Source organism: Marmota monax, unplaced genomic scaffold (assembly GCF_021218885.2).
Source record: "Marmota monax isolate L192 unplaced genomic scaffold, Marmota_monax_Labrador192_F-V1.1 WCK01_AAM20220418_F8-fsc00110, whole genome shotgun sequence".
NCBI classification, from domain to species: Eukaryota; Metazoa; Chordata; class Mammalia; order Rodentia; family Sciuridae; genus Marmota; species Marmota monax.
Genome location: NW_026694633.1, coordinates 4,857,487 through 5,145,844, shown reverse-complemented (window position 1 = coordinate 5,145,844; position 288,358 = coordinate 4,857,487). Strand labels below are relative to the sequence as shown.

The 288,358-nt window shown below is 38.9% G+C and overlaps 2 protein-coding genes and 1 non-coding gene across 8 annotated transcripts; 2 read left to right on the top strand and 1 right to left on the bottom strand.

The window, feature by feature from the left end:
- Nucleotides 1-13,743: 13,743 nt before the first annotated feature.
- On the bottom strand, nucleotides 13,744-38,206 carry Tmem212 (transmembrane protein 212). Of its 2 annotated transcripts, XM_046422881.1 has the most exons (4): nucleotides 38,030-38,206; nucleotides 29,518-29,577; nucleotides 27,612-27,935; nucleotides 13,744-13,897 (listed from the first exon to the last, which is right to left on the bottom strand). In XM_046422881.1, the coding sequence occupies exons 1-4, from the start codon at nucleotides 38,186-38,188 to the stop codon at nucleotides 13,877-13,879; spliced, it is 564 nt and encodes a 187-aa protein (XP_046278837.1). In that variant the 5' UTR covers nucleotides 38,189-38,206; the 3' UTR covers nucleotides 13,744-13,876. The 2 variants fall into 2 exon arrangements, with proteins under 2 accessions (XP_046278837.1, XP_046278836.1); XM_046422880.1 differs by lacking the exon at nucleotides 13,744-13,897 and having other exon boundaries at nucleotides 27,012-27,935.
- A 29,504-nt stretch (nucleotides 38,207-67,710) lies between these two features.
- On the top strand, nucleotides 67,711-281,264 carry Pld1 (phospholipase D1). 5 transcript variants are annotated; one of them, XM_046422926.2, is made up of 28 exons: nucleotides 67,711-67,866; nucleotides 78,175-78,339; nucleotides 152,830-153,018; nucleotides 153,245-153,372; nucleotides 155,363-155,508; nucleotides 155,709-155,817; nucleotides 157,256-157,321; nucleotides 163,523-163,581; nucleotides 164,669-164,761; nucleotides 169,330-169,482; nucleotides 172,315-172,464; nucleotides 173,375-173,458; nucleotides 183,432-183,513; nucleotides 190,629-190,739; nucleotides 196,044-196,244; nucleotides 197,249-197,462; nucleotides 198,611-198,724; nucleotides 206,206-206,334; nucleotides 206,794-206,912; nucleotides 208,585-208,698; nucleotides 219,654-219,764; nucleotides 223,379-223,467; nucleotides 236,954-237,067; nucleotides 239,113-239,162; nucleotides 259,919-260,053; nucleotides 268,313-268,466; nucleotides 276,416-276,533; nucleotides 278,382-281,264. In XM_046422926.2, exons 3-28 carry the CDS (start codon nucleotides 152,859-152,861, stop codon nucleotides 278,604-278,606), a joined length of 3,228 nt encoding a protein of 1,075 aa, XP_046278882.1. In that variant the 5' UTR covers nucleotides 67,711-67,866; nucleotides 78,175-78,339; nucleotides 152,830-152,858; the 3' UTR covers nucleotides 278,607-281,264. The 5 variants fall into 5 exon arrangements, with proteins under 5 accessions (XP_046278882.1, XP_058428258.1, XP_046278883.1 ...); XM_058572275.1 differs by lacking the exons at nucleotides 67,711-67,866; nucleotides 78,175-78,339 and adding an exon at nucleotides 82,883-83,466; XM_046422927.2 differs by lacking the exons at nucleotides 67,711-67,866; nucleotides 78,175-78,339 and adding an exon at nucleotides 115,838-115,995.
- Nucleotides 129,231-129,300, top strand: Trnas-gga (transfer RNA serine (anticodon GGA)). Its single transcript has one exon. It is a non-coding gene; the product is annotated as a tRNA-Ser (tRNA).
- Nucleotides 281,265-288,358: the final 7,094 nt, after the last annotated feature.

Below are 288,358 nucleotides of genomic sequence, written 5' to 3'. Positions count from 1 at the left end.
CTTCATAAAGTGAATAACTCCAATGTAATGAACATGCAGACCAAGAAATGAAACTTTTCTGGCACCCCAGTCATCTCCTCTTCCAAAGTAACAAACACACTAAAACCACAAATTATCATGGCCATTTCTCAGAAGTAGGATAGTTCCCCACCCCAAAGTTTGGTTCAGACAGATGTTAACATTAAAGACGTCACACACATATCAGAAGGGTATGAGAAGGTTTATTACACCGGAAGGCTTTCTGGGGAAAGAAAGACAGATCTCTCAAGCTGGGCTGCAAATGGCTTGAAACAGCAAGAAACGGATGCTGGCCTGAAGGGTTGGGGTGGGACCAGGGTGAGTGGCCATCTGTGTGGGAAGGGCTTGCATAGTTTGAATCTCCCCTTATCAACAAAGAAGGGATCATCAAGATATTCTATCAACTTGTTCAGATGTGGGGCAGAAGGGAAGAGGGAGGAACAAAGCTTAAAAGACAGCCGTCCAACATCAAACAGTGAAGTCAGACTTTTTATTACACAAACACTAGCCCTCGTTTATGTCTCGCTTATGCTCCATGTCCATCATGATCTGAGTGGTGGCTCTGGTCCATGTCATCTTTAGATGTCAGAGCAACATTATCTGGAGCAGTGCTCATCACTTTAGCAGAGAAAAAGTAAAAATAAATTTTAAAAAATTAAATTAAATTAAATTAAATAATAGCCAATCTCACAAATAATCTTAAAGTTTCTGCCTCCACGTGATACCCTTTGTACTTCTATTTCATTGACCAAAGCAAGCCGTAGGACAGCTGAATCCAGAAAGTAAGAAGCATGTGTTTGGAAGGAAGAGAACCAGAAATATTTGACAAGCTGCATGGTTGTCTACTCTAGGTGGATCTCCAAGGATAAGTTCCTGAAATGAACACTTGGAGGATGAAGCTAGAAAGAAAGGTGGAGTTTAGTAATAGAAGGTGTAATGTTTTGGATCTAAAAACATCCCCCCAAAAAGCTCATGGGTTAGGCAGTATAACAGCATTCAGAGGTGGCAAGATTGGATTATGAGAGCTATAATCTCATCCGTGGATTACTCCTCTTGATGGATTAACAATTTAAATGGACTATTGGGTGGCAACTGTAGGCAGGTGGGTATGGATGGGGATATAGATCACTTGGGGTCTGTGCCCTTGAGGATTATGTTTTGTCCCTGGATCCTCAAGCACTCCCCCCCAACCTACCCCCACCTTCTCTCTGCTTCCTGGCTTTCATGAGCTGAGCAGCCTTCCTCTGCCACACCCTTCCACCATGATGTTCTACCTCACCTGAGGCCCAGAGCAATGGAGTCAGCCAAGACCGTGGCCTGAACCTTTGAACCCAAATAAACTTCTCCTCCTCTAAGTTGTTCTCGTCAGGTGTTTTGGTCACAGCAATGAAAAGCTGCCTAACATAGAAAGCTTTGAAAATTAAGTATTTTGGACTTATGACACAGAATGAACAATTTTTTTGAGTATGGAACATGTTTGTTTCAGTAAGATGGTATAGATAAAATAAGAAGCCGGAAGCTATTGGAATAAGGAAGAATGGGTGAAGGTCTAAAGGACAGTGACAATAAAGATGGAAAAGTGGAGGCTGGGACTTTGGAGGTCCAGTTGGATACAAGGTAAAAGTGAATAGTGATATTTATCTCATTTTAGTCTATCTGCATGAGCAGAAGAGGGATATCTCACAGAGCACCAAGGACTACGCTGGGAAATGAATAAATTTTCTTTTGAAAGTGCTGAGTATAAGGTGCTGAAAGTACATCTGAGGAATGCAGAGTGTATAGAGGAACCGAGACTCAAAAATGGTTGTCTAGAACTTAAAAAGAAAGATGAAACTGGACTTATTGCTTCTTACATCAATATCCAATAGGTGACAGATGAAGCCATGAAACTGGATGAGGTTGCTCAATGAGAGACCCCAGTTATAAGAAAAGAAGGCTCAAGATGAACTTGGAGAAGACTTACATTTAGGGAGTATGCTGGTCAGACAGAAGCTGGTAACAAAGGTGGAGAAGACTATCAGAGACAAAGAGGAACATAAGCTCTGGCAAGAGACTCCAGGAAAAGGGAGGGGTTCACAGTGTCACGTGCTGCCAAGAGGACTGATAGGAAGAGCACCAAAAAGATGCCATTGGATTAGCTGTTGAGGTGACAAGTGATCTTCATCGGGAAAGCCATTTTGGTGGAGAAGTAGGATTAGAAAGCAGGAGGATTATGGCAAGAAAACGAATGAGCAAGTGTATAACTAGGGCTTTGGATAAGTTTGGGATGGAAAGAAGGTGATCGGTATATGGAAAAATAGCTGAAGAGCAGGCAGAGTTTCTGGAAGGTTTCACTGTATAACTTGGCACGCCATCTTGTATGCTTCCTTTAGAACAAGGTTTTTAGGCAGAAATGAATTATGCTAAAATCTAAATACAGCTCTTGATAAATGACAAAACAGGTCAGTAACTCTGAGCTGTGGGCAAGAACTTTACAAGGTGTGGATCAAACAGAGTCTACCCCGATATTGTGTCTGGAGAGTTCCAGAATTCTCTGCTGGGTTTGGAAGTTGGCTCAATGCAAGCTCAGGGCTGCCCTCCTTTCCATAACATGGATTGAGTTTGCCTGCAAAAGAGATCAATACTGAGGAAAACAAGGCTGAGAGAGAACGTGACTAGAAGCATGGTCCCAATGTGCTTCTAGGTATGTCTGAAGCTTGCAAGATCTAAGTCTGTACTTTTCTTTTATACAAGCCAATTAGTCCCTCTTTATTAAAATTAGCTTGAGTTTAACCATTTGTAACTGAAAGAGCCTTAATACATAACATCACTATGGCTGTGTATGCATACTCTCATAGAACCTTCTACACCTCAGGTGGGATTCTAAAGAACCGACTTAACATTTGTAAAAAATCTGTGAATCTGTGATGATGAGAAGGAAATTCAGAGTAGAATTGAACGGAACATTTGTCTTTCCTTAATTTTTTTAATGGGGTCTTCTGTACAAATAGTAAAAATGTTGCAATAAGATAAACATTAGCTTTTGAGTCATAGTGTACATAGTTTTCTTTGAGATGCAATTATGGAGAACATGTGCATTGGATTACTTAGTTATTTTCCTCAAACGAATTCATTTTAAAAAAACACAATGACATTGCCACTAACAAAAGGATAGTATCTGATTTTTTTTTAAATATTTATTTATTTTAGTTTTTGGCGGACACAACATCTTTGTTTGTATGTGGTGCTGAGGATCGAACCCGGGCCGCACGCATGCCAGGCGAGCACGCTACCGCTTGAGCCACATCCCCAGCCCAGTATCTGATTTTTTTAAAGGAAAAATTTTCTATTTTTGTAATATAATCGGAAGGTTCCAAGATCTAAAGGGATCTTTTCCCACACACACACTGCTTGCACTGGACTTCCTTATTTGTTTTTGGATTAGTTCCCAATTGACATCAGACACAGCAGCAAGACCCTTTTCTCTTTTGTATGGTATAGGGCAGCATCAATTTGTGAGTTGTAAATACCCAAACTCTCTCCTAAAGATTAGCCTTAACTAAATTGCCCAGGGCCATGAGATGAGGGATTGCTCTTCCACTTGCAGAATTAAAAAAAAAAAAATTGTAGCTTTCAAAAGGAGCAGGAAGAAGCTTGTCCATAATAAATCATCAACAAGCAAGGTTTCTAAAGAGGAAAAGGTTGATATTGATAGAGGCAGCATTTTTCTTTCAACAGAGAAGATCTTTCAGTGAGTTTGGAACTGACAGCTTACAAATCCTAGGAAGCTGTGAATTCGAATAACACAGACTTAAAAAGAAATGCTACTTTGTTTCACATATTTGAACATGTTTCTTCCTCTAATTGGGAAGTAGTTGCATTCAAATGTCCAAATCATCTGCAGCATTTGTAAGCTCTGCACATCTAAAGCTACAGTTCACTTTTTGTTTATATGTCAAGGAATTTGGCTAATCCATTTAATTATCAATGGGAGTAAAAGCACCAATGGGATAAAAGTGTGGCATGACAAAGAGTTGGTGTTTGGACCCTGCATATAATTATGCAAAAAGTTTCCTAATGCAATATCATGTTTTAGAAAGAGGCAGCAGCCTGCAGGTTGAAAGACTGGTTTCTAAATCTTGCTTTACAGCTCCTGATGTAGAACCATGGAAGAATTAGCTAATTCCTCTGAATCTATTTCCTCAGCTGAGGAGCCTATCTGGGAATGTTCTATTGAATCCTTGGTTGATGTCCAAGCTGCTATTGGTATCTAATAAATTATGCCTAACTCACCAGCATGAAACAGTTCTTTTACTGTACCAACAAATTCTGTGGATCAGGTATTCAGGCAGGTCTTAGCTGTGTAACTCTTTTGCTTCTTGGGGCCATTACTAAGACCATCTAAAGCAACTCAGCCAACAGATGAGATAGTCGGAAGGGTTCACGGCAACTCTACTCACATTTTGTGGCTCTGTCAAATAGCATGTTCTTGGCTTCTCCAGCATGGTGGCCTTTCCAGGTGGGAGGTCTTAGAGTGTCAGACTTCTTAGATGGTAACTTGCTTCTAAGAGAGCAAACATTCCCAGAGGTCAAAGTAGTTTGAATCTAGCTTTGGAAATCATATACCATCATTTCTACTGCATTTTATTCATTGCAAGGTGGCTCATATGCAAGAACCAAGGGCAGAGTTTCCAACTTTTGATGAGAGCAATGTCAAGGTACTGAAAGGTTATCACACCTACTTATAAAGTTTCAAGTATTATTTCTCATCATTCTTCTCCAACACTGTGTGTCCACTCCCATATTTCATTCATTCTTCATTCACTCATTCATTTATTCATTCATCAAATATGTGTCCCAATCCTGGTCAGGCATAGAGGGTAGCCTACAGAATATTAATGGACAAAACAGAAACATGATCCCCATTCTCACACAGCTTATAGACCAATGCAGGCCACACATTCATCAAATGCAGTTAGATATACAGTTAAAAAAATACATTAAGTGCTGTGAAAGAAAAGTGCAGAGATCTCCAAGGGCACACAGTAGAGAGACCTGGGTCAATCAAAGTGGGAAAAGTTCATTTTGAGGAACAAAAAGTGGGTTGGAGTTTGCTCGTTGCAGTGTATCAACATATCTGCACACAAGACCTCATCTTGCCCCTAAATCTTGGTGTCCTAATTTTGAGACCCATTCTTTCTACCCTACTTGATTCCTCTTAGCATTCCATTCATGGCTGAAGTTCCATATTCAATATTGAATATGACTCCATTTTTTTTTCTTATCCTCTTGAACCTCTACTGGCATCCCACTGTTAGCTGAAAAGAACTAGAATATTTAGTATGGCTTTGGAGACGCTCCCTCTACTGACTCCATCCCTACTTCCTGGATCCATCTCCCCCTACATTTTTTGGAATCCTGACTTCAGCCACACCAGCCTGCTTGCTTTTCCCAGAGCATTCATTTCCATGCCTCTGTGCTTTTTATTCTCACTGATCTCTTTCTGAGATGGCCATCCCTTTGTCTCCATCATTAAATGCTATTCATCTTTACAGGTCTTGCTTAAGTGCCACTCCACAGTGAAGCCTTCCTGATGCCGGTGCATAATTACTGTCCCCTGAGTGTTCTCTATAGCCCTTTACTGATACTTCCTTTCCACTGCTTTGCCAGTTATTTCCTTACTCCTATTGAATTTTCAGATCCTTGAAGACAGCAAGTGTATCTTTTTCATGGCTCTGTCTTCCAAAGAGCCTTTCACGATGTCTTCTACATAGTAAGCACTCAATAACTGCAGAATGAGTGAATGAATGAATGAATATTATTTTGAAGATCATAGGATGTGGAGCATCAGGACTTTGCCACCTTAGGTATACTTGGCATCGCGGGTGGCATATAATATTAATATTTCACTGTAAATAAGCTTGTAGCTTTTCATACGTACATATTTTAAATAGCCCTGAACCTCATTTAAAATGTTTTGTTCACAATGCTGGTAACATTTTTAAGCACTTCCACCAAGTTATGAACTCTTTGGAGCAGGAATTGTGTCTTTTCCTCTCCCAGATATTTGTTTTATATATCAATCACCAGTGGGAAATAAAAATACTCAAACTATTTCCTGGGTTCAAAAATTATTCAGATAATTTTCACACTTTTTATATGTACACATCACTGCATTAGGCAATGTGTGGATCTGGGTCCATCTATGCATGTATATTGGAACGGTATAAACACAGTTTGCCCTGAATTTGGATAAAGCTATAAAGGAAATGATTTATCCTGAAAAGAAAGAACCATAACTGGCAAGTCTTTGATATAACTCAATATCCTTGGTAGGTCTCCATCTCGTCCTTCAGTATTGCCATGGTATAAATGTTCTCACTGTGTGTGCTTGCATCTTGCTTTATGTTGTCCTGGAAGGTACTGATAAGGAATATTTTCTGTATGGAGTGGGGGAGCCAAAAGGCTGCAAGTATAGTCACAGAATCACCATGACAAGAGCCAGAAGGGGTGGAGGGTGTGTGGGTCCAGGTCTTTCATTCTACAGATGAGGAAACTGAGACTAATGTTCATGCTCTTGTCTTTGAACCTCATGGTGCTTAATCTTTGGGAGCATGAATCAAAAAGGAGACCTCCCATATTAAAGGAAGAATAGTATAATGGCTGTTTTTCCCTCCTAGGGTCACTTCTAATGGCAGTGTTCCAGAACACACCTGTTGGAGCCCAGTCAGAGCTTATTAAGTGCATACTTATTTATACCATGAATGACATCATCCATCCATCTTGGGAGCCACCGTGCTTACCCCCACAGGTTCCCAGAGGTTGCTGAGAGGTCCCCTGATTTCCTCGACCTCTGTGTGTCTTCGATCCTTGACCTTTAAGGCTCCCTGGTGCCAGAATGTCTACAGCTGGAGGATCAAAGACCCTCAGAGGAAAAATCCATTCTTAAACAAGATGAAGACAGAGTGAGTTATTAGGAAAACCAGCTATGCCCCAGAGCCCTGTTCATCTGGAAAATGCCTGAACTATATCCCAAGTATAAACATAAAGCCCTAAGACCTAAACACAGCTCAAGTCAGAGGCAGAGCTGATATTAAGCTTGGGGCTCCTGCCTGCCAGTCCAGAGCCACATTCCTTCTGCCCTCTAAAAGGACTCTATGTGCCTGATGCAAAGTAAGTGCTCAATAAATGTCTTTGAAATAGGTGAATACGTGAGATGACCTGTAATAAGAGATACAAATATAACACAATTGTAAAGATAAGAGCAAAAGATAAAGTGGGAATTTACAAGTAAACCACAGGGTTAGACATTTTAGTTTAACCAGTTTCCTGGCAGCCAAGGCAAAAAGGGCAATGTACTGGGCTTCACCTAGTTTTATTGTGTAAGAGAACATAACCTTCTAGATCAGCAAGTGCTTCCCTCACGTTTCATTCTCTGGGAGAAATGACTCATGTGCAAAATCTTCCTCCTGCATCAAAGTGTTATTGCATCTTGAGGACATCTGTAGATTATTCCTTGTTTTATAGCCAAAGTGATTCTTGCAACAGTTTTGTAGTTCCTCCTTAAGTGTGGGTCATACAGTCTACTCAAAGAGAATAACTCCATTTTGATTACCATTCCCTGGCTGCCTGAATGTATTATTTCTTCACAACCCTCAGTCAGGATCCACTGTTTAAGCTGAACCTCAGAGCATTCTTCAAATATTTGCAAAGCCCTCTCTAGTTACCGAGGGCCTTCCTTTACTAAGTCTCATAGAGCTCAATGCTGGGATATTTTTGCAATCTCCTATACTTAGCCTGGCATATAATCCTTGCTCATGTTATCCCAGGCGCCCCCCTTAAAAGTCCCTCAACAAATGAAGTAACCTGAGTAGAATAAAATCCTCGTTGATTGATGGATCCTAGCTTTGCTCTGTACTCGGCCCAATCTTGCTTTACAGGCCCTGCTAGGACTCCCTCCCGCCCACTCCATTTAGGCATTGTCTCCTATTTACAGCCAAACTCCATATTTTTTTTTCCCTGTTCTCTTTGTGATAGCCTCCATCTCCCAATCTGAAGTCACAATTTAACTTGGAGCTTCAAATTTGACAAACCAAGTCTATGAGGGCTTGTGCACGTTAAATTCACAATTTAACCATGACCATTCCTTTGGACTCCTTTGTTCATGTGTGAAAAAACTAAGACACTCCCCCCCACCACCAAAGAAAAAGTAAAATGATTTGCTTTTCAGTTCTTTGCCTGGTAAATATACTTAACCTGTTAAAACTTCACTGTGGTATTTGTTTTCTGTATCATCTCTGTCCTGTGGGCTGGGAGAATTGGTTCCTAATTCATTGCACCTTGTCTTGGATATCTTATTGATTATTAATATTAATTAAAAATATTAATATATTCTTAAAGTGAATTGCATCACTATCATTTATTTGGTATTTGATATCAGTTTGAAAGGGGTTCATGAATAAATAAATAAAGCAGGGTCACTTTAAAGTAAAAACAAAAATCTATAAAATATTTTGGTTACTTTGATTATTTCAAGGTGAACTTGACAACAAAGGAGTTTTTTCATTATCCTAAGCCAGTATTCCTGTAGCACATCCAGTAAGAATACCTTCCTTTGCCTATTGATTCTGACAACTCTTTCTACCAAAAATATTGGCCCTATTTGATTCAAATGTATGGTATGTCAAGATCATTGTACTGTCATGTGTAACTAATAAAAAAAATATTGGCTTTAATTCTTTCATTTCAAATTTTAAAAAGTTTTCTTTTAAATTGATACTATCATTTTTAAGAACCACCACAAAGTAAAGGATGTATCCGCTTAGGTAAGTGCCCTCTTATAGGGTGCCAAATGGGCAATGAGGGTCCTGTTCATAAGAAGATTTATAGAATGGAAAGACAAGCAGGTCTTTGTGGGAGCTTCTGCAAACAGGAGATGTGAGAGGTGCTCAGAACAAAGAAGGGGTCATCCTTGAAAAATACAGGAAGCTTTGATCTTTCTCCTTGCCTAGAGCAAGGTGAAAGGGTAGTCTTAAACAAGTCTGATCTGTGTATTTAAGTTAAACAACCCTTCCAACAAGTATGGGCAAGGGGAAGGGCTATTCAAATGGTAAAAAAAATACAGCTCCAGATTTTGTGGACAAATACACCAAGTGTAAAATAAATTCCTTCCCCCTTCCCCAATAGGCTTAACTGTAGCAAATAACGAATATTTTGAAAGGGAGCAATTGGATAGTTTCAGAATGCAAATTTGGCAGAGTAATAAAACTTCAGTAATTTTGGAGATGTTACATTCTCGCCTATAACTTCAAATTCTACACATCTTCCTAGGCTTGGTATGCTACTAGCCTTAAATATAACTGCTAATGCCTTTGACAGATCTGAGAAACAATGATTCATTTATAAAGCCCCACAGCATTTAAGGAAACACTCAGGATAATGAGGGAAAGGAGGGCTAGGCTTGTGTTTTGACTCATCCTGGGGAAATGATAAGCCTTTCAAATATTTGCTACTTTTTCTGCAGATAACATATTTGTCTCAGCAAGGTCCATGCAGTTACTGTGTAATCATTCACAGAAGCACCCCAGATTGTAAATGCTGGCATTTAGCCATTGGACTGCCATAGAGAACTTAAATATGTTTGGCACAATATCTTGAAACATTGTTTCTAGTGCATAAATCCATCAGAGATGCTAGGAATTTATGTTTTTGCAGTAATAACGTATGAGTTTTTCTTTTCTTTCTTTCTTTCTTTTTTTAATAGGAACATCTCACCCCTGTTTATTTCACTCCCTGAAAGTAAAAGTGACAACTTAGTACTAATTTTGTTTTGAAATAGACAAAGAGTATCCAGGAGCTGTTCCTTTCTGTCCTATCTGCAGTCATTGCTAGGTAGATTCTGTAGATCCCAGGAGGATCAAAGTGAGAAGACAAGTAGAAGAAAACTAACAAAGTTCCAAGGCTGGCCCTTAAGCCCCTTGCTTATGAAGCATTCCTGCAGTCTCATACCCAGTTCTGGGCAGCACCCACCAGTCACCCACATACAGGGCAGACACCCAACTATCCAAATTCAACTACAAGCCAGAGATGGAGAAGCGAGGGCAGTTTATTGTGCAGTCTCAGTGTGTTGGCCTCTAAATTTGTCATAAGAGCAGATCTGCCTGCATGTGGAGGCCAGGTCAGGAGCTACCACATGGAAGGCCAGTAGTGCCACTGCCATTAGGCAAAGTGCACAAAATCACCCGATTAGGCTGAAACCTAGCCCAGGGGGCTTCTGCTCACCCAAGCCATGTGCCTTGCGCAGGCAGGGTTGACTCATTGGCAGTATCGTTTTGTAATTAAAAAAAAAAAATTCCCTATATGGTTGGGGTTATCCATCTAGGAGGCTCATTCAGCCCAGGATTTACAACCAGGCAGATTCTCAGATTTACACTTCTAGTAGACAGCCCCAAAGATGATATCCCCACAATCAGAGAGCCACCTCACACTGAAAGCAGAGGACTTGTTCATCATTCACCTAAACCTATGACTCATTTACAAAGTCACCTGTCATATGTGACATTGTATGAGTTTGGAAAAGATAGATGGTGCAACCTTTTATAGGATGAAAATATTCCACAATTTTTAATTCTTGTCACTAAGTTTTAGCACACCTTTATTTCCCCCCCTTTTCCTAAGCCCCATTTTAAATAGTTTCCTTCCCACTGTTTTAAAAAAAAAATGGAAGTAGACTGGGTCTCTCTCCCAACCTCTCCCAAGACTTCTGAGAAGCTCCAACCAAGGAACAGAAGGGAAGAGGCAGGAACTGGAGGCAGGCAGGGCTGATGCCTTCCACTGCAAACACTGGGGCTAACTGCGGCTGCCTGTCACCTCTAATCATTTTTCCTCTAGGAAATGTCATTGCTTCATTGCATTGCAAGAAAATGAGTCATAGTGTGGGGCCCTGATCCATTTCCTGACTTTTAACCTGAGTCTTGTAACCTTTTTCAGTTGTACTGCACCCAGAGAAAATGAAACACATCGAAAAGTAAAGGCCAGCATGTCTCATAAAGGCCTTTGAGGCCCCGGGGTAGGGTTAACTCTGCATATATATTAATGATCAAAATACAGTCTTGTTTGGGTGTCACATCCTGGATATGGCACGAACCCAGTACCTAGGAAATGGAAAGGAAATAGTCTTCAGGATGTGTCTGCAATTTCTTGGCAGAAATCCTTCCTTTTCCTGTATCGGGTATAATTACTAGTGACAATGTTAAATTTAATTAAGATGCCTTGCTTGGTTTTTGTTTGGGTGGTGGTTTCTGTTGTTAAACTCTGTGTGAAAATGGATAGTGGTCCCCACACTCATATTTTAAATCTTATGTACTGCATTTGTGTCTCCACGTCTTAGGATTGGTTACAATCCTACCCAAATGACATTATGAAGCTATTTCCTGGAATGTCAAGGGCTGAAATTGCCCTGTCAAGAACGACTCTGTTCTTTCAGGGATTTCAGAGAGCAAGGGCTCAAATTACATTCTTGCTCTGTTATTATAAGTTTTTTTTTTTTTTCTGCCAGGAAACCACTGGTTTCAGATAATTTGCATATATCCAATGAGAGTGACCTACTGTTCTATGGAGGTTTTCAAGATTGCATGACAGCATCGTGGAAGAATCTCATATGGGGAAAGGGGATTTCCCCCCCTTTTCCTAAGCCCCATTTTAAATAGTTTCCTTCCCACAAGCTGATGTATCCACATTCAAGGAGTTATAAGTAACCCAGCCCATTTTCCTGCCTCGGCCCCTGTCGCTACTTCAATAACATAAACAGCCACACAAAACTGGAAATAAGCTGTTTAAAGAAAAGGTGACTTATTCCTTCCGGTCTGTAAAGCAGACTATTTTGGCCCACAACAGGGAGAATTAACCCATTTCTATCTCCCAGGCAAAGGCATAGCAAAATGTCTCCTCATTTCTTTGTGACTGGAAGAGTTAGAAATAACCTCATCGACGTCTTGATATTGGAATATAGTTTTTGACTTTATACATGGGATTCCAGTTAACCTAAAGCACACAATATTGTATTATTTCACTTGCTACCACAAACATTAGGTCTCCATCTGGGATTCTCAGAATTGTTCACATTTTTCCAAGAGCTTTTTGCAATTGTTCTGGGAAGCAACTATTGGACTTCACTGGCCTTATAGTGATGCTATAATGATCAGAAATCAGAAGCTTGATGAGATTTCCAAATATCACCTGAAATACCAGCACAGAGTAGGATATTAATAAGAAAATAAAAGATAAGTAAGTATATAACCAGGGTGTCCATTACTAAGTGAAGATGCTCCAATAATATTAAAACTTACAACTTCTCCGACATTATGCTATCAAGTTCGAAGTCCCCACCTATGTAATTTACAGGCCCAGGACTAGACTAGATTTCTTGCTTCTCCATTAAGTGACAGATAAACATGGGTCCACGCTCCCCCTGCAGAGGCATATACAGGACTTCCAGACACCAACGACTGAGCTGTGTGTCTTTGAACAAGTTATGTAGTCTCTCTTGACATAAGATTTTGCATCTGTAAAATGAAGGTATTTAATAGTTTATGTCTAGATTGTTATCTAAAATATTTATTCTAAACTTGTCCATTCCCAAATGAGTGGACTCCATATTAACTCATATTCAAAGACATCCAATAAATGGTGTTGAGTGAATGTATAGTATCTTCTTCTTCTTCTTCTTCTTTTTTTTTTTTTTTTGAATGTTCAGGTTTTCTTGGACTTTCTGCCATGTGCTTTACCTAGGAAGTACTGCTGAATTCTCTCAGCAAGTCTATGAATTAACAATTAACAATTCTCATAGGTTGCATTTGACCAGGAAGAAGCAGGTTTAAAATGATAGAGGGTGAGGATCTGCATCCAGGTATTTTTTACTTCAAAGCCCCACCCATTTTTTCCTACATCACTGTGTCTCAGACCAAATTGTTCATCAGAATCACCTGTAGGAGGGTTTCCTGGGATGGACTGCTGAAGATCTCACCCATCTCTAGTTCTTACAAGTTCCCAGGTGATGCTGAGGCTTCTGGTCTGGGGTTTATAATTTGTGGATCACTGCACTATGCTCCAAAGACCTACAGATGCAAGACCAAGACATAGAGAATGGAAGAAGCAGATCTCTGATGCAACCAAGAAAAACCTTCTACATTTAGAGCCACTCAGTAGCTGAATGGAGTTGCCTCTTCCGACGGGTTGTACTATAAGGAGCACATAGATCTGGGATATTTGATGAGAAGTTGACCTAACAGGTATCTAAGGTCCTTCTTAATTGTTTGTTAATGAAGACAAGAGATAAGGGGATTTTCCCCCCCTTTTCCTAAGCCCCATTTTAAATAGTTTCCTTCCCACAAGCTGATGTATCCACATTCAGCTTAAAATGAGGCTAAGAGGGAGAGTCACGCTCCCCCTGCAGGAGACCCCTCTCATTGGGGCCACATTTAGTGTTTGAATTGTGCCTTAAAGATTTACAGTCAATGAAGAATGGCAATGAATAAAAACTGAGAAAAAAAAATGTTTCCTTAGTTTAGGTAATATGGAATTACAGTTTAATAAAATACCACACAGGCAACAAGAAAAATATAAATAAAACATTCATTCATTAAAAATTTATATTGTAGATCTTAACATTTTTATGATGACAATGATATAATTTGAATTTTATATCATATCTAAATGTTTAAATGTTGATGATTTAAAAGGGTCAAGCTTTACAATTGTTTCAATTTTTATTTCATAAAAACGTAAAGGAAATGTGTTTAAAAAGATCAAAATTATTTTGTAAGTATTTCAAAATAATGAGCACAAATAAGACAAAGTTTAGAGGAATGCAGCTCCAAATTTACTGTCCATTCTTTTGACCCTAGGAAGAAAAAAATAAATAAAGAAGTGTTTATTTCTATAGTTTATCAAAGAAAGTAGAGTGTCACTTCTGACATTTAATTTAGCCTTTTTTATGTCACAGGAGCCCACTGAGGGATGACTCAAATAACAGCATCATGGTCCCACTTAAGGATTTAAGAGGAATCAACAAAGAGAGCAAAACTGGTGGTAGTGGTGGAAGGGGTGTCAGGAAGGTATAAAAAAGAAATATATGTGTAATAAAATATCTGGCATAAGCATAAAGCAGGAAGAGCCATTGGTTTGTGGGGAACCTCTGTTGAACATTGCTTTTGGTAATTTGCTTTTTGTTTTGTCTGGTTTGGATTGGCTTGGGGCTTTTCAAAAGGTTAAAGGGCACTTTCTGAAATTTTTAATTGGCAGCCAAGAATTTAAATTTGATTAGAAGTGAGGGGAAGAAAGTCAACATTTCTTGAGCACCTATCAAGGGCTGTGCCTTGTCTCAGACCCTTCCTAGAATTGATCTGATTTCTTTTTTGCAACATGCGAGGTAGGGATGATCTCCATTTTGCAAATGAGGAATCTTCAGCTCAGAGAGGTTCAATACTGATTTGTTACTCAGATGGTAAGTGATGGAGGAGACAATTAAACCTCAAACTGTCTCGCTTCAAAAGTGTGTTGGATTCTCTATGTATCATAAATAATGGCAAAACAGATCTTCTTCAACAAACCACTGCTTCTTGGCATGGAAATTCAAATCTACTTATTCTCTCTATTCCTTCTTGGAGATTCTTTATTCTCTGACCATAGTAAATTCCCCATGACATGCAAATTGGTTTTAGACTTGAAATATGCCTGCCATAGGTTTAAGCAAGAGTCTAGCTATGGCTAGGAAGACATAAAAACGACACTTAATATCACAACCTGCTGTTCTTTTGACCCCCACACTCCCAGTCTCACCTTTCTTGGGCACCTTTTTATTTTAAATTTGCTAGTTTTTATATTTGTATTTATAAATAACATACTAGTTTAAAAAAGGTTATTTGTTATTTATTCTCTGTCCCTCCTACTTGAATGTAGACCATAATTTTTGTCTGCTTTTCTTTATGGATGCACATCAAATGATTAGAAGAGGATCGGAAAATTTTTCTGTAAGGGGCCAGATAATAAATATTTTAGGTTTTATGGGCTGTGCGATCTCTGTCACAACTACTCAACACTGCCATTGCAGCATGAGAGCAGCCACAGACGATATGTAAACAAGTGAGCATGGCTAGGGTCCAATAGGACTTTATTTATGGACACTGGAATTTGAGTATGATATAATTTTCAAGTGTCACAAAATTTTTATTTTTTCCCAACCATATAAAAATATGAAAACTATTTTTAGCTTTAGGTTCTTATAAAAAGAGGCAGTTGACCCTTTTGGCTCATGGGCTATATAGTTTGCCAACCCCTGGCCCTGCAAATAGTACCTGGTACATAGTAGGCACTCAGAAAATGAAATTTACTGGAATTGTCTCAACAATAAATATTATATTCCTTTATACCCATGCATCTCCTACTAGTCTGACTCCTATGAAATCAATAGTCAGAGAGGCAGCACTGCACTCTGCCCCAGGTCTGTAGGAATCTCTACTGCTAGAGATTCCTACAGACCTAGGGCGGAGTACAGTTCTCTAGAGCATAGAGCATCTGCTCTGCAAGGGACCTCTGAGAGCATCTCATCAGCATTAGTGGTGCCCATACCCCTAGGAGACCAGAAAGACATTTACAAAGAAGCTATTGCATCATTAAAAGCTTTAGGATGTCCAATTCAATTCCACTGAAAACATTAACAATAAAATAATTTGTTTTCCCTTTTAAATAGAATTATCTGGGAATGACTGGTGGCAAGGGGGTGGGGTGTTGTTGGCTTATCTCTCATCCAAACATAGGTTTGTGCTATGACTATATTAAATTAATTTTAATTGTTTGCATCACTTAATTTATAGAACCACTATAGTCTTTGGGAAAACACATGGTATAAAGAACACTACTGTTGAAATCCCAGGAACAAGAGCATGCACCTGATGATAATTTTGCTAACATGCCTCAAGTTTGTCTTTGCCAGGTCCCTAAGTTACATTCATCTGCTCAACATTCCCATGCAGTGCATCAGGTTGTAGCCTATATTACTGGGTTCAAAAGAAAAAAAATAAATATATTGAAGAATACGTATAGTTAAGCTTTTCAGTCACTGTCACTGAAGTCTAGCAATGTCAACTATATGCTATTTGCATAGAAGAGCTCACAAATATTAACTCAATATTTTCTCTCCTACTCCTATTTATTTAGTTATTTGAAAGTCTTGCTATGTTGCCTGTCTGTCCTCAAACTCATAATCCTCCTGCCTCAACCTCCCGAGAAGCTGGGATTACAGGCATTCAACATCATGCCCAGCCCCTATTTATTTATTTATAAAAAATTTCTAATGTAAATGTTTAACCAAATTTTAAATTACATAAGACGTTTCAGTTGATGTTTGGGTATAACACATAGTCAAATGTATTCTAAATTTTAGTCTACTTTGGCCTCTAGACAAAAACAATATATGTCCTTTATAAAATTTGTCCAAAAATTATGCTTTCTTAAGCACTAGTTTTAATGTTAATAAAATAGAATGCCACTTGTCAAATGGGAAAAAGAAAAACTTGCCTGACGATATTATGATGATTATAAAGATTATATTAAATTAAGCTTTGTAATACAATCTTTAAAAACAACTTTAAACCATAATAAAATGACATTAATATTATTATTATTATCTGGTGAATTAGTTTATTATACTATTCATTTTTAATACTGAAGGGTTTTGTGAGATTTATTAGTATGAAAAGGGTTTTAACCACAGAATGATCTAGTCCATGTTGTTTTATAGATGAGGAAATGGAGGTCTCGACAGAGGAAGTGAACAGCTCAGCTTGTTAGTATTAAACCAAGACTTCCTGACCAACCAGAAAGGCGTCATATTGCCTAACTCTAGGGGCCATCATTCATATTTTTGTGGTGTCATTTACAAAGACTTTAAGGAAACTGATGGCCCTGAGAGTTGTGCAATGCAAAGACCTTGGCTTTCAGTTATGTAATGCCGAATCGATGAAAAACTTTATCAATGTTTAAAATCTTGCTTAGACATTTTTCTGAAGTTTTCAATATTGTCCCTTGGCATATGAGGGTTTGGATTCCAGGACTCCCCTTTGACACCAAAATCTGGATGCTCAAGCCCCTGATATAAAATGTCATTGTACATTTGCAATTTTTTCCCAAATGTTTTGATCTTAGGTTGGTTGAATCTTAGAATTTGGAACCATGAATAAAGAAGGCCAAACTGTATTATTTATAAGACGTCTGAGTTCTCAAATTTTTTTAGAGAAATTGAAGGGCCAGATTAAAAAAGAATCAATAGAGAAGCATTATCTCTCTTAACAAAGTTAGCAGGATATTATAGATTTTAAATACCAGGTCTTCTGCTAGGAGAGAGCAGTCAGAGTTGAATTGCCATGGAAAAGTTTAGAATCTATCAGGAAGCAATACATCAAGAAAATACAAAGATTGCAATTTGAGGGTCCTTCACAGAATGCAGTGAAGAAGTAGGAAAAGTGGTCTCCTTTGTTCAGAGATGATTGAGAGGAAAAAGGCCATACAGAGGAAGTAACATAGACAGTCCCTGCCTTCGAGGAACTCACAGTCTAAGGAGAGGAGCTGTATACATCTAGATGTCACTGGAAGAAGCTTGGGCGTCATCCTGAGTATAAGTCCGATAGGGATTAAGTCAGGGAGTAAGAAGGGACAATTTGAACTTGAGAGAGTTCATTCTAGAAACTGCTTGGAGGACATTTCTTCTTCTTCTTCTTCTTCTTTTTTTTTTTTTTTTGCTTTTGCAGAAGTTTTACACTTGGGATTTTCCTTCTTTCTTTTTGGAGGATACTTCTTAAGACAACAAGACGAGGAACAAAAAATCTGAGTAAAAGATGGAGGGAATTCCGAATCAGAATCATTAGTCAGTACAAGGAAGGTGGACAATGTGGAGAGATCCTTCAAAGCGGTAGTTGTCAGATTTGGTGACTGATGAAGTCATGGGGACACTAGGATGACTCCAGGTTTCTGGTTGGTCCTGATGGTCATGAATGTTGGTAACTGAGCTAGAGATGCAGAAAGAGGAGCAGTTGTTGAGGAAGAGGTGATCAGCTTTATCATGAACATCTGGAGTACTGTATATGTCTATGGGATGCCCAGAAGTGTTCAGAAAGTAGACAGACGCAAGGCTCATGAGAGCAGGAGAAGGGAACTCAGTCACAGATATATGGATGCATGAAGTTTCAGCCCAAAGGTGATAATTGAGGCCACCAGCCTTTAAGAGGTCAATAGAGAAAAAGTAGCTCTCAGAGGAGACTGACAAGGAGAAGCCACAGAGAAAGAAGAGAACCAAAGAGTGGTACATGGAAGTCAAAGTGGAAGGGGATTCTATGAAGAAAATGGTCAACAGCTTCAAAGGCTGTAGAGAGGTCAAATAAGATGCAGATGGAAGAGGGTTCGTTGGGACTGGCTATCTAAAGGCCATATGCATGATATGTGGCATACAATATATGCTCAGCAAATGCTGAGAAGTGAGTATAAGCAGTGAGTGTTATTTCGAGAGCTTTGGGTTTGTCCTCCTTGACACACCACAAGAGAAAAGTCATACTCCGGTGAGCAGAAATGCTCTCGTCAAAGAGGCACCACATACAGCCCAGCACTTTGTAATTCGTGGCTTTAACTGATAGCTTTCCTTTTCAGTTATGATACTAGGTTTATTATAGGATGTAAGAGAGAAAAGAACATTTTAAAACAATATTATTTGCAAATAAATTCCATGCTTTTCAATAATATAATGGAAAGTTGCTGTCGTTGTTTTCAAAGACAGCCAGCAAGATAATTCTGGGTGGTTTGATATGTCAGCTTGAATATGGGGCAAGGAAAAGTATTGCTCTGAAGGGGTTCAGGGGGTCTGGGAATCTGCCACTTAATGGTACACTACCTCACATCAGCATCATTTCCAGCACACATGGCATCTAACAGTCATGCAGTTAGACACAGCAGCCTGGCTTTGGCCAGGTAGTCAGTCGTTTCATTCTTTAAACATCTCCCTTTTCACCTGCTTCTGAAGTCTTCCTCCTTTGAATGCTAATCTTCTCAAATGGAATAAATTTTTATTTCAAAATCACAGACCGAGACAGATCTGGAAAGGTCCTTGGAGGCTGGCTGGCCTAAGCTGCGTCTTAGAGGTGAGGTGGCCCAAGCCCCCACACCCCCAGAGATGACCTGCTGCCTGCCCACGCTGTCCCCATGGGCTCTGCAGGCCAATCTGCAGGGGAGCATCCCTGTATAATTCCTCACGCTCACATCCCCCCTTTTTTTTAACCCTAATTACTTTCTCTATTTTTCTCCCTCCTCTCACATGGGGAGTGAACCCAGGCATCTAGTAATAGCCATCAAATATTCCCCTCTTTAATTAATAAAGTTTAAAGTATCAAGCCAACATTGTTACCTTCTAAATGGTACTGTACTCCCATAATAGCACTATTATAATCATTCAGAGACATTCACTATACATGCCTTTTTCTTTGCATTTTCAAATGGAGGCTTCTGGTTTTCACCTACAATTCTGCTCTTTTATAAAACAAAAACTTGGCCTGGTGCAGTGGTACTCGTCATAATCCCACAATTCAGGAGGCTGAGGCAGGAGCATCACAAGTTCAAGGCCAGCCTCAGCAACTTAGTGAGGCCCTAAGCAAATTAGTGAGACCCTGACTCAAAAGAAAAAAGAAAAAGGGCTGGGGATGTGGCTCAGTGGTAAAGTGATTGATTATCTGGGTTAAATCCCCAGCAACAAAACAAAACAGAACTTTGTTCTTTTTTCAAACATTTCTTATTTTTTAAAATATATTTTTATTTTTTAGTTGTAGTTGGACACAATACCTTTATTATTTTATTTATTTATTTTTATGTGGTGCTGAGGATCAAGCCCAGGGCCTCACATGTGCTAGGCGAGCACTCTACCGATGAGCCACAACCCAGCCTTTAAACGTTCCTTATTTTAAAAAATATAATATACCTACTATCTGTTCAAAATCTACTCATTAATAAAAAAATTTTAGATTATGATTAGGAAGCAAGAAAAAATAAGCCTACTAAGATATCTGATAATAAAAGATGAAATTGACTACACATCAGGAGGAAAATAAGTTGAAGCTCATGATAAATTATAAAGTAAAAATTGACAAAAAACAGTGCTCAGGATACCAGTGTCTCCCCACCCACCGCTCTATCTAACTTATTTAAATACATTACAATAAACACTTCAGCCTCATTTCCTCTCACAGTCAGTTGCTATCACCCTTGGTGTGGTCCCACTGATTAAGTGGAATGAAAATATGAAAAATAGCTTCCATTTCTAAAACATGAAGGTTAATTTTTGTCTGTGAGCAGCATGAGAAAGACTGTCCAAGAGAATCAAGAGAAACGTGACTTCTTCCAGAGTGGGTGAGCCAGGTGACACATGCCCTGAGAGGTGATGAGGCTTACCAGCCAAGAGCCTACACCCCAAACTCTGCGAGACCTGGGACTGAATTATTGGTGCGACATGGCTATCTCAATGGCTTCATCTGTGAAATGGGTATAATGAGCTTTGGAGAGTTGTGAGGGACAAAGGGACTGACGAATAGTAGCCACCCAGAAGGCAGCACTTATGATTGCTATGGCCCAGCTTGATATCACTGCTATTAAAGAGAAAATAAAGACGAAACAAGAAGCAGTACCCTGTGTTTGGGATTGTTTTTCTATATTATGATTTCTTTAATGACAAATTTGAGGAGACCACATAATAGAATTTGCAAGAAAAAAAATATGATGGATTCTTACTGCTCTATTCTGTAATCCCACATGAGTCCTCCTTGGATCCACCCAGGGGAATTAGTTCCAAGAAACAAAAGAAAGATCTAATATGGCCCCACCTGAGGCCTCAGACCTCTAGGACAAGAATCAGAGATGAATTTGTTTCAAAGCCTATTTAACATACTGCTAATGATATGGTGGAGTCCACCGGAAGATTTGGGGCCAGCCTGTTGCTAATTTGTCTTTTGTTTGGAGCTAGAGGGTTATCTGCTGATCAGTGTTTTGCCCACTTATGTTTTTAAACTGCATTTAAAGGCCTTACATCTTTTACATGAATGGAACATTTGGAACATTTCTCAATTCATTGAAAGAAGTAAAGCCACTGCGTCATATGACAAAAAGGGAAGATGTTTTCCTTCCCTTTTTCATTTAAAAAAAATTACAAAATTATAAAACACAATGAACAATAAAAGGAAAATAAAAGGAGCCATTTCATTCCATGAAGGAGGAGCAGAGTAGCTGCAGGGGACAGCTTCAGTGTGTCTGCTGTCCCCATTCTTTCCTTTCCCATTACTTTATTGGTTACTGAACTAAGAATGTGGACAGTTCTGGCCTTGCTTTGTGTTTTTGTTTCCGTGTTGTGTGTGTCTGGCCCTGTGCTGAGTCCTGGAGCCACAGATCTCTTCAAAATCCTGCGCTGACCTTCTTTGGCAGGTGGCTCTGAGTCTTTTTCCCAGCCCCCCTCCTTCCTGGGAGCCCCCTCACAGTCAGAGGGCTGGCACACACCTTTGTGTTTATCAAAGCCATCAAACCTTTCTTATCTCTTTCAGGCACTCTCACTGTGGTTTGGGTTGGGTACCAATTGACTGAACACTGACACACCTTTCGCTGTGTGACCTGTAACAAGATGACCTTGATTCTACTAAAGCACAGGCAGCAAAGAAATAGTAGCTGTACCAGTTCCTTAGGGGGTGCTTGTTTCATTTCTGGAGACATGTTTTTGAACTTACAGAGGAAAAAAAAACTCTTAGAAGTGAATATTTTTCATCATAATATTGATTGTTACATACGGATCTTCAAAAAAATGAACTTTGCTCTATAATTCATTGCAACACAAAAATACCATTTCCTCAAATCTTCCTTCAACTATTACATTTTCTTTTTTTTTTTTTTTTACAAATCCTGTGACTCTTGAATTTCCTAATATATGTGCTATGATTTCATCAAAGGATATTCATTTTCAGAGTGACACTTAAAATAAAATTTTTAAAAATAGTTTTAATTTTATTTATTTATTTTTGTGGTGTTGGGAATTGAACCAAGGACATGCTACGCAACAGCTGTACCACTGAGCTACCACCCCAGTCCTAAAAATGAAAAATTTAAAGCATTGTCAGTGTGAGAGAGAGACAGAGAGAGAGAGACACACACACACACATACACACACACAAAGAGAGAGAGAGAAGAGAAGAAGAAGAAGTGTGTGAGGGGGAGAATCATCAGCATGGTTTAGAATCGTTATTGTAATTTAATGAAATTTTTCAGAATATTGCTTATCACGTTTAGTATATGGGGAATCTTACATGTAGTAAGATTACCAGTAGAATCTAAAAAGGTATGTGTTTTCTGCTATTTTGATAAATACTACACTTATTTCACTGCTGGAAATTGTGCCCAAGATAGCTGAGATTTCTACCTGGTAACAAAGGTTTGTTCAGGCTGCGAGTATCCCCCTTGGGCTCAAGGCAGGGGTGTATTTTTTAATATAGAACATCATGTCCTATTATGTCAGCCACTCATCCTCACTAATGAAACATGACCCGCCGCCATTATGGATTAAGCCATGTCAAGTCATCCAAAAATGCTCACCAAGGAATCACTGCTTATTAAATTTATCAAAAACTTTTGCCCAAATTAGTGCTGCATTTTATGTAACCAGGGAAACTGAGACTCTGTCTATAAGTGACACTAAAATAGTCTTCATAAGGAAGATAACTTTTAAAGAAAAGGAAGTATAATCTGATTCTTACATTTCTATAAACATCAAAATTTCTTGGAGTGTGTGTTAAAAATAATTATGTCAAAATGGATTCTATTGTCCTGTATAACTAAAAAGAACATTTAAAAAAAAAATCTACCTTCTGTACTTCCATCCCTAGAACGTCTGTCATAGCAGAGCTCTAGTGGGACCCAGAAATCTGGTTGAACAAGAACATGGGTGATTCTGATGTCATTAGTCTACTTTGAGAAAGCATTGTAGTTGTGTTGAGCCCTATATCTGGATGAGAAGTCACACACCAAGTAGTCTTAATCAATATTTGCAGAGGCAAAATTTCCAAGTTGGAGAAATTTGCCTCATCTCTCTTCTGTTCCTCTTCTCTCTTCCCAATCACTTCAACTAGCCTCATTTTTCAGTATCTGGATCTATTTACCAGGCTTTCTATATTTTTTTCCTTCTTCTCCCTGCCACCAACCCATGTTAAGCATAGGTGTTGTGAGTGTCATGCATAAGGTGACAGCTAGATATCTAGTAAACTATCTCATGTTGGGGAGTTATGACAGCCAATACTTCAATGTGTGGTTCTCCTAGGCATACATTCCTTTTAGCAAAGTGTTCTAGAAAGTGTGGGGTGTTCACCATAGGGGTCAAATCTCAAATACTAAACTTCCATATTCCCTGGCAGTGCAGTGGGGGAGGCGATTTTGGTTTGCTTGCCTCAATTCTTGGCAGGTAATCAGCTCTGCCTAAGAATGCACAGGATTTCCTTTGCAGACTTAAGTAGAAGTCGAAGAGGACAGGATTGACCACAAAAGGTATCAAGAGTGCCAAGTTCTTATATTCCAGCTTTGCTGGCTGGAGTGGATAGCATCGACCTGGAAAAACACTGGCTAACATTGCCCCAATTCACTTTGTGCTAATATGATACTGATCTGAATCACAAAGCCAGCACAGGAGTTTGCAATGGGAAATATCTCTTTCTAAAGGAAACTGTTCAGCCCACAATGGATCAACATCCATAACAGTCCTAAGAATTCAGAATCTGAAGTCACTTGTGCTCATCCACCAGAGATGCTGCTTCAGTTTTTCTAGGAGCCAGAGCCAGCAAAAGGGAAGAGGCTGCAGGGCTAGTGACAAGGAGGGCCAGTATGAGCCTGGCCTGATCAGGAGAAGTGTCTCTGGGTTCTGAATCTGCCCCTATTACTCATTAGCTGTGGGACTTGGGGCAAGTTATATTATCTCTTTAGCCTCAGTGTATTACCTATAAAATGGGAAGTTATACTGACACAGAATAATCATTTTGTTATTACCATACCATTAGTATTGTTATTAGCGCTCCTGGAAAAAGAAAGATAAACTGATGTTGGGGTACATAAACCTCTCTGTTGGGGTACAAGTACAAGTACAGAATTTCTTGAAGAAATTCTGCATTGTCTAGCCACAGAGTATATATACATTTTGGAGTTCATGGAATAGAAGCTAAATTAAGGTGCCTGTATTTGACTATTATTACAAAACATTAAGGATATTACTATAATTGATTTCCACAAAAAGTTCTTAGTATTTGGTCTGTAAGGTGCTGGGAATTGAACACCAGGGCTTCACACATGCCAGGCAAATGCTCTTTTAGGGATCCATATCCCCAGCCCTCTATCAGAAATTTTATAGTGTAAAATTTAATTATATAAAGTAAAGCAAACTATTGACCTGAATTCCATATGATAAACTGCAAAGTAACATGGCAAAGCATCATGTAAAAGTTTAAGTTTAAAATTCAAGGTTAGTTTATCTTAACCTATGTTTTTCCCAGGGAAATTTTTTTTCTTATGACCCTCAAACTTAGGAAAGATAAGGGGATGCATATTCATTACTTATAAAAAGTTCGATGTGCTTTACTTCAGTTTTTTTCCCAGTTTCTTGAGATATAAATGACAAGTAATATTTTATTGTAATAATTTAAGGTATACAACGTGACGATTTGAAATATTTACCACAATCAAGTTAGCTATCAACTCACATGATCAGTGTGTGTGTGTGTGTGTGTGTGTGTGTGTGTGTTAAGAATTAAGGTTTACTCTCAGCAAATTTCATGTATACAGCACAGGGTTGTTAGCAATAGTCATAACATTGGACATTAGCTCCTCTACTTATTCATCTTATCACTGAAAGTTTTTAGTCTGACCAAAATATCTCCATTTCCCCAACTCCCAGCCCCTAGCAATCATTATACTACTCTGTTTCTGCAAGTTTGATTCTTTCAGATTCCACACATAAGTGAAGTTATATGGTATTCGTCTTTCTCTGCCTGATTTAATTCACTTACCACGGGTCAAGTTTCATCCATGTTGTTGTAAATGGCAGAATTCCCTTCTTTTTTAAGGCTGACTAATATTTCTCTGAAAATATACAACACATTTTCTTTGTCCATTCATATTGGTTGTTTCCATGTCTTGGCTATTACAAACAATGCTGCAATGAACATTGGAATGCAGATATCTCTTCAAGATATGCTTTTGTTTCCTTCAAATATATACCCATAAGTGGGATTGCTGGACTATATGGTCATCTTTTTGTTTGTTTGGTTTCGTTGCTATTAAGTTGTATGAGTTCCTTACATATTTTGGATATTACCTCCTTATCAGATATATGGCTTGCAAATATTTTCTCCCATTCTACAGGCCTGTTCATTTTATTGATTGTTTCTTTCAAGTGCTCAGTGGTAGAACCCCTGCCTAGTATGACCAAGACTTTGCGTTTCAATCTTTAGCACCACCAAAAAAAGAAAGCAAGTATTTTTTTTTCCTTTTTTATAGGTTCATTATAGCATTTCAGTTTGATGTAATCTCATTTGTTTAGCTTTGCTTTTATTGGCGGCTCTTTTAGTGTAGTTATTGGAAGAATCATTACTTAGGCTGATGATGTCAAAGAGCTTTTCCTCTATGTTTTCTTCTAATAATTTTGTAGCTTCTGGTCTTGCATTTATGTCTTTATTCCATTTCAAGTTAAATTTTATGCATATTGTAAGATAAGGGCTCAATTTCATTCTGTTGCCTGTGGGTGTCCAGTTTTCTCAACACCATTTATTGAAGAGACTACACTTTCCCATGTGTATTTCTGGCACTCTTATCAAATATTACTTGACCAGTTGTTTATTCCTGAGCTCTGTATTCTGTTTCATTGGTCTGTTGTCTGGGTTTTGCCAGGACCACAGCGTTTCAATTCCTATAATTTTGTAATATGGTTCACAATCAGAAGTGTGATGCTTCCAACTTTTTTATTTCTCATTACTTTAGCTCTTCATGGTCTTTTGTGGATCCATGTGAATTTTAAGGTTGCTTTTTTCTATTTTTGTGAAAAATGCCATTGCAGGTTTGATGGGGATTACACAGAATCTAGAGATTGTTTTGAGCAGAATGAACATTTTAACAATATTAATTCCTCTATTCCAGCAACATGAAATAGCTTTCCATTTGTGTCTTCAATGTCTTCCACCAGTGTTTTATATTTTTTTCAGTATACACATCTTTTCCATCCTTTATTCTTATTGATGCTATTATAAATGGGGTTGTTTTCTTTTTCTTTTTGGATTGCTTACTGTCAGAGTACAAAAATGTAATTTGGGCTCAGTGGTAGAGTACTTGACTAGCATGATCAAGACTTTGGGTTTCAATCCTTTAGCACCACCCAAAAATACAGCAACTGATTTTTTTTTCTTTTTCATTGGTGATTATAGTTATATATAATGGTGGGATTTGTTGTTACCTATTAGTATAAGAAACAGTGTAACAATATAAGCTGGCCAATACCCTTCCCAGTACTTCTTCCCTCCTTCCTCCCACCTGTGGGTCCCCTTGTTCTAGTCTACTGATCTCCTTTGCTTCTCAGGCCATCACCCTCCTTTCCCCATCACATACCTTTTTTTCCCCCCCTTTTTCCTCATATGAGAGAAAACCTTCAAACCTTGGCCTTCTGACTTTGGCTTATTTTGCTTAACTTAATGGTCTCAAGTTCCATTCATTTTCCTGCAAATGATACAATTTTGTTTTTCTTTATGGCTGAATAAAATTACTTTGTGTATTCTGTTGCTTGTGGGTGTCCAGTGTATATATGTGTATATATGCCACATTTTCTTTATCCATTCACATGTTGATGGACACTTGTATGTTGGTTCCATAGTTTGTCTATTGTAAATTGTGCCGCTATAAACATGAGTATGCATGAATCACTAGAGAAAGATGACTTTAATTCTTTAAGATAAATGCTGAGGAGTGGTATAGCTGGGTCGTACGGTGGATCCATGCCTAGTCTTTAAAGTAACTGATTTTTGTATGTTGATTTTGTATTCTGTAAGTACACTCCATTTGTTTATCAGCTCTAACAGTTTTTTGCTGGAGTCTTTAGTGTTTTCTACACATAAGATCATGTCATCTTCAAACAGACAATTTAGTTTTTCTTTTCTGATTGGATGACTTTTATTTTTTCTTTTTCTTGCCTGATTGCTCTGGCTAGAATTTTCAGTACTATGTAAAATAAAAGTGGTAAAGTGTGCAGCCATATCTTGTTTTTAGAAAAAAAAAATTTAATATCGATTGAGACAAAAATTGGGTAGTACTACCTATAGCTGTGCTTTTAGTTTTATATCAACGTATTTCCATTTGTTCACTCAAAAATAATTATTGAGCACCTATCATGTGCCAGACACGGGACAACATGGTTCTATAGGAAATGCTGGCAAAGGAGAGATTTAGTATTTCTATACCAGACCTTCTGTTTTACCATTCAGGATTGCGTAAGCACCACGTTCCCCTTTGCTGAAACTTACATTTACGTGTCCATGCTGGATTAGTCTTGCAGAAAGTTTGATGAACACTGTCAGAGACGCACAGAGCAGGGCAAAGCTCAGACACAAGTCAAGGACTTGAAGCGTCAGGTGGAACTCTTCATAGTTAAGGGGGTCCACGCAAACCGATGGGAATTTCGCATATGGAAAAGGAAAGGCAATGGCATAACCGAGATAATTGGTCCCTGCGATCCCTGAAAATGAATAGAAGCAATATGGACCAAGGAGAGCAGATTCCAAGGCTACTGCAAAATGAAGTGGACATCCCATAATGCTCAGAATCACAAAGGTGAAGCTAGCTTCCCACTGAAAATAAAACAGAGACAAAGTGTTAATGTGAGGATGAGCTATTTCAAAAACTTTTTAGCAATGCGAAGAAGGAGTTGCCAGGTATTAATCTCTCCTACTGGAAAAGGAGGAATTGGGTCACAATCTTTTTTTGTTTTATTTATTTGCTTATTTATTTATTTATCATTTATTTTTTTTTCCTTTGATAGTGAGGATTGAACCCAGGGGCACTGTACCTAGCCCTTTTTGTAAAATGTATTTTATCTTGAGACCAGGCCTCACTAAGTTGTTGATGCTGGCCTTGAACTTGTGATCCTTCTGCTTCAACCTCCCCAGTAGTTGGGATTACAGGTGTGTGCTACCGCATCTGATTTCAACTTTCTTTGTAGGCTCTCACATTCTTGCCTCCAATTTACATTTTGGAGAGAAACAGGTCAGCCAACTGGGGCAAAAATGAAATCAATTCAATTCAACAAACAGTTGTTTATCTCCCATATGCACAGAGAACCTGGTAGCTTGGTGTGGTAGCACATGCCTATAATCCCAGCTGCTCTGGTGATTGAGGCAAGAGGATGGTGAGTTCAAAGCCAGCCTCAGCAATTTAGCAAGTATCTGTCTCAAAATAAAAATATGAAAAGGCATGGGGATATGGCTTAGTGGTTAAGCACCCCTGGGTTCAATACCCAGTTCAAAAAAAAAAAATAGAACCAGTCTCTGATGGGATAATCCAAGATGAGAGAATAGAATAGAGATAGAAATAAAATTCTAAAATAGAATAGAAAATAGAATGCCTTCTCTAGGAACTTCTCTTGCTACTTGGGGTGTGATCCGCTATCCCACAGCATTGACATCCCCGGTGAGCCTGTCAGAAAAGTAAGACTCTCAACCTTAATCCAGATCTGTGGAATCACTGTCTGCACTCTAGCCAGATCTCTTGTTGATTCACACATACATTAAGCACAGGCTTAACCATGGGAATAAAGTCTATCATTGGATATGGTAGACTTTCTACGCACTGGGATTACCTGGCTCTATACTGTTGAAATGCCAGATATGGATTTTTTTCATCCTTTTCCAGAAAAGTAACAGAGAGATGAGAAGGAGACCTCTAATACAGGAGCTGACACTAAAAGGAACATTACTTTAGGGCAAAGGGTATGGCTTGGTGGTAGAGCATTTGCCTAGCATGGGAGAGACTCTAAATTCAATCCCCAGCATCATAAAGAAAATTGAAAGAGAGAAAGAAAGAAATGAAGAAAGGAAGGAAGGAAGGAAGACAAATTAAAAATTATTAAAAGCAGAAGAGCCTGTAGCTCTGTTCTCTCAAAATTAAATTCAGGAGCTCGAATATCCATTGACTCTGTCCTCCCCAAAGACAGTAATTACTACAAGGCATGGTAGAAATGGTTTGGAGTAGAAATCAGATAAAAAAAAATATTAATTTAAAGCATAAAGTTTATTGCTGAAATCCATCATAATACGGTCACAATTAGATCAAATTCCTTGATAAGTGGAAATCATTCTCTGTGTGCCATCCTAAATGAGTGGTGCTTAACCTTCAAATCCACTCTGCTGTCCTACTTAACGTCTCTGTGTTTACCAGGTGTCTGTGGGTCCACTCTTTGTAAGCCGACAGTACAAGCACACCAGCTGTGATGGCCTGTGAAAAGAAAATTGGAAAAGTAACATCCACAATAGAAGGTACCTCTGGAAAGAGTTCAATCTGTCTCACAGTTTGACGACTTTATCACAAACTAGAAGGAACAGCAAATGGCTAAATGGATTTATGGCTCTGATCTCCTCTTCCTCTGAAGAAGAAACTGTGATGACAATGAAGAAAATAAGCCATTAATGTCAGAAAGACCTGATTCACACCAGCTCGATTTTACATTCTTGGTCTTGCCTTCGCCATCCCAGTGAAAATCTCAGATACCGTGTCACCGTAATACAAGCTTGGTTTTATACCCCTGGACGAATGTTTTATTTTGAATAAGTGGCTCTTTTTCATCTTTCTTGCAAATTGCTAAAATTGCAAATGGGAAGGACCAGAATGGAGACCTGTCACAGAGCCCTAAGATCCCTCCCAGCAGTGACATTTCTCTTTAGCTACTTGCTTTTTTTCCCCTGAGATTCCAAGGCCTGGGTCTGCTGATGGGCTACAAATAAACGATCTCTGTTTCTCCAACAACAAAGATTATCACTGGAATGAATGTGTGATGTGGCCTTTATTGTTCTGGGTGCAGTTGTGTCCAGCTTTTCAAAAGACAGTTTTTCTTTCTAGTCACCATTGAGGGAGAAAGGCCCAACATACAGAATGGAAATGGTTAACAAAGGAGGGAATGTTGCCACCAGAGTTGAGCAATAGATAACGGAAAAAAAAAAAAAGATCTCTGAGCTCATCTTTGATTCAGCACCAGGTCTGATGCAGGAGACTTTTGTGGTTATTGAGATTACAAATTGCTTATTCCCAATCCATATAAATCATTCTGGGCTTGACCAAGGAATGTTTTGAGGTCAAGAGAGAAAACCAGGAAGAGGCGTGCTTAAAATAAGATATTAAAAGTGGAAAGATCTAAAAAAAGGAAAATTTTGGTTTTGAATAGAGAGATAAACACAACGGTACATATAGAACTGGCAAGTTCAAGGGGAGAAATCAGCGTTTTTACCAATATGACTTTGTGGTGTGCAGGGTTTGTAGTTCGAGCTTTGGCATATTTATGGTTTGGAGACTTAGCTTTTCATTTTTCTGGCATATTGTATTTTGAATGTTGGATTTAGAGATTTGAGAGAGCGCAACACATACACACATGCACACACGCACACACACAAATACACACACATTCACTCTCACAAAACCTCTCATTAGTCGGGCCTGAAATTCCAGACTTGGCATGGCCATATCATAAAACTCCATGGATAAAAACAGAACCATTTGTAGTCAGAAGAGCTTCCTGGCTTGATTCTGCAAGAGGAGTTTCCAAGGGACCCTATGGAGATTGAGCCTGCATAAATAGTACAAAACCTGAGAATTAATAAGAGCAATTGTAACTGATGCCATGGGGCAAGCCTGGGGCTAGGCTAGGCTTTCAGAGGCCTGGCCCTCAATTGACACATCACTCCAATGTCATTAATCAGAGAGAGAAATGTGGAAGCAAGATGAAAGCAAAGGAGACAGCCTCACCCCCCCTCTGCTGGCTTAACTAGAAGATAACTGACATTATCAGATGCTTAGATTCCAGGTTGCCTTAATTACTTTAGCATGAGCTGTTTTTTTTTCCCTTCAAACGTAGAAAAAATGCTGCAGAGGTGCAATTGCCTGTGACTTCTGTTGTAGCTGCCAGCTTGAATTTTGCTTTGTTTACACAAAACTTTGAAAAAGATCTTTCACAGAGTCGGTTGAGTATAAATGCAGTTCAGTCTTTTGTTAAATCCATCCTGCGGATGGCATGGTGGATGGGGTAGTGACTCAAGGGCTGAGTATGCCCATCATCTCTGATTCCCCTTGCCAGGGATGGGGGATCCGTGCAGGGTATTTCCCCCCTGTGACAGGAGTTACAGCTGTCCCCTTTTCTTTCTTGCACTTCTTTTATGCAAATTTTCTTTTTAGATAGGGATGGAGGAAATTGAAAGAAAAAGGAAGAGATTTGACAGTAGGCAAGACAAGTCCAGGGAGAGGTGAGAGAGAAGGTGTCTGGGAGGTCAAAAAATCACAGTGCAGCTGTGGGGAAAGACAGAGTGGAGAGGGTGAACAGCAAGGATCAGAAAAGCACCATCCTCCCTCAGCTATTCTCGACAGCTATTGGCTTACTTTCTGGGCACTTCCACCAACTTGGGTTTCACAACAATTGCTGCTAACATTTTGATTGCATGGTAATTGTGAGTCCTCCCACTAAATCTTTAAATTGCTTAAGTAAAGGATGCAGTTCCCAGAAGCAGATGAATTGAAGGAAGCTGGGAACAGTCAAAACAAAAATAGAAACTTTTAAAGCCATCATATTTATATGGGGTAATTTATTCGCCTAAGCATCTATTGTGGGTCTACTATAAACAAGGGATAAGATGGGCCCAAAGCAGATAAAATAATGATAATAACTGTTAACATTCACAGAGTGCTTAATATATAGCAGACACTATGCTAAACAACTTGACATGTGTTAATTTGCTTAATCCTCATAATGACCCTATCAGAGACATTCTCTCCACTTCTCAAATGAAATACAGGGAGGCTAAATCAGATGAGGAAGACCACCAAATCATATTTGCATAAATCATAATTGCAACTTTCATTAGCATTTATAGCCCAGGTATGAAAATAAGGCACATATAAGAATATCCACAAAATTAGGCAAGAGGAACGGCATTTTCTACACCAAAAAGCCTAGGTGACGAGTTACCACTTTCATCCATGATGAAGGCATAATGAACAGCAGGATGTGAGGCAAGTTTGAGGGATACCCATGATCTCTGGAGGTGACGGAGGGAGGGCAGGCAGTCCTGGCTGTGGGATCAGCATGTGGGCAGGTGAGGGAGTGGCATCCTGCTTAAGGAGCAGGGAGTAAGGAGCCCAGACCTCCCTCCCTGTGAATAAGAGAAGATTGGGGTTCAGAATCATGTGACATCAGGGTAGGGAGGCCTCAAAAATTAGGCTAGTGTGTCTGGATTTTGTTTGGGGATAATAAAGCAATGCCAAAAGATGTTGAAGAAACAGCTAGCTTGACTTCCAGGAAGGTTTAGAAAGATGAGCCAGATGGGGCACGCATGCCTGTTAGAATGCAGTGAGGCTCCGAGGTCTCTGCAGGACCCTGGTTCTTCAGGCTTTCTTTCTCTCTTTTTAAAAAACTCTGCTCACAGTAATATATCTTGTACCATGACCTACTTATAAATCTTTTTATATCTAACAAAAATAGCACTTAACCTTTACTCTACGTGATATACACTCTACTATTCTCTATTCTGTTCTATTTGTTGTAAATGCTGTTAGCTCCTCAATAGATTGGATTTATAAATCCACTAATGGAGAGATTGGCACAGTTTGGCTATTGAAGTTATCTGGATACCACCTCTGAGTAGGGGTGGGAAGTGATAAAGGGTGGGAAAGGTGCGCAGGGAGAAGGAATGTATAGGAATATGCCTCAGAGACAAAATCAAAGTCACAGGACAGCTAACTGGACTGGGGCTGGGCCTGGGCTGGTTAAGGGCACTGTGGCTCAAGTGCCATCCTGGGACCAGCAGCAAGGGCATCCCCAGAACTCCCTAGACTTGCAGACCCTCAGGCCCCAAGCAAACCTACTAAATCAGGATCTGCATCTCAACATGATCCTCCAGTGATTTCTACAGTTTGAGAAGGGCTAATTTAGAGAAAAGTATTGAGTCAAAAATCTACTCCTAGGGTTTGAAACTGTGTTTCCAAGACAGTGAAAGAGAAGTCAGAGAAGACAGAATTGGTTTTGGTGACAAGATGATTAATTCCTATTCAATCACACTGAACGAAAAGAGGCTTAGGTTCTCTTAGCAGAAAATTGACGAAGATTCTTTGCTCGAGCAAACTTTAGTTAGGTTCCTGAACCTTTTCCTTGGCCCCTGTGCCCTTCCTTGTAAGATTCCATTTTAACAAGAATTCAAATCAGTTTGGCAAGAAACCCCCAGCCTCAGTATCTGTAATGTCTGTTCACACTCAGAATCTGTTTGGCTTCCTAATCCTCCATCTTCCCCCAGAGATGTCTGGTCACCTGCAGCAGGATCCCAATAGGTCATTTTAGCCAGAATTCCCTTTGTCACCCATGTTTCCTCTCGATCCTTTTCTATCCACTGATCCCCACTCTGATTTGGAGCTATAAATTCCCACTTGATTATACTGTATTTGGGATTGGACCCAGTTCTATACTGAGGTCTCTTTTTCTCTATTTCAATATTATTGTTTTTTAAAACTGTTTTTATTTATCTGCTGTCTAGCTCCGGCGTTCCTTTGACACCACCCGAGGGTTGGGAGTTGTGATTGTTGAAGCTATCAAGAGACATGAACGATTGGGTAATCAAGGCCCTCCTGTAACCCTTAAGGAAACCGAGGCCTGCGTGACTAAGTGGAGCCCTGACCTTTCTCCCCAATTCCTGTTTCTCAGCGGAGTTCTGGGTGCACTGCTGCCACTTGCCATTGGGCCAAATCGCTGGCTTCTCCAGGCCTGGGTAGTGGGATCAAATTCACTGTACTTCAGTCTCTTCAGCAGAGTTTCATCTGCAAGCCACATTTTCCAGGATTAGTGGGGCTCAGTCCTTAAGGCACAAAGATCTCCTCTCTGCATACTTACCAGCTGCTGATGCCTTTAAATAACCTAGCTCAGAGATTCTGGGAAAAGTATGTGTCATGTGGCTGTCAGAATGGAGTTAGAGTCTGAAGCCTCATATTTGTGGAGTACTTAGAAAGTCTTGACTAAAAGGTGTTGAACAAATACAGGTACTGTATCGCATGCAAAATCTATCTTACAGTTTCAAAAGAAATATGGAGTCATTTGCAAAAGGAAATGTTGATGTGATTGAATTGTACAAATTATCTTTTCACCAGAGGAAGACATATTTGGAGGCAAATGAAGTGATTGGCAAGGGAAGTTGTGGAATGAGGTGGAGAACTTTTGAAGTTGACCCCGATCAGATAGAACTGTGGCTCCATAGGAAACTCAGAAGGTGGTGGAGGGGGGTGGGAATCTCCTTGTTCCAGATTTAGACATCATTGGAAGAGTGAGCATTCTCATTGTGTTCCTTCTCACAAAGATTTTTTTTTTTTTTGCTGTTTTATTATAAATACCAGCTTGACCTTCAGTCCTTGCAACCTAGTCAGAGTTCGACTGTGTAAGATATTCTGTACCACCAGAAGGGAGAGCATAGATTCATGCACTTACTCAACAGTATTCATCAAATAATATTTATTGAAAACCCAGTATGTGACTCTGGATAGAGATAGAGCAGTAAACAAAATAGGATTGTGTGTGTATGTGTGTGTGTGTATCCCTGTCCTTGTTTTTGTGGTGCTGGAGGTTGAACCCAAGGCCTTGTGTATGTGAGGCAAGCACTCTACCAACTGAGCTATATCCCCAGCCCACTATATCCCTATCCTTGTATAATATTCATTTGTCAAACAATAAGCAAAGTACAGTGGTGCACCAGTAATCCCAGCTATCCTGGAGGCTGAAGCAGGAAGATTCCAAATTCTTGGCAATTTAGTGAGACCCTAATTAAAATAAAAAAGGGCTGGGATTGTAGTTCAGTGACAGAGCACCCCTGGGTTCAATTCCCAGCTCCACAAAGAGAGAAAGCGATAGAGATAGAGATAGAGATAGAGAGATAGAAAGAAAAAGAAGGAGGAGGAAGAGGAGGAGATGGAGGAGGAGGAGGAGGAGGAAAAAAGAGTGATGTGTGATGAGGTCCAGGAGTTAAGGGTGGGGGACTTAGGAGGTCATCAGGAAACAGGACAGGACAGTGAGGCGGGTGGCAAGGGATCAATAACAAAGAGTTTGGACAGAGAGCAGGGCACCAATGAAAGGCAGAGTATTAACTAGCATTTGAGTAGAGCTTTAAAATTGGCAAAGCTCTCCATGACACAATCTGTTCAATTTGTGTTTGTTCTCATGGAACAGCTTAGGTTTAGACAGTTTCCCACATGCCTTCCTCTCACCTATGAAATTCTTATTATAGGTCAAGGCAAGGAGGAAGTGACTGACAGAGGGTCCTGTGTTTGATCATGTACCAACATTAAGTCAGAACTTGAACATAGGTCCACCTCCCCAAATCCTATGTCTCTCACTGTACCTCTCCACGCTGCTGCCCCTGAAATCAAACAGCCATCAACTAGCTGCCTGCTGGAGGAGACACTGTCATTTCCCTGGGCCTATTGGTAAAATAGATGTTTGGCTTAGAACAAGTCTACATTCAGTATTTATAACCTTAATCGGAATTCTACCAATATTTGTTGAATTTATTGACAGACTCTTCAGGGATAGGCAAAGACCAAAAGAAAAGGATGGAGGGTTGGACTACATTCATAGTTTTGTTAAACTTTGGGGATCAGCTATCTAATAGTCATTCTAAAATAATTAAATAGGAGCTGAGTGTGGTAGTGCATACCTGTAATCCCAGCAGCTTGGGAGGCTGAGGCAGGAGGATACAAGTTTGATGCCAGCCTGGGCAAATTAGGGAGACCCTGTCTCAAAATGAAAATATAAAAAGGACTGGGAATGTACTCCGTGGTGTAGTGCCCCTGGATTCAATCCCTAGGGCCATCCCCCCCAAAAAGGGGAAGAAATGTAAAATAAAATAGTTAAGTGGAATAAAAATCACCAGCATACATTTCATATAAAAAAACCCAGTATTGTGAAAGTTTTGTTACACATATTGATATAAGTAAATCGATATTCATCTAGAAAGAAAGATGTTAAGTCTCTTTATGTATATTCCAGGTCCTGGTGTGAAATATTTTTCTTATTCTGGGTCACCAACAAAAAAAAAATTGCTGCTTGAATAAATGTAATTGCCATTGCTGTATTTAGTTCAATAAACATTTCTTTGAATGAAAGTGTGGTTTGAGGTAGGTGCTGGGGAAAGGAAGGGAAGGTCTAGATGGGGGAAGTATATGTAAAAGAATGTATTTTAAAAGAAAAGAAGAAAGAAAACACCACCCAAGTTTCAGTTTCCCTCCCACCCACCCTGCTTCCTGTGTCCACACACTATTAAAGGCAGAATTCCTACTTAAGACCAAGACTTGGATGGATCTTCCTATGAATCCCCCCAAATGCCATAGTTCTTCAATAAATACTTATTTCATAAGTAAGTTAAACATTATGTTTCCAGAGGTTATACTTTTAGATAGCATCCCAGTCAATTATTTAAAGATTTAAGATGTTAGCCCACCCAAGAGTAGCTATATTTTAATAGAAATTTCTTTAAGATCAAAAAACTTCAGAATGGAATTCTCCAGTAACTGGTAGAAGATAAGAATATTTGATAATGAGAAAATATATCTCATGGGAAATAAGGAGAGAAACTAGGCAGGGACCCTCATCACTCCTGTTAAGTCATGCTGCCGTGGAAGTCCTTTCCTCCCAAGGAGGGTTGTACTTGTTTTGTTGGATCAGGGAGCTGAGGTAAGCCAGTTGCTTATCTGTGAGATTACTAAATAAGCATCTACTTAGTGCAGACACTTGACTAGGTGCATACATACTTTCCTAGCAAATTGTGAAGTCAGTGAAGTTCAACACCCCACTGCCTTATTGTTCAAAAAAATTTAATTATAGATGGACACAATACATTTTATTTATTTGTTAGTTTGTTTGTCTGTTTATTTATTTATTTATTATGTGGTACTGAGGATCAAAGCCAGTGCCTCGTGTGTGCTAGACTAGTACTCTACCACTGAGCTTCAACCCCAGCCCCCAACACCCCACTTCTTGAATTATTTTCAGTTCAAACAGTTGGGTACAAAGAAAGTCGCAGGAGAACAAAGCTTTGGGGCTTGCAAATTTTAGGGTCATGTAGGCCCACCTTGGTATTTCTAAGGAAATATTAATTTGAAAATTATTTTACTTCATTCTACACTTTTAAATTGTATGATGGTTTATGCCTTTTTCTAAATCTGTAAATTGAATTTCAAAAGGATGAGTTCTATTTTCTCAGAATATCAAGGTAAGAAGATTAAAATAAAAATTTTAAGTTTCTTAAACATTTCATTATGATTCACACAATAAATATGCATACATATTAAAACATTATAAACAAAACCCCAATACTTAAAATATAACTATGGGCTGCACTTGTAGCTCAACGGCAGAGTGCTTGCCTACCTAGCATGCTTGAGGCATGGGTTCGATCCTCGACCACAAAAAATAAATCAATAAAATAAAGGTATTTGTGTTCATCAAGGACATAAAAAATTTAAACAAGAGTTTTTGGCATATAATATATATAAACTAATACAAATCCACGTACTAAGGTGAATTCTGGTTTTCTGCAGAATTTTGACTTCTTTGTATTGTCAGGAAAATGTTAAAGGACACGTTATTCTGTTTCCCCCTCTCCCTCCCATCTCCCTTTATTCTCTCAAAATACTTAATAAAATATGATCCTACCAAAGCGCCATTCCAGATGGGACAAGCAATATGGACACTCCATCCAGTGAACCAGAGCTTGTGAGAAAAAACAGGGAAAAAAGCAATAACTCCAGAGAATACGCTGAGACTCCCCAGAGTAATGAGAATCCGACCAGCAGCCTGATATAGGGCCTTCATTTTCCTCTGTGACTTGAGTCTTTGGTCTCAAAGATGTTTTGTTACCAAAACATGAGCATATGACAGGCCCCAATAAACAGAAGTTTCTTAGAGACGGTAGCCATGACACATGGGGACTGTTGATCCACTTGGAAACAAGATATGATTCCTTTCATCGGAGATGGAATGTTGTCATATAATCCTTGATATAAATTAGACACAATCATTTCTAATACTGGTTTATTTCAGAGAGAGACAGAGAGAGAGAAAGAGTGAAAAACCATTCCTTGTTTTGGAGTGGCTGCCTTGATTCCCTTCTGCCCTGTCCTGGGGAGTGACCACTTCCTGGCTTAATCAGATTCAAAGGCTTGCTGACTGAGCTAATTGTTTCTCAACTCAACCTGCCTAGTGGTTCCAGCATAAAGCCAACATCCTTTGTGCACAATAGATCCACATTCCCAGCACAATTTCCCACAAAACAAAGTAAAAAGAAGCACTCAGACCACTTTTCATTACATTGAATTTAAATGTTTTAAAGCCAAACAAGGCTTTTTGCCTCTCTCAAAGTTTAACATCACTACAATTATTTTTGAATTTTTAATAGGGATTTTTATATGGCTTCATCCCTAAATAGGCCTAAGTTTCACTATGAGGCTCTGCATTGTTTTCACTGAACTGGCTTCTCCTTGGTAATTTTATTATTAATTCAATTTTTAAGTAAATTGCAGAGATGGAAGTTTGCAGTTGTAAAATAAACTTTTGAGAAGTAATTTACCGGTTGAATAAAACACTGATTTCCATCCCTTCTTGAATCACAATTCTAATTGGAGTTGTTGGGCTTGTGTACATTTAAGCAATTGCAAAAGTTCATCTCTTCATTTTTCATGCATTTGAGAAAATGTGTATTTGATTTTGACTGATAGGATACATTTGAATGTCCCTTCCAAGATAATATCTTGAAGACAAAGAACACTTTCTGAAGCTATCTGAATAATTTTTGTATTCAATAATGATATCTTTTAATAAAATCATGAAAGATAATTGTATGCATGGAAATGTGGAGAGTAGATTTTGAGTCAGAGGGAGCTGGGAGTTTGTGTCCTTGGGGAAGGGCAAATTACTTAACGAGGCTGGGTCTGTTTCTTCATATGAGAAATGGGAATAAATTAGTATTTATCTCACAAGTGGTTGGTTGGGGGGAATCAAATGAGCTATTATATGTAAATGCTTAGCACTGAGCTCAGCTCAGCTAGGACATTCAGGAAGTTACCAGTTATTACACTGGGACATTCTGTCTTTAGAGCTTTTTTGGCATGCAACAAAGACATGGTCATTACCGTTTCTTTTATCCATGACCTTACAAACATTAGATTTGACTCTTCCTTATCAACTTGGTAAAACTCCCAAAGGACCTTCCTATGTGCTGTGAGGAGAGAAGCATCTCTCTGATTCTCTGTTTTCTCTTTTTGTCTTTCTATCTTTAATAGCCATTCCCCAAGGTGACGCAGATTTTGAAATGGTTTCATTCCGGATATTCAGAATCCAGGAAACCAACTCATGCTTTCTGGTAGAACTGCTATTTCCCATCTCCTCTCAACATTGTGGGCTATATTCTTGGATTTTTTTTTAATCCCCTAACAGCACTAGATAAATTCCATAATGGCAGACTCACCTGTGAGTCTTATGTATCATGTAAATATATAAGACATCCTCAACACCACCATGTCAGGCACAGAGTAGATAACACATGGTAATAAATATTTAATTAAGTAATTAATACATTGGGTTTTCCAGCTACACATTAAGGGTCCCATGGAGCTGAGAATTGTAGATCTATTTGTGCCCACCATTGCCAGCGCTAATGCCAATTTGTTCCCTTGGTGCTGAGGAAGGGTCTGGAGTGAAGGCAGACTTGTTTGTGTTAGTATTTGGTTTGAGCTGTTTTGACTTTCTCCTTTACTTCTTATCTCAAGGTTATAGCTACATGGTATGTCAATATACTGTGGGTCAGATCACTCTCTCCTGTTTGCATGTTTGGAAAATAAAGACTGTTGAAATACTCGTGTTAAACAGTACAAGGATGGCAAACAAAGAGACTATTTTTTTTGTTTTAATTTTGGAGAACTTTTAAAATGCTTGTAACACTCACAGGCTAACCCCAATAATCTCAGTGCAACTTGTAAACCTGAATTTATTAGTGATTTCAACAGGTCTTAATATAACAAAGAGAAGGGACAGATGCAGATCTAAGGCTCTGTGCTTTCCCACAGGAAAATTCAATCCACACAAATTTCATTAAAGTTTGGACACTTCAGTGGGAACAGCTTCTGGGACAGAAGAGAATGTGGAACCCCTCTCTTGTCTGGCACTTCCTCTTGATCTGCCATGTCTGTGTACCCAATGGACTAGCAGCCCGTGCAACCGGAAGGTCCTGCTCCCTCTAGCAGTTCCCAAGTGGCACTCGCTTACTGGAAGGGAGGTCTGTTCTTGGAGGTGATGGAGTCAAGGTCTTCATGGATCTCACTTCCTTTCCAGCTCGGGGACCCTATGATCGTGGCTCAGAGAAGAATGATGGACTCTCTACCAAATTCTTCAATCCATCTTTACCACTAAGAAACGAAACACACCAACAAAAAAAGCCCAAACTGATGAGGTTTTTTTGTATTTTTTTTGGTAGTGGGGAGTGAATCCAGGAGCACTTAACCACTGAGCCACATCCCCAGCCCTATTTTATATTTTATTTAGAGGCAGAGTCTCACTGAGTTGCTTAGCACCTCACTGTTGCTGAGGCTGGCTTTGAACTCATGATCTTCCTGCCTCAGCCTCCCAAACCACTGGGATTACAGGCATGTGCCACCATGCCCAGCCCAAACTGATGTTTTGATTACACACACACACACACACACAATTTCAATCAACCAATCAAGCAAGCAAACCTGGGCAGTCAAAGAGGTGGGAGAAAGTCAGGGATGTTGAAGGAGGGAGTCTGATTCAGACATCCTGTACTTCTTTCAAATACATTCCTAAGAATAACAGCTCTGTGGGAGCTATAATCTTGAGGGCTTTAAAAGCTTCAAAGCCACAGAAGGGATTCGTTTTTGCCAAGATAAAAGAAAACGGAGCTCTCAAAGTGAGACGAAATTATAATGTTATATATTCCTAGCAGCTTCAGATGAGTAGCTTCATCATTTACATATTATAAAGGTAGCTCATGTAGCGGGAAGAGCATGAGCTTTGGTGTCTGGAAGACGTGGGTTTGATACTGAAGATCCCATCTGATATATAAAAAAGCAATGAAAAAATAGAAAAAAAACTAACATTCTGCTAACACGAGTGCAGTAATTGATTCAGGCAAGGATCATGGTTGAATGTTAAATCCTTGGATGAAAGGGGAAAAACCACATTGTAGCAACATGTCGGTTTCCACCTTAACTTAGCAATCAAACTTTATATCAGGAATAGCAAGGACGAACTGACATCATTCCTTCCTGATATGACACAATGCAAGTACATACTACCACCTGTGTAGCATTTATCATGAATCTAATCAGAAAGAAACAATTAGACCCATTCTGATGATAGGGACATTTTACAAAGCACTGGCCAGAAGAACACTTCAAAGCTATCCAAGTCATGAAAGATAATAAAAAGATTACTGGGACAATTGGGAATTTTAAGGATGATGTTGATATTAGATAATACTAGTGTATCCCTGTATTAAGTATCTTGGGAATGCAAATGGCATTATATTTATAAGAGAATGCCTACTGGTGAAACTAGGTGATAAGGTGATAGTAATGTACTTTAGGCTTTCTTCCGACTTTTCTGTAGGTTTGAAAGTTTCAAGTTAAGAGTTGAGAGAAGAGGGGCTGGGGATGTAGCTCAGTGATAGAGCACTTGTCTGGGTTTGATCCCCATCCTTCCCCCCATTATTAACTGCATAGAATGAAAATCCTAAGTTTTACTCCGACACATGGCCACGCTAGCCCAATAACCCTGATGATATTGATGACCCTGGGTCATGGTACATTGGATACAAAGCCAAAGCTCTTCATCATTACCCTGTTCTTCAGCACCAAGATGGAGCCTGTATTCTTAGAACAGGATCTGGGGAATAGGTGTTTTAGGATATATTATGAAAATGTACTACACATGCAGACACAATTTTTAAAATATATTTTTGTATCTCTCCTAACAAGTCCAGTTTCTCAACTACATTTAAAGCCTTTCCAATGCTCATCCATAACGTACATTTCCCTCTGCTTTTCACTAAGTTGTTCAACTTTGAGTGAACCCTCTCTTCTCATAATGGCTCGGAGCTTACGGAGAGCAAAGTTCAATTTTTATCATCCCTAACTGGGAATTGTCAAATTTAAAGCCTTCCAATCTGCAAGATGTTTGGAACTAAGTAGAGATTTGTGCATCAACTTGTACTTACCTAATTCAGATTGTATCTGCCTTTTGCATATCTGACCCTCAAGTGTGTTTTGAAATCATCTGGAACTTATCAGGATTTTCCCATGTTTTTGCGGAGCAAAACAACCTAATTGTGTCACCAGCAAACTTGTGCAGTCGCTGTCCCTCCCTTCTTCTCCAGGCCCTGCAGCTGCGAGGCAGGGAGTGTTCTCATTGGCAGACTCTCAGCGCCAGGCAGCCTCCCACAGGCTACTGTGGAGAGGGTCTGTCTTTTGGCAAGGCTTCTCCTATCTTGTTATCGTGAAGACACAAGAGCTACAGATAGAACTGTGATTGTGACAGCGGCTGTGATTGATTGTTGCTTTGGCCACCAACGAGAGGGGAAGAAACTAAGCAAACAGGAAGAGAGACACAGTAGGGGTGTCTGGGGAAGAGAGGTGGAGAAAAGATGGAGAGGAAAGAAGGACAACAGGAGAAAAGTCAGAATGGAGAGGAAAACATTCCCAGAGCCAAAATCAGCTTCCTGCGTCACTCACAGATCCAAAGCCTGGGCCTGGACAGAGTTGATCCTGGGACAGAGGAGCCATGGAAGCCGTAGGCCATTCGTGTATATTCCATAGAAGATATTTGCAGGAAGGACAGAGAGAAAATAGAGGGGGAAAAAAAAGAACAAGGAAAATCAGGAGGAAAGAGAAGCTCGAGGGATCCTGAAATGTTCTCAGATTATGCTTGAATTAAGAATTGCTTTCAGGGAGAAGCCTGTAAGTCCTCTTAACCAGGAAATTTATTCATTTAGTTCTTTTTTCTTGACATTTTTGAAAAAAGAATCAAATTATTCTGTGTGACACTTGTCACACTTTTTGACTCAGTAATACCCATGAGAAAGGCAAAAAGAAACAGAAATTGTGGAGATGGGTTGTGAACACCAACGATTGTTGTTATTATTTCCATTTTTACGGAAGATGAAACTGAGTTTTTGAAATGTCAAACACCAAAAGTAACACAATAAGTGGTGAGTCCTGGCTTTGGACCTAGGAATGCTTGACTCTGTGGATTGGAATTTTTTTTTCTCCATTAGGTCAGTATATAGCTGTACTATGTATTTTTAAAAATGTAGGACATTTGGGCCCTCAGTGGTAGAACACTTGTCTAGCATGTGTGAGGCACTGGGTTTGATCCTCAGCACCCCATAATAAACAAAGAAATAAATAAATGTATTGTGTCCATCTACACCTAAGAAATTATTTTTTTTTAAAGTAGGACATTTGAAATGTTTACTTTGAAACATATCAAAGCATATAGGACTATATTCACTTCAAGAACTAATAAAAATGGGGGTGGTGTTGCATATACACAAAGGAGACATTATCAGGACAGCTGATTCTGTTCTGTTTTTTTTTGTTGTTGTTTTTTGGTTTTTTTTTAAACAAAACAAAGACTGAACAAAAAGACTCCTTGCTATTTCTCTTAAAAAAAAAAAAATCAGGCCAAAAGAAAGAGAGAGCTAAGCCAAAGTTTTGTTTCTGTGCATTGATATAAAAATTCCAGAATCTCTACCTAGAGCATTGCTCTGGATAATTTTGTTTTTCAGTGCTTCATGCAAGGGCTCCTGACCTTGGTGTGGGGATGGACTGGAATGCTTGTTGTATGCAAGTTTCCTAAATAAGATGGGGAGCTGCCTGGTGCAACCGAAAGGGCTGATTGACCTTGAGAAAATTAAAACCTCTGTTATCTTGGTGTCCTTCTCAGTAAAATGTAGAGGTTGGACTGGATAACTTCTAAGACTCCTTTTATCTCTAAGTTTCCTTGACTTAAACCCCAAAGGGGCAAAAGTACCTCTGTGGCCAGATTGCCTGTCCATAAGAAACCCTTATCCATTAGAATGTAGTCTCCTTGAAAGCTGAGATCACATCAATGAATGTTCCCTCTGTCTGGTATACATCATAAGCACTGCGCACTGTAATTTGGCCAAGTGAATTCTTTTTTCTTTTTGGTACCAGGGATTGAACCTAGGGGTGCTCAACCACTGAGCCACATCCCCAGCCCTTTTTAATTTTTTCAATTTGAGACAGGATCTTGCAAAGTTGTTTAGGGCCTCCCTAAGTTGCTAAGGCTGGCTTTGAACTTGTGATCCTCCTGCCTCAGCCTTCAGAGCTACTGGGATTACAGGCGTGCACCACCGGGCCCAGCCCAAGAGGATTCTTGCTGGAGTGATTTCACCCAGTGTTCCCCTAAGGAGGCCTCACTTTGGCCCCAGTAGAGTGCAAAAAGGCAGTAACTGGGAGCTAGGCTACCAGCTAAATGATTAGCAGCCTGTGAGTAACAATTTGGTGAACTCAGCCCAGCTCCTGTCGTCTGTGCCATAAACTAATTAAAACTTGTTAACAAACAGCAGACACCAAGACGGCTAAGGAATAAAGGAACCAGAATCACTCCTCTTTCCAGGCTTCTTGAAAAGGGATGAAAATCTGGGAAGGGAAGGAACTGATGACATGGGAGGCATGGAATTCATGGTGGTGACCGGAATTCAACTTGGACCTCATATGGCAGACAGCAAAGGCGCAAATCTCCCTCCCTTGGCTGCAACAATGTAGAATGGGGATCTGTAAGTCTATTCTGATGGATCAGGATACAGAGTCATTTTTCTTGTTTCCCAAGTCATTTTGCTTGTTTCCCAAGCAGTGTTAAAAATATCAGAAGCCTCAATATTCTATGTATTTCAGCACAAATGGGAAAACAAAATGAGCTAGCGATGGCACAAATGGTTGGATCACTTCATCCACATATCTGCTCAAAGAGCCCCTCCTTGCAGACCTTCCTTCCTGGAGGTCTCTCTTTCTCTCTCCCCCCACCCGCCTTGGACTAGTTTTACTATTCTTCCAGACCTTATTTCCACCCAAAAAATTCTCATAGATCTTGACTTGTTTGTTTATATGTCATCTTCCCAATTAGAATAAAAACTCCATAAAAGGCAGGACTTCATTTTATTCACCACAGTATCCCAGAGCCAAAACCAATGCCCGAGATGTATTATTACATGCTTAGGAAGTATCATCAAATGAGTGAATGAATTCACAAGACCATGCTCATCATAATCACTGATATATACAGGCCATTTGCTGCAAACGCTAGTTCCTCAGGCCTTCACTGAGAAGCATGTGATATTTTGGTTCCTTAAGCCTTCTAGCACCCTTCTTCCTTAAAATCCACACTTGAACACAAAGAAGGTCTTCCTGGGAGCTAAGGTGCCCTGTAATTACATGTGCATCATATGTAGCTGTGTGGGAGAGGCACACTCAAGTGACCCATGGCTGGGATTATCTTGGTCTTCCTGCTTCAGCACATGACACTTTGCCACATGACTCTGTCTCAAATAGAGGAAGACACAAGGTCACAGGCCAACCTCCTGGGAGTCAAGCAAGAGCTTCCACCTCTGGGAGAAAGCTCTGACTTGTACCTTTTTTAATTGACTGGGGTTGCTGACTTTTAAATTAGTTTATATTTATGATGATCTAATTTGGTGGGTCTTTTACTCCACCTGAGATGCTTTTGCAAATGTGTGTGTGTGTGTGTGTATTTATTTATTCTATGGGACTGGGGACTGGGGATTGAACCCAAAGGAACTCCACCACTGAGCTATACCCTTAGCCATTTTTTAATTTTTATTTTGAGACAGGGTCTTGCTAAACTGCCCTGGCTGACCTTGAATTTGTGATTCTCCTGCTTCAGTGTATGCCACTGTGCCTGGAAGCCTGTGGTTTTATGTATCTTTACATATTCAAAAGTTTTATCTGTTTCATCTGACTGCTTTCCATAGATGATAAATATTTTGCCTCTAATTCTGTAGAAAAAGGAAATAACAAAGACATTAAAATTTTTACTTGGGGAGAATTTGTCTATGCAAAATGCTCCTACTGCATTTCCATATAGATGATATTGTGATCTTTTCTGAAATAGGAACATTGATAAACTAAGTGCATCCTTGTGATGTAAGGAGCTGGGGAACATACTTTAAACAACATCTGTTGACAGCAGATCAAGGGTTTCATTTTTGTATACAAAGCCTCATGCTTTCTTTTCCTTTCAACATTCCAGATATTCTGTCCTTGTTTTTATTTTTATTTTTCATAGAGGCCCCCATTGGAGAAAATGACAATTGTGCAACTTACATATCACATTATTCCAGTAGAAAAGCCCTTCCGTTTCTTCCTCCTGATGCACAAAAAGCTGATTTGACATCAAAACAAAAGCTGGGCCCAGGCAAGGCCATTCTATCTAATGGACAAGATCACTAAGAAGAACATGGGGCGATAACAAGGAAAAGCACAGTAATAACCCAACTAGAGCATCACAGACAGATGGAGCCAGAAGAGGCATCAGATCAGCCAATCCAAGCCTGTCATTCCAAAGAAGAATTCCAGTTAAGATACCAAGAAAAAGAGCCATGCGACTGCCACATTAACCTAACCTTTAATAAGCCTTTCTGCTATATCTGTGTTTAGCACTAGGTGTTGCTATACTGCTATTTATAGAATAGCTTTCCTTTGATCTGCAGCAGAACTTAACTTCCTAATTTGAGTTCCATCCTGCAAATTCTGGGTTTTGCAATTGTCCTCTGCTCGTATGTTATATTTTTACCTTGAACTAGCCTCTTAAACAGTGCAGGTATGACATATTTAATTCACTGAAAAAGCAACCCTGAAAAGAAGTGATCAATACATGCTAGGAAAGGCTACTCTGAAGTTAAATTTTTCTAATTGTCCTAATTCAAATATTTACTTAAACTCTGTTTTTATATTATGTGCAATTCAAGGGGAATGACATTGTCCGCTGTGTGTTTCCTGGAACTGACTGTTGGCTACAAGGCCGCAGATAAAGTTTGTTTAGAGAAAAACAAAATATGGGAAAAAAGAGTTAAGCACTGCTCTATTTGGGGTTTAATACTCCCACACATACTTGAGTGGGAGAAAGGACGACCTTCTAGAACTTTCCCCCACTCTGGTAACAGAGGACAGAAATGTTTTAACTCCATCTAGTGACAGATGAGTCATTAACAGATTAGTCCAGTTGTTCCAAGCTGGAGTGATAATGCCAAAGGGAGACACGGTGTCCAGGAAGTTGGAATATGGGGAGAAGGCACATTTTCAATTCACCTCTCAAGTTTTAAAAGATTAAAACTTCAGCTGTTTAGTGTGACTCCTCAACATTACTTCATTCTTTAAACGAAGATAAATTTGGCATCCACTCAGTATAAATGTTCAAGTTCTACAAGTTGCATGTGCTATAATCATGTAATGCTAAGTTTAAAATCTTTCTGGATATAAGTAACAAAACAACGTCTAGTGTATTATTGTTATGCTTTACATTCTATTTCCCCTTTTTTTGGTTATTTACCAGTATACTAGTAATAGTGGCCAGGTTTATTGTTGTTTTTGCTTTGTTTGTGGGTTTTTTGTTTTGGTTGGTTTTAGTTTTTGTTTCTTCTTCTTCTTTCTTTTCTTTTTTCTTTTTCTTTTTTTTTTTTTTTTTTGTGTGTGTGTGTGTGTGTTGCTGGGGATTGAACCCAGGGCCTTGTGCCTGCTAAGCATGTGCTCTGCCAATGAGCCTCACCCTTAACCTCCCTAGACATTTTGTAGAAAGTCAAGTGGTAAAACTGAAGGGAAGCATCTAATTGTATTATTGAGCTTCCAGTTTAATGAAAAGAAACAGTTGGTTCAGAGCTAGGATCCATAATATAAAACCTTCAATCTTGTCCTAAAAACAGAATTTCTTTTAATTTTTATAGTTTTGGCCTCTGGCTAATAGAATTGAACACTTGGCTAAAATCTGACTGTCTTACAAAATATCATTCCCAACTCTCTGCTCAGCACAAACACAATCCTTTTCTGAAGATTCTATCCCTTACATCCTTTGAAGATAAAACTACGCTTTGTGGTGTTTAAAATATTCATTTTAAAAACAGAGTGCACTTTACATTTTCTCGCAATTCTCTTTTCACAGAAGTGTTCCCTTCTCCATCTCTCAAAAGACTTTGGATACAGACTTACCATTTACACACACACACACTTGTACACAAATTACCAAACACCCTTGAGTTTTCTTTATGTTAATTGATCAAAGTTATAAAAAGAAATGCTGCTGAGTAGATTTTCCTATTATATGTACATATCTCTTCTGTCCCTTTCTGTCCTCCAAACATGCTTTATGTATGTAATTCCAAAGAGGTGAATACAAGTCTTTCTTTTGCTTAAAAATTACTTAAAGTCTAGTTCAACAACTCCTATTCTTCAGGATTATTCCACAATTGAGAATAAATGTCTTTACCAACAGCAAAGTAAAAGCAAATTCCTCCTCTTTTGCCTTATTTCATATTTTATTGTCCTATGTTGCCTAATAATACATTTTATGAATATTGAAGTGAATATTGCTCTGTGTTGTAGAGGCTAGGCCATGTACATTGTAACATAATTTGCAATCCCTAAGAGATATCCTTTCAGGTCAGGTAAGCTTTACTTTTTTTTTTTCTTTCTTTCTTCCTCAATGTAGCAAAAGAAAGAAAGAAACAAAACAAAACAAGAAACCAGGGGTTGGGGTTGTGGCTAAGCCACTTGCCTAACACCTGTGAGGCCCTGGGTTTGGTCCTCAGCACCACATAAAATAAAATAAAGATATTGTGTCCATCTACATATAAAAAATAAATATTTTTTAAAAAGCAGAAAATATTATAAAAAACAACTATGTGAAGCCGGTGTGTTGGTGCATTCCAGAGGCTTGGGAAGCTGAGGCAGAAGGATCACAAGTTCAAAGTCAGCCTCAGCAAAACCAAGGCACTAAGCAACTCAGTGAGACCCTGTCTTCAGATAAAATACAAAATAGGGCTGGCTCAGTGGTCATGTGCCCCTGAGTTCAATCCCTGGTCCTCCTCCAAAAAACAATGATGTGCATGCATTGTGTGGGCTAATGATAACCCATGCTTTTTTTTTTCTTTTCTGGTGGTATTGGGGATCAAACCCAGAGCCTTCACACATGCTAGACAAGTACTAAGCTACACTCCTGGCCCAATATGGACTTTTAATGTTCCTAGCAGGGTTAGAGTTGGCCTGAGCTGAGGCCTGGGGATTGCTTGCTGACATACAGATGTGATAGTCACAAATCAGAAAAGTTAGTGATGAGAGCAAACACTATTATCATAGGATACTATTAAAATAGCTTAATAAAGTCTAGCATTATTAAAGTATTAGAAATGTTGGTATATGGCCAGCTGAGCCCATTGTAAAGAATTCATTTTGCATGTTTAATCTATAATAACAATAAAGCCAATAAAAATTCTCAAAAATCTGCTGAAGTTTTCCTTGTCAATCCCTGGTTACAGAATATATTAGTTTTTCCTTGTTTTGTTTTTAAAGACATTTCAAAGAGCACACATAAGTTTGTCAAGTAAAAGAAGTATTTACAACACAGATTTAACTACATCTTTGAAAAAACATAATTATTCCAGTTAGGCAAACCTCAAGCTTTATTTCCTTAGGAGAGAGATTTGCAGCAATTTCTGTGTACTTCCTGAAATGCTTCTGTTTAAGTACTTGCATTAAAGGAACTTTGGAATGGGCAATCAGTAGGTTCTCTGTAATCCTGAGGTGGTGTTTATATGCAGTAGGCACTCATAAGACACAGGGGAGGTGCCACCTTTCTGTCGTATTTTCTCAAGAGGAATGATATAGGAATATACTCTTCGGAAGTCTATCAGTGTTCTCTTTAGATGGTTTTTTGAACATACAACAACGCTGTATATCTGGGCCACACCATTTCTTTCACTCTGCCTGAAGAATTGCAGGACCCTGAGTCAACTCCAAGTTCAGGGGAATGGTTCCCTCTGAGTCTGATAATCTGCTCCTCCCCAGCATGGTTCCCATATTCATTTCCTCCAGCTACCTCTAGGCACCTTGTTCTCCATGCCTCCCTCCAGCCCCTCAGGTGATTATCGCCCTCTGCCGCTGGTCCTTGGCAGATGGTCACAGTACTGTCTGGCCCATTATCTTTGGACCAACCAAGCCACTGGCCTTGGTTTTCCTTACTTGGGAGTCCTCCCCACCAGAGGTTTCTCAAGCTTATTGAAACACATCTGGTGGTGAGACCTCCTTAGGCCTGGTTGAATTTGCAATGGTTTAGGCTGGTCTAGGGGCCCTTAGTTATATAAAGATCAGGACTATCATGATCAATCAGTGACATGTCTAAGCAGTATTTGGCAAGGCTATAGAAAAATAAGAAGTGAAAGAAAGAGATGAGAAAGGAAGAAAAGAAGTAAGGAAGGAAGGGGAAAAGGGGAAAGGAAAAGAAAGAGAAAAGGACTGGGCATAAAAAAAAATCCTAAAAGGTACCTGTTTCCCGTTGGTAAGAACTTTATTGTTACCAGGTGCAGTGGCATGCCTAGAATCCCAGAAGGCTGAGGCAGGAGGATGGCAAATTCTGAGGCTGGCATAGAATTTGCCATTCTCTGCCACTTAGAAAGACCCTGTCTCAAAATAAAACATAAAAAGGGTGAAGGATGGTGCTCAGTGGTAAAGCACTTCAGAGGTTGATCCCTAGTGTCTCAAAAGAAAAACAAAATGAGGAACATAAGACTAGGGATGTAGCTCAGTAGTACAGCTCTTGCCTAGCTTAAACGTGGCCCTAGGATTGACTTCTAGCACCTCAAAAAAAAGGAGGAGGAGCGGAGGGAGAGGGAGTGCCACACAGAATCTCACCAGCTCCACTCACACCCCATAGAATCTCTTCCACTGTCCACTGGGTACTTTCCTTTCCCCCAATTTATCCATTGAGGGAATATGGTCAAAACAAAACCAGGAAAAAGAAAACAGGTGAGAGAATTTTGGGTTTTAATGTCAAAAGCTACAAAATTAATTTTAAAACAGAAAGGTGTTGCATAGATACTTGTAGAATAACTTTTCTTGAAAACAGGTCAGAGGAAGTCAAGGAAGGCTGAGGTGCAGACAGAACTAATCACAGCCAGAAGCAGCCAAGATCAAGAGAACTCAGCCTCATCCAGGGCAGGCGCCTCCTAGCACCTGCACCAGGGAGCCACATGAACACCAAGTCAGTGCCCAGGGGTTCTTGTTAGTGTCCTGCGGAAGCCACCAACCAAGGGAGTCCAGTCAACCATCTGTGGCCAAGACGTTCCCTACTTGACACAGCGCTCTCTTCAATGGCTCCAAATAATATAAGAAGAGATAATGTCAGCTCAATTTCCTACTTGCATTGAATGAATGTGAACCCTAAGTAAAATCATCACTATCTCTCCTTCAACATATGTCTATTGGGGATTCTCCAAGTCCCTGTCAGTCTAGCAACTAAGGCCCTGTCAACATAGCTGCCCAATTTCTGTCAAAGTGAGGTGTTGCCACCAACCCCACAGGCTGGGAACTTTCTCACCCTCCCCACAAACCCTACCCCACAGCCCCCTGCACCTCCTGAAAATTAACTTCACCCACAGCTCTGAGACTTGACTCCTGGCTTTCAGTAGCTCAGTGTCTACTCCAATGCATGTCAGATTGCTTTGGTTCCCATACAGCTTTTTCTCCTTAGGAACATACAACACTGGGGATTAAACCCAGGAACACTCTACCACTGAGCTACACCTCCAGTCCTTTTTATGTTTTATTTTGGGAAAAGGTCTTGCTAAGTTGCTAAGGCTAGCCTTGAACTTGAGATCCTCCTGCCTCAGCCTCCCTAATAGCTGGGATTACATTTGAGAATTTTAGGCCAAATGATAAGAAAAAAAATTAATGCATTGCCAAATTATTGTGGGAAGAGTTTAAGACCTTCCCCAAGAATAACTGCCTGCTTTTCCCATGCTCACTAACAGATATGAACATTATAAGCAAAAAAAGATTCAATAAGTTTGGAAAAAAGATACCTTATTGTGCTTTGTTTTCATGTTTTAAACTCCCAGAAAGGTTTTATTATTATTATTTATTTGCCATTTTATATTTTCTTTTGCAAACTAGCCATGTAGCTCATATTTCTATGTTCTTTCATATGCTTCCAAATTATAAGGAAGTACTTTTTCAACTAGCAGAGGAATAATCCCTTGAGAGGTCAAATTCTGAAGAGGCTTTCTAATTTCTCTTGAAATTGGGACACACACACACACATACACACACACACGACTAACTCCTGTCCCACCTCTCCATGGAATTCCCACTGTAGTAATTTTTTCAGCAAAATTATGAAACCCTAATAAATCTTGGGGCTCTATGGGGCTCAGTTTGCCCAATCGTTGTCAAAGAATCATAATCCAACAATGACAAATGGTTATTTTTAAAGATTTTTTACATTTATGATAAATGAAAAATTTCGTGGTGTCCTACATTTAATTATAAGGGACAGAGGAAAGAGGGAGGAGACATGAAGATCAGTAAATTAGTCAACTCTAGACCAGGCACAATGGTCACAAGCCTGTAACCCTAGCAATTGGAAAGACTGAGAAAGAAAACCACAAGTTTGAAGCCAGCCTGGACAACTTAGCAAGACCCTGTCCAAAAATAAAAAATGAAAAGGGCAAGGGATGTGGTTCGGTGGTCGAGCGTCCCTGGGTTCAATCCCTAGTACCACAAAAATATACAGAGAGATAGATAAAAAGTTAATAAGCTGTAGGCCAAAAAGAATGAGACTCTTATACTCATGAATGTCTGTTAAAACCTTAATTCAAATCCCATCATGAACCTTAAGACACCACTGTATCCTGCTTGAGATTGAATTTGGGGATACAGAAAAAGAAAGATACACTGAATCTCAAAAGAGAAGCACCCACAAACTGTTGGAATGCCAGAAACACCCATGAACTTGTGAAATGCAAAACAAATAAGCCCCTCTCTTTTATAACCCAGAAGGGGTTCAGAGCTCTCAGGGTTTTCCAGACCATACTTCAGGAACTAACTAGACTACGTGATGTATTCTTGTAACTCCAGCCCTCCAGGAAAAAGGAGGCCAGGACACTTGAACTCTCCAATCAGAGTAATGTGGTCCCTTGGCAGAGGTTTTAGAGAGACGGCAACAGCAGGTTGTTAAACTTTAACGAACTTTTAGTATCACTTGCCTCCCTTTGCTACCTGTCAATCTTAGAATATTGCTTTTCTCAGGTAGTGTCCCACTGAGAACAGAATGTGTTCACAGTTGACTCCCAAATTGACCTCTTTTTTTTTTATATGAATAGTATTTATCTTTTGGTTAGTGTGAACTCATTTTCCAGATCTGAGGTCTGAACCTAGACCTAGCATGGCCTCAGCACACTGGTGATGCCCTGTCAGTAGATTTTTTTAAAATTGGTTCTCAGTAATATATGACAGTAGAATCCATTTTGATAAAATTATACAAGTATGGAATGCATCTTATTCTAGTTAGGACCCCATTCTTATGGGTAGACATCATGTTGGGATTTACTTAGGTATTTTTATATGTGCACATAGGAAAATTATGTTAGATTTAATCTGTCTTTCCTATCCCCCTCTCTTCCTTTCATTCCCTTTTGTCTAATCTACTGAACTTCTCTTCTCTTCTTCCTCTACCCCCACTTTATTGTGGTTTAGCTTCCACATATCAGTGAAAACATATGACCTTTGATTTTTTGGGATTGGTTTATTTCTCTTTGCATGATGTTCTCTAGATCCATCCATTTATTGACAAATGTCATAAAGCCATTCTTCTTTATGGTTGAGTAATATTTGATTGTGTATATGTACCACAATTTCTTTATCCATCCATCTGTTGATGGACACCTAGATTGGTTCCATAGCTTAGCTATTGTGAATTGAGCTGCTGTAAACATTGATGTGGCCACATCACTGTGGTATGCTGATTTGAAATCCTTTGGATATACACCAAGGAATAGTATAACTGAGTCAAATGGTGGTTCCATTCTTAGTTTTTTGAAGAATCTCATACTGCTTTCCAGAGTGGTTGTACCCAATTTGTAGTTCCACCCATCATGTATGAGCATTCTCTTCTTCACAGTAGAACCATAGAATCGTTGTTACAGTAGAATTATTGTTACATGGTTACCACATAATGGTTGCATCCCTTTTTTTTTTCAGTCCAAGAATTGGTTTATAACCTTTCATCACATAATTGTCACATGGTATGATTCTGTTTGTCCAACTGCTTAAAAGGTAAAGAGAGCAGCAATGCATTCACCAGTGACGTGTGGATGTGCATTTGTCTCTAGTGCATTGTCTTCGCTGCGATCCTCAGGCCTAGAATTCTTCAGCACACACCCATTGTCAATGTATTTCCCAAAGCCAATTTGTGTGGTTTGTTTCCAGCCTTGAAGTACTAATAGTACTTCCTTCATCTTCATTCAGTTCTTACATCTTCCAGCAGCTGAACTCAACTGAATGAAGAGCCACAGGGGAAAGGGGAGCAGGCAGGCAAAGCAGCTATGAGCAGGTCACATGATAGGGTAATACTGGCATCGCCCTGTGGTGGCTACACTGCACAGCTCTCTGCAGTGATGTGTTAACAGGCAACACATTTCTTTCTGTTTCTGGGTGAGTCCAAAAACTACTCTGCGGGCTTCAAGCTAAAAGTGATTATACTTACTAAAGAGCGTGGAAACAGCAGCAGAAAGAGTTTTAAGTGAGTAAAGTTTTTTTTTTTTTTTTTTAAAGCTTCACATAATGGTTGCACCCCATTATTTTGCAAAAATGTTTGGCATAGAATCTGCGACAATTATACATAGCCGGACATGGTTGCACTGGTCTATAAACCCAGTAGCTTGGGAGGCCAAGGCAGGAGGATTGCAGGTTCAAAGCCAGCCTCAGTAATTTAGGAAGGCTGTAAGTAACCTAATGAGACCCTGTCTCAAAATTTAAAAAAATAAAAAAGTCTGGGGATGTGGCTCAGTGGTTAAGGGCCCCTGGGTTCAATCCCTGGAACCAAAAAAAAAAAAAAAAAAGACAGAAAGAAATACCATACACAAAGGCAAGCCTAGGGGAAATGTGCACAAAATCCCTTAATTCTGCCCAATTCTACCTCTAGTTCAATCTCTAGCTGCTGACCCTCTGAAATGTTAGCATCCCAGGTCAAGGGGTTGCTATCTTTCCCTTTATAGATGGCCCACATTCTCCCTTGAGTTTGTATCTGCTTTCCTAAATAAATCTGCCTGTGTCTCTGACTAGTCCACATGGAAATTCTTTCCCATCATTTAGGCCAAGGTTGACACTTGTTCTGAGTGGAGCTCCTCTCTCTGGAACGCCTCCAGTGGCATGCAACTCCAACTGAGAAGCAACACTCAATTCTTATGTACTGCCCTCCTAACCCAGAGCTTTCCCCTGGCTTGGTGTAATCTGAACCTCTTATCTATAGCAAATGTGGGTGGATTCAATGTAAATAACATATGCCTTCCATCCCCAAACTTTCATCATAAAATAATATTCTTATCACTACAACCCCAGCCCTCTCTCCTAGATCTTTGTCATGAAGCTCAGCTTTGCCTCTAGGACTGAGTCCTCTCCCTCTTTTGTATTTGCCTATCATGGTTTAGCAGACATTTTCCAACTGCTATACGACCTTGCTGCTGGAAGTTGTAAGAACTTGTCCCAGGTCTTTTTTGTCTCACATCTAGAATGGCTCAATAAACCCTTGAATTTCAGAAATCCCTCAGTTTCAAGACTTTTGATTTAACATTTCTATATTACAACAACCATAAAATGGGATCCAATTCATAGCTCAGCACAGGCAGTTTAAGCCCTTTTGAGCAGCTACAGGAGAACCCAACCCTCTAAAACCTTCCCTCTGACCTGCTTCCTGAACAAACTTTTTTTGTTCTCTCTTCCTCATTCTTTCCTTTTTTAGTTGTAGATGAACACAATACCTTTATTTTATTTATTTATTTTTACCTAGTGCTGAGGATGGAACCCAGTGATCTGCCACTGGCTACAAGCCCAGCCCTCTCTCCTAGATCTTTGTCATGAAGCTCAGCTTTGCCTCTAGGACTGAGTCCTCTCCTGCTAAGAGCCACAGCCGAGTCGGAATGGCCCCTGGCATTTTGCCAATAGTATTGGTTGACAGGCGAGGCATTACTATCCGCCTTGGCAGCTACTTTGGAGTTCTTGTGGGGATTCCCGGAGAGTTCCCATTGGTTGGGGAAGTGCAGGAGGAGGGATTTCCAGAGGAGATTTTCCAGTGGCTGGTTCCTGGACGAGCCACTTGGCATTGGGGAGAATTCCCCGGGAGTGTGTGTGAAGTGTTTTGGTGGAGTTCAAAAATAAAGTTTGTTCCTGCTTCAGTGGCTCATGATTTGTGCCTAGCCAGACTGCGGCATTCTCCCTCTTTTGTATTTGCCTATCATGCCCAGATCCTTCCTCCCTGTTTCTCTGATTTGGGTATTTAAAGAAGGGTAAGTAATAGGTAACAAACAGATGTGAGTAGCAGAAACATGGAGTTAAGGGGCTAATCTACAAACTGGACCCACTGTGCCAATCCCCACGTGCTTTCTTTTAAAAAGCAATTTACCTGAAGCCCGGCTGGCTTGTCAATAGGATATGCTACATTCCTCAACAAACAACCTGGTACCTGAAGAGAAATGCAGGCCTGAAGTATCAATAAGAAGCACACAAGTTTCTTTGAAGGGGTGGTGGTAGGGAAGGGGTTGTGACCTTTACACAGACTGGATTCCAGAATTCAAGGAGATGGTAATTAGAACCAGCCAGCGTGGGCCAAAGTGACCAGAGTTGCCTTGGATCTTTAGCATGTCAAATCTCCCTTCCCTGGGTTAAGACCATGAGAAGTGGGGACTTGAAATTCTGACACAATCCTGTTGTCAACCAAAAGTCAAGAGGTGGACCTAGATGGGACTCTCTAGAAAATTCCCTGCCTTCCACCCCCCTAAAACTGGAAGGCAGGAGGGACACCTAGTCCCTCTCTGAGAGGACTGACTCCCTCCCTTGAGGTTGTCCTTTTTTTTTTCCCTTTTCCTATCCCTTCTAATAAATTCATGCCTGCTACTCTGAGCCACATGTCTGAAATCCCCAACATGATTGAAAGAACTGAAAACTGATGCCTGGGTTCCATGATGGATTCTTGCCCTGAAATAGTAAAGAAGAAGGGCTGGGGCTAGGGCTGAGTGGTAGCACACTTGTCTAGCAAGTGTGAGGCACTGGGTTAGATTCTCAGCACTGCAAATGAATAAAATAAAGGTCTGTAAACAACTAAAAAGAAAATATATTTAAAAAGAAAAAGGGTAAGGAAGGAAAAGCTCACCACTTCCTTGCATGGAAATAGCCCCACCCGCTGGAGCACTAACACTTAACACATTAAGTCTATTGACTCGCACCTTGACAATCATTCCTGCTATCCTCAGCTCTCCAAGTACCTGCACCAGTCATTTATTCTTCCAACTTTATGCATTTTGTCCCCTGACTCTGGCTGCTGTAAATACTAAGGGGGGAAAATGACACTTTCTGCCAAGATTCTTTTCATTCATGACTTAACCCTTAACCAATCAGTTCTTCCCCTGTGGATCAGAATTAAATCCCAAAAGACAAATTTCCTCATTGAAAGGAAGTTATAAACAAGAAAAATCAAGACTTTGTTAGACATGTTCCTTTTACCAGAATGAGACATGGAAGGGATGTTGCTGTGCTGTCCTGCTTATGAGTCACAGGTTAGACAATATTCAGAGTCTTCAGGTAGCAAGTAATTTATAATTACTCATAAGACAATTGTTACTTCATTATCTTTCTTTCCATTACTTTCATCCACTCCCTTTGGCACATATACTACCCCACAAGTAAACAATTTCTTAATTTAGAGAGTTCAAGATTTGGTCTTCCAGGATGGGGGTGTAGCTCAAGAGTAATGCACTTTTCCTAGCAAGTGTGAGGCACTGGGATCAATCTCCAATACCACAAAATGAAAAAGTAAGATTTAGTTTTTCTATTCACTTTATTTCTTTGAACAGATTCAATTCATTCATTGCTGTCTTCAATAGTTAAATGCACAATTTTGTTGATACCAAGTCATTATGTAACACTATACATATTTACATTGCTTATTATCCATATGCTCCAATGGGTGTACATCCAGCTGAATTGTATGGAGCTAAAACCCAAAAAGAAAAAAAACTTAAAATAAATAAATGAGTATATTTCTCATTTACTAGTAGCGAAGCTGAATTGTGCTTTGACATTCACTGCAAAAGTTCATCTTTCTTAAATGCTAGCCTGATAGATTATTTTTAAGCTTTATATTTAGTTGTTGATGGACCTTTGTTTTATTCATTTATTTATGTGAGGTGCTGAGGATTGAACCCAGTACCTCACACACGAGAGGCAAGCTCTCTATCACTGAGCCACAATCCCAGCCCAGATTTTTGTTGTTGTTATTCATTTTTGTTTTGCTTTTGAATGATGAGGATCAAACTTAGGGCCTTGCACATGGTAAGCAAGTACTTTATCACTGAGCCATAACCAGAGCCTAAATCCTAGATTTGTAAGCAAATTTATGAGAAAGATTTCTTGACTTATACATATCATATATTAAATCAACCTATTTTTATAGGGTTCAAATCTATATAAATTATTATTAAAAGCAATAATGAAAAAAATAATTATTATTAGTGGTCCTGGGGATTGAGCCCAGGTGTGCTTTGCTACTGAACTACATCCTAGACCTTTTTACATTTTGAAATAAGATTTCACTAAGTTTCCAAGACAGGCCTTGAAATTGTAATCCTCTTGGCTTAGCTTCCCAAGTTATTAGGATTGTATGTGTGCACCACCACACCCAACTAGAAATTATTTTATGGGAGCCAAAAGATAAAATTTATGCAAAATACTCACTGATCAGTATTCTTAAATATCAGAATTTCTAGCAGCAAATATTAAACTGTACAACTTAAAGAAAAGAGATGATCTCACAATTCCCTGAAGAGTAGGGAGAAAATATTAAACTTTTATTACTTTTATTTTAACCATAAGAAAGAAATTAAGTTTTAATGAAACATTTTGATGGGCACAGACATTCTCCTTTAAGCTTTTCATACTAAAGTAAAAATGATACAAATAGTGTAAGGAAAACAATATGGGAACCAACTACTAACAAACAATTTTGGAAGATGCATAAATCACATTGTAGAAGAATTTAAGAAACAAGTGTTAAAGCAGACTGCACAGTGTAAGACGCTTCCTATGTAGCTGGAAGAAAAAGATGATGATTTTAGTGTCTGGACTTATGCTGGATTCTGTTTTAATTAAATACCAGAAGTGATGTCTGTGTTTCATTGAAGCAGTGGTGATCAACGGAAGACATACAGCCACCTTGGAACATGTTGAAATAGAAGGGGTGCATTTTTTGGACATTACTGTGATTGAGCGTCTAGGGACACTAGAAGTCCTGCTAGACTTGGGATGGTCTAAGACAGTGAAGAATTATCTCATCAAAATCCTACTAATTAGGGCCAGGCACAGTGGCACATGCCTGTAATCCCTGCAGTTTGGAAGGCTGAGGCAGGGGGATTATGAGTTCAAAGCCAGCCTCAGCACCTTAGAGAGGCCCTAAGCAACTCAGAGAGACCCTGTCTCTAAATGAAATATAAACAAGGGCTGAGGATGTGACTCAGTGGTTAAGTACCCTGGTTCAATCTCAGGTACCAAAAAAATTTCAAAACAACAACAACAAAGCCTACTAAATCTACTTTTCTGAGTCTAGAATCTAACTGTGCTTTACATATAAATCCAAAATACTGTTTACACATTTCTCATAAACACTACGTTTTGCAGGGAGGGGAAATGTTACTGGAGTACAAATTGGGAAAAATTATACTTTATTTGTTTGGAATTTTGCTTTAAAGTTTCCAAGAAATCTCATTCATTCAATAATCCCAAATGTACATATATACATGCATACTTTGTAAACTAGAGATTGGACTCAGGGGTGCTTAACCATTGAGTTATATCTTAGTCCTTTTTATTTTTTATTTTCAGATAAGGTCTCACTAAATTACTGAGGTCTTGCTAAATTGCGGAGGCTGCCCTTGAACTTACAACCTTCCTGCCTTGGTCTTCTGAGTCACTGGGATTACAAGCTTGCGCCACCCCACCCAGCTATTATCCATTTTTGATAATATGAATGAATTTAGTTCTGAGATAATAAAGGGGATAGTGCAACAATAAAAGGGCGTGTTGCTCTGATAGGGTTGAGATCTAGTGAAATAAAAGAAAGATGTACCAAAGGAGAAAAATACATCATCTGTACATAGATTTCCATAATGAAAACAATACTTTATGCAGAAACTGTATTGATGCACCACTGCATGAAGAGCTCTTTGGCTGGAATGAAACTTGGAATCTAGGATAAGAATACAGAGAAGTCTCCAAAAATACATTTTTTCCCCTACTGCTTTTACTAGCAAGAAGCTCTTGTAGCACACAAGTTGAAGGATACTTGTAATAACATACAAAATTGCGGCAAGACTTCATTGATCTATGGTTAATTTTAGGTGTCATTTTGACTAGGCTAAGGGATGCCAATGTAGCTAGTAAAACATTTCTTCTGAGTATGTTTGTGAGGGTGCAGTCTGGGGGAGATTTGCATTTGAATCTGGTGGTATGGTGAAGCAGGCCACTAATTCCAGCTATTTGGGGAGGCTGAGACAGGAGAATCACAAGTTTGAAGTTAGCCTGGAAAACTTGCTGAGATCCTGTCTCAAAACACAAACAAAAACAAATCACTCTCACCAGTTTGGTTGAGAATCATCCAATTCCTTGACAGAACAAAAAGGCAGAGAAAGCATAAATTTGCTCTCTCCTGTCCTTGGATCTGAGCTCCTTGTTCTCAGACCTTGAGATTTGTATTGCTTTCCTGCTTCTTCTGCCCTTGGTCTTGAACTGAAGCTGTTCTACCAGCCTTCCTGTAGAAGGTTCTACAAGCTGTTCTAGAAGCTATTCTAAGCCTTCCTTGTGCTTGTAGATAGCAGACTATGGGACTTCTCAGGCTCCTAATTGCTCAAGTCAATTCATAATAAATTCCAGTTTTATGTCTCTTTATATACTATTGGTTCTATGTCTGTATGTCAGGTCTATAATTGAGAGTCAAAATGTAAGTCTAGTAGATTGTTCCACTAGGGGGAAAAATACGTGTGTGTGTGTGTGTGTGTGTGTGTGAATACACACATACATATCCATATACTTTTCCCCTTTCTACTTGTTCCTTACAGGGAAGTTCTGACTCTTGGGATTGTCCTGAGCTCATCCTAAGCAGAGGGATGTCAGAGATGCTGTTGCTTCACCTGGGGCGTAGGGGAAGGCTGTCTTGACTGCCTTACACACTAGCCTAAGGCATGATTTTGAAAGTGTACTTTGAATACAAGTCTGGAAAACAATACCATCAACAGTTTAGCGTGTGTTCACAGGATGACCTTTCTACTGCAAAAATGAAAAATGATGCAGGGAGATGAAAATGTTTTCCAAACCCCTTGGCTATTAGCAAATGTTTGCCAAGAAAACACTTCCACAATTCTCTGGAGGCCCTAAATGATTAGAGAGCCCGCTGGCAGGGATCCGAGTGGCTCTTACCCTGGGAAGTTTAACTATTCTTACTATCATTAAAGAAACCTTTGTAACGAGTCTTTCTACTTCTATTCTCCTGTCCTAATGGAAAACATTTGCTGATACAACAAACATCACTTTCTAAATCTAAACTAAACAGGGAGAGTGTAAAACCAAAGAAATCTTTGTGGAAACATATTACTTGGAAAAGGCAGAGTACTAATATGTAACCAACAGAGTCTGAGGCTGGATGATTTTGGGAATAGAGGTAGAAGATCTGATTTCAACCAGCACTGCAGTCAGTCAACTAAAAAGGTCAATTGCTTGTGTGTTTATTTAGGTGAAGGCCGAGACACAACTTGATGGGAAAGAAAATTTGTCTTTTAATTTTGACATGAGAATTAGTGTGGTACATGAACTGGTGTAACAGTGGTTGAACTGCACCCTACAGGCTGAGATTGCAAGAGCGTTTCATAAACAAAAACAAGGACAAGGTTGTTTAGCTCAAGTTTAAAACTGTAACACTAATGTAACTACTTGGGACCTGCTGATGTCCTCACTAATTCATCTCCCTATCAAACTTATATTTTCAGGGACGAACTAATGCCCTTGTAGAACAAGGTTCTTCCATGCTTAAATATAGGCAGAATTCGATCACTTTCATCACCTCTGTGACTATCACTCCATCCTTGCTTGGACAACCACTTCCTGTTTTGATGCTCTCATCTTTGCCCCCATATTCAGTTCTCTATGTAGCCGTCACTATGGTCCTTATAAAACAAAAGGCAGATCATGTCACACTTCTGCCCAAAGTATTCCATATCAATTCATATTAAATCCAAACGCCTTTCTCCTCAGAGACCTGCTCCGCCAGGCTCTGCCTCCAATTTCCTGTCACTGGTCTGGCTCACCCTGCTCTCTTCACCTCTGCTGCCTTATTCTTCCTTGAACACATCACACACATTCCTACCTCATAACCCGTCCCTCTGCATGGATGCCATTTCCCTAGGATGTCAGCAAGCCTTGCTCCTTTTCTTCAGCTTCAGTGCCACTTCATCCAAGAAGCCTTCTCCGTAATCTCCCCACACTGGAATCCTGGTCTTTTTACTTTTTTTTTTTTTTTGCACTGGAGATTGAACTCAAGTGTGCTCTACTACTGAACCACATCCCCAGCCCTTTTTATATTTTATTTGAGAGACAGGGTCTTGCTAAATTGAGTAGGGCCTCACTGAGTTGCTGAGGCTGGCTTTCAACTTGGGATCCTCCTGCCTAAACCTCCCAAGCTACTGGGATTACAAGCATATGCCACTTACTACTCCTGGCTGTCCTTATCTTTCTCTTTACTTTGTTTTCTATTTCATTATAAGACTCATCACCACCTGACTTATTTTTTGACTGTTTCATTACAGAAAAGCAAGGCCATCATTTGTTTTTATAATATCCTCAGCTATAGTACCTGTAACATAGTGGGCTTTCATAGATGAATAAATGCTTATACTTTAAGTCTAAAAGTAGATAACATGTCAATATGCTCAGATAAAATATTTCCGCTTTGAAAGAAATGTTTCATTTTTATGTATTTTGGATTCCAGAGCTATTATTTTCTTGAACTCATTTTTTACTGAATAATTTATTTTGAGACAACTGATTACAGTTGCTTTTGTATATACTGTAATGCGATTACTGCAACTATTTGGCATATGATTGAATTCTAAAAATTATTCATTTAAAAATGCCTTTTGCATTTTTGCTTGTTTAATAATCAATTTAGTTTGAATGTGCAAATCTATGAAAAAATACAACTGAAAAAAGTAAACACTGAAAATACAGAGATATTTTAAATAAGGCATTAGCTAGGGAAAGTCAGATCCCTTTGGGACTGTTGCTTATGAAAAAGCTGGCTGTGTGTGACTGAGGAAACTTCTCTTTGGTGTTGCAATTGGGGCTATAAGCATCAGTGTGTCATAGTTAACAGCCCACAACCTGACTGTTACTGGTAGAAATGATGAAATCTACAAATGGTCCACAGGAAGTTAAAATGAGGATACAGAGATACATTGCTTCTGTATTTCTGTATGCCTGATAATATCCACCTTGTTTCTCATTCTCTCTTCAGATTTTTGGTCATAGCTACTTTCTTCTTCTTCCTGCTCCTCCTCCTCTTTTTCTTCTTTTTTCTTGAACTTAATTGCATAGTTCTCATCTTATTTTTTATTATTATTATATATTATTATTCAGTTGATCTTAAGATGGCTGAAGTGATTTGTATCCTGGTGCAAATCCCAGTCACTCGAGAGGCTGTAGTCCCAGAAGCTGAGGCAGGAAGATCTCAATTTCAAAGTCAGCCTCTGCAACTTAGCGAGGCCCCAAGCAACTTAGCCAGACCTAGTCTCAAAAGACAAAACAAAAAGGGTTGGGGAAACGGCTCAGGGGTTAAGCACCCCTGGGTTCAACCTCTGGTACTAAGAAAGAAAAAAAGTGATTTGTGCCCACAGGTGACTGAAAATAAAATAATTTGCTCTATACTGTGTCTCCAGACAAACATGTGTAGTAGTGAATTACCTAACATTAATAATTATATGTTTGAGAATGAATGAGTGAATGAAATGGTTGGTTGTTAATCTGGTAGACTGAAGGATTCAAGAGTCACAAAGATTAGGTTGGTGAAGGATTTGGGAGACAGGCAATGAATGTAGGCTCTAACTATCTGAAGTAAAAGGGTACCAAGGGCTCACAGAATCAAGGAGAAGTGAGGGAACAGCAGGAACCAAAGAAGTACAAAAGATTAAAATACAATCGGGAGGTAGGAAACAATTTCTGTCTGTTCAACCTGGTCAGGGCATAGCTGCTGCTGGGGCTGCTACTACCGCTGCTCAGTGAGCCCAATCCCAAACATCCCCAGCTCCCCCATTCCTGAAGATGGGTCCACCTGGCCTATTGGATAAATGGAGTGGTGGTGGAAAGGTAGAGGAATGATCTGCTCTTGTCTTGGAGGTTGCTGCCTACACTCTTGCCAGGATAATTCTCATCTAGGGAGAGGTAATTTTCTGTAAGAAAATGGAACTACCACAAAAGATTTTGGCTGGAAGTATGCCAAAATGACCACGGTGATCTAAATGGCAGATATTAAATGAACCAGAAGAGAAAATATGGGGAAACAACCCATGGTATATAAATTTTACAGACAAGTGTTGTTTTTATTGAAAACATTATTGCAAATTAACAAAAAATTACTAATTCACTATAGGAAAAAATAGGCAATAGACATGAATATATCATACTCAGTAAATTATGCAAATAATAAATATGAAAAATATAGTGATCAACATTACAATCAGTAATCAAAGAAATGCTGGTTAAAACAAGATATATTTGGATGCAACATGTTTTCAATGACAGAGCATCCCTGGGGTTCAATCCCTAGTACCGGAAACAAAATGTTCATAAATGTTGATCCACTTTTCAGAATCTATCCTAAATATTACAGGATCTCAACAAAGATGATAAGTCCACACGTGTTCATGATATGTAGCTGCAATAAAATTTGAAGATATTCCCCAAACCATCAATAGATCAATAGGTAAATGATTGTAATATTCTTCAACAATTAAATTATATTTTAAAGAAAAGTATAATGACAATTAAAAGTACTAAACATATTCAGTGATATCAGCAGGATTCCAAACTGTTTGTATAGCATTGTGTTAAGTCATTAACAAATCTGTATGCATGGAAAAAATAAAAAGAAAATATACCAAAATGTTAACAATGACTGTGTGTGTAGGAGGGTTATAAGTGATTTTAATTTAAAAAAAAATGTTTCTGCGATCTCCAAAACTTTGTATTTTTGTAAGATATAGATGTTAAAATTATAAAAATAAACTCATTACTTTTGTACTCAGAAAAAAAAGAACAATTAAAGAGAATTTAGAATACCATTTGTCTAATAAAAATGTCAAATTCATACTGAAATAGCTATATAACAAGATTTCTTAGTCACTTTTTCTTGACATCGCTAAAGATATGAAAGATGTAAAAGAGTCAACAATCACAAAATCTCTCAGGAAAATAAAAATAATGACATACAAATCAAAGTATTTCTAAAACTCATGCTTGGCAATCCATAGCTTAAGTTCGTTCATCTTTAAACAACATTTGACATTTTTCTGTTTTATTCCTCTTCCTCAGGGAGGCAGAAACTCAGTTATTCTAAGGGCACTTAATTTGTTTTATTTCTAATTATTGTTAATAGAAAGACCTATTGTTGTTGGTTGGTGCCATATGTTTTAATGGTCCTTAAGATTTGGAGATGCAATTTTACAGCCTGCTGCTTCTCAACCAAAAGTGTTATAATTTCTAAAGACAAGCTTGTAAGAGAGCAGTTACTTGTGTGCATAATACTTATCAAATCATCTGTGACTAATAAAACTTGAGAAAGAGGGGAGGAAAGGGGTGTTTAGCCTTTCAGTAACATGCTTGTTGTAATCTTGCCAAACCCCTCTTAGGCAATACTCTGTTTGCTCAGAGGGCCATGTGTTTAATTGTAAAAATCTGTCAGTATCATAGGATTCAAAAGACATCAATTATTCCTGTCAACAAGGAAAGACTGACGGCTCTGTGATTCTTCCATCATTAGGAAAAGATGTGCTCAAGAGAGAAAAATGTTGACTAGGGAGGGATGAGCAACTATAGGTTACAGGAAAACTGAGTTCCAGACTATAATTTCACTCCCTTCCCCTATTTTGGACTGAAACGTGATATTTTTCATTTCATGTAGTGCCATGTGTGCAGTAAGACATTATGTAACTCGTTCAGTCTCGCTGTATAATAGCCATTAAATACTTTTAAAGTGGCCGAGGTAGTTTGGTGTATGGGGAGGGAGGCATCGTTTCCTTCTGCTTTAGAGGGATGCAATATTATGTAATGGAGTTGGAACGGGCCAGTATTGAAAATTATATTCGAAAAGGGCTGCTATTCAAACCACATGACAACTGGCTCTCTTTTTCTTAAGACTATTCTGAGTGAACTAAAAACGGCAAAACTGCTGTTTAAACAGTCCCATGGGTGAAGTGGGAATTTTCCATGTTTTACTCCCAATTTATAATTTTATGCTATGATTTCTGAATTATTATTACCCAGATTTAGAGACATCAAGGCGCAATTTCCTGTCTCCTGCGATCTAAGCTGGGTGACCTCAGGCTGGTGAGTTCATTCTTCTCAGCCTCAGTTTTCTTACGTGCAAATTGGCGACAACACCTGAGGAGTTGCAAGACGGTTTATAGGTAACAAGAACAAGTATGTCACCTCAGGAAAGATATTTCCCTTGTTGGTCCGTTGTTTCCTTATACTATGGGGCCAGTCGTGGCAACTAGCTGCAATGGACGAGAATTTGAGACTATGCGCAAAGTTCCCAGAACGGTACTGGTGGCACTTGTCCGCTCCAGGGTACTTGAACGGCGAACGTTCCCTGGGTTGCTGCGGTTGAGTTATGAAACTTTGGGAGAAGAGAGAATAAGAAACCGGACCAGGAGACTGGCCGGCTGCGGAGTCCCCTGCCCCGCCACGAGCCTGGCCCGGCGCCGCCTCGCCCCACCCCTGCAAAGCCGAGCAGCGAGTTCCGGGCAGCGGCGCCCTCGGGCCTCCCTCCCTCCCTGCCTCTGCGCCTCCAGCTGTGCCAGCTGCGCCAGAGTCCAGACAGTCGGCAGCGCCCGCACAGGTGTCAGCGGCCCCGTCGCCCTGCAGGTAGGAGCCGCGCGGGACCCGGACTTGCAGCGCTCCCGCGGGAGCCCAGTTTCCGCCGCCCTCGCCTCTGTCCCTCCTCCCGTCAGCCCCGAGCAGCTGGCCGCTCCTACCCCAACTTGGGCGGGATCTTAGCAGCTGCGGCGGCGGATGACTCCCTGGTGGCCCTCCAGGGGGCCTCGGGTACCCGCCCACGGACCCAATTCCTGTACAGTCAACGCTGGCAACTTTGGCGCACATTTCGCCGAAGGGGCGGGCGGCCGCTTGGAGCCAGAGCCCAGCTGGCTCCAGCCCGAGGTTAGGGACGTCCCCTGCAGGAGGCATCTCCCGCCGCTCTCGCCGCCGCCGACCCGGGGCTGGGCCCCAAAGCAGTGTGTCTGTGTTCCTCGGTCACGTCGGTCATGTCGCGCGCCCTCCCGTTCGCGTGCGCTGTGGGATGATAGGGATGGCGGTCGCGCTGGCATCAGCATCCCGACCAACCAGGAAGTGCTGCGTTCCAAGACTTAAGAGTCCAGCCCGCCTGAAGCACGGTCCTGGGCGCGTGGCCACACAGCTGCTCGCCGCAGGGCCCAAAATGTGATGTGATGACGCAGAGGTGGGGCGGGAGGATGGGGGCCAGGACCAAGGCCTGTGTTTAGGGGCTTGTTCTTCAATTCAAAATATTTGGGACCTAGGTCCCAGATCCAGGAATGACGTTCTCCAAGCCTTCCGTAGGATTTCGAGATGCCCCAGAGCTACCACCACTCCTGTTTGTGCCTTCTTATCTCAGATTATTATCTTCTTTACTTCCTTCATGAAGCCCTAAATGCAAGTAAAATCTTCAGGACCACAGTCTGTGTTTGATCATCCTTGAGTCTCTCCCAGAATGGGGAATTCTGTTATCTTTCTCAGCCAGGCCTGCCAATTTCAGTATAGCTAACCCTTTTGGATCCTCCAAGGGTGGGGGAGAACTAGGTATCCAGAGACCTCTGAGGTATGTTAAGTGGATTAGTTAATGGTGTGACTAAAGAATGAAGGGAATCTGCTTCAGTTTGAACTATTAACAGACACCACATTTACATACTGCCTATTTGAATAAGAATCTCTTTTCAGTATTAAATGTGTTGTGACACACATACAAGAGAATTTGTACACAGCCTTTTAGCTTGTTGTATGCAGGCTTTGAATGTTGTTTGGGGACCTTTTAACTAATTGCATAAACTCCCAGTCTGGTTTCTTAAGATCCAGTACAATTAACTTTCCACATAAAAATGTGAGTAGTGAAGATTTTGAGGAAATGTCTTTACCATGTTTGTCCCTGTTAGAATATTTACTTACCATGGTGTTAAGAGCTGTAAAGTGCTCATTTAGGTTTATTGATTTGCTTATAACCAGGTAGGTGGTCTCTGATTACTTAGTAATTTAAAATTATGGTTACACCATTTGGTTACCTTTAACTGTTACAGGTTTTTTAAAAAGTTTTTTAAAACTTATTTTATTGTGGTAATATACAACATAGAATTTATTCTCTTAACATTATAAGTGTATGTTTAGTGCATTAAATACCTTCATGTCATTTTGCTATCATTTCTACCATCCATCCATAAAATGGTTTTCCCCACTTTGATACTGAGGATTGAATCCAGGAGGATTCTACCACTGAGCTACCATACCCAGCCTTATTATTCTGAGAGAGTCTTGCTAAGTTGCCCAGGCTGGCCTGAAACTTGTGATCCTCCTGCCTCAGCCTACTAAGTAGCTGGGATTATAAACATGTGCATTGCCCCCCTCACAAAAGGGTTTTAATATCATTTAAAATAATATTTTAATGATAATGATTGTGTTGCAGTCTTTAGTTTTCTCACTTAGTAAGGTTTGAGTCTCTTTTCATAACCTTATGCAACCCCAAAATTTATTTTCCCCTTTTTGGGGATAGGGAGGATTGAACCCAGGGCCTTGTGCATGGTAGGCAAACACTCTGCTACTGAGCTACATCTCCAGTCTTCTCATAAATTTGGGGAGATGTGCTTTTAAAGAGGAGAGGTAAAAAGCCACAGCCAGATGGTGTTTATTAAATCTTGTCTCCATCAGCAAATGTCTAATACATGACTACTTGAGGGCTAATTTGGGAGCTACTTAAATTTGTATGTGAAGATATTTGAAGTTTAGCAGTTAAGAGATAAGAACAGGGAAGGGAGTTATCTGTAAGTCTCCCTAACCATGACCCCTCCATGGAGCTACATTCCGCACCCTTCTTATTTTTTATTTTGAGACAGATCTCACTAAGTTACCCAGGTTGGCCTCCAACTTGTGATCCTCTTGCCTCAGCCTTCCAAGTAGCTGAGATTATAGGCACATACCTAGCAAATGATTGTTAATAGTTCTTCCTCTGAATATCTAACAATAATGCAGTAGTTTTGTCTCCTTTAGCAGTGCAGTAGTACCTATCTAAGCTATGCTTACACTCAGGTTGTGGTATTTTTTCAGTAAATAAAAGCAATTTTGATCAAGTTGGCTTCTGGGTTTAGGGGCTTCCTGAACACCTGGACCTGCAGGAGGACCCAGCACATGAGATGTGGCTCTTTAAACTTGGAGTTAGGCTGAGTCATTGTGTTCACAAGATGTAGCTGTGCAAGGCCTGGTTTAACGTTTACAACCCTTTAAGTCTTAGCACCACAAAGTACAATGTATTTCCCTGGGTGTGGTTAAAAATTGTTGCAGGGTTAAAATGACAAACATACAACCTTAGCAGCCCATAAGTTGTGACATTTCTCATACAAATAACATTTTGTGCTTCAGTGGGAACGCATTCCAATGCATTGGTCTCCCTGAATTCACAGTGCAGTGTAAAATCTGGATCCCAGATGTTTTAGTGTTGGGAATGAAACAACAATTTATGTTATGTAACTGTTTCATAGTGTCAAAAGCTTTTTATCTTTCTGTTGTGAAATGTTCTTAGTTTTTAAATTTATTGGACAAACATTACAGTGACAAAATAAAATGAATTGTTTACTTAATAAACACTAATATGGTGCTTACTTGGTGCCAGACCCTGTGTTAAGCCTTTTACAAACATGAACACATTTACTGCTCAAAACAACCAGGTAATCTGATTATTCCCATTTATAGATTTGAGGTGCAGCAAGATTATACAACTTGCACCTGGGAAGAGCTGGAATTCCATCCTGGACAGCCTCATCCCAGAGTTTTGACATTGCTATCTCTCAAAAACAAAAAAAGAAAAACCAAAACAAGACAACAACAACCAAAAACATAGCCTGCAATTCTACCTAACACCTCTGCAATTCTATCTGACATATTCTAACATATAACTTTTACAGGTTTTTGTTCCCACTTTATCCTTGTCCTTAGGGATGAGTAATTTATATAAATACAATCATAGTGCAACTTTTTTTTTGGTACCAGGGATTGAACCCAGGGGCATTTAACCACGGAGCCACATCCCCAGACCTTTGTGTGTGTTTTATTTTGATACAGGGTCTTGCTAAGTTGTTTAGGGCCTCTCTAAATTGCTGAGGCTGGCTTTGAACTTGAGATCCTCCTGCCTTAGCCTCTGGAGTCACTGGGATTATAGGTGTGTGCTACTGTCCCGGGCTCATAGTGTATCTTGGATGATCAACTCAACTTTATTTTTCGTTAAAGGAAGTGAAGGTAAGACATGGTTGTGTCCAGAGCTGGGGGGTTATATTCGGCAGTGGGGCAGCAGCCTGCAGACCCCCTGCTGGGCCAGGCCTTAGCTCTTGACTCAGAGGAGGTTGTGGCAAGTTTCCTGAGAGGGTCTGGAAAGGTCAGGTCTGTATTTAGGAGGGGATAAGCTGTATTTGCCCAACAGAAGGGAAGCTCCTCAATGTTTTAACAAATGCTAGGATCACATTGGAGCTAAACTGCTACACCAGAGCCCTGGCTGGGTCAGAGATGGGCAGAGTAGAAGCCTGGGGCTGACTCTAGGCCTAAGGCAGGCAGACTTGCTGCTTAGAGCTCCAGCATCCCAGCTTCCTCCCGCAGCTGCTGCTGCTGTTGCCGGAACCCTGGACTCCCCCTCTGGATGAGGGGAATATTTTATTTTGTACTCAATCATTTTTGAGCATCTTGGATCTGAGGTTGGGAGCCTCTTAAAAGCCTGTGACGCACAAAAGAAAATCAGCCAAAAGCAATATGGACATAAAAATAACTTAGTTTAGTTGGTTCTTTGGTTAAAAGAGAGAGAGAAACAGAGATTTCTAAGGGCTTAAATTTATAGATTTTATCTTAAAAACAGGAAAATAATGTTCACATTCAACAATGACTTTTTCAGCATAGGCTTTTTCAGACAATACATTTGGAAGAGGGAGAGTAGGAATAAATGGGGGAGGAGCAAGCAGGTAGGAAGAAGCAGGAGGACCAAAGATAGAAGACAGGGGGCTTCCCACCTTTGTCAGTAATCTATAGAAAGCCTCCAGGATCCTTACCTCAGAGAAATGCCTCTGAGAAATGTCAAAAGTCATTAAAATGATCTATCCTCTGGTTTATCTCTAAGTGATCTTAATGTTCAAGCTGTTCCTAATCAATAAAGCTTGGGGGCAATAAGATACAGTTCTTCCTCCCTATTCTGGTTCTTTGTAGCTCTCTAGTGTGGTAAATATTGTCTTTTATAAGGGTGGATTTTACATATAGCATGATCTTAGAATCTCTGAATTTGCGCTTGTTTTATTTACTCTCTGTCTTCTCTGGGAAAAGGTAAGGTTCTTGAGACACAGGCCATGGTTTCGACATTTTTTGTGTTTCCTGTACACAGTAGTATACCATAAATGTGAGCAGAATGAAAAGGTGCGTTTAATAGATGAAAAGAGATGGTATGATTCATTTTCTTCAAGATTCGTAGATATTTCCAGGACAGAAGATTTTATGGTTAGTGTTTTACTTCTTTCTTTCTTTCACTTGTGACATTTAACAGTATTCATTTTTATTGTTCGTTCTCTGCAATGTGTTCTGATGAAGGTGTCCTTTGGAATAAAGAAATTGAGTAGGTACAGTGGGTTGCAATTGGGGTTCCATGGCTTGGAGCAGAAAACCAATTTCAGATGTATGTTGCAATGGTGGTTGAGATACAGAGCCAAAAGTGACAAATTTAATCAAAGGGGCTAAGAGTAGAAAAAATGAAATTAAAGATGGTGGTTTATATATATTTTTTCAAAGTTTCTTCATTATTCCTCCTTTGGAATAAAAATGTATAAGATGAAGCAGGACAAAGGCACAGGATTTAGGAATGAAGTATATTTTTGATCCTAAGATCACTGTGATGTCAATTTTTCTTTTTTTCTTTCTGGTACTGGTACTGGGGATTGGACCCAGGGTATTTTACCCCTGTATTATACCCCTACCTGTTTATTTTATTGATGCTTTGAATTTTGAGACAGAATCTCACCAAGTTGTCCAGGTTGGCCTTGAACTTGTGATCCTCTTTTCTCAGTGGCCTGAGTAGCTGATAGTATAAGCGTGAGCCACCATGTCTGGCTTTCAAAAATATATTTTTAGAAAAGGTGAGAGGAGTACGTTGGAAATTCAGCCAGAACCTTAGTATCGTAAGGGGAAGAAGAATCGACCTGTCAGGATATTGTATATGATAAATATATAAAAGCTAGGCATGTGAAGCAAAGCCCCAGCCTTAATCCTGACCCCAGTCCCAGCTCCAAACCTGTGTTGTCTTGGCTGGAACTGTGAGTGGGTGGGCCTGTGAATAGGCAAACCACATCTGTGAGGCTGTAAGGCACCATTGGGCCCCCATCTCACTGGAAGGGGTGATGGCTGTCAGCTTCTGCCTAACAATCAGGGAGTCTAGATTCGGATCCTAAGAGCTCTAGTTCAATATGTAAGTAACTTAATTATTCTGTGCTTCAATTTCCCCACTTGTAAAATGGGGATAAAATAGTATCTATCTCAGATTATTGTGGGGAATGAAGAAAATAGTGCCTGTAAAAAGTTGTTTAGAATAGCGCCCAGAACATAGAAACAACACAATAAATGATAGGTTCCCCTTTCACACCCTGTCCTCCCCTTTCTTGCCCCAAATCCAGCATGAGTGACATCCAAAATACCAAGCAAACTGGCATTAGTGCTAGCATAGATAGTGATGTGCGGCCCTGTGGGAACATGGGCATATGGATGATGAACTTAGTTTTGTGCAGGCGGAATTCTTTTGGGGGGGGGTACTGGAGATTGAACCAAGGGGGGCAGTACCAGGGAGCCCTGTCTACAGCCCTTTATTTATTTATTTATTTTAATTTGGATACAAAGTCCAAGTTGCTTAGGCTGTCCTTGAACTTGCAATTCTCCTGCTTCCGCCTCCTGAGTTGCTGGGATTATATGCATGAGCCACTGCATCCGGTTTTGTGCAGGAGGGATTCTTGAGTAAAAATAGGATTCCTTGTTGTTAGAGAACTCTTAAGTGCAAATGGTGGGAACAAGAGGTAAAGAGAATAACTCTATAAAATGGGCCGACTGTGCTGACCCTCAAACGCTTTCGTTTCCTAGAAGTAACTTACCTGCAGCCCTGCCTGGTTTAAGTGGACAGGTATGTCACATTCCTCTGCAAACTACTTGTTATCTGCAGGAGAAATGCAGGCTTGTATCAGTGTCAATAAGAGGAACACAAGTGACCCTGAAGGGAGAGACTTTTGTGACCCTTTTTATAAACTAGATTCTAAAACTCAGGGAGATAAGGCTGACTCCTCCTAACCATAAAATCTGTAAGAATTTACGGTTCCAATTAGAACCAATTGGCATGGGCCAAGGTGACCTAGAGTTGTCATGGCAGTGGGAACTTGAAATTTTGATGTCCTCTTGTTGTTAGTCAAAAGTCAAGAGGTGGATCTGGGCAAGACTGTCTGGAAACTTCTCTGGGATCTGGAGAGCAGGAGAGGCACTCTCTGAGAAGACCCACTTTCTCCCTTGAGAGCGTCCCCTTTCCCTTTTCTTATCCCTTCAGTAGATGCTCAGCTGTTACTCTAAGCGACATGTCTGAAATCTTTCTGACTTGACAGCAAGAATCGGGGTTTGAAGAGGGGGTCTGTGCACTGCCTCAGTTTCTTGGAAGGCCCCAGCTTTGTAACAATGTGACCTAGATGAAGGGAGGCAGTGAGAAGACTTCTGGCAACAGAGCTGGTTATGGCCAGTGACAGGGAATTGCATGCTTTTGATAATTATAATTTGGGGGTGTATGAGTTGACATTAGCCAGAACATTGGATTTTTCTTAATTCACAAGCATAGCATGGCATTTAATTGAGAAGCTCTTTACCAATGGGTGGATGTATGTGTAGAGGTTCATTTAAAAAACGTGTTTAGAATTAAGAAGCAGTAGGGTGTCCTTTCAAGTTGAGAATGAACTAGCTCATGCTGAGTTGGAAAAAAATCCTTCTCATCACATTCTTTAGCTTCACATTAAATGGGAGAAGGGTAACAGTGGCACTGTCAGCTTTATAGGGTTGTGGGTAGTACCTATACACATGCACCCTGGGTGAAAGTGTAGACTGTCAAGAACCTATACCAGTAGCTTTTTGCTTTTTACTCTTGCTTTAAAAAAAAAAAAATGATGCTTATTGTTCCCCTTTCATATCCCCAAGAACTCCTTTCCTTTTAACCTCTTCTATGAAAGAGTCAGGGTGTAAAACACCCGAGCAACACCTGAAGGCAGGCTGTTCTTGATAATTCCCAGGTGGGCACAGGGAGTTTCCGTTCCACTTCTCTATCTTACAGAAGGCAGGTACCCCTCAACTGGAAGCTTCTGGCTCCAGAGAGAAGATGTGAAGGCGAAGGCTCTGCTAGACCCTTGTTATAGGACATGAAAAGGGAAGAGAAAGGCAGCCAGCTGTTGTCTTTGTTTTAAGAACAAAGCTTTGGGCTGGGAATGTCACTAGGTGGTGGAACTTGCCTAGCATGGAACTCTCCTAGCATGTGCGAGGCCCTGAGTTCAACTCCCAGTACTAAACCAAATAAATACCAAAGTATTATTTATTCACCTTTTAAGTAAACAAAACTAAATGAAAACAGGAACAACTCTAGAGTTTTGTGGCAGAACAGAATCAACATGATAACTTTAGAAGGAAACTTGGCAATATGTTTAACATAGACAAATATTTGGAGTAAGAAAATCTGTCCTGTGAAATAGTGCAAAGTAATGTCAAAATGTAAAATAAAAGAACATATTTATTGCAGCACTTTATAAAGTTGTTATAAAGTGCTTCAATACGCATTTGCAAGTGATGTTCCAGAACTGGCTCATATGGAGAGCTGATTTCTTAATTTTCAGGAATTTTGTGAGCCAGTTGTTTCATCACAGCATTATTAAAAATTAAATTTTCTTGGGGCTGGGGTTGTGGCTCAGTGGTAGAGTGCACGCCTAGCACGTGTGAGGCGCTGGGTTTGATCCTCAGCACCACATGAAAATAAATAAGTAAAATAAAAGTATTGTGTCCAACTACAACTAAAAAAAATTTTTAAAAAATTAAATTTTCTTAAGTTTAGATTTGAAACTTACCTTAAATAAATTGTATTGAAAACAAAAAATAAATTTCCAAACCCATTATTTACTAACTATTGTAATATGTTTACTGCTACCTATGCTTTTAAAGTTATTTATGTCTGTTGTTTTTGTATAGTGAAAATACAGTAACTGTTGTCTATCTCTTTCCAAATTTGCTCTGGTGATGTCATGTTGGTAGCTTGAAATCATCCACAGTGGGAACATGTACACGGTAGAAATTGCTGAACATTACAGTTAGTGCATCTCTTCCCCAAGCTGGTTGTTAAGCATTTGTCACTGCTGGCTTTGGCCATGTGGGACACTGGAGTGCTCCCACTACCTCCTTCTCTCTCTCTCTCTCTCCATTTTTTTTTTTTTAATGTGGAATTTTTTTTTTCTTTTTCTTTTTCTTTGTTCTTTTTTTGATATACATGATGATAGAATGTATTTTGATGTATTATACATACAAGGAGTATAACTTATTCTAATTAAGATCCCATTCTTGTGGTGTACATGATGTGGAGTTATGCTCCTCGTGCATTCATATGTGAACATAGGGAAGTTACATCCGATTCATTCTACTGTTTCCTTCTCTCCCTTTCTTTGACCTGTCTCTTGGTTCTGAATTTGGGGATGTGATTGGGGGGAAGGAATACACTTAGTTATGCAACCTTCTCCTCTCTGTTTTCCTATTAGCCGGTATGGTTAGTTAATACAAAGTATTTTAGATCTCAACTTCATTCATTTTAGACCTTGATTTTTTTTTTTCCTGGAGATAAGAGTCTTCTGACAGCCCCTCCCTCGAAAACAGTTTGCCCTCCCTCCTTCCCCATCACAGTACTTCTCAGTTCTGGCTAAACAAAATCTGCTGAAGATTTAACTAGAATACAGACTTCCAGCTCCCGTCACTGTTCCTCCTGATTGAGGCTCTTGAGGAATGGGACTCCCTATAGCGTTTTGTAAGTACCCTTGGGATTTTGATGATCACTGTTTTTTGCTTTCCCCCTGGCTCCTGTGGGCTCTTCCTGCCCAGCCCTCGCACTTGTGTACCTTGCTCAGCATTGGGTCATTTGGGCTGTTGGGCCCTGCCCTGTTGCACAGTAGCCATGAGTTTTTATGTTTGAACTCAAATTCTAATCTAGTGAAATTTGGTAATCAGAAGCTGTTCTTTGACCCATTAGCCTGACACTTACACAGGGCCCACTTCCCTGGGCTCCAGTTCTTTTGGAACCTATGTTCCTACCTACACAGCCAGCTCAGAGTGCTGGGTTTTGTGTCTGCTTCAGCCTCTGGGTCACCTCGATAGAACTTGGTCGTGGCTTTTCTGAACACACCAACACGTGCTTCCAAGCTTCAGGCTTTTCAGTGTGCTGTTCTCTGTGCCCGGAGCACCCTTCTCCCAAGTCTTTGCCCTACTTGCTTTTCATTATTTTAATCAATCATAAAAAAGTCAAATGTGACTTCCTGGAAAGGTCTTCCCTGAGCATTGAAAACTTCCTCCCCTCTCAGTCCACTTTGCTGTGCCCATTGCCTCATCCTGTGCTAGTCTAGCCTTTTACCTTGGATTATTTCCACTCCAGCACTTGCCACCATTGGAAATTCTTCCTGTCGTATTTCTTGTTTGCTGTGTTTTCTACACAAGAATGTGAGCTCACTGAGCACAGGGGTGTGTCTGATAGATCGCAGGTGCTCAGTAACTGCCCTTTATATGAATGCTTCTCCAAATTGTTATATGCATTTGATGCTGGTGTGTGAACCCTGGGCCCCTAAGCCACTCATCTGTTTTTCTAATGGCTCTTCTCTGGCTCCACAGATATTGCATGCCAGTGATTCATCGCCAAGTTACCACCCCCACTTGGAACAAGTACTGCTATCAACTGACGAGAAATAAAATCTGTAGCTTTCCAGGTGACGATCACCTTTCATTTTCAGCGAGCTTGCGAACCACTTGTTTTAGCTGCACCTGGTTGTCTTGTGGGTGAGTAATCTGTGGTAGAATGGGCCAACTAAACATGGAAGTAATGTAAGATAAATGTGGTCAATTTTAGGAAACTTACTAACTTCCTTTTTTGAATTCTACCAAGAGTAGTTTTGGGTGGGGTGGTAGGGGCCAGAGGGCATGCATCCCTCTGTGAGATACCAAAAGGCCAAAACTGTTTTGGAGATGTTTGCTCTGTCTGATGGCGCCAGGACATGGAGGATAGGCTTGATTGATGATGAAGCGATTTCTGCAGATCTGTTGTCAGGAAGGTCAATAGGTTGGTGGTGGAAGCCTTCACCCTATATTTGCAATAGTTCCTGCTCCTGCTGGTGTTGGAGAATCTATCAAGCACAGAGTTTTCTGGTGCCAGCAGAGTGCTCAGCATGTGATAGAGAGTCTAAGATGTGGTTCCAGCTGCACAGAGCTTATGATGTAATGCAGTCATCTGAAACAGGACTGAATTGTGCGGCAGAATCCTGCCAGGCCAACAGCAAGGACTGGCATTTTGTAATAATGGTTGGTTCAGTTTTCCTTGATACTGATTTTCAAATTGCTCTGTCAGGGGCTATGCTATGGTCTCAATATTTATGTCCCCCTAAAATTCCTATGTTGAAATCCTCATCCCCAATATGATGGTGTCAGAGGTGGGACCTTTGAGGGGTGATTAAGTCATGGTGTCTCTGTCTCATGAATGGGTTTAGAGCCCTCATAAAAGAGGCCAGAGAGAGACTCCTAGTGAGACTCTGACTCAAAACAAAAGGTAAAAATGGGTCAGGGATATGACTCAGTGGTTAAGTGCCCTTGGGTTCAATCCCTGGCACCAAATAAATAAATTAAAGAATAAAATTTTCTGTTTGTTTTAAAGTTACAGAAAAGTTTCAAAGCTAATAAAGTTCCCAGTGAGCACATGGTTCCCTCTATTACTAACATCTTATTTTGGTGCGTGGTACACTTGTTACAGTTCATGAGCCAGTATTGATTCATTATTTACTAAAATCCATACTTTACTCAGAATTCCTTAGTCTTTCCCAAATGTCCTTTTTGTATTCCTGTATTCTTCCCAGGATACCACCTTGCATTTAGTAGTTAGGTTCTTTTGGGCTCCTGTTGGTTGTAGTGGTTTCTCTAACTTCCCTTGCTTTTGATGACCTTGATAGTTTGAAGGGTACCAGTTAGGTACTTTGTAGAATGTCCCTCAGTTGGAATTTTATGATGTTTTTTCATGATTAGACTGGGTTTATGGGTTTGGGGAGGAAAACCACAGAGGTAAAATACCATTCTCATCATATCATCAGGAGTACACACGATGATCAGCATGCATTGTCTCTGGTGATGCTGACCTTGATCGATGAGGTAGAGTATTACAAACTCTGTCTTGTGAAGTTACTTTTCCCTGTTATAAACACTGCACTCTTTTAAAATGGTGAGTTATTCTCTATCTCCTAGCTAGGGTAGCACCTCCAGAAATTATCTGGAATTCTTCTGCATGGAAAATTTGTCTCTTCATCCTTATTTGTTCATACCAGATGGACTCATGGATACTTATCGTGTTCTTCGGGTTATAATCCAGGACTATCTTTTTATCTTTGGCTTTTCATTTGAACAAAAATTCTGCTGTTTACAAATGTTACAAAAGACTTGTTCCGTGTTTTTATATCTCCTCCTTTTTTACTTTAAGTATCCTATTTATTTGTTCATTGGAGGCAATAAAAGAACATGAGCACTTAGACTATTTATACTTTATCTTTTTAATTATTTTTTTGCAGTGGTCATTAAACATATGGGTATTTAAGTTGCTTTCTGGAGGAGTAGAGACCAGAAGGCATGACTTCCCCTTGTTGCATATATGTTTTTATTCTCTACTTGAAATTATTGCTGAGATCACCAATAGAGAGATTTATAGTCATCTGGTTTATTGAATCTCCAAGGAAGTTTGATAACATTCGAGGTTTAAGAATCATTTGGGCCATGTTTTTTTTGTTTTTTTTTTTCTTGTTCAGATTTTCCTCAAATAAGATAGGATCTTTGGGGATGGGCGTGCATCTCTGTGGCAGAGCCCTTCCCTAGCCTGTGGGAAGCCTTGGGTTTAATCTCCAGGACTAAAATTAAAAAAAAAAATGAAACTTTGAAAATGCTGTTTAATGTACTCTGCTTATTTTTACTGCTAGAAGAATGGTAGACTTGTTATAGGAGCACCGAAGTTGGCCTTCCATGCTTTCTGTTTCTTAAGTAAATTTCTTTTGTGAAATTTTTTTTTTCTCTACTAAAGAACACAATTCAATGATCTGTATGTAAACTTTTATTTCACCTCTTTTTAAAGCATTTAAAAATATAACACATAGGTCCTGATGTGTTTATTGACCTGGCTTAACATAGAGGGCAAACATCCTACAACTATTTTATTCCCTTATAAATTTTCTTTTATGTTTCATTAATTTTGTTCTAAGATCTAGTGTTCTTGGACATTCTTGTTTATGTGCCAGAAACCCTTTGGAGAATGGTTTTAGTTGCAGGCAGAGCCGTATTTTTATGAGTTGTAGGATGACAGTTACATTCAAAGACCAGATGACTTGGCCGAATAGGCCAGAAATATGCCTCTAAATCCAATGTTGTTTTGTCACCTAGTGTGTGATGGGTTACCCAGGCAGCCCTCCTGCTATGATGCCCCACTGAAGACTCAGTCTTCCTATAAAAATGCAAAGCCCATCCCAGCATGGCTGACCCCATAAATGGTCACTTGGGCCTATGTATGGGTCTGCTCTTAGTAGGATCAGATAATATGCCCAGAGCTGGGTCTTGGGTCCTGCTCGAACAGGCTTGAAGAGTTTTCTGTTGCAGTCAAATAAATAATACCGAGCACTCAGTGTAGCTCAGCAGTAGAGACAGGGCTTGGTCATGAAGTTCAATCCCCCAAACCAAAACAACAACAAAATGGTGTTAATTTGGAACATGCTGAGATGTCATTACTGTATTGCATGGCAATTGAGCATAAATTAAGCATAAAGGACAAGCACTTTACACCTTTGACTGTAATTAGCATTAATTTAAAATACACCAGAGTGAAAATTGAATTCTCCCTTTATTCATCTTTCTCAAGTCAAACTTGTACTCATACTGACACTTTCTTTTGATTGCATCCAGAATTTATTTCTCTATTTATTTGTTTATTCACCAAGTCATTATGCTCTTAATATGATGACTTCTATACAGCAAAGGTTTCCTTATCATCTCATTTCCTCAGGGAATCTGAAAATTATCCACAATTCAAAATGACCATATTTTTATCCAGTAGAAATGACTAGAGATGATGTATATATTTTCACTTCTTTGTCATTTAAAACTAAGCTGAATCCAGACAAGGAGAGAGGTTTTGTTTCAAATAAAACCTGGTTATTATTTGGCCTTGTGGTCCCTCTGGCCACAATGCTCAGAGCTGATATGGAGCAAGATAGATATCACAGTCCCAGCAGGAAAGTCTCTCTCCTGCTGGGGTCTTTAGGCCCTGAATTGACCCCTGGACTCTTCAGCCACCCTGGATCCTGTTCACTTGACAGGAACAGTTTGGAAGAGATTGTTGCCCAAAACAGAGGCTTGGTTTTCTTCACATAGTAGACCCACCATTACTTAATGCTACAAAATTGGGTTCAGAGTCACTCTTAATAGAGGATATTTAAGTGACTGCCATTTACTGGGCACTTCCTTGTCATTGAGTTCTGTATTGTATCCCACAGCATTTGAATCTGTCTACTTTGATTTTGTCCAGTTCACTTTCTCACCTTTGCTGATAATAGGACGGTCTTACTTAAGTATTTGTGAATGTTCCCTGGATTCAGTAGCTTGAACTCAAAAACCAGGGACTTTTCCTTCCCTTCAAAGTTTCTTTAGGTTTCACCTTTTAAGGGTCATTGGTAATTATATTTATCTGTCGTTTTACAAATAAGTCATGGAAAAATGGAAAATGGGTTTGAAAATTATTCTCACATGACAGCCATCATGAAACTTATAAGGGAAAATGGCAATTACTAAGCCTTTAAAAAATTCTAAGAATTAAAAGAAAAAGAATAAACCCTCAAGGAATTTAGCCAAATGTCAGTCAGTTTTACATTGGCAGCCCCAGATAAATGAGAAACTAAAAAACCTTATTTATATTAGCACCTGCCATCTTTTCCTCATTAGTGTGATATTTGCATATATTTTAGCCAAAAGCTGATTAGTATAAAATATGCACTCAAAAAAGATATCTATAATATTGTATTTTTTAAAAAAGATGACCTTGTGGGTTTGCCTCTGAAACCATTCTGGGAACATAAAAATTTATTTCTTTGTTATAGTGAACGCTGTGAGAAGTTCGGTGGCTGATTATCTCTAGTTTCCAACAGGAAGGGCCTAAGTGTGCTTTCCTGAACAACTCAATTAATTCATCCTTTTGAAGTCACTGATTGGAAATGATCTGATCTGTTAATTATATAGTCTATCATTATCTCATAATTTGGATACATTTTTTTACTCCACTACAGTGTTTAGGCATATATTCAGATGGTTCAAATTCACTATTAGAAACTGTGGACATGCTAGAAAAAACCCTAGATTGGTCATCAGGATAGCCAGAGTTCCAGGATTTTGGATCCCAGACCAACTTTGTGTGACCTCAGGCAGTTTGTGTCTGGCACTCTTGTCTATTTCAGGCCCTGCCTCCAAAGCTGGAGATGAGTTAAGCTTGGTCCTGGCCACTACCCTGGGGATTTACAGTCTGGTGAAGTGATTCTCACACTCCACTGTTCACCCAAATCCCCTGGAGGGCTCATCAGAACACAGACCGCTGGGCTTCACCCTGGAGTGCCTGATTCAGTAGGTCTGGGATGGGCAGAGAATGTGCATTTCTAACAAGTTTCCAGATGCTGCTGATGTAGCTGGTTTGAGGACTACAGTTTGAGAACCATTGACCCTAATGGCTTAGCTGACACATCAGTAACCACAATTCAAAGACTAAAAGCTGTGAAATAAGTACAAGTAACACACAGTGGGAAGCAGGGTGTGCAGGAGAGATGTTGCAACAACTGAGAAGACTTCACGGAAGAGACAAAATTTAAGCAGGGTCTCAAAGAGTGGATTAAGCCTTGACAGGTAGGGCATCTGGGGGATGACAGTCTCCTGCTGGCAAAGAGAGTGCAGAGCAGGTATTAGCACAGGTGGAGTGGGGGGCCGAGGGAGGGGAAGGAGCAACAAGAAACAGAAGGAAATGAGAATAAGAGAACTTGGAGTTGGGACTTGGGCAACAAAAGAACAGCCTGATCAGAGCTAGGCTTATGAAAGGCAGCTCTGGCATTGTGACGGATGGCTTGGGAAGAGAAAGAGGGATTTCAGCAGAGCCAGTTAGGAATTATTGGGGTAGCCCAATTCAGATATAAGAAGTAGCTGAAGAAGAGCATGAGGGTGGAGTGGATGCAGCCCTGTGATGATGGATCTGCAGCAGAAGACACAGATTTGGTAGCTGATTTGTTCCTGGGGAGGAGGTTGAGGTAGGGGATAAGGTACAATGAGGACTCAAAGTCAGAATTGCTAGGGAAGATTGATGGCCATGACTGGATCCCTCAGAGGAAACTGTTGGTTAGGAAAGTGAACCTCCTGAGACTTTGGCTTCTTTAGGAGGGAAACTGGATTAGGTACACTTAAGGGTTTCTTTCTGTATGATTGTAATCAATAATGTAAATGTTGTTGGTTGTCTGAAATATTATAGAATATAATTGAGCAAAGAACAGGCAGCTTATATATACCAGACACTTGTTTATTTGATTGGTTGTTTTCATGTTAATCATTAGCACTGAAATATTGACATCTGCAAACAGCTTTCTTTTCGTTCTTATCTTCACTTGCTTATAGTTTTCTTAGCATGTTGAGTTGGTCAGACTCCCACGTTATATATCATGAATGTCAATATTTCGGGGATAAAGTGTTCTATGTTGTATTTTATGTAAGTATACATAAGTATAGCTGATATTTTAAGGATCTCTTTGGCTGTTTCTTACATTATAATAATCATATTGATACATTTGTACCCAACCCTCTCTTGCCCCCTGGATTGTAAATTCTGTTGATTTTTTTTTTATGCTGGGAGTTGAACACCGGGCCTTGCACATGCTAGGCTGCACCCCCAGTCCCTACAAACATCTTTCAAGTAAGGAACACGTCTTATTCATGGTTGTCCTCCTCGCTGCCCTCATCATAAATAGTTATAAAAAGTGGCCCACACTGTTTGAGGAATTAGATTAAATCACTGAGTAAAAGTAAGTTACTGTCTGTTTTTTAGGAAGAAACAACATGTCTCAGGCAATAAAGAGTCCTAGTTGAAAGGGAAACAGACCTCTGTGCGTCTTGGGAGGTAGAAAGAGGAAGCATGTTTAATTCAGTGGACTCTGAGGATGAGAATGGGTATTGTTGAGCTCTGTCCTAAACTAGCCATGGTAACCTTGGGCCAGGCCTTTCTACCCTGGGCCTCAACTTCCTCCTTTGTAACACTGAGGGTGTAGATAACTACAGATTTGTATAACCTTCCAGATGACCTTTGGGGCATGATTCCAAGCAAAGGAAATGGCATGAATGAGGCATCAGAGCTGAGTTTGTGTGTTCTTTGTGACTAAGTGTGACAGGCTAGGAAATGAAGCAGGACAGGGAGGTCGAGGCCTTGTTCAAAGGACCATTTCTGTTGGGATAAGTAGCTTGTTTCTGCTCTATGGGAATAAGGAACAGGAGTGTCCAGGGATAGGAGTGAAGGACCAGGGAGAGTGGGGACAAAGGCAGAGACAGTAGGAGGAGGTGTTACTGAGGGGGCCATTGCTGTAGGCAGCTGGCTGCTTGATTCTAAGGTGTCTTCTGAGAAGCTTTATGGAATGCATCTCAGCTCACTTCTGTTCACCTGGAAAGAAAAGGGAGAAAGTTTTATACCATATTTCTCATCTCTCTTTGATTTAAGGTGGCCCTAATTCTGGGTGGTTTATGTGTGACTGCCTGGGGGATTCCATGTAGTGACGGATGAAGTGGCATATATCTGGTGGAGGGAGGCCCTGCAGGCTACACTCGTGTTAGTCACCTCTTTTTTGTTGTGATCAAAATTCCTGACATGAACAACTTAAAGGAGGAAAGATTTACTGTGGCTTACAGCTTCAGTGGTTTCAGCCCATGGTCGGCTAGCTCCATTACTCTGAGCCTGAGGTGAGGTAGAACATCGTGGCAGGAGGGGTGGTGGAGGAAATCTGCTCAGCTCATGGTATCCAGGAAGCAGAGGGGGAGGGGGAGGAAAAAGACATGTAGAAGGGGCCAGGGACAAAAAAATGCCCTTCCCTGGCATGTCCTCAGTGACCTACTTCCTCCCAGTGGGCCCCACCACCTTCCCATGATGCCGCCAGATCATTAATCCATGAGTGGATTAATCCACAGATGAGGTCAGAGCTCTCATGATCCCATCACTCTTCAAAAGCCCCACCTCTGGACATTGCTGCACTGGGGACAAAGCCTTCAACACATGAACCTTTGGGAGACATTCCAGATTCAAACCATAGCCATGTGTTTGACACTGGTTGGATTTTCCATGGAACTGGTGGTCACAGCAATGGTAGGAACGGGAGTGAGTCTGAGAGGTTTTGAAATTGTGCATAGAGGAGGCCAATGCAGGGGACCATTGAGAGATTTTTAAAAAGGAAGATCTTATCACAGTCATATAGTGGTAAATACTTTACAATCAGCTTCCCAGAGAAATGAGTGTGTGTATAGGTATACATCTGTCTGTTATAAGCTTCACTGATACAAAGGATGTGTAGTGACCAATCTACAAATAATGATAAAAAAATACAATACCCTTTGTTATAAAGTCCATATGGCCAATTGAGTCTACAGGTTTTCTGTTGGTCTTTGCTGAATTCATGTATGCACAGTCAACCTGTGGTTAATAATTGATGGAAGGGGGAGCTGATGTTTCCTTTCCAGTACTGAGGAAGATGAAAGCAAACACCAAAGGCCTGTCCCAGAGCTTCCCAGGTTCAGTCAATATCTTTGTGAATCAAATTAGTATTTACTAGAAGAATATTTCCTCAAGACTTTGTTTATTCACAATGTAGCTACTACAAGCACCACATTTTTTTTTTTTTTTGGAATTGAACCCAAGGATGCTCTACCACTAAACTATACCCATAACCTTCCACCTTACCTTTGTAAAAAGAAACTTTTTGAGACAAGGTCTTGCTGAGCTGCCCAGGCTGTTCTTGGATTTGTGATCCTCCTGCCTCAGCCTCCTGAGTAGCTGGGATTATGGGTGTGTGCTAATGCACTTGGCAACATTCTATTAACGTTTCACCCATCACTTTTATACCTAGATAATCAACAAAACAAATAGCATTCTGTAATGTGTAGTGTTGGTCAATTTCCATGTGAAAATTCTCCCATCATGACCAATATCAAGTTGTGGGAAATTGGGAAAAGACAGGCAGGGGAACATTATACAGCATTTCCATACAGATAAAATGGAATGTAGCTTGTTGGCAGAGCACTTGCCTAGCATGTGCCAAGCCCTGGATTCAATCTCCAGTACGGTCAACAAACAAACAAAAACAGATAAAATTGAACCAAGTAACCTCGAAGAGCACAGGTATTGATAGAATGTAGTAAAGTAATAAAGAAGTGATACATGTTGAGTATTTATTACCTTCGAGCTTAATACAATTTACCTCATTAAAGTTTTCATCATTGATGTTTAACAATTGACTGAAATTCAGTTCCTGGATTTCTGAGAATTCATTTCTCAGGAGCCTGTATGAGCTAGCCCAGGACACCGGTGAAGTTATATTTTTGCAAGTTTACTTTGATAGCAATCTGTAAAAATGTTTTGAAAGGAAGTGGTCAGGAGGCAGAGAAAAAGTACTTGAACTAGAGCTATAGTAGGGATGAAAAGTAGGAGATGGATCCAACAAACATCCTCAGACTCTGCCAGCATGAGAGTTCAGATGAAGTCAGTTTAACAGAGAACGTGCAGATTCCACTGGTTGACATAACCAAGTGGTTATGTCAGATGTGTAATAAGTCTCTTCCGTGTGTGCTCGGTGATAGGTCCCCTGAAGGTATCTCACCTGTGTTTTCAGAGCCCCACCCCATTTGCAGTCTTCTGCTTTGCTTCCTGGTTGGTGACCGCAGGCCAAAGGGCTTTGCGGTGAGACCTCACCCATAACCTTCCTAGAGTACGGGTCCGTGCCAAGGAAGTCAAGTGTTAAGACTTGATTTTCATGTTTGTGAATTTAGGGAGGAGGCTCCAGAAAGATGCTGGAACCTGGTATATACTCTGCAAAGATGTCTCTGCTCCCTTTGTCACCTAGAGCCTGACATTGTTGGGTTTGTGTTTGTGTGACTCACACTGGCAAAGGAAAAATCACCCACCCTACTTCTTCCTGCAACTCCTGGTGCTACAGCCTCAGCAGCCAGGAGCTGGTCAGGGAAACAGCCCCTTTACCTTCTGCGCTCTCCCGGAAGCTCACAGAGTCTTTCTGTCTCCAACTCCCTTCTCCCCTTGAACATGTGCTGGGGCAGATGAAATCCTGAAGGTCAGGCACTCCCTAATCTGTATGAATTCCCCAGAGTATACGAATCTCAATTTGGACTACTCAGCCCCCTCTACTCTTTTTTATAATTATTTTTTTCAAATTAGTTTTTTAGTTGTCAATGGACCTTTATTTTACAAATAATTTTACATGTGGTTCTGAGAATTGATCCCAGTGCCTCACACATGCTAGGCAAGCACTGTACCACTGAGCTACAACCCCAGAACCCCCTCTACTCTTAATAGATGAAACCTGGTGGAGTAGATAACAGGATGGAAGTGGTCTCTGGTCAAAGGTGGGTTCAGTAACTGGGTTAAAAAATGTGGAGGGTCAGGCTGTTGGGCAGGGAAGGAGGATGGCATTGGATGTGAGGTAAAGAAGTTTTATTGCTGGTTGTGGTAGCAAATGCCTGTAATCTCAGCTACTCAGGAGGCTGAGGCAGGAAGATTGCAACTTCAAGGCTAGCCTTGGCAACTTAGTGAGACCCTGTGGCAAAGTAAAAAAAAAAAAAAAAGAAAAGAAAGAAAGAAAAAAGAAAAAGAAGAAATTTAATTGTGGTCACTTTTGAACTTGATGAAACATAAGCCTGTGGGACAGTTTGGTGGGGCCAGACACACAGGAGAAAGAGAACAGGGGAATGGCAGCATTGGGGAGAGCAAAGCTATGGGCAAATCCATGGATGTCTACTAGACTCCTCTCTCTAGGGGGATGGAGAAGGAGAAGACATAAAACGGACAAAGTAGCTCTCAGAACCCTAAGGATCACGGGAGTTTAAGGGGTGGTGCAAAGGAGGCCAGAACCCTGCAGAGAGAAAAGTTGGAGAAAAGAAATGGCGTGAACAAGGATTGTAGCTCAGACTGGGAATAGGCAGGTCCCTTGTGCTTACGTGTGGAGCTGCTCCAGTTTATCTCCAGAGTTATGATTAGGCTAACCTCACCTCCCTTCCTTCCCCTGAAGAGGATCCGGATTCTCTGCATATCATAAATGGCCCAGGGTCACTTTTGTACCCTGTAGGTACTTGGATCCAGGTTTTTGTAGTCAGTGTGAGGAGAAAACAGTCTCACTTGAAGCCAAAGCTATGGGAGAGTCATGTTTTCCTGTTAGACGTGTCTTGCAGTGTTTTCCATATTAATCACTTCGTTTCCCCCTTGGTCGGTCACAGTCCTGATATTTGTTCCTCCTGCAGTTGTCAGCTGCCTGGTGTCTCAGGCAGTCTGTGATTCTGTGACACAATAGAGCTCAAGCTGGTGAGGTTGCTGCCAAAAGCGTGTGTCACTCTTGGTGGTTTTGTTCATGAACATCCTGAAGGCCCAGTGCTCCGGAGAGCCAAATTACAGGCTTCAAAATGACCGTGCGGTTTGAGTTCAGCAAAAAGTACACCCCAGACATGTTGAGGGTTGTGGGTGTGGGGGAACTAGATGACGCCAACACGGAAAGACGGAGCCTATCTGAAAAGAGATAGCAGAGTGACTTTTCTACAGCACGGATCTGTCGAATAAGTGGATTTGGATGTAACCACAGGCTTGCCATGTGAAATTCTATTCCATGGGAATTCAAGTTTGTGGCTTTGGGAGGGCATTTATTGCAGGCTGTGAAAACTTCTCTCTTATTCTTTTGCCAAAGCACAGAGGCATGGAGAGATAAGGATGAGCTTTTACTGTGGCTGTTTGTCCACTCTAATCCTCTTAAACACTTGATGTGTCCCCACATGCATAGCAGTGAAATTAAATATAGCTATTCCTTATAATGTAGCCACTTAGATATAGAAGTCTGTTGCTAAGGGAATGCAAAACTGTTTTTTTTTTAATATCAGTTACAAAACTGTGTTTGCTTCAAGTATCAGAGACCCTCAGGTCATGTTTTATTTCCCAAGTAAAAGCATCTGGCAGTTGAGAGGGGGCATGACTGCTCCAGGCATCTCACTCTGCGATCTCCAGGATGTGGCCTGGATTTGAGGTGGATGCTGGTGCTTGAAAAATCATGTTTTCATTATGGGCAGGGAGTGGAAGAAGGGAAGAAAGGACTGGTCTAATTCTAGCACTTCCCCTCGCATCTCCACAACCAGAGCTCTGTCACATAAGCTGCCATACCTAGCTGCCGAAGTTCAGTCTGCATCTCTAAATTATTATGAATCTCATTTTTTGATAAATTAAATATCTCACAAACTTGTCTTCTCCTGGTCATTATTGCAAGAGATTGGGAGAGAGCTCTTGGAAGAGTCTTTAGCATCCTTCTGGATGATTCCATGCAAGGAGGTCATCTTCCTCTGTGTCCCCTCACCCGTAATGACTGTAGCATCAGGAACCACCTGGGGCTTACCAGAGAGGCAGAATTGGTAAAGCATGTGTTGGAGGAGTTATTACAAAGAATTAACTTACTCATCTGTGGGGCTGCCTAAGCAGACTTAAAATCCCTAGGGCAAGGAGTCAGGCAGGAAGACCATGAGCAGGGGCCGAAGCTTGGAGTCTGCGGATTCAGAGTCCAAAGCCTCTTTACAAGGACTTTCAAGGGATCCCTTCAGTCCTACCCAGGATAATCTCCCTTTTGACTAATTGATGTCAAGTGATTAGGTACCTCACACCTGCAAAATCCCTTCATGGCAACACTAGATTAATAGTTGGCTGAATAACTTTAAAAAAGTGTGTGTGAGCTACAAAAGGACTGCTGCCTCCTTCTTTTCTCCACCTCTGAGAAAAAGTTCCTTGTAGCTGACCCTGACTGGACACACACAAGAAATGGAATTCTAGGGAGTGTGACTCAGTCCAGTCAAGTCGACACAATCATGTACCATTATTCAGTTTTTGTCATATAGAGTGATACATGGGGTAAAAACAAACATGTTAGTGTTCCTTCATTTCTGGTATTTCTTCATTTCTAGTATCTGTCTGAAGATTGATAGAATTACTGACTGTGATGAGAATCTGGTACTAGTGATTCATTTTATTATTTTTTTCTACTTCGTTCTTTGTTTATCATACGTAGTTAAGGTTGTACTTCTAATATTTTCATTATATGAGTGAAGAGTTTGGAGGTTTATCAGCTTTTGTGAGCTCACCTAAGTTAATTGCACTTAAATTTTGCTTTTAAAACTAATGGAAAGGATGACTAAGTTTTTAATAGCACATGTGTTTTTATTTTTCATTTCTACTTTTTTTTCCTGGTCTTCTTAAATACAGATATACCAATAGACCTTTTCCTTCTTTATCAAACCGATAATAGCTCTTGTAATTTAAGCAAAAAATTAATAGCATTGCAAATCGGTTTTTACTGAGACCCAGATGCGCAATAATCCTTTATTGAAAGAGTCATCTATTTTCTTTTCCGTTTAAATGATGGCTCTATTGAGATGTTGTTCACATGCCATAAAGTTCACTCTTTAGAGTGTACAACTCAGTTGAGTTTAGCACATTCACAAAGTTGTGTACTGAATACCATTATCTAATTATAGGACCTCTATTTTTTTTCTTACTAAATATAGAGTATCCCTTATCTGAAATGCTTGGACCAAAAGTATTTTGGAATATTTGTGTACATTTAATGAACAATCTTGGGATGGGAGCTAAGTCTAAACAAAATTCATTTTGTGTTTCATATATAACTTATATGCATAGTCTGAAGGTAATATATAAGTTTTAATGTGCCTGTGTTTCAATTCACTTGAATTCAGCTTTGACATTTTCAATTTGAGATGTCAGATTACTGCTCAACAAGTTTCAGATTTTGAAACATTTTAGATTTTTTTTTTTTTTTTTTTTGTACTAGGGATTGAATCCAGGGTTCACTGAGCTACAACTCCAGCCCTTTAAAAAAAATGTTATTTTGAGACAGGGTCCAGCTGAGTTGTTTAAAGGTTTATAAAGTTGCTGAGGCTGGCTTTGAACTTGGAATTCTTTTGCCTCAGACTCCTGAGCTGCTGGGATTACAAGTGTGCCTGACAAGATTTTGCATTTTAAAACTGGTGATGTGCACTCTATTATAGTTGTAAATTTTTTTTTTTTAAATGAAGAGTTTGAAAAATTCTGTTTTCTTAGATTTAAATTCACCTGAAAACTGAATAAATAAGTAATTTGGGGTAAGGACAGAGTTGCAAATGTTTGTCTCAGCTTTGTGAGGAGAATACACGTAGGGCCATTACTAAGGATTTTCTTCCAAATTTAGGTAAATGCTTCCTTTGGATGTAATTCACAATCAAGTTTTCATTCATTTCTTTAGTAATTACTTCTTGAACTTTCCCTTTGTTCTAGGCTCAGGGCTAGGTACTGGCAGTCCATGTAAGTGAGACCTTCTCAGAAGCCTTGTGGCCAGGAGGGTGGAAAGATTGGTAAAGCTATTCTGGGGTTCATGGTAGTGATAGGGGACAGACACATGTGAGAACACGAGGTTAAGAGAATAATTGCATAAAATGGGCGCACTGTGCTGACCCTACATACTTTCTTTTCCAAGAAGTAATTTACCTGCAACCCTGCCTAGCCTAAGAGAACAAGATATGTCACATTCCTCAGCAAACTATTTGTTATCTGTAGGAGAAATGCAAGCCTGAACTAATGTCAATAAGAAAAACCCAAATTACCCTGAAGGGAGAGACTTTTGTGACCCTTTTCATAGACCAGATCCTGGAACTCAGGAAGATGAGGATAATTCCTTGTAACCATAACATCTGTAAGAATTTATGATTAAGAATCCAGTCAAAAGCCAATCATGATGGCATGCATCTGTAATCCTGGTAGCTCAGAAGGCTGAGGCAGGAGGATTGCCAGTTCAGAGCCAGCCTCAGCAGCTTAGCAAAATCCTGTCGCTAAATAAAATCTATATAAAAATGGGCTGGGAATATGGCTCAGTGGTTAAGTGCCCCTGGGTTCAATCCCTGGTACCAAGAGAAAAAAAGAAAAAAAATCCAATTAGAATTAGTGGACATGGGCCAAGGTGACCTGGAGTTGTCATGGCAGGGGTATTTGAAATTCTGATCTCATCTTTCTGTCTGTCAAAAGTCAAGAGTTGGATCTGGGCAGGACTCTCTGGAAACTTTTCTGGGAACTCCAATAAAACTGGAGTGCAGGAGAGGCATGTTGTCCCTCTCCTCTCTGAGAGGACCCATACTCTCCCTTGAGAGTGTTCCCATTTTCTTTTCCTATCCTTCAATAAACTCTGTTTTTTTGGCTGTTCCTCTGAGCGACGTGTCTGAAATCTTTCTGACTTGAGCACAAGAATCAGGGTGTGAAGGTGTATTGGGGGGTGTCTTTGCACTGCCTTCATTTCCTAGAAGGCCCCAGCTCTGTAACAATAACATCTTGACTGGATGCTCAGGGGTCAGGAAGCCACCAGGAGCTGGCATGCTCTGTTTGTGAGATTCCATATCTATGAAGTTGCAGGAGGGAAGTGACCACAGCTATAAAAAAAGATTATGAGAACTCATTGGAACATTCCATGGGAGACTCAGGTCTCTTGTGTGGCTGGTTGCACAGCAGATACGGGAGCAATTGCTAAGCTCTTCTAAGAAGTGGATGCAGATTCTAAGAAGCACAGCAAATTTTGCTGCCTGTAGTGAGAAAAGATCGGAAGGGTTCCCACCACAGTGTGGTTTGCATTCTCATTTCCTTCAGAACTTCAGTATCACACATTAGAGATGCCTTCCTTGGCCATGTATCCTGTCCTGCTCCATCACTTTGCACTGCTTTCTGTTTTTTTCTGAGCTCTGATATGTTATGCGTGTGTTTTGTTATTGTGCTCTCTACCCCCAACCCTGTTAAAGTGAAAGAAGGTATATCCTTTCTTTGCTATGCTCTTTGTAGTGCAGTGTCTGGAAGGTAAGTGATAATACGGATTAGTTACATACTTGAACCAAGGATCTATACAAAGGTGCAAACTGTAGAATTCAGTTCCTTTGGTCCCCTTATGCAGGCAGTAATTAATTTTTTAAAATTAGTACTTCAGATCTTTAGGTACATTAATCTGTGGAGGATATTCTGTGAGGCTGGTCTCTCACTGAAAAACAACAGACTGAAATTTGCATGTGTTTTACTATTTCTGTTCCAAAATCTCAGTGTAAAGTTGAAGATAGTGGGGGATATGCCAATTGGCTCAATTTAAAATGCTAATTAGAATGTAAGCTTCAGGGGCTGGAGATGTGGCTCAAGTGGTAGCGCGCTCGACTGGCATGCATGCGGCCCGGGTTCAATCCTCAGTACCACATACAACCAAAGATGTTGTATCCACCGAAAACTAAAAAATAAATATTAAAAAAATTCTCTCTCTCAAAAAAAAAAAAAAGAATGTTAAGTTTCAATGGAGGAGCAGGGTTGTCTGATACTTCTGTATGGAGTCTGGAACAGTGTCTGGGACTCAGGATGGCCAGAATAATCTTCCACCCTTCTTTCTCCATAACCAGCTTAACTCCTTTCTTCTCCATGAAAACAGGCCACAGGAGTGAACTCCCTCAGCATCTCCTTATCCTCCAAACAATTCCATCTGTCCTAGGCTCTTATCTGTCCCAGACAGCTTGGAAATTCTCTGTTTTTCTTTCACTGAACTTTCTGTGGAATCCTCCTACTTTTCAGACATGAAACCATTTAATCAGTATTAAATCTTTCCTTTCAGCTTACAGAATGTCCTAGTCTCTCCCTATGTCCAAACCGTCTTCTTGGCCCAGCGTATTTCTCACTTTTCTTCCCAGTTTTGGCCAGCTTGTTGAAAAGAGGTTGTAGGGGCCACAGGCTCCCGATAAAGGTCAGATCCCTCCCCCTTTGTCTCCTGGAACTGCTGCAGAAAGATCATCATAGGCCTCTGAATTGCAAAACCCGGGGGTCTCATCTCAGTATGTAGCTACTGCCTACAATTCAGTGAATATGTAATAAAAATTTGTTCCATTGTTTTGCTTTTTGGTGTGTCGCCTACGGGCTTTGACTTTTATTTGGGAAGCTGATTTGGCCTGTTTGGTTCCGCTGACCCTGCACCCCCACCCATCCTCTGGAAGTGGCCACCATGACACATATCCCCTTTGACTTTCCATACCTCTGGCCAACACCTCCTCACTGAAGTAAGAAATGTGGTCATTAACTTTCCTACCTCTCTGCCCTTACTACCCAGCCCATTACTAAATCTTTCCTCAATACCTCCTTTCCATTCCCGCTGTGGCCACTGCCCAAGTGGGTTCTTACCTCAGGACGCACTGCTCATTCTCTGCCTCCAGTTTAAGGATGATCTTTCTGAAACACAGATTATACTGTTTTATTCTTTAAGTCCTTCTGTGCTCCCCATCACCAAGACTGGATCTAAAGCTCAGTGACAAGGCATCTGAGATCCTTCTCAATGTGGCTGCCATATGAGATGCCTTAACCTAGGTCTCAGCCTCCCCGACACACACACACACAGACACATGTACACACACACACTGCTCACGCTCACACACACACACACACACACACACCATTCACACATTCACATCCTCTCTCTTTTTCTGGCTGTTCAGTGCCAGGACGTGCCATGTGCTGTCCTACTTTGGTCTCTGAATAGGATGCCCTTCCTCCCTTCCCTGCTTATAAATAGAAGCATCCGGTACCTTGTTGGTGTCTGCCTTGACCACCCATTTTCCTTGCATGCTGAGTAACTCAGCATTTGAAAGCTGTATTTGTGCACTGCATACTTTTCGTGGGTTGGGCCACGTACACTGCCTCCTTCATGAATTTTCCAGCTTTCTGAGAACAGTGGTTTGCTTATTCATCCTTGAATCTGCAGAGACTACCAGACCGCAGAGCGCATAGTAGGTATTCAGTAGACATTGGAATAAAGGAATAAACTTCAAATAAACAGTCTCATTAACAGGTGTGAACCAGCCTCTCTAATGACAGCTGAGAATTTAAGTTCAAACAAATCCTTCGAGCTGGCAGTAGACGCCCGTAGACGGAACCACAATAAATGTTCTTCTTTGTCTTTTAAGTCATCTTTGACAGTGGTGTGTTTTTGTAAGCGTGGATTACTACACACAAATGTGTTAAAGCTCTTTTGTCCAGGAATAAACTGAGTTTCATCATCGTTGTGACAGTACTTTCTGGGGTCAGTTTTCAGGAGACAGGAAAAAATTTTTATAACAATTCAGTGAATACGTAATAAAAATTTGTTCTATTGTTTTGCTTTTTGCTGTGTTGACTGGGCTTTGATTTTTATTTGGGAAGCTGATAGACGGCTATTATAAAAGCAGTGGCAAACTGCTTGGTTTGTTGAAATCCAGAGTGAGTTCAGTGGTAGGAGGGATCCAGGAATCCTCTGTATTAAGGAAAAAAATCCATCCTTTCTCCTCTGTGGTGTTAGTAGCTAACTCTGCGCAGCAGCTGATAACCTGGATAATCACCACATATCACCCATCTCATCAGTTTAGAGGTCCACAAACTCTCCTTCCAGTTCTCACAAAAAGAACGTGCAGATGCATGTGTTCTTGAAGCTGACCGTCACAATAATTTCTTCCTATATCTTTTCTCTTTTTTGGTTCCAAAGCCAGGGAGCTTCTCCGCCCCCTCGTCCACCTTTTTTTTTAAGCTAAAATAATTCTTGAGTGCCTAATCTATATAGATTATCAGGGGAAAATATTCCCTTTTCCTGAATGATAATCCCAGGACAACATATTGCTACTATGAAGGGGCTATGTCTGTCCATGGACTCAGACAACCTTCGTTTTTGATACTGTTCCCCACTAAACACACACACAACACAGCACACATACACACCATATCATGAATACTAACAAGGGGATAATAGCCTTAATTTTATTTCCAGAGGTGCTGACATCTAAATGAGTTATAGCATATATCTATATATCTATATCAATATCTCTATATATCTTATACCATATATAGCAAATATATTTTAGAGTCCTTTCCAGGTGCACAAATTCTTTTTTTTAAATTTTTAATTTTTATTTATTCTGATTTGTTATACATGATGGCAGAATGCAATTCATTTCATATTACACATATAGAGCACAATGTTTCAAGACACTGATTTGTTCTATTGTATTCCCAGGTGCACAAATTCTTAACATTTTCTCTTTGTTTAACATTATGATTAAGAGCTTTTCTTGGGGTGCTTTTCCTTCTCTTTTTTCTTTCTTCTTCTTCCTTTTTTTTTGGTACTGGGGATTGAACCAAGGAGCACTCTACCCCTGAGCTACAATATCCAGCCCTTTTTAATTTTTATTTTGAGGCAGGATCTCTCGCTAAGTTGCCAAGACTGGCCTTGAGCTTGTGATCCTCCTGAGTAGCTGACATTAAAGGTGTGAGCCACCACATAGAGAAGGTGCTACATTTTGTACCACTAGCTTGTTCAGAGTGAGGGAAGCATCAGCCACTTGGGGGCACCCAGGTGTTTATTTAGTGAAGAAAAGGGAGGCATTGCAAAGGGAAAACAATTTGATGCTCAGGGAGAAGGGGGAAACAAACGCAGTGCAGATGGTCCATTCCAGTACAAGGAATCCAGAAAGGAAGCCTATGTTAAAATTGCACGTGTGGAGAGATACACAGATCTCCTCGATTTATGACGGGCTTTCTCCTGATAAATCGATTGTAAGTTGAAAATGTCAAAGTTGAAAATGCATGCAATACACTTCACCTCCTAAATGTACTGGCTTAGCGACACAGATGCTGGCAAGTATCAGTGGTTTACCCTTGTGATTGTGTGACTGATAAGAGCGGTGTCTTCCTGCTGCTGCCCAGCATCACAGGAGAGTATTGTACCACAGGTCACTAACCCCGGAAGAAGATAAACTTCAAAATCCAAATTATGGCTTCTATTGAATGCATATCACTTTCACATCGTCATAAAGTGGAGAAACTATAATTCATGGAAAGTGGAACCACAAGAGTTTGGTTGGCTAAACTGCATGAAAGATGAGAATTGATTGGGAGATGCCCATGTTACCTGTTCTAGTTGAAATTTTGTCAGGTTGAGATATTTTGTTGTAACTTTTATATATGTAGAATATATAAAGACTCAGTTTGTGTTTTGAATAGGTATGCAACACAGAATCCTCAAATAATATTCAATCATAAATTTGTTAGGATCATGCCCAAAAAGTTGTCCTTTAAGCTTCTGTGTTGTTTGAGCAACAATACAATACCTGTATTGTTTGATTACTTAGTGGCTCTGGGCAGACAGGATTCCATAATGTAAAATCGATCTGATCCCCTATTGCTGTGGGGCTCAGGTATGACTCCTTCTTCATTCAGAAAGACAAGCAAGCACTGGGTCTTTCAACTCTGGTTTTTGTAGCTTAAGATATTCACATTTGGGCTGGAGTCATGGCTGAGTGGTAGTGAACATGCCTAGCATGAGTGAGGCACTGAGTTTGATTCTCAGCAGCACATATAAATAAATGAATGAAATAAAGGTCCATCAACATCTAAAAAAATTATTTAAAAAAGAGAAATTCACATTTATTAACTCAGCCACGGGTGCATGACTCCTGTGCACTTGCTCAAAATCAAATTCATTGGGGACTGATGAAGACCAGGCTAATAGTTTATTTGTTCTGAGAAATTATTTCCTAATAGTCTGGGATAGTTTATTGGTTGGTAAAATGTCCTTCCAACAGGAAAACCTGCTGTGAAACTACATTAAGGTCACATGGCTGCTTGTAAAGTACAAAGAAGAATAAAGGGAGCCTGATGGTCTAAAGCCTAAAGCACCATTTATTTCCATCTTGGAAATTCAATCTTGGAAGCATTTATTGAGTGTTTGCTGCATGTAAAGGGCAGGAAGCTGGCTATTATTGAACCCATTCTATGCAGCGAGCACTGCACTTACTGCTTTTACAAGTTCATTGCATTTAATCTCATTGAATGGGTAGATCACTGGGATAGCATACTGCTGAACAAAGTAGCCTCTGCCTTCAGGGCCTTCTAGATCCATGCTGTCCAGGACAGTGTGGCTTTCTAGCAATGGGAACGTGCTCTAAGTGTAAAATCACCATGGAATTCTAAGACTGAGATAAAGCAAAATGTTTCATTAATATTTTTTTTGTATGTATTGAAATTTGCTTAGTATTTTGGATTGATTAGGTTAAATAAAATGTCATTAAAATTATTTTCACCTGTTTCTTTTTACTTTTTAAAGTGTCTATGAGAAAATGTAAAATTACATATGTGGCTCTTATTTGTGACTCATAATGCACTTTATTGGATGATGGTCTTATAAAGGCAAGGCATAGATGTGAATTACTAGGATCTAGATTCTAATATTATGATGGCATTTTAATTGGGGTAATTGGCTAGGCCTCGTAGCCACAACTGTAATCCTAGTGATGTAGAAGGCTGAGGCAGGAGGGCTGACCGTCTCAAAATGAAAAATAAAATGGGCTGGGAATGTAGCTCAGTGGTAGAGCACCCCTGGGTTCAATCCCCATTATTGCAGAAATCAGTGAATAAATAGGGGTGAACTGTGGTTATGGGATTTTTTGTTTTTGTTTTTTGGTACTGGGAATTGAACCCAGGGACACTTTACCACTGAGCCACATCCCCAGCCCTTTTATTTATCTATTTATTTATTTTAAGACAGGGTCTCAGTTGCTTTAGCTCAGGCTGGCCTTGAACTTGTGATCTTCCTGCCTTAGTCTCCTGAGATGCTGGGATTTACAGGTGTGTGCCACCACACTCAGCTGGGGCAAACTTTTGAAGGATAATTTGGCAATAATCTCATGTAGTAAAATCTGGATCTCCTTGTGAGTCACCTCAGTATTAGACACAGAATAGTTGAGGTTAACCCATTAAGTCCTCTGTTTTCAATTCTGCAAAATTTTCAATGAAATTGATGTAGATACATTAAAGTAGGTTGGAAGTCATAAATTTGAGCTTTATTATCTTTAACCTATTACTTTTCTCAAAAGCACTCTAAAAACATAAATATTTATTTTAAAGTTACCATATGTGGTCTATTTGTTGCTCAGTTTTTAAGGTATTCTATAAATGGGATGATGGGAAATAATGGAGTGGTGTTAAAGTCTGTAAACAAGTCTGGATGGTGCCTGGCATTTTGCCAGAGGGAGTGGTTTGAGAAGTAACACATTAAGTGTGGAGATTCCTTATTGGTTGACTGCTGTATCTAGTTTATGCTAATTAAGATAAGCTGTGTGGAATGTATAAATATTGCTCCGGTCCTACAATACACGGCTCCTACTCCTGCTGTATCAATCTACACAAGTTGTTCGTCACCCCCTGGTTATTTTGCCCAGCCAGCCGGGCTGCGGCAGAGTGGTAACACTGGCATGCCTAATCTGGTTTTTAACTTTTCCTTATGATTAATTCTCTCTAAAATATATTTGTAGTGGCAGTAGCTGTTTGCTGACTAGCTGGACTAGGCCAGGTACTCTGAGAGACATCCAGTCCAAAAGGGAATCATCTGGAGTTTCAGACTCACAGCTGATTCTCCCTAATGGGGGAGAGTCTATAGGAATGCAATAGATAGGACACCAGAAACAAAGTGATAGGTAAAGAGCTTTGGCTGTTTCCAGAGGAGTGTGGTACTATTTGGCTTGGAGTCAATGCCTGAAGGAAGACAGTGCCGAGATTGGGCAGGTGGAAGGGCTGATCGAGGGGAGGGAACAGCCAGAGCAAAAGCTCGGAGGTAAGAGGGTCTTTAGGAGGAACAGGTGTAGTTCTTTTGCCTGTGACAAGGTATGTGTGCAGGAAGATGGCATTTAATAGTGGAAAACCAGGCAAGGGAATCTGGACTTTATCCTGAAGTACTTAAATTTCATCGAAAGTGTGTAACCTTAAAATGATTTCCAAAGTGCCCTGTTAGCAGTCCTTCTAAAAATATGCGTGCCTGAAGGAGTGCTAGCATCTTTTTTGTTTTTTTTCTTGGAGTGAGGTCACTGATTGCATAAATGTTTTTTAAAACGAATTCTCTTGAAATAATTGCTTTGACTCTAGTTCTTTCAGATGTTCCAGATGTGGTATTTGTTTTATTCTAAGTAGCAATGTGTTCTCTTTAGGAGAGGGAAGTATAAGGCACAAAGGGATGTGTTGAGTGAGACAAGAGGATACATTTTCTTTACTTGTAGTCAATATGTTAAGATATTTTTTAAAAAAATCACACCAGCTCTTTATGTCTTAAATTCCTCATTCCATGAAACACACATGTGCACGTGCGCGCACACACACACACACATACACACACACATTCTTCTATAGAAACTATTTTTTAAGGATAAATAATGCCCTTGGGGGGGCTGGGGCTGTAGCTCAGTGGTAACCTCACAAGTGTGAAGTCCTGGGTTTGATCCTCAGCATCACATAAAAATAAATAAATAAATGAATCAAGATAGTGTGTCCATTTACAGCTAAAACATATATATATATATATATATATATATATATATATATATTTATACACACACACATATATATGTATGTATATATATACACATACATATACACACACATATATATGTATGTATATACACATACATATACACACACATATATGTATGTGTATATATGTGTGTGTGTGATATATATATATATATATATATATATATATATATATATATATATATATATATATATATTGCCCTTGGGTCTTTGAGAGACCAAATTGGTAGGGAAATTGTCGCAATACAAAGTATCATGGAGACCAGCAGTAATGGAAATGTGGGAGATTATTCCAGTTAAGAGAGCAGAATTGGGAGGCAACAACTGGGTTACAGTCCTACTTCACCATCTACCAACTTTTCTGTTCACTTCTTCTAATATCTCAAGATCATTTTTACCTCCAATGATTTGACTCTAGATAGAAGAATAGTGAGTGCTGAAGCCAAGGAAGGATGTGGGGAGGGAGGAGAGGCGCAGGGTGCAGTTAGAAAGGAGGACTAATTTCTCATGTTCCATAGCACAGCAGGATAACTATGCCTGACAACAATTAACATTACATCTCAAAATAGCCAGTAGAGAAGATTTTGAATGTTCCCAATACAAAGTAATGATAAAAATTCAAGGTAATAGATATGCCAGTTACCCTAATCTGATGATTACACATTGTATACATGTATTGAAAAGTTACATTGTCCCCCATAGGTAGGTATTATAACTATAAATTAAAAATTAAAAATGTAGGTCAGGCACAGAGTGGCACACACCTGTAAGTCTAGCAATTCAGGAGGCTGAGGCAGGAGGATAGCAAGTTCAAGGCCAGCCTTAGCAACTTAGTGAGATCCTATCTCAAACATGAGATAAAAAAACATGAAAAAAACTGAGATATAACTCAGTGGTAAAGCATCCCTAGGTTCAGTTCCCAGTACCAAACAAAAACAATAACCAACTCCCCCCCACCCCCCAAAAAATATGTATATATTAAAACTACTTCATGACCAAGTTGGTTTTATCCCAGAGATGCAAGGATGGTTTAACATATGCAAATCAGTAATATAATTCAGCACATAAATAGAATTAAGGACAAAAATCACTTAGTCATTTTAATATATGCAGAGAAAGCCTTTGACAAAATTCAGCATCCATTCATGATATAAAACACTGAAGAAACTAGAACAGAAGTGACTTACCTCAACATCATAAAGAAGGTTAAATTTATATATATATATATATATATATATATATATATATATATATATATACACCAACAAACCAAACAAACATACAAACAACAACAACAACAACAACAACAAAAAAAACAAAGCCAACCTCATAGTAAATGGGGAAACACTGAAAACATTTTCTTTAAAATCTGGGACAAGACAAGGATCTTTTCTCATGACTTCTATTTAATACAGTACTAGAAATACTAGCCATAGCAATTAGGCAAGATAATAATAGGAAAAGAAGAAGTCAAATTATCACTGTTTGGAGATGGTGTGATCCTATACTTAGAAGAAAGATTCAAAAAAGAAAAATAAAATAAAACTTCCACCAAAACACTGCTAGAGCTAATAAACAAAATCAGCAAAGTCACAGGTTACAAAATTATCATGCAAAAATCAATAGCTTTCTTTTACACCAACAATGAATCTAATGAGAAGGAAATCAGGAAAACAATTCCATTCATAATAGCCTCAAAACAAACAAACAAACAAACAAACAAAACAAAAACCCTAGAAATAAATCTAACCAAGGAGGTGAAAGACCTCTACAATAAAAACTATAGAACTTTGAAGAAAGAAATTGAAGAACACACAAGAATATGGAAATACCTCCCATGTTCATTGATTGGTAGAATCAATATTGATAAAATGGACATACTAGCAAAAGCAATATACAGATTCAATGCAATCCCCATGAAAATATCAATGACATAATTCACAGACTAAAAGAAAAAAAGTTCTAAAGTTCATTTGGAAGAATAAAAGACCCAGAATAGCCAAAGCAGTTCTCATCCATGAAGGCAGTGCTGGGGGCATCACAATACCTGACTTCACATTGTAATACAGAGCTATGGTAACAAAAATTCCATAGTGCTGGCATAAAAACAGACACATAGACCAGTGATACAGGATAGAAGACACAGAGAAAAACCACACATTTATAGTCATTTGATTCTTGACAAATGTATCAAGAACATACATTGGAGAAAAAAGTCTTTTAAACAAACGGTACTTGGAAAACTGTTTATCCATATATAGAAGAATGAGACAATAATCAAATACAAATGAATCAAAGACCTAGGAATTTGATCAGAAACTATGCAACTCCTGGAAGAAAACATAGGATCAACACTCCATTATATAGACACAGGCAACAACTTTCTCAAAAGGACCCCTAAAGCTCAGCCAAGTGTTAATATATGTGATGGCATCAAATTAAACAGCTTCTGCACAGCAAAGGAAACAATTAAGAATGAGAATCTACAGAATGGGAGAAAAATCTTTGCTAGCTGCTTTTTTGACAAAGGATTCATATCTAGAATATGGAAAGAACTCAAAAGCTTAACATAAAACAAATAACCCAATTAATAAATGGGAAAGTGAATTAAACAGACACTTCTCAAAAGAAGAAATATAAATATCCATAATAAATATAAATACATGAAAAAATGTTCAACATCATTAGTAACTAGGGGAATCCAAATCAAAACTACATCGAGATTTCATCTCACATAGTAAGGATGGCAGTCATCAAGAATATAAACAATAATAAATGTTACAGAGGATGTGGGAGAAAGGAACACTTTTACACTGTTGGTGGAGTTGTACATTAGTATGATCACTATGGAAATCGGTATGGAGGTTCCTTATAAGACTAGGCATGGAACCACCATATGACTCAGCTTTGCTACTTGTAGGTATTTGTCCTAAAGAATTAAAGTCAACATATCCCCATTTATAGTAGCATAATTCAGATTAGCCAAATGATAGATCCGGCCTAAGTGTTCATTAGCAGATGAATGGATAAAGAAAATGTGGTGTATATATAAACAATGGTGTTTTATTTTTTATTTATAAAGAAAAATGAAATTATGTCATTTGCAGAAAATGGGTGGAACTTGAGAACATTATGTTAAGTGAAATAAGCCAAATTCATAAGGTCAAAGGTCGTATGTTTTTTCTCATATGTGGAAGCTAGAGAGGAAAATGTAAAAGAAGGGTGGGGGGATCTCATGAATATTGAAGGGAGATCAGTAAGGTAGAGGAAAGGGACCAGGGGGAGGGAGAAAGGGAAGGGAAGGAGAAATAGCAGGGAGTGGTATTGGCCAAATTCTATTGTTATATCATGTGCACACACAAATATGTAACAACAAATCCCATCATTGTGTACAACTATAATTCACCAATTTAAAAAATACAGAAAAGATACTCCTTTGTCTCCCTCTATGTTGCTTCATATCTTTGTTCTTCTTTAAAGCAAAATTCTTTGAATAAGTTCTCACTGTTTCAAATTCCTTACCTCACACTCCCTTGCACAGCATCTTACTATGAACATTTCAAACATGAGAGAGTTGACAGAATTTTAAAGCAAATACCCACGAACCACCACTAAACTTCACAATAAATGTTTTGCTTGATTGATTTGACTCTAGACACTTATCATCCATCCATCCCTTCATCCTTCCATTAACTTATCTTATATTTTGGGTACATTTTAAAGTAAGTTGCAGGCATCAGTGAGCTCCTCCTGAACATTTCAGTGGGTGTATTATTACTTTGGGTTCAGAATTTGTTTATAGTTCTCTCTTTTGAAGTAAAGTTTATACATTGAGAAGCACATATCTCAAGTGTACCATTCAGAGCTCTGACAAATGCACACACCACCTCTGTAATCCACGCTCTTTTCAGGGTACAGAACGTGACCATTGTCACAGAAAGTTCCTCGCATTCCTTCCTGATTCATCCTCACACCACCCTCCCATCTCCTTCCAGAGGCAACCACTGTTTGAAAAACAGTCTGTCTTGTATTATTTTTGCTTTTCTAAAAGATCATAAAAATGCAATCCTAAGAATGTCCTCTTTTGTGTCAACTTCTTTCACTCAGCATATGTTTTTTTGAGATTCATCCATAGCATGTGTGTCAGTAATTCATTCCTGTCTACTGCTGGGTATCATTCCATTGTTGACTGTGTGACAGTGTGTTTATTCATTTTTCTCCTGATAGATGTGCAGATTGTATTCAATTTTGGTCTATTATAAATAAACTTGCCAGATACAAACATGAATTTATTTTCGTGGATACTCGTTCCCTTTTCTCTTTGGCACATACTTAGGAGTGAAATTATTGAGTCACAGGGTAGGTGTATGTTTAGTTTTATAAGAAACTGTGAGAGAGTTTCTAAAATGGTTATAGTTTTATATCTGACCAAAAATGTATGAGAGTGGTTCTCATCCTGCTTCCTTGCCAGCATTGGCATTTGATAATCTTTTAATGTTTATACAGTCTGGGGGATCTCACAGTATCTCATTGTGTTTTAAATTTTAATTTCCCTGATGAATGTTAATTTTAATTTCCCTGATAATGTTGAGCACTTTTCATGTGCTTGTTGACCATTAGTTTATCTTCTTTTGTGAACTGTCTTGATCTACTTGTTTTGCTCACTTTTTGTTGAATCCTAGGCCCACATTATGTTTCCTAGACATCAGCTCTTTGTCAGATCTATAACTTGCATATATTTTCTCCTAAGCCATTGCTTACCTTTTCATTTTCTTAATGGTGTCTTTTGGTGATCAAAATTATTTAATGTTGACTAAATAACCAAAATTAATTAATGTTTTTCCTTTCATGTTTATTGCTTTTCATGTTATAGCTAAAAGCTTCATAGTTTTAGGTCTGTGATCCATCTCAGTTTAATTTTTGTGTATGGTGTGATGTCAAGGTTGAGATTTATTTACTTTTTCCACATAGATATTTAGTTATTTTGGCACTATTTGTTGAAAGTCCTTTTCTTTCTTTATTGTATTTTGGTGTAACCTTTGTGAAAAATCAAGGGACCATGCATGTTTGAGTCCAATTCTGAGCTCTCTGTGCTGTCTCATTAATCTATATGTTGATTGTATGCCAATATTGCATTATCTTCATTATGATAAACTTATTTTAAGATATTGAAGTCAGGTAGTTCAAGTTATCTAACTTTGGTTTTATCTTTTTAATGATTTTTTTTTTGTATGTTAGAAGTCCATCACATTTCTATACACACTTCATAATAAGCTCATCAATTTACACACACACACACACACACACATCACCTAGTGAAATTATAATTAGGATCAGTCTGTGGACAACAGGCAATAATATTTAGTCTTGTAGTCCATGAACATGGTATATCCACTTTAGGTCTTTATTTTCTTTCTGCAGTGTCTTGCTATCACAGTTTTATTTGAACTCACTTTTTAGGATTTCATGCCTAAAATTCCCCTGCAATTACTCTTGTGTAGGCTATCAGTGCCCCTGTCTTTCTCTATCTATGTTCAGTTCTCAGTCTCCCTGTTTCTCCATTTCTCAGCCACCATTGGCATAATCAGTCACTCTGCACTTGCAGTCCCATGCTCTGCTGCCTTTAGTATCCCAGTGCTCTCCTGGCTTTCCTCCCATCTTACTGGCAGGTCTTTTTTGTCTGTTTTACTGGATTCTTCTCTTCTTGCTGATATTTAGATGTCGTAGAGCCCTGAGCCTCAGTCCTCACCTATCTCTCTTTTATCCTCCTTCAGCCAGTCTCAAGGTGAAAATATGTCATTTAAAACCAACTATCTTGTTTAAAGCCATTTGACTCCCAATTTTATATCTCAGTTCTGAACTCCAGGTTCTTGCTGATATCCATCTTCTTGCTGATATTCATTTGGGTAACTAAAATAGCTCTCGAACTTAACCCCTCTGAAATGGGGTTAAGTTGATTTGCCCCATTTAAATCACTCTTGATTTGCCCCCCAAAATGACTATTTCTTCTCACTCCCCACCACCCACTGTATTCCCCAGCTGAGTAGCTGGACTTTTCTCCCTGTTGCTTATGTGCCAATCTTAGACTGTCTTTGACACCTGTCTTTGACACCTTTTATATACTGTACCCCAATGCACATGAGAAAACCTTTGGGTCCTGTCTTCCCAGTGTACCTTAGGTACTTCCCAACACTGTCTCCCACCTGGATAATGGCAATATTTTCCTGAGTAGTCTGCGTTCTCTGCCTGTTCATTACCTGAACAATCTGAACAGTCTTTTAAAATGTCACAGTGTTTTACTCCCTTGATTGAAATCTTTCTGGGTCTTCCCCTGGAAACAAAACAACCTTGAGCAATGATGACCAAAGCCCAATATGACCAGACCTACCTGCACCCTCTCCCACTTATTCCTCCACTGTTGCCTTTTCTTTCACAACACTCTGACTATAGTGGCCTTTTGTTGTTTTTGAACATTCCAAGTTTATTTAGGCCTCAGGGCCTTTGCAGTTTCAGTTTCTTCTGCCTAGAAAATTTCCCCCAGATAATTGTGTGGCATTTTACCTAACTCTACTCAATGTCTCTGTCTTTGTGTCATCTCCCTAAATACTCCTCTTCTGATCACCCATCTGAGGAGTGTACCATTTCCCATTATTCCCCAGACCTTTATTCTGCTTTGGCTTTCTTCATATTACTTGGCATAATCTGGTCTTATATTTATTTATTTTAATTTTTGACAGTCTCTTTCCCCTAATAGAATAACAGCTTCCAGAAGATAAGGTCTTTCTGATTTCGATCATTAATTTTTAAAATATGTATTTCTTTTTAGTTGTAGGTGGACACAGTACCCTTTATTTTATTTTTTTATGTGGTGCTGAGGATCCAACCCACTGCCTCACACGGGCCAGGTGAGCGCTCTGTCATCAGTGAGCCCCAACCCCAGCCCTCCATCGTTAGTGTTGATAATAACAGTTGCCATGTTGTAGGTGTTCAATACTTATAGGTTGAATGAATGACCTTGGGCAGATTAGCCTTTCTGATCCCACTTTCTTCATCTGAGAAATGGGGAAAAAAAATAACAGTATGTACCTTATAGGGCCGACATGAATGGGAAACAAGATACCAGGTATAATAAGATTGTGGCGATGGGTGGCTTTTGTTTTGTGCTTATCATTAAGTTATAGAAATTATTTAAACCTCTTAGAGTCAACCCATGAATCTGTATGAGTGTCATGTGAGGTGGAATTTGCACTATGCATTTTGCAGTGGTTGATTTGGGAGCTGTAGCTTGTATTATTGATAACTTAGAAGAAGTAAAATAAGTACGTATATCCTCAACTTATGGTTTGGCTCAATGATATTTGACTTTAGGATGGTGTGGGAGTGTACCCATATATGAGACACCCAACACTGTATTATAAAATTGTATTAAACAATCTTGCTCACCTTCAGGCTCAGGTCAAGTGTTCTGAGCACCTTTCTGCAGGCTAGATTAAGGTACAATGTTCTGTAGTTTTGCTGGATGAACTGCATTTTGGACCTTGGATACTTTCAGTTTAATTATGGGTTGTTGGGATATGTCTTTGTAGGTTCAGAGCATCTGATACTTGAAAAGTTAAATGCCAGGGTATATTCAAGTAGTTAATACAGATGACAATGGAACTAAGGTCACGAGTTACACTTAGTTGTCTAATGAATCTGCTGCTGCTGATGGCTGTAGTGTGGAGCAGTCATTTACAACCTGGGTGGTCTGGGCAGGCTTTGTGGGAGATGGGGGTCTGGGCTTCCCCTTGAAACATTGGGGAGTATGGGGAAGGGCGTCCCAGGTGGGACAGAGGCACAAACCTAAGAGGGAGGAGAAACTATCTGGAAAATTGGAAAAATATGATGTCAGGGAGGCGTGGTCTTGATTGGAAGCAGTGTGAAAGCCACACAAACCCATCAGGGTGGAACTCCAGCAAGCGGCCTAGGACCAAGGAGCCCACTGGCCACAGGAAGCCCTTCGTGACTTAAACTGAGTAAGCAAGTTAGGAAATGCTTTTGGGTGATTAGCTAAAAGGTAATTAATCCCAGGCATGTTGGTGCCAGTCTAATCCCTTCCACGGCAGTGCATGGCAAGGTGCCAAGCCCTGCTGGGTACAGTAGCCCAGGTGCCACTACTGGGGCAGGCAGAGGTGGTAGTAATAAGCCTGTCTCCTCCTTCCTGGGTCCCAAAGGCCAATTTAAAACTCTCTTTTAACCTTCAAGAATTCCTTAGTTTTTAAGTAACCATGACTAGAAGGCAAGTGACAATTTTCCCTATCCTTGTTTAAAAACAAGAAGGTTGGCACCTGGCACACCCTGTACTCCTGAGTGGTTACTCAGGAGGCTGAGGCAGGAGGATCACAATTCAAGACCAGCCTGGGCAATTCAGGATATTGTCTTTAAAATCTAAAAAGGGCTAGGGACATAATTCAGTGCTAGAGCCCTATTTCATTCAATTCCCAGTAACAGGATAGGAGAGGCATGGATTGAAGGTCAATCAATTAACATAGCAATTTTTCATTTTTACATATTTTTAAGAAGGTACTCTGCTTGTTTTTCAGCAGAGCATATTGTGTCAGATGAGTTATGTAAAGCTAAGTTCTCATTATTGTGAAAAAGGAAAGCACGTGTTCAATGTGGGAAGTAGCCAGAGTGGTCTGTGAACTGATCAGGTTATTGAAAATGAAAGGTCACCTAGTCAACCTTGAGGGAGCGTTTGCTTGAAATCATACTGCTTTGTGTAAACTTACAGTCATCTAAAAGGGCGCCAATGCACACATCTTCAGTTTTTTTGTTTTTACTGAGTTTCAAGACATTGCTGCTTTTTGGAGTGTTGGACTAGATTTCAGGTCCATTTGTGGTAAATAGGAAAATAACCTTGTCAAAGTAAGAGAAGCAAAATAAAATATATAGATATGAGCCATGACAGATGTCATCGAGCGGGGAGTGGATGTGAAGACAATTAGGGCTGTTGTCATTAACGAAGCCCTGGCAACACGCGTCACAGATTAAATAATGAAGGCCAGTTGGTGGGCCCTGTGAGGAGAGAACAGAGAGCCCATTGTGTCTGCTTTTCCACTGAATTTCAAACTAATTGCCTAAGTAAAGGCTTCTATTTTGGTCATAAGCGATGGAAAATTAAACAGTTGATATATTGTAAATCTTGTAATTCACTCTGGATCACCAATCAGAACTAAATAGAGCAGCTTGGAGCAAAGAATCCAATTCAACTGTGAGCCTTGCCTGCAGACAAGCCCAGTTCAGTTGTTGGGCTCTGCATGGACTCTGCCTTCCTGTTGCAGTGAGGTTCTAGCTGGTGTGGTCTCAGAGACCGGCCTTCGCTTGCTAATCCTCTGTGCTAATGGCTATTGCTGCAGACTGGGGACAGATGTCATGATCCATCCAGGACTTGCACAGTGCAGAGCCCAGGGAGGGGTCTCTCTGAGGGCAGCCTCGGCTGAGTCTCAAGGCAGGTTGGGGTTGTGGCCTTTTCTACTCTGGTCACTGTGATGAACAAATACATGTGAAAGCACTTTGTTTACACAAATGAAGAGATTACTGTTTTTATTATTATTATTTTAGAAGTGGAGTCAGGGTTCTGGGTTCTGAATCCTGGATTTGAATGCTGGTTTCATTTCATATGAGGGTCCCTGCTTTCTGAATGCCATTTTTAGCAGTCTTCTTGTGACACCCCTCCTTAAATCACATGATCTTCACTTCTTTGTATGACATGGAGATCTTCTGGGCATTCTAATGAAGCTAACAAGTCCCTTAATAAAAGAATAATGTTGACTTCACAAAATTAAAATGGATAGGATTCCAAAGAACACTGACATAACAGTTATAAATATGCTAATAAGTAAATATGTAACTGGGCATGGTGGTGCATATGTGTAATCCCAGCAACTCAGGAGGCTGAGGCAGGAGGATTGCAAGTTTGAGGCCATCCTCAGCAACTTAGTGAGACCCTGTCTCAAAAAATAAAAAAAATAAAAAAGGGTTGAAGATGAAGATGTAGCTTGGTTCAGTCCCCAGTACCCCCCCCCCCAAAAAAAAGAAGAAGAACAAGTAAATGTTTAATATTATAATATACATTCTTTGTTAAAATTCATTAAGTACTAAGATCTAGTGGCAGGTCTAATAATGACTGTAATTTTGAAGTAACAATGAATGGAAATGATATTATAAGGTATCTGCAATAGTGCTAATGATGTAACATGAAAATACCTTCAATTTCTATTAATGACAAGTGACGAGAATGGACCATTTGATTGCCGATTATTGCCTCCATTTGTAATAGAAGAACATGCTAAACTTCAGTTTGAGATTAGTAAAGATAGAAATGAACTGTTTCCCCATCCACATCCTGATTTCTGAGAGCCTCACACCCCTTCTCTTAAAACTTCACTCTTTCCTTTTAGGCTGCACATTCTGCAGGGCCAAAGTCTGCACCCCAGTGACCACCAGCCGTGCTGTCCCTCTGTTCCTGTGTGCACCCCTGTGTCTGGGTGCAGGAGCAGAGCATCAGGGTCCCCTTGGGGCCTGCCGGACCACACCCTAAATGGTCCTCAGGACCTCCAGTCCAGACTTCAAAAACATCTCCCAGACTTGGCCATCTGCCTCCCCTTGGTCCGTCAGCCCTCCTCTCTGTCCTGTGCGTCCTTGCTCTCTGAATGACAGTAGCAGCCACTGCTGGGCTCAGGCTCACACCTGGCTTGGTGAGGGAGTTTGTGGGCATGATGCTGCTAGGACTTCCACACCAGCCTCACTGATAAAGTCCATGACATTTTTAAACACTAAAATATGCCTGTCCTTTTATCTTGAATGTCTTCTAAATTTTGACTCATCTGACATAGCCTAGTTCCTCCTCCTCATCTTTTTAACATGCTTCTGCGGTTATTCTTAGGTTTAGAATCCTTGGTTATGACTATGACTCTTTGCCTTCATGATATGACATCAGAGGGCTCCTGCCTTCCTCATGGCGTGTTCCTGTGCTGTCCCCAGTCCCAAAGCTCCCCTCAGACAGCCCCTCCAATATCCATCCCGTTTCCTCCTTTGTCTTGGCAGGCTAAGTGCCTTCTGCCTGGGGACACCTGGCCTCCCTGACATCTCCAGGTCTCAGTTTTGTGGCTCCTTCTTTGGAGAATGTCATGAGGACTGTTCAGAGTGCAGTCCTTGTCCATTTATTTCCTCCTCCTTTGCAGTGACCAGAGTCTGGCAGGGCTTTCAAAGTGACAGGCACCTAGGATAGAGTAAAGTTCAGTGCTTCATCAGTAGCTGAAGGGGATTGGTTCCAGAACCTTCCTCAGAACCAAAATCCATGGATATCAAAAATTGCAGATGCTCCAATACTTACATAAAATGACACAGCATATGCCCATAACCTACGCACATCTTCCCACATACTTTAAATCAACTGTAGATTACTTATAACACTGAATGCAATGTAAACGCTGAGTAGCTGTATGACGACTCTTATGCAGTATAATAGTAATTATACCTCCACACTATAATTAGAGAGTAACGACAAGAAAAAAAGTCTGTACAGGTCCAGTATAGACAGAGTTTTTTTCCCATCTGAGGTTGGTTGAATCCATGGACATGGGGACCAAACATACATGGCTGGGAGCAGTATCTTTCTTGGGTCCTAATCCTGGCTCTGTGGCTAGCGGTGTGATCTTGAAAAGGTATGTGACCTTTGGACAACTCAAGTTTTCCCATCTGTAAACCCAGTATAATAACAGAGTGCTACGGTTTAAAAGAGTAAATACTTGTAAAACACTGAAGAGCCATGCCTGGCTCATAGGAAGAGCTCAAAAAATAACTGTCCTAGCCGGGTGTGGTAGCACATGCCTATAATCCCAGCAGCTTGGGAGGCTGAGGCAGAGGATTGTGAGTTCAAAGCCAGCCTCAGCAAAAGCTAGGCGCTAAGCAACTCAGTGCGACCCCGTCTCTAAGTAAAATATAAAAAAGGGCTGGGGATATGGCTCCATGGTTGAATGCCTCTGTGTTGAATCCCCAGTACCAAAAAAAAAAAAGCTACTTTTACTCATTTTAGTTGAGTGGCCTGGGCTCATTTAAAAGTCACATCCCATTATGCTATTATTTTTGCTGGCGTTTTATTAAAGAGTGTAGTATAGGGCTGGGGTTGTGGCTCAGCGGTAGAGTTCTGCCTAGCACGTTCGAGACACTCGGTTCGATCTTCAGCATCACATAAAAACAAATAAATAAAATAAACATATTGTGTCCAACTACAACTAAAAAATATTTTTTTAAAATTTAAAAAACAGTGTAGTATAATTTGGGGTCAAGTACTTAATTATTGTTTCATCTTCATTGGGGTTGGTATCAGATTTTGATTTTATGTGAATTTATTTATATGAGACAAAAGGAAATGCTCTTTGACAAAATAAGAGAAATCCTGGGGACAAAATTTAATGGAATGATGGAGGCACAGTCTCATCAATAGTTTTCTAGCCGAGTTGGGGATTTATCCATATTTCTTCCATTCCAGAAATTGAGTTTGACTTAACAGGAATATTTCTTGTAAGTAGGCAAAGGAGAGACTGATATTATTTATCAGAAGATTTCCTTAAGAATGTAAATCATGTTTGCAAACCAAATCACTTTTTTCTTGCATGAGCATTTTCATATACTCTGGGAATATTCTACTCTTGTGGGGGAAATTTTTTAATGATTACTAACCACCTAGCTCATGTGACATTGATGTGCTTTTTTAAAGAAGATATTTATATTTAATATACACATACATAAAAATGTAAAAAATGTATACATCACAACAAATTTTTATGTAAACGAAAATAAGAAATATATTACATTTTTAAAAACTTATAAATCAATTTGGGATAGAGAGTTATTTTAAAAGACACTCTTGAGCCTGGCACACTGCTGCCATCGTCATCCCAGAGCTTAGGACCTTGCTAAATGGCTTAGGCTGGCTTTGATGTCCTCTTCTAACTGATGCTTCCTTCACTTTTTTTCCCAACATAAAGGTTATTTCCCTTGAGGTTTGTTCCACTCTCCAGCCGTCTCTCGGTTTCGCCAGCAGGTGGAGTACTAGCTCCTTTGAAAGTCATCAGCCATAGACCTTAGGACTAGTTTTCTTACTATTGTAATTATACTCCCACACCCGCAAGAAAAAAAAAAAAAGACCCTATGAGAAACTCTTAAATATGACGTGGGAGTGGGTAGGGGAAGTGGACAGGGTGGATGTTGGGTCTGAGGTAGTCTCTAGGATTTTCATGCTTGACACTTGGGAGCTAATATGCTAATAACTTGTATTTCATAGGCTTTGAGTAAGTCGAATTTTACCAGAAAACTATATAAGTTTTTTTAGCAACAGGTGAATAAAGTTTTTCTTGGCATATTTTTGTCCAATCTCACAGTTTAGAAGAAACAATAATTAAAGTTAGGGAACCTGACTATTATGTTAAAATAGATCTTACTTAAATAGAAATCATGGAAACAAGCCATGAGAATTAAAACTATTCTTGTTGAAAACTAGTAGGAAATAGTGCCTACTGTGAGCACATTAAAAGCCAAGCATGGAAAATCCATCTGTCCCTGCTCTCTGACTGGGATTGAACCCAGTGACTCTACCACTGAGCCAGATCCTCAGTCCTTTTATTTTTTCACCTTGAGACAGGGTCTCTCTAAATTGCCCAGGCTGGCTTCAAACTTCTGATCGCCCCTCGATTACAGGCATGAGATTCTACATAAGTGTCTTAGTTTTTCTTAAGCAATATGCTGAAACATTATTGACCATGTTTTAGTTTTTAACTGCCTTTAGGACATTATCAATTACATTTTTCTAAAATGAAAACTAAATTTAAATTCCTTACTTTGAAACCCATATGTGTTTTTTCCCCATAATGTGTTATTAAGTTCCATTTAAAAAGTCAACTAAAGAGATCTTTGTTTTTCTTATAAATGTATCTTAAATGCAGGTGATGAAACTGAATTATAAGAGTGATTTAAAAATTTACAGATACCAAGTCAGAATCAGAAGTTAGAAGATTCTTTGATAAATTTTCTTCTCGGGCTTATACTGATGTTTAGACTTGAGGGATTAATGAATTTAGACTTCTTTAATGTTATGCAAAAATCTGAGACTCATATGTGAGTTTGATTCTCAGAAATAATAATTTCATATGTCCATCATGCAAAGTGAAATTACAGTGCTATGCATTCTGTGACCACCACCCAACCTGGTCAACAACAGAAAAGTCATTTTATGGCCCTAAGAGTGCAGACTGTATTCCTCTTGTTTAAAATGAATCAGTCACTTTAATTCAGTATCTGAAGGGAGAGAAGGGAGTAAGAGATTTCTTTGTTTGTGTTATGGTTTTCTTGAGCAGCAAGTATGAAAAGGAAGCCTAAAGCCTTAGCTCTTTGTGTATGTGGGTCTTATTTCTCACAACAGTGCTTATTTAACATATGGGGAGTGGTTTCAAGTTCATTACCGAAGCTTATAGGCTCAAGTGCCTTGTGGGCTTGGCTAACTTAAGTTGCTTTTGGGGAGGGGCCAAAACTGTGTCTGGGAACAGGAGCTTTTCCCTCTTGTGGATTCTCAGGGTAGTCAAAAGTTCCCCCCTTTGGCTGCCTGGGAGATTAGCTTCCTAGTAAGGATCTTTCTTTAGAGTAACATGAAGCGACTACTTCCACAGGGGCACCAGGTTAGTAAATAACCTTTTGAACTTTCTGTTGCATTTGTCAGAATTTCTTTGCGTGCTCAGGACAGGCAGGAGAGCTGTTGTGCTGTGGCTGTGTTCTTTTAGAGAATAGTCTGAGTGGGTTGATACCAGGGAGATTGGGGTTTATGTTTCTCTTAGAATATATGCATGGTTTGACAATGTTCAATGCAAGTGGAAACCAGAAGGAAAAAACGTGTGTGTGTGTGTGTGTGTGTGTGTGTATGTGTGTGTGTTGTATTTACAGCCCAGAAATTGATCCCTGTGTGTAAGCATTTTCAGTTCCTTTTTTGAAGTTACTTTCTTCATGTCCTCCCACTGAATCTTCTAGGTGTAAGTACGATTTGATTCACAGCCGATTTGATTTTCTTTTTGGACCTTGAGCAGCAGGTGTTGTAGTCAGCCTGTCTCTCTTTCTCGCCACGCTTGTGCATGCTTGTCTGATGCTCCATTTCCCCATGGGCCTACTCCTTGGAGTCACAGTGAATCAGAGTTTCATTTAAATTTTTTAAATCTTTTCTTCAAAAAATCTGGCAGTTTTGGACAGAGTGTTCAGGTGATTTAAGCAGAACCAAATCCCTTCCTCAGCTGTCCCTTGTTTCATTCACCAGTGACGCCTCAGAGTAGATTACCCTGGAGCAATGAACGATCCTAAAGATGAAGTGTGACTTGTAAGCATGAAGCAGTGTTAATAGCAATAAATAATTAAGTCAATAAAGTTAAGTACCAAGAGAATACCTTCCTCAATCCCATTAACTTAAAGATCTAGAGAACTATTTTGCCTTTGTTAATTTACCACCAAAGCAATCTGGAATGAAATTGTTCTGTAGGGGTGGTTCAATTTGATGAGGTCTTAAACTTTACAGCACTTGGTGAAATACAGCTTCTCTTGCTTTTATGCTACTTTAAGTATACTTTGGCTCACTATTATTTTAAAATAGGCCAATATGCTTATTGCTATTTAATTTTTTTCCTCCACTAGGAAATAGTTTATCAGGAAGGGTCTGTTCTTTGATGTTCTCTCCAATTAAAAAATTGAGGAAGAAAGCAGACAGAAATGGGTACTTTAAAAAAAAAAACAAAACTTTGATCTAATATACTAAATTTTAAGGATCTCACTTTTCATCTGTACTGAAATTGAAGTTGGAAAGTTATGGATACATGCCATTTCAAGATTATAAAATGGTACTTTAAACCCCTAAGACACAGCTGCACAGATTTATTATTGTCTTTACCTCTGTAGATATCTCCTTTAACAGCAAATCCATGAGTCTCTTTTAGCTTTCAGAAAGTTCAAAGATCGCCACGACTTTGCTATGCTTAAACACACACACCATGCTATCATCACATATGTCTGTTATTGTGAGATTATTATTAAATGCTATTAGATCAGATCTTAAAGGAGGACATTGGTTAACCTAATCTCTGCCTAATTATTTTAAAGAAAAATATCAAGACATTTTACTCTCTGATTACTTGGTTGTACTTAATGGGTAGGGATAAAATCTTGAGTTCACACAAAACTCATTTGTGTCCTGTCAATCTCAGTTTCTGTGTTCCTAAGGGCTTCAGAGCTTTTCATCTAGAGATTGTAGTGAAGGAATATATGACTGACTGGAAACAGAAATAAACAGTGCAGCATAGAATGGGGGAAACTCCCTAGAAACCAGATTTTAGGGGGTTTCCCAGAGAGTATATACATTAAAATAACTTCCTTGAACATAAGGGAAAAAAGCCTGCACAGAAGAGTATTCCGTATCTGTAGTTGTAGAATAATGTAACTCAGCAAATCTGGACCATTCCTGGGTTGGGATCTTGTGCTGCATCCTCATCTTGCTGGACTGGTTTGGGATTGTTACATCTTTGCTTTTCAGTTCAAATCTAGCAGAGATGGCATTTTTCTCATTCCATACCATCAGATTTCAAGTTGAGCTTTAACTGATCAATTTTTATCCAACATGTTTTCTTGATGACCATTCAAAGTGATTTAAGTGTCTCACACGTCTCAGATGGTTTATGAACCCAGCCAGTGACCCCGCGGCATGTGATGCCAAAGTTTTCTTCCTCCCCCCATATTTCTTATTGGTGCATTAGTGGGATTTGTTGTTACATACTTGTGCATGCACACACTAGAGCAATATAAATAGGTTAATATCATTCCCTAGTATTTCTCCTTTCTTTCTCCTCCTCCCACCCTGGTCCCTTTCCTCTACTCCACTGATCTTCCTTTAACTTTTTTTTTTTTTAACATTTCTTTTTTCATTGTAGATGGACACATACCTTTATTTTGTTTATTTTTGTTTTTTTTATGTGGTGCTGAGGATCAAACCCAGTGCCTCACACATGCTAGGCAAGCACTCTACCACTGAGTCACAACCCCAGCCCCTTCTTTGGACTTTTGATGCCAAATTTCTTTTAAAATGCATGTGAGTTTCAAAGTTAGAGACAAATCCTTAGGCAAACTATTTCAACCTGAACTGGCTCACACCCAAAACACTGGAAAAATTGAATAGTAGTAGGAGAGAAAGACCCCAAGGAAAGAAATGAATAACTGATAGTAGTTGTGCGATTAGAGGTGGGTTTTCTGACTGCTGGACGTTGTTAGATTTTCACCTGATAGGCAGGTTCCATTCATATTTCAGATCATTCTTCATTCCCAGTCTTGATCTTTGCAGTACATGGTTTGGGATGTGTAGGCTCTTGACCTGCATTTATGGCCTTGTCGGATTCATTCAATGACTACAGTGAACAGCACAACCCCTGTTTTTTCCATCCCTGACCTCATTATTCTTGTCCTTAATCTTCTCACTCAAGGTGCTGTGTGCCTGGGTCTTGGGCTTACATATCAGAAAGCAAGGGAGATTGTAATACCATCCTTCCCAGAAACACCTTGTGTTAGTAAACATTAATATCCCAGAAGGATTGTAAAGGCAGAGGATAGATTAGGTTCTTGGAGCACACCTGACCACCCCCCTCCCCTCCACTTCCTTGTATTTTTCTGAAGAATTAAATTTAAGTCTGACCTAGCAGATCTGGGTATCGTGGTAGTGGTGTCATACGAGAGTAGTAGAGTAGGGGTCATAGTGATAACAGACACCCAAAAGGCATTTCCTAGTGCAACTGTTGAAATTTCCTAATGCAACACCCAAAAGGCATTTCCTCACTACAACCTGAAGAGATGGCCTGCCTGTCATCCCCATTTTGCAACTGAGGAACTGTCTCAGAAAAGTCAAGTGAGTGGATCCATGTCAGAGGAAGCTAGTAAAGTAGCAATGACAGTATTGTGCCTTGGAGGGGTGAGGTGATAGGAGAAATATGATAGATTTGCTTTTTTAGAAAATATAATCCAATGTTTATGATTAATGAGATGCAACTATATAAATACTGACGTGTGTGCTGCTCTTCATACCAAAGATGTTTCTGCTGACCCCATGACTCACTACAGCATTTAACTTTGTGTCCTTTTTACTGGGGTGGGAGGTGAACTTCCCATCTGTTCTACTGGTGACCAATCACAGGATATCACCAGCCGTGACTGGTTCATATGGAGGATGAGCCCACTGCACTGAAGACTGTCTTCTGCCTACTAAAGCTAGTCTTGGAATTTTTGAGATTTTTTTTTTAAGTGATAAAACCATTGAAGCTATGAACTTGGACCTTTTGACTGTTCAGTTTTCATGTCCTCTTCATTCCTGCCAAGTCGGACTTCCTGCTGATAATCAAAACTCTGGTTATTTTGTCATCCTAAGAGATTTCTGAAGCTTAGTAGAAAGCCAACATTTATCAGACATGTAAAATTCCTTTAAAAACATAAATATGCATATAAAAATGTTGGACAAGTAACTTATATTATATTTGGCTAACACTTAAATGTAATAAGTTTAGAACCTTTAAGAAAATATAACAGTATAGCACAGGTAGATTAAAGTGTTAAAATAAAATAATAATAAATGAAAGAAACAAGACTAAACAATACAAATTCTGATCTTTGTATGAAGAAGTACTTTCTCTTCCCAAAATCAATAGAGGAAATCACCAAAGGAAAAAGTTAATGGGTTTGGACTTTTTAGGAGGAAGTGTAAAAGCTTTAAGTACAAAAATGATCATTGAAGCATTATATTATGAAAAGTTGGAAATAAAAACATCCAGTAGTAGGGAAAATTCATGATGAACTATTATAGTTTTGTTTATGAAGAATTATAATAGAAAATAGTGATGGTAGATGCTGGATATTTAACTATACATCACAGCTTAGATGTGCTTAAAATATTCCTATCTGTGTGTGTTCTGCATGGGGGCAGCCGTAGAAAGGATTTTCACCTTAAAGGTAATTGGGTTTATGGGGTTATTTTGAAGGGTAGGATTTCTGGTGTTTTATATTTTCTTCTTGTACTTTTCTGCATATGAGTATTTTAAAAATAGGTACTTTATCTTTAGAAAAAATAGAAGTACAAAACTATTCATAGAGGGAAAATGAAAACACAATACACCAAATTTTAATAGACTAACTCAATTTATATTCTATTGAAGGTAAGAGCTCTAAGAAAGATTTTAATTTCCTCCAAAATTTTTTTATAAATTTAGATTTTCTTTTGTAAGAATTTATTATTTTTATAATAAAAATGAATAGATTAGGACTTACAGAGTAGAATTGAGACAAGATCAATTTTTATAAAGAACAGGATAATTTTATTTTTAAGAACAATTATTTTTCTGTTTTTTGTTTGTTTGTTTTTTGGTGTGTGTATGTGTGTGTGTGTGTGGTACTAGAGATTGAACTCAGGGCTGCTTTAGCACTGAGCTACATCCCCAGCCCTTTGTATTTTTTATTTTGAGATGGCATCTCACTAAATTACCAAGGCTGGCCTTGAACTTGTGATCCTCCTGCCTCACCTTCCCAAGGTGTTGGGATTACAGGGGTGTGCCACCCTGCCTGGCTTCTGCTGCACCTATACATCATGTTAGGAAACTACATATTTTATTTTTCCACATCAGGCTTAACATTTTTATCAGATCTATTATCAGGTAGATAGTTTATTTAGTGAGGGATACAGGAAGAAGTTCACTTAAATACTTGAACATCAGTCCAGGAAAAACACTTTGGTAGACTTTCAGTGTGTCCAGATGTCTCAGTAACACCTGTTTGGTCTAAAAGCAGTTGCAGGTGTGTAGAAAAAACAAGTCAACCTACTGAGAAGAGATGATGTGACTAGGAAAATGATGATGGAAGAAACCTTAGAAAAGTCAACTTCTGTCTTCCCTCTTCTTTTACAGATGAGTGATTGACTCCCAGAATGACGGAGTCCCCGAGTCCACTAGGTTCTAGTAGACTCGATTGGAGTCTTTTGGGGACTTTTGAATCCACCATTGCTTTTCTTTATAATATTCCATTCTTCCAATTTTAACACATTTTAGTAATGATGAATAAAATTATATTTTCATTTATCCTAGGCTGATAAAAATCAAAAGCTAGTACCCTTCAATGTTTATCTAAAGGTATTTGAGAAAGGGGCAAAAGGCTGGTTACTACTTCCAAGGAAAACCTACCCACTTACCAGGCAGAGTTGTTATTCTCGTCATTGATTAGACGTTCTGTTCTTGGGTGCAGGCTCACTTAACAAACATCTGGTTTGCTTGTTTGTTCTGGAAGACAGCAGCCACATGGAGTGACTAGCTAATGCTTGATACTGAACCTAGGAAGTTGTTTTATAACAGATTTACTGACATTATATAATTTACATGTTATTACATTAACACTTTGAAATAGGTGGTTCAACAATGTTTAGTATATTTATAGAGTATGTGACCAACACCATAATCCAATTTTTGAAAATTTTCATCACTCTAATTAAAGAAACTCCTTTCTCACCCATTTCTCTCCTAACCCTTGACAGCCATTTTTCTTCATTCTGCCAGTCTAGATTTGCCCACAAAGACCACTTAGGTGAGCATGACCTGGTTACCATGTGGGACCCTTCTGCTCAACAATGTCCTTAAGTGGGAGATAAAACCAAATGAACCCACTCAGTATTGTCAACTAGTGTATTAGATTGAGTGCCTGTGTCTTCTAGAGTTTCTAACCTTTAAAATGTTCAAAAAAATTTTTTAAATATGGGGTTACATACTCATTAAGGTATGAGATGTTTGCAGGCTATGTTGCAAAATGTTGGATAGACTGTTACTTATTAGAGTGATCTTGAGTGAATTACTTGACTTCACTCAGACTCAATTTGTTTATCTATAAAATGGGCATGATGGCTTGGGTGTGGCTCAGTGGTAGAGCACTTGCCTTGCATGTGTGAGGCACTGAGTTTGATCCTCAGCACCACATAAAAGTAAATAAAATAAAGATATTGTGTCCATCTATAACTAAAAAAATATTTTTTAAAAATGGGAATCATGATACTTCAGAGGGTTTTTGTAAGAATTTAATGAAAAATGTATGTAATAGGCCCACAAAGCATCTGATGCATTATGTGTTAAATGGATGTTAGTTATTTTTTTTTAGATTTATTTTTTACTTGTAGATGGACACAATATCTTTATTTATTTTTATATGGTGTTGAGGATCAAACCCAGTGCCTTGCAGGTGCTCTACTGCTGAGCTATAGCCCCAGTCCCTGATGTTAGTTTTTATTATTCATTAAAAATAAGCTGTTAAATGTGACTTTATTTAAATTTTTATGAGTTTATGTTCTACTAAGGATTTGAGTTGGCTTATAATTATATTTACATACTATTGAACACATACACAGAGGAATAAAATGTTAAAACCAGGGATCAGGGATGAGAGTCCTAGTACAAAGATAATATTAGAGGAAATAATAGTGATGACGGTAATTATTAATTAATAATTAATAGTCATTAATTTATATAATAAGTTTTCAGTGAACATTTCTTTGAAATTTTTAAAAAAATGTTTTAAACTCATAAGTTGAGGAAGTCATACCAAATCAGAAATGACAGATACAACCAAATGAGATCCCAGGCTGGGAGAGACCTTTGATGGTTTCTAGTCTACCCTCATAACTGTGGGAGATGACAACTTGGTTGGAACTCACAGTGTGAGGGTGAGGCAAGTATCTCACAATATGTATAGCATATACACACACGTGTGTGTGTATATATATGTGTGTGTGTTTACCATGTGTGTATATTTATATATGGTAAGCACTTTTTTGAGATAACAAGTCAGAACCCAAACTGTCTCCCAAACTGTATTATTAGGAGGTAACATTGCCTACTCACGACAACCAGTTTCCTTGTTAATAGTTCTGTTTTCCAGAACGTTTTCACACACATTAAACTGCATTGTAGGTACCATTCTGAGATGCTCAGTGAGCTCCTAAGTAGTCTTCAAGGTTCCATTCCATTGCAACCTTCCCTAGTCCCAGATTGAGCACCTCCTCCTCTGAGTTCCCACCACACTTCTGTTCATGCTGTGAACTTACTGTCACCTTCCCTGGACTGTGAGCCCCTGAGGGAGAGCACATTTACTTTTGTGCTCCTAAACTCCTTACAGCACCTGACACATGGTAATTGCTCAAACAGCATAAGAGACAATATTGGCCTTACTTCATATGGATACCTTTCTATAATGATTTTAGAGAATCAGCAGTTATGACAAATGTTTTTGGGTACAAAATGATTAGTCAAGCCTGATTACCTGAGGGCTAAAACAGGCAACAAAAAGCCTATGGCTTCTCTTTGACCCAAAGTAGCATGATCTAGGGAAGAAGCCTACCAAAGCCTTCCATCTAGTTCTTCATTTAGTGAACGTGAATGTATCCATTAATACCCTCATATAAGCTAAGTACTTGTCTGTTAGGCAGAGTTGATTCATACCACCTTGAGTGATTGCCAGAGGTCTGGCCTAGGTCTGAAGGAACAAGAGTCCAGCAGAGTTCTAAAGCTGAAGCAGATGCAAAGATGTGTTTTTTTTTTCCCCCCTGAGTCCAAAGAGGATCTTCTGGAGAGCACTGACAGATGGAGACAGGTACTGGTGAGCATGTCCTATTTTAGGAAATACTGCATTTCCTGAGACTTTTTCAGTGATGGATGGCTGAGGGTATTAGAGGGTTTGCCTTTGTAAAAAAAAAAAAAAATTACATGGGCCTCTCTGAAATAGTCATTCTGTGTTACAGTTTTACTGGAACCACAAAGGAAATATCTACTTATACTCGTAGGTCTTGAGGTGTTTGATGGGTCTTTCATTTGTGTTCAGCCTAAAATCCCCAGATTCTCTCAATCATTTCTCATAAGTTCATGATCAGCATGCTCTGTTTTCTGACTGCCTGTGGTTTGCCTTGTCTCTGTTCTGCCATTCTCCACCTGAACACAGTGCTCCACCTGGAGACTAATTTGCAGCTAGGATGATTGGCAGCTCTGCTGGGATACAGCTTTTCTTATCATGTCTCCTAAGAGTGCATCAGTCTTAAAAGATAATATTAACAATGTGCCATTTTGGGGGATACTCTCTCAAGGCACTGTGCCAAAGTGCCTTGTATATGTGCTGTCATTTCATGTTCACAGCAAGGCTCAGGTGACATCATTATTCTATTCCCTTGATTCCAGGACTCTGTAAATGCCAAGATAACATCATAAATTAAAATTTAGGGGAAACAATAAGGTAGGGAAAACCCCATCACATTAAATGTAGATGTAAAATGAATAGTCACGTTATTTTCAGGAAAGTTAAAATGTGTGTGTGTTGGGGAAAGATGGATAGAGAGCACATCTTACAATCAAAGAAATATCGTATCTCCATTTTACAGATGAGGAAACTGAGACTAAGGAAATTTGACTAATTTGCTACAGTGTCTAGAAGGTGAGCTGCCTTCAGATCCAGCCTGACTGTAGCGTGTGCTTCTATCATTCCCCATGCCTTCTTGAGTATCCCTATCATGAGTTGGAGATGTCACTCAGTGGAAGAACACTGGCCTAGCATGTGCAAGATCCTGGGTTTAATCCCCAGCACCAGAAATCAGTCAATTGATCAATTACAGTCAAGTATCTCTATCATGAAGTTGTACAAAATTCCCAGGGCTTTCTCAAGAAAACAGTGCTAGTGTAGGCAAACACCAATCTGTATTTGTGTGTATGTGTGTGTGTGTGTGTGTGTGTGTATTTAAATTTGAATGGTAATGTGTATATTCGGTTTAGTTTTTTCTTTCTTGGCAGTGAAAAACTTGGTATATGTTTCTTTTTGCCTATTTTAAAAGGTGATTACCAGGTCAAAAATTACAAATATTTTTGTGGCTTTACAAACATACTATTACATTATACCTGAGAATGGGTTATCCATTAACAGTGCCACAAGCAATGTGTTGAGTTTAGCACAACAGTTACTAGTTTTTAACACAATCCATTTCTGGTCTTATTTGGACTGGGGACTTGGTTCTGTTGTGGAAACTCATCCTGAGATCCCTCGGGCTGTGGGTTATCTGCTTGGGACTCCTTCACTAGTTAATGTGTGTCTCCTGGTTGCAGTGGCCTCTGGACTTGGCTTTGAATCATACTCCTCGAGGCTACTTTGCCCTAAACTTTGCTCTGCTTCCCACTCACCTTTTGACTTTTCAGCTTGCTCACCTCTGTCATTTTCCTCTATTGTAAAACCCCAGGATATTTGATGTACTTTATAGGAAATCTCTTGAGTCCAGAGGATGATTCACGGCAGTAAAAGAGAATTGAAAGCAAATCTTTTTGTAAATCAGTGGTGGTTGAAGAAAGGCCATCTCGCAAATTTCCTAGGAATCATTTCAATGATCAATTAGTCAGAAATTCATTCTAATTGTTCTACTTTTTCCCTGCATGAAGCAAGGAAAGGGATAATAGAAGTGTTAAGAATGAATAATGGAAGACTTTGAGGAAAAGAACCCACTTAGATTTCAAATAACATAAAGGATAAAACTGAAGAAGGAAAATAATTTCCACTTAGATGCTGTGTTATTCTCTAAGGTCCATAAAGATTTACAGCTAAGAAATAATAATTTAACTCATTTTTTTATTTTTAAGATGGGAATAAAGAAAAAAAGTAGATATACATCTTACATTCTGCTAAGATCTCTTTATTTATATGTATGAATTTCATGGGTGGAATTTAAATAGGTAAGAATTTCATAGCTCTGTTTAAACAGGTAAGAAATATTGAGCAATAGATGATTCCTTAGATTCTGATTTATGGCCCAACATGACTCAGATCTCTGGTGAGAGGAAACCACTGTCCCCGTCACTGAAGATAAAAATGTAGCCTACTTTTTGTCTGACTATGGCATGCTACTTAGAAAGAAAATCATAAACCTTATTGAGAAAACTCAAGTTTAAGCCAGGTATGGTGGTTCACACCTGTAATCCCAGTGACTCTGGTGGCTGAAGCAGGAGGATCACAAGTTCAAGCCCACCATGGGCCACTTAGCAAGACCCTGTCTCCAAATAAAAAAATAAAAAGGCCTGGGAATATAACTCAGTGGTAAAGCGGCCCTGGGATCAATCCCCAGTACTGCAAAAAAGAGAAACAAACAAACAGAACCCTCAAGTTTAAATCCAATGTAAACACAAGTTTAACTTTAGTGTTGTATACATGCTCAAAAAAGTGTGTTACTATTCAAAAGGATGAAGTGACCTTGATGAGAAGGAACTCCTGGATCATGAAGGACAGTGGTCATGTCATACAGATGTTTTAGCAGTCCATGGGACTCTACTCAGATTGATGAGTAATTCAGTATTTGCCAAAAACTCAATCTATTTTTATTAGCTTCATGATACTTGCTTCTAAAGACACATGTTTGGAAATTTTAGAAGCCGGTAGAGCTGTGGATTCCACTCCTGCTGCTGTATCTGTTCCCCGGGATCCTGTGTACACGCTGGTTTTGTTCTCACTGAGTATAAAGCTCCTGTCACATTTTTCTCCTCAGACCTTCTCTCCTCTTGTCATAAAGGTATCATTTTGGAGCTAGTTAAATCAGTGTCTCTCAAACTGAATTGCCTGGATATTTTGTACAGGAATCGCCTGGGTATTTTGTGCAAATGCTGACCAGTTTCAGGAGAGCTGCCAAGATTATGCACTTCCTCCAACCCCCTGCCTTGCTACTAGTCCCTGGACTAGGGGATCTCTAGCTCTCACTGTGGTGCTCCCAGGGAGACAGATGGTGGAAAAGGTGACCAATAAAACAAACATCCAGTAGAGGAGTCGTGTATGTTCACTGATCACTGTGATTCCTTTGACCAGTGCCCAGTTAAGTTCAGACAGGCAGCAGTGCCCATTGATTAAAAACTTAGACTCTGTGGCTCTCTTTTTGCCACCCAGCAGCTGTATCACATGGGCTGATAACTAATCTCTATAAACCTCAGTTTCTGAATTCAAGACATACAAATAATATGAAAACCTATTTATAGGGTTATCATGATGGTTAAATAATATAATGCACGTAAAATATTTAGTAAGTGCTTGTGAAATACTAGCTTCAGTAGTAATAATTCAGGAAGCATTTATCGAACACCTACTTCATGCTGGGCATAGTAAGGTAGGTGTATAAAGATTAAAAGACAACCTTTTAGTTTCAGTGGAGATTTAATTGGATGATTTGAAAGTCCCTAGTGTTGAGATTAAATCTAAAATTTTTTGCTTCAAAATTGGTGCCTTTTCTGCATAATTCTATATGCTTTTTGGATATTTCTTATGTTGGATAGACATATTAAAATAAAGCTGGGGGTGCTGGGGTTGTGGCTCTGTGGTTAAGCACTCGCCCACAGGCCCTGGGTTCGATCCTCAGCACCACATAAAAATAAATTAATTAATTAACGATATTATATCCAACTACATCTAAAATATAAATATTAAAAAAAAATAAAGCTGGGTTCAGATCAGCAGAAATTAAATAAAATTTATGCACTAAGATAGTGAACTCAGCATATTCTAACTTTTTTTTTTTTTGTACTGGAGATCAAACTATTAAGCCATGTCCCCAACCCTATTTTGCATTTTTATTTAAAGGCAGGGTCTCACTGAGTTGCTTAGTGCCTCACTTTTGCTGAGGCTGGCTTTGAACTCCTGATCCTCCTGCCTCAGCCTTCCTAGCCACTACAATTACAGGCATGTGCCATCACATCTGGCCTAACTTTTAAAACCAAACATTTCTTATGATTGGTTCTTTGAATGAATTATCTCTGAGAGTGGAAATTGAAGGGCAGGTTTTATTTTTATTTCTTTATTAGTTGAACTGTTTTGTTTGAGCAACTGGAACTAAGGATATGGAAGGACAGGCATGATCAATTTCTATTTTGGTGGATCAAATTTTGAGCACACACTTGCCTTCCATATTTGGCATTGGCCTTTTAAAGTGATTTCAAAAGGACTCTGTCTTTGAATGAACTGACTTGTTTTTCCAATAGAGACCAAAAAATGAGCACCCTGCCTCTTCTCTATCAATCACCCAGCACAAACATGTGTGCCTTTCAAGAGCTGGGTGTTCCTGCTTTTTATCCATCTTTTGTCCCTTTGTTTGGAATCCCATCTTGCAAAGGAAATGATCACTGACCCAGAATTTATTTTTTCTTTATCTAAATATTTTTCCAAGTTATTGAGAGCCGTGTGCTTTTTCTGAACTTACAATGGTTCTCTTTGTGATGCATACTTTTGTAATTTTTTTAAAAAGATATTAGTTTGGAGAAAACTCTGTGAGTGTGACTTTTGTGTTTGTGAGAACATAATTATCTCACTGAGCAGAATCTTCAAATACTGGAAATGGTGGAACTAAAGCAATATTCACTGCAGGCATTCACAGTTGCTTGCATTAGGTGTTTCAACAATGGCTTTTCTCCTTACCTTTTGGGTTATAAGTATTAGTTTCTCTGTTTTTGTTACAAGAAATGTCAGAATGATTTTTACTGCCTTTTTTCTTTTGTAGAATCAAGGAAAATTACCTGCTTTTCCTTTAAATATCAGTGTGTGTTTGTTGATGGTTACAACCCTGCTTATTTTTAAAAACAAAGATTTGTTGGAATATATTACAGACCATAAAATTAATACAATTAAAGTGTACAAGGCAGTGGGTTTTAGAATATTGACAAAGTGGTCTTTGCAGATTTTTGCTATCGCATGTTTTTTATTTCATCTATTATATATGCCCAAACCCCTCCATATTTCCATTTCCTCAATGATTTTTTTTACTTTATAGATTTGGGAAAATATATGTATCATAACAATGAATTTCATAAAATCATTGTGTAGCTCAATGGTAGAGTACTTGCTTGGAATGCATGGGGCCCTGGGTTCAATCCCCAGCACAAAAACAAAAACAAAAAAATCCCCCTAATAATCATAAATCACTTACTAATCATTTCCTGATTACTTTGTGGCTTTTTTATTTAAATTAGTACTATTTTAATGATGAAACAATAAACTATCAATTCAGCCCATGTGACATTAAGCCTGACATGTTCTATATTACTCTTGCAATCCTTTCTTACCCCTAAACCTCACATCCACACAATCCATTTTGGTTTGTTTACCTTAAATATTATGCTGTCTTTCAAATATGACAGTGAAGCCTGATGGTTCATTTTACTCAACTGAAATTCACCCGGAGATCATTGTGTCCTGTGGTACCTTTATAAGGAGAAAAGATCTGGTTTTCTTTATGGCAGAGAATCATTTTATGAACGACCAATATTGTTTATCTGGACAATAAAAAACTAACCAAGTGTAAGTGATATTGCTTATCCTACAAAATCCTATTTTGGGCAGCACACACTTACTTCATTGAAAACTCTTTTGGCTCTGGATCTATAGCACAAGACCACCTTGCAGGGAGGGGTGTTGAGGATAAAGTCTAAATGCTGGCCTCCTGCCCTATACCCAGCCATAAGCACCCCCCCCCCTTTTTTTTTTACTTCCTCAAACCTGCCATGGCTATGTGATAAAATATTAGTGGTCACATGGATGAGATATTTAAAATTTGGCAGGACCTAGTAACTATCCTTGAGAGTTAAAGGAAGAGTTGCTAGGAGGAGTTCCAGGATTCTGGGTTATACAGCTGGATAGATAATGTTTCCAATTTATTCAGGAAGGAAATATAGGAAGGATATGTTTTGCAGTTAGAAGATGATGAAATCTGCTTTGAGCATTTAAGTTGAGGTTATTTATGGGATCATCCAATGGGAAACTTCACAGGCATTTGGATATATAGGTCTGAAGCCCAGAATGAAAAACCTAGTTGGAAACAATTATTGAGAGCCCAGTGGACACTAGTGGCTGGCAACAGAGATGGCCTCTGTCTCCAGGAAGTTCCTGGTCTTAGGGATACAGAGTCCAAGTGGAAAAAGATGTGCTCAGTGGTGGTGTCACTTGGAACCATAGAAGTATCATGGAAAGAAAACACTGGCACATATTTTAACCATTAGATAGAAGAGATCACCCTGAGAAGTATATAGAGTAGAAAGAATGATACTAGGATCCTGGGGATCCTAAAAAATATTAGCATGTAAATGTTGAGTACAAGAGGAGCAGCATCACGAGATACTCCATCTCATATGTCAGAGAGGGAATAGAAAAACCAACAGAGTGTGGAAACATGGAAGCCAATGGAAGAGACTTATGAAATGCTTTTATTAATGCATTATAGTTAGACATAATAGCTGGGTTCATTTTGACAAAATCATACGTGCATGGAACTTAATTTGCTCCATTTTTTCATGTATTTGTTGACCAATTATATTTCTTCTTTTGAGAAATGTCTGTTTAGTTATTTTTCTCATTTATTGATTGGGTTGTTTATTTAAAATATTTAAAAAATTTCTGTTGTTGTAGATGGACACAATACTTTATTTATTTATGTGGTGCTGAGGATCAAACCCAGTGCCCCATGCATGTGAGGCAAGCACTCTACCACTGAGCCACAATCCCAGCCCCAGGGTTATTTATTTTTTGGTATTAAACTTCTAAAAGTTTATTCTGATCATTAATCCCCTGGCAGAGGAGTATCTGGCAAAGATTTTCTCCCGTTCATGTAATTGAAAGTGAGATAAGAATGGGGAGGGGACCTACAGATTTTATTATATGCAGGTGGTTATTAACCTTGGAGAAAGATATTTGGTGATGGGTGGAATGGAGGCCATTTGAAGTGGGTTGAAGAATGACGGAAGAGTCATGAAGTATGAGGATCAAGTGGATGACTTTCTTCAGAAGTTGGCCTTGAGACGGGGTGAGAGAGAGAAAGGCCCATCGATTCCAGTTTGTATAAATAAGTTCTTTTGCTCCAGCCTTGTTTAGAAGACAAGCAGGGACATAAAGCAGACAGTCAGATTGGGCCAGGATTGGATTTTTCTAGGTGACTATGATGGAAGGACAATGGGACATGAGAGTAGAGGTTTGGGGCAAAAGGAGTTAGAGTGACGGGCTGCATACTTGAGAGTGTGGCAAGAACAGGAGTGTGAGGCCTACAGGGGGCTGATGGAGAGCCAACAGCTCCTAGTGCTGGGTGTCAAGTGTGTTCCTCGAGAAAAGTTGCGTGCATAGTTATTCCACTAGACAGGATTGGGATTTCCTGGTTTTAACAATGAGTATGTACATATACATATGCATGTTTGTGTACATACATATACATACACATCTCAGTGGCAGCCCTGGCCATTTTCTCATAAGCTATTTGTTGCAGATGTCTTGCAGGCTTGAGGGAACTGTGCAATACCACTAATATTTGTGTTCATCTACCACATCAGAAGAAAATGGAGGTAATAACTCCATTGTTCTGACATTATTATGTCCTTTCTTAGCTTTACTTGTTTTGTTCAAATTAGCCAGAATCTGTCTTATGCTCATTTAAATACATAGTTTGATTAGGCATAAGGCAAGAAGACTGGTTTTCAGATGTCAGGTTTTGATGAGGGGAACTTACAAGGAAGTGCATTCATCTGAATATGGAGGCAGCAGCTTATAGAGAATGGAGAAAGCAGGTAACTTGAAGTTCAAGAGTCCTCATTTGAATCTCAGACCTGCTTAGCTAAGTAGTATCACCTTCATCATTTTAAATCATTGCTTCTCACATGAAAAGAGTTAAAAATAATACTGTTTGTCCTATAGAATTATTAGGGAAATTGAGATATGTATGTGAAAAAAAACTTAGTAATTATGCACATAGTCTGTGTTCTGCACATACTGTGAGCTATTCTGAATCTTACTCCTATCTATCCATTCCTTGTTCTGTTCAACACAGTAACTGAAAGCCAGCAGAAACTAGTGACTTGGGACCCAGAGCCAGCCTCTCCCTTCAGGGAACTCAGAATTTTTAAGAGGATATGGAACCAATAGAAAGGAATTGACTCAATAGATTCACTTGGATGCCACAGAAGTGTTAAGGAAAGACATCTAGACTAGTCTGGGAGGCAAGAGAGGCTTTCTAGAGTAGTTGGCACCTGAGATGGGTCCAAATGGATGATAGGAATCAGTCAAGCAAAGAAGAAGTTTGGAGGAAGGTGAGAGTTTGAGAGTACGGAGCATGTGTGGCTGGATCCAGTTGAGTATGAGAATATAATACTTTCAGAAGCTGAACCATGAAGTTACAGTGAGAGAGAAGTGATAGCTAGAGGGGAACATCCATATAATTGAAGTGCTTGAGAATGTTTTAAATGATTATGGGGGAAAAGCCACAGAGGAGAAGTTGATGAGGGTGTTGATTGACGGAGCAATGAGAGGAGGGTTGGCAACAAGCACAGGTGGGCAGGACTGGTGGGAGGGGAGCCTCTTCCAGGGGTTTGGTGAGGAAAGAGGCCAATACACAGGAGGAATGTTGATATTGAGAGTTTCTCCCCTAAAGCTCTTCTTCTTTTCACAATGAAGTAAGATGCATGAGGCCCTTTGTAGTCCCATTGACTAGTATTGTTGCTCAGTACTTACTGAGTGCTCAACAAATACCTATTAGTGAATTACTGTCATTGTGAGGGGCTGTTTGAGGGGTCCCATGAAGCAGCCTGGCTGGAAAGCAAGATGGCGCATCAGTCGCCTTCCAAAGACTTCCTCCAGTTCTTTGAAGTTTGGCAGCTGTATTTCAGTCTGCCTGTCTTGTTCATATTGATGCAACCCATGTCCTTCAAACCCTCATGGATGCTGCAGGAGTTGGGTGCCCTGAGAATAGCTCTGACCCAGGTGCCATGCATGGGAGTTGAGTTTTTGAGCAAGGACTGAACTAATTCTTTCCCAGTGAGCAGCCTGTTCACACCCACTGAGCAGAGTCTGGCAGCAGCTCAGATAAAAGCAGTTTATCCTGCCTGTCTGGTTGTCCTTCTTACACATTGTGGTCGTGGTTCAAAGCTGCATTATATGAAAGGAATCCACCCTGAAACAGACATGTGTGGGCTAGCAGGCTGCAAGGAGTCCTGTGATCTATCTAGTCTTATTTGTATTCTCTGGGTGATTCTGAGCCTGTCTTCTCAGTGAAGTGAAGGGAGCTGGGCCAGGTGAGTGCCCAGTGCATCATATATGCTGGGAGTTACTGACCAAGTGTCACATCATTGGTTTCCTCGGTCTAGAGATGGTCTCAGTTCTCACCAATGCATGCTCCACAGTCCACTGAGAGGGTAATTCACCCTCTTCACTTACTTCATTTCTACTTAACAAACACTAAGGACATAAAGGCAGATCAGACTTGATTTCTTTCAGAGATGGCAAGGACCTTAAAGGCTCTGGAGTGTAGGGTGAGAAGAATTAGAAGATATATCCAGGCTCAGAGAAGAAAATGGGCCACGATCACTCAGTGATGTCTGCCGTGGGGATGTAACTGGGGAGTCTATACACAAATTCAACTTATTGTCACTCCATGTTCCCCAGAAACTCACAACTCAGTAAGAGTGAAAGAGCCATGAACAGGTAACTTTAGTTTGGCAAAATATGTTGGATTTGTGTGATGGAGACTGAAGCAATGGCAGATGTGCTAAGTTTTTTCCCCACGGTTTATTTGGCATTGAGCAAACATATTTGCTATTACCAGGTTTATTTCTGTTTTGTTTGACTAGACTATCAGTGCTTAATGATTGACATTTCTTTTCCACTAATGATTCTAATAGTTAACAGTTATATTTATAATATTGACTATGTGTTGAGATCTTACTTTGTGTCAGGTACTGGGTTAAGTACTTTGTATGCAATATTCCACCATCCTCTTAGGTAGGATTATCCTCAGATGAAAGAACTGGGACTCAGGTTAAGTAACATACATAAAATAAAAGGCTACTGGCTTAAAGGTTAGTAAGTGGCAGAATCAGGATTAAGAGTCTGTACTCTTAACTCAGGTGAGCATGCCGAATCTGTACATTGGTTGCAGGTAAGGCAAAGGAATCAGTAAAGATGGATTGGAGGGACAGGGATTTTGTGATAGGGTAATCCCAGTGGATTCAAAGTTCTCACCTAATTTTTAATTAACTAGTCTTGTTTTAATTCAGCAAAGAGTGCTTTACTATGTACATCTGTGGGGATGATCAGCTTTCTCTCCCAGTGAGCTTACAGAGGAGATGAAGCATGCCCCATACCTCTAGCTGAGATAGAAATGCCACCAACGACTTATAAACCATGTGAAGCTTAGTCATGGGAGAAGATGCCTCCAATTTGAGAGCATGGGTGGGGAAGAACCAGAAAAGTTTTAGTAAGAGAGAGTTTGGAAGGCATCAGGCAGAAGTGGAGAAGGAGGGTGACTGGAGAAGATTACCTGAGTGGGGAAGGACACATGGACAGCTTAATGACTCACGACTAGTCATACACTTGTGTAATCACTATTCAGATAAAACAGAACTGTGTCAGCCACCCCAGGAGCCCATCCCACATTTTCTGCCTCAGCCCTAGCCCTAGCCCTCCTGATTCCCAAATAATCACTGTCCTTGCTTTTCTTTATGGTTTTATCACCTGAATGAGCATCCCTAGACACTAGAGTGTAATCTTGCCTGTTGTGTTATTCTGTCATTCAGCCTGCATTTTGAGTCACTTTTAATATGCAGATTCCCTTGTATCTTTTTTTTCCTTTATCAATTTGTGTTGACCCCTGCAGTTGCCCACAGCCTTGGTTTTACTGATTGCATCCACAGTGTGTCTTTATGTCCTCTATATTTCCTGCAAATTGGCAGCTGGATCCAGAGGCCTGATAGACCTGGGCTCCCTCCCCAGCCACAGCCTGACCTGACAGTAGAGAAAGCATAGAACATCAGTAGGAGGTTGAGCTGTGAAGGCACACTGATTGAGATTGGATCAGAAAGTCCCTTAAATGTGTTAATGAGCTTGAGCAATGATCTTTCTGTGTGGGGGAGTCGTGAGTGCATGCATGTGTGTGGCAGGAGAGACAGGACCTGAGGGGCCAATTTTGTAGAATTTTGAACCAAGCAACCGAATCTTCTCAGGTCGTCTAGGCAGCCCCATGTCTGTATAGGAGTGACTCTCTTGGTCATACCTTTAAAGGGGCAAACTTATGAATGTGAAATCTTTTGAAATATGCAGATGGTTGCTCTTCAATTTCTATAGCATTATAGTATAAAGCTGCTAAGAATTTCTTATTATGAATGTGTTGTAAACTCACCTATGTAATGATAAGTTCATAGTAGAAATACTCTTGTGAACAGCATTGTAAATCTTTAAGTCTAAGGAGAAATCTATTGGTTTTAAATAAGAATATGTAAAAACAACAAATCTAAGAAAGTTGTTGAAAGAAAGGGCAATTTGCACTTATTTTGCTTAAGGAAATCCAAAATTTCTCATTGTTTCTCTAAATGGTTTATTGAAAATTGAGACCACCAGTAGAATTTAAATAAGGCAGTGGTTCTTATAATATTATTCTTTAGAGTCTTGAGAAGATTCTTGCCCTCATTATTATTATTATTATTTGTTTTTTAAAAGAAAGAAACCAGTTCACAATAATAGCAACTACACTTTGGACTCAGAATTACTTTTGGCATTTTGTAGAAGTTAACTAACTTAATCTTCAAAACAACACAAGAAGGCATGTAGTATAATACTCCTAATTTTATATACAGGGAAACTGAGGCACAAAGAGGCTAATTTGCTAAGGCTTACACCACTGCGAGGGTGGAATGGATAATCAAACCCAGGAGACTCTTCCCTTCTCCGCAGTGGGCTTCAAACAGAATCCAGGTGCCTCAGCCTCCCACATGGTACATCTGCCGTTTTGAGTATTGTTTCCCCCTTAACGTAATGTCATTATCACTAACAGTGAATACCCCAACTTCATAGACAAGAACCCTGGAGCATCAAAGCCAGGTTTGCTCTCAATCTCTGTACAGGCCCATTTAACTTCGTCTTTTTACTGGGTGTTGAACTGATCCCCAAGCCTGGCCAACATTTGTGTTATGTCAACCACTGGTTGAAAGGAGAACTAAGTTGGAATTTGCAGATATAAATGTGAAAAGGTGGGTATGAACAGTGGGGGGACAAAACATTTCAAAGTATCTTTCATATTTCCAAGTTAGTGGGTTACCAGTATCAGCTGAATTTAGAAAGAGCAATGAATTTTATTTGTTTGCAAGGAACGCAAGAATCATCAACCAGGCTTGGGTTTAAGGACGTTATTAAAATGTTATATATAGTAGCATGTTTTTAAAATTGTGTAATTTAAATGAAATATTTTAAAGGAGATTAATATTTAGGAAATAAAACTTAAGTGCATGTGGCATCCATATATAGCAATTTTTTCACTTATACATATATCATTCAATGTCTATGTAATAAATTGTTACTGATTTTCCAAGTCCTCTTCGTGGTTTTTTTTTTTTTTTTTTTTTGATACAAGGGATTGAACCCAGGGGTACTTACCCACTGAACCACATTCCCAGCCCCCCCCCCCCGTTTTTTTTTTTTTTTGTATTTTATGTTGAGTCAGGGTCTCATTAAGTTGCTTAGGGCCTCACTAAATTGCTGAGGCTGGTTTTGAACTCATGATCCTCCCGCCTGTGCTGATTGTGTTCTCTTCTCTCCCTTCCTCCCCAAAGCTAATGATTCTTCTGAAGTTGTTGTATATAATTTCCTTCCTTTTTTTCTCCCCTTTGTGTGTGTGTGTGTGTGTGTTGGGGCAGGGGTATTGGTAATTGAACCCAAGGATGCTTTACCACTGAGCTCCATCCCCAGTTCTTTTTATTTTAATTCTGAAACAGAATTGCCCAGGCTGGCCTCGAACTTGTGATCCTCCTGCATCAGTCTCCAAAGTTGCTGGGATTATAGGTGTGCACCACTGTTTTCAAGGCTTTCTAGGTCTATATTTCTGCATATGTTTATCGGCATACAAGATTGCTTGGCATTTTAAAATCCTAAATAAAATCTATAAGCTAGATTTTTTCCACCAAATTTTGTGTTGAGATTTATTCATGCTGATACATGCAGTTCTGATGCATTTATTTTCCCTGCTATAGAGCATTTCATTAAAATACAATTTATCAAAAAATATAATTTATCCTTTCTGATAGATATTTCAGTTGTCTGGTTTCCCTTATTTTGAATAGTGCTTCAGTGCCAATTTGAATATATGTCTTTTTGTACCACCCATAGGGGAATTTTATTGTAAGTATACTTAGAGGAAGAATTACTGGGTGATAGGTGCTACCATCTTTCAGCACACTAGATAACACTAAATTGTTTTCTAGAAGGTTATTTCAGTTGACATTCCTTCTAGCAGTGCATGAGAATTCCCTTTCCTCCCAATACAATGTAACTTTAGACTTGCAAAAAGTTAACCAATCCAGTGGATATGACATGGTATCTCATTTCTTGATCAATGGAAAAATTGAGACTGTTAAGGTTTATTGATAATTTACAGTTAATCATCCATGAGTTGCCAGTGTATTTTCTGTTGTGTTTTGGGTCTTTTGTTATGAATTTATAGTAGTTCTTTGTATATTGTACTTAAATCTTTTAATATGGACTTCTCTTTTTAATTTTTTTGTTTAAATTTTTCAATTGTATAATAGAAGTTTTAAATTGTAGTGTAGTTGATTTTTTCATCTCTTTCTTTCATGATTTTTCTTTTTATGTCCTGTTAGTATTCCCTCCTGACTCTATTTTATTTCAAAGGTTTAAAATTTTGTTGTTCACTTTTAGCTATTTTGTTCCAAAACCATTTGTTGCTTACATTTAGGAACAATCTGGAAAATATTCTTATAGGAACTCTGAGGGAAAGAATGCATTTTCTTGCATATTTAAGAATTTCCAATAATTTTAGCATCATTATTTTATGCCACTCTCATAAACCAAGAACTCAAACATGCATGGGTTTGTTTTGGGGATCTCTGTTTGATTCCCAGTTGTTACTATACAATTTTAATTTCTTCATGTTTATAATACTTATTGACCTATAGGCAAGCCTTATATACTTATAACTTCTGGTATGAATTTTAGTATCATAATGTTGAATTCTGTGAGTAATTCTTTGGAATTTGAATTAGTAGGCTGTTTCAGAGGAAAGCCACTGCTTATTCACTCAATATCATATTTATTGAGCTTTAGGACATTTCATCATCTTATAACCTTCATTTATGTCTGATGAGAAATGAATGGTGATTAGTATGCTTTTTCTAAATACAGTAAGCTATTTTTCTCCAGCTGATTTTTAAGATTTTTCTCTTTTTTATGCTTCAGCAGCCTGATTTTTGAAGTACCTAGGTAGGTTTGATTTTCTTTGTATTTATTCCTGCTTAGGATTTACCAAATTTCTTGAATTTGTAAAATTATCCACCAATCTAGTGAATTTTTTGACCATTATTTTTTCAAATATATTTATTGTCCCATTTTTTCTCCACCCTGTTCTTTTAGGATTCAAGTTATTTCTGTGAGATTTTTAAATATATGTTGTTACATAAGTCATTATTTTTTTTATTGATTGGGTTATTTGGGTTTTTTTTTTTGTGTGTGTGTGTGTGTTAAATTTTTGAGTTTTTTATATATCCTGGAAATCAATGCTCTATTTGAGGTACAAATGGCAAAGATTTTCTCCCATTCTGTAGGTTCTATTCTTTTGTTTTAAAGGGTTTTGTTATGTTTTATTTATTTATTTATTTCCTTTCTGTTCTTAGACTGGGTAATTTCTAAATTGTCAGTCATCAAGTTTATCGAATCTTTCTTGGGTCATGGTCATTTGTCTGCTAGGTGTATCCAGTAAATTTTTCTTTTTCTTTGTCAGATTTTTAAATTTATTCATTTATTAAGAATGTATTTCTCTTTACATTCTTGGGCATTATCTTAGTGATTGTTTTAAAATCTTCATTAGTTAATTTCAACCTCTCAAGATGATAGACAGCCTCTTCTCTTCAGAATGGATTACATTTTTTCCTTTCTTCTGTGTCTAATAATTTTAGGTAACATTATGATTGATATATTATAGGAACCCTGGTGTCTGTTATGTTACCATCAAGAGTTGTGCTTGTTTTTAAAGAAGTCATTTAATTTACTTGAACCCAGACTTTAAATTCTGTCTCTCCTTTGGTGGTAAGCAGCAGAAAAAATCTGTTAAGTTCACTTTAGCAGCTCAGGAGACTGAGGCAGGAGGATCCTGAGTTCAAAGCCAGCCTCAGCAACTTAGTCTAAACAACCCAGCAAGATCTTGTCTCTAAATAAAATATATGTGTGTGTCTACACACACACAACACATACACACACACACACACACACATATATATATATGGGCTGGTCATGTGACTCAGTGGTTAAGTGCCCCTGGGTTCAATCCCCAGTACCAAAAAAAAAAAAAAAAAAAAAAAAATCAGCCTTTGGTTTTTTTTTAATAGAGATAGAAAAAGAAGTCATGAAATTCATTTGAAAAAATAGAATAGCCAAAGCAATCCTTACTAAGATAAGTGATATCACAATACCAGACCTTAAATTATACTGCAGAGGTATAGTAACAAAAACGGCATGGTAATGGCACCAAAACAGACATGAAGACCAATGGAACAGAATAGAAGACATAGAGACAATCCACATAAATACAGTAATCTCATACTAGACAAAGGTGCCATAAACATACAATGGAGAAAAGATAGCCTCTTCAACAAATGGTGTTGGGAAAACTGGAAGTCCATATGGAGCAGAATGTAATTTAACCCCTATCTCTCACCCTGCACAAAACTCAAAGTGGATCAAGGACCAAGGCATTAGACCAGAGACTCTGCACTTACTAGAAGATAATATAGGCCTAACTTTCTATCGTTGGCTTAGGAATCAGCTTCCTCAATAAGATTCTAAAGTGCAAGAAGTAAAACCAAGAATCAATAAATGGGACTAAAAAGCTTCTTCACAGAAAAGGAAACAATCAAGAATGTGAAGAGAGAACCTATAGAATGGGAGAAAATCTTTGCCATTTGTACCTTAATTAGAACATTGATTTCCAGGATATATAAAAAACTCAAAAACTTAACACCCCAAAAACAAATAACCCAATCAATAAATGGGCAAAGGAATTGAACAGGCACTTCCCAGAAGAAGAAATACGAATAGTCAACAAATATATGAAAAAATGTTCAACATCTCTAGTAATTAGGCAAATGCAAATTAAAATTACACTGAGATCCTATCTTACTCCAGTCAGAATGGCAATTATCAAGAATATAAGTAACAATAAATGTTGGCAAGGATGTGGGGAAAAAGTTACTCTCATACATTGCTGGTGGGACTGCAAATTGGTACAACCACTCTGGAAAGCAGTACAGAGATTCCTCAGAAAACCTTGGAAAGGAACCACCATTTGACCCAGTTATCCCACTCTTCAGTATATATCCAAAGGACTCAAAATCCTCATAAATGTTTATAGCAGCTCATAAATGTTTATAGCAGCTCAATTCACAATAGCTAAATTGTAGAACTAACCTATATTCCCTTCAACAAATGAATGGATAAAGAAAATGTAGTATATATACCCAATGGAATATTCCCCAGCTTTAAAGAAGAATGACACGATAGCATTTACTGATAAGTGAATGGAGCTAAATGAAATAAGCCAATCCTAAAAAACCAAAGGCCAAATGTTTTCTCTGATGTGCGGATGCTGTCATAGTCTTGGAATCATGTCTCCTAACAGTCATTCGGGGTAACAGAACTGTAAACCCAACCTTTTATCCAAGCCCAAGACCTCCCGGGCCCCTCCAGCTTCAGCTCCAGTGCATCCACCTGACTTTAGCTCGTTTCTGTTTTCTTGGACACTGGCATTCCTCCTTCATTATTGTTTCTGTTGCTACAACTGCTATTATCCTTGACTACATATTTTCTAAAAGTAATTACAATTTATTCAGCAATCCTGTCTTTGTAGTAGAAGGGGGTCATACTTATTCACTTAACCAATTTTATTTCCAGAAGTTAATGGCGGGGTTGGGGGGGTGTACTTGATGTACCTGAAGCTCTATTTTACACCTTGGGAAACTGACACTTAGATATAAGCAACTGTGTCATCCTAAGGAACATCAGATTTCAGGTTATTTGACTCAAAGTCACATACCTACCATGGTACTATGCTGCCTCTACAAACATTATTTTGTAATTATGAAAATCATTTAAAAATTGAGATTTTGCTATGTCTACTAGCACTTGTGACAAAATATGAGCACCAACTAGCCCTGGAGAATGTCTGGAGTTGATTACATCTGTGCCTCTGCCAACTTCATTCTTCTCATAGGGGAAGTGAATTGTTCTGCCCGTGGGCCGTCTCATGGGTTATTTTTATTTTTTTATTTTTTTATTGTTGGTTGTTCAAAACATTACATAGTTCTTGATATATCATATTTCACACTTTGATTCAAGTGGGTTATGAACTCCCATTTTTACCCCGTATACAAATTGCAGAATCACATCAGTTACACATCCATTGATTTGTCTCGTGGGTTATTGAAAACACTGTGCTTCATAAACACACCCCAATGAGACTTACTTGCCCATTGCTTTGAAGGGAAATGAGAGGGAGGAATCAGATTTTAGATACCCAGGAAGATTTTTTTTTTCCAGTACTGGAGATTGAACCCAGAGTGCTTTACTCTTGAGCTACACCCCCAGCCATTTTTATTTTGAGACAGGGTCTTGCTAAGTTGATGAGGCTGCCCTTAAACTTGCAATCCTCCCACCTCAGCCTTCTGAGTCATTGGCATTACAGGTGTTGTGAACAGCATCTGAGAAAAATTTTAGTGATAAAGTCTATATGAAGGAATGAAAGTTCTTCTGGCTAAGTGGGACTACTGTCATAAGAGCAAGACCTGTTTTAAGAAAAATAAACAATAATAGTGGAATGATGGAACTAAAACTCTTGAATATCTATAGTTTCTTGATCATATGAGTTCTTACCAGTAACATTGTACTCCAGAACAGTTTTTCTTTACTACTAGGAACCAGTAAAGAAAAGTTTTTCTTTCAGTCATTTTCATACAGATGAACCCTATTGGGGAAAATCTTTACCTTGACATTTATTGCTCCCTCACGGAATCAGTGGTGGTCTCAGTGTGCCTTAGAGAGAAACATTTTTCTCACTTTGCTTAGCACAGTTTATCAACCAGAATAAAGTTGTTCCTAAAAGTGTCCATGCAGTTAATGTCCTCTCCTGAGTCACGTATGTGAATGTTCTTTCACTGGCTATACGACATCGAATATTCGTTTAACATTGAAGGATATGATTTTCTGAAGTCTAATCAGTTTTTTTCCTTATCAGTCTTTTTCTATAAAGAATATCCCCCCCCCCACTGAGATTTTATTGATTGAAGTCAACCCAGCGGTTGGCAAAGTCTCTCACTCATACCTAATAAACTTATTATCAAGTTTTAAAATTAGGAGTGGCCTTTCCTTGTTTTCTCTTCAAACACACATTCACATGTGCGTTGTCATTAAGAGAGATGGGAAGAAGGCTTCTGTGTTGGCTCACATTCCTTATCTACATATCTGGCATTGGGGCTGGTTTTCATCTTCTGGGTGGAGTTGCTTAGAAGGTTCTGGATTTTTTCTTTCTCTAACATATAATAATGCTGAGAGAGGAGTTTTCTGGGTAATATTGTTTAATAAAGCCCTCCACACAGATAACTGCATATTCATGTAAAACAGATGTTTTTCTTTTCAGGTTTTAGATGAGGAAGCTGAGCACTAACTAAAGTGATTTTTCTCAGATGACTAGTCAAGACAAAAACAGGAACAAACCAGGTAGCTGACTCTCCTCAGGTGGCTGTGTGACCTTGGGCAAGTCACCTGTGTTAATTAGTTTTTCATCACTGTGATCAAAATATCTGACAAGGACAACTTGGAGTAGGAAGAGTTTATTTTGGCTCATGGTTTCAGAGGTTTACTCTGTGGTGGCCGCCCTGACTCAATTCCTCTAGGCTCATGGTGAGGCTGTATGTCATGGCAGAAGGGTGGCAGCAAAGAAGAGATGCTCAGCTCAGGGGAGTCAAGAAGCAGATATAGAGGGGGAGGGGCCGCAGGGAGTTTGTACCCTTTCAGGGTACACACCCAGTGAACCACTTCCTCCAGCCACACCATGCCAACCCCAGTCCTATGGTTACCTCCCAGTCAGTCCATTCAAACCAGGATGGAATGATTAGGTTATAGCTCTCACAATCCAATCGTTTTATCTCTGAATATTCCTGCATTTACACAGGAGCTTTAGGGGACACCTCATATCCAATCATAACCTAACCTAACCTGTCTGTGCCTTCTATTTCCTTGCTTATAAAAAAGGGGATAAGAATAGCAACCACTGGATAGGTCTGTTGTCAGGCTAGGCAGGATTAATGTGCTCAAAGTACCTGGATTCCTGCCTGGCACACTGTAAGCATGATGCAATTTTCTTTTTGGTTATTATTGTAACTTCAACACAAAATGGATATTTGCAGGAGCAGGATAGTTCAGTGGAAAAAACACAGGCTCAGGAATCCTGGTCCCAGCCCCATGCTAGCTCAGGTTTCCTGCCTAGAGCTGAATAAGAGTTACATGGTGGGCTTCATGGGAGTAGTTATATCTAGAGCTTCCGAAGTGAGAAGAGAGACAGGGAAGAATGCAAGGGAGTGTGTTGCCTAACTACTAGTGTCCCAAGAAAGCAGCTGTGACACTGCCTTTCACAGAGATCAGTGAAACATGGAGCTATGTTCCATGCTGTGCCCTGCCCTCACCCAGGGGGAGGGTGACGTGCTGGTGGTGTTAGGGTGAGAGTGGCTTTGACCAGTGGTTTCCATAAGCAGAGGCCAGAGAGGCTGCTGGGATTGAGCGCATGAGGGAGGCCCACTCACTGGAACCAGTCCCTCCACACACAATGGTGCAGCCCAGTGTGCTGCTGTGGCTCTGTATCCTGGATTCCAAAAGGAGATTGCTGTGAGGATTAGGAAGTAATACATATGATGCATGTCATGTGCCTTTTGGTGCAGGATGTGCCTAATCACCAATATTTGAAGTAGATGTCAATTTCCCTTAACACTCATTTGTGCCTCTAAAAACAAAGCCTGAATTCAGAGAGATGACAGATTAACTAGAGCAGATGGTACAAAGAGGGTGATATTCAGTTCTAGGATGTATCAAAAAAAAAAAAAATTAGTAAGAAAGCTCATGCCAGATAACAGAGGCCTTGGATGTTTCTAAAAGCCCACCCAAGGAAGTCAAGGGATTCAAGGAAAATCATATGAATCAAGAAATAACTCAAGCAGCCAGGTGCAGTGGTGCATACCTGTGATCCCAATGGCTTGGGAAGCTGAGGCAGGAAGATGGCAAGTTTGAGGTCAGCCTCTGCAGCTTAGTGAGACCCTGTCTCAAATAATAAAAAGGGCTAGGGGTGTAGCTCAGTGGTAGTGTACCCCTGAATTCATTCCCCAGTACTGCTGAAAGGAAAGGAAAGGAAAGGGAGAGGGAGAGAGAGGAAAGCAAAGGAAAGGAGAAACTTGTGCAAAGATGACGTCAGTTAGGTCCTAATTCGGTACTAGCTGGGGAAACAGCTGGGTAGAAGGTTGTCTTTTCTAGAAACAATGACATCTCAATGACATGCACTTCTGTGTCGTAACGCTGCCCCAATTTCTCAGGTTACTATTAAATGGCCATAAAGATAATTATTAGAAGTACCTGAATGACATACCAAACTAGTTGAAATTCACTAGTGACAGATATGATGGAAAGTTTAAGAACCATGTAAACATCCTGCTTTATGTCACCATAGATTTGTTTTTGTTTTTAGCTAGTGAAAAGTGAGAACATGACTCCTAACTTCAGGCCTGTGGGCACCGGGAATCCAGATTTAATGCCATCATCTCTGACCGCAACCCCTTGGGGAGAAAAGCAATATCACTCTTAGACCAAATGGAGGATTTGATCTGAAACCAGAGGGAAGGATAAATAAATGGAAGACTGCAGGGCTCTGGGGTCCTGAGATCAGATTAGATGTGGAGCTCAGCAGGAGGGTAATGCTTGAGAATCATTGCTGTCTCTTACAACTGCAGCTGTAATAGCAAGCTGGACTCCCTGGCTGGGGGCAGGAGAGGGGCTATGTGACTCCACAGCACAGCATCTCTTTACCTCGGCACAGAGACAAGTGGAAGGGGGGTAAACAGGCCGTTGGCTTGCAGATCAGCCAGCACTTGGCTGAGAGCTGCCTTACTGACTCTATGACACCTGGGTCAACCTGTCTCATTATCTACAAAGTGGGAATAATGGTAGAACACCCTTATGAAGTCATTGTCAGGATTACCTGGGATGATGCATGAGAAGCCCTGGGCAAAAGCCTGGCTCACCACACTCTGGTAGCAGTTTGCTGTGTTAGTTGTGATGGCTTTGGACTCCTATCTCTTTCATGTCATGCTTCTCTCAGGGGTTCTTTCAACCAGCAGCCAGTCACATCTGAGCATCTGTGGGATCTGAAGGGAACAATACCTCTTTGTGTTTTGCATTGACCAACCTGCAGCTGACAGGTTTCTCTGTGGACAGCTCACTGATTAATTGACTGAATGACAAATATTTGCTGAGCAGGTGCTCAGCAAGGTGTCTGTGGTGAATGGCCATGGGGCTGACTCTCCTACCCTAGGAATGTCCCTGTCTTATGGGAAGACGGTGTGTCGGCACATCAGAACATGAGCGCAACTCAGGGGACAGGGCTTTTTAACCTAAGACAACCACAGACCTACAAAAATGTATGCAAAATGCTGTGCATGAGTGCACATTTATTTTTGGGTGTGGCTGTGGACTAGTTGGTGTCATCAAAGTCACAAAACTAACTGGACCCCAAAGGAAGCAGGAGCCATTGTAGTGGAAACAAGTGACAGTGCATGAGTGTATAAAGAAGGAAATGTGTAACCCGGGAGACAATAAGGGGTGAGGCCAAGGAGCTGGGCAAAGAAAGGAGTGGCATCTGAATCTGACTGGTGACCACCATCCCTGATTGGGTTTGCAGGGGAGGCATACTGGATTCTCTACAATTTGTGTGGGATAGTCCAGAAATGGCAGGACTTGTTGAATGGGAGGACCCCATTCATGAAATAGCCCAGTTGGAAAGACAGCTGCTAGACCACACTTCAGTTTTAGGAGCTAAATGAGATGACAGTTCGAGTACCATGTAGCAGGCTAGCCCTGAAGAATACCGAAATGAAGGAAACTCACCTTCCAGGGGTCACCTTTTAATTAAAGGTGGTAACTGGCAATGCAGATCACCTTGGATATTCATCCATTATCACATCACTTCTCGAAGCTTCCTAAGAGTGTAGATCTAGATGGCCCTATTTCCAGTTTACAGGGGGGAACCCTTACCCTCTGGAGCTGGTGGTAGCCTCATGTTACAGTGACCTTGAGCACAGAATCATCACAGGTCATTCAACCTGCCTCCTACACCTCTGATTTCTAACTTTCTGAGCACGGTACATAATAAGCCCTCCATGGGTATTTATGGAAGTAATTTTTTAAAATTTAAAAATCCAAACAAATGTCAAGAGGTTTTTAAAAAACCTGTGTTATTTTTCTCAAAATATATAGTCTGTAAAGTAAAATATGGTAATGCCATTTACTTTGTTCTAAGTCAACTAAATTAAAAAAATATTCATCCAAGACTTACATCACTAGAGACTGAGTTTAGTGCTTAAATCCACATTTATGATTTTACTTTAGGGAACGTCAAGTTTGTTTTGCTAAAAAAATGTTCTGTATTGTTGAGAGCCACAGCCGAAGGGGCCCCAGCAAACTTCCAGCTGCCGGCTGATGATTGGCTCACAGCGGCCCCAGCAACATCTAGCTGATTGGCTCCTCTGCGGTGATGCTCATTGGGCTGTTTCCCTGCCCTTTCAGACCACGGAGCTGCTCATTGGGGGACTTTTTTTGGCTCCGCCCACATGACCCAGCCAATCGGCCTCAAGAGCAGGAGGATTGTGGGAGGTGGAGAGAAGCTTGTGTGGGAGAGAGAGGCTTGTGGAAAGCGGTGGTGGCAGTTGAGGCTCTGAGGGTTTTTCCTGAGAGGCTGTTTTGTTTGGCCTGTGTGGTTCTAAAAGTAAAGTTAGTTTCTTTTGACAAGTGGCTCCTGATTGTGCCCAGCCAGACTGTGGCACTGTATAATATCTGGGAGGGAATTGTATGATATATAGCCTCCAATTAGTTACATCATAATAAAAAAAATGGGAAAACAAGAAATCCCTATAAATCAGTTTCATTTTAAATGGTCTAATTTTAATTCTTTTCACATCCATACGTTGGGATGTGATTTTTGGCTTGGAACTCTTCTTGTGTTTATTTCTCCTGGTAAGCACAAGTAACACATAGGGAAAAAATAGAGAAGAACTTCACATATTATTTAGAAAGGGAAGCAAGAAGTAAGTCACGTCACAATGACTTTCACAGAATAAATGCTGGGTTTTCTTCTTGTTGTTGTTATTGGTTTGGGGGACGTTTATAAAGAATATACAAATGAGGCGTAAAAGACTTTTGGTGGCCCACCCTTCCGTCTACCCCATTCTCATTACTGGTTTGTTATGTAGCTGGACTTTAGAGGCCTGTCAACTAGGGTCAGTTCCAACTGCCTCATTTTGCAACCACATGGACCTGGGCGAATTTCCTGCCTTCCCTAAGCATCTCTTTAAACATGGTTATTAAAGCTTCTAAGATTGTTGTAAGGATTAAAAGAGGTCATATGATTAATCTCTCTCTAGAGTCCCTGGCATGTTATACAATATCTGGCAAATATTAGCTAATTTCAAAATTTAATATCAATAATTATCATTAATAATGTTATTAGTGGTATATGGCTAAGGGAATGTTTATGTATTTATTATCTGAGAAGGAGGATATCGGCTTCTCTTTGATGTTCTGTGCTTCCTAATCTTGTTGAAATTGAGATCAGACACAAATGCTAGATTCCTCTGATTTCATCACTGAATCATAGGAGGTCATTAAATCTTCCCTAAAAAGATTTTTAATTTTAGTATTCAAAACCAGGGCGGCGGGGGGGGGGGGGAAGTACCAGAAACCAACTCTTACTTATTTCCCACATATAGATGCAAACAGAAGTAAAACACAGCTGCTCTTATCTCTCCATTGGCACCATCTCTTCCTGGTACTGAAAGAGATAAAGATCTTGCAGTATAATTTTATAAGGCAGTAACAAATGATTTACTTTATCTTAAGGGTAAACAATGAAGTCCTTATCCCACTGCAGGGTAACATAGGCTGGCAATCTGGCAGCTGCTCAGCCCCCAGTATGGATTATTTGAGATGAAAGAAAACATTGACTAATCCGTGAAGATTTGACAATATAGGAGTGTACCTGTCAGTATAGCTTGATATTCAAGGATACCAGCAACACAGATGTTGGATGAAGTGAAGGCAGTGGTGGACAAACCACCCGATTTGTTTTCCACTATTAGGTGGTGCAGTCTTTGGGATCACATGATCAAATCTGCAGACCCCCTGGACCCACTGTGGTTCTATGTGATCTTATACCATGAATCATAAAAGTTCAGAAAGATGTCAGGATATGTTGTTTCCATCATTGTAATCATGGTGGGGTTAGTGTGATCCTTTCCAAGGTACGATTTTTTATTAAAGTAGAAGCCATCTCTTGTTGTCACAGAACATACACTTCACAGAAAAGATTAATTTTAATTTATAGACATTCAACCATAAAATAAAATCAATAATTATAAACCTGCATAGCCAAGTTCATAAGATTTTAGAGCCAGTCTTCTTTAAAAACTGGACCATGGTATGAACTGAGTGACTTTGGACAAATTACTTAACTAAATCTCTAGAGTAGAATCTGTTATGAGCATTAAAAAACATAATTGTGCAAAAATTATGTTTAGCACATAATAAATACTTGAAGATAAACGTTAAAAGGCTGTTATCAAGGCTTTTATCCTGTTTCTTTTTTCACTCATCTACAAGTTAATATGTTTCTTTTCTCTCTTTTTAAAATTGGTTCTTTTTAGTTATGCATGATAGTAGAATTAATTTTGATAAAATTATAAAAGCATGGAATATGTCTTAGTCTAATTAGACCCATTCTTGTGGATGTACACGATGGTGGGATTCACTTAGGTATTTTCATGCACGTACCTAGGAAAATTATGTTAGAGTCATTCCACCATCTTTCCTCTATTGGAAATAAGATATTTATATTGACTTGATCCAATGACTCTATACTATTTGTCTCAATTATCTTGTAATGTATAGATTACTCTATGTGTACTTTAAAACTAACACGCATTTTAAAATTCTTTTATTAAAAAATATGTGTCAAGGATCTCATGAAAATAGAAAGAGACCAATAGAGTAAAGGGAGGGAAAAAGGAGGGGCATGGGGAAGTACTGGAGACAAAATCTAACAAATTACACGATGTCCATGTACAAAAGTCCCACAATGAATACTGCTATTATGTATAATTATAATGTACTAATTAAAATAACAATAATAAAAATAGAAGGGGGATTAGGAGAATATAGCAGAATATAGCAAGAGGATTGGAGGAGGGAGGAGCCGAGGGAAAGGGAAGTTACCAAGGAATAAGACAGATCCAATTATATTATATATGTATACAAGTATGGCATAATGAGTCCCACAGTTATGTAAAACTGTAATGCACCAATAAAATTAAAAATTAAAAAATGCAAAAGAATTACATATGCAAAATAATATAAATTTATCAACATGCATTTTTAATGTTAGAACTTTGCCTAAAAAGAAGGTCATTTGCAATAACCTTGTTTTTCTCTGCTATGCTGAGAAAGTTGGCAAAGTTAAGCATAAGTCTGTTTAATCGATAAAAAAAATTCTAAAGTCTATAAAAATTAACAAGTGACAATGATATGATGTAATATCTGACCTGTTTTTCCTTGTCTCATTTCCTCTAAACTTTTAATTACCTTGTATTTTAGATAAAGCAAAATCCAGCTAATGCTTGGCATCTAATAAGTGTTTCTTTGTTGAATTAAGAGAAAAGGAAATAAATAAATATTTTAATTGTGTTCAGAGGCAACAGTTCCTAAATGGAGGCTAACCAGACCTTAATTAAAGTATTCAGGTTAGAAAACGTTCTGCCACCTACTCTTCTTATTCAAGTGCAAAACTACTTGGATTAATTTCTTGGGATAGGACAAGGGTTAAGTTCATTAAACTATGGGAGGCTGAACAATTTTATGGCACCTGTTATGTACAGTTTTGGTTTTATTATAAAAGGGACTCTAGAGATGAAATGGTTCAATCTCCTTAATTTACAGATAAGGAAACCAAGACCTTAAGAATTGAAATGGCTTTGTCCTATGGAGACTGAGCTGCAGGGGGAATTTTCAGTTTTTTTCATTAGTCATATCTTCCCCTCTCATCCTCTCTCTGTACTAGGGAGTGAACCCAGGGGATTAAGTAAAAATAAATAAAAAAGGAGGGCTGAGTTCAGCCATTTTTATTTATTTTTAATTTTGAGAAGGGCATCTCACTAAGTTGTTGAGATTGGCTTTGAATTTACAATCCTCCTGCCTCAGCCTCCCAAGCTGCTGGGATTATGCCAGTCATCTCTTAAAAGGATTTGCCCCAGGATGCTTGTTTATATGAACATTTCCCTCTATTCCAAGACACTTACATATTTCCAAAAAATAGCAAGATAAAGACTATGGTTGAGAACCTTGACTTTTGGGTCATAGAAACCTGGATTGAAATACTTGCTTCACCACAAAGCATTGGTCAAATTATCTAATCTCTTCTCAGTTTCCTCATCTACAAAGAGAGGATGACAAACTCTTGTCATCTTCAAAAGAGAAATAGCAAGATTTTGACGGTTTATTATTAATGATTAAGATAATAGCTTATAAAGGATTACCACCGGCTGGGCGCATGCTAAGCCATTAGTACCCATTAACTATTATTGTAATATAAATTAGAAGTGGGAGAGAAAGTTGAATGGAAGAGATATAGGCAAGGATAATCTTATATTTTGCTAAAAGCAAATGAGTTTTGAGTTTATGAGTTTGGCTTCAGGTTTCCCTGTAGCCAACATTGAAAAATAGAAATGATTAATTAGGAAGTTAGATATATTAATTTATACATATAAATTAATATATGTGTATGTGTGTGTATCCAAACCAGAATGGCCCTCATTCACCCCTATCTTTGAATTTCCAAACAAGGTTTCTTTGTACCAGACACAACAGTATGTAGGTTTTAGAAACTAGTTGAATTATAGTAAGGGTTGCCTGAGACTCTCCATTGCATTCCTACATGGGCACCCAGCTTCTCGAGAGCTCTTACAGGAGAGAACCCTGCTAAGGATCTTCTCCTTGGTACCTTCCAACCTCTGAAAGACCTTGGATATGAGCAATGGTGAACTGGGGGTTATTCAGTTATTTCCCCCACCCACATCAGATACTTGTAAGGTAGTGGCCTTATTCCCCTTTATATTTTCACTCCTTGAGTCTCGCATATGGTGGATGCTTAGTTAATGTTTGTGAATTGCAATAATTAATGAACATGTGCAAAAGAATTACCTGTATGAGAACCCTTCCATTTAGACCCTGGTTGTGACAGAGAGATTATTTCTATATTGAGTATTATAAAATTTTCAACCAATTCTGATGACAGTGCCAAAGGCTTAAATCACAGTATTTTAGATGAAAAATAAAATCTATATGAACTCTTCTTCCCTGGGTACTGATGTGCAGCGACTTGTGTTATTAAATGTCAGGATGAAATAGAACCAGTTTTCTTTAAAAAAAGGAGAGAAGTGTAATTCTAGCACTTTAGGTATCTTTAGGAGCAGGGATATTAATCAATTTCCTTTCAAGACACGTACATCATTTTACCTCATACAAAGTCATGACCAAAACCTCATATCTCAAAGATGTAGTGTACTCTGATTGGAATATCACCAACAGAGAAAATATACAAAGATTATGTTATCACAAAAACATTTCTATATCTGCATATTTAGATATGTGAAATACCCTAAATTTTCTTTAGGAAATGTTGAAAGGTACTTATCTTACAAGATTGTTTTTTCTTTTCATGTATTTATTATATAGCTAAGAAGCAATTTATTTTCTCAAAATAAGCATTCCCAGATTGATTTCCTTTACATCTCTCTTCATTTATCGAAGTTCATAAAATTATATGAGAGAAATGTTGGCACTTATTCAATGTGGTGTTTCTTTTTCTTTTTTGTTTGCAATTAGGTATTTCTCTCCATTTTAACTTACAAGCTAGGAATCCTTTAAATGTTAAGCAGGAAGGTAATTGAAAGGTCATTTGGCATTAACTGGGGTTCACACTGGGACCTGACTTGCTTCCTGGTGCTGCATGTAAGCCAGGATTCAAATTGTGGGACAGGGTTTTCCTGGACCAAAAGGTAATTATGTAACCCTTTTTCCTTTCTCAGCCCCATTGCTTTGACCGTCTGAAGTTAACATGTCCCTGAAAAATGAGCCAAGGGTAAATACCTCTGCACTGCAGAAAATCGCTGCCGACATGAGCAATTTGATAGAAAATCTGGACACGAGGGAACTCCACTTCGAGGGAGAGGAGGTGGAATACGATGTGTCTCCCATGGATCCCAGGACTCAGGAAGGTAAAGCCTGTGGATCTGAGGGAGAAGGGATCCCGTCAGGGTTGGTTGGCAGAGCACAGTTGAAATAACCAGCGAATGATCCGTCTTCCTTGCAGAGATCAGAACACAGGGCTGAGAATCATCCCCTAAGAGGCTTGCTTATTTTAGCGATTAATTCTCAAAAGGAGGCCAAAATCATGCTACTGTCACCTGTTGGAATAACTTTGTTTACTTTTTATTTTTTTAGGATATATCCCTTTCTCTGCTATCTATAACACTCAAGGCTTTAAGGAGCCTAATATACAGACGTATCTCTCCGGCTGTCCAATAAAAGCACAAGTTCTGGAGGTGGAGCGCTTCACGTCTACGACAAGGGTCAGAGCACTTTTGAAGTTGCCTTTTTTTTTTTTAGTTTTTTGGTGCTAATTTTTATTTCATTTTATTTTTATTTAATTAATTAATTTGTTTTAATTTGCTATACAAGACAGTGATTCATAGTACACAAATGGAGCACAATTTTTCATTTCTCTGGTTGTACATAAAGTAGAATCACACGTACCTAGGGTAATGATGTCCATCTTATTCCACTATCTTGCCTACCCTCATGCCCCCTCCCTCCCCTTTCCACTATCCAAAGTTCCTCTATTCTTCTGAGGCTCCACACGAGCCGCCCTCCAACCCCCGCGAGAACTTGCCTTTTTGTTAATACATGTGGATTACTACGTTGACTTCCATTTTCCTTCCTCCCAGCTATGACCCTATTCTTTAGGTTTTTGTTTGTCTTTTTGTTTGGACTGTTTCCAAATTCTCATATCCTGAGATTTTGCTTCCTTCTTATTTCATCTTTATTTGCATACTCCTTTCTCCCCTTTCTGGACAATAGTCTTTGTGGCATTGAAGGCAATTTATTAATTTAAATTGCAAGATGCCTCTCTGAGCCTTCCTCTTTCCCTAGTTTTCTGTTTCATTTTAGACTTTTCAAGCATATCCATCATAACTAGAATACTAAGTACAAGTCAGGGAAAAGTTTAGTTTTCCTAATGCTTGTTTAGCAAGATACTGCTTTTTCTACTTGGCTTTAAAAAAAAAAATACTGCCAGGTGCTGTGGCACATACCTGCAATCCCAGCAACTTGATAGGCTGAGATAAGAGGATCGCTTCAAAGCCAGCCTCAGCAACTTAGTGAGACCCTGTCTCAAAAATAAAAAATAAAAGGTGGGGATGTGACTCAGTAGTTAAGCACCCCTGAGTTTAATCCCCAGTACAAAAACAAAACAGAACAACAAAAAACATGATTCAAGATTAGCCAGTGCTGTTACCAAAAAGCAATGCCAATGGAATTCTACCCATAGACTCTGCCTCTGTTTTTTTTCCTGTAGTCCTCATTCACATGTTTTCACTAAACAGTGACAAAGCTCTAGAGTAAAATGCCTTCACCAGGCCAACCTAAACCTGTACTCAGGCTCCCGTGCTCATCCCCAGTTTACACCCACCTGGTGTAGCACCTGAGGCTTTTCTTATGCTTTAGGTTCACGTCTCCCTGATAAACTGTTGAGCATCTCTATGATGACCTTTGCCTCTTATGTTAATTGCCTGCTTTTAGGTTGAGAGACAATAACGTGTAAGAGGTAAATGTACAGACTCTAGAGCCAGACTGCAGGGTTAGTTACTGTTCTTGCTTTGTTATCTCAAAACAAGTTACTTAACATCTCTCAATTTCCTCATCTGCATAATGGGTACCATAGTGTTAGTAGGTTATAATAAAAATACATAGTATTATATTATCCAAATATATATTGTATACTTAGTACTACAGCAACTGCTTCTACCCACCCTTCCTGAACACTGGTAGTGCCTCAGGGCAGTGGGGAATGGCATAGGTGAAGGAAGACATTGCAGTGTGTTTCAGAAGGAGCAGGGAAGAAGACATGCTATGCCTTTTTTTTTTTTTAAGGACAAATTTGTCTAAGGTGGTGCTCCTGGCATCCACCACCTCCTGCTTTCCTCTCACCTTTACCAGTTACCTGTTCATTGCTTGTACTTGTGGCCTGGACTCCTTCCCCCCCCCCCTGTTTTGTGCGCATGCGTGCGCATATTCTCTGTGTGTGTGTGTATATGAGTAAGGATTTGTAGGAGTATGGTGTAATCCAAAGTGTGTCTGTGTAATTTATCATGTGGATCATTAAGAGAATATTATTTCTGTGATCAGTTGTTTTCGAAAAATATTTGCTTAAAGTACTTATGCAAAGTATGTAGGCTGAACTTAAGTATACTTCCATGTTACTAATTAATTAGCTATTTTTCATTGAGAGCTTTTGGAGTTTTTATTATCTAAAATACCAACCATTTTTGTTTATCACTGTAGGTGCCAAGTATCAATCTATACACTATTGAATTAACACATGGGGAATTTAAATGGCAAGTTAAGAGGAAATTCAAGCACTTTCAAGAATTTCACAGAGAGCTGCTGAAGTATAAAGCCTTTATCCGAATTCCCATTCCTACCAGAAGGTAACCATCTCAGAATTCAGATGAAGTTATCCCAACACACAAATTGGATAGGAGTGTATTTCATTTGTTTTCTATGTCATCTAGTCCCTTGTTGGTAGATACTTTCAGTTAAATAAGCTCTTTTAAAAATAAGACATTTCATGAAATATGAGAGTTCAAAGAATTCTCTAATAAATGTTTGCATTATGTGTGTGTTTTAGACACACGTTTAGAAGACAGAACGTCAGAGGGGAGGAGCCTCGAGAGATGCCGAGTTTGCCCCGTTCATCTGGAAACATGATTCGAGAAGAACAGTTCTTTGGTAGGAGGGTAAGTGCTTTCACCCTTTTGTTGATTTTATTGGGCTTTTTATTTTTTAATTTGTTCTTTTTAGATATACATGAGAGTAGAGTGTATCTTGACATATTATACATACATGGTCTTCTGTTGTTTTGAACATAGTTTTGCAGCATCGTAGAAAGGTGGCACTTAATGAGAGGTGAAGGGGTCCAGCTGCAGTTTCTTTTACCTGCTGGCCTCTAGCCCTAGCAAGGTTGAGCTTCTCTGGAACCAGTTAGGCATCCCCATCCTCCCAAGCCATCCAGAATGTGTATTAGCACTGAAGAGTGTTGGTAGCTATGCTGTGAAGAGGTGTCCTCCTCCTAGTATCTCCCTAAACTTGTTGTGAATTGAAGATTGAGCGTATCATGTTGGATTTTGAGATCTACTCTCTTAAAATCATTTATTTCCATACATTTGCTCCTATATGTTAGTTTATTTTAAATATTAAATATGGAAAGTTGCATTGCTCTGCTCTAGGTGGGGCAGTTAGCGTTTAGGAGAGTAGGCTGAGCACAGACTCGCATGCTAGAATGGGAAACTCAAGACAAGAGACATGTTTGCCACCCTGCTACGGTTGGTACTGCAAGGGGGGGGGGGACTTGTATTTTTTATTAGGATGTTAATCGGTAATTTGTTCATTTCTGTGCATTCTGTTTTATAATCTGAAAATTTTTATGCTTCAGAGGGAATATTTTATTTTTTCTTTTGTAGTTATCTTGTTTAAAATCTTTTTAGGGGTCTGGACTAAATATTTTCCAAGATAACCTAGACATATAAAATTACCCAATTTCTGGTTATTGTGTGCACATGTATGAACCCAACTAAAAGTGATTATACCTATTAACCCTCAGTGATTCAGCAAAAAGGTGCTGGCTTATGTGTCAAGGTCAATATACTTGATATATGTTACTCCAATTCGCCAAGTCTATAAACCTCCGCTTGCCCCGTACACACACATTTTAACATATTTGAAAAATCAATGTTAGAAAGTCTTTCTTTTAACATTTTCCTTCCTTTTTACTTGAAAAATATTTAAAAATTATGATGAATCTACCGGTAAATTAAATGCTGGGATTGAAAATACACAGGTGTTTTGGTAAAATCAACAAATGACTTGAAATTACCTACCATGAACAAATCCTGTTCTAATAGCTATTAAAAACATATACAGCTCAGGTCTTGTTAGCAATTTATAAAAGACCTATGCATGTGGAATATTAAATAGCAAGAAGAGATTTAAATAATAATTGAAGAAAAACGATAGAAATAATACCTTAATGCTATTCAGGGTTCCTTGCCCAGTGATAATATTAGCAAATATTTAAATAACTTACAGAGGTTAAGATGAAATGATGATTTTGTCATTATCACTATTTAAATTTTTCTATGGCTATATTAATTCTTATCTAAAATATTTGCATTACAGAAACAACTAGAGGATTACCTGACAAAGATACTAAAAATGCCCATGTATAGAAATTATCATGCCACAGTAAGTACTCTTCAGTGATTTAAATTTTGAAGTAATTTCTAAAAGAGTAAATTGTGAGCTGAATTTTGGGTGACTTTTTTAACATAGTGCTTGCATCCATATTTACATTTTTCCTTGAATTAAAGCAAATTAATGAATACAAAATACAGCCAGGAGTCAGTTTATGGTGATAATGAAGCTATATTTAAAATATTGAATAGAACTTAATATGTCTCTAACAACAGACTTAAGTGAGCCTGAGTGCTACTGCAGACTGGATTATCTAGAAATCAACCCTGTTCTCCCCTCAGGCTTCTTCTGCCAAAAGTCCTTTTGAGTTCCAGAGAAAAAACTTTAAGCAGTAAGTGATGAAAACAGCTAAGCAGAGTTGAATACCCAAGACTTTCTGGAGCATATTTGGATGGCCATCTGATTGGCCTGTCTTTTCAAGTGAAAGTGAGAAGCTTGAGAAAGCCAGGCTCTTCTTAAGGAAGAGCTCTCAAGAAAAGAGAAGAGGGTGGTGGGGATCGGAGGCATCCCAGAGATTGATCTTGGGAGTCAGGCAGCTGGCAAGCAGGAAGAAGCAGGTTTACAGTGCCGGCATACAACCAGCTCTGCCATCTTAGGGGGCCTTGAGGATAGAGCAATTTTAAAAGATTAGTTTTCAGTTATCCAGAGGTCTGGATAACTGAGAATGTCTGGGTGTAGACTGTATTGCTGTAGGGTCAATGCATGGTGCAGAACATAAAGAGTAGTGCACTTGTGACTTGGCCTCTAGTTTAGTGAATACCATCGCATAAATCCGTAAATGAAAGAGGGTATATTTAGGAGAGGAATAGAGAGCGCTTGGCTCTGCTGAGTTTCTCAGGGGTGGGAGGTGCCCTTTTGCTCCTGCCTGCATATTCCTGGGAAGCTGGTCCAAAGATGCGCAAGCACACCTGCTTCCCTTACACATAGCTGGCCCAGAGCCAGCCTGCTGCTCATCTCCTGCAGCAGCTCATGCAGGGATATTTGATGGACTTGAGGGAACTTCTATGTCTTCCTGGAGAAGCATTTTCTCAAGAAAGTCAGCAGTTTTGGGTTCCATCAGAGGATCTCCAGAGCAGGGTGATAGAAGGGGTCAGGTTCTTTCTAGGATTTAGAATCATGTAAGGTTGAAATAACATCACAGGTAAGGGTACTCTGCTACTGAAAACATTGCCCTCTGTTGCAGTCTGTGAAATCAGATGTGCTGTTTTCTTTAATGCAGTGTTCATTTAAATTACTTTTTCATTCATAAAAATTTTTTCAAAGTTAGTCTATATTGTGTTTAGAAATCCCAGGGTACCTTATAAATATTTCCTTTGGAGAAGAAAATCTAGTTAGTAACTTGCTAAATATATTATCCCCATCAGAAGTGAGGGTATCTCATCTTACTAAGATTATTCCCCCCAATAGCTGAATTCTCCAAAATGATTCAAGCATTAGATACAATTTGATATACATTAATTCTCTAACCTTATTTCCCTTTCATATTAAATTTAATATGGTCTAAAGACAAGATTCCCAGGTCTCTACATCACATTCATAAAATTAGATTGGTATCTGTGTGTTTCCCTTGGTAATTATGAGAAATTTTAAAAAGCTCATCTGCAAAAAGCATACTACAAGTCATTTTATATATGCACATATAATAAGTTTATACTTATTATACAAAATGAGCCTATTTAAAGTTAATTCAGGTCCTTAAACTAATAGCATCATGGATCAAAATCAAGGAACTAGATAGGATACATCCTCATTAACTCTAGAATGGTCCAGATCTATATTTGGAATCTATGCTTTTGACAAATAATTTGGGTGATTCTTATCTGGAGAGTTTGAGAGCTAGACTAAAATGCTATGGCCAACTTAAAAATGTCTTGGTAAAGTTGAACTACTTTACAAAGTGGAGAAAGATTATTGTGGGATTTGTGTAATAGGATTTACCAGAAAGAACTGTGTTTAGGCTTCAAAGCAGTGACTGTTCAGTTTTCTCAAATGGATTTTGAAATTAGACATGGAGAGTTTTTTTTTCTTTTTCCTTTTATTAAGTCATTGATTGGGTAGGCACTCAGACAACTAACTCTTCCAGGATTATGAAGACTTTCTTTGTTTTTATTTCCTTTTTCCCTCCTTATAGTTGGGACAAACAGGACATCCTAGTGTTCTAGCTGATTCTGCATCACAGTTCCATCAGAGATTATTGGTAATTCAGTCAGTTTCCTGAATGTAAAGTGGGCACACCTGTATTTTACTTTCTTACTTGACATAAATTTGTGAAAGAAGTAGCACTACGTACCTGAGTTGTACAATAACAAGAACTCATGTAAGAATTCCTCTTGTGTTCTGAAACTGAGTCAGTGCCCACTAACTGGGCACTTTAAATAGTTACTGGAAAATGCTTATCTTCCAGGGAATTGAAAGGAAGAGGAATAAGGAACAATAAATTTATTTATTTTTCTTACCTAAGATTAAAATCTATGTGTGGAACAAAATGCACTGTTTTCTAGAGAAGTCCCTAAACTGATAGGATCTTATCTTAATCCTAACTTGAAGTAAATCATTTCACTTCTGTAACTCAGATGCCTTATCTCCAACATGGTGATTAGTTTGAAATCTTGCTTGGAACCTCCCACAGATCAATAGTATTGAGTTCACCTCCCTCCTTCATAGGATGAATAACTTTAACTTGAATGGAAGAATAGGTAGGGAATAAGATGCACACAGGTTATCCATTTCAACAGAGAAGAACTGTACTGAATCAAATGCCTGCATTTTCAGATTAAGGGAGGTGCTTTCTTTCTCCTGATGGAATCTCAGAAGGATGCAGACCTTAGTCCAGCCTTAGCATTCCTACGTTGATGAGATGTCTCCTTAGTACCCTGTACCTCTGTTAACTGTTTTATTTGGAAAACAGCCATCCCTGGAGTACCTGGGCTTCCCCTTCTCCATCACCAGAGGATTGCCTTTCCCAACCCTCTCATCTTCCTGTGTCTGAGAATTTCCCATTTGGCCACACACTTAAATTTTTGGCTACCTGAGGAATGGAAGGGGCCTCTGAAAGTCATCATCCCCTTATCCTTCAAAGATAGATGGAAAGGACAGGGTGATTGCCAGGTTATTTCTAGGGCCTGTATTACCCTTAGGTTTGGTTGCTTGCCTCTTGGCACAAAAATTCCTGCAGCACGTTTCTCTAACCTTTCAAGTATCCAATTGGTAAGTCACATTGGAATTTTCAACCTATTGCCAAGAACATTATTTAATTGAATTTTTCACAACTCCTTCTCCAAAACAAAAACAAAAAGATACCGATTGGTACTTTGCACAGTAAATCCCATGGAATATTGTTAGGTTCAAATGATCTTTAAATTCTTATACCTGAGAATCATATGCCCAAATGGAGAATGGAATTCTTATCACTAAAGATGCCCTGAGGGGTTTGCACAACATAATCTTTGTAAAATTGCACATTTTGTTCATTTGGTTTCCCTAGAAATTGGTGATAACACATTTACTTTCAATTTGAAAAATCTTTATTTGACCATTATTGCCAACAGTTTTTTCTTTTCTCTATAATAGTGCTGATTTCTCTTTGAAATCTCCCTTTAGTCAAACTTTAATAAGCCATTAAGATAAATTAAATTTCATAGTAATGTACAATTAAAATTTTCTACATTATAATGCATATTTTTGTTTAGATGAAATTCCTCACATTTAGCAATTTTGTTATGTTCTAAAGTTATGAATTATTTTCAGAGATTATTTCTGTTGTCAATTATTAAATGATAAGAGCTATGTAAATAAGAATATCTAGAAATTAGACAAGTGGTTTCCTTGATTTTTTCTTTAGTTCTTATTCTTCCATTCAGTTCTAAGTGCATAAGTTAGTTTACACATCTATAGTAGTTTCTTCAAATATAAAATAGGATTGGCATCATCCTAGAGATAAAATGAGAAGTTATGTCTTAGGGTCTTAAAATATTTTGTATTCTATGGTTGACAGTCTGAATGTCATTTCTAATAACCACATAGGTTACTACATTTTCCAATTAGAAAGTATTTTCACAAATCAGATAAAAAATGTATGGTGCTGAATCACTGGGTTTTATATAAGAAATGAAATTTAAAGACTTTGGCTTTTAAAATTCTTATTTAAAAAGTATTATGTGAAGAATAATGTTTAACTTTGTGATTTTTAAAAGTTATTTAAATGCTTTTAATTTGTCTTTACAACTTATGCATAGATTTATTGAATTTTCATTAAACTCTGAACATATTTTTCAGTTGTCATCTAATATCTGTATACTGTGAAAAAAAATCAATAACTAAATCTGATAGGTAAATCCTTTTTAATTTTAAAAATGTACTTTCTTCAAATAACCCAAGAAAAGAAAGAAATACAAACATTTAATTGAATCTCACAAGAATTTACCATTCTAAAATATTTGTAATTTTTTCTTATAATATTAATATTAAGCATTTCCAAACAGATATAAACTATGTATTTCATTTGGTAAATCCCAGTTACAAACCTAGATCAAGTGCCACTTCCTCTGTGATATCACATTAGACAGGTGTGCTCTCCCCTCCCCCTATTCTGTAACTATAACTGCTTTCATGTGAAACCTGCCTGGTTCTTCCCACAGAACTTTGTTCTATGTCTAATCTCCCTTCTCTGTACTTCCTGATTGATGCTGGGAGAATATTTTTTTCTGTGGAACTGTTATTGGCATGGTTTAAGGACCACTGGCAGATCTAGACTTACTGTTGGCTGCTTAAAAAGAACAAATCTGCAAATTGGGAATATCACTATTTCTAACTTTGGTTGTTTCAAGGATTACTGTAAAACCCCTGCACATGTTAAGCATGACATACTATCAATTTGGTTTTCACTCTCTGTTTCTATGTTTGTATGTAGCTCTCACCCAGCTAGAATATGCAAAGTACTTAATTTGAGCAATATAAAGGTTGAATGACATTTTGCTTTTGCAGTTTAGTTTTGAGGATGATGAATTTGGTCTCACTTGGTACCAATTCTATCCTTTGTTAATTATGGATGTTAGACAATTTACCTAAACCAGGGGTTGGCTAACTAGAACCCATGGGCCAAATAGAGCCCACTGCCTGTTTTTCTATGTTCTGTGAGCTAATAATAGAATTTTGTGTTTTAAGTGGTTGAAAAAATTTAAAGAATAAAACTTTGTGACATGTGAAGTTATATTTTATAATTACATAAAAAAGTTTTATTCAACACAGCCACACACGTTTATTTATGTGTGACTTATACCTGCTTTCCTACTACCATGGCAGAGTTGAGCAGTTGCAACAGAGACTTTATGGCCCTCAAAGCCCAAAATATTTACTGTCTGATTCTTTGCAAAAAACCTTAGCTTACCCCTGCTCATTTTCCTCTTCTGTGCAATGGGAAAATAGTAACTACCTTCAGAGGGGTTTGAGGTAACGTGTGAAAACTGCCAAACACAATGCCAACACATAATAAGTCTTCAGTACATGTTAGGTGTGGCTGTTGTTATTACAACATTTATAGGTTTTAATCTATTAATTTCTACAATAAAGATGGTCCTCAAATTCTCTTCCTTTTTGACTCATCAAAAATAATTCTTCCTGTTAGGCCTGATGTTCCCTAACTTCTCTGCAACATGCCATGCCATGATTTCCTCTTACTCTTCTTCACCTCGTTCACTAAGGACAGCTGTGCATCCTGTTTCCTTCCTGCTCCTTCTGTTCTCTTCCCCTTCATCCCTCACTTCCTCCTGTTCCTGCATCTGGCCCCACATCACTGCCTTCACATGTTCTTTTATTATTGGGTGAACCCTATGCCACAGAACCTTCTCCTCCAACAACAAAAATGAACACAGAGCAATATTGGAAGTGAAGTCCCTTTCCTTGGCCTTCTTGAGCATTTGGTCTCCACATCGTCTTTCATGGTTGTGTTTTAGCTATGTGCTTCTAATCAGTGCTTTCTCAGGGCAATACCATCATTATCCATCTCTCTAGTCTTTAGAGTGTACCAAACAGCATTTTCCCATAGCGGTACCCAATAATGTGTTTTTGTAAACAGAAATGAATTTCCTTCCTTCCTTCCTTCCTTCCTTCCTTTCTCCCTTGCCATCCCTCCTTCTTTCTCCTTCCCCCGTTCTTTAACTTTCTAAAGTGTATTTTTTTTTCACTTCTTTCCAGACAGAATTCCTTGACATAAGCCAGCTGTCTTTCATCCGCGATTTGGGACCAAAGGGCCTGTGAGTTCCAGCATTGGATGCTTAGAGAGAAGTGTGAAAAGCTGATGTGCAGTGACATTCATTGTGGCAGCAGTGATGGAGTGCCCCTGGGTTTACCGCCAGCTTGTTTCCCCAGTAGACTAAGACCAACTGAGGGGACCTGCTGTATGAAGCAGAGCATCTCCTTCAGTAGATGATGGTAGCAATGGCTCTACCATCTTCCTAATATGCTGACAGCTCTGCTTCCTCCTAACCCAGCATTGGGAGTGTTCAGTACCCACAGCAAGGGTGGTCTGCGGGAGAAGGCACTCAAACAGACAAAAAAGGTCCTTTTCCAATCACTTACAAAAGTTGACAGTCACTCATGTTGATGGCTATTGAAAAATCATTATTCTCCTTCACAATATTAGCTCTTGGTCATATAAAGTGCTTAAGTTTTAATTCTGGTTAGAAGCCCTGTCAGTCATTGTTTCAAAATTGTTTTTGTTTTTTAGACATTGTTATTGCTCCTCTTGTCACTTTTTTTTTTTGGTATTGAGAATCAAAGCCAGGGCCTTGAGCATGCTAGGCAAGCACTCTACCTCTGAGCTACCTCCCCAGCCCCTCTTGTCACATCTTTCAAAATCAAGATAAGACCAACTTCCAAAACTAGTGGCTTTGTTCTACTTCCTTTGGCGTGGCTCCGTTGTTAGAACTGTGAGTGGAGGGACACAGAAGTGTGCTGGAATCTGGGTGAACACCCTTCCCCATGCCAAGTCTCAGCAGTGGGACCAAGAAGAAATGCTTGGAGTCTTTTTTAGGTTGTCATAGTGACTGGAGGGAACATGTAGCATTGAGAGCCAGGAGCCAGCAAGCCTAATCTTCTGCACTGTGCACAACAGAGCTGCACGGCCCCACGTGCAAAAGAGGTGTATGTGACTGGGGTGCTTTCAAGACTAGCTGCTGGAGTACCCAGCCTTATCAGTGTGACACTTAGCACGCTGAGGGTGAAGGAGGAAAGAGTGGGGAAGAAAATCATGTGAGGAATGAGACTATTTATTTAGTCCCAAGTTGGGAAGCTGAACAAGCCAGGTTTGAAGATGGTGGATTAATTTGATGTCTCTTTCAGAGAAGGTATGATCATGAAGCGATCTGGGGGACACAGAATACCGGGTTTGAATTGCTGTGGTCAGGGAAGAGCCTGCTACCGATGGTCAAAAAGGTAGGACTGATGAGTTTTGTGTGTATGTTTATTTTAAAAAACTGGGTGTTTGGGGAGTATTTATATACTCCTTTATATAAATCCTTTTAAAGTCATGGCAGAACAAATTTTATTATATTTTAAAATTCAAATTCCAGCATCCATTTCAAAAATCCTATTCAAAATTAGACTAATAGGCAGAGTATATAAATTTTATGCCTAAAATCCCAGTGGAGGGGCTGGGAGTGTAGCTCAGTGGTAGAGCATCATGTACCTGGCATGCCTGACGCCCTGGGTTCAATTGCCAGCACCCCAAAACATTTAATTAAAAGGCAAGAAAATCCAGTTAATATAAGACTCCAAAACTGGTCCGCCAAAGAAGAGGTATAAATGGTCAAAATAAGTATCTGAAAAGAAGCTCGGCCATCTCTAGTAATTAGAGAAATGTATATCCAATCCACAATAAAATACAATGCTCTAATGAAAAAAGATGGATCATAACAAATGACGATGAAGATGTAGAGAAATTGGGACCCTTAAACATGGCTGATGGAAATGTGAAACAGTGCAGTACTTTGCAAAGTTCTTCACGTTGTTAAATGTAGAGTTACCGTATGTCTATGTGCATATTCAAAATATCTATAAGTAACATGGGGACCTACCTCCAACCATATTTATTTAAAACAACACCAACAGAAAATATCATTAAGTTGGGCTTTTACTTTCTGAGCTTTGAAAGGATGGAAAAAATGATAAGGATTACAAGGAAAGATTACACTGAATAAAATAGAAACTTTTTTGTTATAAAAAACATTTTTACTAAAATAAAGAGGGAAATAATACACTGGCAAAAGAATTTGCTTTCAAATAAACTCTCCTGGATAAGCTTTCCCAGCCCACTGTGGTCCCATGCAGATTCCTTGTGACCACCTACTGGCAGTGCTGTGCTTTGGTAATCCAGGTGCTATATGGTCAGCGGCTATATGGTTACCATAGTGTTGCATGCGGGCGTGGGCGTTAAGCACTGGTGATTCTTTGCCCCCAAACTCTGGGCTCCAGAACCCTCTTGCCTGTGTGCAGAGTGAACTGTAAGTGCAAGCAGCTCCCTCGATTGCTCCTGACTCCTATCAGTTCTCCACCCTCAGTTGAGATGATTGTCTGCTGCCCTATGCTGTCTTCCAGAGCTGCCAGGCAGGCTCAGAGCCCGATTGCCCATGATAAATTATATGACAACACACCTTGCAGGCTCCCTTCTTGGCTGGTCCTACCCTATTGGTGCTTCCTCGTGCCACCTCCCTCATAAGCTACTCTACACATATCCTTAGAGCTCACTTCTCAGGCAAACCAACTAAGGCAACTACTTAAGGAATAGAAGGCCTTGGTCAGCTCCATGCAGTCACTTATGGAGGGCCTCGTGTATACCAGGTTGTTTTCTAGCTACTGTGGAACCAAGGTGCCGCCCTCATGGGGCTCTGTGTGAGGGAAAAGTAGGCAGTGATGACGTCAATGAGCCAAGTAAGTGATTTAAATTTAGTTGGCCATAGAGATAATGGGATAGTGAGGGTTTTGGGGATTAGAATGGGTGGCTTTAGCTGCTGGAGTCAAGGAAAGGCTCCCGAGGAGTTGAATTTGAGTTATGACCTTTATGAGAAGCAGCAGCCACCAGATAGGGAGAGATTTTGTTATATATAAGAAATGTGGGTGCCCTACCCTCCTTTTTTTAACTTTAGATTAAATCATGTTTCAACCAGGACAATCTAAAAAAGATATGATCCTCTCTGGAATGAAATGTGTCATCATTTTAAATTGTGTAAATCCTTCTGTGAAGATTAAAGCCTTGGTTCTATATTAATATTTCCTGAGCCATATTTGAGGGATTTAAAATATCAGACATCATATATGGATGATAAAGAGTAGCTGACAAAATTAGTTTGAAAAGTTTCTCACAGTAGAAGTCTATTTTATTGGTGTCTAAAGCAGGGGAGTTACTTTTAAAGGTGACATTCATTTTTAACTTTTTAATTATTTTCTTATGTATCCACAGAAAGCATTTGGGATCACTTTTTTTTTGTACTAGATATTCAACTCAGAGGTTCTTAACCACTGAGCCACATCCCAAGCCCCCCCCCCCTTTTTTTAAATATATATTTTATGTAGAGACAGGGTCTCACTGAGTTGCTTAGAGACTCCTAAATTGCTGAGGCTGGCTTTGAACTCATGATCCTCCTGCCTCAGCCTCCCAAGCCATTGGGATTACAGGTGTGTACCACAGTGCCTGGCTGGATCACTTTCTTAATTATTCTATAGCAACAAACCAAAATAAAGCAAACAAGGCAGTTAAACTTTCAATCAGATCTCAAAATGACCATATCTCAGGGACAAGAAAAAAAAAAAACAAGAGCAACAGAGAAAGCATTTTTTTTCCTCCACAGTATGAAACATCTTATCATAGAGCTCATTTATTGAGCAAATTCTCTGTACCTTATAGTAGATTCCATATTAAATTTCTCATCTCAAATTATGTCTCAAGAGATGTATAGATGTTAAAAAATGAATTTAACATTTACACTGGTAGACTGTAAACTATACCAAGAATTAATATTTTAGACAGTGACAATATTTAAATGGTCTTATTCATTCTCTGGGAAATGTTCACGCAACCACTATTTAGTTAGGATGGTTGCCTTGCCTGAAGACTTCTTGATGCACATTCTTCTATTAAAGAAAAAAAATCTATTGACAAGAAAGAAAGGAAAAAGGAAGAAAGGAAGGAAGGAAGGAAGAGAAATCAGAGGAGTTTCAATGAAGAACATAATTAAGAACTTTAAATAAAAGCAATTTACCCCATCTGATGACCGTCGAGAATAACTCATCATTGTCAAAACAGAAACCACTGGCATTCAGTTTTCAAAATCCAGCTGTCAGTGCTCCACAGTTCCATATCTCCAGGCTACCTCAACTTGGAGGAGCAGGGGAGGCACTGCTTATACAGGATGCCACTCACCCACTGGAGTTGAGCAGGGCCCTAGCAAAACACAGCCATCTCATTTCTGTTGTTAAACAGGGCTGTGTCTGTGCAGGGTCTCTGTGAATTAGAAAAAACTGCCCCATTCCTGCAGGAAGACACAGCCTGCACCTGCACCTCTAAGCAGGGCACACCCACACAGTGGCACCTGGTGACCTGTCCCTGCAGGTGTGTTTTGTAGCCCTTGAAGGGTGGTTATGCCACAAGCTTGTACCCTTGAGAGACTTTCTCAGATTTGTTTTTGACTGTTAATGGCTGGAGCTTGTGGCATCTGGATGTGGACCACCCCACTGTCATGCCACACTGCTGTCCCTGGTGTGGAGTTCTGGCTGGAGTTGGCTCGGATGTCAATTAGATACCCTTGACTTTCAGGCAGGCAAAGACACAAGTCTGGGACATTTGATGTTCTCAGATCATCAGCTGTGGTTTCCAAAGCCTGTGACTCCTTCCTGATCAGCCACATAGCATGCCAGTGCCAGACAGCTGGGCCTGTGTCACGTGTCTGCACTCTAGCTTGCATCACAAGCCAAACACAAGGAGGAGCTTTCACAAATATGCACGCTCTCTCTACTCTCTTAGCCTTAACCAGATTTTATCAGCAGGCAGCTACGCGTCTGATCTCAGTCCTTTCATAATCCCTGAGTCACCTTCGATATCAGGGCCTTGGCGTTTACATTTCTTCTAAAATGTATAAGGGCTGCACTTGCTGAAAATCGTTCTGGAGAATATGACCCTTAAATTGTTTGGTTGTCTTATGTTAGGTTCCCTCAGTGAGAAACACTCAAAGTTTGGGTGAGACTCCTTTATTTTTTCAGTTTATTCATTCAACAGGAAAAACCAGGAAGCTCAGATCCACTTTCGTGTGCCACCTCTCTGCTATATGAGCCGACCTCCCTCGATGTGGCCTTTGCCTGCTTTCCCCACTCTTTCCTTACACGTGGCTGCCTCTTCCCTCTGCATGGGGGCGGGGGTGCACCTGGACCCTCTTTGGGATGTTACTGTTGGGACCCTTCCAGGCCTCACGCAGACACCAGCTCTTCACAGCCAGGCAGAAGACTCCTCCTCTTTGAACTCATCCCTTTTGCTTCTCCCTTCTAGTCCCTGTCCTACTTGGCTTAGAATGATCACAGTTTGTAGCCCCCACGAGCCTAGTAAGGTCCTCGGAGAACACTCGTCCATGTCTTGATTTATCTTGGTGCTGTTTCCCCATCTACCCTCATTCTCAGCTTACACCTTACTTTTCCATTGTGAAGCTGTTCAATATATATTGAATTGAATGGAAATACTTTTGAGAAATGCCCCTGTCCCATGGAGTAGTAAATTTAATAAAATTTACTACAAAGCTAATTCACCAATTAACAAATAAGAGTGATAGCTTACACTTAAAAAAAAGTTTTACTTTATGCATCAGTAGAGTCTCATCTACAGTTTTTAGAGTACCTAAAAAACTACATTTTTATCTACAGTTTTTAGAGTATCTTATACTTAAGACTCGTCATAATAATTTATGCTTTTTGTTTCAGTCATTCGACACAATTTTGAAGTTCTTGTTCCCTTCATACAGGTGGTTAATAGTGAAAGACTCCTTCCTGCTGTATATGAAGCCAGACAGCGGAGCTATTGCCTTCGTCCTGCTGGTAGATAAAGAATTCAGAATCAAGGTGGGGAAGAAAGAGACGGAAACAAAATATGGACTTCGAATTGATAATCTTTCAAGGTAGAAAGTTCAAAAATTTAAAAAAAAATTTTAAAAACACTCAGAAGCCAAATTTTTCTCTCAAAAAAATGTAAAAAACAAAAATTTTATAAAATGTGTTATTTAGAACTCATCCTCAATGTGAAGTAAATGAAATGATTTTTTTCTTCATATGAACTTTATTAAATTTTTTATTTGTTCTAATTAGTTATACATGATAGTAGAATGTATTTTGACATATTATACATAAATGGAGTATATTTTCTCATTCTTCTGGTTATATATATAATGTAGAATCACAATGGTGTGTAATCACATATGCACATAGGATAGTAACATCCGATTCATTCTACTGTCTTTCCTATTCCCATCCCCCCTTCCTTCCCTTCATCTAATCTGAGTATTTCTACTCTTCCCTCCCCTCCCCTTATCATTCATGTAAGAGTCAGACTAAGTGATGCTAGGGGTAGATATATGCCTATTTTAACAAAATTTACTTCTAAGCTAATTCACCAATTACCAAATAAGAGTGATAGCTTACACTTAAAAAAAAAAGTTTTACTGTATGAATCACTATAGTTAGTAAAACATGTAAAAAGGGATTTCATTCATAGAAATTCTGTTTACAGTTTTTAAGAAAAGATAACTTGAAAAAAATACTTCTGTTATGTACTTATTATAGATTGTTATTAGTGAGTACATGTGTGCAGATATGTGTGTTTCTTTCTGGAAGATCGTAATTATACCCTGTATGTGTGATTGACACGCAGATATACGTATGTATGTGCATATACATGATTATTTGTACATATGCACACACATATACCCACCTGCGTCTGTATAGTTCACCCTCATGAATATCAATATATATACATTTCTTTCTCTCTTTGTACAAGTACCAATAGATATGTGCACAAATGTACATTTGTGCGTGTGTGTGTGTGTGTGTATATATATATATATATATATATAAAGACTCTGCACTTCCTGTTAGTCTCTCAGAAGGGAATGTTCAGGATTGTTGAAAATGCTGTGGTGCTGCCATTCACCCTTCCTCCTGGCACTGTGTTCCTCTTTTCCATGACTTTCCAGAAGTCAGGCTACAGTTTTGATTGGTCACTGCAACAGCTACTTTATTAGCTTCCTCATCTTCATTTCCCACCCTGACTTCCTCAGGCACCAATGTCAAAGGAATTCATTCAAATCCAGATTTCCTTGGCCTCCTGCCTGGTGTCTGTGCTCCTCGTCATTTTGTCAAATACCCCCAGGTTCTTCCACTTAGGATCTCAGGCCCTTGATCTCTCTGCCTGTATTGTCAACCCCTCCTGGGGACAGCCTTCATGGTTCTGTGGAGGCAGTTCCCTTGGCGACCCTTCCCACATTCTGCTTTCTCACCTCCTAATGCTTGCTGTCTTCCTTCCTCCCCTTGACCCCCCCAGCTCTGATCCATATCCTATGACAAGGCCTCTGCCCGTCACTTACCTCTCCCACAGCATCTTTTCCCTTAGTAGGTTTTCAGAGGCATTTCAGCTCCATGCACTAGTAGAGTGATAGGCCAAGCCCAGGCATCTTCCCTGCCCCACTGCCCTGCCCCCAGCAGCTCACTGTGGCTCCTTTGCCACTCCTGATGGAGTTGTTTCCCTCCTCCCAGCTCCATCACGTCTCGCCTCCCCTGTCTGCACCCCCAGCAGTATCAGCCACTCTGAAGGCCAGTGGCTTTCAAAGGCAGCATCCATCTCTGACAAATGGAGGGGAGGAGTTTATACATCCCTAATCTTTTGAATAATTATTTTAGAGCCCATAAACAACACCTTCCTTGCTTCTCATGACCCCCCCCCCAAAAAAAAAAAATCCAAAGAGCTAACTTACGCTCCTCACTCACAGTCCTCTTCTGGTATCAGTGTGTTGCTGGATTCCTGCTTCAATGACAGAGAAACATCTTGTTTGTCTTTGAACTTCAAATTTGGATAACTTAACGGTCCCCAGTTCTAACAATTGACATTGAAAAAACCTTTCTGCAACCTAATCTGAATTTGTTTTCAGCAGTTATAAATCTGTAACCACTTAGAAGAGTTCAGTCATTGTGACAGAAAAATCCAGTGCAAAGTGGCTTATACCAGAGAGAAGTCATCAGCCACCTTAGGCGGGGCTGATTCTGAAACTCAGACTGTGTCATTGACACATTTTCCCTTCTTTTCTCCACTCTCTCATCTGTGGGTCTGCTGCATTCTCAGACTGGTCTCCTCATGGTGGCGAGATAGCTGCCTCCCAGGCTCACATCAAATCCAAAGAGAAAGGGTGTCTTCCTGGCATTACTGAGCAAGTCCTCAGGTTTCCTCTTACTGGGTGGAATTGACTAATGCTTTCATGCCCAAACCCGTTTCAGGGATCAGGAAGTGAAATATGCCATTTTTCTCAGCTTTGGACTTAACGAAGAGAAGGAATGACTCTCCTCAAGTGCAATTGGGATGGTATTTCCAGAACCTTAGGAAGTGGACACTGGGCAGTAACAAAGGGAAATGCCCTCTAGAGGGACCAACAGAGTTCTCTAACTGACACTTAGATGTAGAAACTCACTTGGCACTTCTTTCATGACCCTCTTCATAGCCTAGCACAATTATGGATCTATTGTAAGTAGAATTTTGCAAAATACATGTTTGCAAGAGTGAATAAGTGAATAAGTACTTTGAAAATTGTACCAAAATTTTTTAGAAGCCTGTTTTTTAATGTTCTCTGTCTAAATGTTTCCATTCATGTTTGCTACATTTCCAGATAAAACATGGAGTGTTTAATCTTTAAGTGTGTAGAACACAAGAGTGATCGTTCTTTCCCACATTTTGCTTTTCTTGAAAGGACGCTTATTTTAAAATGCAACAGCTACAGACATGCTCGGTGGTGGGGAGGAGCTATAGAAGAATTCATCCAGAAACATGGCACCAACTTTCTCAAAGATCACCGATTTGGGTCATATGCTGCCGTCCAGGACAACACTTTAGCTAAATGGTAAGATACTTTTGCTCCTGGGCTTTCAAGGTATTCACAGCATCTAATCATATAGTGATCTAAATTCACCTGGAGTCAAGTTTCTAAACTCCCTCAGTTCTGATCCATATCCTATGGCAAGGCCTCTAAACTGTAAACAGAAATTATAAATTGTATTTTACGAAATTCTTTCTTGCTAAGGCCCTTGTAGGACTACCTGATCATAGGTTAGCTTCCCGGTTTTGAAGATTTTTCAGTGTAGTTAACTAGCATTAGATTTATAAGTTTGATTTTTAAAACTAACTTCATACATTTTCTTAGTGATGGAAATGGAAGTCATTAACCATAATTTAGGAAAAAGCATTTACTTAACAGAGATTTCTTTTAAATAAAGTCATGGTTACTCTAATTTCTATTCATGGATTGGATTCCGGTCAGTTTTTAGGTTTCTCAGGAAAACCATGTGGGTGTTCGACAGGATAATTAACCAAACCCATATGATAATGAAGCTCAATTAATCTGTTGCTCTTCAAGCAGAGAAGAGTCAGGTCAATTGGGTGTCATCTACTCATTGCCCTTCCAGTTGCAGGGGCGGGTTTTGAACTCAGGGGCACTCGGCCACCGAGCCACATCCCCAACCCTCTTTTGTATTTTATTTAGAGAAAGGGTCCCATTGAGTTCCTTAGCACCTCTTTTTTGCTGAGGCTAACTTTGAACTCAACGATCATCCTGCCTCAGTGTACCAAGCCACTGGGATTATAGGCATGTGTCACCACACCTGGCTCAGAGTGTTGTATTTTTACTCCTCTTTTTCCGTTTACACAAAATAAGCTGGTAGTGATGTAGAGAATCTAGGCAGTGCATCTTGTTTTACTTTATCATATTGTCTTGTTGTGTAATGCCAAAAATGGGACAAAAACTTGTCTTTCAGGTATGTTAATGCCAAAGGATATTTTGAAGATGTGGCAAATGCAATGGAAGAGGCGAAAGAAGAAATTTTTATCACAGATTGGTGGTTAGTATTTTTCCATGAGAAGGAGGTTTCTATGTTTAGAAATACACAAGACTATAAATGCTATTCAAGAATTGCATATTTTGAAAATTGCATAATACCCACAGATGGTTTGGCCACAGTCTCAACTAATTAACTAATATCCTCCAATGAAAGGTCTTTTAAAAAATTTTTGACCTTCAGATATAAGCTTAAAATATTTAGCTTGAATAATTTTGTTTTTGTCTTTCCATTTGGAAGCAGATGCCCAAATAATCATTCTAGCAAAGATTATATGCAAATAATCAGTGCAGTGCAAATATGGTTGTAGAGGTAATGGGAACCAGTTTTCTTCACTTATCTTAGTGTATCTGTCACCAGGTCCATATTTCTTTTGGATTGTTCCTTTGTGTTGAAATCATTCTATTTACTCCATTAGGGTTGGACTGTCCACTGTAATGACATGGCCTGGCCAGCTCTTCTGGAAGTTTAATCAGTTCTCTACTTTCTGACCCTCTTTTTTTTTAAATTTTTATTGTTGGTTGTTCAAAACATTACATAGTTCTTGACAAATCATATTTCACACTTTGATTCAAGTGGGTTATGAACTCCCATTTTTACCCCATATACAGATTTCAGCATCACATCGGTTACCCATCCACTGTTTTACATATTGCTATACTAGTGTCTGTTGTATTCTGCTGCCTTTCCTATCCTCTACTATCCCCCATCCCCTCCCCTCCCATCTTCTCTCTCTACCCCATCTACTGTAATTCATTTCTCCCCCTTGTTTTTTTTCCCCCTTTCCCCTCACTTCCTCTTGTATGTAATTTTGTATAACCCTGAGGGTCTCCTTCCATTTCCATACAATTTCCCTTCTCTTTCCTTTTCCCTCCCACCTCTCACCCCTGTTTAATGTTAATCTTCTTCACATGCTCTTCCTCCCAACTCTGTTCTTAGTTACTGTCCTTATATCAAAGAAAACATTTGGCATTTGTTTTTTAGGGATTGGCTAGCTTCACTTAACATAATCTGTTCTAATGCCATCCATTTCCCTGCAAATTCTATGATTCTGTCATTTTTTAATGCAGAGTAATACTCCATTGTGTATAACTGCCACATTTTTTTTATCCATTCGTCTATTGAAGGGCATCTAGGTTGGTTCCACAGTCTTGCTATTGTGAATTGTGCTGCTATGAACATCGATGTAGCAGTGTCCCTGTAGCATGCTCTTTTTAGGTCTTTAGGGAATAGACCTAGAAGGGGAATAGCTGGGTCAAATGGTGGTTCCATTCCCAGCTTTCCAAGAAATCTCCATACTGCTTTCCAAATTGGCTGCACTAATTTGCAGTCCCACCAGCAATGTACAAGTGTACCCTTTTCCCCACATCCTCGACAGTACTTGTTGTTGTTTGACTTCATAATGGCTGCCAATCTTACTGGAGTGAGATGGTATCTTAGGGTGGTTTTGATTTTCATGTCTCTGACTGCTAGAGATGGTGAGCATTTTTTCATGTACTTATTGATTGATTGTATGTCCTCCTCTGAGAAGTGACTTTCTGACCCTCTTTAAAAATGTCCATGAGAGGGATAATGCTTATTAAAGCCACTAGAAGTCTCATATCGAAAAATCATTAGAACTTGGGAAATTTTACTCTTGGAGTTGGTATAGGCTTTGTAGTCTTGACTTCAGTTACAATTACCAGTTTCCCTGGACCGTTAAAACCCATCACAGGTTCCCACATTGGCTCCTGTGGAAAGGAAAATCTCTAGAATATGTTTTCCTTTTAAGAACTTAGTTGCCTGAAATGCCCCTCCGTTATCTCTAGTTTATTTCCTTCCAAAGGGTACCTTAGATAAGATGTGTGAACATGTCATCACAATTTATTCTAGATTTTGGGGACAGGAAAGTAATAGGAATGGAGCCATTTACAATATTTTACTACAGTTATGTGAAAATCTGTAATCCTAGGGCCTGCTTTCCCAGACTTGGCACTATTAACATTTTGGCTACATAATTCTTTGTTGTGGGGCCATCCTATGCATAGTAGGATGTTTAGCAGCATCCCTGCATTCTACCTACTAAATGCCAGTAGCAAGCTCCCAGTTGTGACAACCAAGATGTCTTGAGACAGTGCCAAATGTCTCCTGGTTGAGGCAGGAGGGGGTGTGCATGGGGTTGGGGGTGTTCTCTTGGTTGAGAATTGTCTATCTAGAGTCAATGGATAAAGCAGGTGATGGTCATTATGCCCTTGTCTGCAGAGGAGCCTAACCCTAGTCTTTATGTCCTTGGTAAATTTTGTCTTTTCAATGATCAGAAGAGTTTCACACTTACAAGTTTTCTTTGGTTGGCTATTTCCTAAACACTTACAGAATACATTCAAGTTTAATGTAGTGCTATAGTCTTTTAAAAAATATTTTATAGAGTTTGGCAAGGATGAGAGAGTGAAAATAATTTTTCCATTAAACTCATATTTTCATGCTTTATGCAAAAAGCAATATTTTTTCTGAATGTTCTCAACACTAAAATATAGATACTCATTTAAACATCTAAAGAGATGGGACACTGACTGCTTTCTCTTTCAACAAGAGAATGAATCAGGGTGTTACTTCTTTTTCATAACTGTACTAGGGTAACATCTTATTACAACATACCCTTTGAAATAAAACCTGCACAGTAACTTACCTCATAAAATGTGAAGAAAATTCTTGCTATTGTCAGTCATTATTCCAAAGAGTATGCAATAATATTTCACTGGGGTCGTAATTTATATCAGCAACATCTTTTCATGGTGGACATGGTGACTTTTGGATATTTGTTAAACTTTTTTGGAAATCTGTGTTCAAATCTTTTTCTTTTACTTCTTCTTTTTTCTTTGTTTTTCTATAGTACTGAGAATCAAAGCCGGATTGTTTTTCCTCTTTTTAAAGTTAGTTTGCTTGTCTTCTTAGCCAGTAGAAGTAGAATTGTGTGTGTGTGTGTGTGTGTGTTTTAAAAAATTGTTTTGGGCTTTGATGTTTTTATATTATCTCATTATCAGTATTCATATTTTTTTCTTTTCACTTTTTTTATTGGCATATTATAGTTGTACATGATTGGATTTGTTTTTACATGTTTGTACATGTACACAATATAACTATTATTTAGCCAGTGTTGCCCCCAGCACGTCCCCCCTTCCTCCCCTCTTCCTGCCCCATAGTCCCTTTCCTCTACTGATCTCCCTTTGATTTTCATGAGATCCCCACTCCCTCACCTTTCTTTTCCTTTTTCCTCTCTAGCTTTCACATATGAGAGAAAACATATGACCCTTGACCTTCTGAGTTTGGCTTATTTCACTTCACCTAATGATCTCAAGTTATCTACTTTCCTGCAAATGACATAATTTTGTTTCTTTATGACCGAATAAAATTCCATTGGGTCTGTATGCCACATTTTCTTTATCCATTCATCTATTGATAGAAACGTAGGCTGGTTCCATAGTTTGGCTATTGTAAATTGTGCTGCTATAAACATGGACATGCATGTATCACTATAGTATGATGATTTCAATTCTTTAGGTTAAATACCAAGGAGTGGTGTAGCTGGGACATTTGATGGTTCCATGTCTTGTCTTCTGAGGAATCTCCATACTGATGTCCATAGTGGTTGTACTAACTTACAGTCCCATGAACAGTGTAAATGTTCCCTTTTCTCCACATCCTTAGTAGGAAGTCTTTACATTCTAGTTTCATTCTGGACTCCATGGTTTCTGATGCGAATTTTTTGTCACTTGAATTGTTATTTACCTCTAAATAATGTGTAATTTTTCTTGTGAGTGCTTTCAGTATTTTCCCCATTATTTTTAGTTTTCAGTAGTTTGGTTATATTATTTGGATTTATCCTTTTTGGGGGAACTCTGAGCTTCTTGAGTCTGTAGTTGTATGTCTTTAGCCACATTTGAGAAATTCTTACCATTGTTTCTTGAGACTTTTTTTTCCCCCTTTGGTAATTTTCTCTTCTATGTTTCCAGTGACACAAAAAGTGCTTTTTTGGTAATGTCTCACGGTTGTGAATCTCTGTTTCTTTTTTTCCCCAATCTTTTCTCTCTTGTTCAGATTAGATTATTTATTTTTAGCTATCTTCGGGTTTACTGCTTCATTCCTCTGTTATCTTCATTCTGGTACGGAGCCTATCCAATGAGGTTTGCTTTTTTTTTTTTTTTTCATGTTTTTGTGGAAATTGTATTTTTCATTTTGAAAGTTTCTCTTTGGTTCAGTTTATATCTTCAATTTCTTTGAGGAAACTTTCTTCCTTTCTCTTCGTTTTAAGAGTGCTCAACCTTACTTATTGCAGTATTTTTATAATACCTGAGAAGGGATTAAACTAGATAATACCAACCTCCATGTCATTTTCCTGTTGATATCTGTTGGTTATTTTTTCCATGATAGTTGAGAATTTTCTGGTTCTTTGTGTGCCCAATACTTTTTATTATATTTTAGAAAAGTTTAATATTATAAGACAATGAGCTTTTTAAAATCTTATGGGGAGTGTGGTAATTTCTATTTTAGTAAGTGGTTGACTCATTTTGATTTAGACAGAAAATTCTAACCAGACTTCCATGGGTACGGTTTTTTTTTAAAAAAATCTAAATTTTATATATATATATGACAGCAGAATACATTTTGATTCATTGTACACAATTGCAGTACAACTTTTTATTTCTCTGATTGTGCATGATGTAGCATTGCACCATATGTGCAGTCATACATGAACCTAGGATAATGATGTCCATCTCATTCCACCATCTTTTCTGCCCCCACACCCCCTACCCTTCTCTCCTCCCCTTTGCCCAATCAAAGTTTCTCCATTTTTTTCCCCACACCCCCCGCCATTATGGATCAGCATCCACTTATCAGAGAGAACATTTGGCCTTTGGTTTTTGGGGGATTGGCTTGCTTCGCTTAGCATGATATTCTCCACTTCCATCCATTTACCTGCAAATGCCATAATTTTATTTTCTTTTATTGCTGAGTAATATTCCATTGTGTGTGTGTGTGTGTGTATGTATGTGTGTATATATATATCATAGTTTCTTTATCCATTCATCTATTGAAGGGAATCTAGGTTGGTTTCACAGTTTAACTACTATGAATTGAGCTACTATAAACATTGACATAGCTGTGTTATCAGCTATAGTATGCTGATTTTAAGTCCTTAGGGTATAGACGAAGGAATGGGATAGCTGGGTCAAATGGTGGTTCCATTCCAAGTTTTCTAAGGAATTTCCATAGTGCTTTCCAGATTGCTTGCACCACCAGCAATGTCTGGGGGGTTGTGGTTTTATGTCAGTTTTGTTTTTAAAACTTTTATAGCGCTGTTTAGGTGTTTCCATATATGTGCCACCAAGTGGCCAGTCTGAGTGTTGATCTGTTTCTTATTTTGGTTCTCAAATTCCAGTATGCTGTTTTAAAATTAAATCCATGCACATGGACAATTTGTGACTGAGCCAGAGGATTATAAACAACTTTATGGGATTGCTTTCCTGAGCCTCTCCTTCTCCATGGTCTCTCAACTACTTTCTAGTTCACAACCTCCCTTTTTAGTGCTCTAACTGGAAAGGTGAGCTTTTATTTACCCTGTTCTGCCACAAGATTTTTGTGATAGCACACCTGTGCAGAGCCACACCTTGGGAACTTACATGACCCTCTTGGGATCATTGCTCTTCCAACTGGAAAGAAAAGCTCCACACACAGAGTTTTTGTGCCTGTGGGCTCTCTCTTTTCTCTCTTTTCTTTCCTTTACTTTCTTTCTTCTTCCCAGTACCAGGGATTGAACACAGAGGTACTCTAAGCTGTATTCCCAGTCCTTTTTATTTTTGTTTTGAGATAGGACCTTGCAAAGTTGCCTTAGGTAGGTCTTGAACTTGCAATCCTATTGCCTCAGATTCTGAGTAACTAGGATTGTAGGCGTGTACCACCACACCCAGCTGCCTGTGGGCTCTCTGCTACAATTCCTGATGCTGCAGAAAACCCATTTCTTTCTTGTCAAACCTGAACTAGAGGACTTCTATGTTCTCTCAGTGTCAATCCCATTTCCAGATTTTTCTCCAGACCAAGGAGACCAAAGGGAAAAAATAGTAAATGTATCACTGGTTACATGGTACTTCAAATTCTGTTTTTCTTTTTTAATATTGAGTCCTTCAATTCATGAACACTACATAGTTCTCCATTTATTTAGATTTAATATAATTTTTCTCAGCACTATTTTGTACTTTTCTATGTATAGGTCTTATGTATATTTTGTTAAATTTGTCACTAAGTACTTCATATTTTTGGTGTTATTGTAAATGGCATGAAAATTCATTTTCAATTATTCACTGAGCATAAAGAACTAGAAATTCAACTGATTTTGGGGTATTAACTTTCTATCTAAATTCACTTATTACCGCTAGCAAACTTTTTGTAGATTCCTTAGCATTTTTCTCCATACATGATCATGTGACCTACAAATCAAGATGATTAGCCTCCTGCCTTTTAAATTCATATGTCTTGTGTTTTATTCTCCTGCCTTATTGCATTGGCTAAAATCACCAATAGAATGTTGACTAGAAATGGAAAGGTGGATCTCCATACCTTGTTCCCAGTGTTAGGAGAAAACATTCAGTCTTTTATAACTGTGTTTGTTTATATATATATATATATATATATATATATATATATATATATATATATATATAAAAAAAAATTTTAAAAGCTTTTCATTATATATATATATATTTTTTTTTTAAACAATTATTTTGTTTATTTATTTTTATGTGGTGTGAGGATCGAACCCAGTGACTCACACATGTGAGGCAAGTGCTCTATTGCTGAGCCACAATCCCAGTCCCGAGATATATATTTTTTATAATGGCCCTTTACTGAGCAAGTTCATTTCTAGTTATAATTTGTAAAGAGTTTTCATTGGGAATGAAATTAAACTTTGTCAGATTTTTTTTCCTACAAAATTTATTGAAGCTGTCTTGTGTTTTTAGGATAACCCTATTGGTTCTAAGATACTATCATTTTTATAAGCTGCTGAATTTTTGGTAAAAATTTTCATTGTTATGGTCATATTTAATGCTGGCCTCTTTAAATGATTTAGTATTGTCTCCTACTTTATTTTCTGAAAGAGTTTGGGTAGGATTGACATTTCTTCCTTAATTATTTGATAAAATTTACCTATAATTTTCCCTTGTGAGAAAGTTTTAAAGTATGGATTTAATTTTTTAAAGATAAAGGATTAATTTGAATTTCTTTTTGTTACCATTATAGAATTTTTTTCAAGGAATTGTCCATTGTATCTAAATTATCATAAATACTGGCATAAATTTATTTATAATATTCTTATTAAGCATTTAATATTATTTTAATGTCTATAGGGCTTGTAGTGGTTTCTCATCCTCATTTATTTCATATTGCTAATTTATGCTTCTTCCTTTTAAGAAAATTTGCTAAAAGTTTACCAATTTTAGTGATATTTCTTTTTTTTTAATTTTATTTTTTAGTTGTAGCTGGACCCAACACCTTGATTTTATTTACTTATTTTTATTTGGTGCTGAGGATCAAACCCAGGGTCTTGCACATTCTAGGCGAGCACTCTACCACTGAGCCACAACCCCAGCCCCAATTTTAGTGATATTTCAAAGATAGCTTTTCATTTTATCAAATTTACGGTTTCTCACTTTTATGTTTCATCAATCTTCACTTTTACCCTTATTATTTTCTTCCTTCTTTTCACTTTGACTGTAACTTGTTCTGTCTTCTTAAGCTCTAGAGAATCACTGATTTTATTCCTTTTGTTTTCTCGTATAAGCATCGAAAGCCATAAAAGCTTCCAAGTAGTACTTTCCCTTAAAGGCACATTTTTTAAAAATATATTTTTAGTTGTAGATGGACACAAAACCTTTATTTCATTTATTTTTATGTGGTGTTGAGAATCAAACCCAGTGCCTCCCACGTGCTAGGCAAGCGCTCTACCATGGAGCTACAATCCCAGTGCCTGAAAGGCATATTTTAACATCTCTGAAGTCAGGGTGCATTCTACACTCTGTACCATCTTATAGTTGTAATTGTCATCATTTTTTTTCTTGGTGGTACATATAGTAATGATGCATGTTACAGTCATTGGTGTCCAAGGGTCAGTGAAATGCCATATTATGCTATTATTTTGACTTGCATAGTAAAATATGTGTGGTCCTAATATCAAGATGCCTGGTAAATCATAGCTGCTTTCTCCCTGCCATGTGGCCATTATTTGCACTTTGTTTATAGTCTGATTATTTGCCTTATATCTTTTTATGCATTTTCCTCAAAACTGAGAGCCTCTTGGGAGCCATCTTAAGATCCTTCAAACTATCTAGTAGAATACTCTGCATTCTGGGTACACAATGCTTATGGGATAAGTAATGTAAAAAATTTACAGAGTATACTGTTGAAAGTGGTCCCCAACCATAATTAGTGTGTATCTTAAAAACATTGACAGGATGTATATGGTATTGGATATCTCCAGTAAATGAATATCTCCAAAGAGTAAACTAGCAGTGCACTTTTCTACTTAAAACAGGTCTCTCTTAAATTCTTTGATCTTTTCCTATCAGTGGCCGTGTGTCATTTATTTGTTTATTTGGACATAAACTACTTTTGAGCTTATTTCCTACTCTAAGTATTTATGCTATATGCCTGCCTCTCTTTCTTTTTTAGGCTATCCAATGTGTTTCCTTTAGAAGCTTTAACTTTTTTTTCCCATTCAATGAAATAGAGTAGAAAAATGATTTCTTCTCTTTTTGGCTCCCGTCAACCCTGTTGTTTCGGTGTGCTTAGGGAACCCCCTGGCAGGACAGTGTCCAGTCTAGAATTCTAGGAGGCTATACTCTGCACTGTCCACTCACTCCTCCAGGCCTAGCATTCCAGAGAAGAGCTCTTTGACTGCTTGTTTTTCATCTTTGTAACAGAGTGGCATTGAATATAGATTTAGTTCACACTGACTTTAAAGCCCACCCCAGGGGAAAGCATGACTGCTGTATTCTGAGCTGCCTTGTGATAACACCAAGGGAGAGGAGCCCAGAGAGAGGCCCACCCTTGCACTGGGAGAATTTCACAGATCGGCACACCTTCCTCCATCCATGATCAGACAGCCTCTGACTTCCATGGATGCTGCTGCTGGCAGAAGAAGTCAGTGTGCATGTGTATCAGTCTGCTTTTGGCTTGAGGTAACCGAATGCTCAGTTAAAGAAGGCTTCAACACTGAGGGTTTATTCCTCTTATTTAATGAGAAATCTAAAGTTGGGCAATCGAGGGCTGAAGGAGGGTTCCGATCTTCCCATTAGAATTTCAGTATGGTTGCACCACTGTGAGCGCTTGCCTCCATATAAAGCCCATCCTAAAACTGGAGGGGGCGGGCAGGACTTTCTCTGTGTATGCACATGCCTACATGTCTCAAAAAAAAAAAAAGAGGAAAAGCATTCTCATTAACCCCAGGCACCTACTCATGTATATCTCATCATCCAGGATCATGTCACAGCATGCTGTAGCTACACAGGAATCTGAGAAAGGTAGTATTTAGGATGTTCAGATGCTGTAGTGGGATGCAGGCGCTGACAGCAAGGAGGGGGGAGAGTGGAGAATGACTGAAGGGTGAGCATTCGACAGGATCTGCATGTATATAAGTGTATGTGTGTGTGAGAGAGAAATGGACATAGAGTTGTGGGGTTTTTTGTTTGTTTGTTTGTTTTGGGAGGGCTAGGTACGAACTGGAGATTGAACCCAGGGCTTCACATAAGCTAAGCATGGGTCCTACCATTGAGCTACATCCTCAGTGATTGATATATGGTTTCTATTTCCTATGACGTTACTCATGGACCCACCACAGTAGAATATGGTGATAGCATCTGGTCTAAAACTGCCTTTGATTTTTTTGACATGATCAAAACTGTATATTTTGTTTTAGTGACTTGAAGTCTTGGTTTTATGATTTCAGGTTGAGTCCAGAAATCTTCCTGAAACGCCCAGTGGTGGAAGGAAATCGTTGGAGGTTGGACTGCATTCTTAAACGAAAAGCAGTATGTATTTTCTTAACAAATGCTGATATAATTTTTAAAATGTGTGTTGCCTCTGAATTCTCTTGTCTTTTTCAAAGCCCTTCCTGTATATTTACAACGTTTTACCGTAGAGTTCAATCTAAAACAGGTTTCTGTTTTCCAGTTCATTTGGGTCTGTTTTTAAATTACTTTTGAGTGTATAAATATTTTAGCCTAATTCATAGCCCAGATCATACTAGAAGCTCTAATTTATGTTGGTTAGTTATGACCAGTTAATTTAATAGGTCAAAAATTGTAATAAAACTTCATCGGTGAATAATTGATGATGAAATGAAACACAGCCTTTATTTACTTCATTATCTGTCATTAAGCAGAGGACAAAGGAATTTGGAGAACGTTTCAGTCAGATGGGGCCAAGCTGGTATAGAGGAGGATAGTAAAAATCAATGGGATTTTGTTTCCAATTTGGGCTCAGTTCACAGTAATAATATGAAACATTTCCTGCAGATTCTGTGTGAGCAGTGAGGATATCTTTTTGTTATACAAAGTGAATAATTGGAGCAGTGAGAGCTCAATCAATCATGACTGCATTCATGTTGCTAATGGATTATGTTTGTGTAGTGGACCTTCCAAATTAAATTAAAATGATCTGGGTTTGTTACCAATCATGTTCAGATTAGTGAGTGCTCACCTTGTCGCTCCTATTTGGAACTGTCTTAATCTTTTCTTTCATTTTTTTCCCCTGTCATTGAACATTCTAGTGGATTTGGATACTGAGTAACGAAGGGATAGTGTTTCTGTTTCTCATAGGCTCCACTGGTTTCTTCCTATCTTCTAAACGAACCCTTTTCCCCCACTCATTCTCCCCCTATCATCTCTGCATGCCTTTATATCAGACCTTCCACCGATGTCCACAGACAGTCAAACTTCGCAGCTGATACTAAGGGAAATACAAGTTGATCAGCTCTTTTCAGACACATATTCTACCAACAACACCTTTTTGATGGACAAATTTGTTCCTCTCACAAAATTGGAAATTCAGATCCTGATAGTCATTATTCACATGTTCTTTTAAAAAATCAGTCACAGAGGGTCTCCTATGAGCCAGGTACCCCAGGAATCAATAGGCAGGGTGTCTCAGTGAATGGGATTCTGGCCCTGCCCATGGAGGTCTTACTGAAGGAATCAGGTCCTGGGCTCACACCTAGCCGTACCAAATTTCTTTCTACCTACTGAATGGGCTGTGACTTTCCCCATGTTTTTCTCTGTGAAATGGCAGCTTTCCCATTTCCCCTCAAGATTCCATTTAGTCAAACTTCCTAGTCATGCCTTGCTATCTTCACTCGTACCATGAAGTCCTCTCCTCAGAGCGTTTACCCAGTACTTCGCTGTTTTAGGTTTCTGTCAATACATATTTGATGAATGCCTACTATGTGCTGAGACTTGGATAATCATATTGAGATGTATTTAAATAAAAGCCACAATTCCTGAGCTGAGGGAGCTTAAAAAGCAGCACATGTATCAAATTGAGTACAAAGACAGTGCCCAAATTCAAAGGCAGGAGGAAGAGCATTGGGTAGGTCTGGTTGGGGAGCCCCCCACAATATGAATAATGGACAGCATTTAGGATGGGCCAACAGTTTTGAAAAAGAAAGAAGAAATTACTAGGTGCAGTAAATGTTGAGGGAACAGGAATTAGAGAGGCTGTCAGTCACAATGAGGTGACAAGGCTGTGATGCCTTAGTGTTAGCATAGGCAGGATGGACTGCAACCAAAGTGCCTGTTTGCAGCTAGGATGTGGGGCTCTGGGAGCCAAGCCAGTGGTTTGGACTTTATGGTAAACAATAAGGATGTTCTGTGGGGAAGTACAGGGTCAAAGTGTGGGGGGTTGGTCTTATCCAAATGGTGTTCAGGAAAGGTGAGAAAAAATGGGGAGAACTCAAATTCTGAAAGGTTAATTCTGTTTGTTTTGCAATGCTGGGGATCAAATCAAGGGCCTCTAAGTGCTGTACCACTAAGCCACATCCCAACCCTAAAAGCTAAATTTTAAATTCTCTGAGTGTGAGGTGTCTGTAGGAAGCCTATGTAAACTTGAGAAAGCCTGAGGAGGACTCAGGACCATCCTGCAGGCCTGTCTCTTACCCACTGTTAACTGGCAAGTGTTCTCTACTGCCTTCGATGTACCTGCCTGGTTGGTTGCCTTTATGCCACTGGTGTGGCTTCTCTTTGCTTTTATGGCCCATGAACCCTGGTGGCTACCGTGACCACGTAAGCATTATTGTTTGATAATGGTGCTTTGTTTCCTGTTCGTCTACTTTCTGAAGTTTGTAATTTTTAAATTATGGAAAATGATTTTTAAATTTCCTAAGTAAATAGTAATACTATTAAAAATTGATGTCTCAATGGTATATTTAGTGGATGTTCTTCCCCACTTAATCTCAAACATATGGTATTTCTTCTTTGGTCATAAATTTTTAAATACTCATATCATTCCAATTTGACATTTCATATGCATATAAACACTGCTTTTGCATAACTAATTTAGTTTCTGAAAGCCACATACTAGTCTTGCAGTGTATAGGATTGAAACATAATATTTACATTAATGGGTCCCACCGGTCCACAAGGTTGATTAAAATGAATGCTTTTGTTTTTATATCTTGTTTTGGAGGGATTTTTTCTTTTTTTTTTTTTCTCTCTCTCTCTCTCTCTTTTTTTTTTTGGGGGGGAAAGGAATTTAGAAAGCATGTCTGCCCCATAGCAACATATAGACATCTCTTATAATGGCTGTTTCTTATGGGAAAGTATAATATTTTGTTGTTCCGGTTATAGCCAAGTTGATATTTTCCTGTTTCTTTAGCTTCCTGCTATTCAGTGTCACCATTTTCAATGGGGGAAAGCCAATGTCAACAGGCAGAGTGTTCACAGCTTTAAGAAAGCAGCATCCCAGGGGTTCCACAGTTCTTCATTCACGGCACTAAGAGATAATACGTTGTGTCATAGTTATGTGACCACGTGCCTGCACCCTAATAGTGTGTTTCAACCTTAGAAATAAGTGATATTCCTTATGAGAACTACAACGTGGAATCTTCAAGTGCAGTAACCTGGAGAGGCACAGAAGAAGGTTTTTTTTGTTGTTGTTGTTTTTAGGCTGAATTTGTCTGCAGGTTTCTTTCTTTCTCTCTTGGAACACAAGGCACATGATGGAGCTGTAGCCATTGATCAGTAAAAGGGAAGGATGTCTGTGTCTGAGAAATCACACAAATAATCACATCCCTGCACAGAAAACCAGTGGACTCTTACCAAGCTGTAGGCCAGGATGGCTTGTATGGAAGGGGAGAAGGTATCGTTCACCTTCAGGACCATGTTTCTAACAAAATGGGTTAAAACAAAACAAAAAAAGCACATGAGCAGTTGTGCTGTTATATCCCAGTGCTTCTTGCTTTTAAATAGTGAGAATGTGATTGTTGCTTATTCTTTGCTTTTCATTTTCCTAATATATTGCATCCCTGGGGAAGTCCTTGGCAAATGATAAAATCAGTGATTATCCTGTAGTGCAGGGTATGTAAGGTAAGCTATTTTCAGACACTGGGTGAATTGGGCTGCATTTAGAAAATATTTGAACCATACATTTTGAATAATCAGAAAAAAAGTTGATCAAGAAAAAAAGTCTGTTTGATTTCCACCATAAATGTTAAAAAAATTATTTTCACTGTTTTTTCAAGTATTTTGTATATCTCACTACAGCTTCTCAAAATTCCTACTGTTGATCATGTTGTGTCTGCTGTACTTGATGAGACACTCATTAGAAAAGAGGGCAGAGCTTGCATCTTTTGAGACTTATGTTTCGTGGGGTTTATTCTCTGGGACCTTTGGGTTGAATTGGTTAGTTCATTGGCAACAGGAAATGTGGCATTGCAGAAGAAATATCCCTCTCCCTACTTCCCCTATTGGTATTTGGCTTCCTCTTCTCTGAGCAAAAAGTAATTTCCTCTAGGGCCACTCAAAGGCATTAGTAAGAGGCGGGTGTTTCAAAGTGTACATTTTTAAATTACAGAATTAATGTCAGTTCATTTTGTCCATTTGCCTTTTGATTTGCAGAATTATTTCTCACGTTTTATCAGCCCATACTATCACAACAAAGCAAATACCTTTGTTCCCAAGGAACTATTTTCTTCTGTTCTTGATAGAGTTCAATAGTGTTGGAATACCATGACCAAAAGAAGAGAAAATTACTGCTTTATTGTCACAGAAATCTTTTCAGTAGTTAGCTATTTATTGTGGCTATAGGTGGAAGTAAATTATTATAAACCATATTTAAAATGACCTTTTTATATTTAATTACTTCCTTGTTAGTCATTTGTATTTATGATAAAAAGACTTAAAAGTCTCTACCCTATTTCCTTTAGAGTTAATTTATTTAAATGAGAAAAGCAATAATGTAGAAGAAAATGTCAGGTATTAATAAATGGAAGGTAATAATGTAATCCATTAGTGTTAACATCTCTGTTATTTAAAAAATCCATTAGTTATGCAGGTAAATGGAAAACTGCAGGATTCAGGCCAAGTTCCTAATTTGCAACTACTGCCCTGCATGAGTAATAATGTCTTCAGTCTAAGAAGTAGAACTTCATCCATTATAACAAATGAACCATGATGAAAAATGTCAGGTGTAAGAGTCTATAATTTAGGTTGAAATTTGGGGTTTTAAGCTTTATATTCTGTTTTTCATTGGGAAAATCTCTTTCCCTTTTTATTTTGGTAACCATTATTCAGGGCTGAATCCTGAAATACTCAAATAGCAAAATAGACCTGAACAGTAGAGGAGAATAATAAAATAATCTAGTTCTACTTTACAGCTCCCAGAGCAAAGGTGAACTTTCTGGTATTCAGATCTCCTTACTGTATACCAGAATGTAAATCTAATGTGTCCCTTCAAAAATATATACACTTTCAGATATCGCTAACATCAAGAGAGATGGGATATTAGCATTTTGAAGTGATGTTGTGTTATAAGGAATTCAGGACCCAAAACTTTCATCTTAGTATTGACAGAACAACACTAGGGGACTGTTATGTTTTTTTCTAAGATTTTTATGTTCTGTGATCTGCTACCTAAAAATATTAACTTTGATGTTATTTCACATTACAGAGCATTGCAAAAATATTCACTTCTTATGCATTAGATGAATTCAACTCAGTAAAACTTCTTAAATTTTTGATTCAGATTTCCATTGTGAACAATGACTAATTACTGTGAAATGTTAGTTTAAGCTATAACTAAATAATTCCTTGTCATCATAGTTTATTAGATAGAGTGGCATCTCTAACACTCTAGAAAGTATTATGGAAAAATTCTTGCCTTTAATCTCTAACGTGTTAAATGCCTAGGTATAATTTAGATTTGTAGTCTTTTAGGCATGTGGTTATGTTTCAGAAAGCTTTCAGATCTGCTGGGTAAAAAGAATGCAAATTAAAACGGTACAGACTGCAGAAAAATCCTGAAGGTACAAACCAAAAAGTAAAAAAGCAATCCACAAATTGGGTCTGAATGTTTCCTGGCAGAAATGGATCTTGCCCTGTGTGTGGAAGAGGGTCCCAACAAGTGGACAGGGAAGACAGGAGGCTTCAGGTGAGGGGGCAGCTTAACCTGGTCCAAAAGCCAGTCACCACCCAGACCTAGTATAGAAAACATTCATGTTTTCCTGTACCAATTGTTGGACATTGTCTCTTTAATGGTTCATATTAATAATGTTATTTTAATATTAGAGTTTACCCAGCACTTTTTAAAATTTATTTTGGTAATGTTGCATGGATCACAACAGCCTTGTCTCTTTTCTTTTAGATACAAAATCTAAGGATGCACCTGTGTTAATTTGTGCCCATTTTATTCTAAACTCCCATTGCAATTCAGGGACTTTTTTAAATGCTAGAGAAACTTCCTTCTGAAGATGTCCTTTCACAAGTGAAGTAGAGATTGATAATCTCCTTGTGAGTTAAGAGGATGAACCAAGATATTTATCTTTTAAGATATTTATCTTTTAAGATTAAGGAATACTTTCTCCATTTCCCTGCATTAGAGCAGATTATGCTAAGTGAAGTTAGTCAATCCCCAAAAAACAAATGTCTTCTCTGATATAAGGGGGGTGACTCAAAATGGGGTAGGGAGGAAGAGCATGAGAAGAAGATTACCTCTAGATAGGGAAGAGGGGTGGGAGGGAAAGGGAGGGAAAAGGGGAATTGCATGGATGATGGAAGGAGACCCTCATCATTATACAAAATACATGTGTGAAGATGTGAGAAGAAAAAGAATAGCGTTACCTTAGATTAGATAGAGAGAAGTGAGGGGAGGAAAGGAGAAGGTTGGGGTCAATACGAAGGATAGTAGAATGAAATAGACATTATTATTACTGTGTGTGTGTATGTGACTGCATGACCAATGTGTTTCTGCAACCTGTATATCTCAGAAAAATGAGAAATTATATCCCATCTGATTCAAATGTATGATATGTCAAGGTCATTGTACTTTCATGTGTAACTAATTAAAACAAATTTTAAAAATGTCAGAAACACACACAAAAAATAAATAAAAATTTAAAATATTAAAAAAAGGAATATTTTCTCCATTTAAATAAAAATTTTAAATAAAATTCTATGAAAATACCTCCCCACCCAACACTTCAGGGATATTTAGCATATGCATTGTGTCTAAGTTTCTCATCATTATTATTTAAACTAGTTGAGGTATGATATTAGTAAACAGACAAAATCCCTAATCCTGTCACATGGCTCAGGTTAGAACTTCCCTCAGTGATAAGAGTTGGGGAAAATTAAGAATGCAGGACTATAGGACATGTTCAGCAGTTGAGGTTACTATTTCAACACTCTAGATCTGTAATCAGTTGAATGTGGACACTCTTTTGATATAAGTGGTAAGAATGCAAATATAACAATATATATATTTTTATATTTCTGTCAATGTATAGTTATATGTCACCTCTTTGTATTGCCTTTTTCATTAAATATTTTATTGTACCTATTTAGAAGAAAGCAAGTACAACACAGAGAAAAAGAAGAAAAGACAACCCCAGCACCTTCGGAGACACTCATTCTTCATGTGTTTTCTCTTGTGGCAGCAACAGGGTGTGCGGATCTTCATAATGCTCTACAAAGAAGTGGAGCTGGCCCTGGGGATCAACAGTGAGTACACCAAGAGGACTTTAATGCGGCTGCACCCTAACATAAAGGTATCTACCTTCATCCCAGTCACCAGTGTTTCTTACTGTTCTGTGGGAGTTTTTAGGATGTGATTTGCTCTGGGTGGTCATCATCTATACACTTCCCTAACGTTTTGATTAAATAGATTTCAGTCCTCAGAAATAAAACAAAATACTATCCTTTCTTACACTCCCCACATGCACAGGGGTGGGCAGATCTCCCTTCTGTTTCTCTAAACCTAATTGAAAGTGATAGTTGAATCAAGAACATGCTTCCTACAGTTGTTTTAATATTCAAGAGCCCTGTCAAGTTCTCGAGATTTCTCATTAAGTTGTCCTGGAACCACGTAGATGTGACATCCCTGTGGAATCCCTGTATCTTTGATGGCAGCAGAGACCTCTCTTAGGATTTAAAATGCCTTCAAAAAAAAAATCCAATAGTACCTAGTATAAAATATGAATAAAGCAAATAACAGGATAAGCAATGTGAAAAGGTTCTTTGAGATTTCACCAAAGACCTAAACCTATCAAAAAATATCATCCAGTCATTGAGATACATCAAGACATAATGAATTAGTGAATCTCCAGCAGGTTTAAGAGGTATAGCAATTACAATTTTCATTTGGTTCAAAATTCCCACAGAGAATGAGTTGAGATGCATCATTTCTAAACATTCATGGTTCATTTACCAGATTTCTGTCTAGCACTTACTAAAGATGTAAATTTTGTAATATCAGCAACTGAGAATAGTGAAGAGGGAGCTGTTAAATGAGCAGAGTCTTTATATTACTGCAGTCAAATCAGTATAAATTCAAATTAGACCCACATAACTACAGTTACATTAGAAACAAAGATGCCAAAACATACACTGGAGAAAAGATAGCCTCTTCAACAAATGGTACGGGGAAAATTGGAAATCCACATGTAACAAAATGAAATTAAACCTCTCTCTCTCTCACCATGAACAAAACTCAACTCAAAGTGGATCAAGGACCTAGGAATTAAACCAGAGACCTTGCATCTAATGGAAGAAAATGTAGGCCCAAATCGCCATCATAACTTTCTTAATAAGACTCCTGTAGCACAAGAATTAAAACCAAGAATCAATAAATGGGATGGATTCAAACTAAAAAGTTTCTTCTCAGCAAAAGAAACAATCAGTGAGGTGAATAGAGAGCCTTCAGAATGGGAGCAAATCTTTACCACAAGCACATGAGATAGAGCACTAATTTCTAGGATATATAAAGTACTCAAAAACCTTAACACCAAAAAAACAAATAACCCAATCCAAAAATGGACCAAGGAACTGAACAGACACTTCTTAGAAGAGGATATACAGTCAATCAACAAACATATGAAAAAATGTTCAACATCTCTAGCAATTACTGAAATGTAAATCAAAACTACTCTAAGATTTCACTTCACTCCAGTCAGAATGGCAGCTATCAAGAATACAAATAAATAAAAATAAAATAAAAGCTCATCAACAACTAAAAAAAATTTAAAAAAAAGAATACAAACAACAATAAGTGTTGGCAAGGATGTGGGGGAAAAGGCACGCTCATACATTGCTAGTGGGACTGCAAATTGGTGCAGCCAATCTGGAAAGCAGTATGGAGATTCCTTGGAAAACTTGGAATGGAACAATTTGACCCAGCTATCGCACTCCTTAGTTTATACCCAAAGGACTTTAAAACAGCATACTACAAGGACACAGCCATATCAGTGTTTATTACAGCACAATTCACAATAGCTAAATTGTGGGATCAGATGCCCTTCAGTAGATGAATGGATAGGGAAATTTTGGTGTGTATATATACACAATGAAATATTACTCATCATTAAAAGAGAATAAAATCATGGCATTTGCAAGTAAATGGATGGAGTTGGAGAATATAATGCTAAGTGAAATTAGCCAATCCCAGAAAACTAAAGGCCTAATGTTTTCTTTGATATGAGGATGCAGACTCATAACGGTGATGGAGCGGGGAGCATGGGAGGAATGGAGGAACTTTAGATAGGGCAAAGGGGAGGGAAGAGGAGGGAGGGGGCAAGGGGATAGGAATGATGGTGGAATGAGTTAGACATCTTTACCCTAAGTACATGTATGAAGACACAAATGGTGTGAAAATACTTTGTGTACAATCAGTGATTTGAAAAGTTAACTGTGCTGTATATGTGTAATATGAAATGAATTGCAGTCTGCCATCATATATAACAAATTAGAATAAATAATTTTTAAAAAAAGCATATTCATAAAAAATTTTTTTAAAAAATTCAAATTAGAGTGTTACTGCTTCAGGAGATTAATATGGTTCCCATAGTAACCACATGGAAAATAGTTACAGAATGTATACAGCAGGAAATAAGCATTTAAACAACTTACTCTAAAAAATACCAACTAAATGCAAAAAAGACAGTAATGCAGGAAATGCGGGCCAAAAAACAAGGACACATAGAAAACAACAAAATGACAGAAGTAAGTCCTGTATTATTAACAATTAATTTTAAATGTTCATAGATTGAACTGTCTAATGAAAAAAGAGGTATTAGGGCCTGGAATGCAGCTCAGTGGTGGAATACTTGCTTCACATGAGGAAAGCTCTAGGTTCAATTTTTAGCATGGCAAATAAAAATAAGATAATAATAATAATAATAAATTTTAAAATTCTTCAATAAAATAAAACTTTAGTAAAAAAGAATGGATTAAAAACACACAATCCTCTGGGTATGGTGGCGCATGTCTGTAATCCCAATGGCTCGGGAGGCTGAGACAGGAGGATCATGAATTCAAAGCCAGCCTCAGCAATGGCGAGGTGCCAAGCAACTCAGTGAGACCCTGCCTCTAAATAAAATAAAAAATAGGGCTAGAGATGTGGCTCAGCGTCCCCCTGAATTCAATCCCTGGTATACAAAAAAATAAATAAATAAATAACCCCACACAATCTAACTATGTGTTGTCTATAGGATATTCACTCTAGATGCAAAGACTCAGGTTGAAAGTGGAAGGATGGAGAGGATAGTTCACACAGTTAGTAATTAAAGAAAGGAGTGGCTAATTAATATCAGATAACAAAATAGACTTTAAATCAAAGCCGACTGTAAGAGATGAAGGACATAATATTAATAACAGGTTTAATATAGCAGGGAGATAAAAAAAATCATAAGAATTTATGCACCAAATAACAGACCACCAAAATGTATAAAGGAAAACAATTGAAAGGAGAAAAAGGTATTTCTAAAAATAGTAGTTGGATCCTTCAATACCCAACTCTCTGATGGATAGAATAAGAAAATAGAAGACCTAATAGACCAACTAGGTCTAATGGACACGTGCAAACCTCTCTACTCAACAACAGCAGGCATACTCAACCATGCATGGAATATTTTCCAGGAGAGACAATCTGTTAGGCCATGAATTAAATCTTAATAGATTTTAACAGGCAGATATCATTACAAGCATCTTTCTGACCACAAAGGGATGAAATTAGAAATCAGCAACAGAAGGAAAACTAAGTAGACAACATTCTGTTGAACAAGTAATAGATCAAAGAAGAAATTATAAGAATTTATCCTTAGGAGACAAAATAAAACTTATAGGACACAGAAAAACAGTGCAAACGGGAAAATTTGTAGCTACAAAGTCTCTATTAAAAAAGAAATAAGCTGGGGCTGGGGTTGTGGCTCAGAGGTAGAGTGCTCGCCTAGCATGCGTGAGGCACTGGGTTCGATCCTCAGCACAACATAAATATAAAATAAAGATATTGTGTCCACCTATAACTAAAAAATATTTTAAAAAGAAATAAGTTCTCAAAAACCCCACATAACTTTGTAATTTAAGGAACTAGAGGAAAAACAAACTCAAACCAAAGCTAGCAGAAGGAAGGAAATAAAGAGACAAAAATAACACATAAAATCAATGAAAAGTGAAACCAATAATCAGTTCTTAGTTTTGCCAATTTTGATGATATTTTCTAACTAGATAGGCTAAGAAAAAGGGAGATGACTCAGAAATGCACTGTAGACATTACTACCAATCCTCCAGAAATGAAAAGGATTCTAAGAGATTACTATCCCAAACTGTACACCAACAAATTAAATAACCTAGATGAAATGGACAAGATCCTAGCAACATAAAACTCCAAGACTAACCCATGAAGAAAATGTAAAGTTTAAATAGACCTGTAACTAGTAAGGAGGCTGATTAGTAATAGGAAATCTCCCCCAAAGACTAAAGCCTTGGATCCTACAGCTTCACTGATGAATTTTACCAAACATTTAAGAAAGAACTATCAAGAATGCTTCTCAAACTTTTCCAAAAATTGAAGAGGAGTGAACTCTCCAACTCTGATACCATTGAACTATACACTTAAAAATGGTTATGGTGGTGAGTTTTATGTCATATGTAATTTGCCACAATAAAAAAGTATTTGCTTAAGTTTTTGGAATGTATTTACTTAAAAGCTTATGAAAATAGAATAGTTCAGACTGTGTTCATTTAGTGTATCTATTTGAAAGCAGGAGATAACTAACTTCTCAAAGTCCCCTTTAAACCAAATGCTATCAGAATACCTTCAGGACTATGTCAAGATGCCTAGTATTTCAACTCAATGGCTGCCAAAACATCAGTAGAATTTTTTTTTTAATTTCTAGAGAAAGGTGTTGGTTAAGTAGTAGAGTTTTTTAAAATATCAAATATAGCATAATTCTTATAGAGGGAGAAGGAAACTAGCTAGCTATCAAATTGAGCTGACTTTTATCTAACGTGTAGCCACACCTCCAGCTAAATTTCACTGCTCCAAAATATGGCATCTAAGCTGGGGGTCTTCAAAAGTAGGTAGGACTCTTCCTCTGCTAACACTAAGAATAAAATAAGTTTTAGACTTTTTCCTTGGGGGAAACATATATATATGTATATACATACATACATACACACACACACACACACACACATATGAGATATATATATATACATACACACAAAAATAAATAATATTTTGGTATTTGAATTATAAAATTGCTTTTCAGTAAGAAAGCAGATTGATTTTATTATGGCATGAAGGATATTTTAAGAAGCATATCATAGACCAAGCATAGTGGTATGTGCCTATAATCCAGGTGACTCCACTCAGGAGGCTAATGCAGGAGGATCAAAAGTTCAAGACCAGCCTGGGTAACTTAGCAAGACCCTGTCTGAAAATAAAAATAAAAAAGGGCTGGGGATGTAACTCAGTGGTAGAGCACCCTTGGGTTTAATCCCTAGTACCACCAATAGTAATAATAGTAATAATAATATAATAAAGCAGATTATATGTGCCTTTCTTCCCTCTCAAGGTGATGAGGCACCCGGATCACGTGTCCTCCAGTGTCTATCTGTGGGCTCATCATGAGAAGCTTGTCATCATCGACCAATCGGTAGCCTTTGTGGGTGGGATTGACCTGGCCTATGGAAGGTGGGATGATAATGAGCACAGACTCACAGATGTGGGCAGCGTGAAGCGAATCACTTCAGGACAATCTCTTGGTTCTCTCACGGTAAGTGAATCCCTTCCTTGTGGGGCTGCATAAAGTGAACATGATTTGGATAAGTATGTATTAATAGCATGACTGATGGATCGAATGAGAGGTGACATCTTCCTCTGGGGGTTAAGAATACTGAGAAAAACATCAGACGTGTCTTCATACATCAGCCTTATGTTGCTAACAGGTATCTCAGCCCCTCTTGGGCTCCATTTCTTCTCTTGTAAGAAGAGACAACAGATTAAATAGAATGTTTGCCATCTCAGTCTTGGCTCCTTGGTTTTCTATTTAAATTAAAAATATATTCCCTATTTGGGGAAAAAAGTTCATAAATACAAATGCGTGGCAATTAAGATTTAGGTTTGATAATAAGAAATCTTTTCAAAAGTATCTTAGTACTTAGCCAAGAATTTTAGAATTTTCCCACTTAAAGACACACAAAAACATAATAGGTCAATCTGGGTTCATTTAGAGGAAATTCTGTTGGAGCAGAAAGTTTAATAACTTCTCAAAGTACCTGTTAAATCAGGAACCATGTCTGTATGTTTATGTCTATCTGCTTGCTCTTTCAACTCAATGGCTACTGAAGTATCAAAGCACTTATTAAATTTTTTGATGGGCTCCATCTTATTTACTGCTGGTGATATTGCCAGCTTTTCTGGCATAATAGCAAGTAATGGAAAAATGATTGACAGAAAAACTTCAGAGGAAGTTTTAGATATAACATATCTAATTGTACTTGAGATGAAAAGATTAATTGGAATGAAATTTCAAGAATTTAGACTGCTGATGGAGGAACCACAGTGGAACTCCTGTATTCGTTTGGTGGCCTTTTAATTCAAGCAGAGTTGATGAGAATTCCCCTCCACTCTGTGGCTGACCTCAGACTTCATACAAAGGATCTGCTATGGGGCCGCCACCATTTGTAAACTGTACTCCTCAACTCTGCTTAATTAAAGGGCTACTATTGCAGCATATCTTATGTAGTCTTTTTTTTTTTCTTCAAATAATTTCCTCAGGCTGCAACAACAGAGTCTATGGAATCTTTAAGCCTCAAAAATAAAAATGAATCTAATAAAAATTTGCCCATCCTGAAGAATGTTGATGATATGGATTCAAAACTCAAAGGAATAGGAAAGCCAAGAAAGTTCTCCAAATTTAGCCTCTACCGGCAGCTCCACAAGCATCAGCTGCACAACGTGGACAGCGTCAGCAGCATTGACAGCGCCTCCAGTGAGTCACAGTCTTTTCTAGAAATTGTCCCAACTACATGTGTTCCTATAGCCAGTTACTACATACCTGTCTTAAAACCTGCCTTTGGATAACGGAGTAAGATGAACAGGGTTGCTATATCATCTTGTTCAACAACATACCATCTCCTGTGGCTTTATTGGGCTCATTTTAGAACAGGTTTATTGTTTTATCCATATACTGTCATTATAACAACCACTATTCGTGCTTTTGATGGCAGCAGAATGACCAAGGGTTTCTAAAATATGCCAAAGTATCAAGGAAAAAGAAAAATATTAAATGTACTTTATAAAATTCTCCTAGAAGAAATTCATTTCTTTTCCCATCCAGAAATACTTTAGGCTTATATCATCAAACACCATCATATTCTGTATCTTGTAAATGTACTGTTCTTTGCAGGTCTGTCTTAAAATCCTTGCAATTTTTGGTTGCACATAATCTTTTTTTTATCTTTTATTTTTTTAATTTGTTTTAATTAGTTACACATGATAGTACAATGATCTTGACATATCATACATTTGAATCAGATGGGGTATAATTTCTCATTTTTCTGAGTGTACAGTTTTCGAATCACATTGGTCATGTAGTCACATATATACATACAGCAATAATAATGTCTATTTTATTCTCCTGTCCTTCCTATCCCCCCTTCCCTCCCCTCCCCTCCCCTCCCATCACTTCTCTCTACCCAATCTAAGGTGACACACTTCTTTTTTTTCCCCCTCACATCGTCATACATGTATTCTGTACAACGATGAGGGTCTCCTTCCATCTTCTGTGCAATTCCCCTTCTCCCTCCCTTTCCCTCCCACCTCTCTTCCCTATTTAGTGGTAATCTTCTTCTCATGCTCTTCCTCCCTATCCCATTTTGAGTCACCCCCCCCCCCCATATCAGAGAAGACATTCGGCCTTTGTTTTTTAGGGATTGGCTAAATTCACTTAGCATAATCTGCTCTAATGCCATCCATTTCCCTGCAAATGATCTTGTTATTTTTTAGTACTGAGTACAGAATCTTATGACTGATTTTATAGTCCAGCTCGTTTTAAAATGATTAAACTTGCTTTCCAGTTTAGAAAACTTGATATAGATATATTTCTTTGTAAAAAAAAGAACTCTCAACTTTCTCCAGGTTATCTTAATTACTATAGAAGTCATCAGAATTTAATCCATGGTTTAAAACCCCACTTGAAACTCTTTCGCCCTTCGTGTGGGTCTGAGCAGGGGCTCACTGGGCCCAGCGATGGTAAGTGATGTGTGCGTGGCAGAGTCCCTTCAGGCTTCAGCTTCCATTTCATCGTCTGCTGCACAGGCGTAGTGAGTGTGTTTCCACACTGGCTTTCTGTGCACACGGTTTTCACGTCACAAATATGTGGAGCGCTTTCTCCGTGCAAAGCATAGGATCCCTACTCCCCAGGAGCCTGCAATTCAGTAGAGAAGATGAAACACATCTAATAACCAGACAGCACACAGCTCCTGCAGTTCAATAGTGTCATATGGTTCTGTGGAAGGTGGAGGGACTTCTTTTTTCATGATCACAAAAGGCTTTTTGAGCAGGACACTTGCAGATTAGGTCTGGAAGTGATTTGGTGAGGTTGGGTGAAGACAGGAAAACACTGCAGGTGAAAGAAAGGAGCTGAGCAAAGGTGCTAGGTTGGGAGATGGCCCACATCTTAGCTGTTAGTGGAAAACACACCATGGGGCTGTGATGTGGTTTTCTATGTAAGAGTAGGAAGATATACAGGATCGCATGTGGAGGTTCAAACAAAGTTGGGGAGTTGGAACTTTGGTTAAAATTTAAAGAGACCTCATGCTCTACATGTTTAGAAACTGACACCTGATAATCTTTTATGAGAAGAATCAGACTCTTAGGGAGTGAATTAACCAGGATCTGCCTAAATTATGGTGGTGGAAATGAAGAAGGATCTGGCCCCTGCTCTAATAGAGGGATAAGTAATCATCATGATAAATGACAGCAGTAGTAAAGTCATCAGCTAGCTTTTAATCAGATTCTGCCCATCACTGCCCCATTGCTGTCAGTGCTAGGTAGTGATATTGTTTCTCCTTTTTACATGTGAGAAAAACTTCCCCCAACCAAGTCTTCATGTATCACCTTCGTACTGCTCTGGATTCTGATTTGTGATTTAGCAGCAAGGCAGATTACCACATCACGACCTTTTGACCAGAATCCCAAGGCCAAGGTTTGCCTGTGCTGTTTTAGGAGATGAGGGACTTGAAGTAAGCCAACATGCCTGGATGTGAGTCACTTATAGTTAGCAAGAGCTGCTGAATCAGATAAACTGAGCTGGACCTTGAGCAGTGGTTCCCAGCAGTCTTTAGTTTGAGGACCCTGCATTTTAAAAAAAATATATTGACTAACTATGTGGAATAGACTAAAGCTCTGACGTAGCTAGGAATTAAATTTGCATTTTTAAAATCATATAGACATGGATATACACTTAAAAATGGAAAACATGAGATGTTTATTTGGTGTATGATTAGTACCTGATGCACATGTAGATTCAGGGACAACTTCCAGGAGTTCCTGTACTTGACAGAACTTGAAAGTCCTGACAAGTGGGGAGCCTCTGAAAAGTCCAGCAGGCTGAGTCAGGGGCATGTGAAACTTCAGATGTTAAAAGTACAGAGTTGGGAGCAGGTGCAGGGAGTGCCTCGGACTTCCAGTGTGCAACTTTACTACTTTAGAACTGAAGTTAAAAAATGAGATGGAAGGATGAGGTCGCTGAGCTACAAAAAGACTGACTTAAGACTGTAAATATTGCTGACAAGAGAATCAGGAGCAAGTGGGGAAGATGTGAGTATTGCTAAGCGGATTGAGTGACTCAAGCCACCCCCAGGCTGAGGGCATCACACCGACATTGGTGGTCTGAGGACGTGGATATGTTTGGTTTTCTGCCCTTGATGGAAAATGTCCTTGGCATCCATTCACAGTCTCCTCACTAATAAATTGGATGCACGTCTAGAGCAGCATTCTAAATTAAGCAAATTAAACAACACAACTATCAGAAGAGGGGAATGATGAAGAACATAGTGAGGGACTCATCCCCTTGAGGGAGGTGTGCAGCCATTCAAATATTAAATGAGGATGCATAAACTAATGTAGAAAATTTGTTTATTTAACTAAGTACATATTGAGATACTGGTACTAGGGATGTAGGGAAGAGAGCAGATAAAATTGAGTTAACTAGTTGAGAAAGAATGGGGATTGTATATGCAAATAGATCATCAAACACAAGGTATCAGATGGTGGTAGTCATCAAGGAGAACAACAGCAGGGTAGGTGGTAGGGGAAGCAGAGGGAGGAGTTATTATCATATATACGGTAGCAGAGAATGCTGCTCTAATGAGGTGAGTTTGCAGAAGGGAGAGAAGAATGAGGATAAGAGACAGGGAGGGAGGTGTCCCAAACAGGATGAATAACAAGTGCAAAGGCCCTGAGACAGGAGGGGGGATCAGTATGTTCTAGAAGCATTGCTGTGGTGGGGTGGTTTGGAGGAGAATGTTAGGAAAAGTCAGAGAGGTGTGCGATTGGGTGGATTATGAACCATCTCGCAGGCTGCTGTGAGAATTCTGCCCCCAGAGAAAGTTACCAGCTAGTCTTGAGCAAAGGCAGATGAAATCTGACTTAGGTCTTTATGGGCTCATTCTTCAGAGCAGATCAGGTGGCAAATAGTTCCAGAGAAGATACTGAATATATCTTGAGAGTAGAGCTGACAGCATTTGCCAATGCCCTGGATATGGGTATGAGGGCTGGAAAAGACTCCAAGTCCTCGGAGCCACCAGAAAGGTGGAGTTTCTGTGAACTGAGAGCATGATTTCCATTTCCTGAGAGCATGGAATGATGTAGAGCTTGAGGATGACTCCCACTGTGTCAAAATATGCACCTGAAAGAGGTTGACTAAGGACATTAAAGGCCACTAACTTTATTAAGAAGATGGAACTTAAGGTTCCATTTATCTCTTTTTTACATTGCTGGCCTTATTTTCATATTGCTTTCAGAGTCAAACATATATACAAATTTAACTTTTAATAATGAGAAAAATCAACTGAGTTAAAAAGAAAAGGTTAGTTGAGTCTTCCCAGAACAGTGCTTCCAAAACTGTATTCCCTGGACCCTGTATCTTCTCAAAGGCTCTACAGAGGACACTGAGTAGGTGGACCCTAAACTCCCCCGACCCCTCTGTTGGTCCATGCTTTAGTCAAAATTGTCCCACCTGTATCTCTTTATGTGTGGGAGTTCTTCACAAATTTGACTGGAAAATAAAAGTGAGGGTTCACAAAAAATAATGAAGGAAACATTTAAACACAATTTAGATTTAAATCATGCAATGACATAAACTCATGTTTTCTTATAGGACTTGAAACCCAAATTAAGCATGAAGTGACTCTTATTAGAAATTTAATACTGCAGATGAGCTTGAATTAGGGATTTCCATTTCCTGAGAGTGCTGAACATGGTTAACCTCTCTGTAGTGTCAGTTTCACTTGACTACAAAAAACTTTGTTGAGGCAGGCTCCTAATAAGCCTCCCTGGTGTTATATAGAATGTGGCTGTAAGGTCACCATGCTCACTATGAGGTTTTAAACAGAAAAAATTGCAATAAAATCATTCTAAATGTGGTTAATAACCACGATGTATTTCTATAGTGTATATTTTTATTTTTATTCAAAATCACTCAGCCATCTTCAAGAACTTTTTTCTTTCAGAATTATGTTGTCAGAGGGAGAATTTCAGATTGACATTGCTTTCCTTGATACTATGTATTTTTAAAGGGGTTGATTTTATACTTGTTACATTCAGAAACTGCTTGATGAGTTTTCCTTGTAAGCAATATTAAATAGATAGGTGAGAGGGGAAATCGTTTTTTGCAATTTAGTTGAAACAGGTTTTTCAAATCAAATATCTAAGCAGTGGTACGATGAATGGTAAGTTAACTCATTTCAAAACTATGTTCTCTGGGGGTGCAGCCTCCAGGATGTATAGAGTCATTTTTGTGCTGTCAAAGAGCTTATTATCTAATATTGAGCATGGTTTTAAATATTTGACCTCCTGGTACTTAGTAATTCATCTAACAGGAGTCGTTCACAAAGCCTCTCCACCCATATAATACAGGTCCAAGAATCCTTATCCATAATTCCAAAACCCAAAGTGCTTTCAAACACCAGAGCTTTTGTTTAATATACACACTGAGGGACCTATATTGGAACTGGTTGAGGATCTAGGAAGAAATTCAGTAGATAAGAGACCAAGAAGGAAGAAGAAAACAGGCATTTCAGGCAAATTGTATATCTTAAGACCCAGACATGGGAAATACCAGAGGTATTTGTTTCAACACCCCAGACCTCAGTTGTGAAGCATGGTGAATACAGTCTCTTATATAAAATTCTTGGCATCAGCTATGCTTCAGAAATCAGGATGTTCTGAGTTTTAGAAAAGTAATATGATAAGTATACCCTATATCAGGTTACCCTCACAGCAGGGTCCTGGGAATACCTGGAATGTCAGCAAACCATTTATACTTGTACAACACCAAGTGGGATCAATAAAGATAATAAATAATTTCTTGTCAGTTCAGGTTGAGTTTTGCTAACAAATAAGCTATGGGAAAAACATATCGATTTTCAGAGCTTGGAGGATTTGGGATTTGTTCTAAGGATTAATTTGTATAGATTGGGCTGGTGGGGTCTGTCTTCACCAGTTTATGAAGGGCCTTGAAAGTCGGCCTGAGACAGTGTCCCTCATCCACTAAATTCTGGAGAAGCCCCATGGGAGAGAGTTTAAGGGCAAAGTTTTATGAAGGTTACACAAGAGACAAAGGGAGTCCAAATAGGTTGTGCTAGGGGCCCCAAGATGGAAGGGAATGGGAGAAACTTTTTGCAAAAGAAGAATCGGCAAAATCTGATCTGATTTGGGAAGTGGTGGTGGGAAGGGGGGATGGAAAAGACAGTAAAGAGAGGAGCAGAGGCGACTGTGAGGTTAGAGCCTGAGTCGCTCTGAACAGAAAGCAGAAACTCCAGAGACGACTCGATGCTGTGGGGAGGCTCATGATTTTAGTGTTAGACGTGATTGTCAAGTTCTTGTGTTCCGTGACTATATGTCTGGTACTCAAAAAAGAAGCCAGGCCTAGAGGTATACATTTAGGAATCCTATGGAAGAAAACAGGAGACACACGGGGAACCATCTTAATGACAGCATCTAGGAAAGAAGATGGGGAGGGGTAGGCTGGATAAGTGTAGGCTGGACCCTTGGAAGACGAGATAAGGAAACAAAGGAGGAGGCTATGGTAAGACCTGAAGACACTGGACAGAAGCAGGGGGACACCTTTGTCCTAGCTTTAGCACCTAGAATCTGGGTTGCCAATGGAGGAAGTTGTGGGAAATTGAGATGGTGAACCCAAAGGTAGTGCAGATGCCATCATGAATTCATTTGGGAGCCAGATCCAGCCTAATGAGAGCCCCTCAGATCCGGGTTGCAAATGCCAGAAGTTCTCTGGTCACAGAGGCCCATGCAACTCTGAGCGGTCAGCATAGTAACTAGTGAGTATTTGGTTCTGTTGCCTTAATAATTCATTTATTCTGAGGAGGACCCCCATTTATTCGGGATAAATAAAGTTTAGGCCTTCGCTATAAGCAAAACCAAATTTGAATAATAAGCAAAAATAATTTTCTGAGACCAGGAATTTGCAGTTGTTAGGTGAAATATATTCTTAAACAATTATATGGATATCTAACTAAAAACCTTATCTTAGTTTCCTAATTGATGAAAACAAATTACACATACACACGTGCGTGCGCGCACATACACATACACACACGTATGAATAAATGTGGAATTTGACCCATTATTTAATCTAATTTTTTGTACATGCCCTTTTTTTCTATTTCCTCTTTTTTTTTTTCTTTTAACAATGACCATGCTTACTATAAAGAGCCTACAGGTGAGCAAATAGACTTACCAGTGTCCTACCCTCTCTACCTTATACAGCAGGAAAATCAATCACTAGGAGAAGTCAATAGAGGTATGTTTTTAATAGTGGTTATTTTTGTTCACTTTGGCCATTGAAGACACTTTTCTTTCATAAAAAGATTCAATAACCTTTGGAAGGTTAATTACTCAGTTTGAGATAGAATATTAGTTGTATGTAGTGATTGCATAAAAATATTTAGTTTTTGCAGATATTTACGGATGCCCTCCTAGATGTCACGATTTGCACCCGGCAGTGAGAGGACATTTCCCCACTCCCCATTTGCCCATGAGGAGTTTATAGACTGGCATCAGGGGCAGAGGCAAGAGGGGCAGCCTTATATAATCATATGAGGGAGTAAGAGGTTTTCTGGGTGCAATTTCCAATGGAATGGCAATGCCAGTGACTACATCTCCCTTTGGGATTTGGGAGGTCTTCTCAGGCAGAGACAGCTAATGTGGTTAGGAGATGACTCGGAGATCAGGCCAAGGAAAGGGAAGAGAATTCCAGACAGAAGGAGTAAGGTACCAAGTGAGGAGTCAGGACAGATAAGGCCTGTCACAAAAATACAGCAAAAAATGTGTTATAGTGGTCCTGGGGTTGGGCGGGAGGAAAACAAGGATGAGAAAGTCAGATTGGCCCCAGTTTGGGAAGAGCTTTCTATGCACACCAAGTCCTTAGGACTTGAACCTCCTGTAGATAGTAGGTGACAGTAGTTTTAAAGCAATGAGTCTGCACCTAACTAAGACAGTTGGGACAGTGTGAAGGCGGAGGTGGTGCTAAGGTGACCGGTCTAGACCTCTCACTGGCTACTTGAAGGAGTAATCATTTATTAGTTCCACAAATATTTTCCCATGCCACATCTGTCCAGTGCCTCTTTTGTGCCAAGCGCTGCATTTGTAATTTGGAGTCTGCTCTCTTCATGCTTCATTTTCCCTTCACTTACAAGCTATTTAACTCAAAGCATTTAACTTAAGTGAAGTGGCCTCATAGAGCTCTTTGTGACATGCTACAGTAGATTGCTGCTTGTGTGCCTCTGTGACAAGCATCTGTCTGTTTGTGGTTATGTTTTTTACAGATGCCTTTTGTGATTGTAAGACTATAGAAAGTTAGAGACCAAAAAGTCTTAATTGTCATATGGGCCAAATTCTTCTTTTTTTTACACATAGGGATTTCTGACCCAAAGAGGTGAAGCTCGATATCAATTAGTTAGTTAATTCCAGGGCTGGAACGTGGGCTGTCTGTATATAAGAGGTTCTTGATTTTTAAATGCAAAAGGCAAGAATTACACATTAGGTTTGCATCATGCAAGTGAGGAAGGAGAAGTGGCCTGGCTTATTTGTTTCCTTCATGTCTCATCATTCTCCATCCTCACCTGGTTTTATTGCTCTCTGGTAGTCCCTCCTTGCTAATTCTTTATTCACTGTTGGCTCTGTGATTGGTTCTTGCAGTGACCTGGTAGGCAGTGAGAATAAGCTGCTCAATGCCGGAGAAAGTTACATTTCATTGTCTGATGATGAGCCTGACTATGGTCCCAACAGCTCACTAACTATAAACTTGCAAGTGTTGTAAAACCTCTTCAGCCCACAGCTTCTAATCAAATGGACACATGTTGCCCTAGTTATGAGTCTCAAGAAAAAAAGTTAAGGCATGCAGGTGTTTAATAAGTGAGAGGTGAGCCCCCGCTCTCTGGGGGCCAAGCTGACCCACAGCCTCTGGGTGGGGTTCCCTGCATTCACAGACACTGGCTCCATCCGCAGTTTGCAGACAGGCGTGGGAGAGCTCCACGGGGAAACCAGATTCTGGCACGGGAAGGACTACTGCAATTTTGTCTTCAAAGACTGGGTTCAACTTGATAAGCCTTTTGCTGGTGAGTATCATGGTACGAGGTGTGGATTATATTTTGTTATATTTGAGCATCTCAGCAAGTATGCATGGGCATGGTCTAAGTGACTTTTGTTTTGCTTTGTTTATTTTTGAAAATTTGGCAAAACTGAAGACATGCTTTAGTCATCTACTTAAGGACTGTTTTTTGTAGTTTCAAAAAGAAAATAACATGAAATGGAGCTGACCTATCTGAAACCTCCAGGTTTCCTATGGGCATATTTTGGGGATAATAATCTATAATTCTTCTAAGAGATGGTAGCCTTCATTTGATCATCTTTTTTTATGCATAGTCCGAAAATATGCCATTCTAATGATGGAAAATGGAGAGACTATCACTGAAATATTAACATATTTCCTTTTACAAATTATAGTTGGGGTCAGAGGGTTTCTGTCTCCCCACATGGAAGTTCATGACGGATCCTTGCCCGGTACACCCGGGTAGATTTCATTGACAGGTACTCCACTCCCCGGATGCCCTGGCATGATATCGCCTCTGCAGTCCACGGGAAGGCTGCTCGTGATGTGGCACGTCACTTCATCCAGCGCTGGAACTTCACGAAGGTACTGCATATTGTTGTCATGACTCAATCTGCATGAAGAGAGCCAATACTAGCTGGAGGAAAAACCCAAAGGGTTGGCCAGAAGGGGTTGCTGCAGCCACAGCTATAATTACAATCTGCAGTTGGATGCATCAATGACAGAGTAGCTGAACCTCTTGCATTAAAAAAGAAAAAAAAATGCTCATGAACTTTAACACAGACAATTCAGAAAGCAGAGGGATAGATGCTGCTAGAGGAGCCTATGACTTTAACCCTTTTAACATCTTGGACTCTCAGTATTGATTAAGCATTTACTGGCCTGGGCCTGGTAGTCATGTGGAGGGCTGTTGTAGGTGGGAGAAGAGTCTCTTTTAGACAAGAGGGCTCAAACTGGAAAGCCCTTCCAGTCCTGGCATTGCACTGGGTTCCTACTGATACAGGATTCTGAGAGCCAGCTCTGAGCAAGGCAAGCAGAGTGACATGGACCATTTTCCTCTCTTGGTGGGCCTTTGTTGCTGGTAAGGACTGGCCCTAAATTCTTAAGTTCAGAACATATTATACAGGGTTGTTATTTACTCAAAATGATAAGGCATTATTCTCCCCCAAGAGTTTGGAAAATGGATTTAGTTCTACTAACAATTTAGAAAGTCACTTTTTTCATATATATATATATAAACTTCATTAGAACTTTTGTGGAAGTTCTAATGGAAATATTTTAAGTAAAATTTAGAGGGAGGGCTGGGGTTGTAACTCAGTGGGGGAGCGCCTGCTTAGCACATGTGAGGCATTGGGTTCTGTCCTCAGCACCACATATAAGTAAATGAATAAATGCACTGTGTCCATCTACAACTAAAAAAAGATTATTTAAATTATTCTTTTAAAAATAAATTAAATTAAATTAGAAATTTAGAGGGAAGGGATGAATAAATGAAGTGATATTACTTTTAAGCTACTGAATTGTTGAAGATTAAAAACACGGCTAATAGCTAATACTTATAGTGTGAGGGTTTTGTTTGTTTGTTTGTCCCTACATTGGTAATACACTAATAAGTCTTTTTTTTTAAGTATGCATTTTTAAACCTAAAAAGTGATTTTCAGGTACGTAAGCTAAAGAAGTAATCTAGGCAGGTAATTTATTTTGAGACTGATTCTAGTACCAAATAAAATTAGAGATAGATAAAATGCTCATTATAGGAATTTATTATACAAATTATGATTCTTCTTACTATTTTATGAAGCATATTGAAGATGACAGTGCTATATTGTTCCAGCAAGATATTTACAACAGTAAAAATTATTTATAAAGTAATAATAATGCGATTTTTAAATTGTATAATACTCTATAAGTATAGATTACATTTAATCTTTCTTTACAAATGTAATACAATGCATGATTGCTACAAAAGGTAAAAGAAGGAAATATAGAAAATAGAAAACAAAAATAAAGAATTTCCAGTCTTAGAAATGTCCACTAATATTTCTTCTCTTGAACTTTGTGTGTTTGTGCTGTGCTGGGGATTGAACCTAGGGCCTCTTGTATAGTAGGCAAGCACTCTACCACTGAGCTACATCCTCAGCCATTTTTGCTTTTTTCAAATGAACCTGTATTTATTTCATAAATATAAACTAGGGAAAAATGAACTTCTTTTGTCATATAACTCTTTTTTTTTTAAATCTGCTTTTCTTTATTTTAGATTATGAAACCAAAGTATCGGTCTCTTTCTTATCCCTTCCTGCTTCCAAAGTCTCAAACCACAGCCCATGAGCTGAGATATCAGGTGCCTGGGGCCGTCCATGCTGGTGTGCAGGTAAGCCTGGTTTTACTTTTTTGGCAAAATACACTGATTAACGTTAGTATTACTGGACTAAGTGACTATTCCAGTGGCTTCTGAGTTTTCAATAAGGATAATTTGTCCAAAACAAATCTGAATGGTCCTTTTAATATTCGGAATTATATTTCCTGTATTTAATGGATTCGATTCACCCTCATTATAAAACTCATTTATACATATAATAAATATGTGTCTTCAGAAAAGGCCACAATCAAGGAATGACTGTCCTCGTAATTCCTTCTGAAATGATCCCAGTAACATGATACACAGTAAACCTGGGGCTGATATTGCCTGAGCACCAGGAGCTTGGCTGAAACTTAACATCCAGGAAGCTGGTTATTATAGTCCAATCTAATTTTAGTACTCAATTAACCAAATACCATTTGGAGGCTCTTTTAATTGAATAAGAAATTTCCTTAATAAAGTCACAAAATTTTATTAAACCCCGTCCAACCATCTCAAGTTACAAATAAGAAAATTAAAACCCAATGGGGCTCTGAGGCGTGTCCAGAGCCAACTGGCTAATGACTGATAGGGTGGAGCTTGAAATCTTAGTCTGGTTCAGAGTTACCCAATCTACTGCCTTTACCAACTACAGCTCAGATACCTTGAAATCATGTGGTCACAGAGTGAGGATGGGCACCCCCAGCATTGCCTTTGGTTCCCAGTTACCACCATCAGCATTGGAAGCATTATTTAGTAAAAATTCAGCAATCTGTTAGCCGCCATCATTAATGGACTTAAATAATTCAGACACGGATTCTCATGAATGTGATTTTATAAAGGAAGTATCTAAATCTGTTACGTTGAATTATGTGCAAGTAGAGTTGCGTGCATATAAAAAATAAAGACATTTTACACCATAGATAAAATAACAGAACAATTTTTTAAAAAGTTAAACCACTTGTGAGAAGTATATAGGACATATTGAGTCATCCCAGTCTAGGAAGACTAATTTCAACTTGAAGGTGCAGATAGATAGCTGTGCGCATATACAGAAATTGGTGAATGTTTTATGAACCTATTTAATTTTATTTTACATGGAAGAGAGAAAATTATTCATCCTAGAAGACAGAATAAGAATGTTGGTATTAGGAAAGTAAGAGAATTTAAGATTTGAACTTGCATTAAAATTGATGTGATCAATTTATCAAAGTTAGCTGATGTTAAGTATCTGTTGAAAATGTATTACTGAGGAATGTGTGTTTTGTGATGGATTAAGAATATTTTAGCCTACTGTTGCAAATACATGCATTTTCCACTCCCACACTGGTAAAGCCCTGACTTGTATATTCTTATCCTGCTGCCCTGATAAGGCAGGTACACACTCTACAAATATTTCTCTTCACTCACCTTCTCCGCACCACTGGGTATTGTGTTAGAGATGGAAATAGATCAGATGACCTCTTCTGATGAGCTGATACATTCTGGATTCACTGTGCAAAGTCGATTCATTTTAAAAGGGCATTTACCACCATATGAGTGGGATCCTAATTAGAATAAGTTATACACTATGTATGTATAAAATGTCAAAATACACTCGACTATCATGTATATCTAAAATGAACAAATACAAAAATTTTAATAAGGGCATTTACCAAGATGCATGCACTCACTCATTCATTGATTCAGCCAACTTAGGTTTATTAAGTGCCATCTGTTTGTAAAATGAAGCCATTGAAGCATACTTATGTATGCAAGGGACAGGCAGAACATGATTTCTCTGCCTCAGGAAACTTAGTTATCTGAGGAGATAAAGCTGTGCTGTTGAATAATTCAGTTAACAGTAAAGAGTATGGTAAAAAGCATGAAGGTACAGACCTACTGGTGAGTGTCCTCTCTAAGAAATAAACCTGCCCACTCAGAAGACAGGGAGACTGACTGCAACAACCATTTTCTCTTGGTGATGAAGTTGGACAGCAGAAGGCCAGATGAGGTACCTGGAGTGCTGGCCTGGTGAGTTTAGATCTTGTCCTGGAAGTATTAGTGAACTTTGGAATAGTCTTTTCATCCAAGAAGAAACATGATACATGAATGTTTTAAAAGGTTAACTTGATTATCCTAAGTATAATCAAACAAAAACCCAAGGATAACAAGGTTAATCTTCATAAAGCATATATCCCTAAAACTTGATTTAGGAACAGGGTTGTTTTACTTTTTTGGCAGCCAGGGTCAGGAAGTGCTGGGATTTAACCCAGGGACACACTGAGTTATATCCCAAGTCCTTTTTTTCTTTTTAATTTTTTCTTTTTAATTTCAAGACAGGGTCCCAGTAAGTTGTTTGGGGTCTCGCTAAATTGCTGAGGCTGGCTACAACTTGTGATCCTTCTGTCTCAGCCTCCCAAGCTGCTGGGATTTCAAGCATGTACCATCATGCCCAGCTAGGGACAGTTTTTGAAGTTGGGTTTTATCTGTGAAATGCTAATAATTATTCCATAAAAATAGTTTCCAAGCTTTTGCAGATTTCTTTAATATGTAATAGGAGGGCCGAGTGCCTTTGTCACGCTGATGTTTTACAAAACCACTAAGTGAGAATGAGGTGCATTTCCCCATCTTATTTGACGGGATCTCTCATTTTATTTCTTCTCATCTGTTTCTCTCTGAACAAACACTTTGGGACTTGAAGTTTATACATAGGAAGAACTTATTAAACCAAAGAGAATGAAAGCAAGGGACAAGAGAAAAGCCTGGGGAAGTAATTCTGCTGAACCCAGAAGGCCTAAACTAGAAAGGAAGGGACAAATCTGGAATATTTTTGAGGAGACAAGGGGACACAGTGACTAGACAATGACTGAAAATTAAGAACAAGGAAAAGGTAAAACTAATTAGTTCAGTGTCACTGACACAATCTCCCGAGAAAAAAATAGGACACATGTCATGTCTAGACTGATGGGCCAGGTCGCTGAAGACCCTGGCGGCTCCGGTGGTAGGTGTGTTCTGGGTGATGTGAATCTTGCAGCACGATAATGGGTATAATAAAGAACCTAGAAGTGCTGCTAGGCTGAGCTTCTGGAAGCAGGAAAATTGTCCAGCTAAACATAATAAAATACATTCTAAAACCAAAGTACGTAGCCTCAGCAAGTCATTTCCCCTCCCTGAACCTCATTTTTCTCATCTGAAAGCTTCCTGATTGGAATGAGTGATATCTACAGTCCCTTCAGGTACTTAAAGGGGAGCTTTTCTCCAGAACCTTTGATAAATGAGGTGTCATTATAATTGTATCAGTTACCTTTCATTTAGGTGTCCTGATATATTTAGGAACCGTTGTATAATAAAACTCAAATGTCCACCACAGATACACATCCTAATTTTTAAAATCATTATAATTACATTTATCACTAAATAGAAATAGAGCCAGACTCAGAATATGTACCTTGATAATGAAAATTGTTTCTCTGACTCTTTAAGAGGGGAAAAAAAATTCTTGAAGGAAATTAAAACATCATAGATTCACTTAGACATGTGGCACCGCAAAAAGAAGACAAGAAAGGACATGTGAGGAAATAGGATGTCACCAGTGAACTCTTAAATTCACAAGACTATGAGATTATCATTTCTTTTATTCCTCTGGTCCTCAAAACCTGATATTCCAGTATATACCTCTCACCATCTCAGTCCCTAAAGGAAAAATCTCCCTCCAGGAGACCTGACTCTGAAGGCCACAGATAGAGAACCAGCTGCTCTCTTTCAGAAGCCCATGTTCACTGCCAGCTTTGGGCCCTGGTGACAGGCTGAACTCCCCTCAGCTGCCCAGGACCCTCTTAGTGCCTATACCTAATTTTGTATTTGTAAATTCGTATTATTTTTCTTAAAGAGTCCCACCCCGACCATGGTATGGTGGTCAGGTATGGTGGCACATGCCTGTAATCCCAACAATTCAGGAGGCTGAGGCAGGACGATTGCAAGTTCAAAGCCAGACTCAACAACTTAGTAAAGCCCTAAGCAACTTAGGGAGACCCTGTCTCAAAAAGGGCATGGGATATGGCTCAGTGGTAAAGCATCTCTAATACCATAAAAGGAAAAAAGAGCCCTTTCCCTAATCTGGACATGTCAGACCTGACCAAATCTGGAGCCCTCCTCTTTTTCAGTACATGTTGTTCAGAAATGATGAAATAACTCTAGTTGTGAAAACAGTGGATGCAGCCAGGATGTACATCTTTTTGAAGCTGGGAAAGTCAGAGATGATCAGAAATTAGAGAGAGACTTACTCTGCTGCCTTTCTCCACAGTGTTGCTTTGCTTTCTTCATGTCATTCACTGGCTTTAACTATTTATCTTATTTCCAGACATTATTTTTTTCAAATCATAAATGTAGTGCTTAGAGGGCAAGAACAGTAAACTAGGCCCATCTCTGGTTTTCCAAAAATTCCAGAAGGTGCCAAGGGATTTGTGCACGCTACTCAATTTTTAAAGGGTTTATTATCACATTTTCAAAGCTTTCACCCACCTGGCTATTCTATGACACTAGCCATATGACTATTACCCACCCAGATGAGAAATTGAATAAAATTCATCCTAAAGTGTATTGTTTGTTCAACAGTTTATTTCAAAACATCATTTAGAGGCCATAAGCTTATTACATTATAAAGAAAACAGTATGATGTAGTAATTAAGAGGTAGATTCTAAAGTCAGACTGTTAAAATCCCAACTCTGCCACTTACTAGCTGTATAAGTAGCTTCTTCACCTCTCTGTACTTGTTTCTATCGTCAATAAATCAGGTCTGATAATAAGTCTACTTTATAGGATTGAGTGATGGGTATCAATGGGTAAATAACACATACAAAGCACTCAGAAGCACTAGTTTGTGTGCTGTAGGTACTTTCAAGCTTTCCCCAGTGTTTCAAAAGTTTGCAACAAAGACATTGATGTTTCTCTAGATGGGTCACTAGGTTAGTTCTGGATAAAAATCTTAATATCATATTTATTGAAATAGAAAGAAAGGGCATTTGAAATGATAAAGTAAATAACAGGTAGAAATTCATGTCATTTTTTCATGTGCAAAAGGGAACCCAGTTATTTAATTTTTGTAAATACCAAAAATATTGGGCACACCTTTCCACAAAGGGTAACTCAGCCAGGGAGAGGGGCGCCACGTCAGGTAGCGTCGAAGCCTGTCCTTCCAGACACACAGTGCTGCTTCTGAAAGTCATCCAGACTCAGAGATGACCTCAGCAGCTTTCACTAACACTCTAAAAATAATCTTAGTGTTTCCACTCAGTGCTGGGTATTCTCAGAAGCCTGCCAGGAGTACTTGGAGTAGACATGGCAGGATAAGGCATGGGTCTGGGAGGAAGTCAGAGGTGGTTCCAAGACTGCATTTAGAAATTCACAGATTATATAAAAGAATGTGTCTTCTTACCAAAAAGAACGAATTAGGTTCCTGAATGTTCCTATTGCCATTTAAGATATGTTTCCAAGATGGGATATTTGACACATCTTTTAGGTGAAAGTAAATGTCTAATGCCATCAGCTTTTATGTGGAATCAATACAGGGAACAATTCTTTTTAATTAAATCAGGCAGTTAACAGTAGAAACCATCCTGTCGACTCTCGTGTTGAGAATCCATGTCTGTACTGGGAGAAATAACTCCACTGAAGGCATGTGTACCATTGCTTAAATGAAAGACAGGAAGGAGGGAGAAAGGAGATAAAGGAGAAACAGGCAAGGAAATTTATGGCAAATAAATTACATTTAACTTATACCATGGGAAAAGACTGTTTTCACTCTTGGCAAAATGTCCAAATGACATTCCAAAGGACCTGGTAGATTTCAATGGACAGCACAATGTTTTGTAGTGCAGACTGGTGTGAGGATAAGGTAGGTGGTGGACAACGGGGAGTCAGAAGCCATTATACTTGTTGCCATGGAAGCCACTTAATGGTGGGAACTCTTTCCCAAGCAGGACCAGGTCTCCATGCATAACAGTATGTGTTGCTGTGGGTCTTGGCTGGCAGAAGCTGATATTGATTAAACTCAGTGCCCAGCACTGTGCTGAGCTTTTTGTAAATTATTCTGTTGATTTTCATGAGCTGATAAGCTCTACTCCTGTTCAGTGTCTATTTTTACAGATGAGGAAACTACAGCTTTGAGAAACTAAAACTTTGGAGAAGTTGCTTCACTTCTCTGTACATGTTAACATCATCTGTAAACCAGGGGTAATAATAGGGTCTGCCTCATAGGATTGAGCCATGGACTAAGTCCACACTTATAAGACTAGATTCTGAGCCCTTCAGCTTCAGCACCTGAAGTCATACCTGTTAAAGGTGGAGACTTTGCAGTAAGACCCAGGGTGGTTGCAGCCACCAAGGCTGTGGTAAGGTGGAGCTATGTGTCTGCCCACCTCCTTTCACACCTCCTTTCTGGCTCCCAAGAGCTGCCAACTATACTCTTTTCCTCTAGGTCTTCTCTCCCCTTAACTCTCATTCTTCAAAACTATCTTTTTCTTTCTCTCCTTCAGCCTCAAGAATAACTTCTTCCTTTGGTTCAGGCGAAAGAATCATCCTAAATGAGCAATTATATACTGTGATATGAGTAGGCACCACTGGACTAAGAAAAAGTAGTTGTTAAAAGAAAGGGCTTTCTTTAGATCAACTTCTTGACCTCTCTTGCCTACTAGTCTCTTCAATGCACACTGGAAGTACTGGGCCTCACAAACTGAGCTCTGCCTGTCTCTCCCCATGCCCATGCCCCTTGGGAGCTTCTGCACCGATGCCAACTTCTGCTCGAGGGACATATAAAAAGTGCTTTTGTCCTAAGGAGTCTTTGTTCCATGATTGACTTGGAAGCTTAGGGAAACAAAAAGGAATTGAGATATGCACTGTATTTATAGGCAATAAAATGTTGTGGTTAAAAAAAAGGAAAGAACTTTGGGACACATAGTAAGAAAGTTCTGAACATTTTCCTTCAAGATGAGATTTCTGTTATTTAGTTTAAATATTCGACTTGGGCCCATAGTATGTAAGGAGATTAGGGCTGTGGTTAAAGAGAAGGCTGTATTTTAAGTCAAAAAATAGGACACAGTACAAAGGAAAATGACTGGTCCTGGTTACAATTTTGAGGCTAAACCATAAAATCAGAAATATGCCATTTTCATGTGCTTTAAAATTGTGTATCCAAACTTGAGATTTGAAAAGTGTGGGTTGAATTTGGTTCCCAGTATACTTGGGACAGTAAGATAAGCCACATTTCTGCGTGATGGGGGAGGAGTCTGGGCTTGTCTCAGTTACATGGGTTTAAAACAGAAATGTGAGACAAGTGGATTGGGTCAGTGAAGAAAAAAAGAATAAATCTAAAACTTAAAACAAAGGGAAGTCAATCAAAATGTGTTTGACTTATTTGACTGTGGAGAAAAGTTTCTACACCCTCAAGCACTGAAAGCAGCTGAGTTGATTTTCACATAACCTCAGGGTTCCAAGATTGAAGGGTACAGACGGAACAAAAAGGAAACTCATTATTTTCAGTTCATCTTATGGTGATGGGCAGATTTTTAACTAATTGGAATAGTAGATGAATAATAATCCCAAGTGATTTTTTTTCCTGTGTTGCATAAAAGATAACTTTCATGTTTGACCAAAAATAATGACATTTTTCAATTAAATGAATTTTCGTTGTGAGTGAAGTGGCCTCGGGCATGGGGATAGATAATGCAGGACCCCTCAGGAGGTGGTGATCTCTGCTACTGCACTCAGAAGGCTACGTGCCAGACAATCAAGGAGATCCTCCATTCTTGTTCCACTCTCCCCCAGGCTGATACTTGGAATGCCTTCTTTAGAAGTATGTCTTTGAATGTTTTTACATTGAAATGCTTCTGGAAGGGGAAAGATTTACCATTACCTTCCTAGGGAAAGTAGCAAATACGTGACTTTCCTGTTTTCCCTTCACAGCAGCTCTTGGTAATCAACCTCAGATTTCTTCCCACTATGCTCTGTTTCCAGAATCTTCTCTTCCGCACAGCTGTCCAGGAAGCCACTCCAGATTGATTCAATAGAACATGAAAGTTGACACCTACTTGACACTCCTAATTTTTATCTTATGTGAATGAGTTTATTAAATCAGCAAATTTTTCAGAGTGAGAAAGGAAAGAAAATTGGAAGAAGAGAAGTCACCATTAAGGGGGTTTTCTGGAAATTGAACCCAGGGCTTTGTGCATGCAAGGCAAGCACTCTACCAACTGAGCTATATCCCCAGCCCTATCAATAGCCTTTTACAGAGAAAGATGTCTCATATATCTACTGCTAAGTGCCGTATACCATTATTAGCTTTTTGCATTAATTTTGCCATGTTTTCCTTCACAGCAGCTTTGGAAAGGAGGTGAGAAGGGTGAGAAAGGGAGAGAGAGGTCTCAATTGTACCTTAGAGGAAAGTAAGCTTCCATGACTTGAAATGACTTGTCCAAAGTTAAAGTGCAAAGCTATGACACAGATCTCAAGTCCCTGTCTTTCCAAAGCTGTGACACAGAACTCAAGTCCCTGTATTTCCAGTGTACACTGCAATTTTATACATAGTTTCCAGAGTTACATAGAATTAGACCAAAATGCATGTCCTAAGAATCTTCTCGTGGTAACCTACATTTTTCAGGCCTATCTCCTTAGCAACAAAATTCAACAATAATTTAAATGGACTAAGAACTAAAATTTCTATTTGTTCAATCTTTGTTATTTTAACTTGGTGAACAATAGCACAGTTCCCTGGAGATGATAAAAAAAAAATCCAGATATTTTCCCAGTCTGAATCATTTGAACTTAAATTTTCCTTGTGGGTTTTCTTCTGTGATATTTTACTATTCATGTTTGTGGTTAAATTGTCTAATTCATTGCATATGTTCATCTGACAAAATTAACTGAAATGGTTGGAGGAGAGAGATCTTGCTATAAATATCCCAACCTGGCTAAAGAAATAATATCATTGAGGATGGCACAATCAATGATTTTTAGCAAGTACAGTAGCCTTATAGATACAATTGCTAAGTTATTGATTAGATCAGAGATAGATAGATGATAGATCTATCTATCTATATATATATGTCTAAGATATGTCTGAGATATATATTATTAGTAAGAGCATATATATATATGTATATATATACATATATATATATATACATACATATATCTATCTATCAGACATAAGACTGATTATGTATTGGGTCACTTTGAATGTTCCTAATAAGTATGGGGTCATTCCTTTTATCTTTAAGTTAACCTTCTGAGAGATAATTTCAGCATCCCTTTCCAATCAGGAATAGCAAACCTATTTTTATAGTGAGTCTTCTGTAATGTCGTGCTGTTGTTTAAGAAAGTTAGTGAAGGCTGGGACTGTAGCTCAGTGGCAGAGCACTTGCTTCCCATGTGTGAGGCACTGGGTTTGATCTTAGCATCATATAAAAATAAACAAATAAAGGCATTCTGTTCATCTTTAACTACCAATTTTAAAAAAAGAGTCAGTGGGTATTTATTGAGTGCCAACCTACTGTATGCTAATGTCATACCTCAATACTAGTAAGAATGCTAAAGGGAAAATGACAGCCAATGTTGCTTAGTGTTGAGAAAGCTAGGGAAAGCTTCCACAACCCCTGTTCCCCGCTGCCATGCACAGCCACAGTGTGCTGGGCAGCGTCTCTGATGTGATCTCCACAGCTCACATGCATCCTCTAATGCTCTTATTAATAATAAGTCCATGCCACTTATTAAGGGCCAGACCTCCTGTCATACACTTCACAGTAATTCATTTAATTCTCTTTATAACCTTAGAAAGTAGCTACTCCATTTTATAGTACAGAAATTGCTAGTACTGTTCTGCATCAGTATATTTAAGCTATACTTAGGTCTGAGTTAGAAGTTCTTGTAATCCAGGTAGGAGCAGGTACATGTTCTAATAGAGGGATGCAGTGTGATTGATAAGAGAGAATCTGGTAAATCTTCGAAAGAGTAAATAGAACCAGATATGTGACTGGATATGGACTCTGAGGAGAGGGGGCATGCCAAAGAGCTCCAGAGGTCACTAACTTTAAAGACCGATCAAATGATGGCGTGCCCCCAGGCAGTGGGGTATTTGAGATGGGAAGCAGTTTAGGGGAAGTGGTCAGGAGTTCAGCTTTGATCTGACTAATCAAAGTGATGAAGTCAACTCCAAATTGATTGGTATAACCCACGGATGTGATGAAAGGGCAAAACAGTGTGGCATGGTGGTCAAGTCTAGGATTTAGAATGAAAACCTCTAGAGTCAGTGTTAGCACCTCCATGACCCTGTGTACTCTTATCCAAACCTGTTTTCTTACCTGTTACTGGGTTCCTATTATAATCAACAAAAGAAAATTTAGAGTTAAGGTGAGATACCAAAGGTTAGACAGCTAATGAAAAGCAGATTCCAGGTCATAAACCTAAATGAACTATCTTTTAAAATGTGTAATCTGATTGCTATCTATTCTGGGAGAAAGGAATAATCACATTCTTAAGTCAGAGCTAGTAAGACCCTATCATGTCATCCAAATCAGGACACTTTTGAGTAAAAGTGAGTGCTATTAATAAATACATTAAAAAGACAGGCATTCTAGTGCAATTGTGGAAGTCCAGGAAAGAAGTACAAATGATTACATTACTTGCAGCCACCAGAAGAGATACTTTTGAAATCCTGTTTGTAGAAACCACAGGTATGGTTTCCAATTTTGAATAAACGTAATTCTGGGTGGAAGAGGGTATATTCAGGATGTGTTTTCCAGCTGGGCTCCTTTGTATACAATGATCAGTCTCCTCTCATCTCTTCCTCAGCAATGTTCCTCACCCCACAACTACCCCTTGGCCCACATATGACACTCAAACCACTGTGATTATTCATTTGTTTAGAAGGAAAAGGGGTGACTTCATTGCATTAATACATCTGGTGTTGTCTCCGTTGTCTGATATTTGCTCATTGCTGATTGCTGCCTGGTAGTTGCTCCGCTCTGCTGCTGATTGGTCTGCTGGCATAAAGTACCATGAAGAGTCCATCCATGCTGCTTACATCTATGTGATAGAGAACAGCAAGCACTATATCTACATTGAAGTAAGTCCTGCTCATGTCACACATTGTGCGAAACTGTCTGCCCAGAAATGTCACTGAGACCACAGGTTCAGGACCTGCCATATTAATATGTGCTGTAGAACTGTGAAGAGTGCTGGAGAACTGCTAATTCCCATCACCTGAGTATTGATCTCCCCTGAAATTCACTCTGCATTGTCATTGACTCAAGCTTATAATGGGGGTCTCCCAAATCCATGTTATTAAAATGTGTCAACTCACTGTAATATTGTTCGCCAAAAATACCCCAACATGAATGTGTCAGTTTGGATTTGGCTTGGTTGGAGGGCTGAGATGTGAGGCATGTGCTATTTGAGGTCAGCACACATACAGAGAGACATAGTAGCTAAAGAGACCATGCAATGTCACTGGTTTGGGGATGTTGGACTATGGAGAGTACAGGGAAATGAACATGGAAAAAGAAGATGTGAGATTGTTAAAGGCAGGAACCACCTTCTTCAATCCTCTGTGAACTACCATTCATTAGAAAGGGTTTTCATTCCCAGAGTTTGTGTGCAGAGTATATGAGAAAATCTGGGAACACTGAGTTTAGTCTAGGAACTTTAATTGCACTTCAAAGTGAACATAAAAATAGTTCAGGGCACTTGGAAAACCCTGAGAAAATAAAAAGTCCCAATAATGGAAAAAATACATCAGAGTTCATCTCCCTTCCTTATTCTAACTTTTTTTCCCCATTGAATAAAATGGTGAAAGGGAGGTGGATGAACAGGAAAGAATCATTCTAGCTCTATTTTCTTTCTCCTTGAGTGCTTGCCTACTCCCTCTGCATACTGTGACAATTCATTAAAGACAAACAGCAAAGAATTGGAGCCTTATTTATTTTGCAGGCCTGGAGAAAGGAAAGGCTAATTTAAAATATTAGCAGGCTAAATGCAACATGATATCCTGACTGGGATCATGACATAAAGAACATTAGTGGGAAAATTAGTGAACTCTGTACAAAGTCTAGAGGATAGTAATGCCATTAGTACTATTGCCTTTGACAGTTGTACCATAGTAATTTAAGATGCTATAGCTGGCTCACTCTTTTTTAGTAGTTTTCATGTTGCCTTTTTTAAAACACTAGCATGGCATTAAATGGTGTCAGTAGTGTCATGTAGGTACACATGGTAATGCCATGTAGGTACCCATGATCTTGGACATGGGCCAGGTTGACACTCCTCTAGTCAAGGTAAGGTAGCATTCACTATATTCCTCCAAAAAGAAAAGAAGTAAACATTTTTTCATGTACTTATTGATTGATTGTATGTCCTCCTCTGAGAAGTGTCTGTTCAGGTCCTTGGCCCATTTGTTGATTGGGTTGTTTGTTCTCTTATTGTCTAATTTTTTGAGTTCTTTGTATACTCTGGATATTAGGGCTCTATCTGAAGTGTGAGGAGTAAAGATTTTGCAAATCAAAACCACCCTAAGATACCATCTCACTCCAGTTAGATTGGCAGCCATTATGAAGTCAAACAACAACAAGTGCTGGCGAGGATGTGGGGAAAAGGGTACACTTGTACATTGCTGGTGGGACTGCAAATTGGTGCAGCCAATTTGGAAAGCAGTATGGAGATTTCTTGGAAAGCTGGGAATGGAGCCACCATTTGACCCAGCTATTCCCCTTCTCGGTCTATTCCCTAAAGACCTAAAAAGAGCATGCTACAGGGACACTGCTACATCGATGTTCATAGCAGCACAATTCACAATAGCAAGACTGTGGAACCAACCTAGGTGCCCTTCAATAGATGAATGGATAAAAAAAATGTGGCATTTATACACAATGGAGTATTACTATGCATTAAAAAATGACAAAATCATAGAATTTACAGGGAAATGGATGGCATTAGAGCAGATTATGCTAAGTGAAACTAGCCAATCCCTAAAAAACAAATGCCAAAAGTCTTCTTTGATATAAGGAGAGTAACTAAGAACAGAGTAGGGTCAAAGAGCATGAGAAGAAGATTAACATTAAACAGGGATGAGAGGTGGGAGGGAAAGGGAGAGAGAAGGGAAATTGCATGGAAATGGAAGGAGACCCTCAGAGTTATACAAAAGTACATACAAGAGGAAGTGAGGGGAAAGGGAAAAATAATACAAGGGGGACAAATGAATGTCAGTAGAGGGGGCAGAGAGAGAAGAGGGGAGGGGAGGGGGGATAGTAGAGGATAGGAAAGGCAGCAGAACACAACAGACACTAGTATGGCAATATGTAAATCAATGGATGTGTAACTGATGTGATTCTGCAATCTGTATATGGGGTAAAAATGGGAGCTCATAACCCACTTGAATCAAATTGTGAAATATGATATATCAAGAACTATGTAATGTTTTGAACAGCCAACAATAAAAAATTTAAAAAAAAACAAACAAAAAAAAAAAAAAGAAAAGAAAAGAAGTAAAGGACATGACATGTGGCCAGTCTGTGTTCACAGCTGCAGAGGAATGCTAAACTCCTTTGTATTATGAATTAAGAAAACAAAAACATGGTTTAGTTACCATTGGGATTTCATTTGCTTAATGCCCTACAGCAAACCACAGTCTCAAATGAGTTCCTGCACAGTGTCTTCCTATAAGTTTTTCTTCTCCTGAGGCATTTTGCAGATTTGTGTACTTTAAGTGTAAACATTTGTGAGTCATAAAAATGATATTGCTACAAAACAGAGGGTAATCATATTTTGAGTTATTGCTTCTAAATCTTCATACCTCAAGATGATTAACAAATATTGCTTCAAGATGATTGTCCGTAGAAATTACAGTTGCATTATAAGAATCTGGATTCTATTTGAACACATAACATTTACATTTAATTTTTTGACATCCCCTTATGCAGCAACAAAATCTTTTCCACCATTATGATGATAGTGCCATAGCTGAGTTTCTAGTAATAGTTTTAAAGGATGTTTTATAGATGCATGAATACCAGAAGTACTCAGAGAACTATTTCTTTTTCCATTTTATTAGTGTATATATGTATGTGTATATATGTGTATATATTATATATGTATATACATACAACATACTAACAAAAGAGATTTGAAAATACTTAAAATAGATGTTCAGGGATAATCAGAGGACTCATCCTCCAAAAAAAAAGAGAGAGAGAAACAACATGAAAGTAAATTCAAGGAAATAATGGAGAAAGGTGTAGAGAATTAGATCTGTAGTCTACCTTGTTAAAAAAAAAAGTAAATTTAGTATGAGACAGGATGTGTATCAATATAGAATTTTTAATCATAAGCATTTATATAATATGTGAATCTGAAAAAAAAAACCCTAATTCTGGAATATTCTATGTTCTAAGAATGTAATTAAAAGTTTGAGGGTGAAGTAACAGTGCAGCCTGCCCCTTGAGGAGGGTGTTCTTAGTAATCAAGGACCTAGACTGTGCATGAGACCCGGAATCAGATGGTTGTGCTTTGATTCTGTGTCATTTACTTTCCCAATGTGATTCCAGTGGTCAGAACACAGCTGCTGTGTGACACACTTTTTTAAAAGTACAAATGTAATTTTTATTGACTACATTTTCCTTAGACTATATGTAAACTACTAAGAAAGGAATGCCTTCATGATGGCCCCATTTTTTTTTTTGCTCACAGAACCAATTTTTCATAAGCTGTGCTGATGACAAAGTAGTATTCAACAAAATAGGCGATGCAATCGCCCAGCGGATCCTGAAAGCGCACAGGTAATGTTTTGACTTTTATTTTGGGGAAGTTGTTGATGCAGATGTCCTTATTTCCTATGAACATGACTTTTCAAAGCCCATTTTTAAAGGGCTGTCATTTCCTGCTAGACTTGGAATGTGGTCCAGCCAGTGGTAGGTTGTTGTTTGCTTTAATCTGAGTCACTAAGAATTTTTGAGTCCATTTTGGTGGGACAAATAGGATGTCCAGTCATTTTTTCCTGGCCACACTCTTTCCCATGCATGAGATTTGTGGTTTGATTTATTTAATAGCAGACAGTGATCTATGTTCACTTATAAACAAAGCAAAATAAACATCTTTTGCCATGGATTATATTTAAATTCTTGTTCCCATCTGTCTTATGTCTTCAGCTCATGGGATTATTCCTTAAATAATAGTTTTATTGAGTTAGAATCCACATCCTAAGTAACCACCCACTTAAAAACTGTACAGTGTACCAATCTTTAGTATATTTCTAGAGTTGCACAACCATCACCTAATCAATTTTAGAATATTTTCATCATTCCAGGAAAAAAAATGCCTTTGGTAGTCATCGCTTGTTGCTTTCTTTCCTGAGCCCCCTTAAAATTCCCAAATCTACTTTTGTTTTTTGTAGATGTGCCAACATGAGCATTTCCTATAAATGGAATCATTTAATATATTGTCTTTTATGAGTGATTTCTTATAGCTCATCTATGTCATAACGTATCAGTGTTTTCATCTCTTTTTAATGCCAGCTACTATTCCATTATATGGATATACCACATTTTATTTGTCCATTTGGCTGCCATGAATAACATTGTTAGAGATGTTCTGTACTAGGCTTTTTCTTTTGCTTTGTTTTAGAGATTCACTGTGGTATGTACATATGTACATAGGCGAGTTCGGTCAGATTCATTCCAACATTTTTCACTTTTCCTGTCCCTCTTTCCTCCTTCTTCTACTCCACTCTCTCTTCTATTTTTTTATGGGATTCCCTTTCCCCCCTTTTCCTTTTGCTTCCCCCTCCCATCATTTTGGTCTCACTTCTGCATGTCAGAGACATCTTTAGTGGTTTTATGCAAACATGTTTTTGTTTCTCTAGGGGTAAAATTGCTGGGTCATAATGGTAACTCTCTGTTTGACATTTTAAGGAACTGGTAGACCTTCTTCCAAAGCAACTACACCATTTTACATTCCTACAGTGTATGAGCTTCAATTTCGCTATATCCTTGTGAATTCTTATTATCTCTCTTTCCATTTTAGTTATTCTAGTATGTATGAAATAGCATCCCAATGCAGTTTTAATTTGAATTTCTCTAATGATTAATGATGTTGAGCATCTTTTTGTGTGTTTATTGACCATATACGTATTACTCAGCTACCTTGCCCATTTTTATTGAGTTATTTGACTTTTTATTGTGGAATTGCCAGTTCTTTAAATATTCTAAATACAAGTCCAATATAGGATACATGATTTTCAAGTATTTTTTTCCCATTCCATGGGTTGTTTTTTTTTTTTTTTTTTACTTTCTTGATGATATTGTTTGAAACATAGACATTTTAATATTGACAAAGCCCAAGTTATCATTTTTTTTTTTTATTTTCTAAGAATGATCAGTGGGGTTGTGGCTCAGTAGCAGAGCACTTACCTTGCATATGTGAGGCACCGGGTTCAATCCTTAGTACCACATAAAAATAAATAAACAGGGGCCAGGGTTGTGGCTCAGGGGTAGAGCACTTGCCTAGCATGTGTGAGGCACTGGGTTTGATCCCTGGCACCACATAAAACTGAAAAAATAAAATAAAATAAAGGCATTGTGTCCATCTACAACTAAAAAGAAAATCAAACAAATAAATAAATAATCAAAATAAAGATATTATGTCCATGTAAAACTAAAAAATATTTTTAAAAAGAATAATCAGGATCGAGAAAATTTATGCCTCTTTTCTTCTTATAACTTTGTAGTTTTTAGCTTATATATCTTTGATTCATTTTGAATTATTTTGTGTATATGGTGTGAATTAGGGGTTCATCTTCATTCCTTTGCCTATGGATGTGGAGTTGTCCCAGCTTTACTTGTTGAAAAGATCTTGAATTGTCTTAGTATCTGAGAGTATTTCTTTATATGGCTGATTTTAGCTCTATGTAAAAGTAGCAGCCTAAGAAAGCAAAACCATTTGTTTCGTTAGTTTAAGTCATTGAATGCATCAGTGAAGAAATTAATTAAACATGTTATAAATTCATATGTATTTATACATATTTGGGGATCCAAACATTTTTTTTTTTACTTTTACTGTCATGTTGTACCTTGATAACTTTCTTTCACACATTATGTGATTATTTTTAGCTTAAAAATATAACTGTGACTCTCAACATTTTATATGATTTGTAGTTTATATTTCAGCATGATCTTGCTGAATCTTCACAAATAATCATGATAGTAGGTTATGTAGCCATTGCTGTTTTTCTTGTTGCTGCTCCCATTTTAAGAATTAAAAAACTGAGATTCAGGAGGTTGTATGACTTGTCTAGGCCACTAACAGCCTTAGGCAAAACCAGCTTTGAGCCCACCCTCGCACTTTTTTGACCCAGTGACTCCCCAACGCCATGTAACCCTAATTCGTAAGCGGTTAGGTATTTACCTAGGCAAGTGGATCAGTCCTCTGGGTTTTTTTCCCCACTTTGACCACTCATTAGATGCAGGCTGACCCCAAGGGGACAATCTTGAGTGAGGCAGGTCCCTTTGGCCTAAGGAGGGCAACAGCTGGAGAAAGTCAGAGGCCAACCTCTTAGCAGCTGAGTGGTTGGATGGGTGGATCCTACCGTGAGGAGCAACTATATATAGTACCACATATATATATATAGTTATAGTTATACCATATATATATATATATAGGCAGCAACTATAGTATCCACCCCATACTACAGGGTGCATAGTGGATCTCACCCTTGATTGCACATCGAAATCACCTTTGGACCTTTACAAAATTACAAAGAGCTAGACTCAACTCTAAGCTCACTGGACCAGAATTTCCAGGAAGAGGGGTGCAGTCACCTGAATTTTATAATGCTCCAAAGATGACTGCAGGGCACAACTACTACGATTGTTTTGTCTCATCTAGGATAGCAGACACAGCTATGAATATCAATGGTGGCCTGTGTTTTAAAGGTAACCTTTATGCCTTGCCTTCTCATGTGCTTTTAAAAGAGATTCCTCCTAGGATCTGTTTCTGAAATGACTTAAAAACAACCTTGTTTATAGTTAAACATACATGTACATCCAGAGATTTCTTGCATTCCTTGCCAGTCTTCCAATTTTATGGGGTGATTTATGTTTAATTTACAAATTTGCATTATTTTTCTATCGACTCTTGCATTTTGTTGATGCAGGTGCATCTGCTTTATTTATGAAGCACGTTTGGTAAAGAAAAAAATGTTAGGAAATTAGAGTTAGTCACAGACATACATTAAGCTGACAAATGAGTTCATTGAGCTGAGCAGCACATCATGAATTTTGGAACTGTAATCAGCTATGTAATCAGCTAATAAGTAGAGAAAGATGCACTTGAGTTATTATTATTTCCCTATAAGTGTGTGGTATAATGAGAACCTGTAAGATTTGTTTTTAAGGGTTTGGGAGCCTGAAAAAATATTTTTCTTTGCCATATTAATTTGTCTCTAAAAATCTGGACTTCTTCTAAAATCATAAAATGCTAGCATTTCAGGGTGGGAAGGAACTTTAAAATATTTTCTAATCCCAAGAGCTGCTCCTGAAAGAAAAAAATTCTGTGATGAAAGAGTATGGTAAGTTGTAGATGATATCTCATGCTTGGAGGTTCACAGGGCACATTAAAGACTGGCAACTTCAAACTTTCCTTGTAGAAAATTGGATATGAGCGCATCCTATTTCAAATTAGCTGTATGTTATCAAGCTCTGATTTCTCAACAGTCTCACTTTCTGTAACAATTTCAAACTGGCACAAGTCTTACACATGCAGATTTTCAACGGACACACACAGACACCATGAAAACACATTTTCTCCTTTTCTCTTCATTTTCACAGTATTGTTCCTCTTCTGTGGTAATTGCCACTGTAAAACATTTTTTCACTTAATAACTTGAATGCTGTGAGCTTGTAATTCTTAGGCAAAGTCAAAGCCGAGTTTTAAAGCTCATCCTGCTGGCTACCTGCAGTGGGGCATCTCCTTTTCACTAATTAGGGGTCTGGACATGTCATCTCCAAGCTTACCCCCTCTTCTCTCATAGAGTTCTCTGCTCTTCTGAGACTCAGAAATTCCCTGCCAAAGTCACATTCTTAGCAACAAGTATAATTTTGGCTGTTGAAAAAGAAGAATCCACATAGCAGACAGAAGGAAATGACAGTCAGCAGTCAGCCAGGCCTGACCAAGGAATGCAGATCCTCTTCCAGGTCCCTCCCTCCGGAATCTTATGTTGCCAAATCCCTCAACTGGTCTGAGTCTTTCTTTTTCTGCCAGTGTTGGAACCTAGACTCACACCAGTTCCCTTAAGCAATTTTTTCACTCCCCTCACTTCCTTCTGGTTCCTTCTTGATAGCCATAATTCTTTATAGAAACTGGTTTTTACAAAGCCTCCCTGTTCTGATCCATGACCCAGAGTTTGAACTAAGAGCATCAGGGAAATCACTACAGAAAACATGTCTGATCAAATAAGGAAAAGAGTCTTAGAGTCGAGACCAGCTCCCCATCCACTTCAAATCCATCTTAGACAGCTCAAATGAGACTGGAAGTCAGGAAGGGGAAATCTAACCCATTATCTAAAATCAACTGTTTCATCCTCTGTTTGAATAAGTCAAAAGACAGAACAGGGCCAACTGATCCAGATAGAAACATTTTAAAACACTGTGTGCCATGAACAAATGGCTTCTAAGGATAATCTCAGATCTTTACTTATAGAAACTTGACACGCATCATTTTTCTGCCCTGGTAGAAAGTCAGGAAGTGTGACAGAATATTTCATATTGTGATCACCAAAAATTTGACATATACAATGAAATTAGGCACTTGACTTAATGTCTCTGTGTTTTTATAGTAAATTGCATTTAAAAAAACACTATTAAGCTCTATGAAAAATATTTAGTTGTTAAAATTGCTCAAATCCCGCCATGGTTCTTGTAACTGTGAAAGAGCTACGGTTTGCCCATAAGTAGGTAGTCTGAGGAATACCCTCTAAGAAATCTAAAATTATTGGGGTGTCACATATTTGGAGACCTAGGTTCTCTCCAACTCTGTTATCCACAGATATGTGACATTTTGAGTGTATCTGGTTGTTTTTCAAACACTCTGTTTCTTCACCAACAAAGAGAATGATAAAAAAAAATCATACATATGAACATACGTGAAAGTAGTTTGTAAATTGTTAAGTATCAAATGTAAGAAATTATTATAATTCCAGGACATTTATCATCTGGAAATATGTTTTGCACTGCTGATGCAAACAAAGATAAGCAACATTTGAATCAGAATTAATAATTAGGCTAGAAACAGAAATATTTTAATTAAAGAGATCTTTAATTATTATTTGTTTTAAATCCTTGAGTGGATATGCAGAATAATAAAACCTTGCTTTGGTTTCTTACCTCTGGCTCTTGTGCAGGTGTAGGAACGTGATTGACACTTGTGGTGCTGGGGATGTAACCCAGGGCCTTGTGCATTCTGGGCAAGCTCTCTACCACTGAGTGACATCCCACTTCTGTTGAGATGTGTCCTGTCTGAAATTATAGCAGATCATTCCTCAGAGTCCATTTTTGGATTTCCCCATCATTGATTTGATAACACACTCCCCAAAATTATAAGGTAAAAGGTATTCTGAAGCATGAGTTCACTTTTGTTTTAATGTTAGACACTATATACTTTGTTGTTCTTGGAAGCTTCCTAATTGTAATCACTGGTTGTTAATTAAATAGAAATGTTACCAAATTGTTTTTGAGTCTTTCCATATAATAGGTGCTTGACATGTCTTGCTTCATCTAATCTTGAATGAAGATTGGATGCAGAATTATCCCCATTCTACAGATGAGGCAGCTGAGGCCAGGTGAGGTTTGTTAACCTCCCCCAAGTCATATGGCTATGGAATGGGAACAGCTAGCTGCAAACTAGATCTTCAGTTTATACTTTTCACCTGTAAATTTAAAAACAAATTTAAAAAAAAAACTTCTTTCCTGTCAAGGAACATAGAAATTCTCTAATGTTAAGCTTCCCAGAAATCTATGAGAGAGAGATTTTATCTCAATATTTTAAAATCAGATCAGTGTTTTATTTTTTAAAGTAATTGCTTGATAGATTTTTTTTAAAATCTCTTAGGTTTAAAGAACATCTATATCCTATAATTTCCACATCCTATAATTTTGTACCAAACTGAAAAGACATGTTGGGCATGTTACAGAAGCACTATCTTAAAGAAATTTAAAATGCAGTTATTATCAAAAGAATTAAAAAACATTTTAACTATACTAGTTGCTAGCTTCACATTTTTTTCTTGTGAGATATCTTTTAAGCTCTGATAACATTCCTAAAGAGGTTACATTGGGGCACAGATGACAACAGATCATGACAGGAGAACTTTTGATTTAGATCACTTAGTGTTTTTATTCTATTCCAAAAATTATACAAATGATCATTTCAGCAGATAGAAAGATGAAAAAAAAAATTAGCACAGGACAGGGGCCAGCAATAATTCTGAGCTGAGCACATACTCTGGCAGAGAAAGAAAGGCAGAAACTCTTTAAAAAGAGAGAGGAGAGAATGAAAACTGCTGGGCCAAACTGGGTTTAATAAAAGGTTTTGTGGAATCTTAGTTGAGGGCCGCTAGGGATATGTCTGCCAAAGGCTATCAAGTCCAAGGTGAAGCCTAAGTCAAACATGCTGGACTAACCCAGCATCCCCCAACATTCTTACACTCTAAAGCTTGCCATTTTCAAAAGACAAACAGTGAAAAAAAATGTCTGTGCACAACATACCATACATCATAGTCGATAAAGTCACACATTTAATAGGTAAAGTCAGTGCTAAATGAGGCCAGCATTTCTAGTGGTCTAGCAATGGTTTTAGCCAACTCCCTCAAGTACAGATGAGAACACTGAAACCCAGAAAGATTTACTGCATTTTAAAAGATTTGCCAATCACAAAATCAAAGGGTTATGTCCCAAACCACTGATGCAAGTCCAACATAACTGATACCACCATGATATAAAGTTCTCCCAAGAGAAAAACGCCAACCACAGTTTTTTCTGGTTTCTGAAGGCGTTCATTGCTGCAATGTCTACGACAATGAGAGAATTCACAGCGGCTCTTGAGTCTAAGTAATGAAATATGACCTATAAATCTTTCTCAAAAAAAAAAAAAAAAACCAAAAACGCATCTCGCCACTATAGAGACACATTGAGCTCCCTTGGGGTTTTCTTGCAGATCCTGAGACTTGATTGTGAGTGGATTCAGCTTCTCCTCACTGCTATTCATCCTGCACAGGGATGTGGGGGTGAGGGGTGGAGGAGGAGGTGGTTTGACAGGAGACACCAAGAAAGGGATGTAGAGGCCTGTCACCACGGTGACCCATCTACATGGAGAATTGTTTCTCTGCTTTTAAAGGTGCAAGCAGAGAATCAGCAATCACAAGACTTAGAAAATATTAACTTTAAAACGTCTACACAATAACCACCCTCAAAAAAATCACTTTGTCTGTTTTCTTTTTTGTCCTTATTGATGTATATATATATGTGTATATATATATATATATATATATATATATATATATATATATATATATTTCCATTTTCTGTTGAATCACCTCTTTTTTTTTTTTTGTCCCTATAACTTACATGAATTTCTAGCTCAGGCCCTATTTCCACACAATAAGAGGAAATTTCCTTTAGGCATTCTTGATAAAAGTGGCCAGATTCAGTGATTTCTCATTATCTCTGCTCTGCATTCTGTCAGTGAGGGTGCTGCCGCTGCCTCCCCACCTCCCCCGCCCCCATCCTTGGTGTAGATGCTAAGGAGCTGTGGATCTCCAGGAAGGGACTTTCAGATCTTAGCACTGATATCTCAGATTTATTCTGGCATCTGCTTAATGTCACTCAAGGACTTCTGCCTTCTCCTTTCAGAGCTGCCTTTGTGCCCCATCTCCTGTAGGCTGCCAAATCACATGAGCTGGTGGGCTGTGCTCTTGATTTTGTTTGGGCTTCACCTGGAAGAAAGGCTTAGCTTCTCCTGGTTCTCATATCCTCAGGGAATGGGGTTCTGTTTTCCTGGAACTCTGCCTAAGGTGATAGGATAGAATCTCTACACTATCTCACCCTTTACCTTTTTTCCCTGCAGCTTCAGCTCAGAGAATCTCTTGCTACTTGGCAAAGTCTAGGAGGTTGACGTTTTTGTGGCTTGGTTCCTTGATGAGGGTGCCACCCTAGAAGCAATGCCTGCTTCAGAGCTCCAGGCCCAGAACTGGGAAGTTAACACACCTGAGGGAAATCGTTCATGGTATTAGCTGCCACGTTTGCATTGTCTTATCATTGTAACTTTGCATGAGGGCCATTGTTAACACAGCTCAGAAGTATTTTGCTACTGATCCATCATCATGGTCATCTTTTAAAAAATTTATTTTTAGTTATAGATGGACACAATACCTTTATTTTATTTATTTGTTTTTATGTGGTGCTGAGGATCAAAACCAGTGCCTCACACATGCTAGGTAAGTGCTCTACCACTGAGCCACAACCCCAGCCCTCGTGGTCATTTTTAGTGACTGCAAGATGATCATTCCAGTGAGTGGCTATATCATAGTTAATCATCTGTTATTGAACATTTATTTCCAATTTTTAGCTCCTAACTTGTAACCATGAGAACTAGTGAATTTCTAAAGAAAGACATATTTTAACAAGAAGCCTCAGAGTACAATTTTATAAAATTGTTCTAAACTCAAGTGGATGAAGCAGTTGCCCGCCTGGTGCATAGTTACTCGTGGCTTATTGCCCACCGGCTCTTGACTTGCTTTTAGGATCATAAACACTTTTGCACATTAGGGGCTGGGGTCCTGAGCCTAAGCAGAGCGCTGTTGTTTGCATAATCCCAGTGCCATGAGGATGCAGTGTTTCAGGAGACTAGCAGCTGCAACTCTGTGGATGGGATCAGGGAGGCAAACTGGACATAGTGCCACACAGAAAGTCCTCTTTTCTGGCTTTCCTTCAACCACAGGTTTATGGTTTGAAATTCCAGAGCTCTATTTTTTTTTTTTTTTTTTTTGACAACAATGAAAATCTAGTTTCTGCTGGTTAGTTTAACCCATTTTGTCATATCATTCCAGAAGTGGAATGCCTATAAAAAATGTAGTATATAATGAATAATTATAAGAATACAATTATGATATAATTAACAGAATTATGACATTAATTAATATAATTATAATTTTAATTAATGTTAATGTGATACTAAAAAAGCTCTAGATTATGATTTCCAACCTATTTTAATGCACCTCTGCAATTTTGCTGAAATATTTCTGGAATTAAAAACCTCGGACTTGGTGGATTAAAATTTTTATCTGTTAGCCAGGCACCGGGGTACATGCCTGTAATCCCAGCAATTCAGAAGGCTGAGGCAGGAAGATCACAAGTTCCAAACCAGCCTCAGCAACTTAACTAGGCCCTAGGTAACTTAGAAAGACCCTGTCTCAAAATAAAAAAATTAAAAAGCGCTGGAAATGTGTCTCAGTGGTTAAGCACTTTGGGCTCAATCCGCAGTACCAAAAAATGGGGGGCGGGGATTACAAATAACTGTATTATAAACAGCAAAGGACTTGATATGATCTGAAGCTAAACAAGTCCTAAAAATAAGAAAATGTGAATATTCTGATTCTTATGAATGACAGTTTGCAAGAATGTTTTATAGAATTTTATAGGACATAGTTAACATTCTACATATGAGAGCTCCATTTTTCATGACATTTTTGTTTTTAAAAGACACAAGGATAAAGTGAAACTGTCTTACAAACACCTTCACAAAGATCAAGTACCACTTCTAGGATTTTTCCAATAAGCCTGAAAAATTACTTATATGAGTCAGTATATATATATATATATATATATATATATATATATATATATATATATATCAAAGCAGTTATTTCAAATGGCAAAAGAATTAGAAATAATTTAAATGTCTATCAATAGAGGAGTGGCTTATATATTAAGGTACAGATATACGATAGCATACTATGTCCTATTAAAAACTATGTTCTGATGTGGAAGGAGTTCCCAACACATTTTTAAGTAATAAAAATAACTTTCAGAAAAGCATTTATAATATTCTAACATTAGTGTGAAAGGAAAGAATATATATAGTAAATTTATACACTATTTGTAAATGAGTATGGAGGAAATTGGAATTGCCCTCAGGGAGGGGAAACAGGGGCTTATGTATTATATTAAACAGGGCTGGGGACATAGGAATGAAAGAGTATTTTTTTTTCACTATATCTTAAATTTTGTCCTATGAGTATATGTTTCTCATTGGAAAGTGTCATTTATTTGGAGGTTCCTCAAAGGCTAAGCATAATGTAACCAAATGAACCAACATTCATAAATATATACCGAAAAGAACTGAAAACCAGGACTCAGATACTGTACGCCAATATTGATAACAGCATTACTCACAATAGCTGGAAGGTAGAAATTACCCAAGTTCCCATCAACAGGGGAGCGTGCTACATAGCATGGAATGTTACTCAAACATGAAAAGGAAAAATATTGTGACACATGCTGCATCATGGGTGAGGCATGAGAATGTTCTCTTGAGTTAAATTAGTTAGACACAAAAGGGTAAGTACAACTGCGCTTATATGCAAAATCTGGAATGGGCAAATTCATAAAGACAGAAAGTAATTCAAGGTTACCAGGGGCTGTGGGGAGGGAAAGTGGGGGAATTATCATCTAATAGTTACAGAGTTTCTGTTTGGGATGATGGAAATGTTTTGGAAATGGTTGTGATGGCTTTACAACGTTGCAAAAGCAATGAATGGTGCTTGGAAATTAATGGTACACTGATAAAGTGGTTAAAATGGCAAATTCTGTGTTATAGGTTACCACAATAAAATATTCAAATGCAATGCAATTTAAAGAAAAAAGTCCCAAGGAGCTTAACCTCTTTCCCCCCAGAGGCTTCCCTAGAACCACACATTCTTCCAACCTGACCCAATCCTCCCAAGGCCAAGATAACTGAGTGCATGCTGAAGTCAAGGGTGCTGCGCTAGGCACTGCCTGGAGTAGAAAGCCAGGTGCACATTCTTCTGTGCTTCAAAGAAGCTTGTCCCACAGCCTGGGCAGCAGTGCATGTCTCGAATAGGTGAAGCAGAAAGGGTACTGAATCAACTTCTTGACCTTGTGCTGTGGGAGCACAGAAGCCAGAGTAACCCAATGTGACTGAAGATCCAGGTGGCTTGACAGAGAGAGTAGTCTCTCAGGTGGCCTTGAAGAAGTGGGGTTCATTGGAGGCAGATTACTGATGAACCTGCCTCATCAGTAGGGAGGTGCCTCTCTGAGCAAAGGACCGTAGCCTCCCATCACTGGTGTGAGGTGTGTATGGAAGGATGATTCTGGAAAAGCAGCTAAAGTCAAATGGTGTCAATTCTTAAATGCCCAATTGAGTTCATCTGACCTTAAGTGCTGGCTGCAGGAAAAGAGCTTGGGTGTTCTTTGTGTTGTTTTTCACTGTCCTTTTGCCAGTTAGGGATGTGTGCTTTTTATCCTTATCAAGCAGAGAACTTGGACAGTTTACGTTTTATTTCAATGTTTTCTTTGCAACTCAAACTGTGTTTGCCATCTAGTGATTAATCCATGCCACTGCAACAACCTACTTAAAATTCCTTGTTTCTCAACCCTGCAGCCAAGCTCCCAGGCCTCCAAATTCCATTCTGTTGACAGTCACTTCTGCCCTAATGCCTACCTCAGCATTCAGAGACAGCACCGTGAAATCGCAACCCTCAGAGTAGCAATAATATTCACATGAAAGAAAACTTTAGTTGTTCAGAAGAAAATGAGCTTTAGAAATTGTGTATTATGAAAAGTTTAAATAGGATCAGACTTGAACTGTATTCAACACCTCTGGGTGAACAAGATTCATGGAGCACAAGAGATACCACCTTCATTTCTGGAGTTTCTGCTCTTATATAGCTTCCAAAGGGAGACAAGGACTTAACAGTTTGGGGTTCCAAATAAGTGGTACCTATTAGAATGTAACTTTCCAAATTTCTGAATTTCTGGATGCATGTCAAAACAGCCACATTTTCTTCTTCTATTGTCATTAAGTAGATTCCTTTTCCTTCAAAAGGTGTCATTAATCATTTGATAGAATGAGCCAAAAATGTTGTGTTTCATGTGCAGAGAACTTAAAAGTAAACATTAGTCACTCCAGAGTCTTAAAGAGCCCACAATAACATTTTGCAACGGAACTTTAGAGTTCCTTCACAATGAGGACTTCTACATTGGAAGATATACTGAATCTAGTGTGTCTTTTGCCCCTGAGATCTGGGTTGTGGGAATTCAGTTAATTGGCAAATGGATATCTACTATTTTCTAGGCTCTGAGCTAAGTACTATGGATGCTATGGATGTAATGTTATACACATGTACACTGTGATAACACCTTTTTCTAAACTTGGTTATAACCCACTCCCCACACCCCACTTCTAGGAGATGGAAGGAAATCCTTTTTTCTTCCTTTTCTTTCTTTCTTTCTCTCTCTCTCTCTTTTTTTTTTTTTTTTTTTTTTTGCTAAAGGAAAAAGTTTTCTTGCTTTGTTAGTAAAGGAGAAACACAGAGGACTACTGTCCCAGAGTCTATGATTCTACCCATCAAGGATAACAGGGGTTTTTTTGCTTTTGTTGTTGTGCTTATTTTTTGGTACCAGGGATTGAACCCAGGGAGCTTACCCACTGAGCCACATCCCCAGCCCATTTTTATATTTTATTTACAGACAGGGTCTTGCTGAATTGCTTAGGGTCTGGCTAAATTGATGAGGCTGGCTTTGAACTCTTAATCCTCCTGGCTCAGCCTCCCAAACCGCTGGGATTACTGGAATGCACTACCACACCCAGCTAGCAGGGGATTTTAAAAGAGGTGATTCAAAGGCTACATTCTAGGTGTTTGCTTATCCAGAGTTGAAATTCACTTGCTAATTTGGGAGATAGTCATTTCTGAGATGTTCTGATGTCAAGCAAATCTTTCTTACACTAAATTTTGTCTTACAAAGGATTGTGCTGTATAGAGCAAGGGATAGTTCTCACCTTACTGCCAAATTCAGCTTGTTGTTCAGGTTACAGATTAGTCACCTGGATGTAGCTTCTCTTCTCCAATCCAACAGCACCCCCAAGCCCTGAAATGTGTAGATTGGTTTTGGGAAACCATTCACTCAGTCTCTTAAAAAAAATATGAACTGCTTGGCTGTCATTTTCAACTGTACTTCTGTTCATCTGATTTTGCAGGGAAGGCCAGAGATACCGAGTGTATGTGGTGATACCTCTTCTGCCAGGGTTTGAAGGAGACATTTCAACGGGTGGAGGAAATGCTCTTCAGGCAATAATGCACTTCAACTACAGGTGCCCGAATTCTCAGTAGTCTGTTTAGAGCTTTCAGTCACTTCGCACATGGGTGCTGGTGCCGGGGTGCTAGTGATGGCAGTGTTCTTCACATTGAACAAAGGGACACTATTTTACTTTCAAATCTTAGCCTGTTGATAAAATTCAAATGCAGCCTAAAATTGTACATGGTGGGCTTAGGATATAAAGTAAGTATAAAAGAACTAAAATATTAGTCCTTTTTCATATTTATCGCTTCTCATATATGTGTGATAGTATATATTTCATATATATAATGTTGTTAAAAATTATCTTCAAGCCATATTTTTTCAGTAGTAGAGAAAAAACCATAAAATTAAATACCTAAAATGATATGAGTATGATTAGAGTGTATTTGGTTGTGTAGCATGTCTCCCAGGAAACTTGGTAATAATAATCTCTTAGAAAATGGAAATTCCTATCTTAAAGATTTTTAATTCTATTTCCTCCATCTACCACATCTCTGCTAAAATTCTACAGAAAGTGGTGACTCCTACACTTGGTATTTTGAAAGTCCAGTTTCCATATTCACTCTAAGAGGGACATTTGGGTTCCCCGGAGTCTTTAGACTTGCCAGCAGAACATTGTAAGATGATTGGGAAGTGCCCAGGGGTGGGCAGCATAGAAGGTGATAGAGAGTAGCCCCAAGCTTCGCCTTGGGTCACATAACTGGGAAAGAGATTGGAAACCAAGAGGTGAGTGCGTGGACAGGCCTGGATATGAATATGGCTCCTGAGTATGAGCTTGGACCTGATACACAAGAGTCCCACACAGGATGGATCACCCTGGTGATAAGTCACAACAAAGACTAGAACCTGGGTATTTTCTTTAAATAGTTCTTGTTTTTTCAAACCACCTTTAGTTTCTCTCCTTTCTAGTTTAACCTTTTAGAGAGTTGGAAGGGGCAAATAAGATCTCACACTTTGTAATCCAAGAAGTGGATTTGTAAATACAAGAAGTGCTCAAAGTGTAGGTCAAATTGCTCTGCACGTACAATCTGAATGCACTGGAGTTTTCAGCCATTGTGTCTATCTCCCAGGGTCATAAGTAAGGATCTGTTTCCCCTGGGGTAATTTTTCCTAGTTACAGTATGAGAGAACTTGAACTGTATTGGTCTATATACTCGGATTGAAGATTTGCCATTTCTAATGTTATCTGATTTAGAGCATGACACATAAAGCTTTTCAAGTATTTAAGTCACTGACATAATGTTTAATTGGATTTCATCTGCTTCATTTGCCATTCTAATATTATTTTTGGAATATTGTCAGCTGTAATTATTTCCTATGACTGTTTTCTTGAGTTTGAACCAGCTGAATGGAATACATGTTTGGCTCTTGTTCAGAACCCAAACTATAACCTTTTATTATGCAAAAACATCTCTATTTGCTGGCATCATCTTTCATAATATCAGCGTTTCCCAGGCATAACTGTATTTTTAATTACTTTCATAGAGCAAGCAGATGGAGCATAGAATTTTTTTTCAGTCTGTATTATTCATCAACTGTTATCAGAGTCTTGAGAAACAAAATCATAAGCAGAGTCAGTTAAGTCTGGTTTTGTTTTTACGTTTAAGGGCTTTTGTGGAGTTTATGGAGACAATGTAATGTAATAGTTTGCTGAATTCCTAAATCACTCTGCCAATGGTTCGAACTTTTCACCTTGGAAAGCAATGTGATACTTTTCAGTATTCTTATCTATTGAGGCATGCTAGATTTATCTTTTCTGTCACCAAAATTTAGAAGAGGAAAAGTTCATTTATAACTCATCTTTTTAAAAATAGCTTCTCTTTGTGAAATCTAACTTTAATTTTATAACTCTTCCATTTATCCACCTCAAAGCTGCTTTGTCCAATTAGTTACATTACAAAAGCGATGTTCACCTGTGTTTAGCTTTAAAACATGTAGGCACCTTCTCATTAGAAGCACTTGTTCTGTTTGTACTTGGATTGGGATTATACCCACACATACTGCAGTCGAAATTGGTTGTTTTGAAACCTCCATAATTATTTCTTTGCATACTTTCAGAACCATGTGCAGAGGAGAAAATTCCATCCTTGGACAGTTAAAAACAGAGCGTAAGTAACTGCTTTTCTTTTCCCTCCAGGATTGTTTTTATGAAGCATGAAACTATCTGTAATATTAAGTGTGAAGATGAATTATCAGTAATCACAAATGCTTTCACCGAGTTTTTAGAATTCTACTCACAAAAATTTCTCTACAAAATGATCAGCTGAGGTCAATTATTTATTTTTTTTAACCCGCCCAAACCAATGTTTCAATACAGATGCTTGAGATGCATAGGTAATAAAAAATGAGAATGTCCATATAATTTTATTTATTTATAGTAATTTTGCCTTAACAATATCTGAAATTTGTAAGGCACTTCTCAAAGACCATACATGTGTATTCTCTGCTCATTGTCTACCTCAGTCTTAGAAAGAAAGGACAGGGGTCACTCCTGCTTCAAAATTGAGGAAATAGATGCTCTAAGGTTAAGACATATTTACTGCATCTTATGTATGCAGTAGAAGTCTCAGGGTTCTCACAACATATTCTTGAATTTAGCAAAGAAAGCCTGCTTTTGAAAAGCATATTTTCAGATGTCTTCTTTTTAAAAGTTTTTGCTTGTTCTTTTTAGTTATACATGCATTAGAATGTATTTTGACATACATACATGCAGTATAACTTCACATTTTTGTGGTCGTACATGATGTGGAATTTCCCTGGCTGTGTATTCATATATAAACAGAGGAAAGTTATGTCCTATTCATTCTACTGACTTTCTCATTTCCATCCACTCTCCCTTTCCTCCAATCCCCCCCCCCACCCCGTCCAATCTGGTGAACCTGCACTCTCCTCCTCCTGTTGTGAGTTAGTATCTGCATATCAGAGTAAACATTCAGCCTTTGATTTTTTGAGATTGTCTTATTTCACTTAGCATGATAGTCTCCAGTTACATCCATTTACTGGCAAATGCCATAATTTCATTCTTCTTATGGCTGACTAATATTCGATTGTGTATATGTACCACATTTTCTTTATCCATTCATCTGTTGAAGGGCACCTAGATTGGTTCCATAGCTTAGCTATTGTGAATTGAGCTACTTTAAACATTGATGTGGCCACATCACTGTAATATGCTGTTTTTAAGTCCTCTGGGAATATGCCAAGGAGTGGGTAAACTGGGTCAAATGGTAGTTCCATTCCAAGCTTTCTGAGGAATTCAGATGTCTTCTTAATTGATCCTTATATATAGTTCTCCACTACAGTATATTACATGGAGTTTACTTATTTATATCTCCTTGAACTAACTGTAAGTTCATCCCATAGTGGAAAATTCAATAATATTCTATAAATTTGTGCAATGGTATGGGGAGGCGGCCAGCACCTCATTGGGGGTTTTTCTTCCTGCCAAGGAGGGTGTAAGCCTCCTAAGAAATTAAAATCTAGAATAATTAGTGAAGAATAAAAGATAAAGTTGGAAAGATAGTTTCAAAAAGGTAGAGCCCCTGATAGGTCCAGTTTACACAAGAGATGGAGCTAGACAATTAGAAAATAGCTCTCATGGATTATTTAAGAGGTACATCAAAAGCAGGGATAAGGTTTCAAGCATGGAGTCTTGCTTCATGATGTCTTGGCAGTCCACAGGTTGATTGGCATCTTGGCAGGTCACACGCATCTCAGAGAGGCTGTGCAGCTACAGCAGGTCACCCCGTCCCCAGTGCTATGTGGGACCAGGCAGAGCTGCATAGGGCTTATAATGTGTCTAGGCAGTCAACCAGAGGAAGTATCCACTGCAAGTTCCCAGCCACCAGATTCTATATTCATTAGGCTTCGATGCATGTTGTAGGCCACACACAGCCCACGGATAGCTTTCGACACAATAGGTAGAAAAGATTTCACAGAACTAAACTAGAGTCAGAACCCAGCTTATCTGATGTATAGATCAGTGGGGTCTTGATTATGAAAACCTAGGTGGCCACGCAAAAGAAAAGAGGCAACACTCACCAAGTGGTGTTTATATGCATTCTCACTTTCTGTGAGGGAGGGAGGTAAAGGGGACTGTTATAGGCCAGAGAGATGCTGTGGTAGAAAAGTGGGGCTTGTGGGTAGAGTTTCGATCTCACTTACCTGAGAGAATGGAGATGCCACAAGGAAATCTGGAAGACAGAAGGAGCCATCATAACCATGTGATGCCATGTGATATGACCTCCAGATATGTATAAACCTTAATTGAGTTTTGAGGGGGGGATTGTACATTACACTGGCAGCCTCCTAAATGTGGACATACTCAATGATATATTGGAACGTGGGGAGAAAAACCTTAAGCCTTCCAAGTACGTATAGATTTAACTTAAAATTATGAAATTAGGACATCATCAGGAATGGCAGAGTAAAGATCTCCAAAAATATACTCCTCCATAAAAGCAACAAAAACATTAACAGAAATCTTTGCAATCAACTTCCCAGATCCTAAAAGTTAACCAAAAGCTTGTAACAATCCAAGGGTGTTTATTGGAGAAAACCAGCTGCATGTTGGTAAAAACCTCTTCTAAACTCCACAGCAATCTTCAGAACCAACAGGTCCTCAATCATGGCAAAAACCAGGAGCCTACAGGTGGTCAGGGTGCAAGGCAGGGTCTAGGTTCCCATCCCCTGACAGTGCTCAGAGCATTGTCATTAACTGACCTGTTTGAAAGTTCCCTTTACACCATCATTCAAAGGACTTAAGTTTATTTCACTGGCTCAATGTGCTCAGTGAAAATAACCTTTGACCTAGATATTTATCAAAACAAGCAGCAACAATTATTTAACATCACAGCTGCCTGAGACAGAGATAACAGCTGAGCAAACAAGAAGCTAAAAACTTAAAAGGGTAACCTGGAGAAGGAGAATCCTGTAGTGGGCATCAGGAAGCTCTAACAAACTCCTGGGAATCTAAAAGGCTGTGCATATGTATATGTGCCCAAGGCTATGCCCATGCTCAGGGAAGACTTGAGAACACTCTAAATTCTTACCTCTGGCAGGCCTTAAGGCCCTGGTACAAAGGAAAAGTGAAGCCCAAGGCAGCATTATAAAATGCATGCCCCCCTCACAGCTCCTCAATAAAATATAAGAGACTCACTGGTTCCAGGAATTTAAGAAATCATATAAAATAGTATATTCTCTTGCCATAATGGAATGAAATTATAAAAAATAAAAGGAGATTTTGAAAATTTACAAATTGATAGGGAATAACACACTTCCAAATAATGAAAGAATCAAAGAAGATATTGCAAAGGACTGACAAAAAATATTTTGTGGTGAATGAAAATGAAAATATATCAAAATTTATGAGACAAAGTTAAAGCAAGGTTTAGAGAGAAATATATAGCTATAAACATTTATCTTAAAAAGAAGAAAAACCTCAAATCAATAATCTAAACCCACATCTTAAGAAACAATATAAAAAAGAGCAAACTAAATCCAAAGCAAGCAGAATGGAAGAAATCATGAAGATTGGAAGGAAGACAAATTAGAAAAACAATAGAGAAAATCAGAAAGACCAAAAATTGATTCTTTGAAAAAACTTTAAAAGTTGGCAAATCTTTAACTAGACTAAGTAAAAAAAGACAGAAAATTCAAATTATCTAAATCAGGAAATAAGAGAACAATAGATCTTATAAAAATAAAAGAGAATACTCTGAATCATTGTATGCTAACAAATTAGTTAATCTAAATAGATGGAAAAGTCTCTCTGAAGACATCGTATTAGCCAGAGTTCTCTAGAAAAACTGAACTGAGAGAGAGAGAGAGGAGAGAGAGTGTGTGTGTGTGTGTGTGTGTGTGTGTATGTGTTTGTGTGTAGAGAGAGAGAAAAAAAAGAAGATGGAGGGGAGGTGTGTCTATTGTGAGGAATGGGCTGACATGACTATGGAAACTGAAAAGTCCCAGTCTGATGTCTGTGGGATAGAAGATTCCTGAAAGCCATTGGTGTGATTTCAGTCCAAGTCTGGAGATCTAAGAGCCAGAGGGGCCAATGGTACAAATCCCAGTTCAAGAGCAAAAGAAGGCCAATATCCCATCTAAAGTAGACAGGTAGAAAGCAAAAGGGGTGAATTCCTCCTTTGTTCTGTCCAGGCCCTCAATGGATTGAATTGTGCCCACCAACAATGGGAAGGGAAATCTACTTTAATGAATTTACTGACTTCAGTGCTAATCTCATCACAAACCCTCTCACAGACACCCCCCAAAATAATATTTAATCTAGGTACCCCTAGCCCAATCAAGATGATATATAGAACTAACCACCACAGACACAAACTACCAAAACTGATTCCAGAACAAATTGAAACTCCAAGTAAACCTAAAACAAGTAATCAACATGTTTCTAAAATGCTCAGGCCCAGACAGTTTTGCTGGTGATTTCTACCATCCATAAAAGAATCAATTACTTATCCTTCACAAACTTTTCCCTAAAAAGATAGACAAGTATTGCCCAATACCAAAATCATTCCAAGAAAAGAAAGACAGGGACCAATATTCCTTATGATACAAACACAGAACTCCACAGTGATATTATTAAGCTGAATCAGGCAATATAAAAAGGATTACGAATCATGATCAAATGGGAATTACCCTATGAATGGTTGGTTTTACATCTGAAACTAAATCAGTATAGTATACAGTGGGAACAGAGTAAAGGACAGAGACCATATATGACCATCTTGTTAAACACAGAAAAGTATTTGACAAAATCTAAAATTCTTTCATGAAGAAAACAACCTAGAAATGGATGAGAACTGCTTCAGTCTCATAAAGGGGGATATTCAAATACCAACAGAAGGCATCAGTATATACTTAAGTGGAAAAAGACTGAAAGCTTTCACCCCGTGACTGGTAACAAAATGAGAATGGCCACTCTTGTCAAACATTAAAATGGAAGTTTTAACCAAGGCAATTGGATAAGAAAAATAATTTCTGAAAAAGGGATAGGGAGGAAAAAGAGGAATAAGACAATCTTTTCACAAATGGCATACTCTTATAGGCAGAAAAATCCTAAAGAATTCACACATACTCATGCTATTAAAGGTAATAAATTAGTCTATTTTGTGTTGCAGGATACAAGATCAATATACAAAAATCAACTTGTTTCTAGAATCGTGTGAATTAGCTGAAATAGAAGACCTAATATTGTTAAGATGGCAGTACTCTCCAAATTGATCTGTAAGATTCAACACTATTACTGTCAAAATCACAGCTACCTTGTTGCAAAGACTGACAACTAGTCCTAAAATTTATGTGTAATTTCAAGGCATTTAGCATAGCCAAAATGACTATAAGAATGAATTGGAAAACCCATATTTTTTATTTTAAAAATTTTCTACAAGCCTAGAACAAGTAGTAAAGACAGTATATTGTTGATATAAGGTTAGACATATAGATCAATGGAATTGAATTGAGACTTCAGAAATAAGCCATTTTTATGGTCAATTGATTTCAACAAGGGTATCAAGACAATTCATTAGAATAGTTTCATAGAATTGTTTTTTCTTTCTTTTTTTTTGGATAAAGAATTGATTTTTCAACAAACAGTATTAGAACAACTGAAAAGAGAGAGGGGCAGGGGGGAAGCTGAACACCTCACACAATATACAAAAATTAATTCAAATGGATCAAAACCCTGACACTTCAAATCTTCTAGAAGAAAACAGGCATAAAAAAATCATTTTAAACTTGGTTAAGCAATGGTTTCTTAGATTTTTTTTTTACCAAAAACCCAAGCAAATATGTAAAACTGGATCAAACACAAGAGCTTCTGTGCTCTAATGAACACTGTTAGAAAATTAAATAACCCATAGAATGAGGAAAATGTTTGCAAATCAGATATATATGATAAGGGATTAGTATTCAGAACATATAAAGAATTCTTAAAATTCAATAATAAAATGAAAAAATAACTCAGTTTTAAAATGGAAAAACAATCTAAATAGACATTTTTTAAAAAGAAGATTATATAGATAGATGGCCAATAAACACATGAAAATATACTAATAGTCACTAGGGAGATTCTAATGAAAACTACAATGAGATACAACTTCACCCTTTCATACCCACCAGAGTGGTTAAAATAATAATAAAAGTCTTGGTGAGGGTTTGGAAATGGTGGAACCCTCATACATTGCTGTCGGGAATGCAAAATGCTGCATCCTCTTTGGAAAATAATTTGGTGGCTCCTCAAAAATTAAACATATAACCCAACAGTTCTCTTAAGTATATACTGAAAGGTATCGAAATCATGCATCTAGAGAGGAGGAGGGAAGATGGCGGCGAGGGGAGTGCATTACCCCCGTGTGCTGATTCACTGTGTGGGAGTATGACAAGTCAGGACGGCTAAAGGATATCTTGTTAGGAATTTCCAGCAATAGTGGGGTGCGCCGGAACCTGGAGGAAGGATTTCCATCGCATGAGGATCGGCTACGGGGACTCAAACGCGAGAGGTTTGTCGCACGGAGGGTAACACTGCTTATTCAGCAAATCGCCCCGCGGCTAGAGTCTGCAAGGCGCGCTGGGATAGAGACGCAGGGTTACAGCGCTGCAGTTTCTGCCAGACGCGCAAGCACCGCACTCAGGGCTGAATTCTGGGTTCGAGACGGGGAAGGAAGCGGTCCATCTCGGTTCTCCACACCGGTCAGACCACAGAGGAGGCCAGCAGCCACCATGTTGGTAAACTGACGTCACCACACCTGTTTTTGACTGACCGCAGCTCATTCAGCCATAGAACAGGTAATTTCAGGCTGCAATTCGCCTGCGGCTTGCAGACAGATTGCTAGGGTTCAGCGCCTGGGGGCTTCTTAAAATCTGATCTTATCGGAGTGAACACGGAGCGCGGGGCGGCCGAGTCCCGGCTCCCGGAACCGTCCCGGAACCGCCCTGGCTCCGGGCTGCGGAGCCTGCGGAGGCTGCTTCTTGGACCCTGCTAATATCAGAGCAAACACGAAACACCAAGAAGCCGAATTCCAGCTCCCGGAACTGAGCCCGCGGGGACTGCTTCTTGGAGCTTACACTTATAGGAGCTTACACCGAGCACAGAGCGGCCGAGTTCCGGCTCCCGGAACCATCCCGGAACCGCCCTGGCTCAGGGCTGCGGAGCCCGCGGAGGCTGCTTCTTGGACCCTGCTACTATCAGAGCATACACCAAACACTAAGCGGCCGAATTCCGGCTCCCGGAACTGAGCCCGCGGGGGCTGCTTCTTGGAGCCTACACTTATAGGAGCTTACACCGAGCACGGAGCGGCCGAGTTCCGGCTCCCGGAACTTCCCTGGACCGGGGCTAGGAGCCCGCGGAAACTGTGTCTCGGTCCGGGTCCTGCTGAGGGCAGGTCAGGACTCACCCATTGCTTGGGTTGCCTGGCAAGGGGAACGAAATGCTGCCATTCGCATAGGATACCAACATGGCAGAGATCTGATGTCAGCAGAAAGCGGTGGAGGAGAGATCTTCATCAATACCAGCGGTGACATAAGCAGTTGGTCTCCTGGTAAGGGGGGTGAGGCTCAGTCACCCAAGTCTCCTCAATTTGTCCTCGAGCCAGAGGGAAGGAGCCGGGCCGCCGCCAGCCCCCGGAGCAGGCCCAGCGGCTCGCCAGCGTGGTGACCGCGTGACCCCAATTGGAGAGGGGGCGGAGCGGAGCCGCCACCCACACCCGCCAGGTGGGCAGACCCACGACCCAGTAGTACATGGGCGTGGTAGGAGGGGCAGGGCAGAGCCGCCCTTCGCGCTTGCAAGGTAAACAGACCTGTGACAGCCTGGCGGGTCAGGCCCAGTGGCCTGCCAGTGTGGTACACACGTCACCCCAACTCGAGTAGGGGCAGAGCAGATCCTTATCCCACGCCCGGATCAGGCCCTGCCGGTGTGGTGGTCACGTGACCCCAATTGGAGTGGGGGTGGAGCGGAACCGCCACCCGTGCCCGCAGGGTGAGCAGACCAGTGATCAACCTGCAGATCAGGCCCAGGGGTCCGCAGGCGTGGTAGGAGGGGCAGGGCAGATCCGCCGCCCGCGCCTTCAAGGTAGGCAGACCTACAACAGACCGGCGGATCAGGCCCAGGAGCCTGCCGGCGGGGTACAAACACCACCCTAATTGGAGTAGTGACAGAGCAGAGTCGCCTCCCTTGCCAGGAACAGACCCAGCATCCTGCAGGCGGGGTAGTCACGACACCCCAATTGGAGTAGGGGCAAAGCAGAGCCTCCACTCGTGCCCGAAAGGTGGGCAGATCTGCGACCGACCAGCAGGACAGGCCCAGTGGCCTGCTGGTACGACAGACACGTCACCCCAATTGGAGTAGGGGCAGAACAGAGCCGCCACCAGCTCCCAGAACCGGCCCAGTGACCTGCTGGCGTGGTAGCCACGACACCCCAATTGGAATAAGGAGAGAGCAGAGCCGCCGCCCGCACCTGCAGGAAAGATACGCAAGCAGTATGAAAAGACAAGGAAAGAAAGGACCACAAGCAATGCAGGTCAACGCAACTTTAGAAGAGGTAACAGCTGCAGCAGATGGAATGTCAGATAAAGAATTCAGGATATACATGCTTCAGATGATCTGGAGTATCAAGGAAGACATTAAACAGCAAAATCAGACAATGAAAGATCACTTCGACAACGAATTACGCAAACAAATCCAGGAAGCAAAGGATCAACTATACAGGGAGATAGAGGTTATAAAAAACAAGCAATCAGAAATCCTAGAAATGCAGGAAGCAATAAACCAACTTAAAAACTCAATGGAGAATACTACCAACAGAGTAGAACACTTAGAAGATAGAACATCAGACAATGAAGACAAAGTATTTCAACTGGAAAAGAACATAGACAGCTCAGCAAGACTGTTAAGAAACCATGAGCAGAACATCCAAGAAATATGGGATAACATTAAGAGACCAAACTTAAGAGTCATTGGGATACAGGAAGGTACAGAGCTCCAAACCAAAGGAATGAGCAGTCTATTCAATGAAATAATACAAGAAAACTTCCCAGACTTGAAGAATGAGACAGAATCCCAAATCCTAGAAGCCTACAGGACGCCGAATGTGCAAAATCATAAGAGATCCACACCTAGACACATTATAATGAAGATGCCCAACATACAGAATAAGGAGAGAATTTTAAAAGCTACAAGAGAAAGGAAGCAGATTACATTTAGGGGCAAGCCAATCAGGATAACAGCTGATCTTTCAACACAGACTCTGAAAGCTAGAAGATCCTGGAATAACATATTTCAAACACTGAAAGATAATGGGTTCCAACCAAGAATTGTGTATCCAGCGAAATTAAGCTTCAGGATGGAGAATGAAATTAAAACCTTCCACGATAAACAAAAGTTTAAAGAATTCGCAGCTAGAAAACCATCTCTTCAAAACATCCTAGCCAAAGTATTACAGGAAGAGGAAATGGAAAATAACAATGAAAACCAACAGTGGGAGGTAGGACAGTAAAGGGGGGGGGGGAAACAATCAAAGAGGAAAACAAACAATGTTTAGTAACAGAAATAAACAAATATGGCTGGAAGAACAACCCATATCTCAATAATAACCCTAAATGTTAATGGCTTAAACTCACCAATTAAGAGACACAGGCTAGTAGAATGGATCACAAAACAAGACCCAACAATATGCTGCCTACAGGAGACGCATTTGATAGGAAAAGACATACATAGGCTGAAGGTGAAAGGTTGGGAAAAATCATATCACTCATATGGACTTCGGAAACAAGCAGGCGTGTCCATACTCATATCAAATAAAATAGATTTCAAGCCAAAGTTAATCAAAAGAGATAAAGAGGGACACTACATACTGCTTAAGGGAACCATACACCAACAAGACATAACAATCATAAATATTTATGCCCCAAACAATGGTGCAGCTATGTTCGTCAAACAAACTCTTCTCAAGTTCAAGAGTCTAATAGACCACCACACCATAATCATGGGAGACTTCAACACACCTCTCTCGCCACTGGACAGATCTTCCAAACAAAAGTTGAATAAGGAAACTATAGAACTCAATAACACTATTAATAACCTAGACCTAATTGACATATATAGAGTATACCACCCAACATCAAGCAGTTACACTTTTTTCTCAGCAGCACATGGATCCTTCTCAAAAATAGATCATATATTATGTCACAGGGCAACTCTTAGACAATATAAAGGAGTAGAGATATTACCATGCATCTTATCTGATCATAATGGAATGAAACTGAAAATCAACGATAAAAGAAGGAAGGAAAAAGCATACATCAATTGGAGAATGAACAATAGGTTACTGAATGATCAATGGGTTATAGAAGACATCAAGGAGGAAATTAAAAAATTCTTAGAGATAAATGAAAACACAGACACAACATATCGGAATCTATGGGACACATTGAAAGCAGTTCTAAGAGGAAAATTCATTGCTTGGAGTTCATTCCTTAAAAAAAGAAAAAACCAACAAATAAATGATCTCATACTTCATCTCAAAATCCTTGAAAAAGAAGAGCAAAACAACAGCAAAAGAAGTAGAAGGCAAGAAATAATTAAAATCAGAGCTGAAATTAATGAAATCGAAACAAAAGAAACAATTGAAAAAATTGACAAAACTAAAAGTTGGTTCTTTGAAAAAATAAACAAAATCGACAGACCCTTAGCGATGCTAGTGAAGAGAAGAAGAGAGAGAACTCAAATTACTAGCATACGGGATGAAAAAGGCAATATCACAACAGACACTTCAGAAATACAGAAGATAATCAAAAACTATTTTGAATCCTTATACTCCAATAAATTAGAAGATAGTGAAGGCATCGATAAATTTCTTAAGTCATATGATCTGCCCAGATTGAGTCAGGAGGATATAGAAAACCTAAACAGACCAATATCAATTGAGGAGATAGAAGAAACCATCAAAAGACTACCAACTAAGAAAAGCCCAGGTCCCGATGGGTATACAGCAGAATTTTACAAAACCTTTAAAGAAGAACTAATACCAATACTTTTCAAGCTACTTCAGGAAATAGAAAAGGAGGGAGAACTTCCAAATTCATTCTATGAGGCCAACATCACCCTGATACCTAAACCAGACAAAGACACTTCAAAGAAAGAAAACTACAGACCAATATCTCTAATGAACCTAGATGCAAAAATCCTCAATAAAATTCTGGCGAATCGGATACAAAAACATATAAAAAAAATTGTACACCATGATCAAGTAGGATTCATCCCTGGGATGCAAGGCTGGTTCAATATACGGAAATCAATAAATGTTATTCACCACATCAATAGACTTAAAAATAAGAACCATATGATCATCTCGATAGATGCGGAAAAAGCATTTGACAAAGTACAGCATCCCTTTATGTTCAAAACTCTAGAAAAACTAGGGATAACAGGAACATACCTCAATATTGTAAAAGCAATCTATGCTAAGCCTCAGGCTAGCATTATTCTGAATGGAGAAAAACTGAAGGCATTCCCTCTAAAATCTGGAACAAGACAGGGATGCCCTCTCTCTCCACTTCTCTTCAACATAGTTCTCGAAACACTGGCCAGAGCAATTAGACAGACGAAAGAAATTAAAGGCATAAAAATAGGAAAAGAAGAAATTAAATTATCACTATTTGCAGATGATATGATTCTATATCTAGCAGACCCAAAAGGCTCTACAAAGAAACTATTAGAGCTAATAAATGAATTCAGCAAAGTGGCAGGATTTAAAATCAACACGCATAAATCAAAGGCATTCCTGTATATCAGCGACAAATCCTCTGAAATGGAAATGAGGACAACCACTCCATTCAAAATATCTTCAAAAAAAATAAAATACTTGGGAATCAACCTAACAAAAGAGGTGAAAGACTTATACAATGAAAACTACAGAACCCTAAAGAGAGAAATAGAAGAAGATCTTAGAAGATGGAAAAATATACCCTGTTCATGGATAGGCAGAACTAACATCATCAAAATGGCGATATTACCAAAAGTTCTCTATAGGTTTAATGCAATGCCAATCAAAATCCCAATGGCATTTCTTGTAGAAATAGAGAAAGCAATCATGAAATTCATATGGAAAAATAAAAGACCCAGAATAGCAAAAACAATGCTAAGCAAGAAGTGTGAATCAGGCGGTATAGCGATACCAGACTTCAAACTATACTACAGAGCAATAGTAACAAAAACAGCATGGTACTGGTACCAAAACAGGCGTGTGGACCAATGGTACAGAATAGAGGACACAGAAACCAATCCACAAAACTACAACTATCTTATATTTGATAAAGGGGCTAAAAGCATGCAATGGAGGAAGGATAGCATCTTCAACAAATGGTGCTGGGAAAACTGGAAATCCATATGCAACAAAATGAAACTGAATCCCTTTCTCTCGCCATGCACAAAAGTGAATTCAAAATGGATCAAGGAACTTGATATCAAATCAGAGACGCGCCGTCTGATAGAAGAAAAAGTTGGCTACGATCTACAGTCGGTGGGGTCGGGCTCCAAATTCCTCAATAGGACACCCATAGCACAAAAGTTAATAACTAGAATCAACAAATGGGACTTACTCAAACTAAGAAGTTTTTTCTCAGCAAAAGAAACAATAAGAGAGGTAAATAGGGAGCCTACATCCTGGGAACAAATCTTTACTCCTCACACTTCAGATAGAGCCCTAATATCCAGAGTATACAAAGAACTCAAAAAATTAGACAATAAGAGAACAAACAACCCAATCAACAAATGGGCCAAGGACCTGAACAGACACTTCACAGAGGAGGACATACAGTCAATCAACAAGTACATGAAAAAATGCTCAACATCTCTAGCTGTCAGAGAAATGCAAATCAAAACCACCCTAAGATACCATCTCACTCCAGTAAGATTGGCAGCCATTAGGAAGTCAAACAACAACAAGTGCTGGCGAGGATGTGGGGAAAAGGGTACACTTGTACATTGCTGGTGGGACTGCAGATTGGTGCAGCCAATTTGGAAAGCAGTATGGAGATTTCTTGGAAAGCTGGGAATGGAGCCACCATTTGACCCAGCTATTCCCCTTCTCGGTCTATTCCCTAAAGACCTAAAAAGAGCATGCTACAGGGACACTGCTACATCGATGTTCATAGCAGCACAGTTCACAATAGCAAGACTGTGGAACCAACCTAGATGCCCTTCAATAGACGAATGGATAAAAAAAATGTGGCATTTATACACAATGGAGTATTACTCTGCATTAAAAAATGACAAAATCATAGAATTTACAGGGAAATGGATGGCATTAGAGCAGATTATGCTAAGTGAAGCTAGCCAATCCCTAAAAAACAAATGCCAAATGTCTTCTTTGATATAAGGAAAGTAACTAAGAACAGAGTAGGGACGAAGAACAGGAGAAGAAGATTAACATTTAACAGGGATGAGAGGTGGGAGGGAAAGGGAGAGAGAAGGTAAATTGCACGGTAATGGAAGGAGACCCTCAGGGTTATACAGTGGAGGGGGTAGAGAGAGAGGAGGGGAGGGGAGGGGAGAGGTGGGGAGGGGGGAGGGTGGATGATGGGAAAGGCAGCGGAGCACAACAGACACTAGTATGGCAATTTGTAAATCAATGGATGTGTAACTGATGTGAATCTGCAATCTGTGTATGGGGTGAAGGTGGGAGTTCATAACCCACTAGAATCAAAGTGTGGAATATGATATGTCAAGAAATTTGTAATGTTTTGAACAACCCACAATAAAAAATTATAAATAAAAAAAAAAAAAAAAAAAAAAAAAGAAATCATGCATCTACACAAAACCTGCATTGGTGGTCACAACAGCAGCATTATTCAGAATAGCTGAAGTAGAAACAATCCAATGTCCATTAACTGATGAAAGTATAGCAAAATGTGGTATATCTACACCCAGTAATCCTACAGTACTATTCAGGTATAAAAAGAAATGTATTGATACAGTCTAGATTATGAATCAACCTGCAAAACATTACACTAAGTGAAACAACCCAGGCACAAAAAGCCACATATTCTATGATTCCATATTTATGAAATGTCTTTAATAAACAAATCCATGGAAACATAAAGTGGATTTATGGTTGTCAGTGTCTAGGGAGAGTATGGAATGGGAACAAATGCTAATAAAATGGGCATGGGGAGGTGACAAAAGGTTTTAAAATTAGGAAGCATTGATGATTGCACAACTTTGTGAATACACCTTTTTTAAATTTACTGAATGGAACATTTTAGTTTATTTTTATTTTTTTGCAATACAGGGGCTGAAGCCCAGGACCTTGTGCATGTTAGGCACACACTTTACTACTGAGCTGCAACCCCAGCTTGAATGGTACATTTTTAAAGAATAAATTTTATGGTATAATTTTTTGACAAAATTTATAAATTTTATGAATTTTTAAGTGATTTGGAAGCTTTCAAACTAATGACTTAAACTTTCAGTACTCGTATATTTTATGCAAACACACATTCATATATTGATATTTAATGTTTAGTAGTTTTCCACTGATGGTGTGCTCCATCCACAAAACTTTAGAAAACAACTTGAGACATTAGATATGTATACCACCAATGACAAATACTTTCCACATGTTGCATATAATTGTTTCCAGGACAAAGAAGTTTTGCCAGAACATTATCTCTATTTAAATGACAGTGAATGAGTAAATCTATAAAAGACATATTGATAAAGTGGAATTGGGAAAGTCACTCAATCCTGGCTGGTAATGTCTTTTAAAAAATGCAAGATGAGGTTATAGAAGAATAAAAAATCAAAACAAGCTTATTATTTAGTTTCTCAGCCATAAAAATGTTCTGGGCTTATTATAAAGCATTTTCTTTGGCTCTGGACCCTTTTCCTGCCTTTGCCACTCAGGGGAAATAAATTGGATTTTAGCTCAAGACTCAAGTTCAGTGGTAAGCCTGATTGTGAAGAGATTTCCAAGAACCCTGGGAGCAAGTCAAAAGAAGGCATCTCAGTGGGGAAAACATTCATATTCTAAACACAGAAAAGATTAATTACATAATGCCCCTTTCTGAAGTACAAGCTTATATTATTGGTTTTGCTTTTGCAAATGTGTAGTGGGTGTTAAAGACATGAACTAGCTAATCTCTAATTGGATAGAGAAATAGAGTTCTCTACTGTTTCAACTACCTAGAATAACAAAACAGCTGCTCCGAGTACGTTAAAATTCCTGGAAAGAAATCCAGTTGCTATTAGTGTATAATTATCTGATACTCCAGACTCCAGGATTTAATGTTTAGTTTAAATCATTTCTTTACCATTTTTATAACTGTTATGAATTACAGCATTTAAGCAGCCAAGTTAATATAATTCAACATAAAGGCCAGAGGTATTAAATCAGGATTAGAAACGTACATATACCGAGTGCCATAAGTTTTTAAACAACAAAAGCCTATTTTTTTCACTTTTGATGTCCTTTCACAAAATTTCTTTATAAATGTCAAGAGTTTATCATGTTGAACTTCTTTCAAAGTACATGTGCACCAGTGTTAATAACAGTTATGTCCTGGGACCTGTATAAGTCTCCAAGTTCTCAAATAGCTCCAGGATGTATAATTTGGAAACATCCCTGATTCTTTTCCATCTGTTGGAAGCATTTTCTTCAAAAGGCATTTGTTTCTCCAATTATATCCTTAAATCACAAGTTAACATCACCAACTTTGTACCTATTGCATATAGAGTCAATTTTTTTTAAACAATAAAGTACTGGTTCTCAATTTTCTTTTTTCTTCTGTCCACAGAGAGCACACAGTGAATTCTTTCATGCTATTGATGGGTGCCCCCTCTTGCACTGGACAGACCAAAATGGTCCACTTTCTGGCTAGCAACCATTATCTTTCTTTTAGATCTTGTGGCTGGTACCATTAGCTTTCTTTTGAAGGTCATTTTTCACAAAGAAATGAAGGTTTTATCATTGCATCAGAGTTATTGTGTAGGTGAAGGTGAGTGGGAGGTAGGCCTGGGCTATAGGCAGGGTGGTCTCTGGTACTTTACTGATGCTCCGTAGGCTTCCTGTAGGATGGTGCATCCCTGTGCTTCAGAAAGCCACACAGTATGACATGTCTTAGACCTTCAGGTTGATAACAGCTAATAAGTATTACCTAATATAAAAAAAGTAATTTTGAAATAATTTTGGACTTGTAGAAGCGTTTTCAGGACTCTCATATGCTTCATCCTCATTTCCCAAACGTTAGCTTATCACCCCTTTGCTTTATTGCTTTCTCCCAGTAGATCTATATTTTAATAGGATTTTGTTTGCTTCTTTACTCTGCACCATTTTGGAATAAGTTGTAGCAAGGATGTTCCTTTTCCCCTAAATACTGTTTCTGAGAAAACAAGGACACTTTCCTAAGCAGCTATAGTTCAATTACTGAAATAAATGAAACTAACATTGATGTAATACTATGACCTAGCCTATAGCCCTTACCAAAATTTTGCCAACTGTCCCACTAATCTTCTTCAAGCAGAAGAGGAAGAAAGGTTTTGTTTACTGGGGGCGTATTCTGCTCACAATCATGTGTAGCACTTGGTTACCCTTGACCCTTATTTTCCCTTACTCTGAAATGGTCCTTCAGTCTTTTTAGTTGGGGGGAGGGGCAAAATGATTTTGGAGTCACTTTAATGTCAATTCACGGAGATCTTCATTCTTTTTCACTTTTGCAGAGTCTCCCAAGTGTGGATTTGCCATGGTTTACGCCATATCTCCACTATATATGGGCATTTAGAATGTTTTCTATATTTCTCAATTACAAACAAATTGTGTGCTTTCAGTAGTCAAGACTGGACAATGAATAACTTTGTGCATATGTTTTCTTATTTGTTGTAGGTATATCTTTAGGGTAAATTTCTAGAGTGGAATTACTAGGTAGCTTTGTCAGATATCTCCAGGTGACCCTCTAGGAATTAGCGTTCCTATCGCCAATATATGACAGAGCCTGTTCCAGCTCAATCTCCCCAACAGAATATGTTCTTCCACTTCATTCATTTATCCATCCATTTATTCATTCATTCATTCATTTTTGCCAATCTCATAAGTAAGAAATGGTTTCTCAGTGTAGTTTTAATTTGCATTTCTATTATTTTGACTAAGGGTGAATATCTTTTCACATGTATTTTTTGTCTGTGTGAATTGCTTGTTTATATCTCTTGCCCATCTTTCTATCAAGATTTTGGTTTTCTTCCCCTTCAATTCAAGTCTTTCATATGTTATAAAGAACTTACAACTTAAGAACTCTTAGCACTTTATCTGATATATATATATATATATATATACATATACATATATGTTATATATATATGTATATGTGTGTATATATATGTATATATATAATTTTTTTGCAAATACTTTCTCTCATGTTTGCATTTTGCCCATGATTTTTGCCTGTGGTGTTTTCTGTCATGCAAATATATTCGCATGTAATCCAGTTAACATTATCAATCATCAATCTTTTACTGCCACTGGATAGTAAAAAGCCTTCCCTTCACTTGGGTTGTAAAGGAATTCACTCTTGTTTTCTTCTAATATTCGTCTGATTTCATATGATTACATTTACATTTCTGATCCATTTGAAATTTTATTCTTTTGTTTATTTATATATGACAGCAGAATGCATGACAATTCTTATTACACATATACAGCACAATTTTTCATATCTCTGGTTGTGTACAAAGTATATTCACACCAATTCGTGTCTTCATACATGTACTTTGGATAATAATAATGATCATCACGTTTCACCATCATTTTTAACCCCATGCCCCCCTCCCTTCCCCTCCAACCCCTCTGCCCTATGTAGAGTTTGTCTGTTCTTCCCATACTTCCTCTCCCTATCCCACTATGAATCAGCACATTTGGAATTTATTCTTAATGGAATTCTTGGAGTTTTACCTTTTTCAAGTGGCTGTTCCATTGCATTGGCACCTCTTACTTGAATGTCCTGTCCTGGCCTCTTGAGATTCTGCTTTCATCATACACAAAATTTCCACCTACTCTTTGGTCTATTTTTGGACTTTCTAGTTCATCCACTGGCTTATCTATTTATGTACCAGTTCTGCACTATTGAATTATACAGACTTTATAGCATGTTTTCATATCTGATAGAGCTAATGTCTCCTCATAGCTTTTCTTTTAAAATTTCCAAATTATTCTTGCATATATATTTTTCCTCATGAACTATGATATCATATTGTCTAACTCCATTAAAAATGTTGGTATTTTTATTGAGATTACCTTAAATATATAAATGAACCCGGGAAAAGTCAACATCTTTCAGTGTTGAATAGTTCTATCCCAGAACAAGGGGTAGCTTTGCATTTGTCTACTCTTCCGTCTTGAGAGTCTTTAAAATTTTTCTCCCTAAATTTTTGCACATATCCTGTTAAGTTTATCTTTAAGTACTTTATCTTTGTAGGAACCTATATAAATGAAGTTCTGTTTGTGAGTCTCTAAATGGTTATCATTTGTATGTATGAAAGCTGCTGGTTTCTACATGTCAATTTATATCCTGTTACCATAATTAATCATTTCATGGTTTAAGATCATTTTATCATTGGTTCTCTGGGTATACTATGATCGTATCTGCAAATGAGTAATTAGTTTATTTCTTATATGATTTCTCTTGACTAGCTACATTAACTGATGCTTCCAAGACAAAATTAAATTGTATTGATTATATATAACACACATACATCTATTATATGTTTTATACATTTAAAAGCATATAGATATGTATGCATCTTTTTTTTTACTTCACTGTTTTTATGAGGAATGGATGCTAGATTGTCTCAAAAGGGTTTTTGCATCTGTTGAGATGATTATGTGATCTTCCCCCTAGATTGGTCAAAGGAAGATATCTTGTTTTAGTGCATTTCCTCACATTGAGCAGACTTGTGTCTCTGGAACATATCACACTTGGTCATGATCTATTATTTTCTTAATGTGCACTATTAATCTTAAATCTATAAATGCCAAAACTCAGTAGTGGTGTTGTTCAAAGATAGTGTTTTACTGATGATTTTTGCTGAATCAAAATTTGGGGCAGTGTCACAGGAATCTGCTTTTAATAAGTCCCACAAGGGTGGTTCTTATGCACACCAAAAACTACTGGCCTCCTGTGTTGTTCACTGTGATTTTTAAAAGTGGGGAATCACTACAAAAATACTTATTTTAGCAAAGTATTTGTTCAATGATTCCATTAAAAAGTTGGTTTGTGCATTAACATTTTAGATTTTAGGTTAAAAGCCAGCTGTAGATGATTCAGAAAACTCCAAAGCTGAAATATTATCTGCCACTTGAATATTTCACTTATTGACCCTTGCACTCATTTATTCCACTTTTCTTAGCACGGATGAGCATACCAAGATGTGTCAGACTAGTTCCCATACTGTTAAAAGAGAAATAGAAGAATATACAAATATTTTTAAAAACTACATATTATAGTAGAAACATTTTCCAGGAATTTTATGGGCATGAGAGGCTTCAAAGAGGAAATGCTCTTCCCTCCTAGAAAAGAGGAGACTGCGGAGAGGAGGTGATGCTTCAGACGAAGCATCTTTCCAATGTGACACTGACACACAGAGAAAGAAATTGATTTACAAAGATCTCATTCACATTGAACTTTTTGGAAATGCCTCCCCTACATGTGATGCCACCACATCAGCTCTTGCCAAACACAGCTGTGTATGATCACTCGTGCATGAGGGAAGAGTTAGCTGTCAGGGAAGAAAGCTCAGTATGTATCGTGTGACTGGATTTTTTCCTAAGGTATCTAAACTTTATGCAAACATTGAATAGCATCAATAGTAAAATGGAAAACCTCAGTTATAAATGGAAACTTCAGTAAATGAAATATGAAAGACTACTGGTTCTATTAGTATGTTTCAAGAGTCTTTTAAAGAAAAAAGACTTATACACTCTATTGGAATTCATGACAATTTGGTTCTAGGCCATTTATTCTTATTATCAGACTTGATAAGACTTTGCTTGTACCGGACAACTGCTATGTGGAATAGGGACCATAAAAACTTGTGACTAGCATTCATACTGGGGTAGTGATTATGGGTTGGCTTGATATGGAATGCATTCCTTCTTATTACATGAATGACCCTCACATAATGAGATGAGAGGGCAGAATTTCCAAGTACAAGCCTAGTACTGCTTGCTCTAAAGAAAATCCCCCTACATTTCTTGTAATAAAGATTCTTTCAGTTCCTGAGTTGAATGATCGAAAAGGGGGAGGGTATTTAAATTGCCAACATTTTTATTTGCTCCAAGTCAGTAAAATATAACAGCTGCTTAGGATGGAACATGCTACAAATGTATGTTTGGGCACATACCTTGCCTCTGATTGAATTGCAGCAGGTGTCAACCAAAAAAGAAGCAAATGTCACACTGAATCTCGGATTATCGGTTCTGCCTCAACTTTAACCATCACTTTTCAGCAATTACTCACCAAATCATTACAATGAAATGATATATCTTTGAACATAGTTTTGGATTGCCTCAGCAAGGGCAAGACAGAAAACACTTTGATATAATTTTTTAAAACGTATAGCCATCCAGAGGAACACTATAAAAACTCCCCAGATAGAGAAAGTAGACCCTGGATGAATTCTGAGGTTGTATTTACACACACACACACACACACACATGCACACACACACGCACGCACACACACACACAATACAGTACATTCTAAACAACATGTTTAGATTATATATTTTATTTTGAAAAACAGTAAAATTTAATGTGCCTTTTTAGAGCATGGTCATATTAATTTTAATAATTTCTTTTTTAATTTCCAGTTGGTAATCAGTGGATAAATTATATTTCATTCTGTGGTCTTAGAACACATGCAGAGCTTGAAGGAAACCTGGTCACTGAGCTTATCTATGTCCACAGCAAGTTGTTAATTGCTGATGATAACACTGTTATTATTGGTAAGTATGAGGTCTGTGATTGTGTTCCCTGCCAGCTGACTTATCCCATGCCTCAGTGTTATTACTCCCACACTTCCTTTGCAATTGAAAGACAGTAATGTAACATCTAAAATACTTCTGAAGCAATCATTTTCTCTATGTCCTTTTGGTCTGTCTTTAAAGTTCAGAAACCCAGAGTAATGAAATGGATGTGTACAACTTACAGTATTCAAAAGCACTGTTTTAATCCAAAAGTCAATAATCTGTCTGATCTCATTAATTCTTTGTTATTTCCTTATTTTTATTTTGAATCCAAGTCCCTTGATTTCTGGAATTGGAGAGGCAGAAATGTGGAGGGAAAGTGGTTGTAAGAATACCTCATGGTAATTTGTATGTGTTTCCACCATATTCACCTAATCAGTATCACAGACCTGAAGTTACATAAAAGTCCAAGTCAGAACAGTATTAAAATATTACTGCCTATATGCTTCTTATTTTTCCTAATGCCTGTTTTTGGGGTGTCATCAATCAGGATATAGAGCAGACCAGTTTTGTTAATGTGCGGGGTCGGGGACAAGACTGCATGCTCTTGATATGTTGAACTCTACACTAAGGACCACTGATTTTTCCTTTCAAGAATTCATGGTGGGTTTCTCTAAAGACCTGTCCACACTGACAGATTCAGGAGAGAGTTCCTGGTTGTCCATTCTACCCACATTAGATCTACTACTTGGCCAGAGAGGTGGATGTTTGGCTTCATTCTTTTATATACACTGAAAGCTTCATTTGACCATCATTGAATGGTTTTGCCTTTGTATATTATGGTACCTGAACCCTGGAAGGCCAGGATGAGAAACAGAATTAATAATCAGCAGGATGAATGAGCTGAGGGGGTCGAAGGCATGTTACTGGGAGATGTGACAGTTCCCACTATTGGGAATTCTGCTCATCTGTTTTAAATAAAATGTAATTTCTCAGCTATAATAAGATAATTCCCTATTCTTTAAGAAACTAAATGTCAATGAAGTGTTTTGAAATTTTTTGGCAGCTAATACGCCTTTTCCATCTCTATCCTCCACTGAGAAAAGAAAAAAAATCTCATATCTAGGAGTAATGAGGCTGTCTTATCTGGAGTGATTTGAAAAGAAAGGAAGAATAGTTCTAAAACCAGAAGATTTATAGATCACCGTGTGTGTGTGTGTGTGTGTGTGTGTGTGTGTGTGTGTGTCCCCGCGCCTGTCTGTGTGCATACTGGGCACTTAAAATAATCTTGTTCATCTATTGCTATATAGGAATGGAGCTCTTTAGGGGTTTATTCACTCCCCTTTGTCCTCCAGTACACAAGGTTTATTTTATTTCCCCCAAGCTAATCTGCCTTCGTTCTTCAAAAGCCAACATCAGAATATTTTTATGTTAAATGTGGTAACTACAGTAGGAAGCAGAAAATGCTAATGTTTACTAAAATGGAAAAGTAAACAAACAAGGCCAAGTAAAATTCAGTTATCGTTTTAGCAAGATTTTAGAACTCTAAAGTAAAAATTGACAGATGTAAATATTTTCCTTTGAGATGTCATTTTGACTTTTAGCCTGCTTTACGTAAAATGTAAATGCAAGGTATTGTTCAGTCATAGAGCTAACGGTTAAATTGGTTTGTTGAGTTTTTTTTTTAATTGATTTATTTTCCTTCTAGAAAGATTTCTAAACTCTTGGGGGTTAAAGTTTATTTAGGCTGGCAATAATTGATCCATTTTGCACAGAATTCTTATCTGCTGTCGTGAAACTGAGGATGTGGCTGTGGGCCTGTGAAGAGGACTGCTTGCTAGTCCTTGAGAGTTGGATTTCTTTCTTCCTTTCCCTAAGAGCATTATGCTTTAAAAATAATACATTTCTCCCCAAGAAAAGTCCAATGGTTCCTTTTATCTCAGTGGAAATCTTAAGAACGAGTAGGTTTATTGCTTCTCTAACACATAACCCCTGTTGAAGTCCATAACAAAGAGAAAAAATATTTAAAATTCTCAGACAAGGGGCTGGGGAAATGTAGCCCCTGTAGCATGTGCAGGTTCTGGGTTCCATCGCCAGCACTGCAAAAATGAATGAGTAAAATGAAATTCACAGAAAACAGTTGAAGCTAGGTTGAGAACATTTTATAGATGTTAAGCATTCATTTAAAAGTTTAAAGGAGGTTAAAGGAACTTGTGATCAATTTTTCTAATATGGCAAGCTTATGCCAGAATTATTGAATGGCTGACCTAAAACAATTGACTAATTTGTTTATCTTCATTTTTTTTTTCCTTAAATGAAACATTTGTTTTCTCGTATTGAAGATCTCTTTTATATATAGCTTTGATTACCAGTTGCCCTGAGTGGCCCTTCTGGACATGCAATTTGTGCTCAAATCCATTTTTCTCACACACCATAATTTTTAGCACTAAACCAAACATTTATTTTGCTCTCCTAAACAAAACAAGGCTATCCTTCAAGTCGAATTTAAGTCTGTTCTGTTGACTAAGTGAAATTGTTTTGATATTCACTAGTCCACTGCCAAGCACAGTGGGGAGATGTCAAACGTGAATAAAATAGGGCCTCTGCCTTCACACAGCTCCTGGCTGAGAGGAGAGCAGCTATTCTTTCCAATTGACGCCACAAACATTGGGATGGATATTGCTAGACAGTAGCGGGAAGGTCAGAGGCAATCAACAATGTGGGGTGGGGGGGTGCAAAAACTATGCAGAGATCATGAGCAACAGCATTCAAAGGACAGGCTTGAGTATGGCTTTGTGGAAGGCCTGCCCCAATGAAGAGGGTTTATACTTATTTTAAAATATCTATTCCTATGGTCTCAACCCTAGCTATATTAGAATCACCTGGGAAACTTTCAGATATATGTATCATTTAGGAGTAGGTTTACTCATTCTTCAGAGTACTTTAAAAGGCATCAAAAAAGAAACCATGGATGATTGATATACATGGGGATAGAGCAGAAGACCAATACCTGGTTTCTACTTCTCGTCATTTTCATCTGTTGGCCTGGTTTGGGACTCTAGTTATTGGAGGTTTCATTTTTTTATTTTGGCATCAATATGTTGAAAAAGCTTCCTAAGTGCATGTCAGTAGTCAGAGCTGAGTACTTTGGATCTGGAGGCACAGGGAACACAATTAGGTGGAGGGTAGCCCATTTGGGCTCAATAGTAAAAGTTTTCTTTTAAAACAGTAGAGTTGGCGTGTTAGTGAGTAGTTAGCTTTCTGTCACTATGACAAAACAATTAAGGAAAACAACTTAAAACAGGAAAGATTTATTTTGGATCATGGTTTCAGCAGTTCTATTCCTTGGTCACTTATCTCCATTGTTTCTGAGCCTGTCAGTGAGGTGTTATGTCAGGTGGGAGGGTGTGGTAGAACAAAGCTGCTCTCATCATGGTGGCCAAGAAGGATGGGGAAGGAGGCAGAGAGAAGGAGACAGAGAGCGAGCATCCAGGGATAAGATATATCCTCCAAGGCATGCCTCTAGTGACTTTCCTCCAATTGATTCTCCTACAGTTTCCACCGCCTTCCAATTGTCCATACAATTATGAACCCATCAACAGAGGAATGCACTGATGACATCAAAGTCCCTATGATCCAATCACTTCCCAAATGCCTTACTGCTGAACACTGCTGTATTGGGCACCAAGCCTTCAGTGCACAAGCCTTTGGGGGATTCCAGATCCAAACTTTAGCAGTTTTCTATTACTGCTCTAACCAATGACCATGCTCTTAGTGGCTTAAAACCACACCAATTTATGATGTGACACTTCTGTGAATTAGAAGTCCAACATGGGTCTCAATCCAGGGTGTCAGCAGGACTGTTGCACACCGTTCTGGAGCCTCTCGGGAAAAGTCCATTTCCTTCCCTTTTCTAGCTTCTAGGGGCTGCCCACATTCCTTGGCTCCTGGCCCACTTCCTCCATCTTTAAAACTAGCAGGTTTCTATCTCTAAGGATTCTAGGAAGGCTCAACCCATTCCTCTGTAATCACATCTTCCTGTGACTCCTCGTGACTTTTAAGGACACTTGTGATTGTATTGGCCCACCTGAATAATACAGGCCCATCACCCTACTTTAAAGCTAGCTGATTAGAAACCTGAACTTTATATGAGCCTGATTCCACTTTGCCATGTGACATAACACTCACAGGTTTCTGGGATTAGGACATGGACTTTTGGGGGGGGCTGTTATCCTGCCTACTACAGAAGGATTAATAATTTCTTAAATAATACACAATAAAAAGCACAAATCATGAAGGAAAAGAGCAGTAAATACAACTGTATCAAAATTCAGAATTTTATTCATTAAGAGAAAATGTAAAGATAAACCACAAATTGAAAGGAGATTTTTACACATAAAGAACTCCTCTAAATCAAGAAAAGACAAAATTCAAAAAAAAAATGGGCAGGGGAATTATATTGGAGCTTCACTGGAAAGAACATACCTAAGGCCCATAAACATGAAATGATGTTCATGCTCATCAATATAATAATAAGATAAATACTTTTTAAAAATACCAGACTAGCAAAACTTATAAATTTGGACAATTTGAGTATTGGCAAGGCTTTGGAGTAATAGTGGGTCCTATCCTCTGCTTTAGAGAGCACAAATTGGAAACCACTTTGGAAAATATTCTGGCATTACCTAGTTAAGTTACTCTGCAGCTTAGCAATCTACTCCTGCATACAGAACCCAGATAAACTCTCACATGTGTATACTGAGAAGCAAATATGCAACTATGTAGAGCAGAATTGTGCATCACAGCAAAATTCTGGAAACACCCAATCATCCATCAATAGTAGAATGAATAAATAAATCCCTGATGTGTTCATTTGAGAACATGCATCACCATTATGCACAGATGAATCTCAAAGATATAACATTGAATGAAAAGTAAATTTCAAAAGATTATTTGCTGTATGATTCCATTTATATAAATTTATGATGTGACACCTCTGTGTCAAAAGTGAAGCATTTTTTCATTTAGGAAAACATGCAGAGAGTGATGAACACAAAGTTCAACATCATCTCCCTGTTGGAGAGAGAAGGATATGCGCAGGAAGGTGCGTGAGGGCTTCTGGGATACCGAAACGTTCTCAGCCTGGTGATGAATTCAGTGATGTTTATCTTATTGTTGCTTAAGGCACACATATATGTTTTCATATATTTCTTTTTATTTTGTTGTCTTTTCAATTTTTTTTGAAGTTTCCTAATAGCAGCCTTAGAAAATATCATTTCCTAAAAGTGAAGTGGTTTTAAATGATTGAGGCAACATTCTAATAAGAACAAGGGATTGCAGTTATCATAAAAAGTAAAACGTGGGCTGGGGTTGTGGCTCAGCAGTAGAGCACTCGCCTAGCACGTGTGAGGCACTGGGTTCGAGCCTCAGCACCACATAAAAATAAATAAACAAAAGTATCGTGTCCAACTACAACTAAAAAAAATTGTATTAAATAAAAAGTAATATGTGAGCTGGGTATACCTGTGATCCCAGCAACTTAGGAAACTAAGGCAGGAGATCACAAGTTCAAGGCCAACCTGGGCAACATAGTGAAACCCTTCTCAAAAAAAAAAAATAGTAATACAGGAATGCAAAGCATATTTGTTGTGAACAATTCAAATCTGAGAGTATGGGTAGAGTAAGAGATCAAAAGTCCCCTGAAATGTCCCTTTCTCTTCCTCAAAAGAGACCCACTTTACACATCCTTCTGGTCCCTTGTTCTGTCTTTTTCCTCATATGTTTTATGGAAATGAGAACATGCCTGAGTACTCTCTTTTCTGTTTTGAATTTGATTTTCAGCATCCAGAAAGATTTTACTGCAGACTAGAGGTAGCATTTACATCTATCAATATCACATTTATTAAGTTCATCTAATTTTTTTTTCAATCTTTTTCTTCATACTACTGTTAAATAGTAGCCCTATCACTTACCTAATATAGCTGAGAGTCAGTGTTCAGAGTCACTGCAGATCAGCCCTTGAAATACAAGACCAAACCCTGTCTCAAAGAATTCCAGCTCAGAATGCCAGGAATGCATTCCTACCCCTATCACAGTGGGGGCCACTGTGATAGGAGGTGGTTAGGGACTGGTGTTACTGTGTGTGTGTGTGTGTGCGTGTGCATGTGTGTGCAAGTACAGATACATACATGGTATGGAGGAGATTTTCCAAGCTGGCTCCCATCCCAGTTTTCCTGACAGGGAACAGAGTAGCAATGTCTCACCATCAGCCCCAGCCCAAGAGCGGCCTCTGCCCAGGGCAGGGAATAATGAAATCCTGAAGCAACAACACCACTAGAACTTTATTCTTAATGTCCTTGGTAACATACACCAGGGGTGGGTGTGAATAAGCCAGAGAGGAGGCTTCTTTGATACCAATGCTCATTCTAGCAAATTCTGCCTTCCCACAGCAACGTGCTGTGGTGCTGATATTCTAGGGTTAACAAGTATCTGATAATAATGCCAATAATAATTAACATTCATAGAGCAGCTCATGAATCAGCAGGTGCTTTCACGTGGTCTTACTTAATTCCCACCACAACCCTACAAGGTCGATATTATCTCAATTTATGAAAGATCAAATTTAAGCTGAGAAAGATTAAATGACTTGCCCAATTAATGCTGGCTGACTGTCAAGCCTGAAGATATGCCTGCTGATTTTACAGCTTAAGGAAAATGTAAGTGTGTGCATAAAGCAAAATGTGTTGCTTACACATCAAAATGTTTCAAAGGTTCCCACTTTACGGCACTCCAACAGAACCCCCATTTGTATGGGGTGCTTATTTCTTTGACCCAGGGCTCCCATGGCGTACCATTCATATCCACAGTCAATATAGATTTATATATTGATTATGTGATGCTACTCTGGCATGTGATGGTTAAGCCTCTTGAGGAAAGGGCAGCTTTCTCTGATGCACAGTCCCACCAGTGGGACTGGAGGCAGGGCAACTGTCACCTTACTGCTCTGGTGTTCCAGTCACAAGGGGGCAGCCAGTGCGCCTGTTCAGCCCGACCCTTCTTCTCCATGTCTGCAGAATCCATAGAGTGCTGCAGCCAGGACAAGAGGAACAAAGAGAAAAAAAAAATTGGGGCCCCTGTGTAGCTGGTAGGACACATCAAGGATTCCAAAGCGTGAATCTGCAGCGATGAATGCAGAAAACGTGCTGGGGTTTCTGAATGCACATCAGAGGACTGTGGAAAGCTCAGGTTGAACGAATATGAAAAGATTTGCCCTTCACATTTGAAAGTCAACATTCTCAGCTCCTCAGGATTTAAAAATAGAATGGAGGGAAGTTGATAGGGAGGATGTCAGCATGCCACAGGAGTGAGGCAAGAGTGGAAAGTCCAAAGCCACCAGTGACAACCTGGCTCTGAGATTAGGCTCTGGTGATTATGGAGGTGGCTCCAGGGCTTTCACATTCCTCATTAGGTGACTGAGTCAAAGTCTTCAGACTCTGATTCTTTTTTCTTTTTTTTAATGTATGTATTTTTCAGTTGTAATGTATGTATTTTTCACTATTCTCCAATACCTTCATTTTATTTATTTTTATGTGGTGCTGAGGATTGAGCCCAGTGCCTCACGCATGCTAGACGAGCGCTCTACCGCTGAGCCACAACCTTAACCAGACTCTGATTAACTCTGCAAGTCACACCATCCTCTGTGCTGAACTGATGGGCATGCCCTGTTTTCTTGAAGTGATTCATGATTGTATCAATTGCAATCCTTTGAGACAGAGGTAGAAAACTAGCAGTGTGTGGAACAGTAAGGAAAATGTATTACTTCAAAGGACAGAAGGTTAGAAAGTTCTAGCTTTGGCTAGCCCAGTGACCTAAAGATCCAGAGTCTTTCTGCTCTCCATCCTCAGTGTGTCTGTCTGTCCACTTGTGGTTGTCAGTGGCTGCAGCAGTTCCCAGGGTCATGTCCTCACCCAGCCTTTCAAGTCAAATACCTAAAGCCTGGAAAAGACAGCATCCATTTCTTCTGTTCTTTCTGACTAAGGAAAAAGACCTTGTTGGAAGCCCTTGGAAGACTTCTCTCCATATTGCATTGGCTAGAACCACGCCAAGGGCCGATTTGTAACCAGTCACTGGCAGAAATAATGAAATTACCATGACTGATTAGACTGAATGAGATTTCCCTGTGATTTAGGGCCCTAAAATACAAAATTTGGGTTTTATTAGCCAGGAAAAATTTGAGTGGGGAGGCAGCCAGCAGGGCCCACCACAGGAGGTTGCTCAGTTTCAGTGTGTCTCCTCTAGGCTCCGCCAACATAAACGACAGAAGCATGCTGGGGAAGCGTGACAGTGAAATGGCTGTCATTGTGCAGGACACAGAGACGGTCCCTTCGGTAATGGACGGAAAGGAGTACCAAGCTGGCCGGTTCGCCCAAGGACTTCGGCTCCAGTGCTTCAGGTGGGTTCTCCACAGCCGCGTTCACTCTCTTACGTAGGCTCTCAGCCACAGGCACTGGGCCCAGGCTGACCCCTTGACCATAGCACATAGGTCATGCCTGGTTCTCCTTTGTTTAAAACAGTGCCTCCCAGAATACAGGACGCGTACACCAGTAGGCAAAACAACTTGACACAGTCCACGGATGTTTCTGACTTCAATGGTATTTATTATTTGTATATTTCATAGAACATATTAGCATTTTAAATATATGAATTGATTTGGGGAAAGGCCATTCCAAATCATCTTGTGCCTATTTAAGTTTTTAAAAGTCAGTTCATTTTTAAAAAATCAAAATAGCTCAGTCATGCAAGGGTATAGGAAAAAACTACTAAAGGAGTATGCCAGTGATCACTGGTGTCAGATTTAAATGTGGAAACAGCAATTCTCAGGTTTATAATGACTTCAGATATGGAAGCTGCCTGGTCTTTGACAAGAAGATGTGAGTTTCAAAGAAATCTGTGGTCAAGCGGAGAGAACCCTGGGCTAGGAAGCAAGGGCTGTGTGACCCTGTTGAGAAATCTGGAGGGCTGGGTTCTAACTGCCATCAGCTCTGGTGATCTATTCTCCACAGCACCTTCTAGATCGAGTCACTCCTCTGCTCACTACTGTCCAGTGGTTTCTCATCTCACAACCAAAGAGCAAATGAGACCCTTGCAAACACACCCCTCTCCCTGCTGTCTGTGGGGCACTTTGACCCTCTCCCACTCCAGGCCTCTACAGGGCGTCCACAGATGTATGTTTATAGAACTATCCTTGTCATGTTGCCATTTCAATAGGGCGTCTACAGTGAGATGCAGGAAGTGTCCCTGACATAGTTAGGGGTTGTGCTTTATGGGGAAGGGCATTGCGCTGCAGCTCCATGTTTTAATCCTTCTCATGTTAATGATACATCTTGGAAACTCACTTGCAGAGAGGCCATAATGAGGATGTCACTCCTTGCAAATGAGATGGCCATTTCCCTAATTCCTCCCAGTCTAGACTCTGTTTTCTCAGAGTAATAAATGTAACAGAACATACTAGCATTTTAATATGTCATTGATTTAGGGCCAGGCCAGGTCAAACCATCTTGTGCCTGTGTAAGTTGTTAAAAAGTCAGTTCATTTTAAAAAATGAAAATAGTTCAGTAATATGAAGATCCAGTAAAAATTGCTAAAGGAGTATGCCAGGGCCTACTGGCAGCAAGCAGATTTAAGCATGTGGATTCCAGAGACACTCCAGAAGCTCAGTAAAACCATACCTGAAAATCTGACTGTCAATACCTTTTAACAAATTTTATTGCTGTATTTATTGCCTTTGTGAGGAATGGTTTTACAGATACGATTTTTTTCCAAACCATTGACATTTCAATGAAATGCTAATCTTCATTTGTTTTGTTTAGCAGGAGAGAATTTAAAATTAATACCCTGCTAATCAGCCCACTGATTTTTGCCTACTGCAAAATGGATAAGGAAACAAATATTGCCTTTTTTAAGCTGAAAATGTACATCCTATTTTTTTTTCAGTCCCATGAAAACTTAAGTTATAAAGTGCTAGGATTCTTTAAAATTTTTATAATATATACTGATTCTATATTATAAAATTTATAAGGAATTCTGATCTACAACACATTTTTATTGTAGAAATTTGGCAAATGCAGAAAACCAATAAGAAAATTGAATTTGTGGGCTGGGGATGTGGCTCAAGTGGTAATGCGCTAGCCTGGCATGTGTGCGGTGCTGGGTTCGATCCTCAGCACCACATACAAATAAATAAAGATGCTGTGTCCACCGAAAACTGAAAAATAAATATTATTAAAAAAAAAGAAAATTAAATTTGCTTTTAATGCCACTGCCCAGGGCTAACAAGGTTTTAAATTTATTTTTTAATTGACACATAATATTATACATATTTAGGGGGTACCATGTGATGTTTCTATATTCATATGCACTGATTGTTTGCTGATATAAAAATGTGGAGATGCTTTCAGATACTGCAGTGTTCACCTTCTTTAGACTATGGAAGCTTCCTTTGCCCTGTAATTTCTTTTTATTTCATGAGCAGTGTTTTAAAAGGCTTATTCTATTTTTACTGCATCCTATTATTTCAGTTAATCTTTGCCAATTTGTTGGATTTCAAATGGAATTTTATTCTTTTAATTTGCATTTTTTAGGATTTTTTTAATAATGTGTTTTAGTCATGGTAATTGTTCTTTGTGAATTGCCTAGCCTATTCATGTCCTTTCCACTATATTCAAGTTTCTTTTAATGACTTATAAGAACTTTAAATATATAGGATGCTAATTCCTTTGTCACATATCTTGAAAATATGATTGATCAATTGCCTTTGAATCCTATTTAACACAATATTGGGGAAATTTCTAAAATCTTATTAACCAAATCTATCAGGTATTTCTAATTTTCCCCCTTTTTCTCTATGCTTAGACTTGTTTCCCCAGCCCAACACCAAACATTTACTTATATGTTTTTCTAGTATTTGACTTTTACCTTTAACATTTAACATGTAGTTTATTATAATATTTTAAAAAATGCATATTGGGCTGAGGTTGTGGCTCAGCGGTAGACCGCTTGCCCAGCACATGCAAGGCCCTGGGTTCGATCTTCAGCACCACATAAAAATAAAGATATTGTGTCCATCTACAACTAAAATATCTTTAAAAAAATGATTCAGGGCTTTAGCTTTTTTCCCTCCAAACTAACCAACTGATCAAGAACTGTGTCATGTGTAATAGTACCCTTTTGCCACAGTCTGGCTGGGCACAAATGCCGCAGTCTGGCTGGGCACACAATCACGAGCCACCACACAGCTTGTAGATTCAAACAGCAACTCTTTATTCCCGAACTCACACCAGCCGTCTACAATCACGTTCTGGGGAAATCCACGTTCTCTGCCCAAATCCCCATCCACTGGGCTTCTATCTCCAAAATATACTGTCTGAATCCCGTGAGAACTCAAGGGGAACTCAGGCAGCAGGATACGCCCTATTCCCAGCAGGAATAATCTTAAACCTGGAACGCCCTAAACCCAATTATCTTAAACCAGGAACACCCTAATCCGCCTTGGTCCTTGAGCAAGGTCACCTACATTCAATGTCACTGCAAATGTCAGCAACATGGGGTACGCTGGCAAGGAAATTGTCATACCTACTTGGCTAATGGCTCCCAGCACCCTTTAACCTTTCAAGAATGACCTGTGCCATATATTCTGACTTACATTCACTTTATCTTTGGTTATGTTGAGAAGCTGTTTATATGCATGCCAGTGTGACACCATTTTCATTATTGTGTCCATGCATTTGAATCCTCTTTCTTTCCATACCACTTTCTCCTACTAGGATTCTTTTCCAGAATGATTTTAGCTATTTTCTTTCTCCTTCTCTCCCTCCCTTTCTCCCTTCTTCTATTTGCAGTGCTGGGGATCAAACCCAGGGGCTTCACACATGCCCTACCATGTGCTCTACCATGGAGCTACACCCCCAGCTCTTGGCTATTCTTTTTTTTTTTTTTTTTTTCAGTTGTAGTTGGACACAATGCCTTTATTTTATTTATTTATATTTATTCGGTACTAAGAATCGAACCCAGTGCCTGGGTGAGCACTAGGTGAGCGCTCTGCCGCTGAGCCACAACCCCAGCCCCTTGGCTATTCTTCAATACCATTCTCCCACATGAACTTCAGAAACATTTACTCGAGTCCTTTCAAGTCCTTAGTAGTATTTTTTAAAAATTGGGATTATAGCAGATTTATAGATCAATATAAAAAGAGTTGACATCTTTATAATATTGAGTCATCCAATTGAAGAACAAGTTATGGACTTCAATTTATTCCGATTTTTGTTTATTTGTTTTGTTCTTCAGTAAAGCTTTAGGTTTTTCGTTATGTGGAAGTTGTTCTTTGGTAAATCACTCAATTTTTTTCCTTTTATTTGGATCCTTTATTATTTCTAGGCGCTTTATTTTTCTTGGCAGTTTTCACACTGTCTTAAAGAGGCAGTTGTTCTTGTACAATTATTTCCACTTTCCCAATGACAAACACAGATACTATATTAAAAAGCACCACAGCAACCTTGTGTCAATTTTAGCCTGTCTTTATTAGGAAATGTTCCCAAAGATAAATATTGTGGCCTAGAGCACAGCCATTTTCTCACTTGAAAAAACGCAGCTTCAATCCATTTTCCATCTGGGCTGTTTTTGAATAGAAATCGAGAGACACATTTCAATGTGAAATCAATTCTAAATAGAGACAGAATCAACCATCAGGGTACTGCACTGAATGTCACAACTGTGAGCCGAACAGTTCATTATGTCCTAGAAAATTATCCAAACTTTACAGATAAAACCATCATTCAACAGAAACTATTATCCACACAAGTATAGCTCAGAATCATTTAAAGTGATAGACATGAGGAAAGGGAGGAACACAGATAACTCGCAGTTTCTCCACCTTGTTATTTCTTGTGATGCATAAGCAATTAAAATTAAATAAGGCCATTATACATATTAACATAAAATCAAAGTCGTTTTCTCTAGAAACTTCAATCCTCAAAAGAATTCCAGGAATACTTGACTTGGTATTATTTTTATGGTGCATTTTAACATAATCTTCTTGTAATTAAAATGCCAACAGGGAAAAGTAATTTTTTGCTAAACAGTGACTGTTACAGGCTTATTTTAAATAGTTTTTCTGCAAACAAGTTCTTAACCTGGTAAGGCGGTTCTTACCTGGTAATAGTTCTTAACCTGGTAAGAAAACCTGGTAGACTTATTGTCTCCCCTCTTGTTCTAATTTAAAAGCAACATCACAGAAATACTCCCTGCTCAGTTTTCAGCTCCTTAGACCTGTCCCAAATCAAAGGTATTGTAATTGGCTATTGTCACAACCTGTACTGTCCTTTAGATTTGGTGCAATGAAATTTTGCTTTGGGTCTCAATTAGGAGCCAGCATGTATGAGTAAGAATCATTTCTTAAATCTTTCTTTTAAAGTTATTTCCATGAAGGAGGCATTATTTGAAGTGGAAATGGGGTTTTGGGGGTTATATAACTCAAGAATACTAGTGAGCCCATGATGATAACTCCTTTTATTTTAAAGAATTTTTATATAGCAAAAAAGGCACAGACTAAAACTAAAATGGTTGCCTTTTTTTAAACTTTTTTTTAAGTTGCCAATGGATCTTTATTTATTTTATTTATTTTTATATGTGGTGCATGAGAATCAAACCCAGTACCTCACACACTGAGCCACAACCCCAGCCCCTATGGGTTGCCTTAATTTATCCCTATAAAATTGACTAGAGTTTTTTTGTAAGCCAGTGATGTTGGAAGTGACTGGAGAGAAATACATGTGAAGATGATGTAGTTTGGTACAGCCTTTTTTGGAATAATTTTGCATATTCTTTGACCCAGGAATTTTAATTCTAGTATTACTCCTAATGAAATAGTCATAAAAATTCACAAAGTACTATATGTCATGAATAAATTATGTTCATTGTAGCATTGTTCATAATAATAAAATAGTGGAAACCATGCAAATGTCTGTAATAAAATAATTGGTTACATAAATTTCACATTCTGGGAAACAAGAGCCATTAAAAATGATGATATAAATCTGCATTATTTAAATACAAAAAGGATAACAGTCTCACAATGTCTGCATTATCTAACCCAGTGGTCAATTTTTTGTGTGAATTAAACTCAGTTCTTCTTGGCCTTCTTTTCTGAGTGGTTATAGGACACCACATCCTCTGGCTTTTCCCAGCCTTGCAATCATTCTGGATTGCAGGTTGATTCCCTCCCCTCCTATTGGGGTACTCCAGCTCCTCTTCTCTGTTTATACTACTCTAGAGAGCTCTATCAAAAAACATATGGTGTGATGAGCATATAAATCAGGGCAATTCTCAGATCCAAATCTCTGACCAAGCCTTCTCTCCCAAACTCCAGATTCATTTTTCCAGCTGCCTACAGAGCCGAATCACCTGGATGTTTTTAAAAAATGCCTTAATAGGTCCAGAATGGAATTCCCGGTCTTCTTTCAGCAACTATACACCCCCGCAGAATTCGCCATATTAGCTAATGGCAGCTATACCTTTCTAGTTGCTTGAGACTGAAACCTTTCAATCATTCTTGATGCCTCACACCCTCCAGCTGCTGTCAACAAAACTTGTTGGCTCTTTCTTCATTCCACTACCATCCGGGCCAGAGCCACAGTCATACCTCACCCAGCTTCCTGTAGTGGCTGCTAACAGGTCTCTCTGTTTTCAACCCTGGTCCACCTGTTCTTCAGTCTATTCTTAGTCCAGCAGCTGTATTTTAGTATGTGAGTCTGACCCCATTACCTCTCTGTCTGAGGTCTACAGTGGGTCTTCATTTCACTTACGGCCTATTTTCCCATTGCTCTTTCTGGTCACCACAGGCCTTCTTGGTATTCTTTGAACCAACAGGGCTTTGAACTCAGTTTGCATTTTAGCTCAATTACTAGTATATCCACAAATTTTAGTTTCCATTCTACAAAATGGAAATCCCCTTGCCCATCTCCCTCACAGGATAAAGGCAGAAGTGCTTTGGAATCCAACTGTCTTCTGTATGAACAAGAGTTATTATAATTTTCAAATCTGACCTCTGAAACCAGTCTTGCTTTGCTTAATGATTCCTTGCTATTTCTAGTCTCCTGTTCACAATCAATTCAGACAATATCTAGTGTGTGACTTATTTTATACCAGGTACTCTGAGGAAATGACAGTAGCCAGGTCATGGTCTCTCAAAGAATTGGCATTCCAGAAATGTGACAGTACATAAAATATGTCAGGTGCTTTGAAAAATACAAAGCATATGTGAAGTACAGTGTGGAATCATGGAATAATGTTGAATTTTCCCAGGGTTAACTAGGAGATAGGAAACCCAGGAGCTTTCAAAAGTTGTATAGAGTTGACCTTGTACTGAATCTTAAACCACGGTAGATAGAGTTAGGTAAACAGGTGGGAGAAGGACAAATCTTCCTGACCACACCCATCTCATGGGCTTCAAGATACCTGTGGACTGGGGTTGTGGCTCAGTGGTAGAGTACTTGCCTAGCATGTGTGAGGTAATGGGTTTGATCCTTAGCATTGCATGTAAATAAATAAAGGTCCATCAACAGCTAAAAAATATATATTTTTTAAAAAAGATACCCTTTATCTATGATGATTATAATTAATTCCTTTTGGGATGATTATTTCTTCAGTTTTTGTCTTAACCACCAAATTTAACTACCCAAAAGGACTTTCTGTTTTTCTTATTCATTTATGTACCCAAGAGTTAAGCATAGTCCTGGGCCTGAAGGAAGGGAAGGGAGGAAGGAAGAAAGAAAGGGTGAGCTAGGGAAGGGAGGTAGACATGTCAAGGTTAAGAGCACAGGTTTGGGATCTGTGGCCCTGGTTGAAATCCTAGCTTTATCACTTAACAGTTGTTTGATTTGAAACAAGTTTTTTAATCTCTGTGAATTTATCTCGAAAATGAAGATAATAAAAGTTGTTTTGCAGAGAGTTCTTAAGGATTTAGTGAGATAGTCCTTAGAAAGGGCTTAGCACATTTTCTGGCACATGTTTAAGCACTACTCCTATCTTCCAAAGTTCTGGCCACCAGAAGCCAAATGACAAGGATGCTTTTAAAACAAAATTGAGGTCTTTCTATCTCAACAGTTCAAACATTTAAGCATCAGAGAAACTTAGGTTTTTGTTTTATTATGTTTGTTTTGTTTTGCCACTAAGGAGACAAAGAGATAAGTAAATATAAACAGAATATGTATTTAATTTTAATGGCTTCCTTTGATTTCCAAAAATATACACAAGACAATTTGACTCCTACGATTGAGGATCTGTTACCATGCAGGCAACAAACTTCTTCATTCTAGTTAACTTAATTTGGAGGCACTTGTATTTCAGGGTTGTCCTTGGCTATCTTTCTGACCCAAGCGAGGATATTCAGGATCCAGTGAGTGACAAGTTCTTCAAGGAGGTGTGGGTTTCAACGGCAGCTCGAAATGCTACAATTTATGATAAGGTAAACTTGACCTGAGTCTCTCCCTGCCCTTTTTTCCACTGACTCTCATCACAGAAAGAGCATCATTATTTCTGCATTTTATTGATACGGAATATTCTTAATGAGTTTTAAAAGAACCACATACCTCCAGGTTATAAAAATACTTCTTTGTGAACGTTTAAAAGCAAAGATCAAAAAGCATCAGGGATGATAGTTCAGAAGCGACTTCAGTGTCATCCTGTCCTCTCATTTGATGCAGGAATCTCATTATGAGCATCCTTGGTGCATGGTTACCCAGCCCTTGAGCGTGAAGAGAAGAGGGGCAAATGGGATCCCCAAATGAGTCAGATGTGGGTTCAACCCAGCTCACCCAGGGGCTGGGGATATAACTTCTGTAGAGTGACATAGCTTTCTTGGCCTTCCTTTCCTTCCTATAAATTGGGAGGGATATTCATCAGAATAGTTATGTGGATAAAAAATTTTCTCTTAAATGTATTTAGCACACTACACATAATAAATAGTAGCCATCCTGATGATGAAGTGTTGTTGTGTTTTGCTTTATTTTTAATAATTAAATTGTGGTTTAAGAAGAAGAAGCCATAGTGCCCATGGAGGTGTGGACTTAAGAGATTTCTTTTGTTGGACTGTTCTAATTTTCAGAAAAGTGTTTTCTACCCAGCTCCATTGGATGCATAGCAAATGCATCTCCTGGCAAATTTTATCCATCAGTTATGGTAAAGATTTTACAAAAAAAATCAAGCATTGTCTGATAATGGAACAGATTACCTGTGAAGTAGCCAGCTTCCAATCATGGAAAATATTCAAGCTGAAATTCCTCAGCCATCTATGAGAAGCTGGGAAGGAGTATAGTATATTCTCCTTCATGACCTTCAGAGTTCCTTCCAGTGTGGAAACATCATCTCTCTCCATGAAATGTGATGAATATCTATATCCTTATTTTATACTGAGGACTCAAGGGAGTCTTTTAAAATATGATTTTACAAATGGAAGGCACAGTCTTTTTTGGCCCCTGGATTGGGGAGAAAACAGTGATGAAAGACCTTTTGGGGACACTATGATAAATCTGAATATGGACCTATCTTAAATGACATTATGGAATTCATTTTCTTTGGTGTGAGAATGGTACTGTGGTTACACAGGCATATGACCTTATGCTTAAGAAATATACAGGAATAAGAGGTTATGATGTCTGAAACTCATTTTTAGTCAGCAAAGTGTTACATGTTAGCAACTGATAACATTAAGTAAAGGTAAGGACATCTTTCAAAATGTAAAGCTAGAGAAAATATAATAATGCAACTTTCCTCTTAGGCCAGATCCGCCAGTGAAATTCAGGGATGATTATTATCCAAAAAATCAACCTCCACATGGGGTGACATCAGTGCAGTTCCTCACCACTAGCTTGACTTTATCGTGTGATTAACGACCAGTATAGATGAGTGATAAGGATCTAGCTATGGCTTTCTTAATTGGAGCAAGTGTAGCAGTTGCTCTGTGGCAAAGAGCAAATCTTAAGTCTGTGCTTTGACATAAAACGTTTGTGTTTCAGCAGGGCGCCGTGGTACACACCTGCAATCCCCGCAGCTCGGGAGGCTGAAGCAGACGGATTATGAGTTCAAAGCCATTAAGTTCAGCAATTTAGCAAGGCCCTAAGCAATGCAATGAGACCCTGTCTCTAAAAAATAAATAAGAAAGGGCTGGAGATATAGCTCAATGGTAGAGTACCCCTGAATTCAAGCCCCAGTACAAAAAAAAAGAAACGTGTTTTATAAAACAAAGAATTTGCCTGTTGGAATGTGTATCTTTCTTTGAAAACTATATTACGTTTCCAATCTGTGTTTTATTCAGGTGTTCCGGTGCCTTCCCAATGATGAAGTACACAATTTAATTCAGCTGAGAGACTTTATAACCAAGCCCATATTAGCAAAGGAAGATCCCATTCGAGCTGAGGAAGAACTGAAGAAGATCCGTGGGTTCTTGGTGCAGTTCCCCTTCTATTTCTTGTCTGAAGAGAGCCTACTGCCGTCTGTTGGAACCAAAGAAGCCATAGTGCCCATGGAGGTGTGGACTTAAGAGATGTACTCATTTGCAGCCAAGGACTTCCACCCTGAAAACCACACTGCATACAGTGACTTCATGGGGACCTCACAGCCACACCCAGGCCTGATGCACTTTTGTGTGCAACACGTGGACCCTTTGGAATGGCCGTGAGGGGCCACGATCGAACTGATGTAAGGACACTGAACATCAGCAAGGCTTTGTCGGTCCTCCTGTCCATCCTCATGAGCTGAGGCTACTCGCATGCACTCGACAACTTAAAACACATACGGGAATTCCATGATGTATACCCCAATCCATTTCCTTTGCTAACAAGAATTTACCTGTAACCGTAACTGTAACTGTGATGAAGTTTGCCATATATTTGCCCTTTTCTCTCTGATCTTCCTTTGTATATATCCAGTATCTGTGGGACCTACCCTCATCTTGTAGTCTATACAGCACTGTTTGAGATATCGTTTATTGCTAGAAGGTATTAGGGAGCTGTTTCAAAATTCTTCGAGGTTATATGGGATACCCTTGCCCATCTGGTCCTGAAGTAGTAGCATCCAACCCAGGATACAGTCATTATTCCTTTTCGGTCACTGTAGGGACAGAACAGACTTCAGTCTACATAGCAGCCTGTGTCATTGATAGCATTGACAATATATCTCGACATCGCAGAACAACAGGAAGGAATTAAATTCCAATATTGGAGGAGAGATTTAACTTGGCTCCCAAAGACACCGCAAAGATGTGTCCTTGTGATAGAACCCACCTGATCAAATTTGAAAACGTGTAGGATATTCGATTACACAGCAACCAGATAAAAGAGCACACAGCCTTCAGAACCTCCAAGATGTCAGCGGGAATCGGATCCAGATAAGAAAAGAAGATCCCCTTAAAGTCCTGTAAAAAAATTTCCTGTCATCTTTAGCCACTGGATTGATTGAAATTTGAATTTCTCTGTTTCATAATTAAACCAGTGAATGCAATTTGTCTTTCAAGAGAATCACAGGCTTCATAACTCCTACCAAGTTAATAAGTAGGAAGCTAACCTTATTTGACATTAAACTCTCCCAGTATGCTATCTTCCTTAAGAAAAAAAAAATAATTGATGATAAAATATGTGCTTCGTTGCTTGCATTATTAAATGTACATTAACATTCCACCAGGTCTTCTGAAAAAGTTATGATACTTTCTAATTCACATTGTCCTAGTCTGTGAATTGTTCTGGAAACCCATGTCCCCTTTCAGATGGCATTGTACCCTTTGGTAGACCAAAGCTCTAATTTTTCTAGGCAGAACTACTCTGACAGCCCCAAGAGCTAAGGTAGGTTCCCAAGAGGCCTGTGGCCATGGAACATGGTATAGGTGCGGCCGTTACATACATCAGTGGGTTGCCAGGACAGAACCTCCTTTGGGTTGCTCTTCAAACTAAGCACCCAATTCCTGTTTTCGTGAGCTAATATTCCAGTCAAAAATATTACACTAGGACCACAAAGTCAGTGATATAGCTTAGTAGGAGAGAGAGAGGGTCACACCCAAGATAGGATTTCACAGCTAGAGATCATTTCCCAAGTAAGGTGGGATTTTGTGACCAACAATGGAATTAAATGTTTTTATGAATAAATAACTTATTTTTCATAGCAAAAGATGGTAAAAGGACTTCATTCTATAGCCATTGTAAATAAGACATCTTATATTGCTGGAAGAAGTTAGATTGGCATTCGAAGTATTGAGTGTATGTAGAATACCTAAGAATTTCTTGTATTTAATCTTAAATATTTTTTAAACTTTAGAACAGTCAACAAACTGGCTCTTGATTTTGTACAAGATGTTCTCATAAAACCATAGAAAATGGAAGGGCTCTGAAAGGTCCGTTTTCCTTAATAAGCCATTTAATTCAAATGCTCCCTATTTTCTAGATGAGGAAACTGAGGTTCAGACTGAATGAAGGACTGGCTTAAACCCACCCAATATATACATGGTGGAACTACATTCTATTCTTGGCCTCTCTTCACTTCATCCAATACCCAAAAATAACAATATATAATAAATAGCTTTCAGATGGTATAGATTTAAGCTATTTTGAACGTTGTAACATTACGTATTCATGTGTTTATCTTCACCTACTAGATTGGAAGCTCCACAGGGCAGGGACTTCACTGTATGTTGATCATAGTGTGTTCCCAGAGTCTGGACAGTGCCTGGCTTATAGAAGATGTTAGTCAATGTTTGTGGATTGAAAAAAAAAATGAGGTAAAGGAGAAACCTATGAGATGAAGAAAATTACTGCATCTTGGGCAAGAAATCACTGCTGGTTTCTGTGCATCTACTCAAAGCCAAGATGCAGATCTGGGAAGAGGCAACAAGATTTCCATGGAGGGATCATATGGAAAATTCAGTGCAATAATTGCCTCTTTTGCAGTAGCCGTTTACATAGTGCAACATTCTACCAAGAATACATGGAATGTGGGCATGAGATGTACTGTATGAACTAATTACCTGTCATTCTCTGACACCATAACTAATTGCTAGAAGTTCAGATAATTTAACATTGCAATGTCTGATAAAAACTTTAAAGTGTAAATAATTTAAAGCCTTGAAAAGCTATGATGATTCTGTTCAACATTTCAAATTGACTGTACTCTTTTGAAATGCCTATAAATGCCATACCTGACACTCTGCTAATCTCTGATTTTTTTTTCTGCTTTTGAGAAGGAAAAACATCTGTTTTTATAAGAAATGAAAGGTGGGAAGGGGTAATGCCCATTGAAGCTGTTCAGATGGGCCAAGCATAATCATTGGAGGGAACCTTCACATGGCAAGTCTAAGGCAGACAATCATTCTCAATCAAGGTCCAGTTACGACTCACCCTCCAGTGGATTGTTCTTAATTCTGGGCCATAGTGTATTACCAAAGGGTGTGGAGAGCTGATCATTAGATAACTGAGAAGCATATTGTAAAAACAAAATATTTATTTTCAAAGCACCTTTGTAGCTACTCAAAAAATGGACAGTTTGTTTCTTACATAAGAACTTGGTACATGATATAATGAATTAGTCTTTTAGACAACAATAGCAAGCTGGGAGGACATTTTGCAAATGTGAGACTGGGGAGAATAGATTTTATGTGTGTGTGTGTGTGTGTATATATACATAAAATAAAGAATCTATACCCCTTATTAATACTTCAACTTCTACCACTATTCGGAGCACCTCCTTATTATGTAAAAATGATTTTAGAAAACAAGAAAAAGTTTCCTTAAAAAAAAAAACACAATAAAATTAGGCCTGGCATTAGCTCAGGCTGCCATAATGAGATGCCACAGGCTGAGTGACTTCAATGACAGAAACTAATTTTTTTCCTACTTCTAGAGGAAGGAAGTCTGAGATCAGGGTTCCAAAATGGTCACTTTCTAGCAAGACTCTTTTCCTGGCTGTGGAAGGTAGATATGTCACTGTGTGAACCCTTCTTTGAGCAAGGGAGTACAACAAGCTCTTCAGTGCCGCTTCTTGTAAGGACACTGATCCATCATCAGGGCCCCACCCTTAGGGCCTCATCTGAGTAATTGGCTCCTAACCGTCCCATCCCCGAGCATCAACACCTTGGAATTAGTGCTTCAATTACCAAATTTGAGGGAGGAGAATACAAATGTTCAGTCTATGGCAAGCCTCTGAAATAAATCTCATGTTTTTTTAATTTTTTTTATTTTTTTTTGATTATAGATGGATACAATATCTTTTATTTTTATTTATTTTTTTATGTGGTGCTGAGAATCGAACCCAGGGCCCCATGTGTGCGAGGCAAGCACTCCACCACTGAGCCACAACCCCAGCCCCAAATCTCATGTTTAACTCATAAGTGATTGCCCAGATTTTTTCTTTTTAACGCAGGTCACCATTCTTTTTAGCTTTCCTGATCTTATACATCACTTGTAGGCCGCATCCCTCTCTGCCTCTCTTGTATAAAATGAGTAAAAACTAAAGGATTTTGAGTGTGTCTAGGAATATATTTTCATGTCCTTAGAAGATTCTCAGGTCAATTACTCTGGCAGTTTTGAGATCTAAAATAAGTTTACCCAGGCCTTTAAAAAGTTCTTGAATCTAAAAATTTGCCAAAGAAGGAATTCATCAGCATCTATCCATAAAATAAATGTAGGAAAAATAATCAATGGATTTGTTTACTTTTAAAGATGGACAAGTATATAAGGCGATTACTAATGGCAATTTAAAATTTGTATTTGAGATATTCCTGGCCTTCACTTGAAATTTGGAAAGATTCATTAAAGGGATAAAAAATTGTGTGGCCTAGCTGGACATGGGGGCATACACCAATAATCTCAGCAACTTGAGAGGTTGAGGTGGGAGAATTGCAAGATTGAGGCCAGCCTAGATAATTTAGCAAGACTCTCTCTCAAAAAAAAAAAAAAAAAAAAAAAGACTTAGTGATAGAGCTCCCCTGGGCTGGGTTCAATCTCCACTACTAAATCATATACATGACTAAGTTTCATAGGTTTTTTTAATTTCTCCTTCCTACCATTTATGATTTTTAAGTTAAGAAGTAATCAAATATTGAATAATGAAGAATTTATTGCAATAATTATTTTAAAGTTTTAAAGTTCAAACAAAAAAAAAATGGCCTTACCTACCTTTCCCTATTCCCAAGCAATAGTAATTCTTCACTGTATTCTAGACAAGTGCATTAAATGAGTGTCATCATAACTCTGCTTGACTCTAGGAAATACAACATCATCTAATGTATATTTCACTTGGATTATTCACATAAATTGGATGGAATCAAAAGTACTCATACTCTCCACTTTAAAAATTCATATCAAAGTATTGCAGTCAGAGCACACTCACTGGGACATAAAAAGTAAATACTAAGTGGTGGATATCCATTCAGAATATCCAGATATTGCAGAGAGAACTGGCACCCTAGCCTCTCGCTTAGCATATGGTTTGGCAAATTAAGTCTGGTGTCCTGTTTTTGTAAGTTTGTTTTGGAACACAGCCACATTACTCACTTATGTACCTTCTTGACTGTATACCCCACAAAACTTAAAATATTTACCGTCTTTAAGAAAAAGCCTGCCCATCTTTCTAGAGAATATCCAAACAGAGCATCTCAAACCAGCCAATTTGGGGGAAATTTAATTTCCTTCAACAGCAGGACTGTCAAATCTCCCTATCCCAGGGCCCAGAATCCTACAATGTGTTTATCGTAAGAACATAGCCAAGTCCTTTCGGGAATGCAAATCACATGGGTTTTGGTTCTGGAAAGAGATGTGGTCAGCTACAGCAGGCTTCTCCAGCTGAGCACTCACAAACACACATGTTTGGCAGTGTTTGTAACTAAAGTGTTATATAAATGATGGAGAGGCCTGAGAGTTCGTATTCAGAATGAGGATTGTGCAATCTAGAAATTCTGTTTCCCTGAGTTTTCCTTCTGTGAAGTGCTGGAATGATACCCACATCCTTTCTTTGCTTCACAATCTCTGCTTCCTCTACCTGGTCCCTTTCCTGCTTTCTTTTAGATATCAGTGTTCATTAATTGAACAATGAAAATTGTGAAGTCGTCAGTGTTCTTCTGGTTGAAAATGACTCCTCCTTCTTCTGCATGTGGAGTTTTTAGAGCCAATATGCTGTATGTGTGAGATGGAGACAGAAATGTGTGCCTCTGACATCCTCTTGAGAACAGTGTGAGGACTCCCATGAAGGTCAATTGCAAGGTTACAGAGTTCTGCACTCCAAAATCTTTCTCCCACAGAAGAGGTAGTGACTGAGCAAATTTCTTCTAAAAGACCAGTATGGCATTAAACAAGCACACACTGAGCAGGGCCAGGGCTGAGGGGGCACCAGTGAACATGCAGACCAGGTTCCCTAGGGGCTCCCAGGGAAGGTTTCCAGGTTACGTTCATGGGGCTCACATTTTAGCAAATGGACAGTGCTAAGGAGACTGAAATAAGATGCATCTGATTGCAAGCCCTGAAAGACAGCAAAGACTGCAGTCTGATTAACACTGTTCTCTGAGGACACCAGAGTAAGAACCAGGGAACAATTTTACCACTGCCAATAACGAAAATAATAATAGCCAATATTAGTGGCTTGGTTGACCACCGTCTCTTCATTTGAATTCATTCCACAGTTCTACAGCAGCTGCTCTGTAGCTGAGGGAGCCAGAAATGCTCCAGTGCTCTCTGAACACAGCCTTTGCCTTCAGACTGTCCTTTATCCCCCTTTCAAGACCTTGGAGCCTTACATTCAGCTGCCAGGCTCATGAAACAGGTGTGGGAAGTAACCAGCAAGTCAGAGTGGGACAAGCATGGGCTTCAATGCCAAACTGAGCTCCTTACAAGCTCAGCCCTGCTAACTGCTGGTAGTGGGACCTCCTCATGATGACCATCTCTGAGGTCTTTGAATGCATAGTAATGAGGCCCCAGGAAACCTGCATAAAAATGTGACACCTGACACCAGTAGGTACTTTCTATCAAACCAGCTCACTCCAGCAGTGGCTTTTACTCTCTGAAAGTGAGTGGGGACACATTGAAGGAGGAAGACATACCCAGTCCAGCTGCACCCTAATGTGGACTTCTTTTCATACTCCCAGATTTGAATGTCCTCCTCAAAACTCTCGTTGATATTTAATTTCTATTGTGCCAATTTGAAGAGGGGGGACCTTTCAGAGGAGATTAGGTTATCAGGTCTCTGCTTTCATGAATGGATTGGTGCTGTCATCTGGCAGCAGGCGAGTTCTTGCAAGAGCATATTCCTGGTAAGAATGAGTCTTTACTCCTTGTTTCTAGCTCACTTTCTCTCCCACCGTGTTCTCATGCAGCCTGGGGGCCCTTGCCCGATGCTGGCACCATGCTCTTGAACTTTCTGGCCTCCAAAACTGTGAGCCAAATGAAATTCTATTGTTTATCAATTACCCAGTCTGTAGCTTTCTATTTCTAGCAGAAAAAAAAAATGAAGTACAACAGCCATCAAAAAATAGTCAATCCCAGGTTGAAGTTCTAAACTGGAAAGAGGGCAGAGAAATGTGTCTCAGAGAAGATACTAGATTTTTTAAAATCTAAATTCCTACTGTGCATCCATGGTGGGTTTCCTATGCCAGAGAAATTAACCGTAAGTCTAATCTGATGCCTCATAGGACAAAGAGGGAATATGAATTTCTAAAATTCCTTTCTACGTTTCTTTGGAAAGTGGGAATTTCTGTTACTTCCAATTTTATTATTTGCTTCAAAGTTTGTAGTTTGAGATGCTCAGGCTACATCTAGCTCACAGGTATATTTAGTTGGACCATATAATGTTGCTTTCATAAGTTTTCATATTAGGTACCAAATATTAAAATGGGGAGATTTCATCTTAAATTTTGATTCTCTGATTTTTATGAAAATTCAGAATATCTAGGAATAATGGATCATATGCATCAATTTCTACTGGAGATGAACTGCTCTCCCCTTCACATGGGCACGTGCTGTCCAGGTCACTACAGCCTCCACCATTCCCTGTTGGGAGCTGGGACTGTGATTTATTTGGTCAGTAGAATGTGGCAGCAGTGATGTTGTACAACTTTCAAACCCAGCTCAGGAGCACTACAACTTCCACTCTTACCTTTTTGCATACTGCTATCGAGTGAAAATGAGAGACCATACAGAGGGAAGACCAAACAATAGCCAGCAGCAATTATCTGCTGCAGGAGCAAGGCTATGCTAGGTCATCCAGATCCAGTCACACCGCCAAGGAAACCAACCAAAGAACTACTCAGCTGAGCTCAGCCCAAACTGCTGACCCACAGAATTATGGGCAAATAAAATTGTCATTGTCTTGAGAAATGAAGCTCTGGAATGGTTTGTCACACAGGTTACACAGCAGTAGATCATGGAGAGAGTCGAGCTTCTTGGGAAGCTTTTTCTTTGGCACATTCTAACACCTCTGCGACCTTCTGTCAATTGGCTTCTGGCCACTGCACCTTAACTGACCTACTTATGTTTTTACTTTTTTTTTTTTTATTAATGCATTACTTAGTTTCAGAAAATGCGTATGTTATACAGCTGGATGGATTTTCACAAGCTTAACAAACACATATAATCAGTACCCAAACCAAGAGGGAAAAAAATACTCCTGCTTCCCCTCCCCTTCCAGTCACTACCTGCTCCCTGCCGGACAGCCATTTTCCTGACTATGTCACACCATGGATTATCCTTGTTCTTTTTGTACCTCGCTGACTTTTTCAATAAGGACACACTCAGTCTTTATCTTACTAGACCTCTCCGAAGCTTCCTATCCAGGTCACTGGTAACTTTTTAGAATCTACATAGGGACAGACAACGCAGGGCATCGAAGATAGCAGAAAACAGTTTTATTTGGCTGCAGCCAAGTTCAGAGGGCACAGCTTTTGCTGTAATCAATCAATCCCTGAACCCCGAGTTCAGGTAGTTTCAGCATGTAAGGAGAGGGGCCAGATGTTTACAGTCTGCAGAAGTTCACATAAAAGCAGCTTTTTCTTTCACTGTTTTGGGCAAGTTAACCCTTCAAGGCAACACCTGAGAAAGGGAGAGCTTCTTCTCTCCTTTCTTTCCTCCCCCTACCAGCTGTTACCATGGAGCCCAATTGGTAACTTATCTTAAAAATGTAGACATCTCTCTGAAGCCCAGCTCAAGGCCAGAGGCCTTGTTTGCTCATTTCTACAAACTACTATACTGGATATGTTTGTGAAAAACTAGTCAGGGGGTGTCCAGCACCTGAAGTGCTGGTATCTTCCTGGCCAGTGGCCAAGTAAAACAGGGAGACACTAAAATAGGAAGTTTATCTACATTAAACTCTTTTGCAGAGACTCTTATGCTGACAGTCCTAAAATCAGCCACGGAGAAGATTTCTGGAGAAGCCCAGTTAAGACTTTTCTGTGGAGAAAGGGGGTGCCACTTCATAGGCTCCCCTTTCTTTACTTCACCTCATTAGTTCTGACTTGACCTTCCATTTTGTTCTACATAATGCCCAGGCAATCCCAATAACTCCCAGGGCTTCACTGTCATCTATATGCCCACATTTAGCCCAGATCTCTCTCCTAAGCTCCAGACACATATCTGGGGGTTAAATATCTTCATCTGTTTTTCCCACATGCAACTCAACCACATAGCCTTTCCAAAATGGCAGCCATCCCAAAATGGTCAGCACTCTCTTCCCACCCACAACCTGATATTCTCACAATGCTCCTTCTGTTGTTCTCCATATTAGGAACCAGCCCCACGGTATACCAACTACCAACTGGAAAATAATTATCATCTTGATTCCTGTTCCTCTCACCCTCTCCATCTAATCAGTCATCAAGTCATCAATTCCCTTGTTTAAATGTCTCCTGGTTTCTTCCACTTATCCCCACTCAGCCCCACCCAATGCCGCCTCCTACTTCATCTTGTTCGCCATCACCTCATCTGGATTAATTACTCTGTCAAGTTTGGCCCCTTCCAAATCTATTCATTGCAGTCAGAGATAATTTTTTAAATGCAAATCGGGTCATGTCTCTCCAGCTTAAAATCCCTTTAGGAAACTTTTTAGGATAAAGTCCTAATAAGGTTTTACAAGGCTCCTCATAGTCTGGGTCCTCTTTAACACTGCAGCTGAATCTTTCCCAGCTGTCACTCTTCTTTTGAGCAATACTCAATTTGCCTCCTCCACATCCTTCTCTTTGGGCTTTACAGGAAGCTTAAAACTCCTTCTTCAATGTCCCCAAGTCGGGCGTAGTTCCACAGTCTCCTTTGTGCATCCACAGCCTGTCAT

What these genes read in the sequence shown, in the direction of transcription:
- Tmem212 (XM_046422880.1), bottom strand. Translation starts at nt 38,188, where the DNA reads ATGAAGGCCCTATATCAGGCTGCTGGTCGGATTCTCATTACTCTGGGG. An exon ending in CCATCTGGAATGGCGCTTTG is followed by an intron (nt 29,578 to 38,029) that starts GTAGGATCATAT and finishes TTCTTTTCACAG; the next exon opens with GCCATCACAGCTGGTGTGCT. An exon ending in AGTGGACCCACAGACACCTG is followed by an intron (nt 27,936 to 29,517) that starts GTAAACACAGAG and finishes TTTTATTTTCAG; the next exon opens with TGGGAAGCTAGCTTCACCTT.
- Pld1 (XM_046422926.2), top strand. Translation starts at nt 152,859, where the DNA reads ATGTCCCTGAAAAATGAGCCAAGGGTAAATACCTCTGCACTGCAGAAA. An exon ending in GGATCCCAGGACTCAGGAAG is followed by an intron (nt 153,019 to 153,244) that starts GTAAAGCCTGTG and finishes TTATTTTTTTAG; the next exon opens with GATATATCCCTTTCTCTGCT. An exon ending in ACTTGATAAGCCTTTTGCTG is followed by an intron (nt 206,335 to 206,793) that starts GTGAGTATCATG and finishes ACACCCGGGTAG; the next exon opens with ATTTCATTGACAGGTACTCC.